The sequence below is a fragment of the Lytechinus pictus genome, chromosome 7 (genome assembly GCF_037042905.1).
Source record: "Lytechinus pictus isolate F3 Inbred chromosome 7, Lp3.0, whole genome shotgun sequence".
Classification (NCBI taxonomy): Eukaryota; Metazoa; Echinodermata; class Echinoidea; order Temnopleuroida; family Toxopneustidae; genus Lytechinus; species Lytechinus pictus.
The window spans coordinates 47,247,109-47,535,466 of NC_087251.1; the positions used below are offsets into that span (position 1 = coordinate 47,247,109).

A 288,358-nucleotide genomic window follows, 5' to 3' on the forward strand; every position below is an offset into this window, starting at 1 on the left:
TCTTCATTTCCAAGGGGATCCACACTTTACAAGAATGCTCGTCTGTAAAATTGTACTTGATTTGTATTACTTTATATTACTTTGTGTTATGTTTTGAATGGAAATAGAATAAAGAATTGAATTGAAAATTGAATTTATTCTGAGAGTTAAACAGTAAAATAAATAATAAACAATAACAAGAAAAGTTAATTACTAGAAATATTGCTATGGATCCTTCCAAGGCTCTTCAACAATAAAATTGAGACTAGGTGCAAAAAAATTACAATTTTCAAAAAGAAATGGACAAACAAAGAATTTATAAATTAATAAATAAATCAGAAAAAACAAATGGCCAATAAAGAGCAAAGACATATCCAAATTTTGTTCAATAAAAATTGACCGTTAAAAAATGGGAATTTTTTTCTAAGTCCCAGTCAGTCTTTATAAATACATTAAGAGGAAATTTCCCAGTGCCCCCCCCCCCCTTAGATCACACATTCGGAATTTAAACTTTAAGCAAATCTGTCGAGATATTTTCATTGAGGTAGTTTTAACAACAAACATGTTATCGCCAATGCAATAGCAACATTGAAATGTTTATTATCTTTCACGCCACTGAGAGGCGAAGCGCGGGTCAGAAATAGGACATAGAAGATGCATGGTATTTTTGATGTATTACTATATCCACGGTTGACGTAATACGCCCTGGGCATATTTGTATACATTTGGATGGTAAACAAGTAAAGCAACATCGTGTAACATGGCATGTTTATCGCATTATTAAATCCTAATTCATGAACTGACATGTTGTCACCGAAGACCCTATAGATAATAAGATCGTATAACCGTTGATCTGGTTTCGGAAGCTAGTTGTTTAATTCAATTTTGGCAGTACATGTATCTGAACATCCCCTTTTTGTTATCCCAGCCACTGCAGTAATCGTATTAAATGCGTCATACACAAGTATTACAAATTTATATCTGGATCAAATCTATAACCTCATGCATGCGTTGGAGTAATGTGGAATGATATTTGTCGGATGTGTCTCATTCTACCGTGTGCAATGAACGTTTAAGTTGTAAGTCCGATCTAGAAAGAAACAATTTAAATTATCCACAAGTCAGAATTTGGAGAAAAAAGTGAAAACCGTGGGATCAGGATGTCTAATGTCGAAGAAAGAACATCATACTGTATACACACACACACCATCCACACCCCACTAATATTTATATACGCACTGCCTAGTACTTTTACATGCAATGCAAGTTGGGTTATCTTACTTGAATGACTTATGCCAGCTCACACACACACACACACACACACACCCACACGCACGCTCACCCTACCCCCACACATATACCGTAACAAACACACCCATACACACACCCACCCACCCTCACATTCCATCCAACACACGCAACACATGCATATACCCTCACATACACGCACAAGCACAATATGTCAACTCTCCACACTTAATTTACACACTCATGACCCATCTCAGGCTCTCATGCGCGCGCACACACACACACACGCCAGCACTGGAAAATAAGTTTTCACAGATAACATTGAATTTAATGAGACCGTCCACACATCGATTCATGCCTTTGATCACGATCGAGTTATGAGACCCTCAAGAAAGAATTCCTAATTTTTTTTCCGTTTGTCACCGATTTCTCGGTAGAGATTAATTTCATTCCAGATTTGCTATGATCAGTTGTTCTTTAATCAGTGGTATTGTTCGTGTTGATATCATTACTGGTTTATTAACATGTATTACTTAACAGTGCCTTTTCCAGAAAAGTTATCACCGCTTTTTATTTTGGAAGCATTTTGAATATGGATAAGCCTCATAATTTCGTATTTTTTTTAAATAAACCAAACTTACACGTGTGGGACATGTGAGTGGGTGCGTGTTTTAGTTTGTATGTGTAAGGTTGTGAATGAGCTAAATGGTTGCTCCTACAGCCGAGAAACAGGTCCCGTTGTGTATAAATGTATTATAACTCTTTAGGTTAAGTTGTACAAGATTTTTTTTTTGAATTATGAGAATATGAAAATTATGAAGTGTACAAAATTGCAGCCCTAAGTATGTTACAATAATTTCTTGCCAAAGTATGACTGATTCTGAATTTTTATATCCTAACTGGCTGATGGCCATAAATGATATTTCCTATGAATTGTGTTGATGGCATTAATCTGAAATAAAATTATCGCATATAACTGATGAAGCAACATGGCATGCAATATTCAATTTATCGCTAAAATCACAAGTAACAACGGCAATCATACATCAACTTTAACATGTTTATGTAAAAAAATTAGCTGGAATATTTTAAAAGAAGCATGCCAACTTGACCGTTCCACATATACGGTCCACGAGCACCTCACGCGCATGCGTACACATCAACTTTCCATGAAATGTTATTATATCCCTTGACATCATTAGTTTTTGACGGAAGAATGTCTCTGACCTTCAATTCTGCTACGGTACTATATCGATTTAATTTTGTTTGTTCCTATTTTTGCCCCTTCCTACGAAAATTAATGAAGAAAAAGGTATACAAAGAAAGATAGATAGAGAGAGCGAGAGAGAAGAATAGAAGAGAAAGATGAAAATCAGAAAGAGAGTTAGAACTGTAGTATTTTCCGGCAAAGGGACGGGTGAGTGTTTTGATGGGTTTTTTTCGAATCTCGGATAACCAAAATGTGAAGGTCTTCTGTCAGTAGGCATATTAGTATAATTGCATACAGAACGAAGTTTACTCACTCATCCCATCTCTTTTCAAGTCAATTAAGACTCATCTGCTAAAAATAATATGCCCGAGCCGACCAAGGCCAGTGACGCTTATGAAAACCAATAGAATACAATTACTAAAACTGTAGTGTACTTTTGCATAAACAAAAAAAAGCGAATGGAACGCCATTTTTTTAAATTATGGTTTAGCTGTTTTAATACTTTGTATATTTGAAACGGTATGATTGTTTGAAAATCTATACGGCCATGGTGTAGACAATTATTTTTTAGAATAAAATGTACTCTTCTTTCATTTAGTAACCAGTATACCTCAATACACAGTTCACTAATAGAAAATATTCAAATGAAACAAATTGATTGAACATTTCTTTCTTGGAAAAAAATCTAACAACACCACTAACATTTTCTGAAAACACAGAGCAGCACAATTTACTTTTAAAGTAAATTGAATAATTTGCTAAAACCGTGCCTTTTAGGTCAATCTCACATGAAGTACATGGCATATATAAATCACAATTGATACATTTATAATTATTTAATATCACGTGTTTAGGGAAAAGGTACCATAGAACGACGTTTCATATTTTTCAACCCAAACAACACGAGTAGCGATGACTGGTTTTTTCCTTCCTCCTATATATATATATATATATATATATAATCATAAACATTGGGAATGATAATCACTATAACGCCACAGTCATACTAGCGAGACTGACTCCTGAACGACCATATATTACATTATTTCCGATAACATACCATCGGTCGGTTTGGAATCGGTTTCCTTGGTGGGACTGTAGCATACGATTTGATTGGTCACAGAAATCGATGGTTTGGTGAGTAGATTTTACTTTAAATAAAACCTCTCAATAACTATATTCCCCGTACTTTTTATCCAACATTTTGAAATAAATATGGAATCCATGCCCTGTTGGAAAGAACAGAGTTTCACACAGTGTGTCCACATAGTGGACTATGCGAACTTATTATTCACACTGTTAAAATGCTCAAATTCAACAGTTTTGAGATATTTTTCACACTGTGGACACCTCGACAGTGTGACACCACGTATTCACATGGTTGTGAATATGTGATTCACACTGTTGTAATGCTGAAATTTAACAGTGTGAGGGTGATTTCACATTGTTCCACACTGTGAATACATTGTTGCACACACTCTGGAAGGCTGTGTTCTTTCCAGTAGGAACTGTTAAGATTCTTAGTAACAAAAAATTAACACTATGTTCACCAATCCTGTTTGCCATGTAAGATTCACATTTTAGACAAAATATACCATTAACAACATTTAAGATTTACGTTTCAGATTTGTGCAAATTAGACATTGAATGGTGCAAGAATAACAATTTGATTTAAGTATGTGATTATTCACATATAAAAAATAATAAATTATACTTCAAAGGGTTTTGTGTCATTTTACAGAAGTGAGCAATTAAATCTTCCATCATATATGAAGCTAAAATGCACAACAATTTATGCAGCATATCAAACATTTGTTAAGAATAAATCACTTCAGTTGCTGATGAACTCGTTAAACGAAGCATTCAAGTTACATGTACATCCATTCAATTATTTCCTAAATGAACGTTTTAACGCAAAGGAACATCCTTATATACAGATAATATCTAGATATTAATAGATGCCGTTATCTTTTACAAGTCTGGCATTGACTTGAAGCCTTGAGATCGCCCCCATCGTATATACGCGAAGGAAGAATACACAAATATTGCAAAATCAAATGTCATTTTACACGCCAAATCGCCAAAGTATCTTTAAAAATGTGTTATGAATAATGAATTATTTTGAATTTATTTCAATTAAATTACTTACAGTATCCAGAAAACATTACTGCTTATTGTAGATTAATGCAAACAATGAAGTATGTTTAATTTTTGCTTCCTGGATTTCATATTTTTCCTGTGATAAAGATATCAAATTAATTTCTCCGATTGAATGTCTCTATATTTTTATTTAATCAAAAATACAATTATAAATATTTTGTTCTCACGAAGTAGAGCTGAGAACAAAATTGACTAATTGTTCTACTCGAAACTTTCGTCAGGTTCTTCCGCCAATATATAATTGACAACGTACGCCTAATTCATTAATCATTATCTCTATCACAATGCTATTAATGTATTAAGTTACACACATCGTACACACTCAGACGAAAATGAGTGAAACTCTTATAACGTTAACTCGTATTTACAGATAAGAATAAAAGGCATAATGAAAAAGATTTTTAACTTGGTCTTTCTAATTATAGGACAGTACTGCACAAAAATGATGTTCTAAATATACAAATATATATAGATTAGAGTGATAGTACACACATCGTGAATAGCAGCTGCGTTTCTTAGGTTTTAACATGAATTCAACATGTTCTCCATATTCACAAACTACGTGGCCTTTCAAAGACTTCGTTGACGGTAAAGGTGCTGCATTTTATGTCATTTCTCTGTTGTCCATTGCACACGAAGTGACTGTTCTATTCAAACCATTGCACAATGTAGCTTATAACCACCAAAGATTGCTCTGTCTTCTTTAAAACCATGTGCGTCAGAGAACCAAAGACCGCGTCAACCTCCGCACAGTCCTGCGTCAACAGAATCATTTTTCGTGTGCAAAGGACATGTCTATCTGGACAGATGGCAATTATGGCAGTTTATTTTTTACTCACTAGGCACACAGATGATAGGGGTTAATGTGGTTTCCAACAAGAACAAAACTTATTTGAGAATTCTTTCATTTCTATTTTTGGAAGCCACAAATGAAATATATAGGCCTACTGATAGTGGTACATGCGAACACTGTTAATATAAGTGAAGCTACAATATACTTATCAGACTATAAACAGGACTATAACAGTTAAAACTTTTATGCATGTGTTACCAAAGGATGTCTGCGATGCTGCAACTTGTCTGGAACTTGTGTCGGTGTGTGCTACGGGAGCTGACTGCGGTGATCAATCTCCTTGTCCGGCTCAGTTTTCGATGTCCGAAGATCGCTTGAAGACTCGGGTACACTTTACAGTGCCCTTGGAACAGGTCATGATCATCTCACCATCAATGACTTCCCGAACGACCACGTGTGGTTCATCGGACTCTTCCTGCTCCAGAAACCTAATCTTGTTGTCGTCTTCCAGTCTGGCGATGGTCATCTGCTTCAGGCCGTTGGGGAGAAGGTCCTCAAACGGGACACCAATGGTGAACTCCTGCTCGTGTATAGTGATGACAGGAACGTTCATTTTGATGTTAAAGGAATCCCCGTCTCGCGTGATGTCACAAGAAGGGTGCATATGAACCGCCAGCTTCCGCATCGGTGCATTTACACCCATTTCTTTCAGATACTCTTCGAAGTTCTCGCTACGGATAAGCTTCCAATTGCCAATTAGAAGTGACATTGTTACAAATATATATCTTGTTCGATGATTTAGAAAATATAGAGAACAGATATTCAGCTGCAAGTAATGATTTATGAGTTAATAATGCAATTTTAGAGTTTTGTTTTGAAGAGAACGATGATTAATGCTTTGAAGTCTGAAAGAGTATTTGCACTCCAACTCCAGTGATAGCTCAGAGTGATAGATGACGACAGACTAAACAGTGACATGAATGTTCGGCAAGAATTAAGCTGGATTGAGACCGAAATTCTTGGGAGTGAACGTCGGGCTATCCCTCGTCAACCCGACTCGCATAACTCAGCGATGATGACTGGGAGCTGGTGTTAACGCATCTCCTGTCTGCCGATTGATGCAAAGTAGAAAAATATGATACTGGTTCGTCTGGTGCGAGGATTATCAGGCAGTCTGTTGATCTGTGCACGCTGTTCAGGGCGATTTATATGGAACAGACGATGCAGTCGATTGGAAGAGCTTCCATCTCACGGCGGTTGGCTCTCCGGTGAATTTGGCGCACTACTTTCACTGTTATGACAACCCTCCTCTCTGATTGGTCGAAAATACTGGATAGATTCCGCCACGTCAACTTCTGTGAGTGGAGCAATAAACGTCCAAACGAGCCACTGATTCCGTGGTTACTTGCAGATGCATACCAATCTCATTCAATTTCTCCTCTTCTGCAAGTCGCTCATTTAGTTTTTCCTTCGTACATCGGTCATCATTTATTTTTGCCACCATTTCTTTTCTTTGTCGGCAACTCCTATCAAAAGTATGAATTTACCCACGCGAACTTGCTATACAATTATTCTTCTATGAAGATCAAAAAGAAATCTAACTTACAAAGTGATAAAAAAAAAGCTAGTTACATCTAATTCTGATCTGAAAATATTACCTTTTTATTTGAGTATATAAGTAATACTTACTGTCATATATGGAGAAACATCTAACCAAAAGTGTGTTTTTTTTTTGGGGGGGGAGGTCAGTGCAAAGTCTTCATGACATCCTAAAATGCCAAAACGCATTGTACATTTTCAATAATGTACATAACGCATACTTCTTTCTTGAACGAATTAATTAAAATCTTCAATCATGTTATTACTCCCTTTACCCTATTTACAGACAAAATGATATGAAAGTCATGTTCAATCCTGTCAATTATAATAAGCTAAATATATTTTTGGTTTAAAATAGAAAAAAAGGTATTTTTGGATCTCTATTACTATAAGTTGAGTCATCGAGAAAATCAGTTTGACTCAGTTATGATTTACGAGGGTATTGCCGTCATCACTGAAAATCACAGTTACTGTTTAGAGATGACAAGTTCTCAAATACTTATGCGTTTGAAAATGAGTACGTCTTCCAGTCTTATTCTGAATTCAGATAGTGATGCATACTATTATATTCTGCATGTGCGATTGAAGATCTTAAAGCGTCACAAGTAGGGTTATTACGTCCCCGCAATCCAACAAGAAAACCCCTTCGTCTATTTCCAGTCACTATTTTGTTTTCGTTGACCTCAGGTTACACTACAATGACGATCATCAGCACTTGAGGTTAGGCTATATTTAGTGAATGAATCTCTGTAACCTATCGTGATCAACACTCACGATTCATCGATTCGAGTATTAAAGGACAAGTCCACTCCACAAAAAGTTTATTTGAATGAAAAGAGAGCATAACACTGAAAATTTCATCAAAATTGGTTGTAAGATAAGAAAGTTATGACATTTTCAAGTTTCGCTTAATTTCACAAAACAGTTATATGCACATCCTGGTCGGTATGCAAATGAAGAGCCCGATGATGGCATCCACTCACTATTTCTTTTGTATTCTATTATGTGAAATATGAAATATTCGAATTTTCTCCACATTGTCAAGTGAAACGACGATTAATTCTTCTCTGAACCTGTAGAATCAGCATTGTTTAATACTACATGGTTCAGTCAAGTTGGCCCTTATTGTCAAATCTGTAAAAAATGAAATATTGTTTAAATCAAACAATAAAAACAAAAGAAATAGTGAGGGAAATCATCGACTGTCTCATTTGCATGTCTCTGAGCTGTACATATCATTTTTTTTTTAAATAAGCGAAACTTTAAAATGTCATAACATTCTTATTTTACATCCGATTTTGATGAAATTTACAGCGTTATGCTTGTTTGATTTTCTATTTTTATTCAAATCAACGGTATTATTGGGTGGACTTGACCTTTAATTAGGACATTCAAACATGGCGGTCATCTCTCTACCTTCCTATCATTCTCTCTCTCTCTCCCTGTCACTCTTTCTCCCCCATCTCTCTCTTTTTCTTGGCACAACTCTTTTCTTCCCCCTTCCTAAAGGTTGGTGCCGGGGGATGATCCATATAAATTATTCATATAAATCGCAGAAGAAGGGGATGCTTGAACCGCATTAGAATTAATAATATCTCCCAGATAGGAATATTGCCCCTCGGCTATGGACATGGGGTGTTGAACATGGATAAAAAGTTTGGCCCCTGGAACCCGGGTCGACTGACCGACTTTACGGTACATTCGTGATAAGAGGAGGATAGGGAGAGGAAGACGGGAAGTCGTGCCGCTGGGGATGCCGGGAAGGGAAAATTCCCAACTTTCGATCGGTGGTAGACGAGGGGTGCGACAGAAAAGGAGGTTGAGGTCAGCTAAATCGAGATTATGGATGGCGTTTTGCTACGTTTTGTATTGTTTTGTTTTAACTTATTTCAAGTGCAGAATCGGTCCACATTTTAACTGGAATATATACGATGTATATGATTCCTTTAAAAATATGCTTGAAAATATGTTTTAAAAATCATTTTCTTAGCTTTCTGTAATGTAATTCCTTTTTCTACTTTACTTCCCGGTTGTGAATTACAATTGTATTAATCTTTTTTTAACACTTTTATGTACCTGCGCAAAAAAAGAAGATAATATGCAGATGAATATTTGCATTGAAAACACATTAAAGACGAATAAAAATGCATATTTTGGAGTGGGTGGGGATATTCGCAATCCGACCAAAATTGTATAACGAACAAATAGGTCAACCTGCACCAACAATGTGAGCACCATCAATATGCTAATCACATCTAATAATTGTACTATCCTTAACATGATAACAAAGGAAAGTTTGAATAGACAAAATAAAAGCTAAATTAGTACCCATATCGCCACTTTGACCAAATTGTGTCACGATCTCTTAGCTGTTGTCTACTTGGTAATATACTGTGTATACTTTATTATGTCTTTACTTGACCTATCCATATTAATCATCGGTGAATATGGTTAAGGGAAAAATAAGTTTCTTTCAATTCTGAAGAAATGACACCAATACAGAGATAGAACTTTTTACAGTAAGGTAGTTAAAAAAAACTTGTAGACACGGGTATTGCTTTATCAGGTTAAGATCTTGGTTTTAACATAAAGAAAAATAGGTCATGTAGACAGACAGCCAAGGAGACAGAAAGTGCTATTAAAATACTTGTAACCACTATTTGCAGGGTTACTTTTATTTCGTCGTAAAAACAACACAATTGATAAAAATAAGAGTGGAGTCATTGCCGCTCACGAATTTTACAGACTGCTGACGCATTTGCTTTATGAAAATTAAATGAGTCAATGTAGACATGTAAAATCTTCAGTGAGGCACGAATATATTGTTAAAAAAAACAAAAACCGAAATTTATGTTACATGACCTTTCCCAATTAGGTGTCTCCTTTAAGATAAACCATCTGACACACTTTTGTTACGTCTTTATTGCAACACTGAAATTAACATAGGCTTATTGAGCAGTTCCCTTGCAGGTTCAGACCAATTATAGAGAGTAACTTTGCAGTGTTTCGAGGCGTAATTGTTGCGATAATACTCCTCAGTCGAAGTGAGTGTACCTAATAGTCATTGATCTTTATCATCAGCCGAGTACGTTGTCTGCTTTCTTGTCCTTCCGGGAATCAGAAAACTAACCAGCAAGGAAGAGGTTCCAGACTATAAAAAACACTAATAACACCCACATACAAGACATGAAACCATTACAAGTGAAATGGGGTGTTCCAGTTTTTAGAAAGTAGGTCAGGGCATGGTGTAAAGTGCATCATTCTTCTAGCCCGCACGACAGAACATTGTTGGTATATGGCGTAAATCCCCCGGGAAAGGAATTAAAAAAAAGTTTCTTTTACGCTGACTGATAATTTCTTCTCAACCAACGGATTGAAAGCCGTGTTTAGGCTCACAACAAAGGGTCGCACTCATTATGTGTGGCATCACTCCAAGCTCATACAGTCACATCGACCAAGTCTGCTCCAGTCCGATCGAAACGATTACGTTATTATTCAATGACGTATACCATCAATCGATTTGGACTCGCTTTCGCTTGTGTGACTGTAGTTTAGTTATATCTTGATAAACTCACACGAAGGCAGATAATTAAGTTTTAAAGTCACCGTGAAATTAGATTCCACTACATGTGCTGGGGATGGCAACGTATTAAAGAAAACAAACAAATATTTCCCGCCAATGTTGTTAAGTGTGTCATTCACCAAATCCACGGCCATGACAGGCATTTCTTTCAATACATAAATTTTTTGAGTAATGGTTAGGCCGAGTTAAATCACTATAGATTGAAACAAGTTGAACACTATTTTATGTCTTTCTTGGATGCATTTCCATTTAAATACATTGAAAGTTTCAGTTGGTAAAACAATTATTTCATTATATCACGAGTAGATTTTGTATTTTTATCACCCACTTGTAATTCATAATTTGTTAGTTTGTTCGTATTTAGTTCGATTTATAAAGATTTTAAATAGCTACGTTTACTTCATTAAAAGGTTGAAGAGAAGTTATCATGATAATGCATGTGCTCATAAGAACAATTTATAAATCTGTTAAGGACGTTCCACAGTTAAAATGAAGTCCATGTCATTTTCACCTAATTTTGCAGAGAGTTACTTTGGTATCTATGCATTGTAAAATTGCAAAAAAATAATATAGGTTCATATGCTTATTTTTTTTCTACGGGACTTCAAAGTCGCCGTATTTGAATGATATGAAATGTTGCGCAATCAAGAGAATTATGCCTCTCTTAGACCTCACGAATTCACCAATTGAGTTTAAATCATCTTTACTCTGTCAATATCGCAGCAAACTTCATCAAACTTTCAGAATATGTAACCAAGTGGATATTAAAGTAGGAGAATATCTTTTAATTGGCAAAACTATATCTATTTGGAGTCAGCAGCGCCCTCATTTGACAAGAATGGTACATAAACTTCCAAAAAACAAATCTTCAGAAGACGTGAATTTACTTGAAAATCAAGAAAGTATATTTAAGCTGCATGTCATTTTCATCAAATTCGGCAAAATTGTATGGGAATGCATTTCAAAGGTGTAGGGAAGTTAAAAATATGGGGTCCATTGGCTCGTTTTTAAACTATCAGTGTCCAAAGTTTTGCGAGTTGGCTTGAAAATCGCCTAAAATGCGCTGAAAACATGCATGCAAAAGTCTGATAATACCGTGTAAAATGCGAATGGCTCCGTAGTTCTGCTCCCAAACGCTCAAAATCCATTTCATTTTCATCTTACTCTCTAGATTTGTAGAGGAATTTATTCCGAAGACGTTAAAATATTGAAAATGTGGGGTCCATGTGCTCGTTTTTAAAATATCACTGTCTTAAGTATTGCGAGTTGGCTTGAAACAGCACAAAATGCGCCGAAAACGTGCTAAAGTCTGATAAAAACGTACCGTCCAAAATGTCTAAAATACAAATGGTTCCGTAGTTCTACTCCCAAACATTCAAAATCCATGTCATTTTCATCATTATCTCCAGATTAGTAATGAAATATATTCTGAAGGCGTTAAAGTATTAAAAATATGAGGTCCATGTGCTCTTTTTCAAATTATTAGTGTCTGAAGTGTTGCTAGTTGGCCTGAAACAGCCCAAAATGCGCCGAAAACGTGCAACGAAAGTTTAATACCGTCTAACTAAAATGCGAATGGTTCCGTAGTTCCGCTCTCAAACATTCAAAATCGATGTCATTTTTACTCACACTATCCAGATGTGTAGAGGAATATATTCTAAAGACGTTATTACATTAAAAATAAGGGGCTCATGTGCTCGTTTTAAAATTATCAGTGTCCAAAATATAGCGAGTTGGCTTGAAACAGTCTAAAATGCGCCTAAAACAGGCAAGGGTTTAATACCGTCCAATAATGTCTAAAATACGAATGGTTCCGTAGTTCTGCCCCCAAACACTCAAAATCCATGTCATTTTCATCGTAAACTCTAGATTTGTAGAGGAATATATTCTGAAGAGATTAAAATATGGAAAATATGGGGTTCATGTGCTCGTTTTTTTATTATCAGTGTCCAAAGTGTTGCGAGTTGGCTTGAAGCAGTCTAAAATGCGCCTAAAACCGGCAAAAATCTAATACCGTCCAAAATGTCTAATACGAATGGTTCCGTAGCTCTAACTGCTCCCAAACATTCAAAATCCATGTCATTTTCATCATACTCTCTACATTACTAAAGGAATATATGTTGAAGGCGTTAAATTACATGTACTACAAATATGAGGTCCATGTGCTCGTTTTTAAATTATCACTGTCCAAAGTATTGCGAGTTGGCTTGAAACAGCCCCAAATGCGCCGAAAACATAAGCAAGCAAAAGTTTGATAATACCGTCTAAAATGCGAATGGTTCTGTGGTCTTGCTCTCAAACATTGAAAATCCATGTCATTTTCATCATACTTTGCAGATAGATACTTTAGCACCTGAATATTCCAAATATGCAAAAATTAACATGGGTCCATGTGCTTGATTTTTTGCTATATAGCTTTAAAGTTCACCCAAATGGATGTTCTTTATAAGAATTGCGCATTCAAAAGACTTAAGCATTTTTAGACCTCACGAGATCACAACAAAGAGTTTATTACTCAGTCAAAATCCATGAAAATTTCATCAAATTTCGCATTATAATTAATAATTGTATCCTCATGATGGATAATTTATTTACTTTAATATTTATTTGATCTTTTAAGTCTAACAGCATTCTCAATTCTCAGAGATTGGGCGAAAGAAAAAAAAACTCAACCTCAAACATTGTGAAATTTCAATAATAAACTTGAGAAGTATAAGAAATGCTGCACTTTATTCAAAATCCATGTCATTTTCACCAAACTTTACAAAGTTGTGGAAGAAGGTATACCTTAGAGGTGCAAACATTAAAAAACATGGGTTCATGTGCTTGTTTTCAAACTATCAGCAGTTTTATTAGAGCAAATGTGCTTTCTAAACCCCCTAATACGCGCCGAAAAGCTTTGTATTGTGAGGAAAAATTCCAAAGCACTCTACATTTTATTCAATTTCGGGGTCATATTCGTCATACTTTGAAGCACTACTACAGAGTAAAGTATTTTGAAATTGTAGAGGAATTTTAAAAAATGGTCCATGGAATAGGTCCAGTTTATTAGCTTCATACAATAACACATCGGATCTGAAATTAGTGCAGATAATTAAGGAGAACAATCAGCTCATACCTACAGCTGATCAATCACCTGTTCATCCCACGGAAATATTTCCGTGGTTCATCCATTGTGACGTCAGCGCGCAGAGTGTAAAATATGCGCAGATCATGATGCGCACAAACATAACTGTGGAACGTCCTTAAGGGGGAGGTTCCACTGGCGTTGTCTAAAAATAAGAACTACCAAGGTGCAAGCCACCAATCATCGATCATGTAGGCATTCTATATGAATATTACAATTCATAGCTATAGCTATTCAAATAAAAAATCGCAATGGATTGTTATAATCACAAACTCTTAAGGCGACCGCACACCTTACGATTGGTCTGCGACCCGATTTCAGAATAAAATGTAATAGAATTTGATGGTAATATTGAGACTTGGAATATCTTACTGTGTAATGTTCTAAATCATCGTACGAATACCTATGTTCAAATTTGTGACTATGCTATCATCCTTCTTAGAATAAAAGCAAATTTAATATCTAGTCGTAATGACGTTATAGCAGTCTTACGATTGGCTACGATTTGAAACTAATTTGGCCTTTACTCCAAAATAAAGGCTTGCAATCTTTCAAAATGGTTATATTAGTATTCTTTCAATTAACATTAACCTCAAATAAAATGATATGTTCCATTCACAATTTCAGCAAATGAGCAAAGAGCGACTTGTTCCAAAATCGGATCGTGAACAGTCGTAAGGTGTGCGGTGGCCTTTAAAGATCACAGTGGTAAAATTTGAAATTATATTTTAGGGGGAAATATGTTTGAGAATCGGAATTTGTGAGATTATGGATATTGATAGTAGAAAGAAAGGGGCATTGCCAATACGTTACTGAAACCAACTAAATACAGTGTAGACAAGTCGATGGTATGAGAGATGTGAACGCACCGATACACTGAGGCTGCAGGCGCTGCGATACCCGGCCTGAGTGTGACGATGATCCCGCTGATCATGCTGATGGCAAGCTAAGAAAAAAAAACTGTGTCAGTTAATAAACTTCCACTCCTGGGAAAGACATTAATCGGTCGGCTAGCTTGTCTTACCAACCCTCAAAGTGGTTAAGAAGAAAAGAAAATAATGTTCGTGAACATGGGAACATGAAGTAATTTGGATGCAAAGGGAACTCCTTTACCGTTTACTTGAATTATGTAAGCATCTGCGTCCGGGGATTTCTGTGGTTGTTGTTAGAGTTGGTTTAGGTTTTTAGGTTAGCTTGGGTGTGAGGCAATTTGTCATCGTGTGCTTTCTTTGAAATTCATACTCATTCTTAATCATGCAAGTGAGTGAGAGAATAAGGAGAGAGAGAGGGAGAGTGGATGGGTGGGTGGGAGTCAAAGTATCTACCTACTTTTGTGTTTCAAAGTAGGGTTTAAGCTAACATTTGTACATTACGAGGGTAATTCATGAAATTAAAAGTACTTCTTATCTCTCTTTGTCACAAATATAATGAGAGTAGCTTTACCTGTAAATATTCTCAACCTATAACACACATCACTTAGTTGTTGGCTTGTAGACACAATGATTTGATCTGTTTATATTTAGCGTAATAAGAACTCTTCTCGATATTTTAATAGCATTACCTTCCATTTAATTCCAAATTCAAATAAAAATATAAAGGTCACATATTACACATCATAGGTTATTGATACACCAGTCATGCCAGTATTTATCCCAAATAGACAAAGTAAATAGACTAGAGTACATTTTGTCTCAATGACTGGAGGATTAAAATTGCATTTCTGATTCAATAATAATTTACTTAAAAAAAGAAAATCTATTTCATGAACTTCATTTTCTTCCGAGTGTCGGATCAACACTTCTAAGACAACTTTTATCAAGTAGAATGGAAAACATGTTAGGCCGCCAGTGTTCTTAGACGAATAAAAACGTGCTCCAACTCGTTTTGCCATCTTTGCCATGTGAACGTTCCATGAGTCTGACACTGTAACCTAGTTTTTACCCCCCAAAATGTTGATAAAAATAACGATAAGGGGATTCTAACTTTTCATGGAGGAAAGCATCATGTTCCGGCCAACAGTCTCGCGTCCATATTTTCTCCGCTAGCGAATGTTATTATAAAAAAAAAGAAGTATAGAAATGTCTACAAATAATGTCTCAAACTCCACTGCCAGACGCCATGAATACCGGCAGCACATTGTTACTCAAAAGCTCAATGACGGTTTCAATTAACATTCCGTGTCGTGGTTCTCGAATAGAAGCCCGATGTCGGGCACATGTGTCAAAACATGTTTACTACAATATCATTTCTTCTCAATGGGAACACGGGTATCAGAGCGAAGTGGTGGCTGGAGGAGGTCGTTCTAATTTCATTTCTTGGGTTATCGGTGGTTGTCGACCTTTCGGCTGTAAGACGATCACGGTGATGTCGCGACGGGAGGGTGGTCGACCCGCGAAGGGCCTGTCTCGGTTACCGCCACGTGCGTCGATGCCGCGAAGGATGGCGTCACAATTTTAATGGTGATGCAGAAATGAAAATCAAAATGTGGGAGGGACTCTGACCTTATGAACTAGATTGGTAGACAGCCAAAATCCGGGAGGATAAGCAGCCATGTGGCAACGAGCATGGAAACTTTTGCGACGAAAAGTTCGAACAAGAAAAGTTTTACGAGCGGAACGGAAAGATTGGGAATTGGGATTGATCAGTCGTCACACGATGATGCTCAAGACTCCGACAGAGAGACAAAAAAGAATGAAGAGAGAGAGGGGGAGACAGAGGGAGACAGAGGCATAAAGGGGAAGAGTAAGAGAGGGAGAAAAGAAGGCGAGAAAGTGAATACTGAGATATACAGTAAAAGCTGAAAGAAATATTTTTAAAGCCTTTATGGTATGATAAAAGATTACAAAGGATTAACGCATTTCGGATTGCTAACAAATAAATAATTATCAACTTGAAAATTGATTTAGTTAATTTGTTTATATTTCAATACATGTATAAAACTAGTTTCATGATGAAGAATTACTTCATATCTACTTCTGATAAGCTTCCAGAATGAATATAGAAGACAGAACTGTTCTTTTTTTTGTCCAATCTATAGATGAATTGTTCATTTCATTTACTTGTAAAATAATATCACGATACACTGTTTATGGTAAAAGAAAATATGTTTCCATGTTATTTAATTATTTATATCCAACATCATATTCGGACTATTGTGGTTATGAGAATCAGAATTCAATCCAAATTCAAGATGTGTATCATCTTTTTAAAAACGCAGAAAATCATCCTCTTAGGTCATCGGAAAATTATCAGGCATCATAGTTATAAGAACTAAACATTAATAAAATCACAATAAGTATATTAATAGATCTTCCCTAGTAGGATGAGAATGTGATCTTATGCTTGTTTGTCTAGTTTTGGGATCTATATACTGTTTGGTAGGCTACTGATTTATATCTAAATAATGTAAGTTACTGTCATGAAAGTACGATATTCATGATTTGCAAATTATGTATTAGGTCTGGTTCATTCATTTATTTAAACTTCATTGCAATATACCGACTATCATATTTTGTATAAACTGAGTAAGAATAAGAGAAAAGATCAAACACCTAGAGAAGTATGTCTATGGATGAAAGAGAGAGTGCGTGAGGGTGTCTTTGGAGGTTTATGTTAGGGTGTTGTGTTTGTGCGTGATTAGGGAGAGGGATACTCCGGGTGTGTATGGGTATATGGGAGGGTGTGGTGGGTGAGTGTGTGTATGGGTGTGCGTATGGATGTAAGAAGGATCGGGGGAAGGGGGTGAGGAAGATGGGAAAGGAGAGGAAGCTCGCGCTTGTGTGTTTCTAAATCACCCCTAGAACAAAAAATTCACTACCTTCGAACCCAGTATCTTAGCCACTGGCACCATGGCACGGATCCGCTTATACAAACGTGTGTGTATAAGCCTACAGTTATGATATTAGTGTGCACCCGAACTGGAAATATGAATTTAAACGTCGGCTCTAGAGTGGTGATTTGATAATGACCATTCACCCCACTACAAAAAGTGATAAGCTTTGATTACTCATCGTTTTGTGTCTCCAAGCGTCCAATTATCTTACTGATTCCCTTGCCAAAAAAGTATCTTTCAATATGATATCTCAAGGCTTTCGATGTGATTGTTTTTGTAAGCGTTATTAATAGAGTGAATATTGCTTTTCCCCAGCGAATTACTGTTCATACAATACTTGCAACAAACTGGCTTTTTTAATCAACACGAAGGACGTTGAGAGTCGTAAAAGGTTAAGGACATTATCAAAATACAACGGCGTAAACAATGATCAACCGTTATGATGCTCCATTCATTGCATTGTTGTTTTTGTTTGATTTCATTACTTCGTTTTATCTGTTTTGTTCGTAGTTTTGTTTTGGTTTTGTTTTGTTTGTTCGTATTTTTTTTTCTGGGGAGGGGGGGGGGTACTCGATACGATAAGAAAGTAGAATGGATGTCTGGTATAAAAAAAAAACAGTTAAACGATATAATACATCGTTTAGATGAATCGGCAAGACGGTTCTCGTACCATATATCCGGACTTTATAAGACACTTTATTGATATCTTCATAAACTGCTTATCCATGACTCATTAAAAACTTCATTAGTAGGTCTATCCGTGACTTCCATCGGTATATCCGGTTACCATCTCCATCAATAATTCACGAGAGCTGTTGCTTCCCTTCTATCTAGCAATGCCCGTTGGTGATAGATGAATTTTTAATCCATAATGAAACGACGCGTATGTCTTGAGAGATTCAGCCAGGATGATGAATGGAAATGCCCTTTTACTTAAAAAAAAAATCGGCGCCAAAAAATGAACAATAATTGTTTGACGTATAGGCAAAGTGTAGCAACGAGAAAATTCCTCGCATGTGTATTTTACGATTGTTTGAAAAATGTTTAGGACATATCATGTTATTTCATGTTCAATATGTCTTCAATTTACGTGCGATCATCAGGTTGATCACGACAAAACTTCATGGTGAGAAAATACCTTTGTAACATATTTGTTCGAATTCCCATTTTTTTTTATATATAGATTTATCGCAGAAACGTCTAAAATCAAGGGGAAAAACTATTGACATCGTACACAATCTAATTTCTATTGAAAAAATATCAATTTGTTCTGTTCAACACTAGTTTAAATTATTTAGTTGACACATAAAAAGGGAGAAACGAATTATTATTTATCACTGTTACTGTACTTTATGCCTAATTAATTGCATTGTTCATACTTATACAGAAAGCTATCATCGTTTTTTTACAGTCAATATGCTCTTAACCTACAACTTTAAAATGAATTTTCTTTTTTTTTTGTCCCATTGTCTTGGATGGGTCTGTGTTGGGAGTCATGGCAATGATCCGGGCCTCTGTCTATTACTTAATGCTGCGGTTACCAAAACCATTCGATCGACATGAATTTGTTTCGATGATGCGACTACTGGAGTGCTATCTATTTTCTTTCTCCACTCAATGGCAAAGTCATCTCAGCAACATAGCCCTCCTGTCATCATGGTCATCTTGCCATGAGATCATAACATTACATCCAGAGTCACGTGATCATGGTTCTTCTGCTGACCATTCTTATGATTATACAATTTTAGAACAGTGGGCTTGCTATATAGGGACCAGGGTTCGAATCCAATTCGTACAGGCCCTTTGACTGAACTGTTTGCTTTCTTAAAAAAACTTTAATGCTTTCTTAGTAAGCAAACAAAACAATATCCATTGTACCATGTGCATGATGTGAGAAAGTCGACTGCATGGCACATCAAAATTGATACTCCTGTCATGCGTAAGAGATGCCTCGCTTGCTGATTATGTGGAGGCGTTGGGTAATTTGTAAATTTTGCTTCGCTGATTAATACGTAGTCTTCTACAAAAAGGCACGTACACTATGTATAAAGGAAATGACATCAAGTATGTACGCAAGTAGAAAATGATATCAATGATACTGACTTGATGCAGATTTATCCTTTTTAAAGTCATTACAATGACAGAGTATAAGCTGACGCATTTTCCAAGTTATGGGATTGTTTTAGACAACATACTTCTTTTAAGTCTGGTTCGAATATGTTTTCATATCAAGTACTGCCAGATTTTTTAAGCTAGTAATTGACATATTTTGTCATGATTATATTGAAGTTCATTGAAAGAAAGTGTTATAAATTATCACATGTGGTTTTAATCCGTACAGTGTCTAAACCTGAAGACGCATGAGAAGTGTTGTCCGAGATAATCTGAATCAAGTCATTCAAGTGACGTACTTTACATGTTCGTCTTGCGAAAGGGCGCCAAAAACAACAAGGGAAGAAAGAAAGTGCATGCATGCTCCGAGAGATTCATGTTGCTTATTGAAAGGAACAGCCAAAACAAACCATGCAGAGAAGTACCTTAATTTTGTCTTCCAATGCAAGACAGAGCAAGCTAGAGATGATCGTTAAATCAACCCGAATCCCATCAACATGGGAACTCAAGGGCCTCGTAACACAAAACTTTGCAATTGACCATGTTGCTGTTTTGTACGATTGATTGCATTGCGTATTATATATGGAAAATCGTAAAAATCAGACCCATAATCAACCACTAGGTTTTGTGTTAAGGGGCCCAGAACTTGGCTAAGAAGAACGTTACAAGAGTAAGAGCACTTTTCGACTTCCTCTGACCTTACATGAGCGTTCGGAAAGACAGAGAATGTAACCCCCAAATGTAACCTACTTCTGATATGTATTTGTTGTTTGAACTGATAATTTGTAGGAGCTCAAGTTCAGTGCGCTTGTCAAATGGAGTAATCCATGCAGTTTATTAATTTTACCGGAACGAATGGTGGATCGAGGGATTTTGCCGTGGAAGGGCCCATGTTCGTACGTACTATCTCCTAACTAATTTGGCGGGAACATGGACACACTAAAACATAGCGCGGATGTTAGGACGCCATTTTAGGAGGGAAATGGGTGATAAGGCACCCTTTATTACCACCCTGAATTTGGCACTGGATGGGAACACTCGTCACCGTGGAAAATCATATCTAAATAAGCTTTACCAAATCCTTCCTCAAAATCCCACCACTTACAAAGGGATTTAGTGACATTTTGTGTGTGACGATCATTATTTTGACGATTGTTTGGACTATTTAATTACGTGATCGGTTGCGGTGGAGAGGATTCGGTACTGGGAGGTTTCATCGTGAAGATATTTGATGTAATTCGATCACTCGATCATTGTCGAGCTTTAGGCGTCTGTACTAATAAACATCCGACAACCGACCTTTCCTTAACTTAAAAATAGGGTTGATTTGGTCCAAAATAGAGGAGAGAAACAGCATTTCCCAAGAGTGTGGTGAAATTATCACAAAGATATGAAAATCATATTGAAACAAGAGCTTGGAATTGTCGAATCCATTCTTATTACCCTAAATCCAGAATAGTTGGGACATTTAGCCTGCCAATAACCACAAGCGTAAACAGGTCCATCTACGCATGCTCGAGAGAAATAGAGTACCAAAATAAAAAGCAACATAATATTACTGGAGTGAAGTGTAAAGTGAGAGAGAAAGAGAGAGAGAGAGAGAGAGAGGGGGGGGAGGGGAGACACAGACCAACATAATGCAACTTTACGCTTTTTAAAGGGATGGTCCAGGCTGAAGATATTTATATCTCAATAAATAGATGAAAATTCACGGAGCAAAATGCTGAAAATTTGATCAAAATAAGATAACAAATAACAAATCATCAGATTTGCATTGTCTGATGAATATTCATTAGCTGGGCTGATGATGTCTTATCCCCAATTGTTCTTTCGTATTTTATTATATGAAATTAGGTTTATTCAAACATTTTCTACCAAGAACTACAACGATTGGATTGACAAATGATTAAGTGCATTAGTTATTTATTGCCGCAACTTATTTCACCATAATGGAGACATATCATTTACACATGTATGAAAAAATGAATCAATTATGATTTCATGTAATAACATAAGAAAAAGGAAAGTGGGGATATGAGATCATCAGCCCACCTAATGAATATTCATGATAATGTTCATATAACTGTTTCCACAAAATAATGATAAACTTTAAAATCCAATCACTTCATTATTTGTTGTCCAATTTTGATGAAATTTTCAGCATTTTGCTCGGTGAATTTTACTCTAATTATTTAGATATACATATATTTTCAGCGCAGACCATCCCTTTAAAGGCCGGCCTCCGTGACCCTGACTCCTAATGGTGCTACAATGCGTGATTGAGCAGTCTTTTCAAAAAAGAGAATTCATCAAAATATGACATCAATTCTTAAGTTTTGTCTGAATGGATCGATGTGAGTGAAATGCTCGATGAATCCATGTGGACTTTAGCCTAACCAATAACGTATTCATGCTGATTATGTAACTTTAAATGTGAAGGTGATAATCTCAATAATAATGCTAAATGATTTATGTAGGGTTTCGTATTCTCATTCGTTTTAAAGTCTTTACTTCTCTTTTATTCCTCGTAGCGCTGAGTCATTAAGTTCAAGGTTTACTATGTTTCATTATTTTAATACCCTGTTCTACCCAAATGTTTCTCTTGACTTTCTCAAATAGATGATAATGTGTTCCCATATAAGACATACATGTATGATTTCTTTAGAGATCTTTGAGCTTTAAACATTACGCGATTTATGCATGAAAACTAGGGCAATATTTTTATTGATGTTCAGGGGAGGTGATATCGTTTACTAAAGATATTTTGGTGGTAAATCCAATTCATATTCGATATTCTCGCAGGATGTCAAGTGAAAGCAGAGTTAAATAATGATAATGATGTTACATTATACAGTATAATAATAGTTTTATTTGTTATCTGGTTTTTTAATGAATCTCTAATACATTATGTGAAGTTAACAGAAAAAAAGAGATTCTCCCGTTTTGGATACTCACTAATCTGGTTTTGGTTTTGCGTCTGTTTGTTTGTGTTTAACAAAATATTGCAATCTGTATTGTAATTACATTATTAATGAATGTGGGTAAAATCTATGATTGCTGTGAACACGTTTTAAGTGCTTAAGTTCCGCAAATTTGACTATTTCGCGTCAAGACTAGTTTAAAACCATTTGAAAACCCTTTCCACCACCGGGAGTATCCTCACCTGTCGAGCTGGCGCACATTCCGAATCCTTTGAAGTCTACAAGACAAATTCGATCGTCTGATAGCCAATCTGCGTTTAATGAATCGCCCGATGGTTTCTGAAAGCCCGGCAGAAGCGGCATTGATCATGATAACCAAAGAAGAGACGACATAACTTTCTGATTGTGTCAGGATCATCTCGAACCTGATGTATTTTTGTTTGGGAAATGGAAGTTCAGGAAGTTTGATAACAGGGCGCCATCTTTCATTTAGACCTATATATGCATATATACATATATATATATATATATATATATATATATATATATATATATATATATATATATATATATATATATATGTGTGTGTGTGTGAGTGTGTGTGAGTGTGTGTGTGTGTGTAAATTTATACATGTACAACAGCTCTGGCAACTCTTTTATTTAAATATTGTAAAGAAATGGATGAAGAGAACAATGGTAGGCGTAGCTTAAATCAAGGTTTCCCAGAGCTAAGGGTAGATTGATTTAAGGGATTTAAGGGAACCTTGATTTAAGCTACGCCTACCATTGTTCTCTTCATCCATTTCTTTACAATATATATATATATATATATATATATATATATATATATATATTTACCATGGTTGCTAGGTGTTGGAGAGTTACGCAACTCTACCTGGTGTAGGGGGATTTATTTTATAATTTGACTGTCTTACACGCCCATACCCACACCCACATTCATTTTTACTCTCCCTATGTTTCCTGTTTTCAATAACTCACACATCCACACACACATTAGAGTCTCGGACACCCACACACATTATCTTGTTACTACTCACCCTGTCTCGTGTTTCCTTGAATCACACCCCTACACATACAATTTTCTTACCCCCCCCCCCCCATATCTCGTGTTTTCAGTTACCCTCACACCTATGCACACTATCTTGTTATTACCCCCCCCCCCCTGTCTCGTGTTCCCTTGGCTCACACACTCCACACATACAATTTTTTGTACTCCCCCTCCATGTCTCGTGTTCTCAATATATATGCGCACACCCACACGCACATTTCTTTTCATTACTCTCCCCTCCCGGCCTCGTCTTTCAATAACTTAAAACCCACACGGACATTTTCTTGTATGTTACTCTCCTCCATGCCTCGTCTTTACCTAACTCACACAACCAAATAAACACCTGTCCTACTGTCCCCTCCTTGCCCCTGATTCACTATCTCACCCCCCACACACACACACATATTTTTTCTTTTCTCCACTCCATATATCGTGTTTCACTAACTTAAACACACACACCCCAGGCCTGCCACACCCACCCACACACATATTTTTCTTACTCTCCCCTCTGATATATATTTTGTGTTTGATTAATCACTCGCCCCCACACACATCGCGTATCACTAACTCTCCCACCCACACACATTTTTTCTCACTCTTCCCTCCAATATCGTGTTTTACTAACTTAAACACACACACCCACACACATCGCGTATCACTAACTCTCCCACCCACACACATTTTTCTTACTCTCCCCTCAATATCTCTCCCACCTACCCACACACACACGTTCACACGTTTCTCTTACTTTCTCCTCCATATCTCGTGTTTCACTAATTCACTCACCCACATACACATTTCTCTTACTCTTTCGTCAATGCCTCGTGATTTCACCAAACCATCCCATGCCATACTTGTGTTTCTTTGATTTCACTGACCGCGACATATACCCACACTCAGACACATTTCTCTTACTCTCTCTCTCTTCCCTTTCTCGTGTTTCACAATTCCCCCCAAAAGTTCTACATTGCTCTATTGTAAGATATAGCCACAATTATCATTTGGGGGTTTCCCCTTGAGCATCACTAGCTAGTTTTCGCACTAACATGCAGAACGAATTCAAGAAAACATTGAAAATACATTGAAATAAATGACAGCAGCTGGGAGGTCTTTGTCGAAAATTGGTGAAGAGAAACAGCAGTTTGTTTTAGTTTCGGAACAGATGAAATATTGCAAATATGTCACTTGTCGAGAGTCCAAGCCGAAACTGCTGTTTTGATTCACCTATTTCTGACAAAGACTTCTTGGTAGCTCATTATCATGACGTGCATTTGACAATACATTTTCTATGTTCTTGAAGGCGTTCTGCGTCCTGGTGGGTGTTTCATAAAGCTGTTCGTAAGATAAGAACGACTTTAAAAACGACTGGTGATCATTTCTTTTGATAAATGGTATACAACATAGGCGATGGTTTATCGCTTAGGAAAGGATCACCATGCAGTCGTTCTTAAAGTCGCTCTTAACTTACGAATAGCTTAATGAAACGGCCCCCTGGTGCGAAACTCAGTGGGTCTTTTGGTTTAAATGTTGTGAATTAAATGGGATAAGAGAATATTGGTTTGCGTAGCTTAAATGAAAGTTCCCCACAGCTATCTCTTTTAAAAGCTTTGGTGAGGCCTCTTTATCTTACACTCTCTCTTTCTTTCATGCTCTATTTATGTCCCTGTATTCCTCTCTTTGCCACTTTTCTTATCTTCATGATAAGGTCATTCATGTTAGCGGATCTGGTGACATCGATTGCCACGAGTGATCATCACTTCATCTTATACCCCAAACAAAATGGCACTTTTCATTGGATCTTTGACCCTATACTTTAGCATCAATAAACAGAATAAAACAATATAGTCACTATGGGCCCCGCCTTTGAAATTTTTTTTTTCGTTTTTGTTTTTTGTTTTTTTAAAGATCATTGGCACAAAATCATCATCATGAAATGCTGCAGTCACATTTCGCCTACCGTGTCCACACAGTGAGTCGAAAACTGCCTTTTTAAGGATTTCTATACAAACTACACACATGAAGCTGGTACAAAAAATGTTTTTTTAAACAGCTATTTTCGACTCACCGTACGGCCATCGTAGGCGGAATGTGACTCCGCCTTTACTTTGCCACTATGGCAACTATACTATGGTAACATTAAACATGGCTTTGCATTCAATCACAATAAAGGTTACCATGCCAGTTGTCATATTGGCCAAGTTGCAATAGTTTTAACTCTTTATGAAACGGGCCCCAGATTCTTAAATTTTATGCAACAGGCACACCAATGCTAACGATTCCAAACCGACCGATGGCCTGTCACTAGAAATAACGTAATAGATCGGTCTGTCTGGGGTTGGTTTCGGCGGCGAGACTGTTGCATTATGTTTGCACTTTTTCAACTGAACCGAAGGAAAAGTGAATGAAGAAGATATCACGATCTCCCGAGAGACATGGACTTTTTGAAGTATTCTACACTTTACTAATCTCCAATATCATTACTATATAAACAGGTATGACTCTCTTTTTGTAGTATTGTCTTCATTCTTAGGGCACTGTTCCCCTTTCGATGTTAAAATCAATACTGTTTTCTGAATCAATAAAGTATTATAACTGTTCTTATGTTATATGTAAGCACCTGTTGTTTTAATTTCCATGTTTAAACTGTTTTTTTTTTACATGGAAGAGAAAAGAGATTCGGAATTAGGAAAACTGCCTGGATCAAATAAGGTACTTGCCAAAAAAGACAACGTTGTCGAACACCACATAACTTAAAAAATAACACATGGACATTAAACCCGGTCATTTTCTCGACTTTATAGCTTAGCATGTACGCATCATATTAATTTAATTAATACAAACTGGAAATATATAGAAGGCAAGGCACGTTATTCTCAATACATGACATGTTTAAACGACTTCGCAGGGCTATATATCAACTTCAGGTTTGATAACAATATCATAGACGATTAGAAAATAAAAGAACTATTTGAAAACCTAATGGCATTTGTAACTTACAGCTTACAAATTGGTCCCAAACATATAATGCACCCAATGAACAGACACATAAGCTGAAAGTGGAATCTGTCAAAGACAACATTTTGTTATAAGGCTACACTATCATCAATTTTTTGGTGAGTACAGTTCGATGATCATTTCTATAAGACGTCTAAAAACAAAGTATATATATATACTCTTCTATGATGTGTTTGATAGAGTGAAAATTTACTTACAAATAAAGATATACAGAATATAAATAAGAACAGCTGAAGACCGACACGTCTTCAGCTAAGATGTCACCAAACAAATGTTTTAACATGCATTCATAAACATATATTTACATAAAACATAAATCCCCATCTGACATGAAAGTGCAATCAAGACAAATATTCAAAGTTTATTTTTTATTTACATCGGTAGCAAAGAAATTTAGTTTTCTCATGGAAAATGGTAAAGAATAACGAGATGATGTAAGCTTTGCGTAATCAATTATTGCACTTACTGTTTACAAGAAATAAATCATATATCATTACTGTTACGAGTACAATACTTAGGATTATAGGTTTGGAAGAAAGAGGAACCGCTGGTGGTAAGGGTATCTTACTAAGTATAGTAATTGCGATTTTGACCGGGGTTAAATCACCACCTGCCTTTAGAATGGGAGTTGGAGTTTGTACAGGTGCACAAACAGAACTTTGCAAGAATTGATGGTAGAGGTTTCAATTTCAAAGAATTTGTATTTACCCATTGTAAGGTTAAGGTATTAACTTCATGTAGTAACAAGATATGTGCAGTGTTCGGATCAATTTCTTTTTAATTTTTGAAAATACGATATTAAACAATATCAAAGTGCATGTATACATGTATAACCTGATTATCCAATCGTAGAAAGAAACTTCATTTGTAAATACACTATAGATTCATTGATTCGTGTTTGTTATCGATGACGTTGAAGAGCTTCGAATAAGGAGATCATGTACATTAAGAATAAATGTGAATTTAAGACAAAAATGCTTCTTATTCAAAACAACTGGGGTCGAAAACAAATACTGAAAGATTAAATTTATTTACTGTGATAACACTATTCCATCTTTTATCTGATCTTATCATTTAGGCAAGCTGTGAGGGGAAGCAAACGATCACCCAAACTTCACCCGAGCAAGAACCTCCAGGGGCGGCGGAGCGAAGTTGAAAGTGGTGGGGGTGGGCACATGCAGGGGAAAAGGGGCACCTTTTCCTTCTAAAAGGACACTTAAAACAAAGAAAAAAATTACTTACCTACAGTGGCGTAATGAGCCAACAATTTTGAGGGGGCTAGATATGTCGTATCACGTAAATTTATAAGTTGCGAGCTAAAATTTTGACATTTTTATTACGAAACTCCAATATTGTGATAGATTTTGACAATTAACATTCAGAAAATAATATATTTCACCCTTCTCTCTTTCCTTTTCTCTTTTTTTTTCTTAGTCGAAAAAAAAAATTGGGGAGGGGGCAAGAGCCTCCCCAGCCCCCCCCCCCCCTATGTACGCCACTGCTAATCTACCCCACTCACATGACTCGTGACACTTAAATAAGGCACGTAGGGTTTTCCTTACAAGTTTCTTACTTCATAAGTAACATATAAAAATTAGAACATTGTTTTCTTGTTTCAAAGGGGCACCCGTTTACACATAAAATGGGTCCTTCTCAGGTGAAAATATGAGAAAGGGCACCCATAAGAAGGCAAATGGGCACTTGCAAACGGCATAAAACGGGTCCTTCTCGGGTGAAAGGGGAAGAAATTACGTTCGTGAAGGGCAATTTTCTTGGGTAAAAAAGGGCACTGATTCGAGAAAGTGCACTTACAAGAAGGCAAGGGGGCACTTCCTCACATAAACCGGTCCTTCTCAGGTAAAAGGGGCACAGAACACATTCGTGAAGGGGTATTTTTTGGTAAAAATTGGCTTTGCGTGAAAAAAGGGCACTTCTTCAGTGCTTCAACATTTTTTTTTGGGGGGGGCACTGTGCCCCCCCCCCCCAGGATCGCCGCCCCTGAGAACCTCAGTGAATCAAATGAATAGCTTACAAGCTACATTATGCCGCGGATTTAAGTTCATCATATAACTTATAGTCAAGAAGTTCAAGGACATCTTTGCACTCTTTTTCAATTTGCCTTATTTCTAATTCAGAAAGATCAACAATCCAACGCGAAGCTGTTTCGATGGAATTTTTTCGATTTGAAAAGACATCATCATCCCTATTAATGGCATTGGTGTTCGTCTTGATCCAATATTCAAGATATTTCGGAAACGGTAAACCGATAAACTCATAGATCTCTTTTGAGATCTTGACAGGTTCCACTGCAAAGTCTTCATATTTGACGAGTTTGTAGTTTCCTTGCAACCATTTTGGCAAATGATTTCTCGAGGTCTTTGCATTTCTTTCAATCCATTTGCACATTTGACGAACAGTGGGGTTGTTTTCTCTCATCTCCTGAATGTACATGAGCTCATCGGGGACTGTGTCCAGGAGACCAAGCGGTTTCAGTCTCCCAGTATTTTCTCTGAAATATTGCTGATGTGGTTGGTACCTCTTGGTGATGTAATGAACCCTAGATGCAGCTGCGCCTCGAGGATCCCGCACGAGATGGACGATCCTCAGGTCAATGTTGTCCATTTCAACGAGAGGTCTTAAATCCTCGAGATCAACACGAATGATTTTTGTTGCTATGTGTTCTCTGGAAGTCTTGCAGAAGTTTTCAAACCACTGTTCACCGGATAACAGACACCCTGGACTAAGATTACATATGGCTCTATTCTGAAAAGGATGCCATTGGCTGTACGTCCAGACAAAGTCATCGTTGAACCTACAATGTGCTAATTCGCGAAGGATCTGACGGGAGACTTCCCTCGTGGTTGGCGATGCAGGCTGCCTCCATATGGCCTTTAATCTATTGAGAGTCCACATTGGTTCAAATAAATAGAATGCATCCACATTCTGATTGAAGAGCTCACCGACTATACTTGAACCAAACCGCCACTGGGCCAGAATGATAGTGAGTTTGGGAGATGTTATCGGTGGGAAGTTTCCAAACACAAACCAAGGAAAATAAAAAGTGGTATTCTTTAGCACAACGGTCTCGTCAAGAGAATGCATATTGTGGACACCGTTGCAACTACACTCCATCTTATTACTAAAGCTGTGTGCTGTTATAAACAGGTCCTCACTAAATGGGTTATCAGGATATTCCTGAGTTTTTTCTCTTTCAAATACAGCAGACGATGACCGATTGCTTGTAAATGTTGTATGTGCCTCCACTGTCTCTTGTTTTTCTGAGCCCATGTTCCTGATAAATGATGCATTTAAAAGCCTGGGTGTGTATGTGCCGACTGATTTCTGATGACGGTGCTTAATGATGCTCAAATTATCGTGTTTATTGAACAATGTGCAGAGAACAATCATTTGGCTTAGTGTAAAGATTAGAACAAACAACATTGAATATACCTGAACACACCGGCGAAACTCCATTTTGTTGGTATCCGAATGAATTATGCTACATGGAAAATCCCTTTTGAGCAAAATGGTACTCTACTCGAGAACTAAGCAACAACGATGTATTACACAGTTGCGATTGTGTCATCGCTATGTCTAACGATTCGACTAGCGCCACAATTTTTTATCTTACATTCAATATTTATATTTATTAAGTGACGAACAATCACCATTTAACGTTGAATGTCCACCCCAATGACTTCTTGAAAATAACAGATGGCAAAGGTGTTGAATTCAACCTATCGATTTTGGAGTTAAAATTATTATCATGTAATACACAATGTGTGCAGTTTTAAGATCGAATTTCTCTTAAATTCTGAAAAATCGTGACGTAAAACAGTATGAATAGTAATGACTCCCAACCGGGTTATGAACACTAGCATGGTTTTTATATCTGTAATTTGTGAAGATACGTATTTCCCTCTTGAATAGAAAGAATGGTGTTGCAATGATATCAGAATCACAGTTGATATTTGTAAGGGAGAAAGCACCAATATGCCCGATTGTAAAAATATAAGGCCCCCACCCCTTCTCGAAAAAATTGGTCAATACTGAAAATCTTTAAAAAACTAGATAGAAATTTGGTAGTAGACGGGTCACGAAACGACCAAAAATACCCTCACCCGGAAAAATTGCAACAAATGATTTTTCATCGGCTTTTCACTGAAAATGGATACAATTGAATCATTATCCACCCTAGAATCCTATTTCGATTCATATTCCATGGTCTAGGGGGCAAAAAAATTGTTGATAAAGGCTAGAGTGAATTATAAGCCCTCCAGTGTACCTGGCAAATCCAAGATGGCGCCCAAAATGGCTGCCGTAGGCTGAAAATTCACAATTCATCTAAGTGGCTTTACTTTGGTTTTTATTCAATGGTTTTAAGGGTGAAGTAGTAGATTGGAACAAGTTACAAGGACAGCCAGTGGTCTGGTGTGTCAAAAAATCCAAGATGGTTTCCAAAAATGGAGTTTAAAATGGCTGTTGATAATTAGAATGGACATAGTTCATTTTATATCCCCCTGGGACATAATGATTTTGGTGTTTTGGTGTCTAGACAATGTTTTCAATGGTCAAATAAGACATTGGGACAAGTGACAAGGACAGTCAGTGGTCCAGTATGTTCAAAAATCCAAGATGGATTCCAAAAATGGAGTCTAACATTGTTGTTGCTACTTTAAAAAAACCCGACATAGTTGGATTCCAAACATTGATTCTGAAATGGCTGCTAATACTTAATGTGGACATAGCTCATTTCATTTTGGCCTGGGAGATGTGACTTTGATGTCTAAACCACTGGGTGCAATGGTCAAATAAAATACTAGGATAAGTCACAGGGACATTCAGTGGTCTGGTAGGTCCAAAAATCGAAGATGGCTTCCAAAAATGGATCTTCAAAATAGGCTTCTGATACTTAAAGCGGACATAACTCATTTCATATCGGCCTGGGAGATGTGATTTTAGTGTCTAAACCACTGGTTTCAAGGGTCAATTAATACATTAGGGCAAGTTACAAGGACAGTCAGTGGCCTGGTATTTAAAAAAAATCTATGTTGGCTTCCAGAAATGATTCTAAATTGACTGCTGTAACTTAAAGAGGACACAGTTTATTTCATATCGGCCTGGTGGATGCGATTTGGGTGTCTAAACCACTGAATTTAAGGGTCAAAATCATACATTAGGACAAGTTTTAAGGACAGTCAGTGGTCTGTTATGACCAAAAATCCAATATGGCTTCCAAAAATTGATTCTAAAATGGCTGCTGATACTTAAAAGTGGCATAGCTCATTTTATATCCGCCTGTGAGACATGATTTCGGTGTCTAAAATATGGTTTCAAGGGTCAAATGATATATAAGGACAAGTTACAATGACAGTCAGTGTTCTAGTATCTCAAAATTTCCAAGATGGCTTCCAAAAAAGGAATAAAAAATGTCCGATGTTACATAATAAGGACATAGTTTGTTCAATATCTGTCTGATGAATATGAGTTTGGTGTCTAAGCCATGGTTTAAAGGGTCAAGTAATAGACAAGGGTAAGTTACAAGACCAGTCAGTTGTCTGTATGTTAAAAAATCCAAGGTGACTTTAAAATAATGGGGTGTAAATTGACTGTTGTTACTTAAAAGTATACATAGTTTATTAGAAATTCACCTTGGAGGTTTGGTGTATAAACTAGATTTTAAAGGGTCAAGTAATACATTGGGTTAAGTTACAAGACCAGTCAGTTGTCTGTATGTTAAAAAATCCAAGGTGACTTTAAAATAATGGGGTGTAAATTGACTGTTGTTACTTAAAAGTTGTTACTTAAAAGTATACATAGTTTATTAGAAATTCACCTTGGAGGTTTGGTGTATAAACTAGATTTTAAAGGGTCAAGTAATACATTGGGTTAAGTTGAAAGGACAGTCAGGTGTCTGTATGTTAAAAAATCCAAGGTGACTTTAAAATAATGGGGTGTAAATTGACTGTTGTTACTTAAAAGTATACATAGTTTATTAGAAATTCACCTTGGAGGTTTGGTGTATAAACTAGATTTTAAAGGGTCAAGTAATACATTGGGTTAAGTTGAAAGGACAGTCAGGTGTTAGCTATGTCCAAAAATCTAAGATGGCTTTAAAAATTAGGATTTTAAATGACTGTTATTACTTGGGGATATTATTTTGGTGTCTACACTAGGGTTTCAAGGGTCAAACAATACTTTGGGACTGGTTACCATGATATGCAGCTATCCATTTGCCTTAAAATCCAGGTTGGCTTAAAAAAATGGGTTCCAAAGTGACTGCTGTCACTTAAAAATTGACATAGTTCAAACAATATCCACCTGTGAGAAAATAATCTTAGTGCCTACACTTAAATGCATGGGGATAAGTTATCATATTGTTTCATGAGTTGGTAACGAAACCCATTTTGATGAAATTTTAGAATCCACCATGGATTTTTTTGACAAAATGTAATACTAACCATCCTTTTTACTTGTCCGAATATATTATTTGACCCTTCATTTCCACAATTTAGACACCAAAATTATTTCTTACAGATAGATATTGTAGAACTCTGATCATTATTGAGTGATATGAGTCGTTTTAGATGCCTTTTTTGAAACCCCTATTTGATTTTTAGGAAAATTGGACAACTGCATATCAATGTAACCAGTCCAAAAGTATTATTTTAACCATGAAATAGTGTGGACACCAAAATCACATTTCCTTGGCGGATTTTATTATGAACTATGTCCATTTTTTAAAGTAACAGCAGTAATTTTAGACTCCGATTTTTGGAAGCCATCTTGGATTTTTCAACATACTGGACCACTGAATGTCCTTGTTACTAATGTTCTGACTTTTAAAACCATGGTATAGACATCAAAATCATATGCCCTTGACGGATATTACATGAACTATGTCCATTTGTAAATACCAGCGGCTAATTTATACTATGTTTTAAGCCACCGTGGACTTTTGGACATACTTGGCCACCCATCGTCCTTGTAACTTGTCCTTATGTATTATTTGGCCATTGAAATCACGGTCTAGACACCAAAAATCACATCTCCCAGGTGGATATGACATGAGCTATGGCCATTTTAAGTATTAACAACTATATATTAAACTCAATTTTTTGGAAACCATCTTGGATTTTTTGACACACCGGACCACTGGCTGTCCTTGTAACTTGTTCCAATGTACTACTTCACCCTTAAAACCATTGAATAAAAACAAAAGTAAAGCCACTTAGATGAATTGTGGATTTTCAGCCTACGGCAGCCATTTTGGGCGCCATCTTGGATTTTCCTGGTACCCTGGAGTGCTAAAATTTACTCTAACTTGTATCAATAAATTTGTTTACCCACTGGACCGTGGAATATGAAACGAAGTAGGATTCTAGGGTGGATAATGAGTGAGTTATATCCATTTTCAGTGAATGGCGGCCATCTTGGACGCCATCTTGAAATAACTACTTTCCCGTATGCGGATTTTGATAGATTTTTAGTATGTTAATCCTGAGGTCAAATACTGCCAAAACAGTTGAAAAATAATTTGTTGCAATTTGTTCCGGGTCAAACCATATATTGACCGTCTATAGGGCATGAATTCTATTATAAAGAAAAGTGAAGTTTAAAGTTCGAGCGAAGATTTTATTTTCTGGAAAAGATAAACGCATTTGATCAAAGGTTATAAAGTGATATGCATTGTCCAGAAATAAATACAAATATGAAATTCGACAATATAAATAAACGCTTTTCCAAAGCTTTGTCACAAAAAAATAATCGATGAGAGTCATATATGTATATCATTCAATTTTTCACTATTTGCATTAGAAAAGTACATAAAAATACGAATTATTTTCCCCATATGTTATGGTTCAACGTGCCACATAGAATTTAAAGTAGTCATACATAAGAACACTAATGTATACAAAATGGTACTTCCATATACCTATTCAGATTCTCTATGTAAAAATACATTATCATGGTGATAAAGTTTTTACATATTTTCGTTTATATAATGCACAGAAATCTAATCGTAGCAATGTTTTTCTTTCACACGCAAGGTAATCTAATACTTTTTAATATAATAGCTCATATATTTACTTTGTATGGCATTATATTTACTGGTTATCTCTTGTTATCATGTATGAAAATTATATATCCAATTGAAGCTCGACACTTTCCACTACACACACACACAACATAACGGCACACACAGCCTCACGCACACCCACACCCACACAATACTGATTCATCAATTAATTTGTGTTTGATAATGTTTAAGGTCGGTAATTAGGGCATCATTTAGAATAAGAAAAAAGTGAGTCGAAGAGAAACACGAATCTCATTCAAAATAATTTTGGGTCTAGAAATAAATACTAAACAAGAAATACAGATAAATGAAAGTAGTTGGAGAAAACACTAATTTCAAGAGAAAGTCTGTGAAACCAAGATCAGTTGCCACTTTTACATTGTATATCTAGATTTGGTAGAGTTATACATAAGTTGAACTTTGTGAAACCATAGAATATAAAACGATTACACTGTAGATTGTAAAAACAGATAAACACACGTGGGGGCAGTGTATTAAAATTGCTTGGAAAAATAACAGACACTTTGCTTGGATCCCATTTTTATTTTGCTAATTTTGTCGGTAACTAGACAATTTTTTCCAGAATCCTTTGGCACAAAGAGACACCTGGCAGGTCATTTTATTGGATTCCGTAAGAACTCATTTTGAAACCATTACCACAATTGGTATGTATCGTTCAAACCATGAATAATAAATAGATTTGCACATGTTTTCTCAGTATTTACCCAGTACACATTGTACAAGAGGGCAGCACACGATTCTCAACATCATCCTTGTAAGAAAATCCATTATCCAACTACATACCTGGCAAGTTACATGTTATAACGTGTATTTAAGTTCATCGTATAGCTTATAGTCAAGAAGTTTTAAGGCAGCTCTGCACTCCTTTTCAATCTGTCTTATTTCTAATTCAGAAAGATCAACAATCCAATGAGTGGCTGCTTCAAGAGAATTTCTTCGATTTGAAAAGATATCACCATCCCTGTAAATAGCATTGGTGTTCGCCTCAATCCAATGTTCAAGGTATTTTGGAAATGGCAATCCTATAAACTCGTAGATCTCTTTCGAGATATTTACAGGTTCCACAGCAAAGTCTTCATACCTGATAAGTTTGTAGTGTCCTTGCAACCATTCTGGCAAATGATTTCTCGAGGTCTTTGCATTTCTTTCAATCCATTTGCACATTCCACGAGCAGTTGGATTGTTTTCTCTCATCTCCTGAATGTACATGAGCGCATCGGGGACTGTGTCCAGGAGACCGAGCGGTTTCAGTCTCCCAGTGCCTCTGAAATATTGCTGATCTGGTTGGTACCTCTCAGTGATATAATCGATCCTAGACGCAGCTGCTGCTCGAGGATCCCGCACCAGATGGATGATCCTCAGGTCAATGTCGTCCATTTCAACGAGGGGTCTTAAATCCTCGAGATCAACACGAATTATTTTTGTGGCAATATTTTCTCTGGAAGTCCTGCAGAAGTTCTCAAACCACTGTTCACCGGATAACAGACACTCTGGGCTAAGGTTACATATGGCTCTGTTTTGGAAAGGGTGCCATTCGCTGTACGTCCAGACAAAGTCGCTATTGAACTTACAATGCGCCAATTCGCGAAGGATCTGACGGGACACGTCCCTTGTCGATGGCCTTGTATATCTTTCAGGTTGTCTCCACACAGACTTTAACCTATTGAGAGTCCACAGGGGTTCAAATAAATAGAATGCATCCAGGTTCTGATTGAAGAGTTCGCCAACTATACTTGAACCAAACCGCCACTGGGCCAGAAGGATAGTGAGCTTTGGAGAGGTTACCGGTGGTACGTTCCTAAAAAGTAACCGAGGAAGGTTAATAGTGTTGTCCTCTTCCTCAACGGTATCGTCACTTAACCCCATCAGTGAAGATCTAAGGTGATCAAACAAACTACCGCCACCATAATTCCTACTTTTACTTACACCTTGTTCTGCCATGTGCAGATCTTCAATTAATAATCCTTTGTCAAGGTACTGCTTGTTTTTGTCTCTCCCAAATACATCAGACGGTGAACGCATGTTCGTATGTGAATTAACAGCCTCCTGCTCTTCTATGTTCCTGATAACCGGTGCATTTAAAAGTCTGGACCTGTGTGAGCTAACTAATTTCACACGACGATGCTTGATAATACGAAAATTCTCGTGTTTATTGAACAATATGGAGAGGACAACCATTTGGCTTAACGCGAATATCACTGAACATACATGTACACATCGGCGAAACGCCATTTTGTTGATATCCGAATGAATTATGCTACAATGAATAACGCCTTTTTAAGCAAATAGAAATTCTCCTCGACCGAGAACGGAACAACAAAGATGTGTTAGACGGTTGCGATCATTTCATCGCTAGGTCTAACGATTTTGAACAATATATCTTACCCTTCAATTGTAAAAATTCATTCGAACACGAACGCACATTTCCAAGGGTTCTCTTTGTAAAAATAAATAAGTATGATTTTTTTTCATTTGACCCTTGGCAACCTTTCTTTACGGGAATACTAGGATTCGCATATTTCGGGGAGAATGGAAAACATATCCTCAGGGAATTCATCTGACGGAAATTCAAATGACAATTTTAATTCCTACGTGATTGCGAGGGATAAAACTAACGCATATTTAGCTTTGCATAGCCAGAACGACCCACCAGTTTTCGCAGTTACCTGAATACAGAATGTAATAGTACTGCCTGAATAATTCAATTATTATAGCGTGTTCGAAATATAATGACCCTCTTATTGTAAACAAATCAAGCGTGCCGAAGCATTCCCGGATTTAGGAGGGGGAGGAGAGAATCCCAAGGGAGTCACCATTTTGGAGGGGGGGGCTCATTTTACAATTTTCGGCGACAATTAAAGCAGTATGAAGAATTTTTCCTAGGGGTGGTGGGAAAAAGAGTGATTTTTTTTCGCTTTTGCTTTTTAATCATGAAATTGAAATATGCTTTGCCCACTCTCAACTTTTTTTTACCTGTTTTTCATGAGTCCTTTAACGGTTACCATGGCATTTTCTCCGGCGACAATTGCCCCGCTGCAAATTCTACTCACTAATGGAATAACCAACTTCGACCCTGGATTTAACGCTATAAGTCTACCCTATCCTAAACCTAATCCTAAACCTTACACAAAAAACCTATTACAACAACAACTCTATATCTTAGACGAAATATTTCCCGGAGAAAATGTCGTGTCCCCCCCCCCCTTAACATCGTAGATGTTGAAAAGGGGGTGTTTAAAGTAAGGCCATGAACAAAATAAAACACTACAAACTACCAATGGGACTGAAAAGTAATGCTGTTACATAATTTACTGCGTATTCAAAACTGCTTAAAGGTCAAGTCCACCTCAAAAAATATTTATTAGAATCAATAGAGAAAAATCAGACAAGCACAATGCTGAAAATTTCATCAAAATCGGATGTAAAATAAGAAAGTTATGACATTTCAAAGTTTCGCTTATTTTCCCAAAATAGTTATATGAACGAGTCAGTTTACATCCAAATGAAAGAGTTGATGATGTCACTCACTCACTATTTCTTTTGTTTTTTATTGTTTGAATTATACAATATTTCTATTTTTACGAAATTGACAATTCGGACCTCCTTGCCTGAACCACAAAATGTTCAAATAATGGAATTCCACGTGTTCAGGGAGGAATGAAACTTCATTTCACATGACAATGACGAGAAAATCAAAATATTTCATATTTCATATAATAAAATACAAAAGAAATAGTGAGTGAGTGATGTCATCAGTTCCCTCGTTTGCATACCAACCGAAATGTGCATATAACTGTTTTGTGAAATGAAGTGAAACTTTAAAATGTCATAACTTTCTTATTTTACATCCGATTTTGATGAAATTTTCAGTGTTAGGCTTGTTGGATTTTTCTCTTTTTATTCAAATTAAGTGTTTGTTGGGGTGGACTTGTCCTTTAAGCGAAACCAATGGAATAATCACAGATCAAGTTACCAAACTATATACATTAGATTGCTACTTCCGAACGTTATATTGAGAATAATACTTGATTTTTGAATGAATGTAGCAGTTCACCATTTCTGGAAATAAGGTGTATATGCTACGCTCTCCAATGAATGCATTATTGCGCAAGTCATCTGAAATTATGCAAAGCAATTTCGCTTTATTTGCGGTCGGTTTGTGATTCAAGGTCTAACAATACTTGTTAGGGATCAACAGTACACTCAGCCGTGTTATCTTCTTTTCTTTTGTTTGCTCGGGAGGTAAAATATGAAAGAGCTGTATTTTCAAAGGTGAATGGGAGACTGTGCAAAATAGAATAATGAAGATAGAAATCACTTGGAAAGCACGTCGAAGCGGTGACTCATAGCTGTATCACAATAAATAAGCAGATAGGAATATATTCGTCAATAACAATACAATTGCAATCATCATTAGATCATAAAAGAATCGCAATTGGCCTGTTAACAGTTTAGTATTTGAAGAGCTCACTTGCAAAAGGGGTTAGGTCCATTTTTCATCAAATTTGATTTTTTGGTCTCAATGTATAGATTTTTAGTAGCTCTATAAGATGATACCAAAGAAAAGTTTAAATTCCTATTTAAAAGTGATCAAAAATGGCAAAGAAAAATCACTTTTTTTCAAATGGGGTTAGGTCCATTTCAGTTTAGTTGCAAAAGGGATTAGGTCCACACCGAATTTTTTTGGGAAAGAATATTTTAAAAAATATGAATAAAGGTAGATTTCTTTTATACCCAATTTTATGTTGTCATGGTAGGGAATCTTGAAAATTTAGTTTCGCATAGAATATGCAATATAGGAGAATAAAAAAAATGATTTTCTTGGAGTGGACCTAACCCCTTTTGCAAACAAACTCTTCTGAAGAGCTCATTTGTCAAGAGGGGTTAGGTCCATTGTTCATAAATATTATTGTTTTCTGTCTCAAAACCTCTAAATTTTTAGTCGCTTTGATGAAAACAAAGAAAATTTGAAATTTACATGAAAACGTGAAAAAAAAGTGGCAAAGAAAAATCACTTTTTTAATCAAAATAGATTGGATTCATTTCAGTTTACTTGCAAAAGGGGTTAGGTCCACAATGATAATTTTTAAAAGAATTTATAGGAAAAAAATGAAGACAGGTAGATTTCTTTTATACCCAATTTTATGTTCACATGATAGGGTAGTACATCATGACAATTTAGTTTCTCATAAGAATATTGCAGTAAGTGGGAATAAAAAACATGGTTTTTCGCAGAATGGTCCAAAGTGGACCTAAGCCCTTTTGCAACTAAACTCTTCATTTACCGGTATAACACCTTAAAACTGAAATGCTAAATCACCATTTAAAAGTGCCGAGTAATGCCCATGTTTTCGAAGTGTTCGATAAATAAATTAAAATATATAAATTCAACACGATAGTGGTTGCATTTAACGTGATATCAGTTGATTTTACCCCCAAAAAAGGTGGTCACTTATTGGCACTTAAATGGTGATAAAACATTTTAGTTACAAGAATATGATACATTTATGACATATCCATTATCAATGATATAAAAAGGATACATTTCATTTTGATACACATTAATATGAAAAGGCAAATGAGATTATATATACCAAAATAGAACATAAAAAGTATAAGCGTTTGATGCCGCTAGTAAAATATATATGGATATAGTTCATCTAATTACATAGTAAATCCCATTTACTTAGTAATTTTTTTTCATAAAACGAATAAAAAAGAAAAATCGATTCGACGTGTTCAGACGTTGATACAGTGTTTATTCCTGTTTACATTGTAAAATTTTATTATCTTCTTTATAAAAACGAATAAAAGGAAAAATCAACTCGAAGTGTTCGGACGTTTACACTGTTGTTCCCGTTTGCAATTGTCAAAAGGAGGATGAAGATTGACCATGGCGACTCCTTATAAGACTAACATTGGCTATCACACTTAGGCCCTATCGATCCTTTTCACCATCCATAGTCAGTGTGTCCAAATGGCTGCGAGCAATGTGACGGTTCATAAGTTCATTAATGCATATTGCTCATAGATATGCCCGGACGATGAACTCGGTGTCGCCTCCTACCCCAATTTGCAAGAAATAGTTCATTGGCATGGTTGAATCCCTGTCTTCGTGTTCGAGGGAAGGGTTGCTCGTGGTAGGCGGCGGCATCTCGGGCGTTCTCCGTCATCCAAATTGCTCGCCGGTCGGAAGCAATCCCCCATCGGGCTTCCTCGCCGTTTCGGCCAAGACTCCCGCGCATTTCCGTCGCAGACGACACTTTTTTAAAGAGGGGTATCGCGATTCGATCGCGATACCCATGGGGTGGCGGGATAGGATGGGTTATTCCACCACATGAATGTAATTGCCATGGCATGATTCGTCAGTGAAACCTATACCTCAACTTTCATCAAGATCCAGGCACGCCAAAGAAATGTCACGATGTCCTAGAAAGACTTTAGCCTACCACTCTTTCAATCACCATGATTATAACTTCACTTTTTTCTCTCTCGCAAGAAGCCATCAAAGCAATTCTTTCTATTGCGCGGAGCAGATAAATAGGAGAGTAAACATTTATAAATATGGAATGTAAAACCGAAGGCATAATTATGGCAAGATACATTAAGCTTGTGAAATGCTCCTTTTTTGTTAATTTTTGTTGCATTTTTCAATGTTCTCAGTTATACATTCAGATCACCCACATGCACTTCTACCCATGTTTAAAGCAAACTAATTATCATTGTTTGCCAATCGTGCGCTTTCCAGAATTTGTTGTGTAAAAACATTTGTCTGCGATTTCAGTTCAGGATGTGTTTTTAAAAGTGGCTGTTGGTAACGCACTTAACGCTCTATAGATGATTTATCGTTTTTGTAGCGTAAAATATCATGACTATCATTAAACTTTATGTATAGGTTTTCACATTTTGTACCTTGAAAAGATATAGTTTTTCCAGGATTGGAGTAAGGTTAAATCTGAAGTTAGACACAGAATACTTACATTTGATATGAGTTTGAGACAAGGGTCCTTTATAACACTTTTTTGTGAGGTTAAAACCAAAGGCGTCTGGTGCCTCTCCGGGACATTTTCCCGAGTTGTATCACGAATTTTCCAAGACCCTGTTTTTATTAACATCCCTTCTTACGGCAGACAGAAACTAATAGTACAAAATTGACTTATATAACACACAACCCCGCTTTGTCTCAGTTCATTAATGATTTCATAGCCAAGTTAATGTATTTGCAGGAAGCACATGGAGCTTCATTACCCGGAGCCCCTGATCTTTGGCTGAAGACCTTTCTTGGGTTAATGAATATGGGGCCAGCCTCGTTAATGATATAGTCACATGCACCATGGACCTACTAGAGATGGTCACACAAACAAAATTTTTGGTGTGACTGGCATTAACATGAATGTCCCTTAAGCCATGATATAGGCTTAAAAGGGCAATTTGTCATTCGTACAGGGAAGGACCTCTCGGGTCACGTCTTACAAGGACTTGTGAGTGATTTGATCAACCACAACTATGGAAATCCGTCAATGTCATTTTACATCTCCATATACACAAAATGTAAGCGACGTATCTTTGGAAACAAGGAGTAGCACATTCTCTGTTCTATCAAGGCGTCAGTTCTCGAAGACCCTAACTTCAGGATAAATTCCAGTTCCAAAGCACCCCAATTTGCAGAGAGCCATCTAGATATAAGCCTCCCATTTCATAGCAATTTCAGTTCATAAGGGTATGGTTTCAGATTTTGGGGCCGCACACTTTTCTTCATGCAGATTTCAAAAATTCCAAGTGCCCACCGCCCCCCCCCCCCCCCGGCCCGCGTATACATCATATCTTGAAAACTGTCTGACGTTCCTGGCTGATGGGTCGCACGCTTTCTATAGTTGAGATCGATCGATCGGATCAATCGTAACTCTTTGTAAAATCCCCCGGACTCAAAGTGAAGAAAAGAGAGAGAATTGTTCAAAGTAATCTCAGAGGCAGACCATGCAGACAGAGATTGGTATGACATATTTACTCAATGTATATGTATGTTTTATGCTTTATTCCGCAGGTAAACAGATACTATGTTTACATGCATATTGTCCTTATTTTCTTTCTCCCTCTCTGGGCTTCGTTCTCCCTCTCCCTATACATGTAGATCTACTCTCTGTTCCTCCTTGAGTCCTTTCCCGTACGCCTTTTTTCATTTTATTTCATTCCCTGTTACTCTCTCTCTCTCTTTCTTTACTTCCTTTCTTGAGCTTTTTATCTTTTTTTGTTGCATAGGCCTATGGAAATTGAAAATTTGAGATAATAATAACATACAGTTCTTGTGTAGCGCATATCACATTATGAATAATGCCTCTATGCGCTTCCAAAGGACTTGGATATTACTACTCCAGCTGTAGCTTGGCAGCCGTAATTACTAAGATTACAGCGCACACGCATCTCAAGAAATAAATTCCTGCCAGGTACCGAATGATCACAATTTTTGTCTTGTTAAAGTGTATATATTAAATATTCTCATGTTGAATGTATTCATAGAATCTATTTTGTATCTCATATAGGATATTCATGTCTTTATGTAATGTCAATCATAATTGACAATTTATTTATTCATTATTTATTTCGTTTTGTTTACCCAGGGTAACCCCATCATTGGACTAAGCACTGTTTTTCTTGGGGGCCCTGCATACAAGTAACAAATACATCAAATAAATACAAACAATGAAAAGTATTAAACAAGGAAGAAAATATGTTCAAAGAGACAAGCAACAATATTTTTTCTTCTTCTATGTTCTTCATGTCACTTTCCTCTTCATCACTTTTTTTTATTTTTCTTTCTATCTCACTAAATTTTCTCTGACTATTTTTAAAGTCATTTCCCCTCTCCTCCCCCTTTCAATCCATTACTCCCCTTTCTCGCTCCCTCTCTCTCTCTTCCCCTGTGCTTATTCCTCTCTTCCTCAATCTTCCAATTATGAGATACATCTTTTAAGTAGACTTAAGTTTTGATATAGGATACTGTAATCACGTTTTCGTTCATTTGCTTTGTTATATTGTACTTCAGGCGTTTTGTAAATTGACCCTTTCAGCATGAGCTACTGGTCAATTTTATGTGCGTATATAATAATTAATAATAATAAAATAGTCCAATCTGATGGAGTCAGAAGTATAAATACAAGTATTGGTCAGGTGTAAGAGTACAGGAGGGGCAGGGGGGCCCCCTAAAAAATGTTCAATTAGTGAAATAAAAGGGAAATGATATTAACAAAAAGAAAGAAAGAAAGTGCAGAAAAGAAGTAAGATGATAAAAAATAGAGAACTTTGTAGTGCAAATCTAAGCTTTGGCTAACTGAAACCGATCACCTTGCTCCTTATCAAACTACCCAGGCGTTGTCCCTAATAATGGTTATTATAAGGATTTTTTTTCTCCGCGGCGTAGAACGGATTCAAGAACATAGCAAAACTATTGGCAAATGCCCTTCACGACAAAAGAGCAACCAAGAGGTCTTTGTCGAAAATTCGTGAATCAGAATAGCAGTTTCGTCCTGGACTCTGGACAAACCACATATATTTGAAAGTTTTCGTCATCTCTGAAACTTAGGACGAAACTACTGTTCCGGTTCACCATTTTTTTTTCAAAGACCTTCCAGGGGCCCGTTTCATAAACAACTTGCAACTGTTGTAACTTAGCCATTATGGTAACTACCATGGTAACAGGGCTCAGCAGCCAATCAGAATCAAGGTTGCCATGGTATAGTTGCCATAATGGCAAAGTTACAACAGTTGTAAATCTTTATGAAACGGGCCCCAGGTGTTCATTGTCATTTGACGGGCATATCATTACATTTACTGTGTACTTGAATCCGTTCTGCGTCACAGTGCGAAAACTCCTTATTAGTGGAGCTACTGGTTGCATGGGTGGGGTGGGGCAGGGTTTTTGTTATGGATGAGGATTCTGCCCTTTATTTTTGTAAATTTGGTATTTGTGTGTTTTTCAACACCATACATTTTTTGTCGAATTTACTTTAATAACTTGTTCACTTGATTTAATTTTAATTCAAATTTATGACAAAATTATTCATTCATCTAAAAATGATCGGTACTCTGATTCATTGGCACGTTTTTTTTTTCCTTTTAAATACTGCACAGTATAACCGTCAGATCCTTAGAAATTGTTGCCTCATTTGACGGTGGTGGCGGTGATGGTGGTGGCGGCGGTGGTGGAGGTAAATTGTATATTCAAGTGATAATGCTATATTAATTTGTTACCGTCTTCCTTAAATTACAAGTGATTTAAAAATAAATTAATCGTAGCATAAATGGAAGAGATCCCGGTCATTTGTGACTGAGCAGATTCTCTAAACATGTCACATTCGTCTGGAAACATTAATGGATGAGTGCTTGAATAGTTATATTACCAGCATGCCCGGCCAGCATGTTACTTCTGTCTTTGTCATTTCGGCAATGTAACTTACTTAAAGGGGGAGTTCACCCTGATGTTGTATTTAAAAAAAATATGGAAGTTTGCGTTGTAAACATCCATCAAAATTAGCGAAGTAGTGGATTTTTAAAGTTTGGATTTGTGTCAATCGTCACATGCGAGCGCTTCACATACTCACTCATGCAACATTGACGTATATGGACCCCATGGACGAACAGAGTAATTTATGTAAATAACTCTGAAATGGGCAGTCCTTTCGATTATTTTCTTTATTTTATCTATTCAACATATTTGCAATTAATTTTGTTTATTTCAATTGATGCCATTTATGTTATTTATTTATGCTATATATATTTATGTATTGTGTTTTTTAATAATCGGAAAATAAATAAACAAACAAAAACAAACAAACCTGTATAGGGGTGCAATATTGAACTCTCAGTGAAAATGGTGTGAAACTATTGCAAGAACCTAGAATGTCATTTTCATTCTTGCATATACCGACAATTCGGTTCGTTTAATAAAACTATTTCAAATTTACAATAACACTTAAAAGCTACTGAAATCATTCAATTTGATTGGCTGATAGTAACTTTGTTATAGAAATCTTGCATTTGTTTTTATATATCAAGTCTTTGCGAAATTAGACCAATTATGTACATTATCAGATGTTAATCATAACTGTTTTTTCATATACATTTCTTTTTTGGATATATTTTTATACATATCACTTATAGATACATATTTACACTTACCTTCTTCTCTTAGTTTGTTTTATGCTTTATCATATATACTTATATGTCTTTTGCACATTATCAGTTGTTCCCCATTCTTTTCCTTTCTTTGTAACCTGTTTGACCCACCTCTCACTAATTCTCTTGTTATTCATCCCATTATCACTGTTTTGTTCCAGATCCTGTTTGATGTTGCCTGCATCATTATCTTAATCCCTCTTGGCTTGAGGTCTTTTACTGGCCTTACTTACACTAACTTCCCTTTGTGTCTGCCTTCTCCTTTTCTTTCATCCCCTTCACTAACCTGATTGGTCTTCTCTACTCACTAATGCCCCTTTTGTCTCCTTGTTTCTAGTGTTGCTGTAGCTTGTTTGTGGTCTATATTATGGTTGTTCCACTTTATATGTTTGTCATTTTGCCTCCGACGAAGATTCTGCTAGGATCGAAAGCTTCGGCCCCTTTTTGACTTTCATAACTGTTTTGTTAGAATAAGCGAAATTGCAGGGCCCTGGGAACGATTTCTTGGCTGGGGGTGCTGAAGTAAATTTGACAAGCAAAAAAAAAGGATTTCACTATAAAGTGAAGGCCGTTTAGGTAAAAAGAAATTTGACAAGCAAAAAAAAAAAAGCTTTCGCTACAAATTGTTGGTCATTTTCCTTATATTTTTCCCATTCTGCCTATTCAGAATAATACCCACAGCACCTCCGCTTCCCAGGGCGATATTGCCATAACTTTTATTCTACATCCGATTTTGACGAAAATCTTAAGCGTATAAAAATGCTTGTTTGTGTTCTATACATTAATTTTATTCCAATCATCTATATCTTGGGATGAACTTGAGTATAATACTATGTGTTAATCAAGAGAGCTAATTAGTGTTCGTAAGTAATTGAATATATAGCCATCTGCAACATTTAAAAACCAAAGAAACAAATTATTTTCAAACGTGGACGCCAATTCAAATCTCTTTTTAGGAAGTACATTATTGCTTGAAACCGTCAACATCATAACGCAACAGGATCATAATATACGATTGGAGATATTCAGTTTTACTCGGTATTGCTATACCCTCTCCTTTCATAATCTTCGCCCCTCCCCCCCCCCCCCGTATCTCCTCCCATCAACAATTCATGTAATAACATCTCTCCCGTGCGATTAAAGAAATGTATTGTAGCGGTTACAGAGTTAACATGAAAACATGAAATTACTTCATGAATTTTCATGACATCCGAAAGGTCATTAATGCCGGAGCGGGCCCTCATCCATCATGCCCGTGTATTGCAGAGATTATACTGTCAAAAACACACCAGTACCGTATCTTATCAAACATGATATCGTTTGGGAAAGAAATATTGATGATTGAGAAAGGCAGAGAAAGCTAGATGAATAAATGACGTGTGTTTGGGGCCACACGGCAGCTTTATTGCGATAGATGGGACCGGTAACACCTACAAAACCGATTTTAGTCCGATCAAATCTAATACGTTATTTCCAATGGCATACCGTTGTTCGATTTGGTGTCGCTTCATAGTATGGCTGTGCATGAATGTGAGGAAGAAACGAAATGGAGAAGGGAAAGAAGTAAACATAGGTTGGGACATGGTAATAGATAATAGGAGATGGAAAGAGATAAGATAGAATGATTGAGGCGGAAAGAGAGATAGACATGGGTGAGCATGTATAATATATAGCCAAGGGAGAGATTAAAACAGAAAGATATTAGAGAGAGAGAGAGGGAGAGAGAGAGAGAGAAAGAAAGAAACAAAGAGAAGAGGGAAGGGGAAGAGAAGGAGAGATACAGAAGAAGAAGATGGGAAGACAAGATACTGAATAAGAGGGAGACAAAAGTAATATGCAGGGATGATGGTAGGAGGGGAAAAGAGACATATATTATATAAGAGAGGCAGGGGCGGCGGAGCGAAGTTGAAAGTGGGGGGGGGGGCACAGGGAAAAAAGGGCACATTTTCTTTCGTAATGGGCACTTTCTTAAAACAAAGAAAAGATTACTTATCTTCAGTGGCGAATTGGGCCAAAATTTTGAGGGGGCTAGATATGTCGTATCACGTAAATTTATAAGAAGTTGCGAGCGAGCGAGCAAAAAATTTGACATTTTTATAACGAAAATTCAATTTTGTGATAGATTTTGACAACTAATATTCATAAAATAATATCATATTTCACCCTTCTCTCTTTCCTTTCTCTTTTTTTTTCTTGGTCGTGAAAAATTTGGGGAGGGGGCAAAAGCCCCCAAGCCCCCCATCTATCTGTACACCTCTGCTTATCTACCCAACTCACATGACCCATAAAGCTTAAGGCACGTAGGGTCAACTTTACAATTTTTGTAGTAATATATATACACATAAAATGGGTCCTTCTCAGGTGAAAGGGGCACAAAACACGTTCGTGAGGGGCACTTTTCTTGGGTAAAAGGGGGCACTGATTTGAGAAAGGACACTAACGAGAAAGCAATGGGGCACTTGCTCACACATAAAACGGGTCCTTCTCAGATGAAAGGAGCACAGTACAAGTTCGGGGGGGGGCATTTTCTTTCTTAAATAGGGCACTTTTTAGTGCTTCAAAAAGTGGGGGGCACTGTGCCCCCCCCCCCCCCGGATCACCGCCCCTGAAGAGAGGATTACGAAATCTAATTCTGTTAATGTTGTAACTCAGAGATGGGAGAAAATAATAAAGAATCAATATTGAAGCAATCATGAATTTTCAATTTATGCGTTGGATTACAGACGGAGATGAGTTTTTACCGCCATCTCAACAAATCTGAGTACTAAATCAGCATCATGTCTTATTCCGAGATGAAATGAGAGCTTAGGGGTTCGGGTTCAGCGACCAAATATGCATCATCGGCTTCACAGTAACGAGGAAAAAATATATGTCTCATACATTTATTGGAGATTTGATACGTTGTCGAACTGTACTCGAGAAGAAATCGTGTGCAGTCCATTAAACAAAAGCTATCAAATTTTGTAATAATAACCGAAATTTGAAGACTTTGATAATTGTATGAGTAGAAAAGGGACACAAATGATGTTTTATTTACTTTCTATCAACCCGTGTTCTTGTGGTAATCAATGTAAATAGATTACATAAACTGAAGTAATATAATGTTATGATATGTTATTTTCTTAAACAGAAATAGACATTCTTTCTTTATGCTTTTATGCATGTATTGTAGAGCATAATTTGCTTCATGCTGCACAACACTTGTTATATCATCATAATCATATTTATCATTATAACTATTAATATATTATTATTATTATTATTATTATCATCATCATCATCATTTATATCATATAAATGTTGTATGAAAGCAACCTAATCATGACATAATAGTCATCATTTTCCATTATGATTATGAATAATGCAATAATTGTATGCCTATATTTTGAAGGTAATGGATATACAGATTCAGATTCATTTTTTTCACACCTCTTTAAAATACAAAAATACATAAATACAAATAAAATTCTTATACGACAGAACAGATATTGACAAGTATAAAGTATAAGTAGTCATAAACAGATAGTAAAACACAGTAAATAAAAACAATGATTTCCGCTGTACGGCGGATGTGGGGGAAAGACAGAAAGCCATTGGCCTATCGAGGTCTATCCCCCTGATATCGAGGTCTATCCCCCTGATACAAATTATATACGAAGGTATGACTTCCTTCCGTGAATTAAATTAAAGTGATTTGGAACTAGTAAAATTTACTGTATGTTAAAAATATTTAGTCTTTAAAAAATACGTTTTGAGACAACTATCAATAATACAGAGAATGAATGAGCTTAAAATTTTATTCATTTATAGAATCTAAACATGATTTTAGGGGAAAGTATTTGTTTTTGCTACTTGGTAACATAATTAGTGTATTTGTATGTATTGAGAAGTAAACTTATTGTTATCATTTAGTTGGGCCTATATTACAAGACTACATCGCTCAGAATGAAGTTTTGTGTGCTAGGAACCTGACCAGATTTGAGTAGATAAGGTCTTGAGGTGGCGCTATTAAAGGCTACAGGTTCGTATTTGCTTTTTGACAGAAATGAGGTAGTGATATGCACTTAAATTGCCATCTTTTAAAGTATCATCTAAAATTATTTATCAAAATAAAAAGATGTAATTAATGGTGCTTATATATATACAGCAACAAAATCGACAACTTTGTATGTATGAAAAAATTACAATCATTACTTCTAGAATGAATCACCATAATAATCACCAGGATCATGATCATGATCATCATCAACATCATAATTATCATCATCATCATCACCACCATCATCAACATCATCATCCTCATCATCTTCATCACCATCATCAACATCATCATCAGCAAAATCAACATCATCATCACCATCATCATCATCATCCTCATCATCATCATCATCATCATCTTCATCACCATCATCAACATCATCATCATCATTATCCTCATCATCATCTTCATCATCATCACCATCATCATCATCATCATCAAAACATCATCATCATCATCATCATCACCAGCTTACATTTTATACGAAATTTTTCAGCATGACAATTCAGTTAAAAAAAAGTTTCAAAAATCGCATAAGTTTTATGATGGCGCCCTTCATTTCACAGAGAAGGATAACATTAAATACGAGCTTCTAATTTTGGAGGGGTGGTGGAAGAGGGGGAGAGAGAGAGAGAGAGATGGGGAGAAAGAGAGAGAGAGAGAGATAGTGAATGTGTGGGGCTGTGTAATGGAAGTACTCGATCCAGGGTCGCAAAATTAGGTTCCTATAACCGATTCTCGCTTGAGCAAGCCATCTTATCTAGGGTGCATGAATGCTGACATATATAAGAACATGCGCTTCAAAAAGATGTGGAGATGCATACTCTAGGCAGAAATATAGGAGCTTTATTTGTTTAATTGAAAATTTAAGTAAGTGACAAAATATATCACGTATATAGGCAAAGCTACCACTGGAGCCTCAATCATTCTCGTGACTTAAGGAGGTCCCCTAGGGAGGGGTGGGTGCGTACGAAATTACTTCGCATACACTATTTTGTTCAATGTTTTGTTATATGACGTTATGACAATTTCGTCATGCCAGATAATTATTATACCAAGGTTATACCCATTATTGTACAAAAATCGATCATGAACGCAATAATGCAACTCAACTGTATTATGTATATATAGGCCTGCAGCACATCTCATATCCCAATTAACTTAAGCAGGAAACACACAAGAGGAAGTGCGTGTCCCGGCGAATGGCCGGATAATCCCATTAATTTACTGATGACAGAAGATGGCTCCACAGACAGTTCGATCATTATCACTTGTGATCTGTAGAGTTTGCTTATATTGATTGCCTTTGCGATTGTGAGGATATAAGCCACTGCACGAGCAGCACGACTCTCGTCTGTGGGACCATTAGGGTGCATCACTATCAGATGATGTAGGACGTTTACTACAACTCATCGCATCGGGTGCAAATTACTAGTAACCCCGGTAGATCCACCAGCTATACTGGACTGCTGGAAAGCTGACAATACTCATTATGCGCACTTGCTCGTTATGATTAGAAAGGAATTTCCTTCGTACACGTTTCCCGCTTTGCCGACGACCGACTATATACATGTGAACCTTGTAATATACAAGGAAGAGGCCGATGGCAGGAAAAGTGCACGGTGTGTCGAACTTCTGTTGTTGATTTGGGTTGATTATTGATTCACTGTTTTTTTTTAATGGGAAAGCAAACCTTTGTGTTTCACCGGAACAAACATCGAGTGTACACCTCGGCGAGTTACTACAAAGCCAAGGTATACTTAACTGTCCATATAGGTGAAGCCGCTGTAACGCATTTGTATGATATTGTTTTCAGGTTTTTTTTTAAATCATCTATCTCCTGGTCTGTCAAAAACAGTCAAGAAATATACTATACTGTGAGAGTCTAGAAGTTGAAAAGTAAACACTCAATGTTTACTAGCTTTCGAAGTTAACCTTCACCATAATAAGAACACGTTGGTTTGTGCAAGGATACACCATTATTTGACTGTTTGTAAGAACTCTGGCAAATTACATGGACCTTCCGGAAAACTTTCCTCCAAGGAACCTTACAAACATGGTATCGGTGGATCTCAGTGGCTCTTGGAAGTTGGTGAGCAGTGAGAACTTGGACAAGTTCTTGAAGGAGTGTGGCGTCGGGATGGTCCACCGGACGATGGCATCTAAAGTGTGCCCCACGGTGGTCATCAAACAGGATGACAAGGACAACTTCGAGATCGCCACCAAGACCACCCTGAACAAGCAGGAGATGTGCTTCAAGGTCGACGAGGTCTTCAAGGGGAACATTCCGTGGGAGAAATCGGACAGGGAGATGAAGGCATCTTGGGAAGATGAGAAGCTCGTCATCAGGATGGTGGATGACACAGATGGTAGCGGACCTGTGTTTGCCCGGTACCTCGACGGGGAACAGCTCGTGTTGGCTCAGAGCAAGAAAGGAGTGGAAGCCAAGCGGTATTTTCAGAGGATATTACAAACTAAAGAGAAGGAGTAAAAGAACATCATTTTTGGAACATCTCGTACTAGCTTAGAGCAAATTAGGTGGAATCCAAGAGGTATTTTCAAAGGATACTACAAACTAAAGATAATGACTAAAAGAACATCGTTTGGGGAACATCTCGTACCAGCTTAGGGCAAGAAAGGAGTGGAATCTAAGTGGTATTTTCGGAGGAAAGGAGTGGAATCCAAGGGGTATTTTCGGAGGATATTACAAACTAAAGAGAAGGACTAAAAGAACATCATATTGGGAACATCTCGTGTTGGCTCTGAGCAAGAAAGGTGTGAACTCCAAGCGATATTTTCAAAGGATATCACAAACTAAAGAGAGTGACTGGAAATTACACCCGTCTTTTTTAAAATTCTATGCGATATCATGATTATACACAAAGGCTGATTTTTTTCTTTAATCGCTGAAAGTATTTTATATTGCAATAATATGTGCTTTTTTATGCAAATTGAATTTGCAATCTTATATGTATATCAAAGCTATGCATCTGTATATATTGCACTATGATCATTTTAATATCATTTGCCAAGATTGTTTACGCCGCCACTGTAGTATGCAATCAAAAGGACTAGGCTGAAGTACCCCTGTATCTAAAAGAGCAATCCAAATTAATATAAATATAACAAAAATTGAAATAACAATTCCCATTTTTGCAATAAGTAATTGGTTGTTTATTTCAGGAGAAAACCCCCCTCAATGTTTTTCTTTCAAGGCTGTAAGAATTAATTTTGGTAATTTGAAATGTAATAATTGACCACGGCAGTACACCGTGTCTGAATGTGTCAGTATAATAATATTGTGATAATTAATATTATTAATATTACTACTGTTATTATTATCACTGGTTTTATTATTGTTATTTTTAATGCTATTATTATATCGTGATTGCCATATGGTCGATATTTATTTCTTTACTTTTATAAATATTCTTATATTGCAATCATTTGAATCATTTTACTGTTCGTTGAAAACATCATCCTTATCATCATAATTGATCAATTACGATTATCGTAGGTCTGTGTAAAAGTAATTGATATACATTACATATATACGTATATATGTACAAAGCCATGATCTTCCATGAATTAAATTACAACGATGTGAAGCAACAAACCATTTGTATTAAGACGATATTAAGGAAGTGCTGTGCATATTACATATTGCCATAATTTGCAAGTATGAAGAACTCATGTCTATTGTTTGGAAGTACGTGTATATATATCTTTACGATTCCAAGTGTATACTCAAATGGAAATCGAAACTGTCATTTCATAGGCAGGTTCTTTGCTTTGTTTATTTTAATCATAGAAATTGATATATTTGTAGAATTATCTTAAAGGTCAAGTCCATATCAGATAAATGTTGATTCGAATCAATAGAGAAAAATCAAACTAGCACAGCATTGAAAATCTCATCAAAATCAGTTGTAAAATAAGAAAGTTATGACATTTCAAAGTTTCGCTAATTTTTTTTACAAAACAGTTATCTGCACAACTCAGTGATTATGCAAATGAGAGAGTCAATGATGTCCCTAACTCACTATTTTTTTTATTGTTTGAATTATAGAATATTTTAATTTTACCGATGTGACAATAAGGACCAGCTTGACTGAACCATAAAATGTTCAAACAATGGTAATTTCAAATGTTCAGAGAGGATTAAAACTTTATTTCACAGGACAATGAAGAGAAAATTAGAACACTATAGTATTTCATGTATTTTCATGTATAATAAAATACAAAAGAAATAGCGACCGGGCGTCGTCGTCACTAGTCACTTGACAACCACGGGAAGGCAGGATGTGCATATGTTTTGTGAAATTAAGCGAAATTTCCAAAATATCATAACTTATTTTACATCCGATTTTGATGAAATTTTCAGTGTTATGCTTGTTGGAGTCTCCTCTTTTTATTCAAATCACATGTATGTTTGGACGGACTTGTCCTTTAGATGAGATTGTGATATGCCCATGTACTAAGAGGCTGCAAATCGTTTGGCAATGATTTAACTTTCAAGTTGTTGCTTCTTTCAATGATATAAGGTTATTCTGACACTTTCAATTAGTTTCTTTTTGATTATGTTATTACATCATTCATCTCTCATGTGATATGTTTCACTCACGTGACAATTTGGATGTATCCGGTCACGATTCTAACTAGGATCAGAATCTCGAGTGCTAACCGTTACATTATGGAACCAAATATTTTTGATTAAATTTTAAAATATGAAATATATTGCTCATGATTATGTCTGAAGAGTACGATTTATCGCTCGCAATGCTCTTAAGATTAATTAGTTTAACAATGGATGCATTCATGAATGCCTAAGAAGCCTTAAAATAAAAAATAGAAGATGCATACACATCCCTTAGGTAGTTGATCATTAGACATGGCGGCTGTTTTATAATGCAAATAATTTGCAGCACGAAAACATTCATCATACACAGTAAAAATGCTGTTCAAGATTTTATACAACGCTGTTTACTATATGAACCTTACAGTATTTGTTTAACCGTTTAAACAATTATGTTTAATTTATTGAAGATTAGATATTGAAAATGAAACTTTGTTGCTTAAGATTTAAACACTTGTTTAAGCTGTTTAAACAATTACTGTAAGGTTCATATAGTAAACAGCGTTGTATAATTTTTTTTTTACTGTGTACTTGCAAAATTTATGTCCACGCAAAACGTGATCAAACAGAAACTAAATCTCGAACATGGGAGGCACGATCTGAACAATAGTTTGTTTATTCATTCTGTTTACACAACAATGAAACCCCCTTCATTCGTATTTGGTTACTCATTATACAAATGAAAAAAAAACCTAACTAGGTCTACATTCAGGTCCTACCTCCGTTTGATGTTATCATTTCCCTATTCTGATCCTGCAAGTGTGCAAAGAAAGATTTGATCACAATATATCGGTTTCTATTAATTATCATTTGGAGATAAAACATCTCACTAATGGAAATGTGTTATAAATAAAAATATGATTAAACGCCGTGTCTTGCTTGTCATCAATCATACGCAAAATAAAATGTCATTTATCATGTAGCATGACATATATTAGGCTATGAGCAGGCGTGCCAAAAACAACACTGGATGGGGTGGGCGAATATTCCTGGGGCTCACCTATATTTTAGAGGAGTTCCTAATGTTACACATCTTCAATGCTACATTTAAGGGCTGTAAGCAGAATTTTCCAAGGGGTAGGGGATATGAAGAATGGTATTCGACGGGGTAAAGCGTCCAAGGTTGTTATAGCACACTTTTTTAAATTTTCATTGGTGAAATTGAACGATGTGGTGTACAACTTTGGTGATTTTTAAAGATATTTTTAAATAAAAAAATATATAGATTTTTCACATTGGGCAGGGTGAAGATAACTGCCATATCCACCAACCGACGCTGGGTACGGCCATGGAGATGACCTCACATTAGCATGAAACAGGTTCTAACACCACAAGCTTACCTTTTTTAAGTGTTAGAATAATCACCACCCCCCCCCCCCCAAACACACACACAAACACAAGTAAAAATTCTAGAACAACTGCCATGCCTACTTCCAGGCAGGGGCGGAAATCTCTCCCAAAAGGTAGGGGGACAAGGGGCTGGAAAAATTGACAAGCAAAAAAAAAAGTTATCTCCCCCAAAGTAAGGTCATCTCGTCCAAAATACAAGTTTTATTTCCATTTTGAATGAAGTATTTCTTTTCATCACAAAAGACCAAAAAATAGTAGGGGGACATTTGATATTGTGTCCCCCTACTATTTTGAGTAGGGGGGTGGGGCCCCCTGTCCCCTCTGGGATTTCCGCCTATGCTTCCAGGGGCTATGGCTTCGTCTTTTTTTAAGTCGTTTTGTCGCCCTCCTCTTTCCTTTTAGAGGGGAAGAGAAAGTGTGTTAAGCGCCCCTCCTAATGAGAAATACGCTACTTGAAATAATAGCTTCTATGCATAATTATGAACTAATGCTTTTACAAGAAGGACTCAAATGCTCCACTATACAAGATAAGGAGCGGGTATAATTATATACATATCTAGCAAGAAGTCGTGAACTTGTTGTAAGGGATAGATTGGATATATGCAAATATTGAATTTGTGAAACATTCATTCTGGTGAATCCAGAAACTTGATAATCGGGAAACATCGCCTCCATCAAGTGGGTTTATTATCATCAATCGTTAATCTCAAAATAGTTATTCCATATCTCTCCCCTTCCTTCTTTCTTTCTTTCTTTCTTTCCTTCCTTCCTTCTTTCTTTCTTTCTTTCTCTACATATAAATTGGTACACAGTTCTGTCTATTTATGCCATATATTCTTTTTCAATGTGCTAATATCAATACCATAACTATGATTCATCATTCATCATCATCATAATCATCATCACCATCATCATTGGCATCACCATCACTATTTTCATCATCATCATCATCGCCATCATCATCACCATCACCATCATCATCATCATAATTTTCATCCCCATAATGACCATTGAAATATAGGTATAGTATAGTTCTATCTTGTATATCATTACATACAAGTATGTATTCGAGATGAAGAGTTTTACGATAATAGAGAATATGAAAATAATATGAAGAAGTGCAAACTACCATGTTTTATGAGATACTATTATTTACTTCCTACCAATGGTGTACATATTGGAGGAGGGGAGGAGGCTTAAGGGCCATGGACCCCCTAAAGATTTCAAGGTCGAGATAAAAAGGTGAAGAGAGAAAAAGGGAGGGAAAAGGGTGAAAGTGACATTATTTCTTAATTACTATATCAAAATCTATCACAAAATTATACAAATGATTTTTTTTTAATTCACTCGCTTTGCTTTCTCACAGCTTCTTAGAAATATTGCTCCAATAAGCCATGCATGGCACTCTCAAAATTTCTGGCTCATTACACCACTGCTTCCTTGGTTTATAAAAACATAAGGTACACAATTAATCTTCCATTTCCATTTATGATATTTTTTATTAGTGTCATTGTCATATAAGACCAATAAATAACACTTCTAAATTACTCTGTATCAGGAGAACTTACTTTAATGGCCCTTACAAAGATAGCAAACATAAGGCCCATTGCACATAATTTCTTTGTAAAAACAATTCCATAACTTCAGTAATATCATGGAACATTAACCAATAAATTTTCAGGCTCATCATATTTATTGAGTGCTTCTTCAAAAATATATCAGTATAAAAGACTATTCCGATGTGTGTTTTTAAAGGGAGGGGGGTGGGGTATAACAGATTGAAGATTCTAATATGCCTGTAACGCAATGTAGTATAAGTATTTGAGGGAACTTTTACCCACAAAGCCTTTTAGGCCTTTCCTTAAGTTCTCTTATTTCATTTCATATTGTCATGTATTTGTATATTGGCATATTATGTGATAATCATTTATGTTATACTTTGTAAATATCTTTTTATTGAAATGAAATAAATGGATTCAATCAAAAATCAAAATTCATACAATAGTTCATATAAAAACAAAATTAAAATGTCACTACTTTATATGGTATTTCAATGAGTATTACTTTTTCCCTAAGCATCAATCTTATACAATAGAAGAAAATTTACTTTCAACCTGTATGAAATATGAGTCGGATAAAAAACTAGCACATCAATGATGTGGAGCTCATCCAACATCTCACAACCAAATTTAACACAATTTTTAATTTCATCCCAGTTGATACTTTAGTGAATCATATTTATATTGGTGACATACATTAAGGAAACAGAATTGAAGTTGGTGAACCTCATGAGGCTCTCAGATAGAAAAAAAAATCAAAATCAGTCAAGTAGTCAACAAATAAATAAGAAGCATCTTGTTTTTGTGAGTTTTGAAAAATATGCATAAATTAGCATATTTAATGAGTTTCAAAATTCTGTGTAGAAATGTTGGATCCCACCTTAAGCTATCATATAAAGCAAACAAAATTGAAACTGATCACCAAACGAAGGAGAAAGGGTATTTTTTGTGTGATTTATGAATAAATTTTGCATAAATTAGCATAAATAGTTTTCTACTCAAAATTTCAAAATTCTGTGTAGAAGTTTGATGAACCTTATGAAGTTCTACCAGATGGAAGAAAAAGAAAATCGGTCAACAAATGAAGAAGAAGCATTTTTTGTGAAAAAAAATGCGCATAAATTAGCATATTGAATGAGTTTCAAAATTCTGTTTAGAAATTTTGAATCCCCCGCCTAGTGCTATCATAGTAAGCAAACAGTATTGAAATTAGACTTGAAATGACGATTAAGAACATTTTGAAATTGCGGATGGACGACGGACGCCACACCACGGCATAAGCTCATCTGGCCCTTCGGGCCAGATAAGCTTAAAGAGTATCATCATCTCTGTTGTTTTATACAAATTCATTGTTGATAGTTCATTTCTGAAGATACTGTGCATTCTATGATTTTGGTAAGTGAATGTCTTGTTAACATAGATTTTTATCTTAATTTATGCCCAGAAATTCCTTGAATTTAAAGGAAAATTGCAAGCTCAATGCATAATCAAGTCAAAGTGAACTCAGAGTCGTAGTTAATGAAAAATACATATGATTTTATTATTTGTAATACATTCTTACAGTGCTGGCAATGATATGACTAGACATTTTGAAGATTCTCATTTTCATTAAATATTGGGAATATGAAACAATTTCCATTGAATTATCAAGAAAATTATTTGCCCAATATATCCAAAATGAACTATATTTCAGTACACCTCTAAGCCAATGAGAGGAAGTTGTCTTTAAAGCCTATTATTAAATGAATGATGCCTCGCAGAATCCATATATCAAATTTTATGGATGCTATTAATCTCTTGAAGACTTGATCAATATTTGATCAGGTAAATGATCAGATTAAAACCAATAACAATTGCTTGGTAAGCAAATGAAACTCTTTCAAGATGTTGATTTTATGAATGTAGGTGTATGGCAAAAGTATTTGATCAGAGTGGTTTCTGATCGGAAAATCATTATAAAATTTTTAATTTCATCTTTCAATGTCATCTAACTTATGACCCACATTTAAAGTGGTAAATAAATTAGAAGATAAAATCTCTTATCTAAAAATGATCATTGTATATTTATTCAACAGCTTTTTTATGGGTTCATCGGAAAGAACTTCATAATACACCCATACTGATAAATCTCAATGGGGTAACCTGGGAAGCATTCCTTGAAACAACTAGAAATTTGACGTGTCCAAAAGACAAAGATGCCCCCGCTTAACGCGATCAGAAATTCATTCAATATGATTGAACTTAATATTGTGCAGAAACCAATATGCATATATATATAATGAACAATTTAAGACCTTTGAACCAACTCACATATATAATGAGCTGTGACCTTTGACCTGCGGACTCCGAATTCGAACTTACCCTGTATTTTGGATTTGTCTACCTACACACCCAAATTTTTCCCAAATTTTTAAAAAAATCTGTTGAATATTTCATAAGTTATCAAGTGGAAACCAACTCGCATATTTAATGAGCTGTGAGTCTGTGACCTTTGACCTGCGGACTCCGAATTCAAACTTAGCCTGTATTTTGGTGTCATCTACCTGCACACCAAAATTTTTTAATTATCCATTCAATATTTTTCGAGTTATTGCGCAGAAACCAAGTGGGGGGACGGAAGGACGGATGGACAGGGGCAACGCTTAATGCCCCCTCCGGACTTTGTCTGCGGGGGCATAAAAAGTCAGTGATTTTCACTTAAATTCTTTCTTAGGTTGATTCCGACCTCTAACTATTAAATGGCCCAAAAATTCCAAATTTTTTGTTCACAGACTCTTTGTAGGATCCCGATCAAACGTACTTCAAAAAAATTTGGTATTGCAATTTTTTTCTTATGTATTTTATTGTTTTTTAAATTTCTTTTGTATTTCAATGTTTTTTTACTTTTTGATTTTTATTGTTTTTTCGATGGAAATTGTTGCAGACTTAATTCTGATCATAAAGAAGACAAAATTAGTTAAGTTTTATCATTAAAAATAGAAAAAATTATCAATTTATGAATTTGGCTAAATACACAATTTGCATTGGATTTGTACATGAATTCAAGTTTTTGAGCAGTTTTTGGTCTGACATGCACTTACATAATGTTGCGTAATTTCGTGACCATGTACCCGGGCATCACAAATTTGGTCTCAAAAGTTGTGCAAGATTTGAAAATCAAAAGTCAGCGAGCGGCGCGGTTGAAAAAATTTGCGCAACGGATTTATCATGGAAAAACCCTTTTAGGGTTGAGGCATTTCATAGTAGAAATATCCATACTCAGTTCCTTCCTTTAAAACACATTCAGCCATTGCCTTTGGTGTGTTAAGATTTTTTCCAAAGTCATGTGAGCAATTAGTGTTCAAGGGTAATTTCACCCTAAAGAAAATTTTTTTTTTTTAATCAGTCTCGCCTGCATTACGCAATTCAATACAGCAGCAGTACTGCCTTTGAAAACAGCTAATGAATAATTATTCACAAAAGAAAACACTCATACAGGTGTATGATATTAATAAAATACTGTGTCCATTCCCCCAAAATGACCTCTGACTTGATTACCCATGTCAATGTTTCATGAGCTAGATTCATAAACTTTCTAAGTTATGATGCCAATTCACCATATACTCCCAACACTGCCACAGGTCATTAACCTTTAAATGACCTTTGATCTTGGCCATGTTCCTGAAACGCACACAGGGTATTCAGGGACACATTGCTGCCCTAACATGTATGTCAAAGTTTCATGAACTAGATCCATAAACTTTTAAAGTTATGACAATTCCACAAATACCCCCAACATTACCAAGGTTTGTTGACCCTAAATTACCTTTGACCTTGGTCATGTGACCTGAAACTCCCACAGGATGTTCAAGGATACTTGATTGCTCATGTCCAAGTTTCATGAACTAGATCCATACAATTTCAAAGTTATGATGACAATTCCTCAAATACCCCCAACATGGTTAAAGTTCATTGACCCTAAGTGACCTTTGACCTTGATCATGTGATCTGAAACTCGCATATGATATTCAGGGATACATGATTGCTCTTATGTCTAAGTTTCATGAACTAGATCCATAAAATTTTTAAGTTATGACAATTCTTTTTTTTTATAATAAAGTTTAATTGATTTTTACATCACAAAATTTCTTTTTACTTCACATTATATGGGGAAGCTGCTCCCAAATAATGTCACAATACACACAAAAAAATCTAATACAGTTTTAATCTGTGATCGATTTCCCCCAATCCTTTACCAGTAGGCCTACTTTTCATTATCATTCTGCTATTCTTACGATAAACTTTTTGTCATGTTGAATTTCCCTTTATTGCCCTCACAGATTCTTTTCAGTTTTTAAAGGAAATTTTTGCGATTTCCCCATCAAAATGTTTAAATCAGGTACATAATAAGTGTAAATCACAAGTATTGATGAAATTCCAGTAATTATAATTCCATTAAACAGAGTTAAAATATAGAGACTCTTACTTATTTAGAGTTTACTTTAGTCCTCTTTGCATCACTACTATGCAACAAATCTCTATCACTCTCTCCTCTCCTTTCCTTTTCAGGAAATCCCTTACCTGGCCCAGTCACTTGCCTCACACTGATATTTATCCTGCCATGTTTCAGGTATTCCTCAAATTCTTTCCACAGATCCTCTCTAGATAGACTTCTAATTGCACTTGATATGTTTTTGGATACCCCAGAAATGTCAGTAATGCAGGGGTCTGCCGAGTTTGACGGGTAAGTCCTAGATGCAGAGACAGTATCTGTGACAGATGTTCTCTTGATGCAGCTACCTAGACGTTCACATGGCTCATCTGTAGAAGAATTGTATGGACACTGTTCAAGGGTGTTCTTTGGTCTATGATCTCCAGCAACACTTGATGCAACAGAATCTGAAAGCTTTCCCGAATGTTCAACATCCACATCAACTGCTGCATTGCATGTTTCGTCACACTGATCATTCATGCCCTGTTGCGAACCTCTTGGAGCCAGGTTGTTGTTTGGTTTTTGATTCCCTGTGGCACTTATTGTAACAGAATCTGAAAGCTTTGCAATATGTTCAACATCCGCATCAACTGCTGCTTTACATGTCTTGTCACACAGATCCTCTATATTCTCCTGTGCTGTGTGATCTCCAACATTCAGAGTGCTTCCAGTGACATATTCTTCTTCTTCACTCTCTTGTTGCTGCAGAAGATCATCAGTTAGGTCAAAGCACCGTGGAAGCTGACCTTCCTTACGGGCATACATGATCCTTGGTACAGCATGATAGGCAAGCCTTGATGCACCTCCCAGGACAATGACATCACCACTCCTTAAGTGCAAAGCCATTGGCTTGGTAGCTTTGGTAGTGCCTCCCACCAAGAAGATAGCTGACTGTCCAAGGCTATGAATTAGAACAATTACAAAGGGTCTGAAATTTAATTAATATCTCATATAAGCCCTCTAGTCTGAGCCTTTGGGGCATTAACAAATTCTCTTGTGTAGCTTTAAGTACAGATAGAAATTGAGAATCAAATCTGTTGAATCTCTAAGTTTATATGAATTACCTCCTGCAAAACATAACCTAGGACTGCTAATATAAAGGCTTCCATAAGAAATAATATTCCATTTTGTTATTGTTCAAGATCTAAAATTCTGGAGAATAACTTGCAAGGACAATACAAGGATCTTACATGAAATATGTCTGACACTGAATAAGAGACAAATATGGGGTTTCATAAAGTTACAATCAACTTGATGCACGACCGGTGACCCTTTCCTGTGAGTTAAATCAACACCAATAGAAATTTGGCGATTACCACAAGAAAGGATCACCAGTCGTCCACACAGTCATGCGCAACTTACAAACAGCTTTATAAAACAGCCCCCTGGCACTTTACCTGTATGAAATGAGCGGAGCAGTGAGGTCAAATTCTGAATGATCGGTATGACCTCCAAGTGTAGAATCCATGTGGTAGAAATTCACGATGCCTGCCTGAGCCTTGAATTGAGGGTAGCCAAGTACCTCGGCAATCAGGGCTGTCATAAGACCCAGGTCCTCTGGGAACGGGGAGTACTGGTCCTCGTTGTAGACCTTGTTGTCCCAGTCATAGTGGTAGCCCAGGGTCACCCATCGCAGCTGGTCCATGGCAGTCTTGTCTTTGGTCTTCTGACTTGGGGAACTGCATAAGGGAAGAAGTGCACTATTTTGTGTCTGTATGTTCAACAATAATAATAATAACATCATATTCATTCGGGGTAGCCACCTTAGTTTCGAAAAATGTTCTACCAGTGGACCCTGATTAACAGGATGATGTTTCATGCAAATGCAAGATTGTTACATTCAAATGCACTATCCGACTATCATAGGCGAGTCTTTTAGTTTTAAGGATTTTATTTTCTAATGCCTTGCAAAAGGGAATATATTTGGGGGCCAGTAACACAAATCTTCACAACTGATTTTTGGGCTGTTTTTTACAACTGATCATACAAAATAATCATTGCAATCAATCGCAGAAATCAACCCTATGATCAATTGCTACACTTCATGTTACAGGGCCTTGAGAGCATCAATCAACAAGGAGCATACCTGTCCTTCTTTCTCCTGGTCTGCCACGGATTACAAAGCTGATCAGGGTGATGGTGTGTGTCTAAGTTGGTAACGTTGGGTTTACATGGGTAGTCAGCTAGGCAGCGTCTCACCCAGTATCTCTGAGCTCCCGGCAGGAAGGGATTCCTGATGAATTGAAATCCTGAGAAAAAACAAAGGGATCAATTCGGGAGGAATTTGAATGAGAATGACAGCGAGACCATGGAAGTGTGGTGGAACGAGGCGGATTAAACACACTCGCGCAGTACATTGACAGGGCCCACCACTGTGCTAAAACAGTATGGCTCGTAAAATGGAACCTGGCTAGTTCTGCCTAGTCTGCAGGCACAGACCCTGATTGAAACTTTGATCAACAGTTGTGTCTCCATGCAAAGACTAGCACATACAAGAGGGCCTTCAGTACACAAGGCATGAGTAGGCTGCAATTCAGACCCTTAACTCGAGTGAAGGGTTTGATAAGCAAGCTAAGTTCTGCCACTGTGTGAATGTGCACATCCACGTATACATGAACGTAACCTTGGAGATTAGTATAACCTTTCCACGCCTACTTCATACCAAGGCACACTTGGTGCCGCGCATACTTCGCATTTCACGCTCAAACAAATAATGCATTGTTTCGCTGCCTGAAATAATCCAGCACAGAGGGGATCATGGCCCAGCGCACAAAGAGATAAACATGAATAAGAACACAAAGCATGCATGTTTTGGTCAATGATGGGTCGTACTGGGGCCCAATTTTAAAAAACTTGTTATCATAACAAAATTACAATAACAGTTAAAAGCTACGGAAATCCTTCAATTTGATTGGCCGATAGTAAAGCTGTAACAGAAATCATTATCATAAGGGGTCTTCACGTAAAAGGACCATGGTATTGGTAAGGGCATGGCTAAGCCTGTGGAAAAGGCCATAACATGGGTAGATTATGTGAAAATATGATTAACTTAAAAGAGTGATTATGAACATAAATACATATCAATTGATAAATAACCAATACAGATAAAAATGCAAATATTATTATACAGGTGATTAGAAAATATCACAATTTTATGGGAAAAAAATACAAGGCTAGACCACCTGAACAACAAAATTATATACCTGGGAATTCATGAGTCCCATAACACTGCCATTCACTGGGATTTTTCAGGCCAAAGCTTGCTGCTTCTGATCTTGTCTGCTTGGTGTCATCCTCTTGGGGAATCTGGAATCTATAGAGCTTGAATGGAATTGGATATTTAAAAGTACTTTAGTATGCTAACAACTCAACTTACACAACTATATCAAATATACTGATAATTATGTCATAATTGCAGCATAGTATATTGGAAAGCATAATTAGGTGACTAAACCACAAGATTTCACATAAGATAGTAATCGTCGATCTCTTTATCAAATGAAATTTTCAATCAAATCTAAAGACATGAAATGGTGTAGCCAAGCTACACCATCGTTCCCTTATCACAAACAACACCATCGTCGTAGTTTTAGTAGTTGGAATCTTGTTAAGAATCGTAAACAAAATCTATAAGAATCTTGTCAAGAGGGATTTTGTAATTGAGTATGGAATGGAAGTGTCCATAAACTTTTGAGTCCCAGATGGAGAGTTTACATACATGTACCTAAACTAGATAGATGTTCTTGATTCTTCATTATAAGGCACATATTGAATTTAATACAAATCAAAATAAAAGAGTGGATATATATTTTCCTTGTCTTTTGATTATATTTCTATTCTTTGAATAAGTTATAAAGGCAAAAATGATTGAAAAAAATAGATTAATGAACATGTGAATAAACAAATGAATAAAAGAACAAAGAGATACATACATAGGAATTCACTAGTCAGACAGACAGACAAATGAATAAGTGAATAATCGAATAAATAAAATATTGCCATGCAAGCAAAAAAAAAATAGGGAGAGGAGGAAGAGAGGGAAAGGATACAGAATGAGGAAATGATGATGATGATGATAAAACATAAAAAGAAAATAAAAATTAGAAATTAATAAATGTAAACAGAAAAAAAAAAGAATCCTGAGAAGAGAATGGGGGAAGAAAATAAATAAATAATGATAATAAAACAAGGTGTTTTTACTTTTTAGGGTATTAAAGGGAAAAAAAACTGGAATAAAAATGAAAACCACAAAATAAATAAAAGTAGAATACTAGTAGTACACTCTGGAAAAATATAGGAAAGGAAAATCAAGGGGTGAATTTACTGAAATAGGAAAATAACAAAAGTTAAGGGGGAAAGAACAGAACAAATCAAGAAAAAATTATGAAAAGCAAGATTCAAGACAAGTGAGAAATAAATGGGGAAAGCATATGCAACAACAAACAAAAGCAACAAAAACAACAATAACAAAATTAAAGCAACAAACTGTAGGTATAGCCCCAAAATTGCTGTGAAAGTGTGAATAATTTTTTTTAAGCAGAAAATAAGATTTAACACACAATCGTATCATTTCGTCTTGTCCAGGGGCAGATCCAAGATTTTCCAATAGGGGTAGGGGGCACATTTCAAAGATGAAAATTTGACAAGCCAAAAAAAATTTCTCACTTTCAAGAGGGGGCACACTGTCCTGGGTTAAAACGGCATAGATGATCTATTACGTTAACAATTTTATGATATAGGCTCTCAAAACTATCAATCATCAAAATTAGGGGGCACAGGCCGAATGTGCCCCCCCCCCAATGGATCTATCACTGGTGTTATCTTTTTGTTGTTGCCCATAATCAAACTTCAAAGTGTTAGTGTCACTGTAACGTTGATTATTATTGCAAAGTTCAATTAAGTTGAAAAAAAAACTGCACTGCCAGTGCCAGTGGTACATATTCTATTTCTAGCTGGTGATTTAGCCAATATGAAATTTGTACACAACCAACACAAATATGTGATAAGGCCAATTTACTTGCGTATCATCAAAATCGCACGCACTGACAATTGTCGATTGGCTCCACACACATTCTTGAAGGACCAGTCCCTTTTCAGGCTATTACGTTTTAATGAACACATGGGACTGGACTGATTCTCCGGACTTACCATTTTCTCATGTCCAGCACTGTCTGTGTCAAGCACTTCCTTAAAACAAGGAGGAGGATATTTTTTCTTATAACGCTTGAATTCTGGTCGGAAATTATCATCAAAAGCACCTTCCATGTCTATTTTTCCCTCTCTTATTTGGCCGATCCTTGACCTTGCTTAGGCGCGTACTAAGGCTCCATGGGGGCTGCCATTTTGAATATATTATCGATTATGAGGTTTTTATTTCAACAGTACAAGGTGTCCAACAAAATCCATCATCAATTTTTATTTCTTTTCTCTTATTAGTTTTGTTCTCCTCATTTTCTTTTAATGAGATATCCTTGATACATAACAAAACAGTTAAAGAAGTATTGTAATAAAAGTTAAAGAATGATCGTGTAGTATAGCGAAACAGTATTTAAAAAATTAAGAAAAAAAATATTCACAAAAAGTCAACATCACATTGCCGCAAAGGGGCCGCAAAACAAAAAATTAATGTCAGAAACTGAGAAAGGATTGAAGAAACGCAGGGATGGGAGAAAGGGAGAGAGAGAGAGAGAGAGAGAGAGAGAGAGAGAGAGAGAGAGAAGGGTTGAAATATATGAATGACGTATAGATGGGGTGGGGGCTTGGGGGCCATGAACCCCCTTCCAAATAAGTAAGCTAAAGTAAATAAATAAATTAAATAAATAAATAAATAAATAATAATTGAAGAATAATATAATATTTTATAATAATAAAAAGAATTGAGAATCTTCTTCTTAATCATTATCATTATCATTATTATTATTATTATTATTATTATCATCATCATCCGTCATCATCATCATTGTTATTATTATTCTCCTCCTTCATCTTCATCTTCATCTTCACCTTACTTATCTTCTTCTTCATTTCATCTTCTTTATCATCTTCTTCTTCTCCCTTCTCTCCTTCTCCATTTTATTCTATACTAATTATTGCCCACATTATCGTAGACATGGTTAAAAAAGGAATATTTGATTTTAAAAAGTCATTAGTCAAAACATTTTGTGCCATTTTGTGTCCGAAAAATTTGATTAGGAAAAAAAAATTCATCAGTCAAAATTGTTGGCCATTTCCTCCCCCCCCCCCCAATAAACAACCTGCTTTCCCCTCCTATTTTTCTTTCTTTTTGAAAATTGAGGGGTTCGATCGACCCCCGATCCCCTGGCTACGGGTTTGTATAACACATCTATATGGTTATAAACGAATGCGGCGTGTAGGTATATGCATGGGGAGGGGGGTGTGGTCGGCACAGAACGCTCTTCACCGTTTTCCTGACGCGCAATCGCAGTTGTTGAATTGCTTTCATTACGTCACAATAATAAGCGAGCAACGTGAAGAAACTTTAAGCCAATCATATTGCAGGGATCAGCCCATTGGAGATATCCGTGACGTCACAATCGTTTTATAGAGCTACGCACAATTGTAATGTTTATGTATTTTAGCAAGTTGCTATATGCTTCATTCTTATTGAATTCCCCTAGCATTCGGATGTCTTTGCATCTTGCTTGCTTCAAAATGCCAAACAGGTCTTCGAGAAAACGTCGATCCTTTGGGCGATTTAGAAAAACAGTCACCAGCGCTTTTCGGAAATTATTCTGCTGTTTACTGGGTAATGATTTGATTTGCAGTTCCCCCACGTTTTAGTATATATCCCTTTCATTTTTGCGACAAAATTATTATTTGGGTTATTGCGTATTTCAAATGTTTACGTTTTCGTTTTGTAGCTAAATTCACTTTATTAATGCAACCAAAATCTAGATTAAAAAAATACAACTATTTTTTTTTCATACTATTTCAAACAAAATTCTTGAATTATTTTATCCGTTCTTCCTGCCAGCTTCTCCTGATGAGTCCCATCACCGCAGACTGACTGCCGATGATATCAGACTGGTAAGATAATAAAGTATAATAACTAAATTTGTAATCGTTTCTGTTAAAAACTCATATCATTATTGATATTATTTTCTTAATGCCGGATAGTCGAATAATTAGTTATTATCTATTTTTTTTCTTTCAATACTTTCATTTGAATCCAAAATATTTTGATTTCAAGAATATATCTCTGAAAATCAATGTTGGTGCTTTCTGTGGAAATGTATTTAGGTTAAAAGAACATGCAGATGTATTGGTCAAAAGGATTTTTTAGGTAAATTTAGGACTGTGTTGGCTAATATCGGGATTTAAAAATTTTTCTTTGTTTTTGTTTGCCCCCATCCCGTATAGGGATCTTCATTTAGTAATTACATTAAGCCCCCCCTCAATATAACTTTTAGGCTAATTATATATACCAAACATTATTTTTAAATTATGTTTCCATGATAAACTCTTCACTTCGGTAGTCTTCATGTCGCTTAAGGCAGTATCGCATAACAAAAATGAAGAGTAAATGTGCATAAACAAAAAATATATATAATACCCGGGATATAATAGAGTTTATTATGCCAGTCCTTGCTTCTCAATTGCCTGCTTTCCAGGTTCACGTTTCATCTTGCGAATCCATCTTAGCCTCCTCAGCTCACAGTCTTCCTGATCTCTGCCAAGCTGACGTAACTATAGCTAGCCAGGGTCTTGACAGCGACATCGCTCTCTTTCCTACAAACCTCTCTACGAACAACGCCACTGACTACTACAATGACTGCTTGAGTTGGCATTCCAGTTTGGTATCCGGTAGCGTCAGTGAATTGGCTTCACTTTTCGAAAACGAAGACTATGACGACTTCGTACGCGATCGTTGCGATGAGGGCACCATGTGTAGCAGTACGACAATCGATATGTCGTCTTTAGACTTGTCAATAAGTGAGATTGAAAGAGGATTTTTTAATGACAATCAGACAGTCGCTGAAATTATTCTGCTGCAAATGATAAGACAAGTGGTTTTCAAAAACTATGGCTGACAACACTATATGGAAATGTATTGATAATAAAAAAAACTTTAGTTTTTTATTGCAAGTCATATCTGTTTGTTTATTACGATAATGAGTTTTGATAAATATCCATCCTCTCCTCAGCTCCCTTTGTAAATGTGCTGGCCCCTCCCTATTCCCTCCCCCTTCACATTAAATCTCACTTTATCTTTCTGACCCAGTCCCAATTTGACAATGCAAAATTAACATTGAAAAAAAAAATCATCTAAAAAGGTTTTCGCATGATTTTTTTTGAAAATATTTATTCTGTTTTCTTTTACAGGTTAAAAACAGAATACAAAGAAGTAAGATTCCCCTATTTTTGCATATATACTTTGGAAATAAAAACCGTTTAGAGCAGTAGAAAACTTAAAAGTTCATGTATTTCTACACTTTTTAAATAGTTTACATGAAGGTGTCGTGGTGTAGTGGTTCAGTCACTTGACTTTTAAACCAAGGGTCGAGGGTTCGAATCCCACCCGGCGCTATTTGCCACTCTCCTCCCAAGTGTCAGTTATGGATGGATGGATACCCGATAGGATGTGAAAGTCAATGTGATTAGATTGGCATGATTGTGTGCACCGATAATAGGTTGCCCAGCCAAGATACCCCCCCCCCCCCCCAGGGAGTGGAGATGGTGCACTCTATGTGTGGAACAGTGATGAACCCTATAACCGGAGTAACAAATATGTAAAACGCTTAGAAATCAAAGTATGAATTGATATATAAATGTAAAAAGAATTATTATTTAAACAAATGATCTGTCGATTTATGCATGAGTAGGCATATTTTGAACTTTAAAAGAGGGAGCGGGATGGATGGAAGAGAATGAGTTTATTGCAAAGAGAGGAGGGTGAGAATGAGAAGGGAAAGAAAGAGAGAGGGGGTAGGGTAACGGAAGAGGGTATCAGTGTGTTTAAAGAGTGATCCTACCCAAATGAAAAGTTGTGTTAAAGAGGAAAAGAAAAATCAGCCATGTAGATATAGGTAAAAAGTTTGAAGAAAATCAGAAAGTTATGAAAATTCAAAAGTTATAAAACTTCATTTATACATGGAGACTTCAAATTGGTCGCATTGGTGATATCGTAATGATGTACTCCAATGCATAAAGCGGCTAAAATGTCATTTTTTCCCCAATAAGTTTTATTTCAGATTATATTATTCATTCATTTCATGAGGGCTTAAATCTTCTCCTTACAAAACTGCCAATAAACAAGTGAATTTATTGTATAATATAAGATGAATTGCTTGAGAGCCTCATATGTAATCAAAATATTCTACGATCATTGGGTTCTCTTTCATAAAATATATGGTGTCATCGACTTACTCATTTGCATCACATAAGTTAAGTTCATAAGTTCATTCTATTTGTCTTCCAACTTTAAGTTTGAATACATGACAAACATATAAGTGTGTATGAAACAATGAGCAGAGTACATGATAAAACATACAGGTATATATAAAACAGAGTATGCAGAAAACATTGTTTTTTAAATACATTATACAGCTTAAGACAGAAAAGAAATAATTTTAAAGGAAGACGAGGAGACCTAAGTGAAGCAATGCTTGTAAATTAAGGTTCCTCATTACGAATTCAAAGAACATTGGATAAACAACAAAGAAATGACAATATAATATAATATGATAACTAAAGAGAGAGGCGGGGAGAGAAGAGGGACACATTTATGTACAAAAGGGACAAAAAAGGGGACATGAGGACAGAGACCAGCCAGGCCCGGGAAAGGGGGGATGTTAAGTATTGATAATTTAGCATTAACTGATAAATAACACACGAAAAATAGGCTTTACGAATCACTTCCATAGTTACTCAGTAAATAAGATTTCAATTTTCGTTTAAACACTGTAGAACTGACAGCATGTGTAATGTCAGGGTCAAGTGCATACCAAAACCTGGGTCCAGTGCAAACTAGAGTGCCCAAAGTGAACTTTGTTCTTGCACGAGATATATGGAGAGTGGAAGATTGTCTAGTATTGTAATTGAATGTGTACTTGACTATTTTTCTTAAATATCAGTGCCAGGGCTGAAGGGAGACTTCCTGAATCAAAATCATACATAAGAGATCCTAGCTGCATAAAGTAAATATCTTCCACTTTCAATAAGTGATTGTCATGAAATAAAACATTTGTATGGGCACGATTCGTTTACAATTTGGGGGGAAATCAAGCAAAGTGACATTTCATATTGGTTTTATATAAGATTTTGACGAAATCGTCAGTGACTTTGCTCTTTTTCTAAATTTATTAAAATCAACTTTCTATTCAGGTGAGAGTGACTGTACAAACATTTAGGTTTTTTTCCTGGATCTTGGAAAAACATATAGAGAGATTGGTCGATTATGATCATGACTCTGAAACCTTGCACATCATCACATGAATTAAAGGGGAATCCAGCCTTGGTCATTAAATGTTGTGTTGGGAAGGTGAAAAATAAATTAAATAGAATGGTGAAAATTTGAAAGAAATCGGACAGGCAATAAGAAAGTTATAACTGCTTTAAAATTGAGATCACTAATACTATGTAGATTTCAAATTGGCAACTGGGTAAGTAAATCATGACAAGGCCGGGGCAAGGACAACTTTCCCATAGGCCATGTACTTTATTATCAGGGATTTGTGGTTTTCTCCTAAGTACCCATTCCCCTGGGGCAGTAATCTAAATATAACCCAGGTAGTATATTGTTTTATGTCCTCATGAAAGAAAAATATAATTTGAAATAAAACTTTAGGGGAAAATGACATTTTAGTCATAATATGTATTGGAGTACATGGAAGAGTAGTCCTTGCCTGACATCACTATGACATCCCATATGCGGCCAATTTGAAGTCTCCATGAGTATAGTGATTAAGAATATATACAACTTTTAAAAATTCATTACTTTCTTGTTGTTTGTCCAATATTGTTCAAACTTTCACCGATCAACTTGTCTGATTGTTTTTTTCCTTATAAAATCAAGTTTTTATTTGGGTTGGATTCCCCTTTAAGGACGGGAGATCTACAAATTAGGGGTAATTGGTATACATGCAGACGATAAGGTTATCATTTCATCATTTAAATTAGATCATGAAGTTCGTGATGAAGGGGTATGTCCCGATCAGCTTCAATTTCCATGTCGTCACGTCAAACTGTTTGTATATGTCTGCCATGCCTGTCCACAAGATAGTGTTGGAAATAACAATCGTCCGTCGAACGGGTCTGCTCACCATAAAAGGTATATCGCTGTGGTATGCATGTTGCATATTTCCCAGAACTATTAATTTAGAGGAATGGCGTCAGCTAAGAGAAATACAGTCAGAGTTGGCATTTTAACAGGTGAGTTGAATTTCAATTCTTTAATCACTTTTTATGATTTGGTTTGGATGAAATCTACTGTTTTCCTGGGCAATTGTCTGCCTATTACGACTTTAGTCCCACATGCTTAAAAATATGTTTGTAAATTGTCGCTTGTTGTAAACTGGCGTAGCCTACTCCATATTAGAATTGTATAGATTTGTTTTGGCTGATTGAGGAATTATTTTCCTTGATTTCAATAAGATCTAGAAATAAGATGGGTCTCCCTAAAGCTAAAACAAAGGAATTATTGATATATTGGAGAGGACCAGGCCCGGGGGGGGGGGGGGGGCTTACCACAACTCGTGGGGAATGAAAAGAGAGGGCATGGAGCCATGGGGGGGGGGGCAGGCGCGTAGCCAGGGGGGGGCGGTGGGGGCGGTCGCCCCCCCCAAAAAAACGTCCCCAAAAAGAAAAAAAAAGGAAAAAAAGTGAGGAGAAAAGGAAAAGGGAAGGGAGGAAAGGGAAGAAAGGTAGCTTTGTTGTTTTTTTTTTTATTCTTTATTTTTTTTCCCAAAAGAGAAACCCCTTCTCTCTTGCTCTAAATTTATATATGAATTTTGCTTCCGCGCTGCGCGCGGTTAAATGACAATATTGAAGTTCTCCATTGTTTCCCCCACCCTTTCTCTAAGTCTAACCCTGTTTTTCCACCTCAGCTATATGTGTTTCTTGCCAGTTAAAGTTCAAATGTACACATTAGGGCATGGAATTTGAGTAAGATTAGGCCGAACTATATGAAGTTATCTTTTTTTATAATTAATCGCGCAACTTCTGGTCGGGTCGGCTCCGGGCGGGTAAAATCTTTATATCAATTTCTGCTGTCACCTCCATAAAGTCAACTTTCCCGCTTTTCAGCTCATTACTAAACAACCATAATTTTGGGGCAAACAGGTTCCTAATTTAAAAAGAAGAAGGTATAAAATTTGTGTCGTATTAAATAAAAAGTACAATATTTTTATCGAATTCTATTAAACTTCATGTCATTTCCCTGCACATTCATCTCCTGTCCTGTTTTGCGCCCTCAGTTTGAAATTTTGAATGACACTTGAGTTTCTTTATACACTACTCAAAAAAAGTTAAGGACCACTTTTTAAAACGTACATAAAGATTTTATACAAGGTGTTTTATTTCTGGAAATACCTCAGTACAACTGTCCTAAATGTCCTTAAACACGCTGTAATCAATTTCACGCATGGGTGGTTTCAGTTGTTGCACAATGTCTCTCGCATCACTGCACATCCTGAAAAGTGGGCCCCGAGGGGTATCAGCTACCGACATGAAGTGGTAAAAACGAATGTCTGAGTGTCTTTCAGGCAGTTCAGTAACGAGTGTGACCACCTCCTGCAGCAATAACGGCTTCACAGCGCTGTCTCATGGAGCTGATGAGGCGATTGATGTCTCTGACGTCCAGTGCATCCCATGCAGCCTCCAGAGCCACACCCAGCTGCTGCAGTCCAAGTGGATGGGCTTCGAGCTGCTCGAGACTCCTCCCCATCATGTCCCAGACGTGCTCTATCGGGTTTAAGTCCGGGGACCTCGCTGGCCACTCCATACGCTCAATCCCCTGGCCCTCAAGGAACTCGGTCACCACCCTAGCTCGGTGGGCACGGGCATTGTCATCCATGAAAATGATGTTTTGTCCCACATTTTCTGCAAATGGCACCACTATAGGTTCAAGGACCTCATCCCTGTACCTCACTCCTGTCATTGCTCCCCCTGGGACCACGTAGAGACGAGTACGGTTGGCGTAGGTGATGCCTCCCCACACCATGACGCTGCCTCCCCCATAACGGTCATGTTCTGCAATACAGGGGTCTGCAAATCTCTCTCCTGGTCGCCTCCAGACTCTCGAACGTCCATCATTGTGGTCAAGGGAAAATCTGCTCTCATCTGTGAACAGAACTCTACGCCATTGCTGTCTGGTCCATCTGACATGCTCCCGGGCCCAGTTGAGACGAATTCTTCTGTGAGCAGGGGTGAGTGGGACACACTGAGCTGGCCGTCTGGCATGCATATTGGCTCTGTGAAGTCGGTTACGGATTGTTTGAGTGGAAACAATCACTCCAGTTGCTGCAGCGAAGTCATTGTTGAGGCGGCGTGCACTGTGAAAGCGGTTGCGGAGGCTGAGATTCGTCAAGTAGCGATCATCTCTAGGGGTTGTCGAAACTGGTCGGCCACTGCGGGGTCTCTCGTGTGTGTCCCACTCACCCCTGCTCACAGAAGAATTCGTCTCAACTGGGCCCGGGAGCATGTCAGATGGACAGACAGCAATGGCGTAGAGTTCTGTTCACAGATGAGAGCAGATTTTCCCTTGACCACAATGATGGACGTTCGAGAGTCTGGAGGCGACCAGGAGAGAGATTTGCAGACCCCTGTATTGCAGAACATGACCGTTATGGGGGAGGCAGCGTCATGGTGTGGGGAGGCATCACCTACGCCAACCGTACTCGTCTCTACGTGGTCCCAGGGGGAGCAATGACAGGAGTGAGGTACAGGGATGAGGTCCTTGAACCTATAGTGGTGCCATTTGCAGAAAATGTGGGACAAAACATCATTTTCATGGATGACAATGCCCGTGCCCACCGAGCTAGGGTGGTGACCGAGTTCCTTGAGGGCCAGGGGATTGAGCGTATGGAGTGGCCAGCGAGGTCCCCGGACTTAAACCCGATAGAGCACGTCTGGGACATGATGGGGAGGAGTCTCGAGCAGCTCGAAGCCCATCCACTTGGACTGCAGCAGCTGGGTGTGGCTCTGGAGGCTGCATGGGATGCACTGGACGTCAGAGACATCAATCGCCTCATCAGCTCCATGAGACAGCGCTGTGAAGCCGTTATTGCTGCAGGAGGTGGTCACACTCGTTACTGAACTGCCTGAAAGACACTCAGACATTCGTTTTTACCACTTCATGTCGGTAGCTGATACCCCTCGGGGCCCACTTTTCAGGATGTGCAGTGATGCGAGAGACATTGTGCAACAACTGAAACCACCCATGCGTGAAATTGATTACAGCGTGTTTAAGGACATTTAGGACAGTTGTACTGAGGTATTTCCAGAAATAAAACACCTTGTATAAAATCTTTATGTACGTTTTAAAAAGTGGTCCTTAACTTTTTTTGAGTAGTGTAGTTCAAAATGAAGCGCTTCAGGATAAGTCAAAGAAATTAGGCATCCTTTTTTATATAATTTCAATAAATCACAGAAGTTTCAACTTTTTGCGCACAATTTTCCTTTTAATGAAGTTCAATAATCTTATAAAATCAATTGAATTAGAGCCGATGGGGTATTAGAGATATCTGCATGTGATGAAACGTCCGCCCTTTGGAATTTCAGAGTTTCATTACTCTGCGCGGGGAGGAATATATTCCTCCCGGCATATACACTTCTTCTCCTCTGTTTTGCGAGTTAAAGATATGCACTGTCGCTAAATTGTTTGTAATCAAATCTGATCTTTCTAAGGGAAGTATTCAATGTATCTTTGAGAATACCCTTTTCTCGGGGCCCTTTTCATGGCAAAAAAATTGATAACACGCTTTAGCTTCCTAGCTTCGCGCGGGTTTATTATTATTTTAATTTTCTCCATTGTATTCCTTTTTTGTACGTTCACAATCACTTTTGAAAACAAGGTTCAAAATCACAATATAGTCAACTGAATTGGAGCTGATATAGGTACTAGAGACAAGAGAGACTGCTCCTTTTCATTTTAATTTATGAAACACCAAAAGCTTCGCGCGGGAGGGGGAAACTCCCCCTCCCTGCACCCACCCCCTAGGGAGCGCGCTTCGCGCGCTCTGTAAGTGTTGGCACGCTTTGCGTGCATTTACCGCCCCCTCCAAAATGAAATCCTGGCTACGCGGTTGGGGGGGGGGGGAGAGGGAATGGAAACAAATGGGGAAAACAGAAAGAAATGAGGGGGAAAAAAACAGAAGGGGAAAAGGGTCGGGAGAGAGTGAAGAAAGGAAGGTAAATATATTTTTCCACTAAAGAATGGAAGATAAAAGGGATTGCTTCCCCCCACCCCCAAGCAAAAAGAGAAAGAAGGATTTAAGAGAAGGGTAAGGGAAAAGACCTGTTTTAAAAGAGACGGGGTGAAATAATTGGCTGAAAGAGAAGGGTGTAGGAAGGAATGTCAGTTTTTTTTGTTCATTTTTTTTAATTTTGTATTTAGGAGCCTAAAACTAAGCCCTTGCCTCCTGGCGTACTAACTATATAGATAAGAGATAAAAATTGAGAGGTATAGGCAGATCCATGGGACTGACGCTGCTGCAGACGTATTTTTGGTGGCACAAAAAAAAGGAAAAAGAATACAAAAATGAAGGAAAGAATAAAAAAAGAATAGGAACAAAACCTTGCCTACCTTGAATAATTTTCTGTAGAAAATTGTTCTGCTGTGTGTGTGTGTGTGTGTGTGCTGTCCCTTTTCCATCTTTTTCAGTTGATTACAATGTATATTTTCCTTACAGTATTTTGTTATTTGCAAAAATTTTAATTTGTTATTTTTATGGTCTTGTTTCAGTAAGCGATACATGCTCAAGAAAGGAAGCTGTTGATAAAAGTGGTCCAAATTTAAAGAAGTTAGCTGAAGATACTAGTGGGTAAGTGATTCTGTGTATTTTAAATTTCAATGTTAAAATTGTGCTACTAGTTTTTGCGGTGTAGGTAGAACTTATTTATGAAAATGATCTTAAAATTTCTTGAAGTTTTATGATATTGTGTATTTTTTTAATATGTCATATGCCGGTAGTTAGAATTTAGTTGTGTAAAATGTTTAATGATGATTGATTTGAGAGACAGTTGGTTTAGTTATTTTTGGAAACCGCATCAGAATTTAGTTTTTCATTACTTCATGTAATCAGGTAATTCCATGCCAACTAACGGGAACAATAAGAATCCATATTTCATAATAATGATTATTAAACTCTATATTCATATCATGCAAATATGTATTCTGGAATATCACCAAGGCACTAAAATCCCATTTAATATTCAAAATAATTTATTACCATGTATGAAAAATACACAAATTTGCTTTCAGACCTACAATTTTTTTACTATATTTTTTCTCTTTGATAAAAATTTGCAGTGTAAAACATTATCTCTCTGTGAAGTATTCCGTGCATTGAATAATACAAGAATCATGCAGATTAATTAGTATAGCACAGCTAAATAAAACCTAGATTTTCAACAAAATACAATACTGAAGTGTTTCGTCTTATATGTGAAGCACCACTGACTCAAATGTCTGCATATGGTTATCATTCTTACTCCATTGTCTTGTGGGCGCGTTGTGGTCTAGTGGTTCTGACTCTTGCCTTTCAAACAGAGGGTTGCTGGTTCGAATCCCAGCCATGGCGTGTTTTCCTTCAGCAAGAAATTTATCCACACTGCTGCACTCGACCCAGGTGAGGTGAATGGGTACCTGGTAGGAAGAAATTCCTCAAATGCTTGAGCGCCCAATCAAAGTAGCCGTGCTTCAGCCGGGGTACTAATAACATTATCATGTTAATCAGGGCCCACTGGTAGAACAGTTTCCAGAACTGAAGTGGCTACCCTGGATAAAATATGACATTATTATTATTATTCTGCTTTGTTCCTGTCTGTCTCTTACAGACTTGATGGTGTAGTTGTAGCTACAGGAATAGTTCCAGATGAAATTTCAAGTATCAAGGTAAGAATGGCATATGTTGAAGTGAGAACAGAGGTGAAAGGAGTGTAAATATTAGTTATCACAATCCTCAAAACAACCCAAAAAACCCAAAACTATCAGGTGCAAAGCGGGGCAGGAAAATTATTTGGTGTATTTTCAACTTATATTTACTCTAAATAACCATATACTAGTATATGAAACCTTATGATTAAAAGGGGCTAAATTGCAACTTATTAAGGCTATTCTTTTTAAGTTTTACGTTACTAGGGCTAAATCACCCTCACCCCCAATGCATTTTTCATTTGATGGTCCTGCAAACTATTAGTCAATTTGCAAAAGTTATTTATTTGTCTTTCTATTTCCTCATTACAAATTGATAAGATGGCCTTATAATGATTACAGAGAGCCATATCATTTATTCACATGAACATTGTTATAATATTGATAATTCTTTGTTCCAGGGGTTTTCTTTTAATTTGATAGTTGACTTCATCAATCAATGTTCCGTGATCTTTAGAAAAATGCTTGGCAACCTAGCTATTACTTGGTTTATACTATGAAAAATTGAAGCAAAATATTTGTTGTTGTCTTATATGTCACTACTACACATATTTCAAAAACTTGACAGGAGACTTTACTAGAATGGAGTGATGTGAAGGAGCTAGATCTTATCCTCACTACAGGCGGAACTGGCTTTGCTGATAGAGATGTCACACCAGAGGTAAGATTTATTAGCTCTATCGGAGTATAATCAAATAACCTATTTACAATGATTCTATGTACAGTACGTACATGTAGAATATATGAACAACATATAGGGGTATAACAAGAAATTAATGTCTTGATTTGTAATTCAATCATCTTATGATTATACTAATATTTAGGATAGAAATGAAAAAGGTAATCAAATTAATGATAATGATACTATCAGAAATATTGATAATCATGATACTGTTGGGTGTAGTGGCCCAGTGGATCAGTCTCTGGACTTTTTTAAACAGATGGTTCAAACCCCAGCCATAGAGCAATTTTTTTCAGCAAGAAATTGATCTATAATTTGCTGCACTCAACCCAGGTGAGGTAAATGGGTACCCGCAGGAAGTACTTCTCAAAATCTGTGAGCCCAGTAATCGGTAGCCTAGCTTAGCTGGGTTAATATTGGAGTGCCTTGAGCACCTGACAAGGTGGATATGTGCACTATACAGATACTCTATAACATTATTATTCTACGGATAATGATTACAATTATAATCATAATTTTGAAAATTGTTATATATTATGGGAATGATATTTCTGCAATTTAGATCAGAGGCCTGTTTGATAAAAACATAAATCCAGCTTGACGACCCCATCTCTATGGAAAGCCAAGCTTGACAATAATCTACTGTGAACAGAAGTATGCTTTTTACATGCTAATTCCATTTGTCTGCATTTTATCCGCAAATTGTCAAGTAAGGCTTTCCATAGAGGTAGCGTTGAGCTAGAGTTAAAGGTAAAAGAGAGTAGTTGCAGCAAACAATTATGTTTCATGAGAAAGTCTTTTAAATCAAGGTTAATTGTCAAAATATTATCATACATCTAGATCGGTAGATTTATGTAAACTCATCCTTGTAAAATCATGAAATCTTAGCTCAAAATCGATAATTCTGATGATCACTATCACAGAAAAGCAAATGTGGAACAGTGTATTACATGTAATATTGCTTTGAAAATACCAATCGTTTGATGGCATTCCGTGTTTATTTTGCTTATATCTCAGCAAAATTATGCATTTTCCTCCAGAGCTATTTGGCACATATTTTTTTTATTTATACATACAAACACTTTGGTGGTAATTTCATTGGATTCTTTTCGAACTCATTTTGAGATCGTTACTACAACTGGTATTTATCTGTAATACACTTGCAATTACATCACATGTATTTTGTATCTAGCACACACTATGTTTGTATTTTATGTTAGTTGGAACTGCATTGCTGTCCCGGGGGGGGGGGGGGGGGGGGGGGGGCTAGTCAAATATATTGCTGTACACACGCGTGACCAAAAATAACACGTTTAAAGGGGTGTTTTTTCAGTTTTGGACGCGGTCAGCACGTGGACTCGTTAAGGGTATAAAAAACACAGATTTTCAATAAAAAGGGTGGTTTTGAAAGACTGGTCAATGGTCAATCACGGGGTCAAACGTATTTAGGGTATGTTTTTTTCCCCAGGTTTTTTTTTTAAGACTAGCCAAACGTGTTTAGGGTATGTTTTTTCCCCAAAGCTTTTTCCCCGATTTTGGCGACAACTTGTTTAGGGGCCAAAATGTGTAAATAAAGCCCGCGAAACACTTGTTTAGGGGGTTATTTTGCACACAGAGAAAAACTCATTTAGGGGGTGTTTGGAAATTCCTTGGTCACGCGTGTGTACAGCAATTGACTATATTTGACTGGCCCCCCCGTAATTGCTGTTAACTGAGTATTCATTGCCTGATCTGCTTTCCCTGGTTGAATTCTTCTTAAAGAAACAAAGACATCAATAATGATAAGAAGCAGTGATTGATGCAGGTTGTGTCAAATGTTTCAATTCGCAGAAATAATTTGAAATAACCTGTTGGGGATTAGTTCAGCAAGGCAAACTTCTTTCTCAGGACTAGCAGCCTGACTTTTGTTGATAAATGCCAACACTCTTAGTGTAACACAGAGTTTGTCTTTCAGTCTCTCAGTCTCTTCCTGCTCACCTTGGCCCCCAATGTCCGTTTGACGCGCTCTACTGCAGCTGCCCACCCCTATACAGTCACTGTCCCAAAGTCAAATACTTCTCTTCACCAATCTTCATATATTCCAAGGACGGCTCGGCTGTGGAATTCACTCTCCTCCAACACATTCCCTTTAGTTCCCAACATCGACAGATTAAAAATAGTGTTAAAATATATTTAAGAAGCTTGATGTAAAACCTTGTACTTTTCTTTAATTATGGTTTATTACCTGGCAGTCATTGGCCACTTTTATGATGGCAACATCAGGGGCCCGTTGCATAAAACTATTTACCTGAGAAAACTCAGGTTGTTTTTACCAGAGTTTTTGCCCTGTGTAAAAGTCAATGGCAGAAATCAGACTAACCTTAGTTTTCAGTTTTTACCAGAGTTTTCTCAGGTAAAAAGTTTTATGCAACAGGCCTCAGGCCCAAAGAACAATCTAAATATATATATATATATATATATATATTGTTTGATTTTTGTATGCTCACACTGGTAATTACTTTTTCTATGGTTCCTCATCAATGATACTCCTCTGCAGGCCACCAAATCCGTGTTGGAGAAAGAAGCACCTGGCCTGGCTATGGTCATGCTCATGGGATCTCTCAAGATAACACCACTAGCTGTCTTATCAAGGTACCAAAACTCTGCCATTATATCATGACTTGGTGAATCTTTTAACTGATAATATTTGCTCTTTTGTATCTCATATTCTATGAATACAAGGGATTAATCAATTTTATTCAAAAAACAAACTTACAGTATACAGAGGTACATTACACTACAATAATACATTGTAGAAGTGGTTAGGGACCTTGAAGAAACATGAGCTTGTTGGTAGTAGATAAGTAAACAAGGAAGGATTTATTAACGGTTCAAATATTTCAAAGTTATAATATTTAATGTGATTATGTAAATCAACTTGAAGCACATACAGTCTGATAGAGAAGACTTCAGATTTTCTATCAATAGAAAGACATTTCTGTCATATTAAGAAATATAAATGTTACAGCTTTTCAAATAACGATATCAATTTGCTCTTGATTAAATAAAATTGAAAATAGTTTTGTCAGATTAGCAAATAGTGCTAAATTATTTTGTGTTGAAATTTAGGTCTGTTTGTGGAATCAGGAAGAAGACGCTGATTGTCAATCTACCAGGCAGTCTTAAAGGTTCACAGGTAGGAACATTAAAAGATGAAGGAAAGGAATAGAGAGAGGTTAGACGAGAGAAAAAGAGGGGGGGTGGGAATGTTGAATCAGGAAAGAGACACTGATTTTCAATCTACAGAAGGATGAAGAAAAGGAATAGAGAGAGGTTAGGCAAGAGAAAAAGAGATTGAGAAGGAGGGGGGGGGGAGTGGGAATGTCGAATCAGGCAAGAGATACTGCTTTTCAATCTACAAAAGGATGGAGAAAAGGAATAGAGAGAGGTTAGACGAGAGAAAAAGAGATTGAGAGGGGGGTGGGAATATTGAATCAGGAAAGAGACACTGATTTTCAATCTACAAACGGATGGAGAAAAGGAATAGAGAGAGGTTATACAAGAAAAAAAGAGATTGAGAAGGAGGGGGGGGGGGTGGGAACATCGAATCAGGAAAGAGACACTGATTTTTAATTTACAAAAAAGGATGGAGGAAAGGAATAGAGAGAGGTTATACGAGAGAAAAAGAGATTGAGAAGGAGGGGGGGAGTGGGAATGTTGAATCAGGAAAGAGACACTGATTTTCAATCTACAGAAGGATGGAGAAAAGGAATAGAGAGAGGTTAGACGAGAGAAAAGAGCTTGAGAAGGAGGGGGGAGGGTGGGAATGTTGAATCAGGAAAGAGACACTGATTTTCAATCTACAAAAGGATGGAGAAAAGGAATAGAGAGAGGTTAGACGAGAGAAAAAGAGAGGGATAGAGAGTTTGGAGGAGTGAAGAGAAGAAAAAAAAGATAGAGTGATGGGAGGCATGAAGCCATTGATAGACTTGGAAAGAAGAAGAGTGAAAATAAGAAGGGGATAATGGGGTGGGGGGGGGGGCAAGAGAGGGAAATAGACACAGAACTGTCCGTCTGCAGGTCCCTATGCTAATGAGCAAATAGGCAAGATTCATCCAAATCCTCTCGTGGCCGAATCTTCCCTGCAAAATATGGCGATTCATGAGATTTTCTTTCTCAACTAATTCACCCCTTTATCTTCAAGTAAAATGAAATATCATAGTATCAAAAGAGAATTTTTAAATAAGTTCAAACACATGACCTGAAAGAATGATTCTTCTTCACAATGATACCAGAATCATGAAATTTGATATAGATTTAGAGCAGCAATGGCCGAATAAAAAGAGTTGTTTTGGTTTTCACCCAGCTCATTAAATGTGCAGAACCTCTCTAGTCATGAATATCACTTGGATGAAAGAAGCTGCTTTTTGAGGACCTGCCTACTGTCTTAGAAAGAGGAAGACAGAGTGAAAACAGACACTTAAAGTGATTGGTTAACATTGGTTTGACTTTAAAAAAATCTGAGCTAGAAGGTCACACTTGTCACCTGTGTCTGTGATATGTTACAAAAATGAAGCCCAGAAAAAATTGCGTTTGAAAATAATTATTTAGTGCTTCAAAAATTGAAATATAAAGTGACTGAAAACACCATCTTAATTTCATCCCATACACTTATGTGTACTATTTAGGCGTCTATAAGACGCCTATTTACAAAATCGGGGTTTGCCTTGTAGTTTTAGCTTTTCATTCTCAATAATGGTTGTTTTCAGGGTTTATTAGTTCTAATACATGCACTTGTACACATGTTTCATCTTGGTTTGAAAATTTTTTAAATCGGCTGCTCACAAGGTTAAACAATACCTTTAAGGATTATGTTGATGGAAATGAAGGGTAATTCCATAAATTAGGGGGCCAATTTGTGACTCTATTCATGTCCCATTAACAATTTACAATTTTAGTGTCATATAAGTTATCATTAAATCCCATTGAATTTTAGTTGGCTACCAAATATTGAAGAGTTAGTCCAACATGTTCATTCACTGTATCAAAGATGAGAGTTCACACTTGTATTATGAAATTTTTTGGAAGGCATGAAGTCTAAAATCAATCAGATTCACCTGAACATCTATATTCTTTCAATCTCCTGTATGATGATATATATCTTTCCATTTGTGTTTATTTTAGGAGTGGTTTGGCTTTGCCCAGCCTTCTCTTAGCCATGCTATCCAGCTGTTGAAAGGAGAACGAGCCTGCGTCAAAGCTACTCACAAAGAACTGGCCGATACAGGACCACAGACTATCAACATGGTTTCAGTGAGTATTTTTATAGAAATAATATAGATTGGGCACAGAATCGGGATACTGAATCGGTTTATTATGGGTAACACATAAATCATTATATAATAGTAGCAGGTGGAATTGAACAAATGAGAGTTCATATTTGCACCCTAAGAAAGCTACTAGTAAAGGATTTGCTGCATCAGGACCACGGCCTATCAACGTGACTTCAGTATTTGAGGGAAATAGTTCCAGTAGACAGGGATTTGCATTTTATGATCCAACATTAATGTGTCTTTAGCAAACATTTATATATGCACAATAAAAAGCAGTGCAAATGAAATAGGTTTGTGTTCATATTTGCACCCATAAACAACCTGGGCAATTACTTTTCAAGTGTTTTTTTTTCTCTTTCCATCATTATATAGAAAGTATATTTAAAACTATAGGTTTTCAACCTTAACCCAACTGGGGGATCATTTGCCCCCTCCCCTGCACCGCAGTTGTAATTAATGTGCAACAGACCTTTATCGTGACACATTGCTTAAGAATTTAATATAGTACTATATTATCTATCCTTGACCTCTGCCCCTACTAACCTTTGTAAACTAAATTTCGCAAATGTTTTGCAAAACATTTGGTATTGATACACCTAATTTGAAGGAAATGATAGCAAAAAATAGACATACATGCATTTTGTTTGCATAAAGAATACAGGACTCTTAGCTGGCCCCAAAAAATACATAGCAACACTCTTTACACATACATTAGTGTTTGTTTGAAGTTAACATTGTGCTTTTTTTTGTCATGGCTGAAATATGAAGGGGGTCTGGTCTGAAAATCCCAATTGAAATAACTAGTGTTAAAGGTAGCTGAAGGATCAGTATTTTCATTTTGATTTACATTCATTGTGCCTTTATTTTTTCTTACTTCCTAAAGCAACCCGCTCCTTCATATAAAGAGAAATTTATATTTTGAAATGTGCAATGCATGGATTTACACTGATTTATAAATTTAGAATACTTTGGTTTTAAAAGCATGTGCTAATGGTCAGTGGTATTGATGGTTTTGAAGAGGAATGCATGGACCCATATTTTTGAAAATTTGCTTTGAAGCATTGCTTCCTTATGATATTATTGATGTGATAAATAAAGACAATGAAAATTATATCTTTTCTGTCAAATGATGATTAATGGCAATCAAATGCCTAACACCATTGGGGTGACATTTCATTTTATAAGACGCTTCAAAACTATTTGAATACAAGACAATAAATAATATACGACCAGTGCAAATCATGTATTGAATTTTAACTTACACTTTTGTATTCATTCAGTATTCCCTCTATTGTTTTTGAGGTGAAATACAATATTTGAATTTCTTTTTAAAAACCTTGTCATGAATATCAAATGCTTGAAGTTTATGGCAAATTTTGCTCTTGACTATTAAAAAAGCACCATTTCAGAAGCGTTTATCAGTGGCTTACAAAACCCCAAAAGTGAAAGGAAGTTTTGTGACCGAGGGCACTGGAAATATTGGGTAGAATTCTTAAAGGTGGTTTAAGTATTTATCTTATGATTCCGGATACAGAATGTGTGTGTTTGGTAAAATAAGATGGATTTGCGTTTGTCGTCATGGTTTAGACTGTGGACCAATGCCGGTTTTGGGAAATTAATTTTGCCTAAACCTGCATTAATCCCAGGTTTGAATTTTAACCACATTTGTGTGTTCCATAGTGATTAAGCTTCTTCTAGCATGATTGGATTTTTCACAGTTAATAACTCTGTCCTTTGGAGTGATTGATTTACTCACACAATGATAACAATGATAACATTTCAGCAAAATGACCAATGGCTGTTGCATACATAAGCTTATCACTTTAATGAGAAATAGAATACATTTTTTTCCTTTTTTGTTTGCTGTTAGTGTGAGGTTAGGACATCGAGGGTTTATTTCGCTGATTTATTTGTTCTGAACTAATCAGATGCAAGGATTTCAGTAGCTTTTGACAGTTGTTGATGAAAATCACTTTTGTTTCATGAAACATTCCCCAAACATTGTGTGAATGTCTAATTTGTTTTGTTGGTTTAGTGAAAAGTCCTGAAACACTATAAATGAAACTGAACAAATGAAACTTCTCAGACTGCGTGGTACGTTTATTCACATCTAGATACAGCCATTCATTCATACTCAAGTTTCATAAACATATTTCCATACTAAGCATCATACTATTCTCATCCATTGCGTTACATCAAAATTGCCCCTGCTTGTAGACAAACTGTGGATACTCATCACGCTAGAAGTGGCTAAAATAGTCATGTGGAAGAAGCGCGGGAGCCCCTTTTGCAACAAAGAACTTTCAAGAAAACTCTCTTTATGTGTGTGTGTTCAGGATGCTCAAAGGCTGAAAAAGAGGAAGAAGAAAAAGAAGAAACGCAAACGGACAAGATCAAGCAGCCCTGTACCCAGTGATGGGAGTGAGGCTGTGGTGTCAGCATCCACTTGGCACGATGAGAACTATGAGGATCGTCATCACGCATTGCCAGATAGAGGTACATCTCGAGCAGATGCCCAACAGAGTGATGCAAGCCTGAGGGTGGAATCGAGTCCTGTCGGAGATCGGCTGGGTTTAGAGGGACAAGAGATGGACAAAGAGGTGGAAGAAGCGATTGAAGAGAGTAAAGGGGATGGGAACGAAGTAGAGGTGGAGGATAGTGACATGGAAGCTGTGTCACCGTCGAGCATGACAAATCCTGTGAACATGGATGATATCATGAGCAGGCTGAAGCACATTGATGACAATGAAGAAGAGGTCGATGATGACATTGATGATGACGATGATGATAATGTTGAGGATGTTGAAAGCCCTGCTGATAATGAGAGTAACTCTGAAAGTGAGGAGAATACCAACAGTGAGCAAGGGAAACCCCGGTCACCGCAAGCGAAACCCAGAGTGATGATCATCAGAGGAACGTCCGGGTCACCTATCAAGAGGACAATCGAGAGCGATGACGACAGCAATGGGGGTAACGAAGAAGGGGAATGGACCTTGATGAAGGATACAGACGATTGTAGTGATGAGGAGAACAAAAGAAATGAAAAGGACCCAAGAACTAGTCACTTGTCTCCCATCACCACAATTGATATGAGTGCCATTAGAGGAGAAGTTGTGCGTAAACCATTGTATGGTCCTAAGACACGCTCACCTGATCTTGGAGTCTTTCAGTTCGACCCTGAGGATACTGTTGAATCACCAAAGAAACATCCTAGGGTGATCTCTTTCCCACGCCCCTTTGGCAAAGCCCCGAAGCAAAAAAAGGCAGTTAAGAAGGTTACGACCAAGAGGATAAAGCCTGAAGCAGTGGTTCACAAAATCCAAGCAGGAAAGCCCTTGAATACTTTCTTAAGGACGTTCGCGAAGTTGAAAGACGTCACCCTTTCGCGTGGTAAGCGGAACGTGAAGCGCCACCTTGTGACGAGGAAAAGAGGGGACCAGGAGGTGGATACCGGGATTTGGAAGCGAGGAGAGCAGGTTCAGGAGAGGAACCGGGTGGATGATTTGTTTGCCCCCACTGATGATGGAAGGAAGCTGCAAGAACTGATTAAGAAGAATAAGAGGAGGGACGAGTATGTGGTTGCATGGTACCTCTGGTGTCCTGGACATGGGAAGTGCCTGAGGAAATGTGGCGGATATGGTGAATGCATCGAAGGTGAGAAAACTATATATATCCTAAAAGAAAGAACTCTTAATTCCTAAGTACTGACCAGCTCTCAGATTGCTAAATTGTTTATGAATAAGGAGCTATTTTACTTTCTTTTTATAATTTCTTTTATAAAGTTTAATTTCTTTTATTAATTTTAAATATGTGATATCTTCATGACTACATTGTGTCAGAAGTCAGAACTTCATTTCTCCTCGTTGGAAAAGATTATGATTTGCTGTATTGTGACTGTTTTTTTAAATTGTAGAAAGAATGGTCCCTTGTGTATTTAATGTTTCCCATAGAGGAAAAATATATCTTGTGTACTTTGATGTATAAGGAACCATTTTCCCTTCCAGTTCACATCCACCTTGCAAATCCATTTCTGCTTCGGCCTTGCTTGCTTCCAGGTTGTTCCGGAGTGTCCCACAAGCAAGACCGCCACAACTGCTCTGTCCTGGTCAATCTCAAACTCTTCCTAGGTGACCTTGACTACTGGGTTGTGACCATCACTGGACAGCACGTTGACCCCAAGGACTCGGTCATATGGACCCCACCGCCCAAGGACAAGTTGCGCCACGGCGTGGATGTGACGGATCTGATCGTGTCTCACTGCCAGAAGGGGGACACCTTGGACGAGATCCATCGCAAACTGATGGAGGATCCAGAACTTAAAGGGATAGCTCCCACCAAGAGGAGATTGACTCATTTGTTGTATAATAGCAGGCATCTGAAGACGAAGCGAAGAAGCCAAGTTCAGCAGGACGAGGAGGCGGATGATGATTCTGAATCATGACACGAGCCTTGTCACAAACCCCTGTCTTCTATTTTAATGACTTTTGTTGCTCCAATATTGTTGATCAACTCGTGTACTCTCGAGCGTAATGGGCTCATTCTCTATAAAAATATGCTACGATTGGAAATATTATGGGTCACATTATTACTGCTATTTAGGAAAGAGATTGTCCTCTGCAGATGGGGTCTAATCATGACATGAGCCTGCTTGAAAGCTCATTGTCTCATGTTAATGACTCTTATGCACTAGGACAAAATTCAACCTGTGATGTATCTGTACACATGTAGTACAATATCATGGCCTAACCTTAGTTTCCAGACACAATTCCCTGGTTTCATGTTAAAGTGGTCTGAGTTTGGAGACTAGAAGAGAAGAATTTGAATTCTGAATTGTAGCCTCTCCAACCCAGAGAGGACAAATCAGTTTAGCACTTGTATTTGACTTCACTCGTGAGAATTACATGTAAATTGTCCTATGCAGGGGCCGTGGAACGGTTTTCAAAGTGGGGGGGGGGGGCTGACCATGCAAAAATTCACAATCATATGGTAATTTTTACGTTTTTGTACATGGTTTTGGAAAAAGTTGGGGCTGAACCCGCCCCCCCCCCCCCCCCCCGCTTCCACGGCCCCTGCTATGGGGTCTATGCCTGCAGACTTCTTTGACCTTGCCTCACTCTACATCACTCTTGTGTAACAATAGACTGGCCTCATGTATTGCTCCAATGCTGTTGATCTACTCATTTGAATTTGAGCATAATTTCTATAACAATGTACCACAATTTGATACATGGTATATCACAAATTACCATCTTTTACAAAAGAGATATCTGCAGGGCCCCGTCTTACAAAGAGTTGTGATTAATCCGATCAATCACAACTATGGACGGCCAGCAACGTCAACATCTATTATGCATGTTTGTGTGAAATATTTTCGAACTATGATGCATTTTCATGCATTCATTGTTTTTGTCTCACCTGCGAAGCAGAGTGAGAGTATAGGCGCCGCTTTTCCGACGACGACGGCGGCGGCGGCGGCGTCAACACCAAATTTTAACCGAAGGTTAAGTTTTTGAAATGACAGCATAACTTAAAAAAGTTTATGGATCCGATTCATGAAACATAAATCTTTGTAAGAAGGGGCCCAGTTTGCAACTCTTGAAAGTTTCATGCAATGATCCTTTCTAGATATACATTATGTGATGCTGGCCATCCTTCCACTTTGACTAGATTAATGAACTGGAAACATTGTGATACAAAGCATATATATTGATAATAATCATGATAAAAATTTTCGATATCGTAATATACTTGTATGAATAGAAATACTGAAATTAAGATATTATCACAGATCATGACTGAATGATGGCTAATTTAGTGAAAATGAACTTCAGTTAGCATCTGCATTTCCTTTCCAGTTGAGATAATCTAAAGCAGACATTTTGTTTACAGGTCTTGATGGGTCATAATGATCCACTATTCCTAGTTGAGAATGAAAAAAAATAAATTAAAATATGAAATAGCTCTACTTCCAAGTTTGATAATGAATTTAAAGCTAATCTTGGGCCCATCTGAAGCCTGCATTGCACCATGCTATCTGCTGTGATGATTTTTTTTTTTTTTGGGGGGGGGAATGGCAATAGATCTTCAATTAAATGCACACAGACCCTAAAAGATTTATGTTTATGTTCTGAAAGAAAAAAATAATAATACAAAGATAGAGAAAAATTTAATTAACGGCAACCACCAGCCTATTTGTTTAAGAGGTCATATTGGTTCCAAATTGTTTGATGGCAGCATGTTCTTGCAACCATCGGCAGTTTGAAACCGATTTGGCCTTTTTTTCCAGAGGTAATGCTTACCTTGTACAAAAATCATATGGAGTGTATCATTGTTTGAAACTGAATCAGGGATATTTGATAAATGATTAGATTTGATGGTGGCATAATTGCGGTTGAAAACCAAATTTGATTGAAGGGAATTGCATAGTGTGAGGCAGGCTTGATATACACATCTTTTGTTACCAACAGTGGCATATCGAGTGTCATGCTTAGAAATAATTCTCTTTCAACTTTTTTAGTCGTTAATGAGATTTTTTTTTTCATTATTAAACTATTGCTCGTTTTTGCCCTCTGTGAAGTCAGGGGCATACCCTTTTCTCTAATATGCGACTGAAGTGTAATTTTGCATGAATTTTTTTATTCTTGATTTTGAATGAAATATCCTGATTTATTTATTGTGCATGAAATATTCTAATAAATCATACTCTTTTGTAATTTGATGTATTGTGATCATTTCAGATGAAAAAAATAGGGTTGAAATATGCATTTTAGATATTGTGTAGGAATAAAAATATGAGGATCCAACTTATCGGATGATTAACTATCAACAGACTTCGAAATACATGTCCTAAATGGGAAAGAATGCCAAAACATGTTCTAGTGTGGACAAGTTTGTACCAGTAAATCCTCCAAACCATGAACGGGAAGTTGACCTGATGTCCAGATGGTTTCAATAAAAGCACAAACATAAAGAAAAACATATCAATCAAACTTTGGTTAAAGCTAAATGAAAGTAGTTGCAGTAAAACACTGATTTCGTGAGAAAGTCTGTAAGACCAAGGTTAAGTATTACTATATCATCGTGGATCTAGATCTGGTACAGTTACATAAACTGAACTTTGTGTAATAATAAAATCTAAGCTGAAAAACGATCACACTGAAGATCGCCAACACAGATAGGCACTCTTGGGACAGTGTATTATTATTGCTGGAATAAAGACCCGACGGAAGTGACCGAATCCGCGCTTATTTTGATTATTTCTCAGCAATTACACAATTTCTTCCAGAATCCTTTGGCACATATTTTTTATTCATACAAACAGACACTTAGGTGGTCATTATATTAGATTCTGTAAAAAGTCATTTCAGATCGTTACCACAACTGGCATTTATCTTTAAAGTGGGGAAGTTGACCCTGATGTCCAGATGGCTTCAAGAAAATTAGAAACCTAAGAAAAACATATCAATCAAACTGGTTAAAATGTGTAAAGAGGATAGCGCTCAGTTATGGTTTTAACAAAGGTTTTATCTCTTATACTCCCATCAATTAAGTATCTTTTCCTTGTGAGTACCAAGTGCTTCCAAATTTGCTCCACTAAATATACATTATATCTGCCACTGTCGATCACCATTCAGTCAGTACAGACTTAAAAAAGTACACAGAAATCCCATTGTGCTCCAATTAATTTGGCCTGTATTGTGACATAACTTGTGAGCAGCTGTTTTATGCTCAGTATCATAATTTCCCCCCCCAAAAAAAAAAAAAAAAAAAAGATGTATGAGTAGATATTTTTCTTAGACATGTGTATGAAAGTAAATGGATAGAATCAAAATTACAGGGATAATTTCCTTGGTAAATTCTACCATGTCCTCGCCCCAGTGATAAGAAGAAAACAAAACTGCATTGACCTTCTACCCATTTCCCAACACACATAGGCCAGGAGCCTGCTACCTCTTGACTATAAATTTTACTAAGCCCATGAAGTTTGAGCCCTGAAACCATGTCAACAGACCTGACAACCAGTACGTTTTTGGCGTATTTAGTACGCTTTTGCAACAAAAATACGGCAGTACGTTTTTTTCTTTAAAAAATACGTTTTTGTAAAAAAAAGTAAATTTATTGAGAAAAATCATCTCTATATGTCTCTTTTTTTTCAATCATTTTGTTAAAACTAGGTTGAGATAAACACATTTTTAAATGTTTTTTTTTTCATCTGCAAGAGCAATGCGCATTTTAGCTTGCATGCAGCTTGAGCGCCGTGATGAGCGAGTGTGCCACGCATTTTATTATGAAATACACTTTTTGGGGGAAAAATACACTTTTTTTAATCACAGAATACACTTTTTCATTCATAGAGGTTGGCAGGTCTGTGTCAATGGGCACAAAGTGCATAAAAGTTGTGTAGTAATCAAGGCATTTGTCAAATGGAGCCATACAAAGTCCCAGCGAAAAATTGACAATGGCAGAGACTGAAACTTTTGCTTTGTGTTTGCATTTAGGTCCAAACTTCGCGAGACCGAAACTCTTCATCTCGACTCTAGACCCCGCTGGTCCTCTACACTTATCAGGCAGCACTGGAAAGAAGGCCTTGACCAATGAAGAAATTATCTTTTTGATGGAATTATAGCTTCTACGTCCATGCCATAAAAGATATGCTCTATAATTGCAGAATATTTTACCTATAAGGGCACATTCAGGGATAGATTACTATTGACCAGTCACCCAAAATCAACAATGTGTTGCTAGGGAAGGTTCGTGTAAATAGCCTAACGATAACTTGACATTCAAAGAGTAAAAATTGTATAAAATTAACTTATCTGAAAGAGTAATTCTTCTCTCTGTCAAATCTTAAGTTGTAAAGTTTAAGGGGACTAGGATTTTTTTTTTAATGAAAATTGGCAAAGAAGACAGAAATTGAGTTTTTGTGATTTTTGTATACATTATCCATTTAAATAATAGGTGCAAGAAGGTTGGTTGCAAAAAATGGGTCTAAATGGCAGAAAAAAAAGCAAAAATCTGAGGCATTGTCCTTTTAAAATTCATTTAAATGCCCCCAAACAAATGAAAGTTTCTCTAAAAACAGCATTATTTGCAGCCCTGTTTATCCCCACTTCTAAACACGGAACCTACACAAGCTTACTATCACTGTAAAGCTCAGCTTCAACTCTCCACATTCATGGCAAGCAGTCTCCTTATATTACATTTAGTAAAGACATTTCAGCTATACTCGGTCATCACCCCGGGGTGGACTCGAACCCACAATCTTTGGTTCGACGGGCAGACGCGTTACCGACTGAGCCAACAATGCTCTCAATTCAGCCTTTCATGTTGTTTGTAATTGTAAGTGACATGTTCGCATCTATAGTATATAATAATAATATAGGGTATTTATATTGCGCACATATCCACCTTGTTAGGTGCTCAAGGCGCTCCTATATTACCCGGCTAAGCTAGGCGTTCATAGCGCACACAGCTTTTTAAGGAATTACTTCCTACCGGTACCCATTTACCTCACCTGGGTTGAGTGCAGCACATTGTGGATCAGTTTCTTGCTGAAGGAAATTACGCCATGGCTGGGATTCGAACCCACGACCCTCTGTTTCAAAGTCCGAAGACTAATCCACTGGGCCACAACGCTCCACTGTAGATCAACTGTAAACTACTGATAACTCTTAAGATCTGTTAATCATCTTAAAAGGGGATCACTCATTGACAGTTATTTTGGGGGTCAGGAGAAAAAAGTAATCAGAACAATTAAATGAAGAAACACATGGAACTTCAAACCCCTACAAATGCATCACAATCACTTAAAGGAGAATGAAACCCTTGAAACCAGCTGAATCCATATCAAAGAGAAAAATCAAAGAAACATATTGTTGAAAGTTTGAGGAAGATTGAATGAATAATAAGAAAGTTATGAGCATTCGAATATTGAGATCACTAGTGCCATGTAGATCCTCCCAACGGCAATGCGACCAAGATCTGTGATATCACACACGTACAACTCCCTCATTACTTTAGTACTTATTTCACTTATATTCTCACTTTTATAGAGTCTATCACAAGGTGAGGTGTTCTCTTTATGAGATGACAAGTACAGAGGTTTCACAACATTATATCATTGATGAATCGTTTGTCATATGATTAGAATGAGCAAAAAGAGATGTTTTGGGGTATATTTTCAGTGTCCAAATGGGAGAGTTGTACGTGTGTGACATCACAGATCTTGGTCGCATTGCCAATGGGAGGATCTCCATAGCATTAGTGATCTCGACATTCAAATGCTCATAACTCTTTTATTGCTAGTCCTATTTTTCTCAAAGTTTTGTTGATCTTATTCTTTGATTTTTCTGCTTTCACAAAAGCTAATTTGTTCCAAGAGTTTCATTCTCCTTTAAGAGATCATAACCTGAAATTAAGTTGATTTGTATTCATATGGAATGTCATTGGAATTTGAATTTGATGTCAATGGTCCTCTAAAAATGCTCTGCTCCATCGAAGTTCACTTGAAATTTATGATCCAAATATTAAAAGAAAAAAATGATTCAGAACATTAAAAGAACAAATGATCATTGACATTGCATTTCAGGAATCTAAAAATTGTATTGTCCAATAAAACTGCAATTTGCAGAGAGAGGTTGTAGTTCAGTTAATGTATTTTCATTGCATCTCTGAAAACAATGAATACATATATGAATTTATTATACAAATAATGAATGTTAATGAGTGCAATGGACAGAATACTTCATGAGGTGATAGATGAAATGATCCATTCAACAAGGCATAGCCGAGTTGAATGGATCATTATTTCATCTTTCACTTCATGAAGTATTCTGTCTATTGCACGAATGAAAAAACATTCATTATTTGGTTTATTTGGTGCCTGCAGCGACAATCTCGGTGCGCGCGTGCAATGGACAAATATCGTATGGATCCAAAATTGCACGATGAATGGATCCAAAATTGCACGGTTGATGACGTCATTGCAAAATGGGCTGAATGAACGATATCAAACAACCAATCAAATCACAAGGATCTATCTAGGTGTCATATAAAATCAAATTTAGACATCAAATATGTAGATCAATAATCAATTTTAAAAAATACAAAAACACAATAAATACAAAAGAATTTTTAGTATAATTAGGCCTGTATAATGAAATAAGAAATTAAATAGGAAACCTTAGAATAAAGCAAATAGTGGCCTTGTGAGGGAAAGTATCCCAAAATAAGAAGTAATTGTTTGGAGGCTACTTAATATATATAATTATCAAAGCAAAATATGAATACATAAATGACAAAAGTAAGGGTGAAGAAAAGGGATGGAAAAGATAAGTAAGTCCTGTATATGGGGATTAACTAGGAAATTATGCATATAAAAAAAAAATTAAAGTGCATGAGGAGGTGAATAAAACTTGATTGAACCCAAACATAAAAGTGTGTTGTGTGTATTTGTGATGCCATGTATAATAAAACCCCTCAAAAATTAACCTAAAAACGCTGTGTCAACCTGTTTGACCCATGTACAAAATCTATGACATGTGAAAGGTCACGAGAACAGTTGGCCATCAAGCCACTTAGGAGTGCGTATACTGTGTATAATCCATAAGGGCCAATATTTCTCTAGCAGGTCTGGCTATATTTCATTCATTATAACAATGATGTATTGAATTATAAATTTTAAACTACTAACTGATTTATCTGCTACACCGAGTAGAGAATTAAAGGAGAATGAAACTCTTGGAGCAAGTTAGCTTTTGTGAAAGCAGAAAAATCAAAGAATAAGATCAACAAAAGTTTGAGTAAAATAGGACTAGCAATAGAAGAGTTATGAGCATTTGAATGTCGAGATCACTTATTCTATGGAGATCCTCCCATTGGCAATGCGACCAAGATCTATGATGTCACAGATGAACAACTCTCCCCTTTTGGACACTGAAAATATACCCCAAAACATCTCTTTTTGCTCATTCTAATCATATGACAAACGATTCATCAATGATATAATGTTGTGAAACCTCTGTACTTGTCCTCTCATAAAGAGAACACCTCACCTTGTGATAGACTCTATAAAAGTGAGAATATAAGTGAAATAAGTGCTAAAGTAATGAGGGAGTTGTACGTGTGTGACATCACAGATCTTGGTCGCATTGCCAATGGGAGGAACTACATGGCATTAGTGATCTCAATATTCAAATGCTCATAACTTTCTTATTATTCATTCAATCTTCCTCAAACTTTCAACAATATGTTTCTTTGATTTTTCTCTTTGATATGGATTCAGCTGGTTTCAAGGGTTTCATTCTCCTTTAAGTTTAATTAGAGCCAAGTATTTACCCTAATGTACTTTATGCATGTTTATTATTTGTCTGGCTAGAAGAAGGTGATCATCATGAGGGAAATGATGATGATGATGATGATGATGATTAGGAATGATATTCTCCTGACTAATCTCGAAATTCTGATTTTTTTTTACGTGAAATCCTTTGCCCAAGAACATTGTCATGCTGTTTTTTTTATACTGCTTTTAGAAGTCAAATGATATAACTATCATGCAGACTCGCCTTGAAAAATCACTTTCGATTTCTTTACTATGCAAGAGCTGGTAATCCCGATCAGGGCACCTCGGACTTCGTCCGTGACTTAGGGACCCTTGAATATTTTTCAGATTTTTTTTCAGAGGGGAATATCATGCCTGAACAATGTCGATGATGGTGATGATGATGATGATGATGGTGATCAATGATGATGATAAAGATTGTGATATAATGATGATCATGATCATAATGATGGTAATTATGATGATGAAGATGGTGGTGGTGGTGGTGATGATGATGATAAGGATGATGATGATGATGGTGAGGATGAGGATGAAGATGGTGATGATGATTATGACTATCACCGTCATCGATGATGATGTTTATCATCATGATAATCATGATGGTGGTGATGATGATGATGATGAGGAGGAGGAGGAGGATGTTGATGATAATGTTGGTGATGATGATCATGATAATTAGGGTGATCATCATCTTGAAATATCATGATGATGATGATGATGAAAATGATGATGGAGATGATGATGAATATTTTACATCAAATCACCAGATTAACATATTTTCTCATTTTTTTCTCAGAATCTACCAACTGTCAGTCCACATGGGCATCACAACTGTCAGAAGATCCGTAAGTTAACAGATTTTTCATTTTTTAGAAGGCAGACTGTTTAGCAACTGAACTGAAGACATGATTATTTATTTGATTATCATTCACATATTCATTTGTAATTTTATTTGTTTTATGAAAGGGATTATCGTCAAATGGTAATATAAATATAATAGGTTGATTTCTTAATGGCTGGAAGCCGGAATGAACGGAATCATAATACTATTAAGTAGCAGAAGCAGAATATATCATTCATTTTGCTTTTTAAAGCAATATTACTTATGATGTCAGAGGATGAAATCTTTGGAATCGTGATATGTTGTTTCACTAGTGCTATATCCTTGCAATGCATGTGCTCTGTAATGAGAATTTTCTACTGCTTTTATTGATTGAAAACATTCATTCTTCGAAAGGTGACTCTTCTGTTATGTCAATCATGTATGTTGGGACAATGATTGATGTTTATTAACAGAAAGCACTTGTAAATCTTCTATTCCATCAGGTCACCATGACGTTGAGAAGGTCGCCAGGCGTCCAAGAGACTCAATCTATCCCGTCATCCCTTTCAAAGATGCCCTTAAGATCGTCATGGATAACGCCCCAGTACTACCGTCAGAGGTTGTGGATATTAAGGGTAAGTTGAAGTGGAGGGGGAGGGAGAGAGAGCGGAGAGGGGGATGGGAAGGGGGAAGAAGGAAGGGAGGGGAATTGAAAGAGAGAATGTTGCCAGGCATCCAAGAGAATCAATCTATCCTGTCATCCCGTTCAAAGATGCCCTCAAGATCGTCATGGACTACCACCAGAGTTTGTGGATATTAAGGGTAAGTTGGAGAGCAAAGGAAAGAAGGAGGGGAGCGGAGGGAAGGAAGAGACAGACAGATAGATGGGAGGGAGATAATAGGTGAAGGGTATTGATGTAAAACTCCCTACTGTTTGATTTCATTATGGTTTATTATGTGGTAGTTATGCGCCACTTTTCCTCATTTTATGATGGTAACATCAGGCCCAAAGAACAACCATAAAAAAAGAAGGGGGAAGAAAAAGAGGGAGGAGGGGATGGAGCAAGGGACAGGCTGAGAAGGGGTAATGGGAGAGGGAATTAGTTTTTTTTACACAAATATCTTATTCATGTATGCAGATGAATTGTTCTTATACGAGCTAGGAGGAGGTAGGGGGGCATTAGGATGGAAACTGGAGGAAAGGACTGGAATACTGATAACATATTTAGCTCATTTTAAAGATTGGTAAAAGTTAGATAGTGAAGTAGAAAATAAGTTATTTTTTTGTGAGGAGGAAATCTAATTTGAATGTGATAGATAACGATTAAATGGAGAAATCTCACATGGTTTCACAAAATAGTCCTACATTATTGTCATAAACTGTACTTGCATTTTATTGTTTTTCTTGTTCCTGTTCCTGTTCTTGTTTTTCCTACATTATTGTCATATACTATTAGTATATTCTTTTCACATTTTATGTTTCTTTCCTGTACTTGTACTGCAGTACAAATGAATACAATAATCAATTAATATCTCTGTCCATAGATGCATTGGCTAGAGTTGTAGCTGAGGAGGTCAAAGCCCCAATTTCACTGCCTCCATTCAGGAACTCAATCAAAGATGGTTATGCAGTACTAGGTAAGAACATTGAAATAATATGGATTGACCTTGATAGTATACAAATAGTACATATCATTGATGGCATGAGTAAGAATATCCCTTTTGGTCACTTGAATTATGAATTTAATATGATGGAGGTGTGCCTCACAAAATCTTGAAATAAAGGTCTGAGACTAAAGCCCAGCACACTCTATGCGATCCGATATGATTTTTTTAATAAATCGTAATTTGCATTAAACATGAAAGTTCCGAGAAGTAGAATTATTTTATTTGAAGTTTTGCATCATGTTAGGAGTAATAAAATCATATTTTTGCTATGCGGCAAGCCCTATGGTCGGGGGAAAGTCCAAATTGGCTTCAAGTCGAAGCCGATGATGACGTCATTAGGATTTGGAATTGAATTTTGCTTTTATTACTACAGGGGGGGGGGTCAAACAAGACTGAATTTGGATTTCAGTAGTCCCACCACTATTCTGAACTCTGATCGCTAAGATTTTATTGGTTGGAGTGTTCATATAAAATGTTATTACAATTTCTTTGAAATTAGGATTACAACAAATCGCAAAGTGTGCACCGTGCTTAAAGGACAAGTCCACCCCAACAAAAATTTGATTTGAATAAAAAGAGAGAAATCCAACAAACACAACACTGAAAATTTCATCAACATCTGATGTAAAATAACAAAGTTATGACATCTTTAAGTATTGCTTAATTTCACAAAACAGTTATATGCACATCCCGGTCAGTATGCAAATGAGGGAACTGATGACATCACTCACTGACTATTTCTTTTGTATTTTATTGTATGAAATATGAAATATTATAATATTCTCCTCATTGTCCTTTGAAACAAAGTTTTATTTCCCCCTGAACATGTGGAACTACCATTGTTAAACATTTTTTGGTTCAGTCAAGTTGGTCCTTATTTTCAAATCCGTAAAAATTGAAAAATTGTGTAATTCAAACAATAAAAAACAAAAGAAATAGTGAGTGAGGGACATCATTGATTCTCTCATTTGCATGTGACTAAATTGTGCATATAACTATGTTGTGAAAAATACGCAAAACTTCAAAATGTCATAACTTTCTTATTTTACATCCGATTTTGATGAAATTTTCATCATTATGCTTGTCTGATTTTTCTCTAACGATTTAAATCAAAATTTTTCTGAAGTTGACTTGACCTTTAAGGAACTGACTACTAGGTTTGAAATACAGGGTTTTAGGCAGAAAGTAAAATGGTCTCGGGAACTGCATTGGATTGCTTTCGTTCGATGTAGTGAGCCCTCTTTATAGTTTATCTATATTCTTTGGCTGTAGTTGATCCCTCGCATTTGTACAGTATCATCAGTACGTGTACAGCCAATCCCTCTGCTGGTCACCCACTGTTGTAGGCATTGTTGTGCTGTGGAGGGACACCGAATAACTTAAGCTAGATCGCGTGAATTATGGGTGCATAGCCTGGGTACAAGACCACAATCTTCATGCTTGCTCTTTGCCTGCGAACAGGGCCCCATCTTACAAAGAGTTACGATTGATCTGATCAACCTCAACTGTATTGAAATCCATGAATATCATAATTTTCTCCATGGGAAGTTTGCACAATGTCCTTTGTAAACAAAGAGAAGCACACTGAGTGTTCAAGAAAAAATGACTGTCTGAAAATACAGCATGTCTATTAAATATTTTGAACGAACATGCATTTTAGATGTTAATGTCGCTTGCTTTCCATAGTTGTGGTTGATCAGATCAATCACAACTCCTTGTAAGACAGGGCTTTTATATGTTTCATGATGGGAGGTTGGTAATCGGAGCAGGGCTGACATGCTGCTTAATAGCGGTTTCTGAATGGAATTGAGTATCTAGAGAACTGAAACCAAGGTCCGGTAAAATGGGGTTGCCAAGGTACCTGTACCATATTACTCATGAGTTATAATACATTTCATGGAATACTTGATTTTGATCAGTGTGGGCATCATTACCATGGATGGCAAATTATAATTTTCATGCACCAAGACCGAGGTCTTGTTTTGAACACTTATTTGTATCTATCACACATTTCATCGGTCAGCTTCTGATGGTCCCGGGGTACGTCAGGTGATGAACGATGCCACCGCCGGGGATGCACCTGACCTAGAGCTTCTCCCAGGCCATGTGATCAGGATCACCACCGGTGCTCCAATCCCTAAGGGTGCTGACGCCGTGGTGCAGGTGGAGGATACCGAACTGGTAGAAGAAGCCGATGATGTAAGTATGACTGGAAAGGCAGATCTTGAAGGCAGTGAGGCTGTGGTTTTTCAATCTTATTTTCTTAAAAAACAGATTTATCAATTTTTCAGTTTCACTTTATGCACATTTATTTTTTCATTGAAAAAAAAAAGAGTACACCTACAGGAAACAGCTGTCAACTAGTACTGATTTCTAGTAGTTAGTACTGAAATATGAGAAGAATTTGGATGGTTTTCATGCTAAATACTATTTCCTCAGCCAAATATTGATTTCTAGCTCTTAAAATACTGGAATACTCTTGTTTACGTTGGCAGCTCTGATAAAACACTCTATGTGAAATAATGATATGGGTCTAATTAAAACTATCTCAACAGTCTTTTAGGTTTGTATGGTACATCCATTTTTTTAATGCTGTGCACAGAGCAAAATACCAAAAACCTAAAATTTGTTAATTCTGACCAAACCATGCTTGCTGTCATCCAGCTACTAAAAATCACACATTGCAACTTTTTGTGGGTTTGGCCATACCTGATCTGTTTAAGTCCTTTAGTATTGGATTAAGTTCAGTGGCATACAGATGGGGGGGGGCGGCTTGGGGCACTTGTTCCCCAAAAATTGTTTACGACTAAAAATTGACAAAGAGAAAAGGATAGAGAGAAGGGTGAAATATATTTTTTTCTGTCAAAATCTATCATATAATTTGATTTTTGTAATAATAATATTGCCTAATTTGCCATATCTGCCCCCCCCCCCCTCCCCAATGTTTTGCTAATTACGCCACTGATTGAATTGAATGTATTGGCATCCTCAATGCAGAACTTTGTAATACACATATACATAAAATTAAAGTTAACCACAAACAAAAACAGATACAGTCATGGGTGTATAAAACATGTGTGAACAAAAATTGCTGTTGAATGGAACACTGGATTGTTAACTTATTTATCTCATCCATTCTATTTTGTTCTCCACCTTTCTCAGGGAAAAAGAGAGGTATCTGTTAGAATTCTATCAACACCTACAGCTGGCCAGGATATCAGGTGGGTAGATTTCTCTACTATTGCAAAAAGTGGGGGCGTCGTGGTCTAGTGGTTATGACTCTCGTCTTTCTATCTGAGGGGCGTGGGTTCAGTTCCAAACCATGGCGTGTTTTCCTTCAGCAAGAAATTTACCCACTTTGTGCTGCACTCAACCCGGGTGAGGTGAATGGGTTCCCAGTAGGAAGAAGTTCCTTGAATGCTTGGGTACCTATATAGACAGCGTAGCTAAAGCCGGGGTAAAAATAGCAGCGCTTTGTATTCTCTGGCAAAAAGCACTTTAAAAATCCAACTGTTATTTTTATTTGATTTAATATCCTTTTTTTTCATGGGTGTACTGGGGCAGGTCTACATACTAACTTTCATCTAGATACTTCTATTATAGACACAATGTTCTCTATTTGATTTAATATCCATTTTAAATGGGTGTACTAGGATATTTCCACACACAAGAAGCGATTTGTGCATGTGATAATACATACAAGCTCTTTGTGCCCTTGTGTGACGTCATTCCATGGAGCTAACCCTGAGAGAGATAGATCAATAACAGAACTGTGCTCCGGAGCTTGTTGTCCTCAGTGGGAATTACTAGAGTCATGCCACTCTGTTTGATTAACCATCTTGTGCTGTAAAATGGAAAACTATAATCACGTAGATAAAGTAGTTGTAAACCAATTGTCAATTTTGGTTTCTATTATTCTAGACCTATCTGAAGCGACCTGCAAGAAGGGACCATGCTAGTGGTTCCTAGAACCAATCTCTGCCCTTTGAGCTTGGTCTCTTTGCCTTTATTTAGTGGGAATTGCTTGGGCCTTGCAACTTTCTATTTAAACAACCATTTTGTGCTTTATAATGGGAATCTTTAGTCAACTAGATGAAAGCAGGTGAAAGCCGTTCATCGACTTACCATTATTTGTTTCCATTATTCTAGACCTATTGGAAGCGACCTGCAAGAAGGGACCATGCTGGTGATTCCTGGAACCAAGCTTTGTCCTCCGGAGCTTGGTCTCCTTGCCTCGGTGGGAATCACGAAGGTCAAGTGTCACCGTCGACCCGTAGTAGGTGTCTGTTCAACAGGCAATGAGGTGAGTACAAGTGTGTACAAGGGGAGCGTTTCACGAAGATCGAGCTTAATCAGATATTTTCACCGACTAATTTGCCTTCAGCCAATCAGATGCAAGAATTTCAGTAGCTTATAACAATAAGTCACGAAGGTCAAGTGTTACTGTTGACCCATAGAAGGTGTCTGTTCAACAGGCATTGAGGCGAGTGACCTGTGGAATAATACCGGGGGGGTAGGGGGGTGTTCCATAAAGCTGTTTATAAGATATGAACAGTTGTAACGACTGAAGGTCCTATCTTGTGGTGAAGGATATACACCAGGACCCCGTAACAAAGGTTAGTGGTTAATCTGTTAATTTGAAAGAACAATTCTGATTTGTTCCTCATCAGTCTACTGACCAAAATGCAGTGATGACCTTAATAGACCGTTTTATCTAGCGATTAATCACTAACCCGTGTGATATGGGGTCCGAATTTCCATTACTGTTGATTTAGTTTCTCAGAAAGGGTTACCAGTCATTTAAAAAGTCGCTTGTAAGTTACAAACAGCTTTATGAAACGCCCCTGGAATGTATTTTTGTCATACCGCTACATCTTTTGTTCCTACAGTTAACAGAGTCCTGCAGAGTTCGTATGGAAGTTACCATAACAGAAACAGAAACCCTCTGAAAAGGAACCTCTTTGTCGCATCCATGATATTAGGGGGATCAGTCGCATTTAATTCTTTGTGAAACACCCCCCTGAGATGTATCCTTCACTCTTGTTCTTACAGTTGACAGAACCCTCTGAGAAGCTTCCTCCTGGTCACATCTATGATAGTAATAGGATTACCATGCTGGCTACACTCCTAGAGCTGAATGTTCCTACAGTAGATGTAGGCATCGCACCCGATACGTGAGTCTTTCATTTAATCTCATGGATTTTGAATTGAATAGAATTAAAACTTGATTGTTGTCTGTATTCATGAGAAATTTGACACCATTGGATTATAAATCACACATTGTTGAACCATGGTAGATCAAGATATATTGACTAGCAGACGTTGTGCAATACCACTGGAAAATGCATTACGGTAAAGTCATCATCCTATTCTATCTGGTCTGACAATTGCCCAAGGCTGATCAGGGGCCTGTTTCGTAAAGAACTTGAACTGTTGTAACTTTGCCTTTATGGCAACTACCATGGTAACCTTGATTTTGATTGGCTGCTGAGCCCTGTTGCCATGGTAGTTGCCATTATGGCATTGTTACAACAGTTGTAAGTCCTTTATGAAACGGGCCCCTGACCTGACTGAAGAATGTCTTGCTGGTACACCAAGTATCCTGTCCCCCAAAGATGTCTCTGTTAGTCTGTTACAGGTATTTCCTATGCTATTCACAAAGCCAGGGGTCACCAAACAATAATCCAATAATCCATTCTCTATGAAAGCTGACGTACAATTGAATTTAAAAAAATTTATCGGGGGGGGGGGGCTTCATATTGCTGTTCGTGTAAGCGATGCATGAGTGTAGGCACGACTGGTCACACTTTGTTATGCTAAATGACTGGATAGGTACCCTAAACTATTCTCAGAAGCTTCACAGTTTCATCCATTCCGCCAATTTCCACACCTCGGAGGAAAGGAATCTGAAAGAACAAGATATGTCCTTGTGTAGCTGACTTAGCACATAGGAGCTTGTTGTAGGTGTGCATAAAGTTATGTGTAATTTTCCGAACAGCTTTATGAAACCCCAACCTTGTATGGGTTTTCAATTCTTTTCAATTTTATATCAGGCCTTAAATTACACTCTTTTGATGATAGCTGTAAGTTGCATGTGGAGAGGGTATCGCCCCTGGTCCTTAAGGCCACTGGACAGCTTACAATTGGTCTGCGACCCTATTTTAAAAACAATGCAGTAGAATTTAATGCGAATATTAAAACTTGAAACATCTTACTGTTCAAAGTTTTAAATCATCGTACAAATGCTCAATTCCTACCTGTGTCATCTGTTGCAGTGTCCAAGCAACCAAGGAGGTTCTCTTGAAGGCAGCTTCTCAATCTGATGTGATCGTTACTACCGGTGGTGTATCCATGGGGGAGAAAGATCTCCTCAAGTATGTCCTCTCAGAAGAACTCAAGGCTACGCTTCACTTTGGACGTATATTCATCAAGCCAGGGTAAGAACCACATGAATGTTAAGCTCATCGATAAAAAAAAAATTGATGGAGCAACACCGCACCTTTTAACCCTAAATAGACTGGGCTATTTCGACGTCTTAGAAGACCTTATGATCTCGGCCGATTGCGACGAAAATTGGCACGAGCGTTACCCATGGCATAATCTACAAAACTATAAGATCAAATTTTGCGAAAAAGCTCATTGAAAATGAATCATGCTAATTTAAGCATAAGATCAAGTTTGCTCTAATTACCTAAATAATACCCCCTTAAAGCTATTTTTTGTTCACAGACTCTATAAGAATCTGATCAAATGTACTTTAAAAAAGTTTCAACATCACATTTATTTTCTTCTTTGTTTTATTGTTTTCTAAATTTCTAATGTATTTCTTTGTTTTTCGACTTTTGTATTTCATTGCTTTTTTTTCAATGGAAATTGTTGGGGACTTTATTTGGGCCATAAACAAGATGAAATTAATTGTCAGTAAAAAGAAAAATAATCATACATTTATGAATTTTGGCAAAGAATACTATTTGCATTAGATTTGTACACAAATTCACGCTTTTGAGCTATTTGGGGTCTGCATGCAATGCACTTACAAAATATTGAGTTATTTCGGAACCGCGTACCCGGGGGGTCGCAATTTTGGTCTCAAAAGTTGCGTGAGACTTGAAAGTAAAAAGTCAGATAGCGACGCAGTCAGAAAATTTTGCGCAGCGGATTTATCACAAAAATTAGAGGGGGGGCTGAATCAGCCCCCCCACATGACGAAAACCTCCATTTGAGAACACTATACCCCTGTTTCAATTCTCTTCTCCAAGTACGACAAACCCTAACTGCCCCCAAGCAAGCAATTTAAGTATCAAAACACCTGTTTCTTGACCTCGGTCCGAAGATAACACAACAGCCCGGCATATACAGTCACAGCAGGGGGCCACACACGATGGGATGCATGCGCAGCGCTGAGCGCGGTCCCTGCAAAGCATGCCGTCATTTTTATTCGCTTACTTTCCTTATTCCGAGGTCGATTTTCTTCGTTCGAAATTGAAAATGGACTAACATTGGATTTCTGAATACAATATGCCTTTGAAAACGTGATTAAATATCGAATACAATAATTTCATTCCGAAGGTCCTACTACAGGCAGAGAAGTCTTACGTAATAGCACAGCTGTTGTTTATCATTTCGTCCTTGGCTCAACGCTCATATACTGGCCTGTGGAGGTGAAATTGAGACAGCGGGGATTACCTGGCCAAGCAGGGTTGATCAGGGCTTGGAAATGATTTTTGGGATTTCCAAACGTAAAATGGGGTATAAAACCGCAGTTTGCAATCTGAACTGCGGTCTTTCTCAAAACGGGGGTTTGACGTAATGAGTCTTTTTAGGGTTAAAGGCCACCAGAAACTCGAAAAGGTACTCCAAAAGGTCAAGCGTGCACAAAGTTCCACAATTTTTTCTCTTTTGTGTGTTTGTTTCTTACGTGTTGGTATGACCCCACGTTCTATTAATTGTGTCATGAAGTATTTTTCTTGTAGCTTTAAGGTTGTGTGGCAGCATACAACAAGCTCTATCCATTTTTGTCTCGCCTGCATAGCAGAGCGAGACTATAGGCGCCGCTTTTCCGACGGCGATGGCGGCGGCGGCGGCGTCAACATCAAATCTTAACCTAAGGTTAAGTTTTTGAAATGACATCATAACTTAAAAAGTATATGGACCTAGTTCATGAAACTTGGACATAAGGTTAATCAAGTATTAGTGAACATCCTGCCTGAGTTTCAGGTCACATGACCAAGGTCAAAGGTCATTTAGGGTCAATGAACTTTGGCCAAGTTGGGGGTATTTGTTGAATTACCATCATAACTTTGAAAATGTATGGATCTAGTTCATAAAACTTGGACATAAGAGTAATCAAGTATCACTGAACATCCTGTACGAGTTTCAGGTCACATGACCATGGTCAAAGGTCATTTAGGGTCAATGAACTTTGGCCAAGTTGGGGGTATTTGTTGAATTACCATCATAACTCTGAAAGTTTATGGATCTAGTTCATAAAACTTGGACATAAGAGTAATCAAGTATCACTGAACATCCTGTACGAGTTTCAGGTCACATGACCATGGTCAAAGGTCAGTTAAGGTCAATAAACTTAGGCCATGTTGGGTTAATTGTTGAATTGCCATCATAACTTTGAAAGTTTATGGATAGAGTGAATGAAATGTGGACATAGGTGTAGTTGACAAGTCTTAACCCTTTGCGTGCGACGGGCTTCCACAGAAGCCCAGCGAGTCGTTCACTTAGCTACGACGGGCTTCTACAGAAGCCGAGATATGTTTGGTTTAATTCAATGAAGTTTTTCAGCTTTTTCGTAATTGTTATGCACTAAAACCTCTGCCACTATTTCCTTTATAAACCTATTTCGATAACAGATTGAAAAAAATATCCAGCTACGTGGGGAAAAATCCCGAAAATAGGAAATCATTTCAACTTTACCCGATTTTTTCGTTGGAGTCTGACGGGGAAGATAAATTTTGTGACGAGCACGTACGCGCGCGCACAAGGCCTGATCACGTGATTTGTTCTGATCACGTGATTTGATCCATATCGTTGTTCTGATAGATATACGCTAACATCTTTTCTGCAAGATCGTCACGTAATAAGCTACGCGTTTATTCACCATTTTCGTCTTATTTGTTTAATCAAGAAGATATCACTCTAGATAAAATGATATCTCCTTGGTTTCATCGATCGATTGTATTTTCAAAAAACAAAAAGCTTGTAATGTCTTAGTACTTTGAGCTGATCTCGGTGCACTTTTGAACTTTTTCCCTCCCCATCATCCCCCTTCTTATTATTTTTGTCTACTATTCTGGAAAAAAAAAGAGCAAAGAAAGCAGTTAAGCACACCATTCATCTTCTGCTCTTTTCAAAAGGGAAACGTCCATGTAGTTCATGATATCGGCACTACCCGAACAAAAGAATGTCTGGGCGGCCACTCAAACAAATTCCTTCCGAAAAGAGCAGGATACAGATGGTCAACGCCCCGAACAAAAGGAAGATTAGTGTTTATCGGCAGGATGACCAATTGAATGCTTTTCGCACTTAGCAATACAAAAAAGCTTCTATGAATACTTTTATTTCGACCAACATACCGTATTAAAAAAAAAAATTGTCTCATTTACCGACAACACTGGTGCTTATGACATCCGTCAGTGATTCATATTGCATAAAAGCGCTACCCTTGGGTGATGATGCATATAAGGATGAACGAAGAATCATTTAGGGAAATTATAGAAAAAATATGTTCAGATGTCACGGAGAACGAGAGAGAATGAGAGACAGAGATAAAAGGGGAAATAGACAAGTGCGCTTTTGCTAAAATTCCATGAATATCTACTTAAACGAATAACAACATGACTTTATTTTTGGTTAGATTACTTTTAAAAAATCCCACAGCGTTTGTTTGTCGCAACTCGGTCCCCAGACCCTTGCCAAACTGATGACTTTTTATCATTATTCTTGTTTGACCTTGCCCCCCCCCCCCCAGATGGAAATGTTCTGACCTACACTCTAATATTGCTTGTTTGTCTCCTCTCTCCGATTTTTTGTTTTTAATTGCGAGTAACGCGGTAGAAAAGATCAGAATAAAGACCGTCTTGGCCACTTTTTCCCCGTTACGACCAAAAAAAAAATAAAATCGCATTTGGGGCGCTTACCATGGTTAGCATCTAAACCAAAATATTTGGAAAAAGATGTTATACAGGGACAGCAATGTTTTTTTTTATGGTGCAGGGGTTGAGCTGTGGGACGGGGGTGAAGCGGTTAAAAAAAATCACAATTTGTTAATTCATGTCATTTTACAGAATGAATTTATAACATGTTAGGTTTTATATAAGCTCTTCATCTTATTTCCTTTTCTCTCCCAGATGAAAACTTTTGCATTGAAAAGTTGCCAGAAACATAATCACTTCAAATGATAATACCAATAATGAACTAAAAGTTTCCTCGCGTGAAATGGAAGAAATAGAATGATACAGGATGATAATTTGTTTGTCTGGCGTGTCACCCGATAGAACCCTCTCAATCCTACAAATTTTTATTCATGTGTGACCTACACCCCCCCCAAAAAAAAAAATGTTGATACCGACCCAAATTTTATTGATTTTCCTACTTTTTCGCCAATTTCTTTCTTCTTTTTTTTTTTACCGGTGAATAGCGTGCATGGTAGAAAAGATTCATAGAGGAAAACAAAGTTTTTCCTTTACTGCATACAAACATTTGGGGCGCTTACCTTGGTTAGCATCAAAACCAAAATATCTGATTTTTTAAAATAAAAAACAGGGGCTGCTGAGCGTTTTTTATAATGGAGGGGTTTAGCTGAATGTGGGAGGGAGTGGACCGGCCAAAAAAAATCATGAATTTATGTAGACTTCGGATTTTGTTGTACATGTTTGCTGAAAGGGGTGAGGACTGAAACTTCCTACCAACTCCGCTGCCTCTGTACTATGAGATTGAACGATTAAAACGATAGAGACAAAAATGAATTCTAATCATTGTGAAAGTTTTTTTAATGATTTATTTATTACTTTGTTTTCGGCTGTGAAATCAAGGAGACAATATAACAAAACGAAGGAGATAATCGAACAAAACGAAAGAACAAATAAAAAAAAAACACTTATGATTACGGATGCTATAATTTATTTAAAAAAAAATACTTTCTCTTACTTTCAGTAATTGCTATCATGGCTCTTTTTGAGGGAATAGTAAGATAAAGAAACGTAGAAAGTGACAAGAAGAGAGTTGGGAGGTATGATTTCACTTTTTCAGACTTACAATTTTAGTCACTTTTATTCGTTTAACACTTTGAAATAATTTCAGGATATTACAAATCGAATACCGGTGCGCAAACTTCAGGAACAAAATTATTTTGTCATTATAATAGCTGCGTGGAAAATCGAATAAAATGAGACTGAGACATATAATTTATGAAAAAATCTAAAAAAGAAAATTACTTTTAGTGAAAGATTGAGGCCTCTGTCTTGCCATAACCCTAAGCCCCAAGTTCACAAAAAATAGTTTAGTTGTCATTTTTATACGATGATGATGATCATCATCATCGTATTGTCTTTTGCGAAAGATATCTACCCATGTTATCAATATAGAAAATGGAAGATGATGTAGAATTTATTGTGAAATGACAGTTACAATAGTAATTTTAAAAGGTTTTTCGAGACATTATTTGAGAAACTGGGGGAAAAACCCCAAAATTTTTCGACATGATGACCACGATGCAATAGAACGAGAGGCCCAAAAATCCAACCATCTCCGATACAAGTTGGCAAAAACGAGGCATTTTCTCGGAACCGTTTCCGATGAAGAGAGAGAGAGGGGGGGGGGGGAGACGTTAGACGTAATGTAAAACGACAGGTACTGAGAAGAAAAATCAGAAAGGATTGAGGGGGTGGGGGCGGGTATATACCTCGTAATCTAAATCGGGAAGAAGGAAGACGATACATATATAATTTAAATGAGAAGAACTCAGAGAAAAAAAGGTGTAGAAAGGAGGGGATATAGAAAGACGATAGATATAAGGGAATGAAAGCGGTAGATAATACAATCGGTTACAGGTTAGAAACCAGAGAAAGGGAAAACAAGGAAATCCCTAATTGGTACCGTTGTATAAATACATTATACATGTACATTTTATGTTGACAAATGCGCAATAATTTAAACAAATTTACCATCCGCCAGTCAAATAGAAGGATTTCAGTAGCTTTCAAGTGTTATTGAAAATTTGTAAACAAATCTTATATGAAACGGGCCCCTGGTAAATTTTTGAACCCCCCCCCCCGCTTTCTCTCGTTCTCTCATCCGATATTACTCTTATTTTTGTCTTCTATTTCAAAGGAAACAAACAGAAAATAAGGAATTTAGAACACCGTTTATCCTCTGCTCTTTTGAAAATGAAAACGTCCATGCAGTTCTTGGTGTCGGCACTCCCCAAACAAAAAGAAAGTCATGGCGGACGCTCAAACAAATTCCTTATGAAAAGAGCCTGGGGACAAATAGCCAACGCCCTGAATAAAAGGAAGATTAGTATATCCACCTAAAAAAAACACGTTTGTTTGACGTGTCCCGACAAACCCCTCTCAATCTTACACCTACCCCCCCAAAAAAAAAATGTTATTATTTTTTTTCGCCAGTTTCTTTCTACTTTTTTTTGGTCTTTTGTTTTTCTGGCGAATAGCGTAGCAGAAAAGGATCCATATAAAGAAAAAAAAAGACCGGTTGACCTTAAATTTTTTTTGGGGGCGCTTACCCTGGTGAGAATCAACACCCAAATATTTGAAAAAGATGTATAAATAAATCTAATTTAGATGCTACAATTTCAATAGATAATAATTTACTTTCTCTCATTGTGACGAACAGTAATCGGTAGCATGGTTATTTTGGAGTGAAAAGGGAGATAGAAAAGTGATAGAATGAGACGAGGAGAGCGTTGGGAGGTATGATTTCAGATCCACTATTTGAGTCACATTTACCCCCTTCGATCTTTGAAATTGCAACAGGAAAACAAATCGAAGACTGGTATGCAATCTTCAGGAACAAAATTATTTTTTTATTACAAACTATAATTCATGAAAAGAAGAAACCAAAGGCGATTTTTAGTGAAACATTGAGGCCACCGTCTTAAAGCCCAGAAGCCAAAAATCACAAAATAGTTTCGGACTTTCGTTGCGCAGCATCATCATCGTACTTGCAAGGGAATATTCACCCTTTTTTTATTCATTCTGGAAAATAAAGGTATTTGGCATGCTGTGATTTCACCCAAAACGGATTATCGTCGTAATTATACACTTTGCAAATTATCTGTATACAAGGGGGTAAAGAGACCATTCATGAGTAGCGTGACAATAGGCAATGAAAATAAGCACCAAGCAGACAACAAAGCGGTATAGATCGAACCCGACTTGTCCGCGCGTGCTGATTGCCCTTACGCATTTTTGTACACAGTGCCTATTGACTTGGGAAAAAGCGAAGATTTGACAAAATAACACGACTTTTTCCTCGTAAATTTCTTAACTATTCTGTTGATTTGAGAAGCGAGACCTTTAGTTCTAGAAAGAAAAATGTCTGATCTTTCATCTTTACATTTACTAAAAATCCTGAAAATACTTCAGTTTGGCGCAATTAGCAATAGATTAGGAAAACACCGCCACAGATCCAAATACCAGCAATGTACAAAAACGGCTCCGCCGCAGGGAGAGGTATCCGGTTTCGCGGGCCCGCACGCAAAGGGTTAAGTCACCGTTCAAATGTCATTTAAGGTCAATGAACGTGGTATTATGTCATTACATGTATATGAATGGTGTTTTTGTGAATGATTATTTTATAGTAGTTTTCAAAGTTAGCACTGCTGCTATATTAAATCGCGTAATGCAGGCGAGACTGCCAGAGGCGTTCCACTTGTTTTTATATCAATGGTTAGTCCTCAAACTACCGGGATGGGGGGACCTGTCCATTTTGTCTATGCAATAGCATGGTGGTCGCCTTGAAATGAGTGTCCCCCTTCTCTTCCTTTGAGGTTTCTGCCATACTTTATTGATATATTTGACAGCTATAGAAAATGCTTAATGATTTACAAGATCATTGGGTGTATCTACCTTTGTCCCCTCCCCACTTTTCTTTAATTCTGTTTTTCCTTTTCTGTCTCCACTAACAATCAAAGCTCCATCTTTAGTTTGCATTTCTTTATTAGATCACACCATCCATTTCAGTCACCTTCAGAATCATATTTTTGTTTTTAAGTCATGACATACACAGAAAGATTGTTATGTTATTTTATATCTATAGATAAGGATGAATATTAATTTTGATAACCTGTATGTTTGCATAAAGTAGGCAAAGCAAATTCCAACATAAGAATATGGATTATCTCAGTCTCTCTCCCCCCCCCCTCTTTTTTATTTTCTCTCTCTCTACAGGAAACCAACAACTTTCTGCACATTTGAACACGAGGGTGCAAAGAAGCTCTTCTTCTCACTGCCAGGTAAGATTCTACATTAGCATTAACAGGACCAAGATTAAACCAAGGGTCCCAATTTTATGGTATTGAAAGCCACATTGATTGGCCTCAGGGCCCTTCTAATCGGTACCAGAGATATTTAAATACCAATCAGCATGCGACCGCCCATACTCTAATTGAATATCACAATCCAAAAGATGTGGCCAATGTTTGTAACTGCATCAACTTCTCCCATTTAGCGTGGATTGCAGCCGCACGCTAAAACACCAAGATGTCCTTTGAATTTCGATACATAAACGTGCAGTGCATGCAGTATGAAGAGTCTGCGGTCAGTGCGGTACCCTCATAACGATGGCGGCAAAATTCTTCATGTGACGCTCGTCAGGTCCGTTGTAGACGTATCATAGAGCGTTGTGGCCCAGTGGATTAGTCTCTGGACTTCTAAACAGAGGGTCATGGGTTCGAATTCCAGTCATGGCGTAAATTTCTTCAGCGAGAAATTGACCCACATTGCGCTGCACTCCACCCAGGTGAGGAACCTGGCAAGAAATTATTCTTTGAAACACGTGAGCATGTGACAGTAGCTCAGCTCAAGCCAGTGTAATTATGCTGCATTTATTGTAGAGTGCTGTGGGGCTTCTGATAAAGGGGTATTAGGTGCTATAAAAGCAAGTATAGTTGTTACCTCTTCAACCATCATCTCTTTCTTACAGGTAATCCTGTATCAGGCATCGTGACATTCAACCACTTTGTCTTACCCTGTCTGAGGAGGATGATGGGGCATGCGGACCTTCATCTCAAGAGAATCAAAGTTCGGGTAAGTTGCTGAGTATCATGTAAGAGAGAGAATCTCTTTTTTTTTTATCTGAAATAAGCAACTTTGTTGTTTATATAAAGAAATTAAAGGTCCTATGAAATACAGCAAAGATGCTGATTTATTCGTTAGCTTAGTGGTTACTAATAACGATTCCATCAAAATTTTACCCGAAAAACATCCCACATCAGGTTCAAAGGCAGTTTTATATTGAAAATCGAGCCAAATTCGCCACGCCCACACAAAATTCAGCCCGATTTGGTTTCGTATATCACGTGACAATTATGACGTCAGGGGAAGAATCTGCTGAGTGTTGCTGACGTTTGGTGCGTGAAGTGCCTATTGTGGTTGCACGTGTGGATTTACATGTGCAATAACTAGGGGTCCGGCTGCACAGCTGAGAATGCTTTCTTTTGATGACGTCACGATGATTGACAGGTCGATCGGCCGACTTTTTCAAAAATTTTAGAGGGCGTTCCCGTTGAAGTTCATTTCCATGGAATAACTCAACACCGGTTCGTTCTACACAGAAACCAATGGCAAATTCGTATTTTTCAAGTAAAACTACCCAAGAATAGATATATATCCAAAATAAGATGGTTTTTGTGTCATAGGACCTTTAAATAGGGGTCTTAATGAAGCGTTTAGGGCTCAAATTCGCTTTTGAGTCAGGATAGTATGGAAGTTTACCAAAGGGATATTATTAACTCGCCCATATCTTCTTCTTGCTCTTTCAGGTCCAGGATGACCTCAAGCTTGACCCCCGACCCGAGTTCCAGAGGGCGCTGTTGGACTGGCAGTCCCCTGAGGATGGCGTGCCTCTGGCTTCGACGACCGGCAACCAGATCAGCAGCCGTCTGATCAGCATGCGGCAGGCCAACGCCCTGTTAGCGCTGCCTCCGAGGAGTGATGAGCAGCCGACTATCCCTAAGGGATCTCTCGTTGAAGCTGTAGTGCTTAGACTATGAGCAGTAGATAATTCAAGCACATAGACCTGTAAGCCCTACATCTGATTCTTGCTAAATGATAATTTTGAATTATTGATTAAAAATCAGGTTGAAAATCGGATTGAACATCACTATGCTTTCTCACACCTATACTTGTTCCCCCCCCCCTCACCCTCGAAAAAATCCAGTGTATTGCCAAGTTCAATATTCTTGTCAATGCATTGCCTTAAGCGTTGGATGTCATCTCATCAGAGATGAACAGAAAATATGTGTTGTTTGTTATAATATGTCTTGAATGACTTTGGAAGTCTGCCATAATTTTAGATTAAAATTGAATAATTTAAGAATAACTGACAGAAAAAGAAGTAATTGATTGAGAGTTTCAAAGTTCAGGCAAGTCAGGAGATTGATGGAAAGTCGTTGGATTGAGCTTGGAAGTTGTATCTTTAGTTAAGGAACTGGTTTAGATTTAGATATTAATTTCAGTTCAGTGTTATCAAGAATATGTGTCACATGTAACAGTATTATGCAGGGATGCCACTTGGTGTCCTCCAAAAATACTGAAAATTATCGTGGGCCGGGACAGTGTCCAAGAAAGAAAAAAATTTAGGGGGGTCCACCTTAAATTTTGGGATGGACACAGGTAAAAAATTGGAAAAAAAATTAGGAGGGGGGGGGGAGGACCAAGTGGCTTAATTGTTACCTTGTTGTGATCGATGACTTTGAAGTCAATTAGGTTTGAAAAACTGACGGTAGTTAGTTATTGTGTATTTCTCATAGAATGCTAGACCAAAAGCTTCAGTCTCTGTATTTTGGTTGTTCAGCTGAACCGCGTTGGCTCCACTCACCAGTACATCGACTGAAGAGTTGTTGGCCCGTACTTAAAGACAACGTATCAGCTAACCCAGGGAGCTCCGGCCCGCTTTCCGGGCCAGAGCTCCCTGCCTGGGTTCCGTATCAGCATGCAGCAGTAGCGTTAGATCTAACATTCGGCAGAAACCCGATTTTCGGATCGTTTTTGGTACATAAAATGTCACATTATAAAAAATATAATTACATCCAAACTTACGAGAAAATATATGAAATTCAGAAACAACGTACCTTAGACCGCAGTTACCGCTAATTCCTTCCAAATGATGATCAAAACTTAGTCATCCTCGATTCCTTCGTTGGTCATCGTAAGTTGGATGACGTCATCATCTTTACATACGTATTTACCAGTCGCTATTATACCGCGATTCGTGCCGCTGCTTTGCGCTTGTGTATGTGCGTGCGTTCGGAACTTGTCGCTTGCATTGATTGGCCAGGATTTATTCTAATCGGAAAGCCTCGATAAAAGCATAACTCAATGAACGTAGTGGGTAGTGCGCGCGTTTATAATAATAGCAAATATCTCGGGGAAATATCTCTCACTCGGTCGATCGACATGCATGAGAGAGAGGGAGAAAAAGGAGGACTTTCCGGTTTTTTAATACACAGAAAACAGGAAAAGTCGGAAATACGGAAATAAGACAGATATAGCAGGGAAAAAGCCGGAATTACGTATAAAGACGAAAAAGTGGCATCCCTGATTATGACACCATTTGTTACTAATTTAGAAATATTTCTCATGCATTTGTGGGCTTCTAAGTGAGAAAAATCAAAATTCTGTGCAATATGTATTTGAAATAGACATATTGATCATTTGAGTTTATTCCCAAGAAATAGGTAAATATGCAGGTAGATTGGATAGACAGTTCCTGGTAATGTAGAGTTTATTCATTAGCCATACATGATTATTTCAAAATCTTTATGGAATTCCTGTTTACGAATGAAAGCTTTTGGATGAAATGTAGGTCAACCATAATTTGTCAGTTTTTCTTGGATATCAAAAATATCATTTGTTGTTTTTCAGTATGGCTGGGAACATGGTCATTTTATCGTCTATATGATTGGCATTTCAATATCTGATATGTGTAATGCAGTGTGTTATTGTACAGTTAAAAAAAAATCAATGTAGAGGCACTGTGGACCAGTTGATAAGTCTCCGGACTATGAACCGTAAGGTCCGGGGTTCAAATCTTACAGCAGCACTCTCGTCCTTTGGCAAGGCATTTATCTAAATTTGCCACTCTCCACCCAGGTGTAGAAAATGGGTACCCGGTAGGAAGGAATTCCTTGAATGCCTGAGCACCGAGGCAGCCCAGCTAAAGCTGGGGTAATAATAACATCATCATGTTAAGCAGGGACCACCTAGAGGACAAAACTGAAGTGGCTACCCTGGGTAAATATTGTTATTTTTATCATATTGCTGTATAGGCTTACAAGGAAATCTGTGTTTCCCCTTAAATAGATTCATATTACTGAGAAAACTATTTTTATACAACAGAAATGTTCAGATCATAGCAGTACTCTGTGGAGTGGATAATCATTAAAATGATTTATTCTTTCCAAATTGTTATTAAGATAGTACTGAAAATTCTTGTCCTTGAAAAATTCATAATTAAGGAAATGAATAATCATCTTTGAGCACCTTTTCTTACTATATAGAATGTTTGTTCAATTATTATTCATGGTTTATTTCAATTGTATCTCGCAGCCACTGGCTGAATTGTACATAATTTACATTTTTTTTAAGATACAAGTATGGTCATGAAACATCAAAATCCACAACAAAATGTATCATGAATAACAAACATAAAAGTAATAAGAAATAAATAGATAAAAATCCATGGAGAGAAACTACCATATTGATTATGAGCTAAGATTGTGAACAAATTAAGAATTGAAATTATAGTCAATTCCTTAATATAACCTGTAAAAGTTCTAGAATGGATTTAAGAATACAGTAGCATATTTGCTAGATGTCAAATAATTCAGTTGTTTTATAAGTAAATAAAAATTGTAATTTAAAGATCAAAATATAGTTATCATTTTTCTTCCATATTCTTTGTCCATTTACAATGTAAATAGATCAGATTTCTTTGTTATGTGGAATTATTTTTGTTTACTCAAGAGGCAACAAAGTTGTTCATTGATTAACTTGCGGATGTCATGAGTTTTCAAAAGTTTTGTAAGTTGAAGTGCCTTGCTAGGATGACTGAGAAATGGATATACATTTGATAAATTAGCATGATTTTTCAGATGTTTCAACCTCTACGTATCATTGGACTTATCCATATTATGTTGCCAATTTATGTTCATTTTTAAAAAGTTTTTCTATAATAGGAGTCTAGCACTGGTGAATATAGAACACAGGGGGAGGGGGCATGAAATAATTGAATTGAATTGAAAACTTAAACCTGTTTCTTAAAACTTCTGAATAGAGTCATGTTGAGTTTAAATATTGTGGCCCGTATTCTGATAGCAGGTTTAACTTAAACCCATGTTTAAAGTTGTGGTTTAAGTATGGACAGCAAATTGTTACATAAATCACTAACAGTATAGATATCATACTTCAGCTCATTTGGCTCTCAAATCATTCATAATTGTCTAGGAAGTATAAATAGATGATTGTCTTCACCATCGATGAATCAGGAAAGAGCAAAGTAAACATAAGAAACATACAAATTTTGATACTTTTGGCTTCCCATACTTAAACCACAACTTTAAACCTGAGTTTAAGTTAAACCTGCTATCAGAATACGGGCCTGTATCTTTAATTTCAGTTGTTTGATTTTGGACTCTTGTGTTCTAGAACTGCTTATTCCTTTGATATACCTCCGTGTTATGAATTATAATATTTTGTCTTATTCTTTGACTCTTACCCCAAACTGCTACTGTATAGTTATCACAATGCCCCTTTCACTGCCATTTTGATACCCGCATGGGCTAACTACAGGGAGGAGGGGTGGGGCGAGGGGCATTAATCAATTTGTGATTATCATAATATTTTGAACCTCAAAAAATATGAATATGATCGTTTTTGTTACACTTTTTTCAACACTCTGGCCCATATTGTGAAGTCTGGTTTAACATCTAACTCTGTGTTAAAATTATGGGAAGCCATAAATTTCAAAAATGCATTTACATTATTATGTTTCCTATGAGTACTTTGATCTTTCATCATGTTTTAATGATAAAAGAAATATTTCAATTATTATTCCCAGTCGGTTATGAATCATTAGAATATCAAATGAGCTGACAATTGAACTTGTACTGTCAGAGATATACCTGCCACAATTGGCTATCCATAGTCAAACCACAACTTTAGACCAGTGTGTTACTTAAACCTGAGTTCAGAATTTGGGCCGGAGTGTGTAAGTATTATGCTCCAAAATGAATACCACAGAAATTGAAACAATGTTACCAATTTGTAGGAGACGTTAACAAAATATCTCATGCAATATATTTAGCATGTGTGTGTGCATGAGTGATATTGTGTGTGGTATACCGGTAATTTTTATACCATAGCCTCATTTCATAGTATTATAAAGTGTATTTTATAAAATAGGATTACAGTGTTATGCGATGTAGCCACATATATGCCCATATCTTATAGATATATGAAAAGAAGACTTGTCTAGTTTGAAAATATTTTGATATAATTATAGATGAAGATTGATAGTTTAGATTTTGAACATTTCTATAATTGTTTTTATCATGAGTATATGAAGATTCCAGCTACATGTGAATGTAAATGATATCAGCATGCAATCATATATGAATTTTATTTTGATGAAAAATGTATTCAGTTTCTACCATTTGCTTTTGAAAATACAGGATTTTTCTGGTTTCTGCATTTTCAGTTGCAGAAAAACGAATAAATTTCGAAAATTATATTGAGGTAATTGCTTGTTTCTTTCAGTCTTTTAGTTGTCACTTAAGGGTACATGTCGTAGGCTGATGGGAAGGGTTGGCATTTTATGATTTCGGCATAGGAGTCGTTTCATTAAACATTAAAAGAATGAACGGTAAAATTTCTACCCCCCCCCCCCCCAACCCTAGACAATTAGTTGGGGTTCCAATAGACTTTCTGCGGCAAGGGAGCATCAATTGACCAAAAAGTTAAGAGGAACCAAAAAAAAAGGTATCGCGGAAGAGGTTTACGGTCCATTCCATCCTTGGACTAAGAAAAGTGGATATAGGTTGAGGTGAAATTAAGAGGTCAGAAAGATTGTTCTTTTCTGAGATGAGTAGTCTTTTAAAAGGACTAAACCAGAAAGGTGAGAGGCTTGAGTAATTGGAGAGATGAGAGAAGGCTGGCTTGAGTCGGTGAGTAGAGCGGGAAAGAGGGCTCGACGTTACGGGCAGGCTGACTGTCTTCAGGAGACAGTATACTGTTTTTATAAGAACCATGAACTAAACCCTTTCTACTTTTTGAAAAGTTATGATTTTGGAATTTTTATAATAACCTCGTCAAGCTAGTCGGAGTAATAATTAACTTTCTTGGACGAGGGATCATTAATAAGCAAATAATGAACTAAGTTTGAACTAACTCATTGCTATTTTCTCTAAAAAGTTACGATTTGGGGGATTTGTTCTCAAAAGTTTTCTTCACCCCCTCTGAACAATATTTTGGATGATAATGGTCTTTCTGGAGTGAGGGAGAATTGATGGACAAAGAATGAAAAGGAACAAACAAGTTGATATTTTTAATCAAGATCTTGAACTATAGTCATCTATATTTTTTTCCTAACTGCCCCAAGACCCCTCTAATTAATTTACCGGATTGAAAATGTCATTTCTTGGATGAGAGGGTATTTAATAAATAAAATAAAGAAATAGAAATTTGATATTTTTGATAAAAATCATAACCCCTTCCCATTTTCTCAAAGAAATTGGATCTAAAAAAAAACCTGCCCCAATTAAGTCTGTGTAATAATTTGCTTTACGATATGAGGAGACATTAATATAGACGAAAAAAATCATACTCTGGATTTTATTTCTAAAAACTGCCTCTTGTAGTTCCCCCTATACATTAGTAATGGTGGTACAATCCTCTTTCCGAAAGAAAATTTGATATTTTGTATAAAACTTTTGAACTAATCCCTTGCATTTTAACATCCTTGTCTATATACCCATTCCTCTGTCTTTTAAATTCGTTGATCTTTGGAAGCATTTCGAAACGAATTATAAATTCAACTTTTTTTTTTCTTTTCTTTTCTTCTTTTTTTTTTTTTTTAGCTTTTTTTTTTTTTTTTCTTATATCTTTTTTTTTTCTTTCTTTTTTTCTTCTTTCTATTTTCGTTTCTCAAATATCATCGATTAGTAACTTTGCCTCGGTTAATTCTTATGAGACAATAGCAATCTGTACATGTACTGAACTCAATTCAACTTATTACATATAAGCCCATTTTGGAGGCTATTCAGTTTGCTTCTGGACTTATTTTAGTTCAGTACATGATTATCACGACTAAAATAAATCAGTCTCATGTTTAACCAACTCATTAATCTCACTTTGAAATTTTGATAAATTTATCTTACCTGGTTAGAGACCTATCGTCTTATCTTAAATATATACTTTTTCATCCTGACTATTATTTTTTTATTTATTATAATATTTTCTAAATGCTATTATCAGTGATTATCATAATTACAAAAAGTGTTTCAAATGTCACAAGTAAGTTAATTGTTAAAAATCAAATTCCCGCTTCGTGCTCGTATTTTCGTGATGAGATACCATCCTCATTAATTCAAAAGTGGATTTTTGAAAATGGAAATGTCTAAAATTTTGCTCGTTTGCAACTTTTAAATAAATTTTTACCCGATACTCCCTATTTAGCCCCCTCAAAAAATGTTTGGCTCATTAGGCCTTTATCGTAAAGGAAAAACTTGTAAGAATTATCCTAAGTGCCTCAACATTCATGAGTCATGTTCGAGTGGGGTAGATAAGTCATTTTTGGGGTTTTAAAATAGTGCCCTTTTCGAAAAAAAAGGTGCCATTTTTTCCCTGTGCCGCCTATTTTCAACTTCGCTCCGCCGCCCCTGTTATCAGGTCATACAAAAAATGAAGGTTAATAAACCCTATATACTGATAATGAGTCCCACTGTGTATGACACAGTGTGGAACACAATTAAAAAAAAAAACCTTCACAATGTCACAGTGTGAATCACTTATTCACATGGTTGACCGTGTGAACACGCCGTGAACCGTCACACTGTCGAGGTGTCCACGGTGTAAACATATCTTCACACTGTTGAATTTGAGCAATTTAACAGTGTGAGTCCACTTTGTGAACACACTGTGATCATACTTGTTGATTGCAGCAGGGATTGCAATTGCATCATAATCTTTATTTAAATACAATATGATTCATGATTACACATATAGGCCTAACTATCGAGTTCGCTTCGCGCGCTCAAGGGACTTACACTATTTTGTATCCTGCCCAACCTCCCCCCCCCCCCACCTCCCCTCCCATTCCGTGACCCACTGTACGCCACTATTGGCGGAGACATCCACTGTAAAAAAAAAAAAAAAAAAACCGACGGATAGTAGGCCTGTGGTCCGTTGCAGAAAGAGTTGCGTTTAAGCGCAAGTCAAAAATTCAATTGCAAGTCCCAAATGCGCGCTGTTGATTGGTTGAAAATCAAGTTGCGATTGATTGCAACTCTTTCTGCAACGGGCCCCAGGTCCATTGTAATATGCACATGGGGCGAATAAAAAAAGAGCGCACAATGGCGGGAAATTTGAATAGGTGTGCAGGCGAGGGTGAATGAATTTTGCCGACATCCTGACATTTGGAGGAAGCAGACGTGTTTTTGGTTGCTCCTACTTTTGGATAATTATTTCGGGAAATATCATATCTCTGCCATTAAAGTTTACATCACCCGATAGCGGACAGTGTGCTGACTAGGAAGGAGCTTGTTATATATCCTTAAACAAATTATCCTTGGAGTAATTGAGGAATTTCCGAAAAAATCTTCAACTTTTTCTGACGAAAATCAGTGGATTTTTGTCATCAGACGCGCAAAAACAAAAACAAGTTGCCATGGAACCAGTTGCAACTCAAGGCCTACGCAGAGACCTTTGTTACTGTGCGCCGTGAAATTTCCAACATTGCGCCATTCTGTACAAACTTTTGATTACGTCATATCGCGTCTTTTTTAACGTTATTTCTCTTTATTTCGTCACAATCAAATAATGGCAACACTAGTAAACATTGAACAATTCAGGGTTAAAGAACTCCGAGCAGAACTAAGTAAGTTAGGACTGGAGAAAAGCGGGGTGAAGGCAACGCTCATCTCTCGACTAAAAAGAGCAATGGACGCAGAAAAGGCCACAATCGCTGGTAATGGAAGAGAGGAGTCGGTTACTAATAAGCGAGAGAATGTTACTTGTGATGATCGATCGGTTAGGCCTATCCTACTCGAAATCTTGGACATTGTCAAAAACATCGACAACAGACTCAAGCGACTGGAAGCACAGAAAGACGTCCGTGACGCCTCAACCTCCACCATCGTTGTGGAAGACTGTCATAGCAGTCTTCACATGGACGATGCATTTGTACAACAGGCAACATCAGTCGAAGAAGAATCGAGCATCCTACAATCATCATCAAACATTCAACTTCCAACTGTGAATTCAAGAGAATTTGTATCCAACATTCCAACTAGCAATCGTTTCGAGATTCTTGGGGTGGAGGGCGAAGCAAATGGAGCAGAATCATCGGATTGCGTCAGTGAGTGGAGACGGGTCGGGGTCAACCAACGCCAGAGACGTAAGGAGCACGACGTGCTACTTTTAGGAGATTCGATGTTGAAGAACATTGATGGTCGTCGCCTGGCAAGCAAAATGAAAGTGAGATGTCGTTCCGTTCCCGGTGCCAGGTCCGAAGACATTCTGACATGTTTATCTAACGAGTGTGCCGACATCGTTCGAGGAGGTACCGTTATTGTGCATGTCGGTACAAACAACATCAAGGATGGTCCCAACTATCTACACAACAAGATCGTGGACGTAGGAAATATTGCTTCCAGAAAGGGGCTGAAGGTCATCCTATCTGGCATCATCCATAGACGATGGGAGTCGCGGTACCAAGAGAGGAGGATCGACTTCGTCAACTCCACCTTGAGGGATTCTGCGAGGCGAAACTCATGGGGGTTCGTCATCAATGACAACATCGGCGAGCAACACCTAGGTCGTGATGGGGTCCACCTTAACAAAATTGGCCAGGGTATCTTCGCAGCAAACATCCGCCGTGTCTTACCAAACCAGAAGCATCGACGTCCAAACTTCTTTGATGGAAGGTCCTATGCTGACGTAGCTGCTCCTACGACCAACTTACACGGAAATGTCAGAAGGCATGGTGAGACAACCAGATCGAGGACTTCGACAAGAGAGTGGCAGGACTATTTACTATTAGTGAGATCATTACTTAATGGTTAAGTACATGTATCTCCATATATACCTATTTGATTGATGGAAGAATATGATACTATGATGGCAAAGATGGAAATGGGAAATTTTGATTTATATAACAGATCAATTGACCTGGTGAGTTCTGTGTTTATGCACGACTTTACCTGCAAAACGATTTGTTATGAAAAAATAAACTTCGGAATGATATATCCCAAATTGTACTTTTATTATTTTCAAAACAAAATCCCTTCCATAGAATTAATGAATACGGAAGTGACCAAAATCATTGTTTTCCTTCTCTTATTATTGTCTGGTGATATTGAATCAAACCCAGGCCCAAAATTTAAGTTTCCATGTGGAAACTGTGAAAAACCAGTAAAATCAAATCAGTGCGGCCTTCTTTGTTCCACTTGTAAAAGATGGTATCATATTCACTGTCAAGAAATAAGCCTGGAAATATATTCAAATCTATATTTGAGCCCCGATGAGGAATGGTTTTGTTCAACCTGTTTTTTACCATCTTTCTGTGAATCTTTATTTGACGACTACAATAATACTATTGTAAACTGTGAGAAAGAAATTCGGGTACCCGAAAACATTCCAGAGCCAAATTTACAACAACAAAACTCGAAGGATTCAAGTTTACTTTATCAAGATTTTGAAAACATATTTGCTGTAAAAGGCCTTCACTTTGTACATCTAAATGTTAGATCTATTCTACCAAAAATTTCAGAACTTCGAATTCTTTTTAAGAGAAAGAATCTTGCAGTCATTGCTTTCACAGAAACATGGCTAAATAACTCGGTGAACGATGAAGAAATCAATATAGATGGATACAAAGTACTACGCAATGATAGATTATCAGGCTCTGGGGGTGGTGTATGTTTTTATGTCCGAAATGATATTGCATTCAATATCATAGATGTTTTAAGTACAGGTGATTCTGAATCACTGTGGATTAATTTGCTTCTACCAAGATCAAAACCAATTATTGCTGGCGTCATTTATAGGCCTCCGAAAAGCAATCAATTTATTGAGAAGATGTCAAATATTCTCGATATATTAAAGAAAGATGATGAAATTATACTTTTAGGCGATATGAATGTTTGTCTTTTTCAGAAATCTCCACTGGCTAAAAAATATACTGACTTATTGAGTCTTCATGGATTTAGCCAACTCATCAAAGATGCAACCCGTGTCACTCACACATGTTCTTCTTTATTGGACCATGTGATTTGTAATAACGAACAAAAAATAAGTCAAAGTGGTGTTATTGATCTTGGTATAAGTGACCATTCTTTTACTTTCTGTACACGAAAGAAAATTAGGCTGGCTATAGGTGTTCACAGAACCACTGATATCAGATCGTTGAAAAAATATAGCGAAGAATCTTTCAATCTTAAACTGTCTGCCGTTGATTGGTCAGATTTAACCCAATGCACTGACGTAAATAAGGCTTGGTCAGTTTTTCAAAATACTTTTATTTCAACGTTGAATATGATAGCGCCTCAAAAACGGATTAGAATTAAACAGAGATCAGAAAACTGGATGACTAAAGATATTATTTCTCTTATTCGAGAAAGAAATGTGGCGTATAAAAAAATGAAGAAAAATCTAAGTGATCAGGATTATGACACGCTTTCCAAAAGATACAAGAAATTAAGAAATATGGTTCAAAGAGAGGTGAAAAAGGCCAAATTAGAATACCTACAAAATAAAATAGAAGAAAATAAAAATGATTCTAAAAGACTTTGGCAGAATCTAAAAAGTTTGGGATTAAAAAAGAAAAATGGAAAGGACCAAGAATTAGTCGTTTCAATTGACGGAGAATTATGTCATGATAAGATAACTATTTCCAATGAATTCAATTCCTATTTTACAAATGTCGCAGCTACGTTGGTAGATAAACTTCCATCTTGCAAAGACATTTTCAGTGCAGACAGTGAAAACATTCGTAAATTTTATGAAAAAAAGGGTATAAGCCAAGATAAATTTGAATTATTACCTGTTAGTGATCAATTCATTTTTAATGAGTTGCGTAAATTAAATGTATCAAAAAGCACTGGGTTAGATTTGATACCTGCTAAATTTCTAAAAGAAGGAGCAAAGAGTTTGTACAAACCATTAAATTTCTTAATAAATCTATCTATCTTTACTAGCACTTTCCCAGAGGATATGAAAATTGCAAAAGTAACTCCTATTCATAAGAAGAAAGATAAAACTGCTGTTGAAAACTATAGACCTATCAGTGTTTTAAGCATAGTATCCAAAATTCTAGAAAAGGCGGTATGTGTTCAGATCGAAAAATATTTTAAAGAAAATGATATGATTTACGAATATCAGTCAGGTTTTCGACATGACTATTCGACTGAGACATGCCTTATTCACTTGACTGATTATCTGAGAACAAATATGTCTAAGGGACAATTCGTTGGGATGGTACTCCTAGATCTTCAAAAAGCATTTGATACAGTTAATCACGGCATCTTATTGAAAAAATTACAAATAATGGGTTTTAACCAGGCTACTGTAGCATGGTTCAAATCCTACTTGTCGAATCGACATCAAGTAGTGGCTATTCGCGATATTTGTTCCAAAATTATGCCTATAACGTGTGGAGTTCCACAGGGAAGTATTTTAGGCCCAATCCTATTTTCAACTTATATCAATGACATGCCTATTTGTTTAAAAGCTGACTGTAAATTATTATTGTATGCAGATGATAGCGTACTACTTTGTTCAAATGCCAACCCAAAATTTGTTGAGGAAAAACTTAGCGAACAGCTGTCTACATGTGTCGATTGGATGACTGATAATAGATTATCGTTACACTTAGGCAAAACCGAAAGCATTCTGTTTTGTTCTAAAAGTAATCATAAAACTTCATTTGAATTTGAAGTATCATACAATAATAAGATAATTCATAGGAAAGAATCTGTAAAGTATTTAGGCATTGAGTTGACTAGCTCCCTTTCATTTTCATCTTTAGTAGAATCAATCGTAAAAAGGGCGAATGCCCGTTTGAAATTTTTGTACAGGTATCAAAGTTGTATGGATCAAAAAGCAAGGCGTATTCTCTGTTTGCTCTTATTCAGAGTTTATTTGACTATGCCAACCCTGCTTGGTTTAGTGGCATAAGCGAACTCGATAAAAAGAAGTTGAAAATTATACAGAATAAAATGGTTAGATTCATTAGCTGTTCTGGTCCCAGAACCCATGTTGGCTACACCGAACTCTCTGGAGCAGGTTTTCTTGAAGTCAACAAAAGATCAAAACAGCTTATTTTGCACCACGTGCATAAAATCTATCACAATAGATCGAATCATTACATTGGATCAAACTTTAATCTAGTTACCGAAATACATAACTATAATACAAGAAACAGCCATTTCAATTTTTGCTTACCAGAAAGGGTAGGTAGTATTGGTAACTCATTTTATTACAATGCTATAAAACATTGGAATTCCCTTCCCAATGATATAAAGGAAATAGGAAACTTTTTGCATTTTAAGAGGAAATTGAAAGAATATCTTTCACTTGAGAGTCAAAAAGAAGATGCAAATGATATGTTGTACGGTTGATTTAGCCTGAATACTGACCTAGTTCTTTTCTCTTCTCTACTAGGTATTATTATGTATTTTACATAGTTTGATTGAAGCTTCGATATGTCCTTTCTTCTATTCTTTCTATTTCTTTTATTTCTTCCTATTCTCCTCTTCTTGTTGTTATTGTCGTCACGTTTATGCTGTTGTTCTTCTCCTTATTTATTTCCCTTCGTTATCAGTTTCTTCCGTCTCCTTCTACTCCTCGTCCCCTCTCTTCTTCTGTTCCTCCTCTTCCTTCTCCTTCTTTTCTTCTTCTTCTTCGTTATATTCTTGTATATATCTTATTTATTGTCTATATATCTTATTTATTGGTAATAGTAAATTCTGATTTTTTTCTTCATTTTTAATATGTAAATAGTATAATTTTAACATTTTATTATCTTAATTCTGTATATTGAGGACCCCACTGGAAATAAGCTTTCGAGCTTTCGTGGGTCATCCTGTGCAAGCCTGTTGTTTTAATGCTACTGTATATATGTTATGGTGACTTGCCAAATAAAATCAATCAATCAATCAATCAGTTAACAAAAACAAAAAATGGCACAAATACCGAGAGAAGGAAGGATGTCTGACTACAACGACCGTAGATTTTGAACAGAGGAAAAACGGAAGACATCCTAGATATTTTTAATTCCATACAGTATGAGAGGAAAAGATGGAAACTTCAGGAACTGCTTTCGAACATTGGTTTGGTGATAACCAGGTAAGTGAAATGATTATCGACATAAACAGTTTTAAAGCTTTTAGAACCTTTGGAACATTTCTCAAAAGAAAAACGTGTTTGCCAACGCGTAGTACTGTCTAATGAGGTCGAGGATTAAAAGCGTTCGTGTTTGTCAATATTAATAATTATAAAGTGTATGTATCATATAGTATGTTAAGAAAACCTACAAGCGTAGATCAACATTACTACCAAATGACATTGCCAAAACAGTTCCACCATTTTGAATAAGGGGTTACTTATTCTTAAACACATATGCCCACTAGTGTACACAATGTCTAATGGGAGAGGAAATCAAATTTTAACAAAAGTGGTAAAAGGGTTTGCTTCACGGACGGTTTTTGTTACTTCTGCCATCAGTTTTTTTCATGAAACTTCGCACATGGCTTCAGAGTGACACTATCCAAAAGGTGCGCACACCAAAATAATAATTTGATACGGTACAAAGTGGGGCCAAGGCCTTGAACTTTCTGCTTATTTGCATAATTTACGAATATTGTGAGCTCACTGAAGCATTATCGGGATTTTTACAAAAATCAAATCAAATGAGCTATGCAAGGAGGTTTGTGACAGATATCCGTAGTAAGCAATTGCATTTTTCCCAATAACGTTAAAAAGAGCTAATCACATTCCACATGTTCATTCAGGCGTGAATGTTTAATTAAATGCCTTTGAATCATAATTGAAGCATTTTAATTGGTCATGAATATAACGAAAAAAGTTGATAAGATAATTTTAGTTCCCAAAATGAAACAATACTTTGCCTATGATATTTGAAAATTTTATTTTTGTTTTCATCAAATGTTCATTGAACCGTGAAATGATGAATTTTATTGAAGATACTCTTCCAAAAAATAAATGTCGTCATATTCAATCATTTTATCAACAGAAATGTGTAAAAAAAATCCATTTATAGCAAATTTTGACTTATGTTTTGCAACCGTGAAATTTTTCCAAAAAAAGTTGTATTGCCTTTTAGAAAGCAGCTTTCACAAACCTTCTGTCGTTTTTTCATGATAATGTGGAATTCGTTCCAACAAAATGAAATCAAAGTCATGACGGTGCTCACTGAAGCATGACATAAAATGCGTCCGTAACATTCACTTAAAGTGTAGCATATAAAATTACCTACACACTCATGTAAAAATATATTCAAATCTCCCAGTGGTTCGGAAATTATGAATGTTTGTTTAAGGGGGGGGACTTACTTTTTTGTGGTGTATAGTATAGCATATAGGGATGGACCAATATGCAAACATGATTTTATGGAGTATTTAAGCCTTATTATTTAACATTTAGGACATTTTGAGGTAAGTTTTGAGCAGGTTTAGCGATGTCTGTGATAATAATAATGCTAATAAAGAATATATTACGGTAATGGTCTTTAGAAGAAATGCTGTTTCGGTTTTTTTTTTTTTTTTTTTTGTTATTGTTGTTGTCCTACCTAACAAGGGCAAGATTATGATTATGACTTTTCGTTGAATTAGGTTTCTTTTTAATATGAAGATGATGAATCATCATAGATGAGGAATTTCAGCAGTGATATGGGTCTCGATCCTCGCCAATATATTTCAGGTTTGCCTGTGTGGGGGGGGGGGGCTGAAGAGTAACCCTAATATGTATAGTAGAAGATTGTAAATGAATCATATAATAAGTATAGTCATGATGATGATGTAGAAGATGATGATTATGATTAACATACGTAGTGGTGATTATCGTATATAGGTCTAAGCACGCTGACTATCATTTATGCTTGTCTCGTATGACCCCCTTTTTTACTGAATGAATTAAACAATTCTTTTCAGAAACAGATGTATGGGGAAAGAAAAGGTATATGATGAAATAGAATGAAGTAATCATGTCTTCTAATTTGCAAGACGTTATATTTAAAAAATTACCCCTATTGTTGTAATCAAGCGCATGGGGTGCCCCCCCCCCATTTATTTTACCACCTTTTATAAAGGTCAAGTCCACCCCAGAAAAAAAATGATTTAAATAAATAGAGAAAAATCAACATGAATATAACGCTGAAAACTTCATCAAAATCAGATGTAAAATAAGAAAGTTATGACATTTTAAAGCTTCGCTTATTTTTCACAAAACAGTTCTATGCTCAACTCAGTGATATGCGAATGACAGGTATGATGATGTCACTATTTCTTTTGTTTTTTATTGTTTGAATTATACAATATTTCAATTTTCAAGAATTTGACAATTATGACCCCCTTGCTTGAACCATAAAATGTTAAAATAATGGAATTCCACGTGTTCAGGGAGGAATGAAATTTTGTTACACATGACAATGACGAGAAAATCAAAATATTTCATATTTCATATAATAAAATACAAAAGAAATAGTGAGTGGGTGATGTCATCGGTCCCTTCATTTGCATACCGAACAGGATGTGCATTTAACTGTTTTGAGAAATTAGGCGAAACTTTAAAATGTTATAACTTTTTTATTTTACATCCGATTTTGATGAAATTTTCAGAGTTATGCTTGGTTTTTCTCTGTCTATTCAAATCAGCTTTTTGGTGGGGTGGACTTGTCCTTTACTTGTTGTTGTAAATATTCTTAATTCAGGTTAAGATGTAGAGGTAAGTGGAGAATATACAAAAGAAATGATAACTAAATTTCAAAAGTGGTTATAACGGGAAAAAACAAAACCAACAAGAGTCCTTGAAATTGCCATTTTTTCAAGTCATATAAAAATTCAAACTCGCAATTCGCGCTCGCATTGTTGAACTAGTAAATATCAATTCATATTTCTTTAGTATTTGCAATGTGGTATATGATGTAAAATAAGAGGATAAGATACAAGAAGAAGTGAGAATTGGAATTAAAAAGTGGTTACACATTGGAAAGAACAATGGAAAACCGACGATTATCTTCAAAATGCCCCATTTCCATTTAATTGTTAGGGCCTATACATCTTATGAAAGAGTGTTTTAATATAAAGAAATGATAACAGTTTCTGTAAAATATTCACTCTTGGAAATTACTGTTCACAGAAAAAAAGGATATCTTTATTTTGATGACCCCCCCCCCCCCCTGCCTGTATTTTGGCATGTACCTGGATTGTATGAATTATGTGCCACACAGAAATGACAAATGATTTTGGATAACATGTAGCAAAAGAGGATACACTGTTTTCTTGTTAAGGAGCATTAGCGTAACTACGGGGAGGCAGACTGTCCCTCTGACGGGTCACAACCCATGGAAGGGACGTATCTCTGCCCCCCCCCCTGACGAGTTTGAAATTGAAGACCTTTTTTCTTTTTCTTTTTTTTTCTTTTTTTGCTTTTCAAATATTTTTCTGGTGCGAAATGTCCTTTATATCCTGTTGAGGACCTTTTTTTTTGCTTGTCAAATTTTTTTCGCGGGCAATTTTTGCCCCCCCCCCCTTTGGAAAATCCTAGGTACGCCACTGATAAGGAGCTATGATTGTTTATAAATACATTATTTTCTAGTCAGCCAGCATACACTATCATTGATTCTGTTAATATCTGATTAGGGTTGGAAAATCAAATTTGATTTAAAAAAAATCTTCTTTTTTGTGTTGGGTGATTAACTTAAGTATTTTCATCAATTTTATCAACCTTAACAGGATTAGAGACAAGCTCTGATAACTTGGAGGAAGACGTTCGGGATAAGATGGACAATATTGTTCATAATGATGATGGAGATCGAGGTCGAGAGCATTGACGTTCCCATAGATCCAGGTGATGAAGAACATGAACACGGTTACCCGAATTGTAACTTGCTCTCCTGGGGCCCGTTACATACAACTACATGTATTCACTGTAAAAATGTTGTTAAAAAAAATAGCATATTGTTTATGGTCGTCACTCTAACAACTATTGTTTAAATTTTGTAAACAAGTTGTTTAAAAAGTTTAATGAATATCAAGGAAGCCCTTCGTAATTTAAAGGACAAGTCCACCCAAACAAAATGTTGATTTGAATAAAAAGAGAAAAATCCAACAAGCAAAACACTGAAAATTTCATCAAAATCGGATGTAAAATGAGAAGGTTATGACATTTTAAAGTTAATTAATCAATTTCACAAAACATTTATATGCACATCCTGGTCGGTATGCAAATGAGGGGACTGATGACATCACTATTTCTTTTGTATTTTATTATATGAAATATGAATATTATTCAAATTTTCTCATTTTCCTGTGAAACGAAGTTTTATTCCTCCCTGAACATGTGGTATTACCATTGTTATAACATCTTATGGTTCAGTTAAGTTGGTCCTTGATGTCAAATTGGTAAAAATTGAAATATTGTATAATTCAAAAAATAAAAAACAAAAGAAATAGTGAGTGATGGACATCATCAACTCTCTCATTTGCATACCACTGAGTTGTGTATATAACTGTTTTGTGAAAAATAAGCGAAACTTTAAAATGTCATAACTAACTTAATTTACATCCGATTTTGATCAAATTTTCAGCATTATGCTTGTTTGATTTTTCTCCATTTATTCAAATCAACATTTTTCTGGGGTGGACTTGACCTTTAAACAATTGTTTTAAATAATTGTTTAAACTATCGGGCTTAACTTTTTTACAGTATGGTAACTTTGTCATTATGGTAACAGGGCTCAGCAGCCCATCACAATCAAGGTTAACATGGAAGTTACATTAATGACAAAGTTATAACAGTTGTAACTCTTTATGAAACGGGCTCCTTGTCTTATCCATTCGAGTCTGATAATGGAGAATCATCAATCAAGTAACGATTAAACTTTGAAAGAACATTCTATTGAGATTCTACACCACCATCAATGCGGCCTGATCAGTAACCGGATTTCACCAATTCAATTCAATTCAATTCAATTCATTTTATTGTCATGTATAAAAACACAAAAATTGTCCTCGGACTCATTTCTTAACAAAAAGTGCATTAAACAAAAAAAATAATAATAATCATTCACAAACTATAAATACAATACATCAAAATAATACATACATGTAGTATAAATATATAAATATATTGCGTCGATCAAGGGGGGGGGTGCATGCCCCTCATTACGATATTTAGGGGAACAAACATATCGATCCCCCCAATGATTTTTACTACTTAAAAAAAAAAAAAAATGCAATGCAAATATTATGTTTTAGAAAGCATTATAAGTACTATAAAATCATTAAATGTAAAGTCCACCTCAAAAAATAATGTTTTGAATAAATAGAGAAAATCAAACTCGCGTAACACTGAAAATTTCATCAATATCGGATGTAAAATAAGAAAGTTATGACATATTAAAGTTTCGCTTATTTTTCACAAAACTGTGATATTATGCACAACTCGGTGACATTCAAATGAGACAGGCGATGATGTCACTCGTGCACTCACTATTCCTTTTTTTTTTATTGTTTGAATTATACAATATTTCGTTTTTTACAGATTTGACAATAAGGACCAAATTGACTGAGCCGTGTAGTATTAAACAATGCTTATTCCACATGTTCAGAGAGGAATTAATCATTGTTTCACTGGAAAATGAGGAGAAAATTAGAACATTTCTGTTTCATAATTATAATAAAATTTAAAAAAATAGTGTCTGAGTGGTTGACGTCATCAGTCTCCTCATTTGCATACCAACCAGGGTGTGCATATGAATGTTTTATGAAATTAAGCGAAACTTTAAAATGTCATAACTTTCGCATTTTATATCCGATTTTGATGAAATTTTCAGTGTTATGCTTGCTGGATTTTAGTAGTCTAAAGAAGAAGGCGGTATTCGGTCATCATGATAAATCCGATGATGTCACTCATGAATTGTGCTATATTTCATTTTCTGAAAATTTGACAACAACCGAAGTATTCGTTGAAAACAATGTCAATTACATATGTCCAAGGAAGAATCAAATCTTATTTCACATAATAACGACGAAAGAAATAAAATATTCTCATACCTCTTACAATAAAGTACGACAGAAATAGTCAACGTGTGGCGTCATCGGTCCCTACACTTGCATACCGATCAGGATGCATATAATGTTTGTAAAGATGCCATAACGTTCTTGTTTACCCCCGATTTTGGTGATTTTTTTTTTTTTTTTTGGGGGGGGGGGGGCGTTTAATTCTCTTAAAACTTCCTTAAAATTTCAGTAGAAACATCACATGTGGTCCAAACCCTAATGAATACTCGTTCAAGATAAATGCCGGCATCAAATTAAAAAAACTTTTTAAGCAATGGTTTGTAAAGTTCGGTAGATCTGCTTTGCTTTCTTGCGCGAGTTCTCTCATAATCGTGCCTCTATTACTCAGTGTTTGCAGGATAATCTTCAAAGGTAAAACATCATTTTAAAAGAGAGATATTTCATGAGGTTACAATGTGAGATGGCGCAGATCTAAAACGTAAAAAAAAACCAAGAAAAACAGGTCAGGGAACAAAAATAAGAATCTATAATAAAAACAGTAAATGCACCAGAATGAGAAATGAAGCTTTAAACTTCTATAGCTGGTTACTTGGCTCTCTCTCACAAAGTTTCTACTTTCTGGATCCCATAAAATTCTTTATCATGTAAAATTTTTGGCTGCCGTATGCAGAATGGAGAGATGTTTAAAAAAAAAATGAAAAAATCTATGAAGCAAGGAACCAAAGCAACCGAGCTTATCATGACACTTGCATTTTTAATAGTGAAATTGAAGAATTTTTGGTTCACAGTTTAGTGAATTTAGATCAAAATTATCAGCAAAAAACTGGCCATACCAATATTACTGTCTACGACCATTAGGGTGACACCACCTTTTATTTACTTCATTCCCCCCCCCCTTTTTTTTGGGGGGGGGAGGCGAAATGCATTTGTGTCCCCCAGTTTTATATGAGGGCGACTGCCCCATCCACCCCTTTCCAATTAAATCATCATAATAATACAGGGGTAATTTTACATTAACTTGTGAAAGATTTATTATGATTATTTATCTCCTGCAACCAATCGCTTTAGCTATGGTTAATGCTTATACTGTGTAGTTTGTTGATCCTTGCTGTTTACGAATGAATGAATGAGTGAGTGAGTGAGTGAGTGAGTGAGTGAGTGAGTGAGTGAGTGAGTGAGTGAGTGAGTGAGTGAGTGAGTGAGTGAGTGAGTGAGTGAATGAAAGGATGGATGGATGGATGGATGGATGGATGGATGGATGGATGGATGGATGGATGGATGGATGGATGGATGGATGGATGGATGGATGGATGGATGGATGGATGGATGGATGGATGGATGGATGGATGGATGGATGGATGGATGGATGGATGGATGGATGGATGGATGGATGGGTGGATAAATGAATGGACGAATTGCCGTACTAATTCATTCACTCATTGATTCATGTTGTGATGTATGCATGCATGGTTGGCTGATTGATCATTAAATAATCGTGTTACACCTCCTTTTGGCTACTTGTATTCATTCTTGTACCAGTTTCATAGAAAACTCCCCCCCCCCTCTTTCTTCATTTGTTTCTTTCCCTCTCTCTTTTGCCTTCCCCTCTCTTTGTAGTTCTTCTTTATACATAAGTAAAGGGACTTTGACACTTCAGGGATGCCACTAGGTGTCCTCCAAAAATACTGAAACTTATCGCGGGCCGGGATAGTGTCCAAGAAAATTTTTTTTTGGGGGGTCCACCTTTAATTTTGGGATGGACACATGTCACAGGTAAAAAATTGGACAAGCAAAAAAAAAAAAAAAAAAAAAAAAAAAAAAAAATAGGAGGGGGGGGGGGTCCGCCCCCACCTCAAATTTAGGGGAGGGGGGAGGACCAAGTGGCTTCTTACCTTGTTGTGATCGATGACTTTGAAGTCAATTAGGTTTGAAAAACTGACGGTAGTTAGTTGTGTGTTTCTCATAGAACGCTAGACTAAAAGCTTCAGTCTCTGTATTTTGGTTGTTCAGCTGAACCGCGTTGGCTCCACTCACCAATACATAGACTGAAGAGTTGTTAGCCCGTACATAAAGACAACGTATCAGCTAACCCAGGGAGCTGATACGTAAACCCAAGGAGCTCCGGCCCGCTTTCCGGGCCGGAGCTTCCTGGGTTCCGTATCAGCATGCAGCAGTAACGTTAGATCTAACATTCGGAGGAAACCCGATTTTCGGATCGTTTTTGGTACATAAAATGTCACATTATGAAAAAATAATTACATCCAAACTTACGAAAAAATATATAAAATTCAGAAACATCGTACCTTAGACCGCAGTTACCGCTAATTCCTTTCAAATGATGATCAAAACTTAGTCATCCTCGATTCCTTCGTTGGTCATCGTAAGTTGCCATCTTGGATGACGTCATCATATTTACAGACGTATTTACCAGTCGCTATCATACCGCGATTCGTGCCGCTACTTTGCGCTTGTCTATGTGCGTGCGTTCGGAACTTGTCGCTCGCATTGATTGGCCAGGATATCGATAATTCTAATCAGAAAGCCTTGATAAAAGCATAACTCAATGAACGTAGTAGGCAGTGCGCGCGTTTATATATTATGTACTGTATAAAAGCAAATATCTCGGGGAAATATCTCTCACTCGGTCGATGGACATGCATCGCAATCGGGAGAGATAGGGGGAAAAAAGGAGGACTTTCCGTTTTTTTTAATACACAGAAAACAGGAAAAGTCGGAAATACGGAAATAAGACAGATAGCAGGAAAAAAGCCGGAATTCCGTATAAATACGGAAAAGTGGCATCCCTGACACTTGGTTATGCGAACATTTATTACATATATTTTTCACGAGATATCAATGTTCACAGTCGAGCAACCAATTATGAAGGCCCCTTTGCCTTTGTTATGTACACCCCCCCCTTGAACACAAACTTTTGAGAATGAGAGTGAACTTCATGAAAAGCATGTTCATATTAATAAACCTGAGCCAATTATCACGTTAATGATAGAAAAAAACCTTCCAATTATCCTTAGATTAAAAACCTAATGATAGATTGTAATAAACATTTGAAAACTTTGCTTTATCGCAATGAAGAAGTTTAACCTTTAGCATTGGCAATTTTAAATACTAGTAATTTTGTTTGTTAATTCAATATAAATCTATCTATTGTGTCAATGCAATGATTATTATGACAGAATACAAATCAAATGTGTGACAAAATGTACTGTACAATTTTGAAATTACTATTCAAACAACCTAAACTGTTATGAAAATATTTGAAACAAAATTATTTTCATTTTATGAAGTTCACTCTTGCAAAATTAAAACAAGTTGTCTTATCCCATGTTTTCAAATGTAATTATACCCGGCATGTTGCAAAGTGTATTGCTATTGGTGCATTTATTATCATTAAATATTTATTTCCTTTGGATTATGGAAAAGCTTTGGGGTCGTCAAACTTTCATTTGAGTGGATATAGAAGAATTAATCTAAAAATAACGGGACAACGAAGATTTGCCATCATTTTAGTATAAACTATCTTTTCTTTGAAAGGAGGTAAACTTTGCCATCAATTTCAATCATTTTGCAACAATTTACAAATCTAGAATCTGGATGGGAGGTGAGGGGGGCGGAACTGATTGGAAGGTTGAGCACAACCAAGAGGTTAGTCTGCTTCAAGCCAAAATATATTGCATTTAATCAATTTTACAAGGTGAGCACTTGCAAAGTTGGCCACTACCTTAGAAATATCTGCGGGCAATTCCATGTTTCGTATTGGACTCTGACAACATTTTACTTTTTTGACATCAAAATAAAAGAATTTTTTTCTCGGGGGGGGGGGGATTTGGTGATCAAGTAGTGAAGGGGAACAAGAACCAAGACTTTAATCTATTACATTTCCTTTACAATTGGAATAAAAAATAGTGCTGTGTCGTGCGGGACACAACAATAAAAGAACAAAGAGAGAGAAAAAAAAAACATGGAATCGTCCGCAGATATTGAATATTTGGCTTATACAGTGTGGCAACAGGTAATCCAAAATCATGAAAGCCAATTAAAAAAAAGAAATCCCCAGCATTGATACCAAACTTGTATCATTCATTTTCAGCGACAAATCACTAAAATCAAAATATCATCTTTGCCTTTCTTCTTGAATTGTGGGAGATGGTGGAAATTGTACAGGTCTCAGAATTGTAGGCCTATTTAAAAATGTTTGCAAAAAGGAATTTTTACAATTTAATTATTCAAATAAACATTGGCCTTCTAAAATTTGGTTTACCTTCTGGTTATTGTAGTTCCCATGGCAACCAGTATTCTTAAAAATCATGTTATCTTTTGCATTGCCTTGTTTGTGTTACCTGCCTTAACAAATTTAAGAATTATATTTATGGTCGTTTTATGATGCATAAATGACCCCTAAAACCACACTACATGAGCTAACAGTAATGGCATACAGAAAATTAACAGGGTTTTAAAGATAACATGATATTCAGAATAGCTGCTCTGGGCCCTGTTGCATAAATAATATAAAACAGTGATATGGATCCTAATCAAACGATTGGCTAAAATCGATCACATGACCAGTCATATGTTTCAGCCAATAAAAACTGGTACTAGTGACTAGTTCTATTGACTGGTCATGGTTTTGAGATGGTTTGATTTTTATTAAATAACAAGGATCCATATCACTATCTTAAAATACATATTAAAGTAACTTTTATGCAACAGGGGGGGGGGGAACAGTGCCAATTTTGACATACAAGGGGGGGGGGTCAGAATGGATAAGAAAGGGGAGGGAGCAGGCAAGTCCATTTCTGGACCATGTTTTTATTGTGTAAAGATACTCGATGTAAACAAATAAGCATAACAGGAAAGAAATTTCTCATTTTCAAATGGATTTATTGAATTTTTTTCAAAGAAAATTGAACAAATAAAAAATGACCAGCAGCCCAGAAGATTCATTCAAGTGTCACAGGATACCACAGCAGCTGACCTCTTGATTCATTGGGGCAAACCCCACCCCTCACAAAATGGCCAACAGCCTGATATGATCTGGGGTCTCCTTGACAAATCACACAATATGTGACATCACTACCAAGAGACCTGTTTTTCAGTGAGCAGTGAAGGGCACCGGATGCTGTTTTACATGATATACAACTTACCACAAAATAAGTGCTTTATTAATATTCATAATATTTTGTGTAGCCAAGCATATGCGAGACAATGCATCAATTTCCCCAGCAATCATGTTGCTAGGGAAAACTATTTTTTTAATTATCTTCTTCTTTTTTTTGGGGGGGGGGGTGGGGGAAGAGGCAACTTTACCCACATTGCGCATTAGAACAAAACCACCACCTTATTTCCTTTAATTTGCTCTGTTCCTCACTACCATTTCCCCTCCCCTCTCCCCCTTATCCTCTCTACAAGATTACCAGTTAATCCACTGATTGTGCTCTATCCCCAAACCTCATTGTACTATCCATCCAGGGAAGCATTTCATGAAGATTTTTGTCAGTGATTTTCACCATCAAATCCTTGCATCTGATTGGCTTAGAGCAAATTAGTGAGAATCACTAACAAAACTTGTCATGAAATGCTCCTTGTATCTCCCCATTTTCAATCATTTCACATCCTTTCAACATGAACTATACATGACTGACTCTACAATGTTCTAGTTTTCAATTTTAATATTTTGGGGTATTATTACTTATCATTTTCACATTTCATATTTTTATTAAACAATTCAATTAATATCACCTTTTTTTTGGGGGGGGAGGGGGGTCAAAAGAGCAAATGGAATACATTACGATTTTGCAAATAAATATACCTTTTTCTGTACATGATGCAATTGCGATTCTATTTCCATGAACACTGAATTTTGATCACAATAGAAACAGGGAAAAGAATTTATTTTCCCCCCTATCAAGCTAATTTTTTCACCATCATACAAGAATCAAATGTTTGCATACTGTATCCCATCATGCAACCATGAACTCTGAGAGATCAGGCGAGGCACCGACAATGAAAGATAGATCTAATGGGTTGGAACCTCAACATAGGCTTGTCCTGAGGGAGTACACTTCATATCCCACAATGGTTTATAATCCCCCATCAATCTTTACAATACAATGCATGAACCCTAGTAGTGAAGAGAAATGCCAAATTCAGAGGTGGCATCCAATAAAATTTCAAAGAAATCTTTCAATGGATATAAGAAACCAATGACAACTCTCACAGACTGGATGGAGGAAACACTTCTTTAGCCAAATGGTCATTGGAACAATCTACCAAAAGATGCAATACCAAATCTGACAATACATCATCCAACAAAATTTCCCAAACTTGTTCCAGACTGGATGGAGGAAACCACTTCTTTAGCCAAAGGGTCAAGGTATTTGGAACAATCTACCAAAACATGCAATGCCAAATCTGACAATACATCATCCAACAAAATTTCCCAAACTTGTTCCAGACTGGATGGAGGAAACCACTTCTTTAGCCAAAGGGTCATGGAGAGTTGGAACAATCTACCAAAACATGCAATGTCAAATCTGACAATACATCATCCAACAAAATTTCCCAAACTTGTTCCAGACTGGATGGAGGAAACCACTTCTTTAGCCAAAGGGTCATGGAGAGTTGGAACAATCTACCAAAACATGCAATGTCAAATCTGATTGACAGCATCCAACAAAATTTCCCAAACTTGTCCTAGACTGGATGAAGGAAACCACTTCTTTAGCCAAAGAGTCAAGGAGAGTTCGAACAATCTACCAAAACATGCAATGTCAAATCTGACAGACTGCAGTGAGAACCCAACAAAATTTCCCAAACTTGTTCCACGCTGGATATAGGAAACCATTTCTTTAGTCAAAGGGACACTGTTGGAAAAAAATCTACCAATCACTGCCCTACCCACAGACCAGAAGATGGAAGAATGAACAGCCTAGCATCACATCATGTCAAGCTTCAGGACCCAGTTTGGAAACTTCTCTGACATGATTCAAAGGAACTAACTGTAAGCAAGAAGGAATAATTCTATGATGGTCTGCAAATTATGCATCGTATAATCATTGCAAAGAAAGTGAGAGACTTGAAAGTTCCCATGAAAGGTTTTTAGATGGCACAAGATCAAAGGATATTAAAGTAAATTGAATCATTGAGGAGAGGCCCTTCTCCAAATATAACTGGCAATGGTAAGCAGTATCATGCACACCTAAGCCCTATCTAGCCCGGGGGGGGGGGGTCTTTTTTCATCCCTTGACATTTTTTTGCAATAAATCAGTAAAGATCAGGTCACAAAATTTCATGAAATTTTTCTCACACAACTTTTAAGACCAAATTCACAATGCAATGATATGCATTTACAAAGCTTTGTAAGAGCATGTCAGACCCAATTTCATTTGAAAAATCCAATACAAATTCTTTATGTAGCCGAAATTCATCAATGTATCATTATTATGACCTTTACAGATAACAAGCAATTGATTTCATGTATTTATGACTGAAATAGTGGCAATAACATCTTTCTTAAAAAACAAAGATGAAAGACAAGAAAATACATAGGAAAAAAATTGATGAGAATCTTAGAGTGTTAAGATCAATGATCCAGATCAAGGGGGGGGGGGGGCTAATAAAGCCCCAAGCCCCCCCTCCTATGCAATTTCAAAATAGCCTTGGCTATATAAGGTCAAACACAATAACTTCCCCTCACATTTCTGAATGCCTGAACTTGATGAACTTTCCTCGACGCATGAAATCTATTCAAAATTCTTTCCAAACAAAGAACGTTTCCTCCTGGACACAGAAAATGAACGGGGGGGGGGGGGGGGGGAGTTAAATATATTGCTGTACATACGCATGATTAAAAAAACGCTTTTAAAGGGGTGTTTTTTCAGTTTTGGATGCGGTCCGCACGTGGACTCGTTAAGGGTATCAAAAACACAAATTTTCAAGAAAAAGGGTGGTTTTGAAAGACTGGTCAATGGCCAACCGCGGGATCAAACGTATTTAGGGTATTTTTTTCCCCAAGGCTTTTTTTTTTTAAAGACTAGCCAACGTGTTTAAGGTATGTTTTTTCCCCAAGGTCATATTTTGTCAACAACTTGTTTAGGGGGTTATTTTGCACACAGAGAAACACTTGTTTAGGGGGTGTTTGGAAATTCCTTGGTCACGCATTTGTACAGCAATATAATTGACTCCCCCCCCCCCCGCCTTATCAGGATTCAAACAAGTGCATTTTGGTTTACAGACTAAGCCAGAAAAGGTATCAGACGTTTGTAGCTTCCTTTTTGTGACAATATTGGCATGCATGAGGAGCAAAAAAAAAGGTCTTTATTGACTTCGACTTGATAATACCAAGACTTCACATTGCCTTTCATTTCATCAGAGTCATATAAATCTGGGAAAACTCCAATAAACACAGGAAAACATAAAATCGCTGGAAAAGACAAAATGACCAACTGGAACTAGATCCACTGAGAAGTCCTCTAATGCCACCATGAAGAGGCCAACACTCTCACAAGATATCAGCATTTGAGTCCAAGAAGTGTGTAACTTAATACATGAGGTTTTGAAGAGCTCTGGATTCCTTGTGGTCAGACAGTACTTGAAGATTATCGCAATATTACACCAGATAACCAAATACCTGTCAAATGCAACTGAAACAAACTTCTGGAAGTCAACAGCGCTCTCTTCAAACATACATCACCAGTTTGTCTCTCTTCTCTTTGTGCAGAACAAATGGTTACCTGCGTCGATTTGGAGTGTAAAAGAGTTTTTGATCGATCTTGATCAATGCCACAGAGATTCAAAGCCATGTTCGCTAAACCAATCCATCAATACTTCAAATATAAATATGGGTCAACTTGAAACACGACACTGGCAAGGCTCTAGAAATCACAATTTGACATTGCACTTCTGAAACAAGATTCTAGACTTACATATATTGCTCTAATTGAAGGAACATTTTTTTTTAAACATTGTAGAAAAACCATTGAAGTGTACAACCCTCATAAAAATGGGTGAAAATTTTATATCCGAAGCTGAAGATTTGGGCAGACAAACCTATATTGAGAATCTACCTGATCATCACATATCTTAACATTCGTGCAGTCCACATTATCTCTTCCCATTCTGTGATTTCATGATGGATACACATTCGGCACTCACACAAACTATGCTTCTGGTGGTGCCATTGGCATTAGCACAAACATGAGGTTCATGTAGGTTCATGGTGAAATGACCGCAATAAAGCTCGATATATTAATTCAAATCAGTCTTTCCAAAAAATGAACATGTACAGAAAATGGTAATATATTGCAAAATAATTCACACTGCTCTATCATAGCTAAACAAAATCAAAGTCAGTAAGTACATATAAATTTCCTTGTAGAAGCATTTACCTTCTTAATAGTACATTATTAAATCAGTCATGGTAAATATCATATTGTAACGATGTGAAACGAAGATGAATTTAGAGGAACAGATAGTACAGGGAGGTATACAAAGAAAGAATGCAATCAGTGGATTGACAGGTAATACAAGTATTGTCAAGGTGAGAGAAGAAAAGAATGTGAAATATGAGGGGAGGAGGGTGGAGTAATGAGAAAGGGAATGCCCGTACAAATTTATCAAAATTGCCTTCAGGAATGGTAATGCTTTGATAGATTTTCATTAACGACTTTCATTCCAAAGATGAAAGAAAGTGTCACAAGTGTAAAAAGTGCGATTGAAGTAAATCTTCGTGTGGGGGAACTTGCTGCCCAAATTTTCCACAATAGTTTTTTTTCCCCTAGGAGTAAACTAATAATTACTGGAAAACCAACTGCATTGTCTCACATACTCTAGGCTACACAAAATATCATTGAAATCAATAAAGCACTTACATTGTGTTAAGTTGCATACCATACACCACAGTATCCAGTGCCCTTCTCTGCACACTGAAAGTAGGTCTCTTGGTAGTGACGTCACTAATTGTGTGATTCTGGCAGGAAGATCCCAGCTCAAACCAGACAGGTAGCCATGCTTGTGAGGTCTAGGGCCTACCACCATCAATCAACGAGGTCAAATGCTATGGTCCTGCAACTTGAATGAATCTTCCAGGCTGCTGGTCTTACAATTTTTTTTCAAAAAGTCATTAATACAAAGCAAGTACATATATGTAGCGCAGACAACCATACACAGTAGGGCAGGTCTAAGCTATCTAACATTACATGTCATGAAAGAGACCATTCAAAGAGGTATTTCACAAAGATTTAAGGGTGAGTAAAATTGCTCCTGAATTTCTACTTGCGTATGAAAAAGAAAAGATCACTGTATTGATTGAATCACGCTCAGAGGCTGTGCTCTACGTGTACAATAAATTGACAAAACTGTGCGTGAAATATCATGTGCTTGTTAACACTTAAGCACAATGACTTTAGCTTTGATTTCTTTATCTTTTGTGAAACACTTCCCAGAATTGTTTTGCTAGTGTTCTGCTACTAAAACTACTATGACATTGTACCGAAAGAATCTAATCAGATCCTTGCTCATGTATGACCTAAGTTTGCCAATGATCCCTCAAAAAATCCAGTTTATCATACTAGTAAGTTAAATTTTCTTATAAACAATTACCAAAGTTTGAAAAAGAACCCTCAAACAGTTCTTTCACAAGAACAAGATATATACCAGCTCTTTAGCTATCATGGAAACAAAAACAAGATGAATGGACAGATTACCCCACAAGCCATAGGCCTACAGTAACCACCGACGTTCGGTGGAGGCATAAACATCATAGATAAACATTTCCAATACATGGTCATGTACGTAATATTTTAACCTATAAAACAAGCATTTACTTCATAATTCTCGTGACATTAAAATGAGCACAAACATGCTTTACATTGATCTGGACCTTACAATATAATGGTTAGATAAATATAATTATTGACGTAACTTTGTATTTTTAAGTAAAATTTTTGAATATGTTTGCTTCTATATAATGAAATTGTACATTTTAGGCTGTTTACATTATAACTGAAGCGTCCTGGGATAACTCAAACTTTTGATTCACCTGACCACAGTATACTACTGAACAGTCTTTGGCACAACGAATGAGAAACTTATTTTGTGATCCCCCAAAATGTATTTTCCAATATTGACCCCGGCCTAGTGACCTAAAAAAATAAAATTGATTTATTGGAAGGAAGTAGGTAATCTGTCATTGTGCACAAAATTCAAGGGGGGGGGGGGGCATTTGTGTTAAACAATTCTACGACAAGTAGATCCAGGGTAAAAAAAAACAGAGATAAAACACAAGAGGCGTAAAACTCTGGAAAACCTTCGGATCCACTTTTGCAGAATAGTCAACACAAAATAGACACAAACTTCATCAAGAGAAAGTTACAAACCCGAGTTAAATCCAAAAATGTAACCAGCCACCCCAAGACCAACAATTAGTCGCAAATAACGAATTTTGTGATTTTCCTTGAGCTTGGAAAAGCATATCCAAAAGCTTTTAAAATGATATATAACTTGTCAAATTTATCAACAATAACCTTCGCAAGTACTTGATTGAATGGAGAAGAAATTCAAAGAGAGTTTGAAACAAGGATTGAAGTTTGGGGTTCACTCAATCATGAGATGTGCATTCTCAGATAAACTTCATGGTAGTCTTCAAAAAAATGGTTTTAGCCCTATAAATAGACCCAGGTTATTTGGACCCATCCCGCAGGAGGGGGGGGGGCGGAATCCATCCCCCTGAGATTTTGCCGCCAATCTTGCATGTGCCTTAAAAATTACCACGAGGCCAGCATGCTAGATATCTACAAGGCTGTATGGTCAATTTTTTCTTTAAAATAATAAGATTTTGTAATATGAATTAATTATGTTAATTTATGCATAAAATATAAGAATAAAACCTAATTGATTGATTGGTTGAATTTATTCTTGTTCATTTCAAACAAATAAGAAGGAACAAAACAGAATATGAATAACAGAATTACAGACCCCAAACAGCTAATTTTCTATTCTACCCCCCCCCCCCCCGGGGCCTTTTATTCAACTTTACAACTTCAAATTTACAGCATGAAGAAGAATTCCTCTTTCAGAAAAGCTCATTTGCTAATTATTTCTTTTTGGAGACCATATTACCGTTCTGCTACTTACAGAGTACCTTGCCTGGCGATTTATAATTGGTTTTGGTATGGCTGGTCACAAAAATCTACTATACCTAATTATCAGAATATCTTAATTTTAAACATCACAATTACAGGAAATTACTTCCAGCCTTATTATTTTGACTCCTAGTAACCATCCCTGCATACATCAGAGCTGCCAAACTTGTGCATCCCCCCCCCCCCAAAAAAAAAAAGGGAATCATGAAGGCAAAAAAGGAGAGGAATTTTCAAGGAAAAAATGAACGTATTTCTCAACATGACCCTAAAAATCAGACCTTCCCACACGTGACCCTTGACTTTTAGTCTAGTAACCTGAAATTACATTCATCCAATTACCTCAACTTATGTAAGTTTTATGAAATATAGACATATAGAAGCAAATTTTTTCAACAGGATACCATTTTGCAAAAAAACAAACAAAAAACAAACTAATGCCATAATTTGGTTCCCAATAATTATGGTAAAAATGTAATAGTTGGAACCTCTGATAGAATTCAACCATTAATGTAATAACGGTTAACTTCAGATAGTCTGAACTGTCAGCAAAGAGACGATAGCTTGACCTGCTGCTTGGAGCTACACAAAAGTCATCGTGAAATACATAGCAATATAAATTCATGAGAAACACATGTGCATACAAAGTCACATATATGATAATAAAAATGTTTTGGATAAACTGACATCAAGATTAAACTGGCATTAGGTTCATTTAATTTGTTTACCATGATGGAAATCTCCTACAATTGGTGGTGATTTTTTTTACCTGATTGCTAAGAAAGCATGAATGCTTGTAAGCAAGCAACCAGAGGACCGACGGCTTAAGGTCCTCTCCGAAGGACCAATAGACAAGGGGGAAATTCCATAAAATATTCAACCTGTTTGTACATCCGACCCCCACTTTTCTCAAATTTTACTTCACTTCATAAACTGACCAAGTCATGGTCATTTGAGAGCATTGCAGACTGTCATGAGAACCAGAAATAAGAGACAGAAAAGGTCTCACATACATGAAGTCAGAGGTAAATATTTCATGGAATTGCCCAAGGGGAAACAAATGGCAATCTCTCCCACATTATGCCATGCAATATAGCAGGAATGTTTGACTTTGAGTATAAAAACTAGAAATTTGACGTGTCCAAAGGACACAGATGCCCCCGCTTAACGCGATCAGAAATTCATTCAATATGATTGAACTTAATATCTTGCAGAAACCAATATGCATATATATAATGAACAAATTTAGACCTCTGAACCAACTCGCATATATCGGACTCCAAATTCAGGCGCTAATGCAGTTTCGCACCGGCCGACTACCGGCCAGGCCAATTTCACCACCACCAATATTTCGCAAATGTTATAAAAAATCTCTCAATCCCATTTCAAGGTCAAATAGCGCCCAGCATCGTATTTCGCCGCTTTCTGAAAAATTTCAATTTTCGATAGATTCTAATCTTGTTAAAAATAACGAATTTTGGATTGAAATCATTACCTGCATGTTTCCGTCCTACACACAAGATGTACCTAATGGCATAGAGTATTGTGAGCTGAAATTATCAAGCAAATTTCTCTCTATTTTGAATGGTAGCCGCGATGGAAACTTGGAAATTTTCCTTTCACTTTGCCTCGAATGAGAAAGGTACTTGTTACGCAAGAGGGTTAATGAAAAAGATGAAAAAGAGAGAGAAGGGGGGGGGTGTCGATAAAAAAACTTAAACTTGAACTTTTCAGGTAGAGAGCGAGAGACAAGAGGGGAATAGTGAAAAAGAAAGGGGGAGGTAATAAATTAACAGCGGGGGCACCAATTTGAAGTTGACCGGGGGGGGGGGGGGGCAAATTGATCTTTCATTGGGGCCGGGGGGGGGGGGGGGGAGTGCCAAATTGATGCTCGCCCTTGGGGCACCATATTGATGTTTGCCCGGGGGCGGAAAAGGGTTGTTTCATATGGGGGGGGGGGGGCAAACTCATGTTTCAAAGGGGCCGGGGGCATGTTTTACATATGGGGCAACAAATTCATGTTTAACCGCCAAGGGCGCCAAAGTGACCTTAAACTCAGGGGGGGGGGGTGCCAAATTCGCGACCTTTGGGCCGCCAATTAAATTTTTGACCGGGGGGCGTCGTCCAAGTCATGTTTCACGTCAGGGGGGGGGGGCAAAATCATATTTCACAAGAGGGGGAGCAAATTCATGTTTCACATGGGGGGGGGGTGCCAAATTTATGTTCAACTGAGGGCACCAAATTGACCTGTAATGTAGGGGCGCCAAACTTACTTTTAATTCGGGGGTGCCGAATTGATGTCTGACCTGGGGACGCCAATTTCATGTTTGACCCGGACACCTTCATGGTTAAATCCCCCACCCCCCTTCAATCGGTGGCGCAAAAAAAAGGAAGTAATTCTTTTTTAAAGGGCAAAAAAGAAAGGGAAAAAAAAGGAGGAATAATTACCGCAACATTTTTTTGTACAATGTCTAATGATTAACAGGCATTTTGAATTAAATTAATGAAGAAATCACGTACGTAAACAGTGAAATTGAGGAAATATAACTGCAAAATCTAAATGGGGTACAGATCTACGGCAACCTGGTGCCAGAAGTGGAAGAATGGAGCATCTGCAAAACGCTGCGACCACATGAACTCTCCCAGGTATTCACCGACAAGTTCTCTGTTGGTTGGTCCTTGCTGAGCCTTGAACTTGGCCTTGGCTCGCTGCCACATTGACTCTACTCTGTTGGTTGTTACCCCTGTAGCTGGATCAACGAAGTTGATGGTGTGGTTGACCGTACCGTGTTGATATGCCGCCCACATGTCAGTCCAAACGGTGCTGCCGGGTGCTACCCATTGTTGGATGATGGGGAGTAGTGTTGCAGCATTTCGTTGGGGCACTTCAACTAGGAAGCCTCTCTTGGATGCTGGCTCATAGCCCCCAAGGACCCACTTCTCGGCTACAGCCCTGCCGACGTTGTTTTTCCTCCTTGCGAAGAGGGACTCGTCTATTTCTACCAGCACACCAGGACCTCCGAGCTGTTCAGGGTGGTTCAAGAAATACGTAACACAAACGTCTCTACAAAACTGCTTCCAATCTACGACGGTATGGTCCGCAATACCAAGTTCTTTTTTAATGTTTAATTGGGACATACCCCTTGCTTTTCCACAACTAGATGACCAGATATATGTCAGGCCTAGAATTTGCCAAATTTCCAAGTGGCTCTTCTCGAAGAAACTTCCTTTTTTAATGTTCGTTACTTTTCGGCATTGATCTACAGGGCATCTCCAACAAACTTTGTCAATGGCCCGATTGTACACTCTCTCTTGACAACGACTCCCGCATCCAGGGCACATCATCTCTGATGCTAAAAGTCCATGCATGCGGCACCAGTCTATGGTGGCATCCCTATGGTATTTGAATCTGTGGCCAATCTCTGTCAGTGAAAGAGACTCAAATTCGTTCAAGTCAGGCAATGCCTGAGCAGCCGCCATGATTGTAGAACTTCGACTCAATTTCTCAGACAAATGAAGAAAGTGTTTGGAAATATATATTTTCTCTGCCTTATATACTCTTTTTAGAGGGAAAAAAGGAGGCGGGGGAGGGTAGGTAGGAGGTATCCACTCTTCTGCATCCTTTGATGTGGCCATGATTTCCGAAAGCTTCCGGCGGCTCCTCAGATGTTACTTTCTCCATCTCCTCTTTCTCACGGGAAAGAAATAGCACGACGAACATGTCGAAATAAGATACATTTATTGCGTAATTTTTCCTTCTTTGGATGTGCCCTTCATGTTCCTCAATGAATTATATCTATCTTCTCTCTCCTTAAGATAAATGATCATATACCTTCTCAATGTTTTCAATGTGCACGAGATTTCTGATGATGAAAAGTTTTATTTCGCCTTCGCTGGAAGGATGTTTGTCAAAATAAACGAAAGGATATAAAATAGCACGTTTGTTAAGAAAAAAAGATATATTCTAGTAATGTTTCAAAAAGAATTGAATAGGAAGGTGAATATTTGGAGTGATAAATAGATAGAAACTTAAGGAAGACATAAAAGTGACATGCAAATATATATATATATATATATATATATAAACGAGGAGATGTAATATACATGAATACCGTGGAGTAAAAAAAAGATACCATGATACCTAACAAATTAACACATTTAATCATTATAGCATGGCAGGGCCGGCGTAGCGAATTTGAAGGTGGGGGGGGGGCACAGGGAAAAGGGCACAGGGAAAAGGGCACATTTAAATTAATTTTGTTTAAGCATATATTTCCTAGTAGCGTAATAAGCCCCAAACAACGAGGGTCAGACGTTGCTTAAAAGCTGGGAGCAAGCAAAGCCAGCGAGAAAAATTTTGACATCTTTTAATTAAAAAATTCTAATTTGTGGTGGAGTTTAACATAATTTGGAGAATAATACATATTTCACCCCTTTTCTTTCCTTTTCTCCTTTTTTGTTCTTGGTCGTGAAATTCTTTAAGGTCTATTTTTTTTTGGGGGGGGGGGTTGCGCAAGTGCATCCCATCCCGGTTCAGATGCCCTTGCAGAAAATGAAGGGTACATTTCGAACAAACTATATAGGGCATTTATCAAAAGTAAATAAGGGCATAGGCCCTAATCAAATGGGGCACTTGATCAAAAGAATTTCACTATGAAAAAGGGGAACTAAAGGGGGCAATAAAACAGTTTAAGGGAACCTTTTTTCATAAAAAAAAAATGCAATTGTAGTCAGAAATAAGGAAAACGGGCACTGATTGGGCATAAAATGAGCGGTTTTAAGAGAAGGGCAACTTCTCTGATACAATAATGGGCACTTATAAGAAGGCAACGGGCACTCGTTAACACATAAAACGGGTCCTTCGGAGATGAAAGGGGCACTGAACGCGTTTGTAAGGGGGCATTTTTCTTGGGTAAAAAGATGCACTTTCTAGTGCTTCATAAGGCTTTAAAAGGGTAATTTGTTGCCCCATATGTAAAACATGCCCCCTCCCCCTTTAAAACATGAGTTTGCCCCCCATATGAAACAACCCTTTTCCACCCCCGGGCAAACATCAAAATGGTGCCCCAAGGGCGAGCATCAATTTGGCACTCCCCCCCCCCCCGGCCCCAATGAAAGATCAATTTCCCCCCCCCCCCGGTCAACTTCAAATTGGCGCCCCCGCTGTTAATTTATTACCTCCCCCTTTCTTTTTCACTATTCCCCTCTTGTCTCTCGCTCTCTACCTGAAAAGTTCAAGTTTAAGTTTTTTTATCGACCCCCCCCCCCTTCTCTCTTTTTCATCTTTTTCATTAATCCTCTTGAGTAACAAGTACCTTTCTCATTCGAGGCAAAGTGAAAGGAAAATTTCTATCGCAGCTACCATACAAAATAGAGAGAAATTTGCTTGATAATTTCAGCTCACAATACTCTATGCCATTAGGTACATCTTGTGTGTAGGACGGAAACATGCAGGTAATGATTTCAATCCAAAATTCGTTATTTTTAACAAAATTAGAATCAATCGAAAATTGAAATTTTTCAGAAAGCGGCGAAATACGATGCTGGGCACAATTTGACCTTGAAATGGGATTGAGAGATTTTTTATAACATTTGCGAAGTATTGGTAGTGGTGAAATTGGCCGGAAGTCGGCCGTTGCGAAACTGCATTAGCGCCCAAATTCGCACCTGCGGACTTCAAATTCGAACTTAGCCTGTATTTTGGTGTTATTTACCTACATATCTAAATTTTTTTAATCTGTTGAACATTTCATAACTTATCATGCGAAAACCAACTCGCATATTTAATGAGCTGTGACCTCTGACCTGGGGACTCCGAATTCAAACTTAGCCTGTATTTTGGTGTCATCTACCTACACACCAAAATTTTTTAAAATCCATTAATAGTTTTCGAGTTATTGCGCGGAAACCAAGTGGGGGGACGGACGGACAGGGGCAATGCTTAATGCCCCCTCCGGACTTTGTCTGCGGGGGCATGAAAATTCAATTACCCTTTATAAAATAATAATCCAATGCCGCGAAGGGCTAAAGTTTTGGATGCCCCAATCCCCAGACAGTTGGTGTCAAGTACTTTTGTGTAGATGGTGTTCAGTGTAAAGACGGTGTCAAATCCAATGTCTCTTTTGTATCATACCTCACATGAATATCAACTACTGTTCATACCAGACATTGCATGTAGATGAAGATTTCAAGATTGGTGTCATGCCATTGTCTCCAGTAGCTTAGCATTAGCATCTCTCATTAATGCTTGGAGGATGGTTAACGCCAGAAAGGAATGTATCCATGGTGTACACTGGTGACAACGAGACTGAAAGTGTATTAAAGTGAAAGAACAAAATATTATTCTAACATCATTGCTTTTCAATAACATTCATTATACCGGAACAAGTGTACATTAGAAGGAAATAAATTTAAATTTTCCTTTAGCACAAATGTACTGCAGGTAGACTACAACAAAAACACTTTTCCAGTGAACTTAAAGGGGAAGTTAACCCTGACAAAAAGTTTATTGTAAAAATAGCAACAAAAACATACTGAAAAATCATGTCAAGGGTTTGAGTAAAATCCATCAAAGAATAAAAAAGTTATTAGAATTGGAACTATTTGATTTGTGACATCATATGCGAGCAGCTTTACTACATAAAATCAATGAAATGTAATTTTCTCAGAAAATTGAAAATGGTTTTTACTCTACCTTCAGTATATCAATAGACAAATCATTTCATAGCTGTTTCTAAAGAGAAAACAAAAATAAGTCATCACGAACCATTACAATTGAAATTTATGCATTTTATTTTACATAACATATGGGGCAGCTGCTTGTTCATGATGTCACAAATTCAAAACTTTAAATTCTAATAAATTTCTTAATGTTTAATGGATTTTCCTCAAACCTTCACCAATATTTTAAAATATTTTTTCTGCTATTTTTACAACAATCTTTTCTTCAGGGTGAACTTCCCCTTTAATTTGGTGGATCTGCACCAGTAATAATATGTAACATTAATCTAATGCTTCATACAATGTCTCTATAAAGCGCTGCATACTAATACCCCGGCTTAGCATGGCAAAGAATTTAAGGAATCTCTTCCTACCGGATACCCATTTACTACACCTTAGCGGAGATTAATACCAAAATATATCTTCAAAAACATCTCACAAACCCACTTGATAACTGTGATATCTAGATGTCAAATTAGCATATTTGAATAATGCAATATAAGTCATCATGTTTGCTTACACAGATAGAAATTTCCAATTTCAAAACCAATTTCCTCAAAGTGTTTCCTTCTGATGTGAGCCAACTTGATGTAGATGTACGCTGAGTCACAAATGAAATCACATTGCCTAATCTGTCAACACATTTAGTAGGAAGTTTGTGCCAATGCCATTAATGAATCTGATTGCATCGTTATTGAAATACATAGCAACAGATTTGTGACCATCGGAAAAACGGTGCCTCTATCTCACTTCTGCTACGAAGGCAAGACAATAATCCTTAACACTGCACAACTTACCACTGGAACTCGTGGCATGATTCTGGGCATTTTCTTGACCTTTGACCTCAGTTTATCGAGTTCATACTCCAGTATGACACCAAATTCTTCCTAATCTAGCTCCATTTTCTGTGCTTCCAGTAGGGCAACTTCTTCTAGACGTACCCTTGATTTGTGGGCTTAGCTCTCATGAATGGCACTCTGTGCTTGCTGCAGAGAAAAACATAACAATATCAATAATCTAGAATGATCAAATTCCCAAATTAGAAGGTTGTACACCACAATATTATGAATACAAGAACATTATAGGAATAAAATAGTTCAGATGATAATATTATTATTATTATTATTATTATTTATTTCGGCATTGAAAAGTATAGAAATTGGTACAGTGAAGTACAACACATAATAAACATAACAGGGTATAGATTGAGCACCCACTGGACTGCCAGGGTCAAATAAAGTTAACTGAATTACTGTAGTCAATGAAGACCATTTGACCCTATCCAGTGGGTGCTTACATAAAACAGAAGCGGATAAAAGAGTGAGTATGAACAGAAGGTTTAAGATCAATTATAATAGAATAACATAGGTCTACTTGATATCACTTCATCTTAACTTAAAATATTAATATCAATGAATTTAAATTTAAAAATAAAATAGTCGCTACGAAGATATAAAAACAACAAGGATAACTGCCACAAACACAATCCTAAATAATAAACTCCTGCAAAAATAAACATGGTCATTCATCACCGGCTAAGCACAAAATTGTTTCTTAGTTCATTCGTCCATGAGATAAGTGAGTTAACAACCACCCCAGAGCGCAAACTTACCGGCAATTCATCCCAGTAACGGGGAAAAGAATTAATAGCTGATAGATGAAGTCGATTTGTTCGCGCTCGGAGGTGGTTGAACTTCACGTCCTCCAAATGCCGACTGTTAATGATAATGCATCACAACGTACAATACCATACAAAGCCTTGACAACATAAAATAGTAGTGAAAATTTCCTCCTTGATTCCAATGTTTGCCAGTTGAGTTTTAATAATCTGTCATAATAGGACATTTCTTGTCTTTTTTGTTTGAGTATTATGCGGGTGGCTCGTCTCTGAACATTTTCGACCTTTTGGGATAGATATTTCGTATGCAAGTGCCAAGCTGGTTGACCGTACTCAAGAATCGGAAGAACAATTGTTTTGAACAAGGAGAATATGGAAGATGCGGTCAAGGACTTAGAGACTGACAATACAAAACCGAGCATACGATTTGCTTTCTTAACAATGTGTTCAATGTGAGTATTCCATTGTAACTTATTATTAAGCATTATTCCTAGATACTTGTATTGCTGAACTGATTCTAGAACAATATTGTCATAAGTATAATAAGGTACTCCAGGGTTCTTTGCCCATGTTATCCGTAGAACTTTAGATTTGGATGAATTAATACGCATTCTATTGTTCGTACACCATGAATGAATATTATCAATATCATTTTGCAACTGACAACTATCAGAGGGTGTAAATATTGGTCTGTATAATAACGTATCGTCAGCAAAAAGTGCACATGGTGATATGGTTTGGGAAAGAAGGTCATTTATAAACAAATTAAAGAGACACGGCCCTAAAACACTGCCTTGCGGTACACCAGAAGTTATGGGCAACCAGCAAGAGGTTGAACCCCTGTAAATTACTCTTTGTTCCCTACCATGAAGGAAGGAAAAAATCCAATTCCAGACACTTCCAGTAATGAAGAATTGTGAAGAGAGCTTTTTCATCAACACGTCATGTGGCATTATATCGAAAGCTTTTGCAAAGTCGAAAAAGATAACGTCAAGTTTTGGTGTGGGAGAGGTATCAAGAAAATTCAACCATTTGTTTGTAATATTCATTAACTGAGTCACACAAGAGCGGCCTTTCACAAAACCATGTTGGTTAGGGTTAAGTAGACAATGGTCACTGATATGTGTTTGAATACGGTTTGTTACGATACGTTCCAATACTTTGCATACAACCGAAGTTAGGGCAATAGGTCTGTAGTTTTGTACCAGAGCCTTATCCCCGGATTTGAACACAGGGGATATATTGGCACGTTTCCAAGACATAGGCAACCTACCATGGGAGAGTGAGAGGCGAAATATCTTACATAATACAGGTGTAATGGTAGTAGAACCCAATTTCAACATCATTGGAGTGATTTTGTCTGGACCTGGAGATTTTTCCTTCTTCAAACCTTTTACCACATTAAGCACATCTATTTCTTTGATTTCAATAGTACGTAAGTATGTAGCAAGTGGATTTTCCTCTAATTGGGGGGTTTCTATTGGTGCATCAGAATAGGGTGTGAAAACAGAATTGAAATATCGACCAAACAACTCCGCGATCTTATCAGACTCATACAATATTATGTTATTGTCATTGATTGTTAGAGGATCTTGACTCTTTTTCTGGGCCCTGACGAATGAGAAAAATCTCTTCCTATTATCGGATTCATCAGAAAATAAGCGGTTTATATAGGAATGGTATAATCTACTGGTAATAATTTTAATGCGATTCCGTAATTGTCTATACAGTTCCCAATGAGTGTCTAAGCCTGATTTCTTTGCTTTTTTGAAAGCTTTACTTTTTTCAGAGGCCAACTTACGGACTTCATCCGTGATCCATGGGCTACGTTGTTTGGCACGACCCACTTTCCTTGGAATGCAATATGCAGAAAGTGTTTAAGATTTTAATGTTGACACTGCCATCATTGCCACCGCTGTTGGAAAAGCTGCCCCTATAAGTCTTGTTACGGTATGCAGGCAATACAAGGCGATGGGCAAACTATCATTTTTAAGGCCAGCTAGATGGATGTGATAGTTCATCTATTCAGTTATAAATCAATGATTTTTTTTATTCCAAATCTGAAATCTTAATCTTGGTTAAGATTTAGATGTTGATACCATCATACCAAAATATTGTCAAAATTCATTTAACCTAAATCACATTTGACCTTGATCATGTGACCTTAAACTCATGTCATATAATCAATGGGTCTTTTTATACTCTCTAAGCAATGAATACCTCAAAACTTTACAACTTACACTGGATATGGTAGCATATTTCTAGGCATCTTGACCTGGGTTTGTTGAGGTCATCCTTCAGCAGATAATGAATTCTTCCCACTCTAGCTCCATGTTGCGTGCTTCCTGTTGAGTGACTTCTGCCAGATGAACCTTGGATTCCAGGGCCTTGCTCTTGTGAATAGCACTCTGTGCTTGCTGCAGAGAGAAACATAAATATATTAATAATCTAGAACGGTAAAATTCCTGAATTAGAAGGTTGTGCACCACAATTTTATGAATACAAGAACATTATTGGAATGAAATAGTTCAGACGATATGCAACAAGTGGTTAATATTTTAATGTTGACACTGATGCCATCGCTGATGGTATAGCAGCAGCTACATGTATAGTCTCGCTATGGTATGCAGGTGATACAAAAATCATGATTGGTGAAAAAAAGGTCAGCTGGATGTAACTTTCTCTCAAAAGAGAAGCTTAGAAACGATTGCTTGCACACCCAGGATGTGATAGTTTGTGTACAATCTGAAAATCAATAATTACTTCCTTTTTTATTCTAAATCTGAAACCATTTACTCCATATGCCAAAAATCCATGACATAAAGTCGTACGTTTGGACGGAGAGCTCTCTGTAGTCGCACAAATCGATGTTTCATGCTTTAAAATCAACAAAAAGATCCTGTGGATGCTCCACAAACTTGCTGTCAGAAGCTATCCTAAAGTAACAGCAATCACATGGATGTTTGATGCATATTTTCCTTATTAACGATCCTGCAACGTAGGATAGAATGGAGTGACCAATGTCAGCAATTGCAAATGGGGCAACAAATGCTTGCCTAACCTGAAACCCAGCATTATTTTGACAGTGCTGTGAAACAAAACAAATCATCTACATCTCATAAAAATGTGTGCAGGTCAGGCAAGCAATTCTCACCACCTACAGGAATCATAAGCATGTCAATCATTACACATTTCATGGCTGCTTAGAAATGAGAGGGTGACGGGTTATCCCTATCCCCTCCTTTGGCTCGAAACTGTGAAAATAAAATCTGAACAGTCTTGATTCAATCTGTTCAAAATAGATGTCTGAATCCCGCCTCTTCTTTCAAAATCTGCCAAGGATAAATAACAGATTTTAGGGTTGCGATCCATCCATCCATCCCAAAAACCACACTTTTCTTCGATTTCTGATATTTTAGGCTACTTAGCCAGGCAATTATTTCCTCCCACAACTTTAAGTGGCATGAACCTTCTTTAACTGGTCTTCTACAATCTCTACCTGCCCTCGATGATCTAGAATTCAAAGAGTCAAATAACATCAAGTTTTTCACAAAATTCCGCTGTGTACACAGCTTCTGAAGGCATACTACCTAATGAGCAATGAGTTAGAATGCCTGCAGCAACAGTCCTGCTGAGTACCTGCACTGCAAAAGAGGCTCTCAGTTTACTGAATGATGAAATCTCAAAGTGATGCTATGTCAACTTTGGAGCATATCTAATATTAAGGGTTTGGTCTTTATCAAAAAAAGTCTTGATATGTGACCACTTTGCCTTCTTCTCACCTTCAACACAATGTCATATTTCACAAGGTTGTTACGCATGATTTTCGTTAGGTGTGGCACATCAACACATAAACATAATATTTCATGACTGTCATAGTTGAAAGACGTGTTCTCTTTTGTCACACCTAAATCTTTTAACAGGGACCTGTTATTGGGTCCTTGATCACAAACAAAGACAAATGGGATGTAACCCAACTGTTATGATCCTCTCCAGTAGACCTGCTCTGATGCCATTGGCTGAAAAGACGTATCCCAAAGGCTGTTTCCATGGGGATGCCACACCACGTATCATGACAACCAGAGCATGATTAGCAACATGGGGGGTCCCCCCCCCCCCATTTTTTTAAAGTTTTCCAGTCCAGAAACAATATCATTTTTCTCATCAAAGCATAGATGTTCTTTACACTCATCTCATCTACAGCAACAGAACATTACCAGTCTCTTTTTGACAATGTGTGAACCTTTTTTTTCAACGCTTCCAAATAGGCAGCAGAGAAACCAGGCTGGACCTGTATGTCACAAAGCATTCTTTTAATACAGGTCACAGATGGAAGTGCAATTACCTTTCGCATTCATTTATACTCTTTGGCACTTGCATGGTACAAAGACACAGCAAAAGACTTGTCTTTCAAAGCCACCTCATTCCTTTCCTTTATTCTTTTTCAACTCTTAGTTTCGATCGGATAATTGTAAGAGTAGGTTCTTCTAGGTACTCTGATGCTATCAAAATCACATCTTTTATATTTACTGATTTCTTGTTTTATTTTTGGAACAGACAGAGACCTGTGACCATTGGAAAAGTGGCACCTATGTCTCGCTTACGCTATGCAAGAAAGACAATAATCATAAACATTGCACAACTTACTGTACTTCTGGATATAGTGGCATATTTCTAGGTATCTTCCAGACATTTGACCCGAGTTTGTTGAGTTCATCCTTCAGCAGATAATGAATTCTTCCCACTCTAGCTCCATGTTGCATGCTTCCTGTTGGGCAACTTCGTCCAGATGAACCTTGGATTTCAGGGTCTTGATGTTGTTGTAAAGAAATACATAAAAAAGTTAAATGTTGATAATCCAGAATGGTCAAATCCCTGAATTAAACGGCTGTGTAGCACAATATTATGAATACAAGAAAAAAAAACCATTGGAATGAAATAGTTCAGATGATATTATGCAACAAGTGTTTTAACAACAACAAGGATTTTAATATTGACACTGCCTCCACTGTGCCTATAGTCTTGTTATAGTATGCATGGTGAAGGAGATGGGCAAGCTACCATTTAGGTGAGCTGGGGCCTGTAACATAAAACTTAGCAATGATCGTAGAACATTTTTCTACAATTGATTACATTGACTACAATGTACAATCAATCGTAAAAATCAAGCGTACAATTAATCGCTAACCTTTGTGTTACGGGACCCTGGATGTAGCTATCTAACAAAAGAGAAGCTTCAGAAAAATTGCTTGTACATCCTGCTTGCTGAGGATGCTGCAATTTATCCATTCATACGAAAATCAATGATTGTTTCCTTTTTTTTATTCCAAATCTGAAACTATTTACTACATATGAACATCCAAGTATAATGAAATCTTAACCTTGGTTAAGCTTTTGATGTAGATACAAAAACAATATCAAGAATTCATTGACCCTAAATGACAATTGACCTTGATCATGTGACCTGAAACTCATGCCAAAATGATCAATACGTCTTTATACATGCACTTTCAAACCTATGAACAATTCACATCTTCAAAACTTACCACTAGATCTGACGGCATTTTTTCTGGGCTGCACAGGCATCTTCTTGCCGTTCGACCTGAGTTCATCCGCATTCCTGCAGCACAACACCAAATTATTCCTACTCTAGATCCATTCTCTGTGCTTCCTGTTTGGTGACTTCTGCCAGATGAAGCTTCCATTTCAGGGCCATGGCTCTCGTGGAAAGTACTCTGTGCTTTCTGCAGAGAGAAATACAAATTTAAGATATGAATTCAGTTCTCAATAATGTATTTGAAAAGTGTAAGAAAGTGTCTCCAAGTGATTGTGAAATATGCCTCAGATCTGGTGTTTGTTGTGAAGCATGAATTATCAAAATGATAACAAACTGACTACAGTTCCAGGATCACATCCATTACACACAGAAGAGCATGTATGGGACTACATTCAAAATGTCAGCCCAACGGTTTTGGTTGTGATTTGCTACATTTATAATGAGGGAGAGTTTGAAAAGCAATCCTTTGCAATGGATTATTTTCATGATATTCTTCCAAAATAATCACGAAATACCTTGCAATAATTTCCCCCAAAATTTCATCATCTTTAAGGTACAATTGGAGGGAGAAGACAAGGTCAAAACATCAATACAAGGCATCATCAGAGACGAAACTGGTTCAATCGCTCAATATTCTCGTTTCCTTTTTCATTTAAGATCGATCAGAGTCATAGAGTAAATTTTCCTCTACACAATATGTCTCTATTTTTCAACTAAGTTTAGAACATCAGCTTTGTGGTAACACAAGTAAATGTTGATAGTAGGACTCGATAATCGAGAATGGTTAATGGTACATACATGTATAACCCAGTCCTTTTAGGGGTAATATTCAGAATGTTTGTACATGTAAGACAAGTTTGTATTTTCAAAGCATTGATTATATTGTGCTGGATATTTTTTTCTGCTTGGTTATTTTGATGCATTTATTTTATGTTTAAAGTGTGTTCTCACCAGAGTGCATGGTGGTCTTTTTTTTTTGAAGCAGTATAAATGTAATTTGATTTCTATTGTTATGGTGTAGAAATAATATTGTATACTTCAGTTCAACATTATGAGATTCAATTTTCCCTCTTAATTTATATATAGATGGTCAGTAATTCATGCTTATGCGCTACACGTTAAAAGGAAAGTCCTCTCCAGAACAAAGGTACTTCATCTTTTAGCAATGTGTAAACAATGATTTTAACAGGAAGATCTCTTCTTTTATGTCAGAAAATAATGACCTGCTGTTTACACACATGGATATAACCCAAAAATATCATTTTATGAGAATTCAATTCTAGATTTATTTATTTTTACACCATCAATAATCCAATATAACTGTACAATAAATGGGGATCAGACAATGTTTTGATATTTAATGTGAATTTATTTGTAAATTCTGTGTAATTGTAATAAGACAAAATCTGCTGCCCATGACAAGTATTCACTACCCTGATAAGCAGCAAACTACATGTATATTGTTTCACTTTCATGTTGTTCTGGAGAGGACATACTCATGATTGCATTTTATATTTGGTCACTTGAATATCTATAGCTAACTTCTGATCTGATTAATTTATTCAGTTGTTGGATGGCTAATTAGCATTAAAGTTCTAATTACGTAGGTTCTACAAATATATGTACATAACACCCAGTCAATCAAGAAGAAAACTAACTTTTCTTCCTTTTTCATTCCTAAAACCTCAAGCACAATATGGTCTACAAGTTGTTCAACAACCATCGACCAATCTGAGACAAACAAGACCAAGAGTCTACACTGTACACATACACACACCTACTCACTGAGTGTATGAACTCACATGTCCATTTCATGTCATTATTGGATGTATACCCGGTATATATGTATGCTGCATTGCAACAGTTACAGTGAAATTTACATCGAACATGTGTGGCCACGTGGGTTGCATGTGGATGGTTGGGGAGGTGAAAGGCATTGGGTACAATATAAAAGTAAATGAACCTTTAATATGAACTGACATATTTTGAAACAGTGTGCTGATATAGACCTAACACCATGGCAGAGATAAGATTGTTTAAAGTAAAATTCAAATGGACTTGGAGACTGAGATCACAAGAAAATACAAATGAAAAAGCAGAAAGAAATGACTGTGAAGAAGCTGACAGTGGAAATAGCAGAAATGCAAGGTACGTCAGAAAAATGAAGGTAACGCAACCTACTCAATTTAAGCAACACCTGGAAAAAGATGCTGCCCGAAAGAGAAAGGCATATATAAGTATTCAGGATAAGACTGAGAAACACAAGAAGGAACAAAGGCAGAAATGGTCAAGCTATAAGCAAGTACAACGCGACAAGGGTGAAAAGAGGAGTCAAAGAAACAATGTAAAAAAGCGTTTCAAAGATTTGTCACCAGAAGAGAAGAAGGAATATTTCAAGCTGAAGATGAAGGCATCGAGAGCGAGGATGACGAAACAAAATAAAAAATCAATGCAGCAAAAAGACAGGAGGAAAAAAGCAGCAACATGTGCAGAGGAAAAGGTCAAGAATATGGCAAAACAACCCGATAAAGAAGCCAGCAATACAACAACAAAGAACTAGAACTAAGGTGAAAGAATCACAGGTTAATATATATCACAAAACAAGAGAAAATCCGGGTAAAAAACAAAGACGGAAGGGGCACAGACAATACCACATGTACAACAATGTGTCATAGAGTGGTCAAGAGTACAGCACAACAACCTGACAAGCCAGTGATACAACAATTACAGCCAAAAGCCAAACCAAGTCAGAAGCAAAGCAAAATAGCAATCTGAAGAAGGAAGCAGCAAGGCAACCTTCTAATTTCTATAGAAAATGGCCAGCAGCAATGACAGAGAGTCCAAGCTCATATGTGAAGCTGGTGATATCCCTTAACTCCGGTTCACCTGTAACTCCAATAAAGAAGCAAAAACAACTGAAAATGCAAGGTATCAACATCATCCCGGAAGCAGAAAGTATAGCAAAATATCATATGTGAAAAAGTGTAAAAAAAGATCGAGTTGATCCAGTAAAGAGTAAAGACAGAAAAGCCTCATACACTGTTCTGCAAGCAATGTACCAAGGATCATGAGCCATCAGATATGAATGCATGCTCAAACCAAGAAAAAAAAACACATTTGTATCGGTCCCACAGCCTTACAATGGCGTGTAGTAGTAGTATGCCTAAAGTACTATAAGAGCAGTGCTTAGGAAAAGTTGAATCATCACATCCTTCGGAGGATCAAGAATTTAGACCAATGTTTCTTTGACTTCCTATATGAGTCTGTAACATGGCGTATCTAATCCCACAAGAGGTTTCGTGGATGATAATACCTAGAGCTGTACCTTTGGAGGTGAGCAAGACTGTCCAACAGAAAGCCAACTTACTCGATCTCATGCTTGGTCAAATAGCCAATTTCTGTTCTGTCATTGCCAGAAATCCTAATGTTCATAATTCAACTTAATTGAATGACTTTTGGGCCATTATCAGGCTCCACTGTGGTTTCCAAGCAAAGGGTGCTCATTTTCTGGATTTTTGTGAGATAAAACACAAACGCACATGTAATGTACAAAGGCACCTTGTTTGTAGCTATATGGATCATACATGCCTACATGCTCATTGATTTTGGGGCGTAACCCATCAATCATGGCAGAAGACATCATAATAGAGACCATAAAAAAATGCCCAATGCTGATGCGTGCTTTTGTCACAGTGTGCCAAATTGACGCCTGTAACCGTGGTTATATACACTGTATGCTATTTTATTCATGAGTCTACTGTTTTGAGTAATGAGTCCACTCTTCAAACAGTGGACTCATGAATAAAATAGCGTAATCCAACCATGGTAAGAGGCGTCAATTTGGCGCACTGTGACAAAAGCGCGCATCATCATTGGATATTTTTCAATATGCGCGGTAAAATAAGCGTAATTTATACAGGAAATCTGCATAAACCATGGACTCAACCATGGGTTTTCAAAACCACCTTTGTGAATTCGGGCCGTAGTGTCGGAGAGAGCCATTTGTGTTGTGTGTGAGAACGTAAAAATGAAGTTGCGTGCCATTTAACAGGCTGGCTGCTTCCAAATCAGAACCCTAGCTTACTTCAGATCAAGGTTTAAAATGAGATGACTTTTAACAGCAAATAAGATCACTTTGAACAACGTTCAAAACCCCAAGCAGAAAGTGTATGTCAGGCAAGGAATTTGCTCAACTTTCCTTGCAAATGTGTAGAAAAGATATTCCCTCATGACTCCATACATGTAGGGGAGATCAGGGTCAGTTGTAGACCAAAAGCTTCAGTCTCTGTATTTTGGTTGTTCCGCTGAACTACGTTGGCTCCACTCACCATACATAGACTGAAGGGGATGGGGCCCCGTACCTACAGCCAACGTATAGTGAACTAGCGTTTTATAGATCGCGATTTAAAACTGTTTTTTAAGCAAAATTGAAAGTTTCATGGTTTCCATTATCAGGGAAATATAAATAACTTAAGTAATTGCATACCTTGGGCCGGAGTTATTGAAAAAAATCCTCTGGATGATTGAGAAATCTGTCATCTAAGACATTTTCACCTGACCTGACGGTTTTTCTTGCAAGTTGCCATCTTGAATGACGTCATTATCGTTATTAACTTAATGTCTCGAATCGATATATCGCGATTATAACTAGTACTAGTACTAGTATAACTAGTATCGTTTATCTTCGGTTTCGTTCGCATATGGAGCAGATCGTATAATATCGAAAGCAATATCGATATCACATTCGTGATTGTTGACGTTCGTTTGTAAATATTTTATAGTTTGGCTGCCATTTTGACCATTTTTATCGTGTTCAACCCAATTAAACATCGGTAAAGTATATTTTTCATGCCTTTTTCATCTATATCGTTTAAAGTATTTAAATGTTGGAATATCAAGTTTTAAAAGTTTGTTGTTTATACATCCTTACTAGATTGTAAATTCGATGTGTAAAATTACATCAAACTTTGGACTGTGAATTGACAAAAGGGAGGGAATGAGAACACATGCGAGCCCACACGTTAATGTTGTAAATCGGATCAAAAATCAGATCGAAAATCGGATCGGCAGTTAAGCTTCAAAAATCGAAATCGAATCGGCGATGTTTAAAAACAAAGGAATACATCATCATTTTGTTCGCGGTCGCGAGCATCTTCCTGACAAAGTCACAAAGACGAATGTTTAGGAATGGAAGTCGTCGACATGCGCGATCGTTTGGAACATGCTTTTAAAGGGTTTTGAGGTTTACCGTAACTGCTTTACAATAAAATGAGTTATTTTTATTAGAAAGATAAACGAATGACGCATCTTCCGAGCAAAGTCGCAAAGGAAAATAATTCTCGTAGATCACAGGTCAATGAACGATCGGCGGGACATCTTTTATAAGTATTTTTGTGTGAAGCTGATCTCAGCTAAGTTCGCTCATTATAATATGTGATTACAGCCACGCCCAATAACCATTCCAAAGTACACCCATTTTGTTATAATAGCTTACTTGGTACATCAGTTCTGGGAAAAGTTAAGTCACGCCTCACTATCAATCTTTTTGTATACCCACCCACTCAACAATATCAGTGAATTACGCAATGCGCGCAAGCATTCACACAATACAAGATAGTTTTGAGGCATAGCCCCGAGAACTTGGAACCGCCCAGACTCAACGGGCTAGCGCAAAGTTCTTTACACTACCTTTTGGCATGTGCACGTGGTGGGTTTGATTGACACTGTTAACAGTGCTATTCTTTGAGTTGGCTCAATGGCTGGATTAATGACAATATATCACCGCAAGTATGGCTTACATGATACATACAACACGCAACACATCCATACACACTGCTCTCAAACTCCCTTGCTATTATTCGTACCTAGGCCGTGTGTGCACTTTTGGGCGGGATTTAAGCAGGGCATTGACTAGCATATACAACACATCCATGCACCCCAGCATTCATATATATTTCTCAAACTCCCTTGCTATTCGTCCATTGTGTGAACTCATGGGCGGGATTATGACAAAAATTAGCGCAAGCACTAGCATACGTAATACATACAATACATTCCTGCACCCATGCAGTCACATACAGCTCTCAAACTCCATTGCTATTGGCCATTGTATTCACTTATGGGCGGGATTTATCAGCATAAGCACTAGCATACATAATGCACACAACACATTCATGCACCCATGCAGTCACATACAGCTCTCAAACTCCATTGCTATTGGCCATTGTATTCACTCATGGGCGGGATTTATCAGCTTAAGCACTAGCATACATAATGCATGTAATATTCATGTACCCATGCAGTCACACACAGCTCCCAAACTCCCTTGCTATTGGTCCATTGTATTCACTTATGGGCGGGATTTATCAGCATAAGCACTAGCATACATAATGCATACAACACATTCATGCACCCATATGCAGTCACATACAGCTCTCAAACTCCATTGCTATTGGCCATTGTGTGCACTCATGGGCGGGATAAATGACAAACACAGTACAAGTACATGTTCCTTGTTTGTATTATACAATACATTCATTCCAAGTTCCACTCCCACCATACCAGTCAGCGCAGCTACCGGTAGGTCATCATAAGTAGGTCAACCTTTTATGAGTCATTTCTGACATTCTATTGTTCGAACTATTCGATTGTTAAAAAGCTCTAAACAGCTAGCACCTCCGCAAGGACAATCTTAAAATATGTTCTGACCGCACTGTAACTAGATCTCCAGGTATGCCGATTTTTTTATCCGATTTTTTCCTTCAAGGGGCATGATCGAAGATCGGCAAGTGATCGCCGATTGTTGTGAAATCGAATGGAATCGGTTGCCGATTGCAAAATCGGTTACAAGCTTACCACACGTACACCCTACCGTCGGTAAATGGGGATTACAGTAAAATGTCAGAAATTGTTGAATAAATCCCCAAAAACGACGGTTATTCCTGTCTAGGTCAGTTGAACATTTTTGACAAAAATGGCTGTAAAATCCAAATAGATTTTACTCGAGAAACAACCAATATGTCAGCTTAAGGACGTTCCACAGTTAAAGTGAAATCCATGTCATTTTCACCAAACTTTGCACATAGATACTTTAGAACCTCAATATTCGAAATATGCAAAAATTAACATAGGTCCATGTGCTTGATTTTTTGCTATAGAACTTCAAAGTTCACCCAAATTGATGTTCTTAAGAATTGCGCATTCAAAAGAATTTGGCATTTTTAGACCGCCCTAGATTACTACAATGAGTTTAAACCTGTATTACTCAGTCAAAATACATGAAAAAGTCATCAAATTTCGCAAGAGAGTTGATAATTGTATCGTTAGAATGGAGAATATATTTATAGTGCTATTTGTTTGCAATTTTAAGTTTAACAGCACTGTCAGTTCTTAAAAATGGAGTAAAAGATAACAAAATCCCAATCTAAAAAATGTGAAATTTCAGTAACAAACTACAAAAGTACAATAAATGCTGCACTTTATTCAAAATCCATGTCATTTTCACCAAAATTTGTAGAGTTGTAGAGGAAGGTATACCTAAGAGGAACAAACATTAAAAAATAGGGGTTCATGTGCTTGTTTTTAAACTATCAGTATTTTTATTAGAGCAAATGTGCTTTTTAAAACACCAAAAATGCGCCGAATGCTTTGTATCTATGTGAAGAAAAAATCAAAACCACTCTACCATTTATTCAAACTCGGGGTAATATTCGTGATTCTTGGCAGCACTGCAGAGTAAAGTATTTTGAAATTGTAGAGAATCTTTTTTTGAATGATCCATGGAATAATTCAATTTTTTAGCTTCATGAAATAACGCATCGGATCTGCAGTTAAAGTGCAGAAGATGAGAAAAATCAGCACATACCCGCAGCTAATTAATCACCTGTTCATCCATTGTGACGTCAGCGCGCAGAGTGTAAACTATGCGCAGATCATAATGCGCACAAACATAACTGTGGAACGTCCTTAAACTTAAGCATATATCTAAGGGCTTCAAATATACCCCATAAAATGTTTAGCTCTATGATGGTTACTGAAAAAAATCTGCCTTGAACAAGACCATCGCAAGCCCATATACCTCGCATGTTGTGTGAGTGGAATCTACCCAGTCCCCACTCACACAAGCATGCGAGGCCGAGGTTAGCTGCCCAGTCCTCAGTCCCTCGTTTTGCACGGTCGACTCCAGCCCGCTTCGCGGGCCGGAGCGGAGCACTCCTGCCTGGGTTAAAACTTAAAAGAAAACTATGAGTGACTCAGTCTCAGTATGAGAATTCTCGTCATTCTACATTATAAATAATTCAATCATACGCGATTAAAGATGACAATGTTAGTTTTTATCAATAAATTAGGTACACTTACTTTCAAATTACCCTCGTAATACAGAAAGAAAACTGCTGTCCAATTCCAGGCCTCGCCTTTTATTCAATTTTAGGCTTTGCAAATTAAATATGGCGCGCTTGGCGCATGCATGTGCAGTATGCAGTGCAATGTCGCCGAAGCGTCCAATTTTAAAATGAAAAAAAAATCTATTACCCGGTAAAACAAAAATCAGAATTTGAGCATGCATGTAGGAACTGTAGTTGATTTTACAACGAAAGAAATAATACAGGTTTTGGTTAGATACAGAAGTTTAATAAAAATCAATGAAGACTAAGACGAAATGGTATAGAAAAGGTACAATTTATAATAATGATAATAATAATAATAATGGTGTAGTATTTTCCAAATTTCATCCTTTTTCATTTCTCAACTTTGCCTTCTATTTATACTCATCATCTTCGAGAGGAAATTACCCTTGGATACCAGTTACTTCCATTCCTTAGCAATAAACATGCCAACAAGTGGTCAATAATGACCCTCACACAGCACACTCACCTGTGACTCGCTATAAATTCTCTGAATTGGTACCTCTCTCTCCCCTCTCTCTTTGTTTACATCCTACATCACATTTGGGATGAAAACTACTACTTTCTTTTCTTTTCTGAACACACTTCTCAAAGTTTTCTACTTCAGTAAACACGTGTTTTGAGAACGTCGTCAAATACTTGATACTTTTGTGGACTCCCATCATCTCACTTGGAGTAAATTCATCCATTGTATTTTCTACTTCATATTCAACAAGTTTTCGTACTACCCTTTTTATTCTCCGTCATTCCACTAAGAGAAATATCAAAAATACCGCTTGTGCTAGCCATTTTGTGATAATATCTGTGTGATTTTCTATACACGTATACATATACATATTGGGATTGTGCAATAATTGGAACACTTTGTTATATTGGAGGATTGTCTGTCGGATCTCTACACGCATAAAGTCGGTAAGTGGAGATTGGCTAATTACCATTTCATCTTATAAACCAACCCCCGCTTCAATGGTACATAGTACTGGTTAGGTACAGAAGTTTAATAAGAATCAATGAAGACTAAGACGAAATGGTATAGAAAAGGTACAATTTATAATAATAATAATAATAGTAATAATATAATAATTTTTTTATTTATTGGTATATACACATAAAAATTGACCAGCAGCACATGCTGAAAGGGTAAATTTACAAAAATTCATGAAGTACAATATACAGATATAACAAAGCAAATGAACAAAAACGTACAGTATTCTATATCAAAACGATCCAATAATTAAAAGATGTATCTCATAAATAGAAGATTGAGAAAGAGAGAAATAAGCAAAGGGGAAGAGGGAGAGAGAGGAAGAGAGAGAGAGAGAAATGAGAGTAATGGAAAGAAAGAGGGGGAGAGAGAGGGGGTATGCCCAGTGGCGTACCTAGGATTTTCTACAGGGGGGCAAATTCGTCCGCCAAAAAATTCGACGAGCAAAAAAAAAAAAAAAAATGGTCTTTAACCACGAATAAAGGATCTCGTCCGCCAAAAAATTTGACAAGCAAAAAAAAAAAAAAAGGTCTTCAAGACTCGTCAGGGGGGCAGGGATATGTCCTTGCATGGGTTGTGACTCGTCAGGGGGGGCAGTCTGCCCCCTCTGCCCCCCCCCCCGTAGGTACTCTAGTGGGTATGCCCAAATAAAGAGAAAAATTGAGTGATCGAGGTAGAGAGAAAAACAGAAAGTGGTAAAGAAGAGGAGAGTGACATGGAAAACATAGAAGACAAAATACTGTCAATTATTGAAACTACATAAAGATATGAATATCCTGTATGAGATACAAAATGAATTATATATATAAATAGATTCAACATATATAAGAACAATTAGTATAATACATTTTAGCAAGACAATAACTGTGATCATTTCAAATTTTCCATGTACGTATAGGCCTAACCTACAAAAAAACCGATAGAAAGCTAAAGAAAGGATGTAAAGAAAGAAAGAGGGACAGACAAGGAAATAAATTGAGAAAAGTGCAAGGGAAAGGACTCAAATAGGTAAAGAGAATAGTACTATAGGAAAGGGAAAAGAGAAAGGAAAGAGGGAGAATATAATAATAATAATATAATAACAATAATAATAGTAATAATGGTTATATAGCACACATGCAGGTCCACCTTTCGGTGCTCATGGCGCTTTAAAAAAGGCCCTGCTATTATTATTACCCCGGCTAAGCTTAGGTAACTGATTAAGGCATACACTGCTTTTTGAGAAATTACTTCCTGTAGGTACCCACATCACCAGGGTCGAGTACAGCATACAGTGGATGAATTACTTGCTGAAGAAAATTACGCCATGGCTGGGATTCGAACCCACGACCCTCTGTTTCAAAGTCCGGATACTAATCCACTGGGCCACAACGCTCCACAACGCTTGCCATCCCGTTGATAATTAAGTCTTTTAAGGTCAACCCCACTCCAGAAAAATGTTGATTTGAATAGGCCTTAAAAGAAAAAACTCTAGCATAACGCTGAAAATTTCATCACTGAAAAACGGATGTAAAATGAGAAAGTTATGAAATATTAAATTTTCGCTTATTTTTCATAAAACAGTGATATGCACAACTCAGGGACATGCATAATTATGAAAGAGTAAAATGATGTCCTTCACTCACTGTTTCTTTCAGTTTTTTTTTTAATTGTTTGAATTATGCAATATTTCATTTTTTACAGATTTGGCAATAAGGACCAACATGACATGCTAATTCCACATGCTCAGGATAATCGTTCTTTCACTTGACATTTAGGAGAAAATTAGAATATCTCCTATATAAAATACAAAAGAAATAATGAGTGGATGACGTCATCAGTCTCCTCATTTGCATACCGACCAGGGTGTGCATAATAACTGTTTTGTGAAATTATGCAGAACTTTAAAATGTCATAGCTTTCTTATTTTACATCCGATTTTGATGATTTTTTTCAGTGTTTGTTGTTGGATTTTTCTCTTTTTATTCAAATAAACTTTTGTTGGGGTGGATTCAGACAGACTTAAAAAAAGGCTTGGAAACAAAATAAATTAAAATTTAGTATGACATTTCCTTGTAGTTGAGTTCCAGCAAAAAAGTGGGGATAATCAGCTCTAAAAAGTATAGGTCTTTCCTTGATCTTATACTAGTGTTTAAACAGGCCCTTACTTTCATACACACTTTGAATTTCAAGGATTAAATTAAATCCAGGTCGGCTGTGAAGCAGCCCGGCGAAAATTTGATTCATTTAATATTTATGATTAACTTTTAAATCTAAAAAGATTTTTTTTAATCTAAAAAGATTTAAATTAAAATCTTTAATCGTTAAATTCAAATCAACGAATGTTTGGCTGGTCACTATCCGCAACCGATCTGGCCGGGTTGATTTTCAATCAGCCCAGACTTTGCATAATAAATTTTGAAATCAAATAAATTTTGAAATAAGGCAAAACAGCGCTAGATAACGATCATAACTAATTTATGCAAATTACCACATTGATTAAACTCTTATTTTATCTTAAATACTGGCAATTATATAGCCTTTATTATACAAGCCTATATAAGATCCAAACTTATGAGTGATGACCTTATTTTCAGTTTTTCTTCTTCTTCGTTTTCTTTTTTTTCTTCTTTGTCAAATTTTTCGGTAATGAACTGTACAGTTCGGATGTCCATCATTTTGGACTGATCAATGACCCTTATTATGGTTAGAGAATAAAGTGGGTCTTAAATTTTGCCCGTGATGATATAACAACATGTCATACCCCAGATAATTATAGATGGATACACAGTGGCTTAAATCCGGTCCTAGCAAAGGGGGGGGGGGGGGGAGATTGCAATAAAAGTATAGAACTAACAATTCAAAATTTGGGACACATTCACGGTTGCACCCCCAAATAAAGGGCTATATACGGGGGTATACAAATCATCTATCACTATTTTTTTTTACTTATTTATTTTTTTAAGGCTATTGTTTATCGTCAACTACAGAATTCCAGTAATGTCAGGCTGACTCATGAAAAAGGTGTGTATGTCACTGAAATAATGAAAGCTCTGGCAATATCTGGTCCGGTATATCTGGTTGACTTGCAAAGTGAATATTTTAAGAGCGATTTAATCCTTATGCTGGATAGGGATTATGTATCGCATTAACTCAATACGTGCGCCGGGAAGAGGCAAATTATGTTTTATCGAATTCTAAAAAAAAAAATTAAAAGTATTTTTTTCCACTTTGATTCTCCCTCTTTCTTTTTCTTCCCCTTTTTTATTATAAGGGTGGGGGGGGGGGCAACAGCCGCCTGAGTGGCCGGCACGTCCCCCCCAAAAAAAAAAAAGTTACCTCCCTGCTTTTCATAATTAATTTGGTATAGCCATTGGCAATGCTGAAAAATTGACCCATTATGCGTTTCAAAGTTTGGGTTAACTGATGATCTGATGAAAAAAAGGATGATCGTCAAGAGAGTGCGACTCACTATAAACAAGAAACGGGAGACATATCACAACATGGGCTTATTAGAATAATAAATAAGATAAGATATTAATTTGATAATCAATTTTTTTTGTCCCTTTTTCAGAATGGAATATCGACAAGTTTCATCTCGCGCCTAGGAAGAGAAATTTGTAGATAGTTATCATTATCATTTGATGATATAATGTTCTTAGGATGTCCCGGTCCTATGTAAGAACTCAAAGTAATAATAATGAAACATGCAGTGAATCAGCTCCTTTTTTAACTGTGATCCATATCCACCTCACAATTTTCCTACAAAGTGCTTGAAATACAGAGCTTAAATCGGGCCCTTTTCAGATCGGAATATCAAATATTTTAAGAAGCGCGAGCTTCGCGCTCGCTTTTGTGATTTGCATGATAAAAAAGATATTTATCATGCCCAGATTCTATAGGTGACAATGACAATGACAATTTTTTCTCATGTCACCCTTAAAAGGGCATTGAAGAAAGTCAGATAACAACAAAGAAATAATTTCTCAGTATCAAATACAACATATTTACATTATTTACAATATTTACATTCGAGTATACCATGCAGTCAATATATAGGCCCACAGGCAACAATTTAAGAAAAGAGATTACGTGTTTAGTGTAAAAACAAACGTATAAAAAAAGATAAAATGTGAGTAAACATAAAAAGATGAAGTAACCATTATCATGGACCTGATATTTGGAATACATTGCCAGATTCACTTAAGCTGACAAGATCATTTTATTCCTTTAAACGAACTATAAAAGAAATGCAATTAAACCAATACCTAACAAATTAAAGAAAGAAAATCATTACCATTGTTATCATTATTTCAATTAGACATTGACTTTTATCTAGAACATGTATAAATTAAAATCAAACAACAAACGTGTTATTTTCTAAAATTCCATGCTAAGGACCAAGCATCTCCCTCCCCCCCCCCCCCCCAGTCCCTCATGCACCTGCACGTTTAATGACAATATATATTAATTATTTGGCTATATTCCAGGGTTGTTACGTTTTCAAGCTTTGCTTTTTTGACGACCCTTGCAACCATTCTATTTATTGTGGAACAGAAAATACCACTTATTGATTTTCATTTATGTAAGATATGTTTGAGGATTTATGTACAAAACTATTGTTCATTATCTTGATGTCAAGTTTCAGATATGTATTTTCTTGTCCAGAATTTTGTTATGAAAAATGTTGCAAAAACCAATAAATGAAATGAAATGAAATTATGAAATATTTACAAGATCATGCATTATTCATTTTATGACTAAAACTTAGTGAAGCTTTAATATTACTGATGCGAATTTTGCTAAATTGGTGATCTGTTTCATGTTTCCTGAATTAAATAATTAATTCATTTTTAGTGTATTGGGACGTATTCTAAAAATACGGCTTGATATATTTGTGCCTCAAGTTATTCAATTTCGGACATTCAAACAAATAATGAAATTCATCTCCAAGTTTATTAAGAGTGCACAGATTGCTGTTCGATTTTGCCATTCTATTCCCGAATATCTACCCGTAACAATTGGCAAACGGTGATTTGCACATCTGAATTTTGTGAGTGCTATCCTGTAGGGAGAGGGAATTAAGTAAGCTTCAAGGCCAACCTGATTTTTGAAAATTCTATAGTTAATACATTGTGAGCTAACGTTCACAACGCTTTGCCAATTTTGCACATACGTATCTCTAAGTTTCAATTTTAATGTGGATTTCAACCAAGCATTACTAAACGATTTATTATTTGTCCAAATATTTGACATTCCAAGTTCATTTAAAGTAGACTGAAAGAATTTTACCCAAGAAGAGGAATATATGCCAAGATCATGAAGTATTTTCAAAATTTTACCAGAAATAGTTGAATATTTAACTTTTTCTCACTTATATAGTTCTCGACCAAAAATTAACCATTCTTTCTTTAGCAATAATCGATATTTCAAATCTGCCCAGTTCACCGAGAGCCATACAGTTCAGTGAACCTTTTCTTAGTCTTAAAATTTGTTTGGAATATTGCATATGCATAATTTCAATATGCTTCAAATTTTCGAAGCCCCAGATTTCACACCCGTATTAAAATAGGTACAACTGATTTGTAAAAAAAGATCTAATTGAATATCTAAAGGCAATCTTAATTTTCTTTATTTCATAATTAAACTGTACATGGCCCTTTTAGCTTGAGTAATTTGGGTTTTTTTGAGCTTTTTTAAAACTATTAACTCCTGAAGACACATTTCTAGTACAGTAAGTGTATTGATTTCCTTGCTATACAGAATTTTGTTTGTAATTTAAAAGTTTAAAGTGTTCATAAAATGAAGCAATGTCAACCGAAGAAGTATCTTTACTATTAACTTATTATCAAAGGACAAGTCCACCCCAATAAAAAGTTGATTTGAATAAAAAGAGAAAAAAAAAACAAGCATTACACTGAAAATTTCAGCGAAATCGGATGTAAAATAAGAAAGTTATGACATTTCGAAGTTTCGCTTCATTTAATTCACAAAACAGTTCTATGCACAATATCCTGGTTGGTATGCAGATGAGAAGTCTGATGACGTCATCCACTCACTATTTCTTTTGTATTTTATTGTATGAAATATGAAATAATCTAATTTTCTCCTCATTGTCAAGTGAAACAACGATTAATTCCTCCCTGAACGCGTGGAATTATAGCATTGCTATACGATATGGTTCAGTCAAGTTGGTCCTCGATCACTGTCAAATCTGTGAAAAAAGAAATATTGTATAATTCAAACAATAAAGAACAAAATAAATAGTGAGAGAGGGACATCATCGTCTGGCTCATTTGCATGTCACTGAGTTGTGCATATGACTGTTTTGTGAAAAATAAGCGAAACTTTAAAATGTACATATATAACTTTCTTATTTTACATCCGATTTTGATGAAATTTTCAGCGTTATGCTTGTTTGATTTTTCTCTATTCATTCAAATCAACGTTTTTCAGGGGTGGACTTGTCCTTTAATAATAAGTTAATAGCAAAGATACTTCTCTGGTTGATATTGCTTCATTTTATGAACACTTAAACTCTTAGGATCCCAAAGATTGCTCAGAATGTTAAATTTTAGGACAAAATACAGTCATGAAATAAAAATAAGCTCGTGCTTCGCTCTCGCACTATATATAAATAAGGCTTATGAGATTATTATATATTTATGTTTATTTATAAGAAAAAAGCTTAGACATGACTATTAGGACCACCCCTTCAAAGAAACATACAAAAATCAACCCTTGGATTTGCGTTCAGTTCATCATCAAAGTGGGAAAGTGCTAGTGGGCGGTGCCCTGAAAATAGGGAATTCCCCGAGATTACATAACAGCTGATACGCGCCCACTAAATAATTTGATGAACCCTTTAATACAGCAATTCATAATCACTTAATTAAAAACAGAACATTTTCAATTGTTTGAATATTGAAGAAAAGATGTAAATATCATCAAAATTATGAATTCAATCAAGCAGCACATGTCAATATGAAAATGTGGGTGCAAAATGGTCCGGGGAAATGGTATTATTCCCCTGAAGTCTGTAGCCTGCCTGGGCCTGAGAATTATGGAGGCATCCATATAGGCGAGGAGGTTCACATGGCAAGCCCTTGCCTGCACGTACGCCGTTATCCGGAGCTCAGCTCGACATTCGGCCGCGCCGCGAAGAGCGGGGCTGGCCGCTAGGCTATCGAACTGTATGCATGCCGCGCAGGGCATAACGGCATAAGGTATTGCGCGAGAATGTTTAGCCTCCGAAGAGCCGTCCTTTTCAATTGCTTACGGAGTTTTTCATCTGGTTCACCAAGAAAGATGCCAATCAAGGTAAATACTAACTAGATTATTAAAGAAAGGTGTGCTACACCATACGAACAGATATCAGAACATATTCGTACTCATTTATCATATTATTATCATGATTTTAGTCGGGATTATTTTAGTCACCCGTCATGCCCGTCGGCCGTCGACGGCGAAGCTCAATTCCAAGTCAAGACCCTACTCCCTAGAATTTAGACTCGAGTGTTAGACCTGGGGAGCGTTTCTGCCGTTTCATCAACATTTTTGTCCGACAAATTGTCAGATCTGACATCTTTTTTTGAATCTGATTTGCTTCTTCTTCATCGTCTTCTTCATCCTACACTGACTGCCTCCTTCAATCCTGAAGATTCTTGCAGTATTGTAGTACCGGGGGCCGGCAGGTGCAATACACCGGGTGAACACCCTACTCTTTGACTTAGAAGGACTGTTATTATGGTAACTGTCGGAGGGTTCGATTCCCACTTCCCAAGTGGTGCGCTAGTGCCCCTTGCCCTTGGTAAGGCATTTATCCTCATTACCAGGTCCCTCGGAGAGGACTTTAAGCCGTTGGTCCCCTGGTTGCTTGCTCATAGGCCTCCGTGCTTTCCTAGCAGTCAGGTAAAAAACCTCGGTATAAACCGTCCGACAACGGCGACAAGTCCTTTCATGAAATGCTCCCCTGGCCAAAAGGCAATAATCAATTGAACATTGGGTGCTCTTGGTGGGGTAAACTGTCCATAATTTTCCCTTGATAAAGAAAAGAAATATCTGAAAATGTCCATGCTTTGTTGCTTACAACGTAGTTCAGTGTAAAATTTCAATGTGGGAAGATTATTAAGAATAAGACCGAGTCTGAGAGTGAGAGATAAAGCCGAGTCAAGTTGACGATTACCGTACTATTTCAATTTAGATCTCCATGTAAATTGTCTTGGTTTGTCTTAATTTCACATGTTTTTTGGTTAGACCTATATATCTCTCTTGTGTTTCTCTTCCTTATTCTTTATTTATACTGTGCAAGTTATCCGGAAACATATCATGAACATACTATTAACTGTTATATGTTGCTTGAATAATATTTATTCATCATTTTTATTAGGTTGGTGATGCTGTGCCTAGTGTAGAAGTGTGTGAGAACACACCAGGTGATAAAGTGAATGTAGAAGAACTTTTCAAGGGAAAGACTGGAGTGTTGTTTGCCGTTCCGGGAGCGTTCACTCCAGGATGTTCAAAGGTGAGAAAAAGGGTTGCTGAACCAATGTCCGTTGGGGTCCTATTACATGAAGCTTAGTGATTGTATGGCTTGTCTGTGCAAGTCTGTGCAGTCCCCCTTGTCTGCGCACATGCGTATCTGCACGATTCTAGTAAAAGAAGATCACAACGAACACAAAATTTACACATGCACCACATAGACGATATTCATTAAAAAATCCGACTCAAAATGTTGGAAAAATAATGAATTTGGGGCATTTCGTGTGACGGCCTCAAAATGCTGCCTTTCTCATCAAAACGCCTGAATCGTGGGCAAAGTGAATGGGTGCGCAGACATGGGGTACCATTTTTTTTTCAATCTGAAAATGACTGCCCAAGGTTTTTTCTAAGAAAATCCTATATTTCTTTCAAATTTTAATGAGATATTTGTTACACTTACTCATGGTAATATAGGGAACATTATTAACGGAAAGAATTTGTGAAATAAAAAGAAGTTCATGTTAAATCGTTAGGTGCACAGACTTGGGGACCACCATTATAGGTAGGCCTAAGGCTGATATCAATGCAATCTCTCATAGAAATCGGTCAGTTTTAGGTTAGGGTTTAGAAATTTGCCAATTTCTATAACTCTACTCACTGACTCTAGATACTCGCTAATGATATACAAAGAATGGTTTTCTCTCAAAGAAAGTAATGTGGAATTTGTAAATTACCATGAAATTTGAACTGGGGGGGGGGTGAGTCTTGGATAATGCTCAGTATCTTTGTAGAACCATTTCACAAGCATAAAAATGGGCGGAGGGGAGGAGACGTAGCATAATAATAGCAGCATAATATCTTTCTGTGAATTATAAGAGTTTACTCTGTACTAGAAGTATATATCCTGGCTTTACACTCGCTATTGTGAGAGAAGAGTTCACATTGAAAAGAAATTACATGTGTATTTACGTTGAATAAATAAAAGAAAAAAGCCATATTTAAAGAAGATATGAGTTTTCAATTCTGTGGTTAATTTCAAATCATACAGTTTATGCCTTTGGCTATCACATTCACAGTTCACTTCTTATAAAAATAATCCTTTGATGAGTGGATGTATGAAACTAATAAAATTGTACCATGATTTTTCAAAAGATTAAGATATACTGGTAGGGTGGTGGTTTTTTTTTCATCTCAACGCACTGCCACAAATTGTTGAAACTGTATATGCCTGCCTGTGTCTTTTAATGCTTCCTAGTGCCATTATTATAAAATCAATATTGCATCAGTGACACTATGGTACCCTTTAAATATATGAAAAATACTAGTATATAAATAATAGTAAATAAATAGGTGTTTTTATGAAAACTGAACACTATGATACTGCATCAGCTATGGGACTAATTCTGAGCAATGTCATATTCTACTTGTAATTTTTTTCACAGACTCATCTGCCAGGCTACGTTGGTGACTTTGATAAACTCAAAGCTAAAGGTGCAGAAGTCATCGCCTGTGTGTCCGTCAATGACCCCTTTGTAATGGCTGCATGGGGGGAAGCACATAAAGCTGAAGGCAAGGTAATTCTATCAAGTGTTGCCAAATGAAGCATAAAGTTTGTGTTACAGACTTAAGTGTTTGCACAGCTCAAAAACAAATTTCCCGAAACTGAATCCAAAATTTCCTGAATTTCAGAGGCGTTTCCTGTAATCTTCAACAAAAATCGGACAAAACAATACAGCAAGCCTGATTTTGGGTCTGGAGTCAAGAATGTAGGACCTATACTTTTCATGCACTTACTAAAATGGGAATTAATAATGAAAGCGTGAAGTGCGAGCAGAAAATTTTGAGCTGCATAATGAGGCAAAGTTTAAAATAACACGAATATGAAAGTTTGCTTCATTCAATTATTGTGTATTGTAATTTTCAGATTTCCCGGAATTTCCTGGAATATTTTTTTCCCCCAAATCTTTCCTGGAAAAAGTTGATATTTCCCAGAATTCCGATGTACTATAAAATCAGCATGTGATAGGTTTGGCGGAGGGTAGGTTGCTTGCAAATCTGACAGATAGAATGATACATTGCTCATTTGTCTACACCCGCTTTGTCTACACTCTGTTCAGTCTCATGCCACGACCCATGTGGTCTAATCCTACTTCATGTACATTCATGTGCTTACCATTGGTCTTATTGCCATTTAGCCCATTAACCATTTTATTTTAATTTCTTGTATTTTGTCTAATATCCACTTTGTCTGACAGCACTTTGTCTACAGGGTTAGATTAAGAGTTACTTAACCAAATTTGACACATAAAATAATAGTAAGGATACAAAGTGGAAATTACACCAACTTGGCATTAAACTACATGAGCATTAGACCAAATGTCAATTACGCCATTTGAAATTATGACTATCCGAGAAGTGGACCAACTGATAGTAGACCAAGTGGCAAGTAAACCGATAGAACAAAGTGACACTTGCTCAAAAGAAAGTGATTATGAATTGAATATGTGAATCCTACAATTCAAGTCAACCTTATGGATGTGTATAGCCATGTGATTAAGTGACAGTTATTCCATTATTTATCCTCACAGGTCAGAATGCTAGCTGATCTTCATGGAGAGTTTACAAAGGTAAACAAAATAACATTCTTTTTGTTGGGGGGGGGGTGAGGGATAATGTTTCCATATTCACACAAAAGCACAAGCTTTTTTTCTGTACATTTTTAATGGTCAAAGTCTTTATTCTTTTTCCCTAATCAACAATAAAAGGGGGGCATCCCCTCCTTATAAATGATTTTTCAAGTAGTGAAGAAAAAAGAGAGATAAATATTTAAACAAATCAGTAAATTTAAACAAATCAGTTGCTATGTAATTCCATAGCAACACTATGATTTTTTCAATAGAGAAAAAATGATGTCACTTGTTCCTCAAACCACCATTTACTGTGAACAATCAATTTTTATTTAAAGTATACATCCAAAGAAAATTCACGAAAGTGATGATTATAGACAAATTATATATGAATGGAAAGGTCTTGTCTTTTTATACACAAATATGTCACTAAAAAGTCTTATTGATGTCGTGGAAATGCAAGAAATGAAATTATTAGAGACCCTTCTCAGCCCCCCAGCCGCCCCCAGACAGACAGTCACGCGATCAAAAACAACCGAGAATAATGACGTCACATGATCGACTCACTCTGTGCAAGCCAGCAGTACACTGATAGCTGATTCACCTTCCTGGTCTCTATTTTTCTTCGAATTTACCGTTTTCTTCATGTATTGTGATATCCGAATTCTGTTTTCGACAACTTCAGACTATAAGGGAACCAGAACTGTGTTATTTTGCCCGTTTTTTATTGAATTGTGAACTGGAAAGATCGATTTTGTCCACTCGACAGTCTTCGTTGTGTTGCTCTACTAACTATTGAAAAACTCCAAGCTGCACGGTCCCATTCACTTGCTCCCGATGCATGTTGCAGGCTACGCTGTTTGATCCAGTCAAAAGTCAAGGTAAGCATGTTTGGAAACTGTACTTGTTCTGACGATGCATTCAGGTCAGATGACAAATACAGATCTGATATAAGTTTAGAATCATGCATTTTGGCATAACTACTATTAAAATTAAAAAGTTTTTATTTTAGAAATAATGTTTTTGCACAATTCCAGCAGATTTTTTCTTCAGATTTCTAAAACTGATCAGGACTCAGGCAGGCGATTAAATTATTTAGGAGCACTGGTATGGACCATGGCTGAAAATCTGCTGTTTCAGAGGAATGTTTAAGTTTTTATTATACACAGAATTATATCACCATGATGCCGATGTCATGAAGACAGACAAATTTTCAGCAGTGATTACCCTGATTCCTGGCCAAAATCACTCACACGTATTGCGAGGTTAGTATTAGTAAACTAACCTCGCACCACGAACCGCGTTTGGCAGTGGATTTCTAACTAGTGGGTCGCGCGTGCTGGGATCTCACTTCTTGGGTCCACGACTTCTATGGCTTGAATTTTCTGTGCGCGGCGGCATATAATGAACCCTTGGGTGGGCCAAAATTAGAGTCTGGTGTTTCTTTCTGATTAGAGTGTTGCTGCATATATGTATGCGTAATGCCTTCAACAATGAAGATAAATGCAATCTTTGTAATGACACAGAGACTCAGAGAGCACCGTACCTCAAGTGATGTTCGTGTAGTCTCCACTTCACTACTGCTACAGCCTACACTACGCTACACACCTACCCGGGTAGGTGTGGCGTACATGTACGGTAGTGTAGCGGTAGTGAAGTGGAGTGGGGCCTACACAAACATCACTTGAGGTAGAGCACCAGTGTTCTGAGTGGAACTTTTCAGGTGTCTAAACCTACTATCATTTGTTGTTGACCGGGAATTACATGCCACCGCACGTCATCAATCATCACGATAATTAAATTCATACTTTGATTTGATTATTTAAACTATTTCTTTTTTTCTCTCTTCTACACACAGATCTGCACACTTGCTGACTCTGGTGACTTCTGGTCTCTGCTTGCTACCTCAATCTGGGAGATTCCATCATGTCCTTTTACTATGATTTGGATATAGCCATTTTTTCTTCACTCTTTCCAGGACCTACGGTTTGCAAGTTGTGGACTGATAATGATACAAAAGAAGATTTTTCTTTATCAATCTTGGAAACAATTTTGAGCACAGTTTTGGAGAGAACTAAGAAATTTGACTTGGACAGGAATACAGCTTGTCAAAAATAATAACACACAATTTAAACGAAAGAACAATTTTAATGTTACTAGGGCATTTTGCGAGAAATGTTATACTCAATCACAAGTCCCAAATCAAGGGTAAGTCCTTTGATTAAACATGTAGTTGAATTGCGATTGCAACTCGACCTTATTACGCTTGAATTTGAATTTAAGACTTACGCTTGATTTGCAATTGAACATAAGTTTCTTGCAGTGCCCCATAATTATGTTTTGTTATCAGATATTTAACGTGCTGATTTTTCTCGAAAGGTATAATATATTTGTCCTTTTAAACGGTATTTGAATATGGGTACGCCTTTTATTTGTTTTCCACAATATTTATTGCATGTATGAACAGAAGTAAAATATTTATTGTGAAGCACTGTGAATGTTGTGTGCTGTTGTGTGATGGTTAATCATTTTTGTTATAAGACTGAAAGCCTGGTGGATGTGAGGAAGTGGCCTGGATGAAAGAAAAGTGAACATGTGTCCAATTACTGATTTGCATATTCTAAGACAATTTTGTTTCTGGATAAATTTTGCTATGCATTCCCTACATTAAGAGTAAAGGAGAAGTCCACGCAATCAAAAATTCATTTGAATTTAAAGAAAAATAACAAGATATTGCAGGAAATTTCATAAAAACTTTGATTCAAATTTATATAATTACTATTTTAACAGTTCCGTAAATATAACCTATTGTGATCAGATGAAGAGTTTCCTATCGTCAAATCTGCAAAGAATAAAAAACAAAATGCCACAAAAAATAGAAACGAATGTGATGTGAGTGACAACTCTAATTTGCATATCATTGTTTTCTGTATATGACTGTTTTGAGTAAAAACAACAAGGGAAATTACTCTATTCAAATAATTTTTAGTTGATGTGGACTTGACTTTTAACTCTACCCCTCCCATCCCAAATAAGAGTAGAAATAATCTAATCAAGAACTTGAAAATCAAAAGCAGCAATTAAGAAGCAAGATTTGATAAATACAGGTCTGAATAGAATTTCACAAGAAAATAAAAAGAGAAAAAAGATGGGTAGGGACGGGGAAGGAATAAACAAAAAATACCATACCCAGAAAAAAAAAATCCGAGTTTCGAACCAGGGTCCTCGCACATGACAAAACAATGGCCAACGCATTTGGCCACAGACCATCGCCCTAACGGGAAAGCATTTTTAAGATATATGAAAGAAAGTCCGCTCGCCGCTGTTTCCTAATAATGCTTCGGCAATTCAACTGCAATTTCAGTCATTTCGCGATGGATATTGCCGTGTTTTTTTTGTGGTTCCTGACTTTGCTACTTAATGAAATTTCATAATTTTTGTTCAGTCATAAAGAAGAATGTCTATGCTTTATATTGATTATAACATTAATGTGACGCAAGTGTGATTTCTACGTGAAAATATGCTTTGTTTATTCACATATATTTCTTGAAAAAAAAAAATTCTAAGCTAAATATCGGTTACCAAAATATGTTAAATGTGCACTTTTTTTCACTGTTCAGTAAATTCAAACTTTTATCTATATAACAAGACCAATCTTAAGAGGAATAAACAATTCTAAGAGCAAAAAACGCTGATTGGAAAGATCGTCTCCAATGGGCTGCTGTCAGCTCAGCTGCTCACTGCTCATTGTGTGACGTCACTCAGCTGGAGCTCGCAAGAGGACCGGTGGAAGGCAGAAATATGGCATGAAAATAAATCATTTTTGAGAGCTGATTTCTGCAATCTCTGATCACTATTTTGAAAAGTGAAGTTATATATCTGATTAGTAATACTTCCCCTTTACAATGATGACCACATAAAGTCATTATAAAATACTTTTGATTCTTCGGATGTATACTTTAAGTTCTATTTCTCCTTTTCTACTTTGATCGTGTGTATTGGACAATCTTTTATATATTATTATTTTCAATGGCTACTTTTCACAATCTAATGCCGAAATCTGCAACATTGGAAAAGCTTTAAAATTGCAGTGTGAAACTGCCCTGAGCCCCGAGTAATGTTTTCCCTGATGTACAATAGTGCACTTTTTCATTCATTTCATATTGAAGATATATCACCATATATTTTGTATTTCAACTCTACCTTGATATAGGCGGTTGATATGGTCCTCGATGCTACTCCATTCCTTGGAAACCAACGCTCAAAGAGGTGGGTATCAAAAGAAACTCAGTTAAATCAATGCTCGATGTGTGTAGCCAAATTTGACATAAAATGAGGTGTCGGGATAAACTTAACCTATAAAGGGAGAACAAACTGACCGACACTTTGTGTGATCTCTCATTGGCTGTGTTATAAATAGCTAGTCCTGGCATAATACTGATTGAGATTATAGAGAATGGATTAGCCTAACATTTTATTTGTTTGGAGAAAATAAACATGTTTGTAGAGGAAAAGTACTTGTTTTGCTACCTGGTAACATACATAATTACTGTGGTATGATAGTATCGAGTCATGAATTAGTGTGTCATCACTTAATTGAGCCTATATTATAAGACTACACTGCTGAGAATGATGCATTATGGGTTAGGAACCTGGCCGGATTTGAGTAGTCGAGGGCTTTAGATGGCGCTAAACAAGGTTGCTTGATCGTATTTGCTTGATAATCCAAAATGGTAGTCACTTAATATTTTTCCTTGGAAGTTTTTGTATTTTATTTTTTTATGAAAGCAAGTTATGAGATTGCAACGCTTTCTATTTGCTGGCCAGGGTATTTTTAATTTTGATGAGACCGCTAAGCTGTTAAATAAGCATCACATGTTCAGTGTGCAAGACCTAAAAAAAATAATAAAAATATATAAATTTCTTTTCAGATCGAGTGTGTGATCTTGAATCACTTGGTTAAAAGTTAATTTATTTTTTGGGGTTATGAAGCCATTTATTTAAATATGCTCATATTTTTTGTCTTTACCAGATATTCCCTGGTAATCAAGGATGGTAAGGTGACGGCAGTCAATGAAGAACCAGATGGAACCGGTTTGACCTGCAGTCTGGCTGACACAGTGCTCAATCAACTGTAATGAATGAAATGAAATAAATGAAGTCTCTCTTTATGAGTCAATGAGAGTATATCAGTGTAAGCCAAATGAAAATGAATTTATTTCATTCCTATCACATTGAGTATTTTATTTACCACCATAGTGAGAAGACAATCATGTTCCTAGATTTTAACTGAAATTTGTCTAACATAATGAGTATTTTAATCCTGTAACGGATCATCCTTTAGAAGAATTTTCTTTCTGGAATTGCCATGAATGTAATAAAATGATTTGAAAGGTAATATTCAGCGCATAAGACACAAGTTTCCTACCCGGAGTACAAACTTGTTTTGATTTCAATAGTTATATTGCTATTATTTGCTCATATTTCATTATCAATTCCAGATTCAATGGCTCTTAAATGAGATGTAGTCTGCCTATAAACTCATCCTTCAAACTTTGCAATTCCAAACAGAATCAATAGCTTTCATAAATGAGGCATTTCTATACTTGTAATTTTATTAGTCAAATAGCAATTTTCTGACCAGATTATTTAAAACATTTCTCTTATTCACTTCTTAGAAGTCAAATTTTGCATTAGCTTTATATCTGGAATATATTTTTAACCGCACAAAAGTGTTATAGTAAGCTGCCAAAGGCCTATACTAGTGAAAGAAGTTTATATGTACTAAGTTTGTATTAAGTTGTGGAATAGAAAATATTTTATTTAATGTAGTATTATAGATATGACCAAAGAATGTCTAGATCATATTTTCCTTGCCCCATATATCCATGGTATAACATACAATACTGTGGAATATAAAAGCCTATTTGTCAATGCTGTCGGCATATGATAGGGAAAGATAAGGGTATTTCTATGTAATGATACATTAACTTTCACATTGTAGTAAATGGATATTTCATAATTTTTCTGGTTTATGCGATACATCAATAATTTTGTTTTTATTTTAATTTCCAACAATCTACCCAGGTGGAAATTTCAGTGCTCTTGAACTAGCAGAACAAGAAAAAAATTAAACAAAAGTAATGACAATTTGCAGGATTAAAATAAAATAATGCAATTTATTCGAAAGGGGATAGTGTAGTGGTTGAGTACAGATGAATGTCTATTGATATATCAGTATTCTTTATTTCATTATGCAGAGTAAAATGTCTCCATACCTAATATTTATTCTGTATGTGAATAGTTGGATGACAAATGGTCTATGAAATAGGCTATGAATGAATTGATAAAATAATAAAATCTTTAAATAATTCATTGATTTTCTGTGTTTGAATTTGAACTCCCTTTTGATAGAATCGATACCAAATGAGAAAAGCATGAACGCCAATGGTTTGATAAAAATGAGCAGCTACCTTATTAAATTATCTCGACCTATGTAAATGTTCACTATAAATGTATAAGAATTTGATCTTCACTCAAATTTAAAGTTGTACAGCTGCACAAATTAAACCTGGTAAATTGGAATTTGAATATTGACAAAAGAACCGTTTCATAATTGATCATTGATGCTTTTACAGTTCTACGTTGCCAAATGGAACAGACACACTGTCCAATTCATTGAGAAAGTCTCCAGATAAAAAAGTTTGTTCATCCTCACAACCAAGTCTTTGTCTAATATGAACACGTCCTCAGTTTTTTGGTACACCCACATCTGACGGTCTGGAGAGATAACAAGTTCATGCTTTTATCACGTCTGCACATTATACAATGGTCAATGCAAGGCTCCACATAAATTTTTTTTCTTGGTAGCCCGATCGGTCCACCAAAATCATCAATTTCATAGTTTTGGTTGCCCGGAAAGCAAATTTGGTGGCCCTAAAGCAATAGAAAACATTACATTTTATCAAAACTTTGGTAGCCCGACTGGGCCACTACTAATGTCAAGCCCTGGTAAATGAAAGCTAGAATAAATCAAGGATTGGTCTACAACTGGGTCCTTTTCATAAAGACTTGTTATAACAACAAATGCGCAATTTCGATAACAAATTTACCATCAGCCAGTCGCATACAAGGATTTCAGTAGCTTTTAACTGGTATTGCAAATTTGTTGTTATAGCAAGTTTTATGAAAAGGGGGTCCCTAGTCTGCAAGCAGACTCAAATTTATTCCAAGACTAGACTCAAAACTTTGGTAGAAGCAGCCACAGTACACGAGTGAATCTAGTCTCACCACTTCAGACTCTGCATTATGTACTATGCAAACACCAAGGCCCGAATTCACAAAGGTGGTTTTGAGATCCCACGGTCGAGTTCATGGTTTATGCAGATTTTCTGTATAAATTACGTTTAATTAACGCATATATTATAAAATTCCAATGCTGATGCACTCTTTTGTCAGTGCCAAATTGACGCCTGTTGCCATGGTTATCCATGCTATTTCATTCAGGAGTCCACTCTTCAAACGTGGACTCATGAATAAAATAGCATATCTAACCATGGTAACAGGCGTCAATTTGGCACACTGACAAAAGCGCGCATCAGCATTGGAATTTTTTAATATACGCGGTAAAATAAGCGTAATTTATACAGGATATCTGCATAAACCATGGATTCAACCGTGGGTTTTCAAAACCACCTTTGTGAATTCGGGCCCAAAGGTCTGTGCCTTCAGGCTAGTCTACGCTTGTTTCATCTACTTTCCTTTTGGTCTCATCCCACATGGTCTTATCCCGGTTTATCTATAATTATACTACCATTCAGCACACTCAAAATTTGGTCTAATTTCCAGTCAGACTATACCAATATCCACATGGCCTAACACCATCTAGTGTGTAGGTTACATGTACTATTTATCAATCTTTTTTTTTTTTTGACAAAGAGCAAAAGTAATTGGTAGACAAAGTAGAAATGAGATCATCTGAGCATTTGACCGAAAATGAGAACAAATTCATAGCAGACCAATTGGGTTTAGGTCATGTAGTATGACTACTTATGAAGTTGACCAACTGCTTGTAGACCAGTGAATATATAACAATTAAAAATTGATATTCCTCAGAAAATAACAAAACAGTACACCAACTTCATTCATCATAATTCGATATATTTCCTGGGAAAATAATAGTGGCACAAACGTGAAACTGTAACATTGATACATGCATAGGCTCACAGTTTTTTTTATTCAAACACTGATTTATCAAGAATTCTCAACATTATGGCTTGAACGTATTATGTACAATTCCTATTCCATCCTTGGTCTTTGCTTATGCCACAAAAACATATCAAGGCAAATCAAAATAACAAGCAAGCTCATCTACTGCTTGCAATGTTTTCATTATAAATCCTTCTACTGCCTGCATCTTGTAACACCTACACTGTGACGCCATCTTCATTACTTTCCCTAATCAACCGAGCAACAAAATCCTATAATTATTACACTTTGTAAGCCCATTGAAACTAAACTTTTTTAACACAATTTGATTTGGCTATATACCACATTTTCCATAAACTCTAGCCCAGATATTTCATGCATAGGGCTAAATGTATCAAGTTTTTTTTCCATTTAAATCACTTCTAGTTAGCAAACACTAATTATGAGCCTAACAATAGAACACATATTAAAGAGTACTGATTAATAATGCATTATGGTATACATTATTTAACGATCGTGTGGTCATTCATTTCAACTTCTGCTCAAAATTGTAAATCTAGTACTCAAATTTTCACCACACAAAATGACAAAACCTGAATCAATATTAATCAATGATGATAGAACTATTTTTCTTTTCCATAATTTTATCTTTAAAATGTCAACTAATCAAATTAGTGTTCAAACTATTAACTTTGCGTAGCTCTAAAATAATATTTTGAAGGTAATGTTGGAACTGATAACGACGGCATTTTGACATACACCAAACCACAGTAAAATGCTGGTAGGCCAACAGAGTACGACTGAATAATATTCAACGTATCTTCATAGATATAACTATGACACTTATCAAGGTATGATTGTTAATAGTTTGCAAGCGAGAACTCAAATTTGACACAAATAATACCATGTCTAGAGCAGAGATTTAGACTCCAAACCCCATGACCAGTATCTCCAAAGAGGTTTCAATTGTATCATGAAACAAAACCATGGATGGTCCAGAATTTTGTACAGAATCATGCCTATTTCATCCTGTATGGTTGGGGGTCCTAAAGCTACACGGGTCCTAAAGCTACGCACCACTCCAATGCGCATGCAATTTCAATTGCAAAATGCACACTCTGTATGTGGAGCTAGTGACTGCAGTGTGACGAACGATTCCTATTCACAGTTTTTTTCTACAGAGGCTGCAATAAATCGCTAAATACAGAGAAAACCAGCAACTGTTTGGAGTTATATCCACTTTGATTTCATATTTTCCTTTAAGAATATGAACATTATTTAGAAGTTTAGGCACAGGAAATACTTTTTCTTTGCGTGATAAATTGAATGCGTAGCTTTAGGACCCCTTCTATATCGGGCGGCGAAATCAAGAGGTGTTCGGAAAACACGGCGGGATTTTCGTATTAGTGAGTTTTGTGATATTTTCTTTTTGGTTATGAATCTTTACAATATTTAACACAAATTTGTGAAAGATGATTTGTTAGAATATAAAAATTGGCATAGTTTTTATTGTTTGTAAACAAAGTGCGTAGCTTTAGGTCCCCCCATCATACACTTGTATAAATCCAATTAAATGCACACTTTTGGCAAAGGATGCCATTGGGAAGCGCAAAATAAGAGAAATCTGCATAAACCATGGTTTTGTACAACGGTACAATCGAAACCTCTGTCATGAATACAGGCCTATCTGTAGTGGCAGACACGGTAAAGAATGAATCTAGTCTCACTACCTCCATCTCGGAATAATGCAAAACAAAAGTGGCTCCAGACTAGTACGGGAGCATGCTATGCTTTTACCAAGCAACGTTGATACCATCTTACAAGCTCTCATACTCATTTGTTACTCTTCTTATAAAGTGTATTCAATATTCATGGGTCTCCAGGCCAAAATGATAGAAATTATTAAAAAAATAAAAATCACCAAAATGGATATCCATAATTTCCAGACGAGATGTCTTCTCCAATTAACAATGCTACAAGATGTGTTCAAGCTATGGCAGTAAACATCCTTTCCCATCCCAACTACCGACATTTCAGAACACTAAATCATCCATTCAATAACTCTAAGCTATTCAACACTTGCAAAATACAGACTTCTATAATCACATATATACAAAATTAAGATAATTTCAGATTTTGACACATCTTGATATAATCACTGCATTGTATTGGCATTACATGCTCGATGCAATGATTCTATACATATAGGAAGAGAAAGGAAATAGCGTTTTGAGATCATGGTGGCTGTCTGCATACTTGTAATTGTAAAAATTTAATCCTGTCCTTGTTTGGAGTATTTTTCATGATCAAATATTGCTCAAAACTTATATTTATAAGGGGTTGATTACATGATTCCATGCAATGAGAAATCCACGAGCTGCAAAAATATGATTTTTTAGAAGAAATGAAATATGACCGAAAGAAATGTATTTGATTATCTTTATCTTTGTGACATGGTATCTTTTAGATAAGGGTTGAAAAAGTGTGTGTGGAAAACTAAACCTTTTTTCGCCTTTCCCGCCCTGCGCTAAATCGACCTTTAAATTATATTACAAAATCACTATAATTCTTGAAAATCTTATTTTTTGTGCATTGGAATTTTTTTTTTAATTGGTTTATTGTCTAAGACATAACATAATGCACTGTAAAAAAAATGATTGCACTAAAAGAAATTTATACTGTCGTTAATAATGAAAGGAAAATAAATCCAAAGTAAAGTTTTTCATAAGCTACAAATACATTTTATTTCTAAAGGTATGTGAAGTCTAATCCTGAATCTTCATTCAACATGCTGTCTATACAACACACAAGAGAAAAATCACAGCCAGTGAACTTGGCACAACTTGAAAAAAAGTAACCAAAAATCAATTGTATCATCCCAGAGTATAGGAGTATAGGATACTTAAATAGGTCAAAGCCAGTTGAAATACATGTCAAAGCTTTTTAAGAGATAAATGCAACTTTGAGCCCTTTTGTTCCTTTCTTTCTTAATTAAATAAGTCTTAAAGAGTATACTGAAGTTGGGTTTACTAGTAACTTAGACCATTGTCTAAGTCTGTCAAAAGTATGAGAAGCCAAACATTTCAAAATGTTGTTTACATTGCATGCACTAAGTTCACTGCTCTTTCCTAATTCTTTATTGGTAAAAACAACATCTTATTTATCATTCCCATACACTTAAGTATGATTTGAGTGTCAAAAGAGCTGATTCATTGTCTCTACTATTAGAGATTTATGTCACAATTGGCTATCCATAGTTAAACCACAAATTTCTACCAGAGTTTTGAAGTAACCCTGACTTCAGAATACGGGCCTATATTTCAACAAATCTTACATGATTGAATAGTGGATACCCAATGTGGAATTCCTCTAAATAAGAACAATAAAATAGGATTGCAAGAACTCTTCACAAGTTCTACCATTCAATCAGGAACACAAAAGAATTTGGTCTGGTATATATGTGTGCTGTAGTACTGAATAATGTCTGCAAACATTCTTTACAAGATGATGCGGAAACCAAAATCAAATTGCCCCCAAAATTCCTGACAAATGCAAGCAATCCTACATCTCTAAAGAAAACTTACAAAGCAATTTCATCTTTGCATATGATTTCATATTGGGCCTACTACAATCTTTCACCCAATGCCATGCAAGTTATTTACATTACAAAGATGCAGTTGGCATTTTCATCTTTCCAACTTGAAATGCTCTAATGGCCTGCACGACCGACAACAAAGAATGTGAAATGAAGCCAGGCAGTCATATCCTTGGTGTATAGAACTCAAGAAGATTTTTCCTGCTTCGCCTCATATCACCTAAACCTTCACCAAATGTTTGTGCTTATTTACTTCAGCTGGTAATGCATTCATAACAGGTAGGTTTTGCCATCACCTTGGGAAAGCATGTATCATGCAGATATCAATAACATAAAAGAAAGTGATATTTTTTTTTAACCAGACAATCTCCATTGCCATGCTTTTCTTTTTCATCATCAGATGCTAATCACTAGTTCAATGAAGCGAGGAATATCTCTGAAAGCATGACAATCGATAAGTTTGGATAAGAATCGTTCCTGGGCAGGCCGAACCGTTCAATCTGATGAAATCGTAGACGTGTCACGATCGTCTAGCAGTGCACGAGTGGTATTGCATGTCTTACAGCACTTTATATTCAGCATCAAGTGCTCATTGTGCAGTGCATAGACATTTGTGCTATCACTTTCAACATTCCAAATGTCAGTAATATTTTCAAATACATGTTGCTTGAAAAAAAAGAGCCGTTTCCTCCATTAATTCACACAATGGCAACAGGGTCCGACTGGTCCCTGATTTCAAGAAGTAGGAAGTTAAAAAAAATTGTCAGATCAGTACCAAATAATATCAAATCCAGTAACTACTACCAATAGTTAAGATTTGAACGTACATGTCACCGTCACCCGAGTGGACTATGTTCGACCAGAAAAAAAAAAGGCCTCACATTCCTTTAGCTATCAAAGAATAACAATACATTTATACTCAAAGTACAGTATTTCAGAAAAGGTTTGCAGCTTATGCTAATATCTCTTCGCAGTAGGCTTGAAAGTGGTTTGGCTACACAGGCGCATCACTATAGTATGCTCGAAACACCACAAATAACAATCACACAAGATGAAGTTTTCTTTTAATGACCAGAAAAGATTATGAAGAAAGCAAGGGGTATCCACGAACGAGGGTTATAACCATTTACTGTAGACTTTTCCAAAATAAAGAGAAACAACACCAATATTGTAATGCAGTTTCAAAACAACATTCAAGAATTTATCTAACATGATGGATCATAGCTCACAGGGGGATAATCACACAAGAACATTCTTACATTCCTATTGAACTATTGAAAATATCCTACACTAGTGGTTGACCAATCGGGATTCCATTGAGCTTTCTACAAGGATCTACAAACAATTTTGAATAAAAATTTATCAGGGCCCTGTCTTACAAAGAGTTGCAATTGATCCTATGGAAAGCCAGGAACATCAACATATAAAATGCATGTTTGCTAATATGTTTTCTGAATATAATGATTAGTCAAACATTCATCTTTTGACATTTCAGTAAGCTCCTCCTGGTTAAAAAAAAAAGGGACATTGTGCAAATTTCCTGTATGAAAAGGTGAGACACTGGTGGACTTCCAAATAGATGAGGTTGATCCCATCAATCTCAGCTCATTCTTCATCTGGCATGATGAGTTCTGAGATCTGACAACTTTCCTTGATTTTGAATGGCTGAGAACCATTGGTGTTTGATTGTTACTATGGTAACTATCCAATGAAACAGACTTTGTCACACATGACATCAGTCCTTTGACGAAATGCACTCCCGCAAAATATTTCTTTTTGCAATACTTGCACATACATGTAATGCCTTTAATTCATGCTATTAAATACCTAAAGCAATATGAAGCGAAAATGGGGCTGAAAATGCCCAATAGGGAATTCAGCGAGTTTAAAGACGGGGGGGGGGGGGGGGGGGGGATACATATGTACTTAGGTTAGAACACATTTCAATTAAGTAACAACAGTCACACAATAACTATCTTTTTAAGATAGTTTAACAACAGACAATACTTTTTACGATACAATTTTGTCAAAGATAAACTCTGTTTGCATGGAAGATTTGCGCCACTAGAGATTTCGTCTCATTTAAAGTCTTTCTAAATACAGTACACAAGAAATCCACACTGATATATATATATATTTATTTATATTCATTTTATAATACACAATATAGTAAGTATTAGAGCTAGTTTATTGGCTTGTACAAAAGAGATGTCACATATTTCTTTCGATAGCGATGTGTCGCACTAAGCACCATTACTCCATCCTGCAAAATGGATAAAATACAAAATAAAATGGTTATAAAAGACAATTTTTTAATAAACATCATAATAATATAACATAAAACATTTGCCTCAAATAATATAACATATCATAAAATAACACTGGGCAGTAATCTGATAATTAAACCTAGTAGGTTTAACCCTATTCTAAACTAGAATATTAAACCATACTTCTATGGAATGCTGGGCTTTATAACATCTCTTTCATATTCGTGGCAATTAAAATGTATTAATTCATTCATCAAAATTTATGTATTTTCCTATTCTTCCCATTCCACGTCTCTCTTAAATTTTTACAACTTTTTTGTAGCATGACAATAATTATTTTAACTGGTGAATGAGTTGACCACTGTCACTCCATAAAAGCGTTGATCAAGTTAACCCAGCTTCAACTAAATCATGGCTTTCAGAATACCACCCATTGAGCAATACAAAATAATCCAGTCCCCCCCCCCCCCCCAACAAAAAAACATTTGAGCAATAAATTTATCAGAAGGGTGAAGCACTGAAAGAAAACACTGAGTTTTTTTTTTTTTTGCAAGATACACTCATTCTTATTCGTTGTAAAGAAAATTTTAAATTTTGATAAATTATCCCAAATCATTTCAATTCATTTAGAAAATATATAAATGTGAATGCCCTTATCAATAGTATCCAAAAATTCAAAATTCATATTTAATTTGAAAAAAAAAGAAGATAATTTTAACAAATAATCATAATGGATGGGAAGAAAAAATCTCCACTACACTTTAACAACTTAGACTGGAGTTTTAAGAGAAAACTGGAGTGCGATTCACAATACTGACCCTGTACCAAAGTTTTAGATCAGCTTTAAAAGGTGATAGGTGACATCTAACATAAAACAGAACTTGACCCAACATGGAAGTTTGCAAGAATGAATGAAGAAGTGGTATTATACCTGTTTATTTTTTTTATTATTTTTTTTAAATACATTAACTTATTACGTTATAACACATGGAAAACTAAACCTGACAATCAATTCCTCCAAGAAGTTCTTTGAAAACACAACTATCAATATTTTTCTTAGTTTTGTAAAATCAACTATCAATTTATTTGATAAAAAAAAGAAAAGTAGTAATAATTACAAATGAAGATTATTGGGTGTTGCAAAAAAAATTTTGCGATCAATAGCAAATTTCAGGTACAAGTTTACAAGTGATAGATCAATATTAACCAAAGCAAATCAATTAATACTTGTTGATGCAAGAAGGAGACTATCAATCAATTGCAAAGGTCAATGAAATGCATGACATTGATTGATTTTAGGACCTGAAATTGACTTGCGATCAATTGCAAGTTTCTTGCAATCAATTGCAAGTTTCTTGCAACACCCCATTAGTTGATTAATTTGAACTTACTTTTATTGACAAGGCATACAGGTGATTCAACATAACATGGTTTGGTTCGGGCAATAGCGCTGGCTCATACTGAAAATCAATTAAAGATATATTTGTTTTAGCATTAAATTATGAAATGCTACATGCAAGAGAGATCAACAAAGCAATCCACTCTGTACTCTCCAAATAAGGAAATAATTCAGTTCCTGCTTACAAGTAGGTGGACAGCATGTTCATACTAACATGATCTTAAAATGGTTAACCACCCCCCCCAAAAAAAAAAAAAAGTAACATAAATTAAAATGAATAAATAAAAATATAAATGAATAAACAAATAATCAATAATATAAAGAAATAAAATAAAAAAGGAAAACAAATAAATGAATAAAAATGAGAAAAAAATGAGAAAAACAGAAAAAAAAACAATCCTTTTACTATTCACTATTTCCACAGATTCATTTTATCAATTCACATATTTATTCATTTATTTTTTATATGAACAGAAGTTGGTAAAAGTTTCAGTAAATGAAATGGAATGTTTAAGATGATGGGACTTGACGAAAGCACGATATTCACAACATCATTATTTCTTATAATTTTCTCTCACAGCAAGCGTAAATGGATTTGTCTGCAACGGCACTGTGCAAAAAGTCCAAGCTTTGCTTTCTTCACGTTGGATAATACCGCATTATTATAAATATAAACAATCAGTAGGCTACTACCCTGCCCATCCCACAATATAGCCACTCACAATCAATAGCACATCAATTACCATCAAGGATCGCAAGTCTGAATGTTTATTTACTGCGAGTGGTGATCGATAACAAGTAACGCTAATGTCTGAATAGATATGTGTTCAATCAATTATAATAACTGTGCAAATTTTAGATTGCGTGTAATGCCCCTAAATGCAGAGCGCGATAATTTGTGACGTGTGCAATGGGATGTATTATGCATTAATGCTTTCAATGAGTAAAAAAAAAAAGTGTTGATGTTTTAAATATGTTATTGATCACCTGTTCCAATCTCTTGGATGGAGTGATAAGGTGTGCACAACTCTTACTGATCACTATTGGTTATGAACTGATAATGCTATCCATCACAAGTGGTAATAATATCTAAATGCAGCCTATATTGGCTAAACAATTAAACTATTCCTACATTCTACACAAGACAGCATCTCAATTTTCCCTAAAATTATCATATTAATATTGTCTAGAAAAGTTACTATTCAGTGAAATCGATTATAAAACCTTCCCCCAAAGTGGCGATAGAGGTTTGCTCAGCAACATACTGAGGTTTAAAGAACAGACAAAATTAATTGAAAGTGATTGTCAAATGACAAAAAACAAATGTAGAAAATTGGTTAATAGGAACAGCAGCTTCGTTTTAAGGTAAATATGTAGTATGCCAGAAATCAAGGACAAAGCTACCGTTTTGATTCACCAAATTTTCAATTTACTTCTTTGCTGTTCTTTATCGTTATAGGCATTTGACAATACATTTTCTATGTTCTTGATTCACCCATACATCGCTGAGTGTAAACTCTCAAATCTAATTTCATGAAACGTCATAAAATATTGTGTGCCTAGCCGAAAGGCATTAATCAGCCAAAGACTCAACTTGGATCAAGAATTGAACTTTGCATGAGGAATCCTCGCTGCTAGGTCAGGGATGGCTCTTACCTGGGGTCCAATGTCCTTGTTAAGTATGACTTGTAGGAGCTGAGGGGGTAGGATAGGAGGACCGGTGGTACGTTGCTGTAGTTCTTGACTGGGGATCTCCTGGTTGTAGTCACCCGGAGGGGACCCTGACATGTCCACTCCTGTAAGATTTAATATCAAAAGGTTCATTTGAATAACTGATAAGATGCCACTGTAATGGTTTATATTCACCTGGTATCCAATCAGTTGGTCTACTTCTCAAGTAGTTTTTACCACATGGGTTGAAGTCAGGTTTAAAGTCCACCCCAACAAAAAGTTGATATGAATAAAAAGAGAAAAATCCAACAAGCATAACACTGAAAATTTCATCAAAATCGGATGTAAAATAAGATATGACATTTTAAAGTTTCGCTTGATTTCACAAAACAGTTATATGCACATCCCGGTCAGTATGCAAATGAGGGAATTGATGACATCATTCACTCACTATTTCTTTGTATCTAATTAAATGAAATATTCTAATTTTCTCCTCATTGTCCTGTGAAACAAAGTTTTATTTCTCCCTGAACATTTTATGATTCAGTCAAGTTGGTCCTCATTGTCAAATTTGCAAAAATTGAAATAATGTATAATTCGAACAATAAAAAACAAAAGAAATAGTGAGTGAGGGTCATCGATTCTCTCGTTTGCATATAACTATTTTGTGAAAAATAAGCGAAACTTTAAAATGTCATAACTTTCTTATTTTACATCTGATTTTGATGAAATTTTCAGCATAAAGCTTGTCCTATTTTTCTTTTTTGATTCAAATCAACATTTTTCTGAGGTGGACTCGACCTTTAACTTAGACCATGGTCTCACTCTGTGCTAAAATTATGGGAGCAAAAAACTAAAAAATTCTGCTTTATTATTTCATTTTGTTTAATTTTGCTTTCATAATGAAGAAACTACTTCAGTTATCATTCCGAGACAGTTATAAATGATTTGAGAGTCATAAGAGTTAATAAATTGAACATGTACTAATAGAGATTTGTGTCCCATTTGGCTCTCCATAGTTAAACTACAACTTTAAACCAGGGTTTAATATAAACCAGAGTTCAGAATACCGGCCATATAGTCTACTATCAATATGCTCTAAATACTGTTTGGTCTACTTTAAACTCGGTCTATATCTCAGTTGGTCTTATACCCAGTTGGTCGAATTTCCAATATTTTACTTTTTTTTTTTACTTTGTCAAATAAAACTTGATTCGTACACAATTCATCTAATCATGTAGATGTTAGATGAAATGAGTAGAGCCAAACTGGAAATTAGACAAAATGGTAAATGGGATAAATGATATCGATTGATCCAAATGGTTACTAGATGACCTAGTTGCGAAAAGATTAGATTAGACCCACGTTTAATAGATAAGAACAAATGGAAAGTAGAAAACAATTTATCACAGAAATAGGATTTCAAATATGAAAGTCAACTGTCAACTAATAATTCATCATGCACTTTTATTTTGGTTGCTTGCTAAAATAATCAATACCTACCCTTTTCCCTCGATGAATCTATGGCAAGAGCCTCAAATACTTCAAAGTCAGACTTAGAGACATTGATGAAATTGTTGACAGTACCAAATGTGTTGCTCTGTAGAGGCTGTTCATACAATCACAAAAAGAACAAATAAAATCATAACAAAGGCATCATATGAAATTCACTTTTTAAACTAGTCTGAGCACGAACCAAACTAATACCTAAATGTACTATATAGAGCAAGATCTTCAACATCCCTAATATGACAAGAAGCAGAAACGGATAACTAAATTCCAATGCTAGACAAGGCTATCATAACTGGAATATTATCAAGAACCTGCTACACACAAAGATCCTTCAAAAGCTAAAAAGTTCTTTGACACACACAAAAAAACACAGAATGAAATATAATTCAACCAATGCCACAGAGAAATTCTGCCCCAAAGCTGTAAAAATACTCTTTTTAATAATAAGCAGTCATAAATGTTGTGCAAATCACATGCCATATATAGCTGATGAAAAAAGTGCTTTCACCTAAAGTGTAAAAAAAAACATTAAAAGTGACAGATATGCAGCAGTAACTTAGGAAGTGAGATGTCTATTTCAAGTTCAAAATATTGACGTTGACCACGAGTCAAAAAAAAAAAAAAATACCAAACAATTTTTTTTACAAGTATGTCAAAGGGCAAACGCAGAAAGCAATATGAGGCATTCACAGAGTACATAAATGTATATAAAATCATGATATGTAATTAAAGCCACTACACAAATCTTTTTTTTTCTTTGGATTAGCAATGACAAGACATTTTGCCCTGTGCAGTTAGTATGATAGGTGTGACTAGTACATGTAGTACATGAACTAGGAGTATACAATGACAGCCAAAACCATTTCAGACATGATACGGAAATTACCTCACAAAAATGTGCGATGGTGAAACTTGACATAACATAGGCAATATTAGGTGGTAGTGATGGGGGGGGGGGTAGGTTGTTATGTGCAACAATAGCCCTGTGTATACTGATCCGTGTATCTTCCCAAACAAGGGTGGCGGTTCGATGTTTTAATAGAGGGGGGGGGGTAAGACGACCTTGAAAGTGACATCACATTCTTTTCCCAGTCGACCCAAAAGGGTAATTTGTTTTTATTCTCTTCATCCTTCCTTTTTCAAAATTTTCTTCTTTTCCTCCTCTTTCTTTTTCACTACTTGAAAAAAATCATAATCGAGTGGTCATCAGGGAAAAAATTACACAGGGGCTCCAAAAGAGGCCTGAAAAATGAAAAAACAAGTCCCCCAAAAGCCCCATTGACTGAATTGTAAAAGCTATCCAATGTTGCGGATTTTGGGACTAGATTGTGAAGAATAGCCCCCGAAAATAATGAAAGAAAAATTGCCTGGTGGACACCCCCTGCCCCCCTGTGGCACCGCCCCCTTTTCACACAGAAAAGTTAAGCATGAGTGTCTTTCTTTAAAGCCGTGCCTTGGCGATTCTTGGGAAGCAGTTTCCTGTCTCATGTCTAAATGGGACAAACAAAAACTTTTTGAGACTCTGGATGAACATCGCCAACTTACTTCTTCGGACTCGGGTGAGGTTCGCATCTTCCAGAAGTGAAGAAGAGTGCATGAGAATCATAAAAAGCAAGATCCTTGTGAAGGAAAATGCACTCAAAATGCTAGCTGGAGGTGTGTGTGGATCATTAAGATCATATTATATCCCTTTCTTTAAAAAAAAAATTCTACCCTACCTTTTTAAGTGGTATAAACTATCCAGAGTGCACAATTATTAGTAATCACTTACCCATGCTCACTAAATTGTGTCTACAGGGATACACCTCTACACCCATTATAAAACTTGTTCATTATAATTACAAGAGACAAAAGGAAATGGAGATTCATCATTATTTACAAAACAAAATAATACAATTCAATTGATTACAGGAGTGACGTATGCAAAATCATAAGAAAATTTTCATATTCAGCCTAATGAAAAAAAATAAAATTGCTTCCATGAACAATCGAGCCTGGGGGTATATACAGAACCTGAAGCTGAAGAAGTCTGAAGGCACAGACCTTTGTTAGTCAAGATTGAGCATTGTCGGAGGTTTTTTTAAAACCTTAACCTTGTCTCAAAATTTATCAAGTTTGAAGACAGCTTAAGAGCTCTGCTATGAAGTTATGACAAAAGTAGCAGCTTTATTTTGCATAGAAAAAGCTCTTACAAGAATTTCAAGACTGTTTTCAAACAAAATGAGTTTGCAACCCTGCTAGTTTTTATATATTATATATAGTTTATATATAGTTTTTACGATCTTTCAAGAAATTGTTTTATTTTGAAAAACAATGTTTCGACAGCCCAACGATGATGCACAACTCAGGGTCGGATATGTTGCAAGATTTCAAGACTAAATTGTACTTGCTTCTGCCAACACTTGACAGCCCAGAGATTCCTTGATGATCAAGGACTTCCTAGATTTTTTTAAATAAAGAGTTGAATGAAGGATCTATACCAAGTCTGTGCCTAAAGACTATAAGCTTGAAGCGTGATAGCAACAATACTCTCAGCCCCAGAGATTCTATAATGTATGACCTTGACCAATTAGTTTCTGGCTTACCTGTCGTGGGTTGTGGATCCACTGACCGTCTACAAAGAACTTATATTCATGCTGACCCTCAGGAAGATTAACAATAGCTGTGAAGTCACCATGACTGAAATAAAGAGAAGACAGAGGATTTGCTTTGTTAAAGTTAGTCTGCAAGTACAGACTGTCAATCATATTTAATAATAATAATAATCCGCTTTTATATAGCGCTTAATACATCAGAGCGACGTCTATAAGCACTTTACAGATATTACCCCAATCATCGGATCCCGACATGCCCTCATACAACGTATGCACTTTCTCCACTCCCTGGGTAGCATTCTAACAAGAGTTCAAGACTCAATTGGAAGAGGAATACTACATATGCTTTCACACTCTACCAGGTACCCATTTAGCACCTGGGTGGAGAGTGGCAAAGTCTGGATTGATGCCATGCCAAAGGCGTTAGGCCATAGTGGGATTCTAACACACGACCCTCTTATTACAAGGCGAGAGCCAGAACCACTACACCACGATGCTTCCACTTTGACACTTTAGACAATATATATACAATCTCTAGAATGGAGTGAACTCTCTGTCTGTGTAGAGTAGAGCCAGCCATAGTACATAGTGAATCTAGTCTCACTAATTCAGACTCTGCATAATGCACTATGCAAATTGCGAAAACAAGGGTCTGTGCCTGGAGACTAGGTTAAGGTTGCTCCAAATCCAAATAAATAGTACTACTTTGTATAAAACAGTTCCTTTTTTATTCAATTACAAAAATAGCTTTTTCCATTGAATTTCATAATTGTTATAAAGCTACTAAATAAGTCCATACATGTGTGCGCTTTTACAGAGAGAGGCAGTAAGGGAAAGAAAACTACTAACATTTTAAACAAACATTTACCTAGGTACAGATGAATAACATACATAAAAGTTATTTTTATTTAGTAATGATTAAGAAACAATATAAAAGTAAAGTACAGGTTGTGTGGTACAATGATTGATAAAAATCACCCCAGAGTATTGGGTTCTTGGGGACGGGGGGGGGGGGGGGGGGGCAACGTTGGACAGTTCCTCATTCCTCTTTTAATCACAAACATGGACAGGCTTCAAGTTAATCACACATATAAAATATTGCACATTCTGGTAAACAGGAAGGATTCTCATATTTACCATTTGCATACCAAAAAAAATAGAATCACATCCCCCCCCACACACAAAAGCTACTGATGCTCTTATTACAAATCTATGAAGCAGCAGTATCCAGTATACAAGTGGCATATCTCATTTATTAGAGAGAGTTTTTTTTAATATGTTATAAAAATACTCTAGAATTGTCAATGTTGAATATTCTAGCATTTACACATTTCTGAGGCCCTTTATTTTGTATCATAGGACTTAAAATGATGTCCACAGAGCATCTGCTACTAAATGCAGAACATATTCCATTCATTGACCCATTCTACCATTAAGATATATGTATCTAACAGTGCGGACTATTAAACTTTAATACAGATTCAATGACGCTCATTAGTGCTAATACACCACTCCTCACACTAGGCATGCACACCGCACTGTTGCTGCAGATGAAACTTTGACCTTTTGTGAATGCAGGGTAGATAATCATAAATGAGAAAATGATCCACACCACAGATTACATTCAGTCTGAGCTGAATAGAGGGCCTTTGTTTGAACTAGACGTGTCAGCCTCATCATCGGGTCGGTGTTTACATTTCAAATATGAACTGTTTGGATTAAGCTTTTGATTTCACCATACACAGGGAATGGTTGTAGACTGTACATGTGTAGATGTACCAAGATGTACCTGCAGTTGTACAGTAGACTTACATAGAAACTGTCCTACGAGTCATTCATATTGCTTGATTCCTTCTCTATTCAATGATATCAAAATCAAGACCCCCAAAAAGGAATGTTTACTAAAGGTGATGAATGAGTAGTAATAAGCACTATCAACATAAATTCTTGAAGGAATATTATAAGTCCTAATTTCATCCATATATGTGTATGTTATATTTCATTACTATGATTATGTCCCTTCTTTCTTGTTTCTTGCATATTATGCTGTGCACTGAGTGATAATTGATCAGAAAGAGCACAATGAAAATATTACTTATCGTTGATATTGTTGCTGTTTTTAACACAACTGTTGTGGTTTTTATTATCAATACCATTAAATCTAGTAGAGAAACCTTCACAATAATTAATAATGACTGAAAAAAAAAAACATTTATTTTTGATAAGCGAAACTTGTAAAAGCCCACCTCTTGATCATAGGAATCTTGGTGTTCCAGTTATTAAATGATCCAGCTACAGCAACGGACTTGCCTCCTCCTTCCCAACGAAACACCACAGGCAGCGCATTGGGATCCACGTAAGGCTGCTCTAACAGGGTTGCTGTGCGAGGCCGGCCATCGGGACCATCATCGCGCATCAATTCCTAACAATAGAAACATGAGAGATTTATAAACAAAATGTACAGAAACAAAACAAAACAAAATCAAGGGATTCGAATCTCCAGACCACGCAGACTTTTCTCTTAATCTTGAGTAATACTATGACGCATGTTTGTTTTAAATACACTGATATTCAATATGCTTGCTTGCATGAAAATTTAGTGGGAAAATTACACATTTTGTCAAAATCTGCATAAGTAACAAAATCAACATTCATGTATTTGATTGATTTCCCTTTTTTTTTAAATATGTTTTTTGGGGGGCATTTTCCTGCTTCCATGGAAATATACTATTAATGTCCATTAACATCAAGCAAAATCTAAACATGCTAGCTTTAAAAAAAAAGTCTCACATGTTCATTGTGATGACTCAGTGATTACATATAGCTTTTATTATTCACATTCAATTTTTCAAACAAAAAAAGTGTCCATGTGATTGTATGTTGAGAGCATTCATGGATGTAAACAGGAACAAAAATCTCACACATTCTCAAGAGTAAGAAAAACCCTGATCCTTACCTTGAATTGAACCAAGGGCATGACATAAAACTGAGATGCCAAAGGTTGTTTATGAGCATACATAAATTTTGAGCTTATAATATTTTCATTTCTCTATGACTGACAACTTGGTTGACTGCCAGGGTTTTATAATTTTGTAAAAACCTGCCTTTGTCGAGTTGAAAAGCAAACTACATGTACATGTATTTCAAATCCACTACAAATAATATGAAACTTTGCATTACAAGAAAAAAAATACCCCCCCCCCCCCCCGCAGCAACGAATAACAAAACTAAGCGAATCCACTAAATTCAACATAAGTGAAGGTATAAAGACAATTTTAAAGGGGAATGGCAATGACCACAACTCAAATTCAAATGTTATTTATTTACTATGTCTAGGTGGGTTGACAAGGGAGCAATAAGAACCTACCCTTCCCCCCTCAAGTTCACCATAGCGGGAGGGGGGGGGGGATGGGGTACAGCACATTCTAATCAATCTATTGACTGTTCTTGGTGTTGAGATTGATGTGCACTTACTTAAATGCAGCTGGTACCATACTTACTTCTGGACACACTACACAAGCTTCCTGACAACTGTTTGTGAATCAATCACATATAATACGCAGGAATGTATTTCTGTGCTTTGCACCACAAACGGAGGACCCCTAAAGGGGAACGGATCAATAGGCTGCGTTGGGTTACATGAGACTCACGCTCGCCCTGAATCTACCTAGAGGCAGATCTATACTGTCATCTGGTGAGTTGAATAATGGGGATCTTGCCCAGACCTCCCTACCTTTCTGCTTGAAAAATATGATTTTTTTCTCAAAAAAGGAAAGAAAATTATCAATAAGAAATAGGAAAATCCTGGTTAAACATGAGGTTGAGCGGTACAGGAGTGGTTAAAGGAAGCTCACCCTGAATCTACCTGGAGGCAGATCGATACTGTCATCTAGAGATCTCTACTGGATGCAAAGACCTTCCAACCTTTCTTATTAAATATAAGGATTTTGCTTAAAAATGGGAAAGAAATTTAATTCCCCAGTGGAACACACAGTTAAACTATCGACACAAATTGGGAAATCGTATCTAAACAAGAACTTGAGTGGTACAAGAGTGGTTATAGAGGAGACTCACCCTGAATCTACCTGGAGGCATATCGATACTGTCATCCAGAGATTGCTGCTGGATGATGGGTATCTTGCCTGTCTTGAAATCAAAAGATGTGGACTCCTTGGTAGGAGACAGAGACGAGCCATCCTTACCGTCCTTCTTCGCTGCTGCGTTGCCCATCTTCTTGAAGATTTATTCAGCCTGCGTCAAAGCAAAAAATACAGAATGAGCATTTCATCAACAGTTATAACCTGGCAAATTGTCGATTCTGACAACTTTCCTTGATATTGATTGGCTGAGATGCAAAGTTCCTCAGGTCAGATTAATACTGTTGGATAGATCATCCAAAAAGTCATACTCCCCAAATCTCTCACTTACATGAAGGGAACTTGACTACACTTGGAGGTTTTGATTAGATTGATATTTTTTTTCATGTTTTTAACAGTCATTATCTTTTTCATTTTGATTTTATAAATGTTTTTAAAATGTTCATTATCTTTTTCATTTTGTAGCATCTGATGCTAAGATTTAATCAATTAAATTTACATAATCAAAGAAGAAAAATTGAATGAGTGATATAAAACTTCCATCTTCACATAATCAATTTTTCTGTTTTATGTCCAGATGCAATCGTTGATTGATATTAAAGATTCAAGCAGGACTTTCATTTCCAAACTTTTAAATAATTAGAGCATCTTAATAAACATGTACATGTATCAATATTGGGCTCAGGTCGCCATAAAATAAACAACTTGAACTTTGACAAATAGAGTACATGTTTATATAGTAAACTTAATTGTTTTACAAATAATTGGTATGGGATGGTCCGTCATTCCAATTAGAGTTCCTTTCAAATTATCAAAGAAAGATGAATCATAATCACACCAAGTACTTTCAAATGAGCTAATTTCAGCTAATATGAAAATATTTGATCTGAATGAACTAATATCAACTAACAATTTAGAATTTACAAAAGCAAACGAAGAAAATAGGCCTGCATGTACAATAATGCAGACCAATTTTTGAGATGTCAATATCATAAAATAATTTTATACAAATGTAATCACATGTCCATAGGAGGATCATAAATCATTGACCGACAATGCACCAACTGAAACACTGTACCTGCAGATGGATTTTGCATGGACACCAGATTGTATGTAAAACACTTTGCAATGCACTTGCAGGAAAAAAAATTGAAATGGTGAAGAGATAGTGGCATCATTATGTATATGCCTAGCTACTCTGGAGAGCACTTAGGAGAAGGCTCTAAAGGGGGAGCAGTAGGTATCTCTGAGAAAAGGTGCTTTCAGACCGATTAAAAAAAGGAGAATACCAGGTTGTACAGGTCAGGTCTACATAAATACCAGGTATTAAATAATTTTTGCAAGTGTGATCATGATCAGCATATTTGTGATATTCTTAGACAAAAATACCCGCTAATCAGTGGGTACTTTTTTAAATGACAAGAACTTTTGCATTGATTTTTCCACGGTTGCAGGTATTCTTGCAGTGTGAAAGCAATTTACAAGAACTTTCCCAATGCTGGCATTGCAGGTCTGGTTCTGGTGGGTACGAATGCAGGAAATACTGGGTATTTTGGGACCTGAACAAGTTCTTGTAAATTTTGATCAAGTTGGTCTGAGTTCACCCTAAGACATCCCAAAACAGCAGCTGCTGTGAGCTGACATAATCCCCTGACTGAACCGATAAACCTCAAATATCTAGTTGAATACACAAACCATACATCCCAAGGAAAAATATAAGAGTTGAAAGATTATAGATCTGCGAATGTTTTTTTTTTTAAAGTCTTTCTTGATTGTAAAATTGTAGAAAAGATGAGGAACATTGGCAATTACTTAATATATACATGTATAGGACCCCTTGTTTTTTTTAGGGCCATTATGCATGTATTTTTCTGCTTGTACTGTTTATACAAATAGCACGGCCTAAATTAATACAAGGCCATGGCCACCCATGCCCTCAAAATCTGTCTTGATGGCCTTATGTACACTCATTTCATATTTCATATAATAAAATACAAAAGAAATAGTGAGTGTATGACGTCATCAGTCTCCTCATTTGCATACCAACCAGGATGTGCATACAACTGTTTTGTTTTGTGCCAAAGTTTAAAATGTCATAACTATATTATTTTACATCCAATTTTGAAGAAATTTTCAGTGTTATGCTTAGGCCCGGGACTTTTGGGTATTTTTGTGTTCGGGTACCCGCAGTATTTTTCGGGCGGGTACCTGAAAATCATGTCGCATGAAAAAGACTGGTGGAACAACCCCCATAACACAGAGGCATCTAGGTAACGTCATCCAGTCACTGCCGCAAGCCAATTTATGAATGAAAATATAGTAAGCATGCGCAGTGCAACCCTCCCGTACCCCACACAATATTCCATCAAAACAAGTCTGCAATACTCTATAACCTCATACCAAAATCAACCTAGATTTCCACTTTCCTATTTTTTATATGAATTATGAAAGGTTTTCTCGGAGGATCGTTTTCTCACTGATATCACACAGGTACAATGTAAGCAAATTTTGATTACTTCTTGCTTTTCCGTCAAAATCTTACGAAGTAGCGTCGTATTGCATCGTGTTCGTGAGTTTGTAGAATCTATAGCTACATGTACGTGCACAAAGTCAATTGATTTCCGTGTTTCGGAGCGTCGAATGCGCCAGCCAATCATGATCATGTTACCATTTTTCGGTTAATGATGAACTGAAAATGGTATCATGAATGTGATTGGCTGGTGCTTTGTATGCTCAAGCTGCAAAAGAAACATGGCGACGATTGAACGATCTCAGTCATAACTTGAGAAACTTGTTGATTTATAGATATTCCATGGGTAATTGGTGAGATTCAAAATGAGACTTCTGTACTTTTGTGATGAGTTATAATCATATCGTACACTATGCAATACAAATCATATACATACATGTACATTTAAGTTATATTGGTAAGCAATTTCGGGTATCGAGTATTGATTTTTCTACCCGGGTACCCAAGGTTTTGGGCAGGACCCAGGTACCCGGGCTTTAGTCTCAGCCCTACTGTAGTTATGCTTGTTGGATTTTTCTCTTTTTATTCAAATCAACTTTTTGCTGTGGACTTGTCCTTTAAAGGTCAAGTCCACCCCAGAAAAATACAAAAGAAATACAAGTAGTCAGTGTGTGATGTCATCAGTCTCCTCATTTGCATACCAACCCAGATAGCTGTTTTGTGAAATTAGGCAAAACTTTACAATACCAAACTTTCTTATAAATTTTTACATCTGATTTTGTGCTTACATGTACATGTATGCTTGTTACATGTAGATACATTTTGTTGTTAGGTTGGACGTGTTCCTTTTAAGTGCCCTTTTTACCCCTTTAAATTCTTAATTTGAGCCCTGTAAAAATAACACTTAGTAACACTGTAAGAAAGATGACTGAACTAAGTTCATCTGTGGGTGTAAGTCTATTTGTTTACAGGCTAAGGTACACAAGTTCAATTTAAATACAATTTTTTCTACATGTACATGTAGGCTACAGTGTACATGTACAGTAAGTCCTTTGAAAAAAAAAATGACTTAGAGCCTACTATAGTCAGTGTGTATTATATTATTCACTAAATATTATTTTCTACATGTATGGGCTTTATAGAGTGATACGATTTTCAATTGATCCAGTATTCAATGACTACAATAAGTGGAATCCAGTGTGCATACATACATATGATTGCATTACATTGTATTCTACCTCACAGCTTTCACAAGTACTTCAAAACAAAAGAAACCTACATAGTAGTTTGATAAGGACACCATGAGAATGAATATCTCCATTAATTTTTCCCATAGTAAATATTCTTGATCTGTTATGCAGTTCTTTTTTTTTTTGGGGGGGGGGGTAATGAATGATTCATTTTATTTCATGTACATGACTTGTAAAATACATTTTCCATGTATTGTACTCAACCTACAGTATGCATATCTAACCCATTATAGTGCATTGACTACTTGCATTAACAAAATATACATTGGGGAGAACATAAAAACACTATGTTACATTATATTGTTAGCAAATGAAATTCTGAATGGAATACAACTCGGCAGGATAGCATTTATTGCTAAAATGAATGAAAACAAAGTCGTTGCAAGCAATAATTGCTCTAAAGACCTACTTGACTACAAGGACAATAGAATATGAAAGAGTCAATAATATACATCATAAATGAATATTTGTATCTGATCTGAGCCTGAGGGTGCTGCACTCTTTTTTTACTGAAAAAAAAATACATTTAATTGAAGTTAAGTTGTTAACACATAATTATGTGTCAGGAAGATACTCAAAGACATTTGTACCACTTGAACCATGTTAAATATTTATCGCCATTTTTCAGACATGATATAGAATGATACTTGGCAGTTGTGTAAAATATGGAGTGACAAACAGGAATGATGCAATATAAAATGATGGCTGGTTATATTATGGATTATCAAAGTTGATTTTCAGTAATATTATGATCTACATGTAGGTATGATATCATAGCTCATTTATTTCCATGTCGTCAAATTATTATTCTTCAGTTTGTCAAATAAGATGATAGCCTTACTGGACTAACTGGAAATTAGACAAAGGGGTAAATAGGCTAAATGGCGATGAGTCTAAATGGTTAGTAGACGAACAGAACTGCAAAACAATGTGAGATGAGATCAAAATGACAAGTAAACAAAGTGGGTGTAGACCAATCGGCACTTTACTTATGAATCAACTTTAGTTTCTGTTTCTTTTTCTATCTCTCCCTTCACCATCTCCAATTCTTCTTTCACCTTTCTCTCTCAAAATGTTGCTTTCTCTATCTCTCTCTCTCCTGATCGCTCACTCCGCCCTTTCGCCTCATTCACATTATTTCATTCCGATATTTCTTCTTTGATGTATATTCAGGGCCTACATGTATGTGTCGTCTGCAAGCACATACTCATATTTGACACTTTAATCAATAAAAGGTCTAGAGTACAGACTACACATACATGTAGACGCCAAAGGCTCTGTCTGTGTCATAGTGAATCTAGTCTCACTAATTCAGACTTTGCATTATGCACTATGCAAATTGCGGAAACTAGGGGTCTGTGTCTGCAGACTAGCCTATGTGTACAAGCTTTGCTTTTTTTTTTAAGGTCCTTCCACTTAGAAGTATAGTATAGTATTCTATTTCTCACTTTTTGTTTCCTATATTTAACCATTAGTGTACAACCATAATTTGACAATGTTTTCCATTGTCTTGCAAAAGTGGTAAATAAACTGAACTGAATTAATTAACTGAACTCTACCTTAGTCATTGGGACTATAGAATATCTGTCTGACATAGAAAAGACACAATTTTTTTTTAATAATCTGGTCTAAAATTTGCTTCAACTTTATAGCTGAAATATTTTACTTGATATGGAAGATTTACTTACAAAGTTACCTGACCTGGTGGGTGTTTAAGAAAAAAGTTTTTAAGTTATGAATGGCTTTATGCATGACTGGTAACCCTTTCTTGTGATACATGATATATTTCTATGTAGCTTAGTATCTAAGAACATGTTCCAGTCGTGATTAAGACAATGCGTAACTTTACAGACAGCTTTAAGAAACTCAAAACCGGGGGTGTTTCACAAAGATTGAATTATAACTTAGAATCGCAATTAAATGCCGACGCATAAATGATATGCAACACGCAATCTTATTGATCAATACGCAGTAGTGCGCATCCTCTCTTGGCATGATCTGACCAATGCTGCGATGCCTTTCATACTGCACGCAACTAGACATTTAAGTGCGACTCTAAGTCATACTTAAATCTTTGTTAAACACCCCCCCCCCCCCCCCCGGTGAGTGTTTAATAAAGCCATTTGTAAGTTACGAGCAACTTCACGATGACTGGTGATCCTTTCTTGTGGTAAATCATATATTTAGCGCACAAGAAATAATTACCGGTCGTTCGTAAGTTACAAAGAAATTTATGAAACACCTACTGTACCTGTACATGTATTGTGAAGCCTACTTACCTGTAGGTATGAGGCTACAGGAGTGAGTTGCTCTCGGTGAAGCACCTCCCGTCTTCCACTCACAGGTAGGTACAGTGACCGGTGGCCACTTCTGGTAAAGCGTTGTGCTACAATGCGCCGTCGTGGTGACTGTCAGCTACGGTGGATAAGTTAAGAGAGAAAAGATATATTTAAAATTAACATTTAAAAACATTGAGGGATTCTTAACCTTAAAGCCAGATCAAGAATATAATAATGTGCCCATCATCAAAGTTTTAACAAAATCAATTATTGACCTGTGAGACCTTTGACATTGTGACCCCAATATATGCAGTTGTACTCAAGGAAATCACCACCAAAAAAAAATCCATCATGAAAGTAAATAAATTTATACTATTAGTTAGTAATTTTCTCAAAAAGACGATAAAATCTGATTGCAATAAATGTACATGTAGCAATCAGATCACAAAAATCATTTATTTGCAATATTAAAATGGAACATTGAATTCTTATAAAAAATCCAATAATATAACCTGCCGGTGTTTGAATGTACATGTGTAATTATCGTGCCAGAAACAAGTTAATTTTGTTCATAACAAGTAATACCCATGGCCATACAATCGAGGAGCTCAGATATATCTTCTCCAAATGCACATACTGTATGTGATAATTCTGTTGCTTGTGTTTAGAGCTTTTAATACATGTATGCCATGTTTAGTTCATGAATTCGACTAATATGTACAATGGTTTATTTGCCTATTAGAATTGAGGAATACATTGTAAATGTAGTGTATTCATTTTTTGGGATCTAGTTTATTACATGTAGCTGCTTGTGAATTAATGAACCGCAACAGTTTTAATCAAATTTGAATTGTTGCAATATCATGCATGCCTATTAGCTTTTAAAGGCAAGCTCCGTTTTCACGGAAAAATTGTAAAAATCAAACCCATTGCCTATTGGAACCCAATGTCCCTGTACAAAACCTCTGCAAATTACAGACTTCATTTAACAGGCTAAACCCGTCTCATCATGATTTGCATTTGGAAGAAACATAACTTCCCAAAATGTAAACAAATCTTGAACTAAACTTACTAAAGGGTGGCTAAAATCATACTAGCAAAAGTAGCATTCATATTTATTACATGTTCAGAAATCAGAATCTGTATCTCAAAGGATCATACAATACAATCTAACTTCCTTGTTTACTTCCACTTCCATATTACGAATATTAAAACAAGGTGTTACATTTCCTGCATGTTCATCAGTTCATGTACAGAAAATCTTAAGATGATTGCTGGGGATGTCTGCATCGTTTAGATGAGATTCCTATCAAATGGTATTGCTAAATGAGGGTGATCAATAGACCAAATGAATTGAATTTCAAGTTCAAACTGCATTACTACAGTCAGCTACAATTACAACTTGACCGATTTATTATTATTATTTATTTATTTGTTTATTTGTATCAAGCTGTCCTTATAAAAGTAGTTGATAGTTGTTTGGTTTTTGGCCTGCTCCAATGATCATCCATTGATTTTTTTTTACATTCAATTTAAGTTTGGCTCTGCCATGTGAAGATGACTGAATACATACATGCATCATTTTATCAAATTTTATAGAAAAAGGGAGGTTAGCACCGGGAGAGGTGTGGGGGTGGGTGGAAAATAAGTCTCAATTTCATCATCTCAAAAAAATACTTTTCAAGCAAATGGGGGGAAAATACTGAATCTGAAAGTGATCAAACACACTGTCAGATTATCTGCCTTGAGACTTGAGTAGAAAGAAATGTGTGCAAGTTCTGAACACATGTCAACCGTGAATTCCAGAAAAACTCTGTTTGAAGTGAGTGCAACAGAAGACCCCATCGGTCAGTTCTGACCCAAGCTTTGAAAGTCATATTCCCAACATCATGCTGCGTAATCCCCAAGTCGTCCTATTCAATCTTTGCAATTTGCAAACAAACTGACTCTCAAGAACTTCACACATGTACAATTACGACAAGTACATCAAGAGCTAAGGCACTTTTTTTCATATTGGGTGCTTCCATATACACTCACATACTGAGTATTTCTGGAATTCTCTGATTGGGAAATTTGCCCAGATCTACCCCGATAACCAAATACCAGTATTTTTACCAGTGTGACTGTAAATTACATTTAATATTCACAAAAAAATACCTACATGTATGTAGTAATGTTCCAAAATTATGAGCACTTTCAAAAGGACTTTTCCAATATCGAGAACTTTCCCTTAAAATGGTCGGTTTGGGTTTTATGAATGCGCAAATTAATTTTCAGATAATATGACACTCAATCATGAAAGAAATATTAGATGCTTATAGATCTGAACAAGTTCTTATAAAATGATGAGTATTCTGGTAATAGAATCAGTTTGAAAACACTTACATGTACATGTACATGTACATGTAAGATCTCTAATTTGATTCTTGTTAATTTTTCATCTTGATGACAAAAAAAACCTTTTTAGTCTAGGATCTGTCTTAGCAACAAATTTTTGTACAAATTATTTTTTAAGGTCCAACACAAACTAGACTTGAGCTTTCAAATGATATACTAAAAAAACAAAAATGATACACTGCTTGCTAATAATATATTTTTTTTCAAACAAACCTTGAGATTCTTTCTGTCAGGAACTGCCGATCAAAGGCTCAGCTTTACATCAATCCGATGCTTGGATTAAGATCCAGAATATCTGGAAACAAATCAATCATAAATAAGACATATCAATCATAAATAAAACATAAATACTCAGTGAGTCATAAATAAATCAAACATGAATACAAAGAAAATATATAAAGAAATATGAATATGAAACACTTATTCTCAACACTACACTAGATAATTGGGAACATTATTGGTGTAGCATGTAATGCCAGCACATACATGTAAAGGAGTATTTTTGGTTAAAACCTTGATTGCTTCGAAAAAATCCAGCAATATACCATACTAAGTCATGGTTTGCAACTTTCTTTATACTCTGCTGTAGCACAATAAACTCTGCAGATATTTTGGCATTATGCTCTCACAAGGGGCCCGTAACACAAAGCTTAGCAATAACTGGAGAAGAAATTATTTATGATTGACTGCATTGGGCACAATGTACAATCAATCATGAAAATCAAGCGTACGATCAATTGCTAACATTAACATTTGTGTTACGGGACTTAGGAGAGGATTTCATAATGGCTGTTAAATGAATATACTGTTATTTCAGAATAATTTCAAAGATAGGCTGAGATTTTCACTTTTTGTAAGTATTCAGTAAATTGTACCTCTTAGTACTAAACAAAATTGGATTAAAAAAAACCTGGTACCGTGCGCTCGATGGATTATATGTCTTATAGACCCTACATAATTACAAGTTTGGTTTAAATAGTGACGATGATAATATTGACATATTAGAAATACTACTAAACAATAATATATTATTTGTAACAGTGAAATTTGCGGGACAGGTACTAGTATTTAATACTTGCTTCACATTTGTTTCCCTTTTACATGTATACTTCCACAATCTACACATCCATTGTCTTGATCTCATACTTCATTCCATCTCAACAATCCCCATACATCTCTGGCATAGCAACATCAATCATGACACCAGGGCCCCGTCTTACAAAGAGTTACGATTGATCCAATCAATCGTAACTCTATGGAAATCCATCAGGGTCACAATTTTTTCTACACTAAATTTGCAAAATGCCTTTTTTAATCAAAGGAGAACACACCAAATTGTCAAGAAATCAATGAATTTATGGATATACATTCATAACTAGAATTTTTTTTGAACAAACATGCATTTTATATGTTGACTTTGCTGGCTTTCCATAGTTACAATTGATCAGATCAATCACAACTCTTTGTAAGACCGGCCCCAGGTTCATTCCATTCCATTCACTCATTCATTTCCGTTACATTTCCCCTTTGTCATGCTTCTTATTTTTTCCCATCCCATTTGCCCTCCACATGGTCTCATCGTTTAATTCTCTGATTCAACTCATGATAGCCTTCTGTAGGCTTGGGCTGCGTTTATGCGACCTCAAGCCAGAATCATGATTTGAATCATGATTTGAATCATGATTCAAAACACAAACATGAATCACAATATCACAGAATCAGCGTTTAGACGACCTTCATTCCAATGCTGTTTCTCCTCAGATTCGGGCCAATCCAGTGCGCATCACTAGTGCGCAGTTTGACAGAGGAAGTTTTTCGCACGTGTTTCGGCTCTCGAAAAATCTTTTGCTTCCAGAATTCAGTCTATACCTCATTTTGTTTACTTCTATCATATAGGGTCCATATGCTTCTATTCATCTTGTTAGTTTATCCAAAATGGTGTTCGGAAGTGAATTTCAGCGTAGATCCAATTTAATATTGATACTGTATACTCAACAACAACTGAGATCATTGTCTGTCCAGTTAATTCATTTACTAGAACTTGAAGTTGAAGACATGACCAAAAAATGAAAAGTAGTGGACGATGGGATGACCAACACAGAACTTGAACGTGACAAGAAATGCATGCGTAGTACATAATCATGTACATACAATGAGCATATAGAGCGCCTTGAGCTTGGCAAGAGTCGAACCGAAAGTAGCCCGACACAACAGTGAGGTCATAGAATCATGATTGTAATCACGATATCGTTTAGTCGAACATTTTCGTACGTGATTCTGCAGAAACGTCTTTCCAAACGCCCTTTTTTTCGTGTTTCATGTTTGTGATTCTAATCATGATTATATTCAATTTCGACTAAACGCAATCGTGATTCTGCAGAATCATGATTTGAATCATGATTCAGATCATGATTCTAGCGTAAAAAAGTGGCGGATAAACGCACCCCAAGTTTAAAGGTCAAACCCACCCCAGAAAAAAATGTTGCTTTGAATAAATAGAGAAAAATCAAACTAGCATAACGCTGAAAATTTCATCAAAATCGGATACGAAATATGAAAGTTATGACATTTTAAAGTTTCGCTTATTTTTCACAAAACAGTGATATGCACAACTCAGTGGCATGCAAATGAGACAATTGATGATGTCCCTCACTATTCATTTTGTTTATAATGTTTGAATCATACAAAATTTCATCTTTTACAGATTTGACAATAAGGACCAACTTGACTGAACCATAAAGTATTAAACAATGTTAATTCCACATGTTCAGGGAGGAATTACATGTACCGTAATCATTGTTTCACTTGATAATGAGAAAACTAAAATATTTCATATTACATATAAAAAATACCAAAGAAATAGTGAGTGGGTGACGCCATCAGTCTCCTCATTTGTATATCGAACAGGATGTGCATGTACTGTTTGTGAAATTAAGCGAAAATGTCATAACTTTTTCGTTTTACATCCAGTTTTGATGAAATTTTCAGTGTAATGCTTGTTGGATTTTTCTCTTTTTATTCAAAGAAACTTTTGTTTGGGTGGATTTGTCCTTCAATTGTTTCTTATTTATGAATAGGGTTTGTTAATTTTGTGGACCATAGTCAAAATACCATTTCCTTATATCTGATTGGTTAATTGATAAAATATTAAATGTGGGTGCATTGTCCCAAGTGATATTATTGAAAAAGACAAGTCAGCGTTGACCAGGCCCCGTCTTACAAAGATTTACGATTGATCCGATTAATCGCAACTATGGAAAGCCAGCAAAGTCAACCTATAAAATGCTTGTTTGTTCAAAAAAATTTATAGATATAAATGTATATCCATAAATTCATTGATTTCTTGACAATTTGGTGTTCTCTCCTTTGTTTACAAAGGACATTTTGCAAATTTCCAATTGGCCTATATAAAAAATTGAAATAATGAAAATTAAAAAAAAAAAAAAATTATGACACAAATGGATTTCCATAGAGTTACGATCGATCAGATCACATGCAACTATGGAAAGCCACAAAGTCAACATGAGAAATGCATGTTTGTTCAAAACAGAATTCTAGATATGAATGTATATCCATACAGTCATCGATTTCTTGACAATTTGGCGTGTTTTCCTTTGTTTACAAAGGACAATTTGCAAATTTCCTGTAGAAAAAAATTGTGACATTGATGGATTTCCATAGAGTTACGATTGATTGGATCAATCGTGGATCAATCGTTACTCTTTGTAAGACGGGGCCCCTGGACTTCATCTTGTTCTAATCTTAGTTATTATATGTTCACCCTTCTTCAGTTTAAATTAATTTATGTTGATACAGGTAGGAGAGCATTTTTTATTGGAACAAGAAAGCAAAGGAGACTGGAAAAAGTTATTTTGAGAGTGTTACCAGTTGTTGATTAATGATGATACATGATGATTGTTGAAGATGATGATGATGAAGATGATGATTGATACATAATTGGTAATGTTTGAAGATGATTGATGACTAATGATGATGATGATTGATGTTGATGATTGATGGATGATAACGGTGATTGATGAGTGATGATTGAACTTTGAAGATTGCTGGTTGAAGATTGAAAATAATGATGAAGATACCAATAATTAATGATACTTGATGATGACAATACAATTATGATGGTGGGCCCTAAGTCTGCGCACCTAACAATTTGAGTTAAGATTTAACATGAATTTCTTCTTATTTCACAAAATCTTTTGGATAATAATGTTCCTTATATTATTGAGAGTAAGTATACCAAATTTCTCATTAAAAAATGAAAGAAAATATAGGATTTTCTTGAAAAAACCTCGGGCAGTCATTTTCAGATTGAAAAAAAAAATGGTACCCCATGTCTGCGCACTCATTCACTTTGCACACGATTCGGGGATTTTGATGAGAAAGGCTGTATTTTGAGGCCGTCACATGAAATGCCCTGAATTCATTCTTTTTTCACCATTTTGAGTCGGATTTTTTTATAAATACCTGTCTATGTATTGCATGTGTAAAGTTCGTGCTCGTTGCGTATCTTCTTTTACTAGAATCGCGCAGATACGCGGGTGCGCAGACTTGGGAGACCGCGCAGACATGGGGGAACTGACCATACAATACTTGATGACTCATGATTATTGCCATTGGTAGGCCCTACTGATGTTTTATCATGACAAACAAGACAATTATTATTATAAAAAAAAAAAAAATACCTTTCAGGAGAGAGAATAGGCCTGAAACAAAGAGAGGGATTATCATTCAGACATCATCAAAAGGAAGACAGACAGACAAGTAGATTCGAGAATCAACAGGGACACGATACTAGATCTAGTCAATATGACAATACTGTTACTAATTTTCTAGTCTAAATAAATGTTTGGTCCAATCTAAATCACAGTAATAAACAATAACAGAGATAATCATGATTATCTCTATTGGTATTTACCAGCCCAATTCTCTGACTCTGTTTCATGCATGGTTTTTATTTAATTTTTGCCTTTGCTCCAGTTAAAAGTTAGTTCATCAGTTTATCATGTTCAACTTTCGCGTTGACAATGGTCAATGTTACTTGTTAATGTTAGACTTAGTCTTAGAGACATCGATCCATTTTCATTCTTATTTTTAACAATAAACACCTTATGACTCACCTTTGTCAAATTTTGTGATCTATAGATGTACCTGTGAAGTGTAATCTGGAGCTTTTACTTATCAATGTCGATTTCCAAATCTTCGAAAACAACACATAAGTTAGGCTCACAGTCAGAGTCACTCACTCAGCTCAGCCTCAGACAAGTCTCGACTCGTGGCAGAATGTTTCAAATAACTCTACCTTAACGTTAGATCTATAGAATAATACCTGAATTCCTCTAAAATACTAAACTATAGCTGGATGACTGCAAAGTCAAATTTCATTCTACGGCGCCATAGTTGGTAATAAACAAACGAAGAAACGTGGTCCTCACAGATCAGAAATAAAACTTAGTCGCATTCCAAAGCCTAGTGCAATTTGCCCATATTGCACGTAGCATGCGCTAGCTATTTGCTCGTGACCCGATGACAACAAAAATGGCGGAACGTATGGGTTCTTTTACTTGTTCCAGGAGTGTAAGATCCCACGTTATTTTTATCTGATGAATTATACACTAGCCTATACGAATTGATAAATATTGTATATTTGATATATAGTGGTTGATTATTTTAATCGAAATTATACGATCTATTAGGAATATTTAAGAGAATTCCTCGAATATCCCTATTAATTTTACCCTTTGAGCGAATGATAGAATCCATTTACTGACCTATATACCAGATAGGTCAAAGTACCCCTGGACAAGAATTATTCATACACAAAGCCGCTTTATTTACAAACAAAAATTGGGGAGGGGCCGCTGCGTGGGATCGTATCTTCCGCGTTACAGTATTCGATACGTTCGGGCACGTGGGCTAATTCAGGCGGGGGAAATTTGTAGGCGCTGTCGCTGTCGCTATCACTTGTGGAAGCGGGGAAGAGATGGATTGACGGGGGTGGTCGATATTTTCACTATAACCTACGCTGTTTTGAAGGGACAACTAATCCAAATAAACTTGAAAAAATATATATATATTTTTGTATTGTCGATCCCGAGCTCGATCCGTCCTGAGTTAGTTCAAAGACCTAAGCTAAAACCATGGAGCTACCCAGTGGCGTACCTAGGATTTTCCACAGGGGGGGAAAATCGGCCGCCAAAAAATTTGACAAGCAAAAAAAAAAAAAAAAAAAGGTCTTCAATAAAAAAATTTAGGTTCTCGTACCATAAAATAATTTGACAAGCAAAAAAAAAAAAAAAAAAAAAAGGTCTTCAGGCTCTCTTCAGGGGGGGCATTAAAGGTCTTCAAGTTCGTCAGGGGGGGCAAGAAAGGTCTTTTAAGCTCGTCAGGGGGGGCAGGTATATTTCTTTTGTATGGGTTGTGGCTCGTCAGGGGGGGGGGCAGAGTGCCCCCTCTGCCCCCCCCCCCCGTAGGTACGCTAGTGGAGCTACCACATCAGACGTACCCGGGGACTCGAAGTAAGTTACGATTACGTCATCATGCCGACATGCGAATTGTGCCACGCCCATGCACGGACACACCCTCTCCGTACCATGTGTATAGCCTAAATATTCTTGGAAGATATGTGGGCCGTTTAAAAGTACGGAGCCTTTAAAGTGCCATCGACTTGACGACTTGGCGAGATACTATATCTTGCCATGTCGACATAATAACCTTATTATGTCGACATGGCGAGATACGTTATCTTACCAAATCGACTTATAAAAAGTTATGTGTCGACATGGCGAGATACATTATGTCGCCAAGTCGACTTATAAAAGGTTATATGTCGACATGGCGAGATAACTTATCTTGCCAAGTTGACTTATGAAAATTTATATGTCAACATGGCGAGATATTTGATCTAGCCAAGTCGACTTATAAAAAGTTATATGTCAACTTGGCGAGATATTTGGACTCTCGCCGGGCCTTAGACACTTCATATCTCGCCATGTTGACATATAATGTTCTATAAGTCAACTTGGCAAGATAACATATCTCGCCATATCGACACATAAATTTTTATAAGTCGACTTGGCGAGATAACGCATCTCGCCATGTCGACATATAACTTTTTGTAAGTCGACTTGGCGAGATCTCGCCATGTCGGTATATAACTTTTAATAAGTCGACTTGGCAGACAAAAGAAAGTAAGAGAAAATGAAAGGAAGGAGAAAAAAAAGAAGAATGGAAGGAAGAGGAGAAGAAATGAATGGAAAAAGAATAAAGATGAAGAAATGGAAGAAAGGGAAAAAAATGTGTATATGCATGTGTGTATATATATATATATATCTTGTTTACTAACACCATCTCCATGTCCATCTAACTTACAACCTTGATTTAACAATGCACCATTTCATTTATTAAAGCCCTCATTTTGGATGCCCCCATAAATTTCGAATCATCCGAACCTCCCCATATCAAATTTTTTTTTTCTTTACAAAACAAAACGGACATACATGTATTTGATTGGTATATGCGAGATAATTTCACGGGAAAAGACTCTTTAACAGTTTATTTCTATATTTCTTTTCCGAGTTTCAAGACTATAGAGTATCCCAAAGGGAGCCCCCTGTCTACACCGGAGAGACAGGACGATGTCTGGACGGTGTCGTAAGAAGGGACGGGATCATGCGGTAACCTGCAAGATACGATAGTCTTTATAATTATAATAATAATAATTTCAGCAGCTTCTTTTTGCCAATAATAATAATTAGAAGAAAAAAACAAAGAAAGGAGAGGAACGATTTTAAAGGAAACGTCGAAGAAAAGAAAGAAAATAATAGTTGGCCTAATGAGTTGGCGGTAATAGTCAAATATGACTGGTCGCCATTAATTTCCAACAAACAACAAACAACGATAACGTATCTCGACATGTCGACATAATAAGGTTATTATGTCGACATGGCAAGATAAAGTATCTCGCCAAGTCGTCAAGTCGATGGCACTTTAAAGGCTCTGTATAAAAGAGATACTACGACTATTGCAACTTTGGCATTTATATGGCAACTACTAGTATCATTTCGTAACAGTGCTCATAAACATTAACCAATCAAGTTTTCCACGGTAGTTTAAAATAATGGCAACTTTACAGCAGTTGTAAGCTTTACAAACGAGCCCCGGGCCAAACAATGAAGAATCTGTTTCCCTAATCATGAAGGAATTGAATCCAGAAAATCGGATATGAGGAAGGAAATTTAGAACATTTTTTCTTTTCTCTTATTTTCACAAATAGTGGTATGCACATCCCGGCCAGTATGCCATAGGCGGATCCAGGAGGGGGGGGGGGGCCGAAAAAAAAGGGGAAAAAAAATTAAGGGAAAAGAGAGGGGAAAAAGAAGAGAAAAAAAAGAGGAGGAAGACGAATGAATGAAATAATGTAAGGGGAAGACTTCGAGCTCGCATTGCATATTCGATTAGATATATCATCTTGCTCGATAAAAAAGGCTGATATGGAGCTTAAAATATCAAGTTCTGAAGTCAATATACAAAACAGATTTCAGCTTGGACATCGAGCTTTATTACATCAATAATAAGATTATAGTATTTTCATGAATTTGTAATAATAAAATTGTCCCCTCTTCAGAAGGGAATATCGACAAGCATTATCCCGCACTTAGGAAGAGGAATTGGAAGATAGTCATCATTTTTCATATTATGTCCTTAGAATAACCCGGTCCTAGGTCAAAATGATAATAATAATAAGATCTCATAAAAATACCAACCCACGCTTTGCCTCGAAATCCACTTCACAATTTTCCTACACAGTGATTGAATTAGTGCTCAAATTGACCCCATTTCAGATCGGAATATTAAATATTTTCAGCTCGCGCTTCGCGCACTCATTATTTGTTTTCATTATTAAAAAGATGTATTTAGAATGCCCAGATTCTAAATTTAACTCTAAAACACGCGATTCGCAGCTTGTTCTTTATTTAAAACATGCTTAAATTCCTCAATTATAGATCAGAACATCAAAATATTTCTGCGCGCGCTTCGCGCTCGTATTATCAATATAGGAACATACCCAATTAACCATCATTTTCATGATTTACAAAACATGTATATAATGTCTCGCCTTTAGGTCTAACTCTCATCTTTTTCCCGCTCACGCTTCGCGCTCGCATAGTTCTTGATTGCAAGAAGTGCTTAGAATGTCCATTTTTTAGGTCGGGATGTCATAAATTTTTAGCTCGAGCTTTGCGCTAGCATTATTTGATTGTTGAAATATGTATCGTATTCATGGCTAACTGAAAACAGTCCTTAACAGGTCCCTTTTCGATCAGACCAGAACGTAGGCCAATATGAAAAATTTCTGCTTGCGCTTCGCGCTCGCAGAAATTAGCCTATATAGTTATGTACGCATCTTTTGTTCAGGATCACAAACATTGCCAAGAATGTTCAATTTTCAGGACAAAATACATGAAATTTCAAAAAAAAAAAAAAAAAAAAAAAAATCGCTTGCACTATTCAAATAGGGCTTATGAGATTAGTATATATCTATGTTGTTTAAATAGCTAAGAAGTGACTGTTTAGACTACCTCTACAAAAAAAAAAAACAATTTCAAGCGGCCAATAGGGGAAAATATGACTGAAAAAAAAACATTTCGCCCCACCCCCTATTGGTGAAGGATGGATCCGCCCCTGTATGCCAATGAGTGAGTCAATACAATGATAATATGTTACACACTGCTTCTTTGTGAGGTGGAAATTTGCATTTTATATAAACTTGATGACAAAACGAATCTAAATACAATTCTTATTCTCTGTATCACTGGTTTGGGGGGAATCGAATGATTAAAAAAAGTGATCTTATCAGAAGTTTAGATGGTTTGCACGTGTATCCTCTCTTTTACTGTCCTTTAACTCTTCCATTTATGACAGTATATCTAGTGAGGTACAGATATTGTTTGCAATTTTGAAAAAAATGATTGAAATATTCAATTTTCAGGTCAGAATATCAAAAATTTGATGCACTTTCTCGCTCGCATTATCCTTTTCATGAATTCCTTAATAAACGTACTAAATTCATCTTTTTCATGTTATTTTATTTAAAAAAAAATCGCGCTTGACGCTTGTACCATTTATTCAGTCCATATGAAACTATCTTAGTTTGTAAAAAAAAGGTAACATCCTCACCTTTTAAAAATATTTTTTAGGGAGCTCAAGGTGTGTGTGGGGGGGAAGGCTACCCCCTCGTACCAGACCCGCCCTGCTTATATGATCTCATATAAGCTATCGTGTCGCCGTTTGCAGCTTCACAGCAAAGAAAATAAAGCAGCTACAGAAAGTTGCATGATTGATCAGGCCTACCCGCTCTTCGTATTCATCTTTACTAGTAAACCTTTATTAAACACAAATATATTACCCGATGAGTTAATATTTCTGGAAACCGCTGTTTACCTTCAAGTTACATGCACATTCCTGAATATTTAAGCTCTTATTTACCCCGGTATTTACCATACCTCATATTGTATCCATCGAAAGCCCCATTCCACGGAGAGCAAGATCTCTGAAAGACTGAAGTAAGACCATGAAATTTGTTTAATCTTTCAAAGATCTTTCAGTGAATTTTTAAAGATATCCGAGGTTTTTTACGATCTTTCAGTGGTCTTCGTGAAACGGTTCAAAACAGTGTTTCAGCGGTCTTTCAAGAAAAGGGTATTTTGGTGGTCTTTCAGCGGTCTTTCGATGAACTTTCAAAGTTCTTATTCGTATTTCCATGATCTTTCGACAGTCTCTCAAGATTTTTGCGGAGATCACTGCAAGACTCATAAGAGATTATTGAAAGATCATTCAAAGACCAGGCAAAGTCCATGGAATGAATTCTGAAAGATCCCTTGTTGCAGAAAAAAATCTCTGATTGAAAAATATCTAGAAGACAAGCCTAAGCCCAGTACCAATCACTTTTTGGAGCTCTTTGAGGGGTCTTTCTGAGCCATTTCACAGGGATGACAAATTTCAGTGATCTTGGAGACTATTGTAAGACTTTGCCAATTTTTGGTCTTTGAAAGGTCCTTCAAAGGACTCCCCTCTGTGGAATGGGGTCTAAGGCCCCCATAATAACACAATATTCCATATTTTATATAAGCTCGGGTTCTATCTCTCTGAAAAATAATCAAGACAATTATATAAATTCAAATTCATATTTATCAAAGGTAATAATTGATACAGGGCTATGGGAACGATTTTTTAGTGGGGGTGCTGATGTAAATTTGAAAAGCAAAAAAAAATAATAATAAAAAGAAAAGGGTTTTCACCACAAAATATGGAGGTCAAATTGGTCCCGAGAAATCTGAAAAGCAAAAAAAAAGGGTTTCACTACGAAATGGAGGTCAAATTATCCCCGACAAATTTGAAATGAAAGAAAAAAAAGAGGGGGGGGGGGTTCACTGCAAAATGAAGGGCATTTTAGTAACATTTTTCAATTTCTACACATCTTCCAAAATACCTGGGGGTGCTGCCTATGGAGAATAATACACGCAGCGCCTCCAAGGAATTTTTCCAAGGCCATGGATCGATACGATTTTTTTTTTTTTCCTTCTTTATTTGGGATATGTACATTTTTTACGTGAGCTCCATTTTAAAGTATCTTAAGTTTCATTAACTAAATATATCTACAATTATTATCATCTAAAAATCATTATTATTTCTAGAATGAATATTATCATCAATATTGTTATTACATTATTATCATTATTGTTATTATTATTTATATTATGGTCATTATTGTTATCATCATCATCATTATCGTTATTATTGGTATAATTTATGAAATGTTTTTATTTTAAAGTGGAATGAAATGAATCACCACAAACTGTTTTACTTTTATGAAGTCTACCAGATAGGGTTTAACGTTTCAGGTGGGCGTTTCTTCAAGCTTTTTGTAAAGTGAATCTCACGCATGACTGGAATGTGTTCTTCGCTGCCAAGTCAGCTACAGAGGAGTATAGCTGTCGGATCTATTGCACTTTTACTTTCAACCAGCATAAATGAGATGAAACAGTACAGGATATACAGTTCATATAATTGAAGATGATGAATAAGTTGATAAAGACAAATGGTGACTGTAAATAAACTCTGCAAACTGATATGATCTTCTGTAGCTCTAAAATCTTATCTCCAATCTATCTTATCCAAACTGACCCGAGTTCATAAATGCCCTTTTTTTCTGGTCAAGACTCTCTACAGCCAGACAGCTGTGGTTCAGCCTTGAGTAGTTGGGAGTTTGTCCATAACTGTACTTCATAATTTTACTCTGAATTGGGAGGAGTGTATGCATAGGAGTGGGCCAGTTGGTGAGGAGGAATGTAGTGAATAAATAACCCCATAAAATGTGTGTGCGTCAGAGGTTTAGCTCGAAGGAGTAATACTTTCTGAAGAAAGTTGGAGTCGGTAAACAGATGGTTTCCTGTTATACTTCCTGTATATATTAATGAATATATGAGATATGTCTAATATCATCACATAGCAATACCATTTAGCATAAGGGTCACCAGTCAACCGTATAGTCGTTTGTGCAAGCTTTATGAAACACCTCTACCAGAATCAGTTTGAATAATCTATGGAATGTCAGGTAGGTGTATCATACCAATGTTGACTTTACATATAGACTGGTGACACATTCTCGTGCTAAATAATATATCCCTAAATGGAACTGAATGAGCACCCAAGACATTTTTCAGTCATGCAAAGTTGGGCTAACTCCCGGGAGGGGGGGGGGGGGGCTACTTAGCATAAATGTATGATACGTATGTGCCGTGGTTGAGACCCCCATTTTCAGCCTAAATTCCCATTCCAGAGCATCACCAATTTAGAAAGACATAGAAATTCCTATTTTTCCCCGTTCCAGAGACCCTCAAATTTGTGGTTTCTCGTTCCAGTGTGCGCCCATCATGAACTACTCAGCCAGTCAGGACGGCGAACTCGATCGACGAGAGTCTCTAGTGTTCCAGAGACGCCCATTTTTGATGCGATCAGTTTCAGAGCAATGCATTTTTAGCAATCAAGGGCCGTTCCGGAGACCCCCATTTTAAGGACCAATATTTAGTTCCTGAGCCCCCTATTTTCGACTTTGGTGTGGCACATAGGTATCATGTTATAAATCGGGGGGGGGGGCTAACTTTACAACAAGCATTATAAAACACTTACCAGGAACCCATTGCAGAAAGTGATGCGATCAAATGCAATTCTAATAATCAAACACAACTTTAGTTTTAACCAATGATTAACGGATATTAGGGATTTCAGCTTGATTTTTGTAAGCGCGTTTGAACAAAACTCTTTCTAAAACGGGTCCAAGACACTGAAATTCAGAAAGAGTTTAAATAGGTTATGAATATAAGCAATTTCAATACAATATTTGAAATAAATAATACAGTAATGAACTTGTTTGACTCAGTAAACATTCTTACAACTGCAGGGATGTCAACCCATTATCAAAATGATGCAGTATTTTGAGGGATTATAAAAAAAAAGGATAATTAAGGGTGCAAACAGAGTATTTTAAACTTTCTCTCGAGGGCATCTGCATAATATGATTTTGAGAATTCGTTTTTTCATGAAAGCTACAGTATTTTCATTAAAAGGGGGTAAAATACTGCAAAAAGGAACAGTTGGCATCTCTGCAATTGTGCGAACATGTGGAAATGAAACAATTCACAAGAAATGAAAAGACCGTTCAAAAACAATAACTCATTGAATAACATTTTATTGTGGGTATACATACAAGGTACTTCATTAGCTCAAAATCAATTCAGTATTTTTTTTTATCATTTTCAATTATATTTTACATTCGATTGTGCAAGTTTTACTGTTCAATATATAAGCATGTAGAATGACCAAGGCATGTAAACATTACAAGTACACTTTCATTTGCTGTGTTATTGCAAATTTACAGACAGAAATGCACTGTGCATCGTGCTACAGACAAAAGCAACCAACACATACTGGTATGATAGCACTAACTGTTATTGCTAAGATACCTTAACCTTATAATCATAAGTCTACATGAAGCAAAGGAACAGAAGTGAAGGTTTGGGATTTGACTGGAAAAGCACACAAAAATTGCATAATTTCTAGGAAAAAATCATATGATTTCTAGGAAAATTGTCAGCTATCTTTTAAGAAGTAATATAATCGAAAGCAAAGTCTGTTTGCTATCCATACAAACTCATATGATGGTTCTTATGTCTCAATGCATACCAACCCCCTTTCCATTTACTTGAATATCAAGAATTGGAACCGATTGTAACAAATTGCAATCCTTGTAGATAGCAGTCCTCGTGAAAAGTAAAATAATCCAAACATACATGCATGGACTGGTCATGTACAAATACAACATATATATATCATCCAGCTTACACGTTTCCATTTCTCAGACAAGAAACTCATTCTCTTGCAAAAAAAATTAACACAAAACATAGAGTTACTGGTAACCATTAAAATGACAATATATTTTTTCCTGAATTTAGGTGTTAGGATGGTGGTAGATTGCTTGTGACTGTAGATATTTCTACCTGCTTCTCTGCATATATATTTTTCTGTAGAGAGATTAAAAGAAATGCTTAAACTAATACAAAAGTCACACCACTGATAGATGCAGGAAAGATTGAACATATACTAATAAAAATAAACAAATCAAATCAATTGTCTGATGATTCATTTGATATGTCGCATAGCTGATTCTCAGAATCTATTTGCAATATCATGAAGTAACCAAGTTATAAATCATTGGTTTTTTTTATCCAGAACATTGGAGAGAAAGAGAGAGAGAGAGAGAGAGAGAGAGAGAGAGAGAGAGAGAAAGAGTGATATGTGGATGGAATTAGGTAGATGGGCGGAGGGGGAGGTGGGGGGGGGGGGGTTAATAGAGGGGAATACATAATACAAATACATTGTACATTACACGGTATCAAACAATAAAAAGAAAATCAGATATTTGCACATGGTGATCACGAGTTGTCCGAATTTGGCTAAGAAAAATAATAGAGGCAAGAATCTATGAATCAAAATAGACAAAACTAAACTGTATCTGATGTCTGCTGAGCTGACGATATTAAAAAATCAACAACCCTAAACAGTATTTTATGATGATTTCTGAGATGCAATCAAATTGATTGTACGGATATAGCATATTACATTAAACACGAAATATAAACAGTATTTTATGATGATTTCTGAGTTGCTATCAAATCAATTGTACGTATAATGGCATTTCCATGTAGGCTTTGGCTGTTTGGCAAGGCACTATACATAGCACACATTGTTGATGATTTGGTTTGTAATGTAAATTAACATGGATGATACAAAAACACAATACAAAAAAAACCAGCACGTTCTGATTCTTGGCTTCTGGCTGCCGTGTAGATCAAGGCACGTGGAACTAAAAAATGGCGACCCTGGGTTTGTTGTTTATTGCTAATACCATTTGGTGATCAAAATAATTCATAACCACATTTCCTGTCTGAATAGGTGATTAAATAATAATCAGACTATTTTTCAACTTATATCTCTTTTTCTTTTATGATTTTCTGCTGCAATAGATTTAAAACCTCCCACAATGATGGTCATAAACATTAGATCATTTAAAGAAAGACATTTGAATGTCCACTAATTCCCTGCACATTTAATGTAAAAACCGCAGAGTACAATCAGACTTTGTTTTGAAATATCACTTGATTATTAAAACAAGTCTTTTGTTAAATCCTTTTGTTAAATCGTGAATTTTGTTTCCATAAGCATATTTTTTGTACCAATTCTGCCATCAGAAATAATATGTAAAATACACTTTGCACTTTGATGACAATTTTTTACATCCTTAAAGAACTAATGCTGAATGTGAGTTGATATTCATTTCATTACAAAGTTACAATGCATTAACAAATACAAAATACATCACACAGGCACTTGGATGTATGCAGATTCTTACTGTTTGAAATAATTGCAGTGCTTTTGCAAATGTCGTCAAAATACTGAATTACAAATTGTTTTCAATGAACTACACCTACTCTAAATACAATACCAGCTAATACCATCTACCATAAACGCTACTAAAAATAATCATTTAAATAGAAAAAAAAAATGCATGTATACATAATAAATGATTACACCAAACAGTACAATTAAAACAATTTATAAATATAACACTTTAAATGTGTATATGCAAATTAAGGTGAACAGAGATACATTGAGGGTTAAACCTTCAAACCATAAATACATCATTTTTGTTCCATTTGTTCCTGGCTAAAATCATTTCTCATACATAAACAATAAAATCATAATAATACCCAGCTTGCTAATGTGAAATACCAGCATTTCGACTAAATTACCCAGAAGGCAGTCTTCAAAAATCATAGACTCGGTAACAATCGACATCATCAAAACATAACCCCTACCTACCTCCATGAAGTATGAAGCTCTCCAACTCAAATTTACATTGTTTTTGAAGAGTTCTTTATAAATAATTCTCCAGCTCAAAATTTTGAAGCTATAGATCACATTGGAATATCCAATGCTTCGATATTACACAAGCTAAGCATATACAATCTCACTGGCCAGTTAAAGCAAAGATTCTTATCTTATGCACATGCAGTACAAGGCTCACATAACATTACCATTCTGATATCTTACAACATTTGTAATCATTATGCACATCATTTTTTGGACATAGTTGATCATCAAAGCTTCTTTCTTTCTTCAAGCCATGACAGGATTTTAGCTTTTCATAACTTCATGCTATCACTATTATCCAGACTGGGATAAAAGCAAGATATCTATAGAAGTAATAGCAACAGGTCATGACCCTTACATAATATTACATTATATTTGTTGCAAAATAACTGTACATTTGGGAATCATTTCAAATATTCAATTGATTAATCAATATTACTTGGATTTACAATGGATATATAAAAAGAGATATAAAGAATACATGATTTTCTTCTTTTTTTCATGCTGTATCTGTAGCAGTGGCTTCGAGGAGGCATGTTTTTGAAACCTCTGATCTACAAAATGAACACATATCATTTCATGAATGTTTTATTTAACTGCACAGCCATAAATACAAGGGAATGACTGGAAATAGCATCCAACTTTTTTTTTCTCTCTCCATTCCAAATGAATGGCGAATCGGTTCCCACATTCTTTAAACATAAAATTCTAGCGTTAGTTACAGTACAGGACCAAGCGGCTGTAGGATTCCATGCAGCTGATCAGCAAAGAAATTTACAGACGTTATAAACTCTACGACCGATGGTGTTGCATTCATGCCACAGTTACGGTGTTGTTCAGACCGAGCTCGCCTTCTACGGTGGCCTGAAAGAGAAAATTATGGGAATAAAGATTGAAAAAAAAGTTATAACTGGTCATGATATATGAAGAGAGGACCACATAACACAAACCTTAGTAATCAATCATGGGCTGATTTCTATGATCAATTACATTGATAATTGTGAATAATCAATTGTAAAAATTAGCCACGCAATCAATTGCTAAACTTAATGATATAGGCCCGTACTCTGAACTCGGGTTTAAATCAAACCCTTGTTTAAAGTTGTGGTTTAACTATGGAGAGCCAATTGGAGCACAAATCCCTAACAGAACACTAACTCATATGACACCCAAATTGTTCATAAATGTCCGGGAATGATAACTGAAGTATTTTTCTTCATTATGAAAGCAAAAGGAAACAAAATAGTAAACATAAGAAATATACAATATGAACAGAATTTTTTAACTTTTGGCTCCCCATAATTTTAGCACAGTGTTAAACCATGGTCTAATTTAAAAAAGACTTCAGAATACGGGCCATAGGGTGTTTCATAAAGGACTTTTAACTGTTGTAACTTTGCCATTATCGTAACTACCATGGTAACCTTGATTATGATTGGCTGCTGAGCCCTGTTACCATGGTAGTTGCCATAATGGCAAAGTTACAACAGTTGTAAGTCCTTTATGAAACAGGCCCAAGGTCATGATAGATAATGAAAGGTTTACATCCCGATGGACAGCATTGTACAGCAACAGTAACTCGGTACATAGCATTTCAATATTTCTAAATTCTTGGGGACATTTCATAAAAGTCGCCAACATTGACTATACAGCTTGGGAAATCATTATTAGACCTTGCTGAATGAGAGCTTCGTAGGCAAATAAATTATTTGAATTTATTCGAATATTGACCCTCTGTATTTTAATTTTCTGATTGTCTCTATATTTGTATGCCCAACGGGTCGTGTGGTCCAGTGGTTAGAGCATTGGACTCATAATCGCAAGGTTGTGAGTTCGAATCCCAACTCTGCCATTGTCTCCACTTTGATAAAAAGGCCCAAGAGTGATATCTGTCGTCTATTACGTCAGCCACTATGACTGATTAACCTAGACGTAAAATGTTTCCAAGGTAATTGGTTATATACCAGCTTGGCGTTTACCAGCAAAAAATGCTGTCCTGCCGAGTTCCTACGGTAGTTACCACAAACAGAAACAGAAAACAGAATTGTTGTGATATTTTCATTTTCATATTCTTTATTGTTCTTTTCTTTGCTAATAGTGCTTTGCAACTTCTGTATAAAGCACTTTATGAATTTTGTACATTATTATCTAATAATTATTTCCCAAACTGTATTATAAACTTTGACAATATCAGTGAAATCCTTGATTTCTGACTGTTCTGATTGTCAGAATAGGACAATTTGTCAAAGCTGACAAGCTTCATTAAATAGTGTCCAGATCCAAACTATTTATATTTGATGGTTTTCTAATGCATCATAACTCCTCAAATTTTCCTAGATCTATATGTTTCATGATTTTTTTCCTCTCTTTCTTTTTGTGATTTAAATGTAATCAATTTTCACTGCAGACAACAAGAACACGCTTCTGGTACATTTAAGTTACAAAACGTTCCTCACTATGTTGAAACTCAAAGCGTAACACAAGACAAAAATCTTTGAAGTATACAATTTCTAAATAGAAAATGAACAAAGTATAGCACCACTGCAATCACGGACCCAAATAAAAATGCAAACAAAGAGAATGAAAGCCAATAATTTAGCTGACCATTAAATGTTCATGTCTGTATCACACAAAGATGATTTCATAAACGTGTAATTTCTAAAATTATGTTGTGAGATAAAATATGCATGCACATCAAATATAGAAAATACAATATCAAAATCTCGGATTGCAGTTTGAAGACGATATAAAGCTATGAACCAGAAATATATCTACATTTTCATGCACATATCAAAACACACAGAGGTATAACTCCTCTGATAATTTTTATATCAAAAGACTATTGTAACCCTGGTTATCATCTGTGTCTTTAATACAGACAGAGCTCAAAATTTGATGATAGCCAATCAATGTCTTACAATTTGGGGTCACTTTCCACTCTATTCATTATTTTGTTCTGTTAATGCGGAAATTAAACTTAACATGCCTTTCTCATTGTTTATGCTCTTTTGTGAATCTAGAGGAACCAAGATGAAATTGCAAAATTAAGTAAAAAAAAAAAATTAAAAGGAAATAGGTGAGAAAACAAGAGCTTGACATTATCAATGTAATTTTGAAAAAGAAAACACTTTGAAATTAATTTAAGCATATTGAGTAAAATTACGTAAGCAATACAGCAAATGATTCCATACAAATATTAAAAAAAAAACAATTGATGCTGATACTACCTGATAGGCCTAAATTCAACATATAAAATACATTCTTCTGAATAATTCCATGAAATAACTATCTTTTTTGTAGTATGTTCAATCCCATTTAGATAATTTTAATATTTCGATGAGTCAGCACAAAATGAAGGCCAATCCTGCTACGAAGGTCTCATATCAGATACTTTATAAAATTGCCCTTCTTCTTTGTCTACTTTGGAAACACCTGCATCCTTTACTGCTGAAGATTCTTGCAGATTCTTAAAAACATATGGAGTATTTCATGAAAAAAAAGGAATTTCACGGAATATTGTTTATAAAAATCCTTGCATATCTGATTGGCAAAAAGCAAATTAGTCATAAAACTTTTCATGAAACACTCTAAATGTTTGACCTGAACTGCAGGATAGCCAGAAAACCAATATCGTTGGTTTGCTGTCAAAAAGTTTTGAGGACAGCCCAGGAAAAGTTGCATTTTAGAATCATGGTAATGGCAGCAACCCCCCCCCCCTCCCCCCGCTTTCTGAGAACGTAAGTCTACCAATTCCTGTCAGGAACTCTTACAAGCTAATAGACGATTACACCTATGCTTCAACTCTAAGATATAGCTTTTTTTGAGCTGTCTTCCCTTTTCTTAAGTTTTGAGAAAAAGGGTTTTAACAGCTCAAGAACTGGATTTGGTCACAAGGAACAATACTTGACCAACACACCACAGCAATAAACAACTCTTGCCAGAATGAACAGGTAAGGAACAGCACATCAAAATGTGAACAGCGCCCCCTTCTGGCAGGCATCTGCCATGCTTCTCACCTGCTTGGAGTCTACCTTGTCTTCACCATCGACTACAAACTTGTAGCTGTAGTCTCCTGCAAGGAGGTCCATTTTAACACTGAAGCAGCCATCACTGTAAGTGTGTATGTAGTGGAATGAATGGGGTTATAAGATATTCATAAAAAAAACTTGAGGCAAGGCTGGGGGAGGGGATGAGAGAATGTAATAATGCTGCCTGCATAGTGCATACCAAGGTCGAGGAGGATACTTTGCTGATTATATCATTTGCATAGATTTACTGGATTAATCAAAAGAGATGATCCTTGCAAATTCTGATTTAAATTTTACCAAAGGAAACAAATAGCTTTTATTTAAAATTCAAAGTCCTCCTTCCTGTCCCCTCCTATGCAGGAAACATCATCCGTTCTTCTCATCACAAAGTTTGATACCATCATTCCATGCTCATTCCTGAATTGATATTCTTCAAGAGGAATTTCATTACCATTATTATGCCCCACTCGCACGCACCAGCAAAACTAACTCCAGACCGACTTATAATATGCCATTGAAAATAATGCAAAAGCTTTGGCCGGTCTGGAGTCGGCCTCGTTGGTGTGATTGTCCCATTTCAAGCATCACCAAATACGGATCAAGGCCGGTGGTCCCTTTATCAATGTCTACGGGGATTCCGAGGATAATCATCCAACGAAACACAGATGAGCATGAAGCGATGTACCAAACTCCCCTCCAGGCAAGCCTTCATTAAATACACAAACATACAAACTGTTGCATCTTGTTACCTGTTTCATACTCGTCTTCCACTCGCCGTCTACGATAAACTTGTATGTCCATTCCCCGGGGCCAAGGGACAGCGTTTGTGCAAACGTGCCTTCCTCACTACCTCATTAAAATAGGGTATGGAGTAGGGGTGGTAGTAGTGGTGGTGGAAGTAGTGGTAGGGAGAATAGCAGGAGGGTATGAAGAAGTTAGTAGTGGTAGTAGTAGTAGTAGTAGTAAAAGGGTATGAAATAGTAGTAGGAGTTATCATACAGGTTAATAGTGAGGCAGAGGGGATATGTATTAGTTATATAAAAAGTTTAATCAGTTCACATTTTTCATTTCCAATTTAGTATGAATGCAACACGTGGATTGGAAGTGCGCATATTATTTTGGTTGGTAGATGAGGTATGTGTGAGAGAGGATTGATATATTTCAAAGGAAAAATCATTCAAAAAATGAATGAATTCAAAACCATGCATGACGTGACCAACAATGAATGACATTGTATACAAAGAAATTGCAAGGGGGAGGGTGTCGTTTGTTTGTTTGGTGTTTGCACAGACATGAATTCATTTGATTGAAAGAGATTTTGCCATTTTATCATTTGCAATAAAGGTTTGTAAAAAAGTGCAAATATTTGTATTCAATAAAATTGAGCAAAAAATTAAATCCAATCAAACCACAGCATGCAGTATTTTCAAATATGAAAAAAAAATAATAAGATTGTGAATTATAATGGATAGAATGGGGAAATAATTTTTTCTAATGAAAATTGAAATGAAAAAAAAAATAAATTAAAGGTTTGATCAAAAATGAAAATTGAAAGAAGCAATTAGAGGTTAGACAGAAAATGAATGTGAGGAAAGACAAAATACAAAACAAATAACAAATGAGACACAAATACATCTTATTCCAAATAAACAAGTTTAAGGAGGTAAATGAAAAAGGCATGCAGCATGCAGTACACCTCCATGTATTTCAAGCCATTCTGACTTCACAATCTGTGACTCCAATATTGAACATGTCACATATAGGTATTCAGTCAGTAAGCTGGCCCTGATAAAAAGTAGCTTCTTTCATCAGATTGATATTCATGATTAGAGTGGTCTTGCATATTTAATGAGCTTAATGCTGACCAAAACACCTCTTTTAATTTGTTCATTGCTGCTCTAAATATTTATGGAATTCATTATTTTGGTATCATTGAAAAGAAGAAGAAACATTCTTTCGGGTCATATGTTTGAATTTATTTAGAAATTTTGCAATGTTGTTGAAAATTTTGATCTAAAACATGCTAATTTTTTTTTTTTTTCACCTTACAAAAGGTCATATTCATATTTGTTTGAGCCAAAATTATTTTTAGATCATAATAAAGCTGAATATGTTAATGGTATAGGTTTCAAGAGAAGAATTGGTTTAATTGGGTTGAGATCACACTTTTCATAGGCCAAGTAAATTTATCAGCTTGAAAATAAGAACACTGTGCACTCTGATTGGTCAAAGAGACTACACACCCAGCCAAATTCAAACTGTTTCCATACTGGGGCCCTTCCAAGGTCACACTCCCCATGTGGAAATCTCTTCAAATTAACCTCGCCAGTTGTTCTGAAACCTTATCCAGCCAATCAGAACTCTGGATTTCATGCATGCAACTCAGAAATTTTAGAAATCTTGTCTTTTACCTTGGTGAGAAAAGTGTAATCTTGACCCGATCAAAAGGTGACACATATAAGAGTGGCAGTGTAAGAAAGTACATATTTTCAGCTTTGTGATGATTTAAATATGTTTGAGGCTCAAAATAGTAAATTTTGCACAATTTGCAAAAGAAAACAGAAGAAACTCAATTTTTGAGGCATCTCTTCAGGTCTGACATTTACTCTATCAAATGGTGCAATAATATTTAATTTGACCATAGGATAAAGTGGTTAAGTTCTTAGAGAAAGAAATCTCATGATTCATGAGATTTTGCATGGAGGATTCAGCCACAAGATGATTTGGATGAATCTGGCCAATTTGCTCATTACCAAAGGGACCTATGGCCTGACTGTATTTGCTATGAACATCAAGTGATATTTGTTTTAAATCTCATGAATAAATGTAGATATCAACTTCAATTAAAAAAAAAAGAAGATTAATTACAAGCCTTTAATTTGTAGTAAAAGGTTAGTTCAGTGCTATGGCATCACCAATACTGATTACGCTTTTTTTTAACTACAAGAAGAGGCTGGCTGATTATTCAGAAATTTGGACAATAGAATTTTCTACATTTGACTGTTCATATCAAATGCAATGATAATTTGGTTAAAAAGTGACAGTTTGTAGAGTGTGCAGAGGGACTACTATTCAACGCAATTTCAAATCTGCAACAATTATTTCATATTTGTCCAAATTCTTGCAGATGAAGTTGTGCAATGGGTGTAGCCAACCTTTGCATTTTGGCAAATATAGGGGTTGTTCATAGGAAAAGAGCAACTTGGGGAATTGTCCTAGATCCCATTGCATAAAAGTTACTATTACAGTAAATTGGTCATCCAGTAGTAACTACTATGGTAACAATGCTCATCAGCCAATCAAATTCAAGAATAAGCCCGTTCACGGTTAGCTCATGATCAACTTTTCTCAAATGACCTTTGTGATTTTTCATTAGGATAAGCACTATCATTTTCAAATGTAGATGTTGTGTAAGCTTTACCAGTAGAGTATTCAAATTATAAGAACAAAAGGCATTGTATAGACCAGGTGACTAGAATAGTACATCAGGGATAAACTTTGGAAATCTGTTTTATTGTCTGCCTTTGGCACATTTGACTATTGTTTAGGCTACTGTCAAATACCAGTGATTATGAAGGCTCTATTTATTACTCTTCAGCTTGGATGTGATAAAATGAATATTTTGAAAGGAATACATGAATAATCATAAAATCACAAATGCCTATGCCAGTGAATTTGAACGCCACCTTCATGGTTTATCTCAAATGACCTTTTTCTGCTCGTGCACAGTTTACAACCGTGAACAGGCTTATTCCATGGAAGATACCAATGGAAGACAAAGTTACAATAATCATATTTTTTATGCAACAGGGTACAGGTTGGGGTAAAAAAAAATAATAATAATATTAATTGTCAGGGAAAACGGGTTATTTTTCAAATGGGCAATGTCCATGGTCATGGTCTAAGGGGCATACTTTCTAAGAACTAGTTATGAAGATTAATGTCAGTCTCAATATGTAATGAGGGGAATGAAGCAACTATTTCTAATCAAGAGGTATCAGCATGCATCGAAGGAAATGTGACCAATAATTTTGAGAAATCATCTATTCTTATTTAAAGATACACGTCATATTAATCATACTGATATCCTTGACAGTAACTATCTTACACAACAGCTACTGATAAATGTTCTCATGTTTGGAATTGATATATTAGTCAGTAATATGCTTTTCACACTGCATTTCCTTAACCCCGGTCTATCCGTAACCCCAAACTATCCTTTTTTCTTTGTTTCGCACTGTCTTTCTTAACCCCATACTATTTGCTTAGCCGGGGTTAGCACCTTAACTCCCGACTATCGCACAGCTCATGAATATTGATGATTTTACCATACAGAGTGTGATTAATGTGCAATTTCGACTTCTGTGATTGGCTAATGCTTCGCCTCACTTTTCCTTAGTCCATTTTTGTTTCACACTGCATCTCTTCGCACCGCAATTGTGGTGCTAGCACCAAAAATAAGCCGGCTAACCCTGCTTTTTTGCAAGGCCAGATAGTACCATACTATTTACCGTGCTAGCCCACTTTGCTAAAACGTAGTGTGAAAACGAAGTGGGCTAAGCTCAACCCCGGAAAATTGGTGGGGCTAAGACCCCTCCACACACCAATTTCCCTGGGTTAAGGAAAAAGTGCAGTGTGAAAAACATATTAGGTACTTGTCAAAAGTCAGAGCCCCTTCTTTGCATGGGAATCCCGCAAGCGGCCTTTCATTACGAAATCTCAAACTTCATCTTACACAAACAATATGGAATGCAGGAAAGCCACTATGAAAAGATGCATAGTGCCTTTATTGCGGAATTCCTGCTAAAAGTCGAGGCAGAGACTTATGAAAGGGTACCTCAATTATTGGGAACAATGATGCATCTACTCTTCCTAAAATCCCTAGCATGGGAATCCTGGCTCTAGGTCTTGATAGATATATTGCTCTTTACACAAGAACCCTGATAAGAACGAGTTAATGGTGAAAAATACTCACACTTGCGTTAGTTGCACTCTTTCTTTCCAGTCATTGAAGCTACCGGTGACAAAGACATCCTGTCCACCCTCCTCCCAGCGGAATTCAACAGACGTCTTCTTCTCCTCTGTGGGTTGGTCTCCCGATGGTCCATCTAGATGGTCAAAAAGAGGAGTAGTGAAATTATTAGGAACCAGTTAAGAGTGCTTCATGAAACACCTCGTCAGTGATACTTACCAAAAATTTGCTCTGAGCCAATCGGATGCAAAGGTTTCAGTAGCGTATGATTGTTTCATGAAATGCTCCCCTGTGAGATTTAGGCTCCCCCCAAAAAAAAAATCCCTAAAAACTGCCATAATTATTAGTGTATCATTAAGTTTGCCTGAAAAACCAATATCTCATAAATCTCCAGACACTACGACTGAATAGCTTACAAATCTCAGGTGATTCCTGTCTGACCTAAAGGTTTGCTATTATGATTATATATATCATTAGCTGCAAGAGATCCTGAATGTAGTTTAAGACCAGGAAACGTGTTGATCTACTGATCCCAAAATCTTTGACTTGGCCTTTGGTTGATGTCCCTGTCTTACTTGTAATTGCTGATTCTGATACAGGACTGTCATCGGCCTCTTTGGCTTCTACCGCTGCGGTCTCCTTGGATGGTTCCTCTGGAGCTGGTGTCTCAGCTGGCTGATCGGCCTCAGGGGCGGCATCTCCGTTCACCTCTGGTGCGGTGTTCTCGGAGGTCGCTGCTGGCTCGGGTTCTGCAGCAGTCTCGGGTTTGGCTGGCTCGGGTTCTGCAGCAGGCTGTTATGAATAGAATAATAGATATATTCAACATAAGAAAAATGGTGAGAGATTCATTTGCTATCCACAGCAAAGGAAATGATCAATATCTGGGAATACCATAGGAATTCATTCTCAGGCAGAGAAGTCTTGGCAATTATAGATTACATGTCAAACATTATGAAAGAGAGCTCAATATCGGAAACAAACCTCAACCGGTGTTTCTGTCAGTGTTTCTGCTGGTGTTTCAGCTGGTGCTTCTGCCGGTGTTTGAGCAGGTGTTTCTGCCGGTGTTTCAACTGGTGTTTCTGCTGCTGTTTCTGCTGGTGTTTCTGCTGGTGTTTCAGCTGGTGCTTCAGCTGGTGTGTCAGCTGGTGTGTCTGCAGGTGTTTCTGATGGTGCTTCTACGGGTGTTTCTACTGGTGCTTCTGCTGGTGTTTCAGCTGGTGTTTCTGCCGGAGTTTGAGCAGGTGTTTCTGCCGGTGTTTCTGCCGGTGTTTCTGCTGGTATTTCTGCTGGTGTTTCGGCTGGCGTTTCTGCAGGTGTTTCAGCTGGTACTTCTACCGGTGTCTGTAGTAAAATATCACATTAATTATATGAATAATTCAATAATAACCTTAATCTTTTCAATATTACATGTTGAAACAATGGTTATCACTGCCACTACTACTTCTACTAACACTACTAAGACTCCTACTAATGGCAATAAAACATCGAGCATAACAATCCGACATTATTCAATACTTTCTAAGTCAGTCCCTCTCTTCAACATGCTATTGTACTTGATTAGCTACTTTCTACTGTATTTTCATTTCCTGACATCAGATCGTTGCAAGGAAATCATTTTGCACCACACTAAATCTACATGTATTTCTCCTCTCATTTACCACAGAAGAGTCAATTATTACTATTTCATACCAATCATGTCATTCACTGATATGATGCCATAAAATTCATGAGTCTTTAATAGCTTCTGTGTAGCTCAAACACATCACATTACAAATTCATATCTTATTTTTCAATCACAGTACATATAGACAAAAGGACTGTAACAAATCATGAATTGAATTCAAGTCAACATAGAAATTGACTCTATTCCATATAAGTATCAGTTTCATAAATACCAAGTTTAATGAATATATGCTAAATAACACAAGCATGATAGAAGATTGCATCAAAAAGGTTTCAGTTTACAGTAGTTTGTAATCTAAAACTAGGTCAGTCCTGTTATGAAACTTGTTAATACAATACACTGTGGCTAGACTATTGAATACACTTTTATATTTCCTTTCACTCTTTTTAATCTATCATCTTCACTTTCCACATTCCTCTATTTCAAAAGTTTATGTTAATTTCACATTTGGTGGAGAGACTTAAAGCAGATATAATACAAGCTAAGTATGCCAATGAAAACGCAAGGGGTGTAAATAATACAAAGGAACAAAAGGTCCAGTCAGGTCCAGTCACCATTTATAAATAACTTGTGTCACTTTGGGTATAGTTTCAAAGTCTTGGAGACCTGTTACAAATGAACGGCTGTTCAAACCCAAGATGATTAGTTCTCCTTTATGACCCATATATTATTGAACCTTGACTAAACTAGGCTATTTGGCACAGAACGCAGGAAAGGGGGGTTTACTAATATCCCTTTTGTCTATGCCAAGCTTAAAGAGGGTCAATACCAGATTAGTAGATTTTTTCATCTCAAATATTGCCACTCTTTGTAAAAGTAGCAATATATGTTTATATTTGTAAATGATTTCAATGGTTTCTACCTGCAATCTGCTTTGTGTCAGATAAATAAAGGCTAACTAGCTATGCTAGGTGCAAGTATTCCAGATAGAAGACTTAAGACAGGAAGGAAACGCACATTAGGGAAGATGGTCTTTATTCCTCGTCCAATATACACTTTACATTTAGGTATGGGTGTGCAAATAGTGCTCAACGATGCTTTGAGGGAAGGAGTATAAATGGATTATACTGAAACATTGCAAGGTCTAAAAGGATTGCAACATAATTCTATCGAAATAGAAACATAAACCTCAATTACCTCCTACCCTCATCCATTCCCCCCCCCCCCCAACAAAAAAAAAATTCAGAAATCTACCGTAACAGTACTGCTTAGATGGCTATCCCCCCGAACCCCCACACCCCAAGGGATTGGAGACCAAGAACCCCGGGAGCTGGTTGACCCCTATGTTACAGTAATACTGAAGCAAACACTTCTTGGGCAACATACTGCTCACCACTGAAAGACACTGCACTGGGAAAATTACCCTCATAACTATCAATTGATGCATGCCCTTTAAGCTGATTATCTTCCTAGTAGCTTAAGATTATTCTTGGAAAATAACAATGTTTTATAGCTGTGTGGGAGGAAACTGGGAATTTGTCCAAGAGATATCTGTTCACAATTTACATTTTCAGAGGATAGTGCATCTTCCCTACCTCTGAAGGCGTCTCTACTGGTGCCTGAGCAGGTGTTTCCACTGGAGCTGAAGGTGTTTCTACTGGTGCTTCTGATGGTGTTACGACAGGTGCTTCTGATGGAGCTTCCATCGGTGCTTCCGATGGTGTCTCAACCGGTGTCTCTGAAGGAGTTGTAACTTCTGTTGGTTCTGAAGGCTCTTCTGCTTTTGGTTCCTAATATTGGAAAAGAAGAACAAATAGTTGGGATTCAAATGAAGCAGCTTTAGCTATGTTTAAAATATAGTTTATATTATAAATATCAGTTGAGGTGTGCAATTTGAATACTAAACAAAAATGCCAGAGAGAATTCTGTCCAAAGTGCAGTGCATTGAAAATTTTGTGTGACAAAAGAAAAAGACCATGCCCAATAATACATCTAAAGGAGTGAGTTAACTTTGACTTGATAAAAAGGAGAAAAACATGTGGATAACTTTGCATCATCAGTATACCTCCACTGAATCTGTTTGTGCAGGTGCAGGTGTGGGTTCTGGAGTGGGTTCTTGGGAAGGTTCTACTACTGGTGTTACTGGTTCTGGTGTTGTTTCTGGTGCAGGCTCTGGAGTGGCTTCTGATGCTGCTGGTTCAGGTTCTGGTTGGGACGGTTCCTCGGGTGCACTTTCAACTGGTGCAGGGGGTGCAGGTGAGGGCTCTGCAGGAGCAGCAGCTACAACAGGTGCAGCAGGTGTTGGTTCAGGTTCTGACGGTACCTGCTCTGGTTGGGATGGTTCTGAAGGCGCTTGTTCTTTGACGGGTTCAGGTTCTGCTGATACAGGAGCAGGCTCATCTGGTTGAGTTGATGGTACTGATGATGGTTCCGATGGTTCGGTTGGTACAGCTTCAGCAGCTGCTGGTTCCGTTGATACTGGTTCTGGTGATGCTGCTGATTCTGCTTTAGGCTCCTCTGATGCAGGTTCTGATGATTTTTCTTCAACCTTTAAAAAAATACAGGTAACAAAAAAAAATGTTAATAAGAAAATGACCCCAAAATCATTCAATCTTGTATTAAATACACGCAGCTGCTGCCTCAGCTCCCCAACGGCAGTAGCTACACATTATCTATTGTAGTGGACGCGCGTACAGACAGTATTCACTGCAGTGTCAGTGCAAAGTAAAGGCGGTATTTTCATGGAAATGAAATTGATCGATTGGCAAAAACTGTTGGATAATTTACATGTGTACCTGCTAAAATGGTTGAGGTATACATCGAGCATACCTCGAAAGAAAGAGAATGACTCGATGAAACAAAGTTTTACAATTAGATCATCGCGGCGGGTATTGCAGCTTCGCAATGTCAGCCATTGTTATACTGACTGTAGGTTCAAACATGATAGATAGCGCTGTCCATATTGAGGCCTAGTGTTAGCTAGCGAGACATGAGCTGTTTTTCTTGGGAAACTAAAAGAGAATGTGATGAAATGTTTGCGCTGCGCCCTGATTTACTGAAAATTATCCTGCCTAAGTTCTTTCTGTGATTTGGGTGGGATATTTTCATGAAAAATAATGTTGTTGTATGTAGACTATATTGGAAAATATATGTAATCAAAGTGAGTTTGCGTATAGGATTGAGTTTAGATTAAAATCTCATTTCCTCACGTACTAGATTGAATTGAAAAAAAAAATCTAGGCAAGAGTGCGTCCAGATAATAGAGAGATCCGGATAAGGGGAGGCAGGATAAGAGAGGTCGGACTGTATATTTTGCTATCCTCAACCCAGGTGAGTTGATTGATGCCAGGCAGGATCAATTCCTTGAATAATGTGTGCCGATAAGAACGCAGTGTTTTGTATCAAGGACCACTATACATGTAAATGTTACTGATTATTATTACCATTACCATTTTCACTGGTACCTTTTCTTCATTCTCATTCTTGTTAAAATTATATCAATTAAAATTATAATTAAAAGAAGAGGAATGCCTCTGGCGGTCTCACCTGCATCACACGATTCAATACAGCAGCAGTGCTGACTTTGAAAACTACTATAAAATAATTATTCACAAAAACACCATTCATATGATACAATACTACGTTCATTGACATTTGACCTTGATCATGTGACCTAAAAATTGTCAGTGATACTTGATTACCCCTATATCCACATTTTATACACTGTATCTATAAACTTTGAAAGTTATGACAGCAATCTAATAATTACCTCTAAAATGGCCAAAGTTCAATGACCTTAAATGACCTTTGACTTTGGTCATGTGACCTGAAACTCAAGCAGGATGTTCAGTAATACTTGATTAACTTTATGTCTAAGTTTCATGAATCAGATCCATAAACTTTCAAAGTTATGATGGTAATTCAACAGATACCCCCAATTTGGCCAAAGTTCATTTACCCTAAATGACCTTTGACCTTGGTCATGTGACGTGAAACTCAAGCAGGATGTTCAGTAATACTTGATTAACTTTATGTCTAAGTTTCATGAACTAGGTCCATATATTTTTCTAAGTTATGATGACATTTCAAAAACTTAACCTTAGGTTAAGATTTTGATGTACATGGTCTAAGTTCATTGACCCTAAATGACCTTTGACCTTGGTCATGTGACCTGAAACTCAGGCAGGATGTTCAGTAATACTTGATTAACCTTATGGCCAAGTTTCATGAACTAGATCCATATACTTTCTAAGTTATGCTGTCATTTAAAAAACTTAACCTTCGGTTAAGATTTGGTGTTGACGCCGCCGCCACCACCGCCGTCGGGAAGCGACGCCTATAGTCTCACTCTGCTATGCAGGTGAGACAAAAAACCTATCACATATCATGTCAGTGCACGAATGCCCTTGGCTAAATATTGCGCACCCCATCGGTGCAGAAATGCCCTAGACAATGCCCTTTAATATGCGTGCATGCGATGCACAAAAGTGTGGTGTTATGGGTGCCTTCCATTGGCACAACAATATTTCTTAGCTGTAAATATCAAAGCTACTAAAAGCTTGTCAATATCTGCCTGACATTCTATTGGGTTCAGTTTGACACAGTAATCGATTCGCTAATTGCAAATCATTAGATAGTAGTTAAAAGTCCAGAATATCATAACATTTCTTCACCTCTCAATTTCATAAATGAAGCATGGAGGAGTCAGTAGTGCAGATATTTCTCACTGTATACATTATGTTTTCTCATGCATTATATATTTCCCTCACGTCACAAATTTCATACTTCTGCTGGAAGTTTCCATGGTGACTTAAAAAAAAAATTATTTGATTGTGTTATAACCAAACTGGTAGCTACTGTAAGAAGATCAATACCTTTCTTATGTTGACTACTAACGGTTTGAATTTCAAGTAAAATGGCTTTGGTGTGTTTTTTTTACCACAAGAATGCTCTTTTAAGCTGCCAAGTCCTTCGAAGGGCTGTCATATTACAAAGATTTCTTTTATTCTGCTTACAATGAAAGTCCTTCAGTAAATAATGATGCAATGTGAATTGATTTCAATTCTGAAGTTTCAAATATTTTTTGCTTCATAGAATAGTACCTGTTATCTGAGATTTACCATCATAAATATCACCGAAGTTCTAATCAGAAAATATATGGAACCAATTTTGAAGAAATGCTTATGGGGGGGGTTGGGGAGGAAAGGGTTGATGCACATGCATATTCTACAATGTTTAATTGTTTCTTGTGTAACGCTTCCAGTTCATAATTTTTCGAGCGATTATTTTTTTTGCTGAATACTTACGGCTGCTGGCTGAGGCTCTGCAGCCGGAGTTTCCTCTTTGGTAGTAGTTTCTTCTGCTGGCTTCACTTGAGCTGGTTCCTAGACAATTAAATAGACAAACAACTCTTGATAAACCATTAAACAGCTTGCATAATATGGACAATACAATCAAAAGTAATTCTGACATATGTGCATGGTATCATTCACCATTTCACTCATAAATCTGATTAATTTTCCCTGCATAGTAGTTAGTACATATCAGATCAAAGAGTCAATTTTTATCCATTATCTTATGTATGGAACTTTTATTGTTTTTATCTAAGATAGAAATGTTGGCTGTCTGAATTCACAACTTGAATTTTATACATAGGTCAATATCTCAAATTATGTACCAGTAATTAAATTAATCAAAATATTGGCATGAATTTTTACACCTGCAAATGCTTGTACAATGTACAGTGAAAACGTTACCAGTTATTTCATAAGAACTTTGCAGAATATTCTCCCTCTCCATTCCTTTAACTTTATTTCCAAGGTAAGAAGGGTCGACACAAATTATGAAATACACCGGATGCTTACAGAAAACAGGATAGTCTTATACATTCCAAGTAATGATAGAGATCTATCTATAGAGAAAAGATCACATTGGTTTAGACCACTAAAACCACATTGACTTAAACATAATGTAAAATGAAACAAAAAATCTCTAACTCGCGAGGTGAAAACCTCAAGCCTGTGTCATGTATTCACAGTACAGCTAACCAGAACAGATAAAATGATGAAGTCACTGCATGATTTGCGGACTTATAAACCAGTGGTGCATATTACATAATAATTATGGACTGAAGAGGATTTTTTCCTTAGTCTTAATTGTAAAGAGAGATTGAATGAAAGCTTGAAAACTAATCGGAATCTCCTGGGAAAACAGTAATTAGCACAACCCAGTTATGACCATGTTTGAATCTGATGTTTCAAAGAGGTGTGTGTGTGTGTGTCAGCTGAGTTGTCCACATATTTCATGGAGAACATCACATTACCAGGACCACATGCTACTCGTAACCTATGAAGCCTTCAAATTCAATGATTTCACAACAAATCAAACATTCTGATATTGAGTATCCAGACTGATAGGCACTTGTGATCATATGGTTTACAGTTTTTGCCCTGTTCCCACTCTCTCTTTCTTTTTTATTCTTATCCTCCTTCATCCTTCCATTCCTCCTCCTCCTTGACTTTGCCTTCTTTTTCAATATTTCATTAGTGTTATATAAAATGTAACATCTGATCTCGGAACACGACTGTCAAAGATCTTTGTGGAGGAAAGGAGGGGGGTGGTTCATGACAATTCTTCACACAAATTTATGTTTTTTTAGTGATAGGGTTGAATTGAATGCTGCCACAAAAACTGATAACAATCGTAATTCCTGAGGTTAACCATAAAAACTTTGAATTACCACAGATGAAAACTAAACCTCTGAATCCAGGTAACATTCCACAAAAAGGTGCCGCAAATGGCATACATTATCAACAGGCACTTCATACATTCAAATATGAAGCAATATTGCTCTTGAGTTAAAGAGAAATTCCAGTAGTTGCAGTAAACACTGATTTCATGAGAAAGTCTGTAAAACCAGGCTTGATTGTCAGTATATCATCGAGGATCTAGATCTGGTACAGTTACATAAACTGAACTTTGTGAAATCTTGCAATCTACGCTGAAAAATGTTCAGACTGAACTTCCCCAACACAGATAAGCGCACGTGGGACAGTGTATAATTATTGCTTTGAGCGTCGGGCCCGACGCTCTACCCGAATCCTGTGCTTATTTGCTGATTTCTCAGCAATTACACAATTTCTTCCAGAATCCTTTGGCACATGCGTTTTATTTATACAAACAGACACTTTGGTGGTCATTTCAATGGATTCTGTACGAACTCATTTTGATATCGTTACCAAAACTAGCATTTACCTTTAATAACATGTTTAAAGGAGACCTGCATAATGTAGGCCCTATAGAACATCTGGTAATATCAATGAGTTATTTTGTTGTGTTTTTAATGTTTTTATGTTGTTGTTGCATCATTGATAATTTGTAATTCCTCTTTAAAAGATATTTCATCATTTGAGATCGATAGGCCTTAAAAAAATATCCGAAGCTGATTTTTTTTAACATATCGAAAACTTTTCTGTTAAATTGAATGTATGTTGAGGTCTAAAAGAAAATAAAAATCATGATCTTCATAAAAAACATTTCCATTCTTCTGGCAGTCAACTACAATCACAAAATTCAATATTATAATCAATAGAGCCACCTTTGACACTAAACAGATGCTTTGCATACTACTACACATCAAAAAGCCTAATAACAAAATAAATGCAGACAACTTGATTTAATTTGTATTCAACTTTATGCAGAACAAAGAAATCTGGAAAATCAATTTTGAAAGTGAATAGGCTCATTGTGTTGTAAGTCGCAAACTGTGCTCTGACCACATTAACTGTTTTATCTAATTTGTAACATTCATGCATAATCAGACATCCAATGGGGTCTGCGGTTGTCCTGCCATTGCTGTTCACAAAGTCCATCTATCAATGGTAGTGGCCTTGTCTAGAGCAGAAGAAAGCAAATTATAGGTTTACAACTCCCAAGCTCCTTTCTCCATATAAGGAAACCATAAAGGGGGTTGGTACTCAAGACTGATAGCCTGTTTTTCCCTTGTTACAGTGCGAGAGATGTTATCTCTGCACCTTCTGTGCAGGAGAAAGGGGTTGCCAGACGCGGCAAGGGCATGGCGGCAGCGGCAACAACACAAACCACGCATGTGCGTCAGACAAAAGCTGGGTTTGTCTCGAGCGAGCGTTGGATTGGATTGATATCTGGTGTAGTAAAAGTTCATCTGATTAGGACAAGGATGTGGCAAACGGCCAGGACAGATCATTCTACCAGCTGCCGTGTTAAAGTGAAACTTTCCTCTCCAAACTGGCAGCCGAGATGAAACGCAGCCTTTCAGGTTTGAGAGGATTTGACATGCCGAGTAATGTCAGAGAAAAACAACTAGGCATGATGACATATCTCCAGGCACATTGAGCAATGACTTGGTCGTTCATGTTTGTCGCAAGAAACAAATCCAGTGTGACACAGAAAGTGCACATTTATTTTGGCAACTACATCACCCGTAGGTCAAAGGATGTTGCTTAAAGGCCTAGTCCATCCCCAACATGTTGATTTGAAATAAATCTAAAGAGAATCAAAGAGACATAAACCTGAAAATTTCATTTAAAGTCAGATGTGAAATTAATAGAGTTATGACAGGGTATTCTTGAATTATGTGACATACATACGTTTCCTCAAATGTGCAGCATTATAAGGTTTGATTTATCCCTGAACATAACACCTAAAAAGCAGTTTAAATGAATATACACATGCTTTCATGTTTATAATCTTCATAATTTGATAAATCACTTGCACAGACCCTATGGTCTTTCCCAATCCAATAACTCTACAAAAGTGATTTACCTGTCTCCTCCTAAATACCGAGACAGGTCAAAATGAATATTGAAATACACTATAAAAAATTTTGTTGTTGCTAATTAAATAATACCACAGAAGTATGAGAATGGTCATGGCAATCAAACAACTTTCACCTGCATATCTCTACATCAGTCAGTTGCTAGGCAACCAAGGAGTCTAGAAGGACCGATGAAGCTGTGAATAGATTTCATATGAAGAGAAATAAGTACTCCTGAATGCCGAACATTCCAATGTATAATATCTCTCTGTTGTGTCACTTCCACCATGGACCTACCATGCTTCCACGTAGTCACAAGACCAATTGCTGAGCCTTGTTCACATTTGCCCCAATAAGTCATCTTTGAAAACAAATCTGCAGTGCCAGTGAAAATTCTAAGAGCTGTGTTACCATAACCTGTATCAGACACCCTGAGTAATTAATACGATTTATTAATTCATCTATTCATTACTTTTATCATTCATCTATTCATTCAACTTTAGGCCTATATTTTATTGATGTGTTTATTCTTTCTTTCATTCATTCATTCATTCATCCATCCATCCATTTATTTTTTGTATTTATTTATTCGTTCGTTCGTTCATTCATTCATTAATTTATTTATTTCTTATTTCACTCATTCATTCATACATCATACAATCATTTATCTTTTAACATTTCTATTTTCAATTTCTATCTATCAATCAGTCTATCTATTTAAATATAGATTCTCTCAGTAATACTCTTTGAAATGTACAATTTATTTTGTTATGCACAGTACAATACAGGCCTATTATTATCGAAGCTGTGCAATGTAAATGCTCTTTAATTACTATCATCATTATTCATTCATTTATCTGTAACCTTCTTAATATATTTAGTCATTTATTTATTTATTTGTTTATTTATTAATTTACTTACTTAATTAATCATTGAATTATTTATTTATTCATTCATTCATTTATTTATTGGCGGAAGAGGAAGGAGCACTAAGTGTAACAGGCTACGTGTGAACATGACTCTACTCTAACAGCACATACTACAGTTATTCCTACCAAATGACTTGGTTTGTCATATGCTTTTCACACTGCACTTTTTTCCCTTAACCCCAGGAAATTGGTGGTGCTAAGGGGGGGTCTTAGCCCCACCAATTTCCTGGGGTTAAGCTTAGCCCACTTCGTTTTCACACTACGTTTTAGCAAAGTGGGCTAGCACGGTAAATACTACGGTACTATCTGGCCCTGCAAAAAAGCAGGGTTAGCCGGCTTATTGTGGTGCGAGCACCACAATTGCGGTGCTAAGAGATGCTGTGTGAAATGAAACAGGGCTAAGCAAAAGTGGGGCTAAGCATTAGCCAATCACAGAAGTCGAAATTGCACGTTAATCGCGCTCTGTATGGTAAAATCATCAATATTTATGAGCTGTGTGATTGCCCGGGGTTAAAGCGTTAACCCCGGCTAAGCAATAGTACGGGGTTAAGAAAGACAGTGTGAATCGAAAAAAAGATAGTATGGGGTCAAGGATAGTCCGGGGTTAAGGATAGTATGGGGTTAAGGAAATGCAGTGTGAAAAGCATATCAGAGAATACCACCGCCAGACCCCTGTTGTGGAAATGGTTATGAGTACCCGCTGTGAGCTCCCTATGCATCTTGACTGGAGGCTAGAAAACAGACGGGGGTTTGAATGCTTTCTAACTGCTGGGGTGAATGAGCCAATTTGTACCAATAACAGTCAATATTTCCTTTCATTTTGCTATCAAACATAATCCCACTACTATGTGACAAGTACTTGTGATACTCACAACGTTGACGTATGTATGCAATACGCTAAATATGCATTTCAGTGGCAAGATAAATCAGGCCTTCATTTGCCTCGTATTATTTTTAGCATTGATCCAATGCAAAAGGTTGCTTGCGTATTATCCAAATAAAACCTTCAATATTGCATCTCAATTCATTAATCATACAGGCCTCTACATACATTTTTTTCTAATTATGTTTTTTATGCCCCCCCCCCAAAAAAAAATGTGACTACGGCTTGGTCTTCAGGTCTCCTTTATGAACCAATGAAAGTGAAACAATGCCTATGATATAGAGGCCTACATTCATATTTTTATACAAGTAGGCTAAAAACATTTATATTGTTGAATATATTAACAATCTATCTCATTACAAATTACAGATGCTATACTGAGGTTTGCATTGCACTCTGACCAGACTTACACAATTCTAATGATTGTAAATAATCAATCTGATGTATGGCTGGCATAAAACATGTATAGAAAATATTTCTGTTGAATCAGGGACCTTTTTAATGGTTAATCATTGATTTTTTCCTCACCATTTTACAAAATAGAGACTGTTGAATAGATTTGACCTCAAATTTTCAAATACCTTCGCACCATCCTAGACTCTGTTTTGTGTGTATGAATTATGGTTTTCTTAGTAAAGGAGAAGGAAACTGTTCATTTTGTGTGTTTTTTTTTCACTCATCTTTTGTTTTTAATTTCATTATTAAAAAACAAATTATGATCAAATAAATGGATATATAGAAATTGAATACTTAAAGGTATTGTTTAACTTTGTGAGCAGCCGATTTAAAAAATTCTCAAACCAAGATGAAACATGTGTACAAGTATATGTATTAGAACTAATAAACCCTGAAAACAACCATTATTGAGAATGAAAAGCTAAAACTACAAGGCAAACCCCGATTTTGTAAATAGGCGTCTATAAGACGCCTAAATAGTACACATAAGTGTATGGGATGAAATTAAGATGGTGTTTTTGGTCACTTTATATTTCAATTTTTGAAGCACTAAATAATTATTTTCAAATGCAATTTTTTTCTGGGCTTCATTTTTGTAACACATCACAGACACAGGTGACAAGTGTGACCTTCTAGCTCAGATTTTTAAAAAGTCAAACCAATGTTAACCAATCACTTTAAGGAAATACGGACTGCACCATACATTCGCATTTCCTGAATCATTTTCTATGTACACACACTAAATATGTAATCTGTTAACTTCATTACAATGTAAGGGGAATGACAACAGTCATGATGGAGCAAGGCTGTACAGAGCCATGTAACACACAGATTAGTGTTTGATTGTAGTACTGTTTTTATGATCAATTACATTGATTATTGTGTGCAATCAATGGCACAAACCAACGATACGATCAATCACTACGCTTTGTGTAAGCAGGACCCAGAAATTCTCCTCCAGCACTGTCATCATGAGTCATTTCGCTTTTCTTGGTAAAGTGTATCGTGAATGTCATCACGGCCATTGTGTGGAAAAACATCATCTCGGCCGGCCGGCTGACATCGGCTGAGTGAATGGTCAAATTACCCAGAATGCCTCTCGCATGTCTCACCAGATGCCCTAAAGTGAAACCAATTCGGGATGAAATTATTTCTCTTATTAATCAAAAAGAAAACACCAATATTGCACCTACCACTTTTCAGAAAATGTTTGATATACATATATTCCTCCTGTTAAAATATTACATATATATGATATATCTGTAAATTTAAAAATAAACACTTGAGTGTCCATGGTTTTAAGGCTCTGTTGAAATGTAACATTGTCTTAGAATATTATCTTGGCAAGAAACAAGAACAAGTGGAACGCCTCTGGCAGTCTCGCCTGCATTACGCAATTTAATATAGCAGCAGTGCTAACTTTGAAAACTACTATAAAATAATCATTCACAAAAACATCATTCATATAATGACATAATACCACGTTCATTGACCATAAATGACAATTGAACGGAGACTTAAGACTGTCAACTACACCCATGTCCACATTTCATTCACTCTATCCATAAACTTTCAAAGTTATGATGGCACTTCAACAATTACCCCAACATGGCCTAAGTTTATTGACCTTAACTGACCTTTGACTTGGTTTTGTGACCTGAAACTCACAGGGGATGTTCAGTGATGCTTGATTACTCTTATATCCCAAGTTTTATGAACTAGATCCATAAACTTTCAGAGTTAGGATGGTAATTTAACAAATACCCCCAACACGGCCAAAGTTCATTGACCCTAAATGACCTTTGACCTTGGTCATGTGACCTGAAACTCAGACAGGATGTTCACTAATACTTGATTAACCTTATGTCCAAGTTTCATGGACTAGATCCATAAACTTTCATAGTTATGATAGTAATTCAACAAATACCACCGCCGCCGCCGCCACCGCCGCCGTCGGAAAAGCGGCGCCTATAGTCTCGCTCTGCTATGCAGGCGAGACAAAAACTTGCTCTCCATTTCCAAAAGTGGAGATCTAATTTGAGTACCTAATTTTATGTTTCACTCCTGGTTGCTTTGTGTATATATTGTCTTTTTTTTTTTCTTCTTCTTTTTTTTCCACATGATTTGTAATTTCGTATCTGTAATTATTTTGTAACTGTTGATGTTGATTTATGTATTCAATAAATATTGAAAGTTAAAAAAAAACATCTGCATCGATTCACATTATCATACCTCCATGATCATACTGGAATTTTGAAGAATACAATGTTTCTTTAATGACAGTCATCATGGTCATCATGTGGAAAAACATCCTCTCTGCCAGGATGACTGCTGCTGAATGGTCAGATTACCAAGGATGCCTCTTGCATGTCTCATCAATTTCTACATCAATTTCCATTATCATACCTCCATGATCTTACATTTTTGGAGAATACAATGTTGCTTTAATGACATTCAATGCTGCCACAAATTTGCAGGGAGTCGAGCGGAAATGAGTGATTGCTCCGTGAGTCAACCCAACCCGTCCCAGACGATATCAATGTTAAGACCTCAGAGTTCAACATCACCTTTGTAATCCTCACATAGGCCGTGACGCAACAAGGCATTAGCTGTATAACCATATTCGCTACATGGACCTCATGCCTATGTAATTACAGATTACTACTCCCCATGAAGGCCGTTTCAAAGTTTGCTCAAAATGGAATCTACGTGCGATTCAGCATGCCATCTTGTGTGGATAGAGTTAAGAGGAATCAAATGTTGGATCTTGTGTCCCGCCGCAAATTACATCCTGTAATTCTGCATGGGCCGATTGGAAAATTGTCAAACATCATCACCTCCTACATCCTAATATATTCATTAAATGAGAGCAAGTACATCACAAAACCCACATACTCTAAATCACCCTTTGCGACTTTCTACGACTGATATTGCAAACACTCTGAATAGAAGTCTTGGGGCACTTGTTTGTAGCCTGGCAAAGTTTATATTTCGAACAAAACACAAATCTAATCATTTGAAACACAGTAATAATATGTCAGAAAACAAACCGGGATCACATACTATAGAATTTCATATTTCAGTCATTGGAATTAGATAGAATAGATACTAACAGCTCTCTAAATTCCATGATATTTCTGAGAGGGGTGGAGCTTCTTCTCTATTTTGAGACAAGTGACAGGACTAAAAAAAGTATTCAAGGTACAACAGGTTGAATGTACCGTACTGGATTAAATAAAGATGAAAGATTATAAAGCAACAGCAATTTCACTAAATTTCATTACTTCATGCTAAGAGTTCTATTCAATGTCATCAGGAATATTAAAGCAATGAGTGATTTTATAATGTCACCTCCCCACTTTTTATTTTTCTATTCTTGAAGAGAAATAAAATTATGATGTTTATCAAGGAGTTGTCACTCCTTGGTAATACAAAAGAATAAGTTGGGGGTAATGACATCGTCAGCTTACTAATTGCATATTCATGAAGGCATGCAGAAAAGCATTTAACCAAAATAATGCAAAACTATGAAATGGCTTTTTATTCATCATCAGTTTTTGATGTAATATTCAGTGATTTGATTGCAAGTTTGATTTTACTCTCTCTCTTCAAATATAATTTTCAGCTCAAGAAACAAAATCTTCACAAAATCACTGTGACTACTTTTTGTAGAGAAATTATTTTTGCTAGGAACTTGGAAGAATTAGGCAAATGTCAATGGAACATTTTTGGGCCCATTTTCAAGTATTATCAGAGATTTTCACTTATGAATTTACCTTCAGCCAATCAGATGCAAGGATTTGCAATAGCTTATAAAAGTTGTCTGTGAAAACCACAGGCTATCTGCTTCATGGAGGATTCGGAATTCAGCAAACTTCAGGGGTGGGTTTCATGAACAGTTTTTGACAGTGATTTTCAATAACCAATTTTCCTTCAGCCAATCAGATTCAAGGATTTCCAGTAGCTTATAACAGTTACCAGTGAAGAACACTGCCTATTCATTTCATGAAATGCTGCTCCCGTGGTCTTTGAACTCACCTGGGCAGGTTTGGTGTCTTGGCTGGCTGCTTCCGGGGCTGCTGCGTTAGACTCACCCCCAGCTTCTTGTGGGGCAGGGCTTGCCGCCGCTGCTGCTGCTGGTTCAGCTGGGCTCTCTGTCGGTTTACTTTCTTCTCCAGCCGTGGTTTGCCCTTCTTCTGCCTTTCCACCCTGCAAAAGAGTCAATGAAAAGGATGGAAATTGTATCAAATATATAATCACATAAGAGGTGTTTTGACTAGAGGATAAATCCCCTGACTTCGAACCACAAGGTCCATGTCTGTAACCCACCATGGCACTCGTGTCCTTTGGCAAGGAGTCTTTCTCCATTTGCCATGCTCCACCCACGTGTATATTAAATGGGTATACCCAGTAAGAAGAGTAGCTATGCCTAAGTTTGGATAATGGTATGCTTCACATAGAAACATTTCATTAACCTCTATATCAATGTTGCATATTATCATTATCATCATTAAAAAATTCTTAGATATTTACGCTGCATGCTGTTATTATAGATCATCATGGAACTATAGATTTACAACAAGTGGAATGCCTCTGGCCGTCTCACCTGCATCACGCGATTCAATATAGCAGCAGTGCTGATTTTGAAAACTACTATAACTCGCACAAGATGTTCAGTGATACTTGGTTACTCTTATTTCCACGTTTTATGAACTAGACCAATACACTTATAGAGATATGATGGCAATTCAACAAATACCCCCAACGTGGCCAAAGTTCTTTGACCTTACATGACCTTTGACCTTGATCATGTGACCTGAAACTCGCACAGGATGTTCAATGATACTTGATTACTATTATGTCCAAGTTTTATGAACTAGACCAACACACTTTCAAATTTATGGCTGTAATTCAACAAATACCCCAATTTGGCCAAAGTTCATTGACCCTAAATGACCTTTGACCTTGATCATGTGACCTGAAACTTGCACAGGATGTTCGGTAATACTTGATTACTATTATGTCCAAGTTTCATGAATCAGATCCATAAACTTTCAAAGTTATGATGGTAATTCAACAGATACCCCCAATTCGGCCAAAGTTCATTGACCCTAAATGACCTTTGACCTTGGTCATGTGACGTGAAACTCATGCAGGATGTTCAGTGATACTTGATTAACCTTATGTATAAGTTTCATGAACTAGGTCCATATATTTTCTAAGTTATGATGACATTTCAAAAACTTAACCTTAGGTTAAGATTTTGATGTTGATTCCCCCAACATGGTCTAAGTTCATTGACCCTAAATGACCTTTGACCTTGGTCATGTGACATGAAACTCAGGCAGGATGTTCAGTAATACTTGATTAACCTTATGGCCAAGTTTCATGAACTAGGTCCATATACTTTCTAAGTTATGCTGTCATTTCAAAAACTTAACCTCAGGTTAAGATTTGGTGTTGACGCCGCCGCCGCCGCCGCCGTCGCCGTCGGAAAAGCGGCGCCTATAGTCTCACTCTGCTATGCAGGTGAGACAAAAATTGACATGATAAGTATAAATCTTTTAAAACGATTAGGGCTAAATATTATGACTATAAAGAATTTTAATAAAGAAGCTATGTGATGAACAAAAGATGGACCCAAGCGATTGCTGGAGACAACCCAGTGAATTTGCTACATCACCCTGCTCAACAAGAAACCAAATAGACTGTATGAATTAATGGCCACGGCTCACTGACAACCTCTTGAGGGAAAAAATGCATTGCCCTGAGATTTTACAGAGCAGAGCCAAGAAGCAGGGTGACCCATATTACATTAAGTTGGGAGAAAATAAATAATAAGTATGTAATAATTATTACTGGTGTTAAGTGGATGGGACAAACTGGAATCCAAAGCAATGTGGACGTAGGCTATTTATCTTTCCAAGAAGCCAAAGTGGAGCTAAAAATAGCATGAACATTCAAAATGCCAACGACAAGACGATTAGGTGATTATTTGCTTTATAATCCACATCTGGAATTATTTGATTGTATGTTCTTCACAAAAATTGTTGGTGGGAGAATCCAGAGTAGCAATTGAGAACAGTCACACATGATTCATTCACACACACACACACACACATGTATACCACTTCGTATTTGACCTATAATATAAGCACTCAAACCACTAATCCATTCTATAGCTCAGGTCTAAAGTAGATCTAGAACTACTATTACCATCATTTCTACATGATATTACGCAAAATAAATCCTGCAACTACCAGGCCATGCATCAGAAAATCACGTAAAAATCAATGCTAGGCTTAAGTTGAAAAAGCCCTTATACCTGCCATCAAATTATCATCATTAGGGTTTTAAGTAGATTTGTGACAAGTGACAACCAGTTAACATTTGTACCAATCTGTAAACCATCTTTACTCAACAATGCACAAGGTGGCATAGCTCTCATCAGACCCATCTCAATAATTGGTAAAGGCATCCTTACAACACAGTCACATAGCAAACAGACTTCAGACAGACAAAAGCTTATTACCTTTTTTTTCAAATGACATACACCAGCGGTCGGTGTGAAGCCGTTTTCCTTGGTGTGACTGGAGCATCCATTCCAGACATCACGTACAGGTTCACACTAATCTACATGTAGATAAACCAGGAACCCGTAACACAATGCTAGCAATGATCATAGAACAAATTTTCACGATTGATTGCATTGAGTACAATGTACAATCAATCGCTAAAATCAAGCGTACGATCAATCGTTATGCTTTGTGTTACGGAGCCCTGATAATCATTTAATTTAGGCCTAAAGGGAACTGTCTCTTTCAGGTTTATATTTTTATTCAAAATCAGCTTCCTCATTTGCATTTATCCTATTTAATCTATACATCACTGCATTAATAGGATTGATTGTGAAAAAAACTGATATGAAAAAACAAGTTCAACATCTAACACTTGAACTTTGTATCAAGCACTGGGAACCCTTTAACATGTACAAGGAAAATTTTATCTCTTGTTAAATTTGTTCTTCTTCCTTTTTCTACCTCCATGTTCTAACCACTGTCAAAAGGTAAACCCTTTAAAGTTCATATTTGTACATGTAGGCATAGAGGCTGTTTTCACTACGTTCCTAAAACTAGTTTAGTGGAAACTAGTGTAACGCGTAGTGAGAATGGTCAAAGCGGTCTTGGAAGCGATCTTCCAAACCAGTTTGGAAAACCACCTCGCGATGTAGTTTTCAAGATCGCTTTGCCTCGTTAAACTGGTTTTAGCGTAAGTGAGGACACAACCGTTCTTCGGGAAGCGATCTTCGCACATTTTGAGTGCGCTTCTCCACACGACAGGTGTAGAACGCCTATGCTGCAGTTTCGAATTTCGCGCGAAACGTGTCACCCCACTGAGAGCATTTCCATAGCAACAAGAGCGCTTTACGTGAAGTGATTTTGAAAAACACTTTCGTGTGATCAAGTGGGAACGCTAGCAAAGCGATCTTCCAAAGTGGTTTCCTGAATCGGTATCCAGTAAACTAGTTTTAGAAAGCGTAATGAGAACGGCCTCATATACAGTGGCGGTAACAAGTTTGTGAACCCCCACTAGAAAATACACTCCTCCTTGCTGAGTGTTGAACGGAGACAACAACACTTGTTAGAGTGACAGGCTTAAACAACAAGCTTAAAATTTTAAACGGTGCTTTTACAGTGTTTTTCATGCATATGAATTCTAATGCCTCAAATCGAATGATCGTACGGTGAAATCAAACGGGGTTACGAGTTCTTGATCTGATTTGATTTTGTGCATAAGTAGAAATAGCACAAAGGCTATTAAGCCATGGATCACTTGAATAAATTGGAAATGTTGTTTTTGTATCATAGGTTTCATAAAAAGTCCACTGTAGTGTCATATTATCAATAAGCTTAGTTATCAATACTGAATGATATGTAATAATGTATAAGGAGAGTAGGGTCTGATGTAAATTGATACCCATTCATACCAGTATTTCAGCCAATAACCAATCCCACCGCTGCCACTGATTGGCATGCTGTGAGTGTAAGGTTTCGCTAAACCACGGCCTCTCACTCTAAAGTCCCATCAATGAATACCCATGAAGGCTTTATGAGTTGCAGTTAACGATGGGTAACACATTAATGAGTAGTAGTGTCATAAACCTGACACACTAATTAAAAGGCAATGATGTGATGCAGTCATGTCCAATTTGGCTTGTCCCGGTTATAGATACATGGAAACTCACATGAACTTACAATTGATAATCTTTTTTTCTACTGGTTTTAGTCCTAAGTGGGTCTGTGTGCATTGTGTGCAATGTATTCAAATCTCACACTTAATGCATAATTATTGCATATCTTTCAATTATCATTATCATAATGGTGTAATTCATTTTATGTTTTTAATATTATTGAGGGTCCTGATATATGTAGGATCTTTGACACTGTAAGCCTCTGTAAGCATGGATAAAAAAGTTAACAAAAGTGAGAATAGCTTCAAGCCATCTTTAATTTTAATGAAGTAATCAAAGAATACCAAAGTCAATAGAGGTGGGAATAATGTCAAGCCGTCTTTTATCAGCAACCGAATGCCCCCATCTGCTACATACATGTACATGTTCAAACAACTAATTCCATGATAACGAAGTTCCCAGGGAAATACTTTCTTGTAGAAAAAAAAATTCACAGTGAGCAACATTAGGTGTAAATACTAAATACAGATTAAAATGAAACTTGATTTTTACAATTCCACCACTGTACTACACTCAGATACCTACAATAACTGCAAGATTTAAGCCTGAAGGAGGAAGATGATACATGAAAAAGAATATTTTTCTTTTCTCAAAAATTGTTCTTTGCTCTAGATTAGATTGCAAGCTTATTAACCTTGATGGCAGAATTGGCAGGTTGGAAATATGACCACATTTTCTGTATGATCTTGAATTTCATGAGCAGGATTCCTTCCCTTTATCAAGGGTACGAGATGGTGGTTCTTTGTTGATTATCGGAAAATCCTGTTTCCTTTTCCTGTTCCAAAAAGGTACATAACCTTCATTTCAAGTGATGCTAAGGTGATTATCAAACTGAATATAGGTCATTGCAATACCTTCAGCAAAACCATTTCAAGTTTTATACAAAAAGAAAAGAAGGGGGGGGGGAAGTTGGAGCAAAAGGTAACAGTAAAACCCATATCAAAGATTTATTAAAAAAAAAAGGCTTTGCAGATTTATAATGCTCCATTTTAACAATCATCTGAACTGAATGGACATATCTAATATTTTCAAGTTTGATATAGAAGGTACATGTGAAAGATGATATACTCAAATTCTGTTAGATTATCTAATTTAGTACAAGAAGGGATCACCTGCCATTTGCAAAGTTGGGCATGACTTTATAAATTGGCCCCATCCATAGAAGTGAGTATGGTTAAATTCTTTATTTTTGAAAGGGGATAGATCTAAACCGAAATGCAATGGATCATGTATTGATCTCACGGTAATGAATTGTCTTGTCTGTTCGTTCTGACAAGACCTGATTATGCCCATCAGAAATTCCACGACCTGGGTAATAGCACAGATCAAAATGAGATGACAATCAGAGTGAAAGTGAGTTAAAATGTGAATTACACATGCATAAGGAACTTGGTAACTTACATGTATCTGCATAAAATTGTTTCCGTCACTTTTCAGACTCTATCAGAATAAATATCTGTTATCAAGCTTTCAAGTGCTCTGCAATCAACTTTTATTTCAATAGTCCTGTAGTTTTGCCAAATACTCAATCCAAATCTAAGATCAAAATACCCATGGAATAAAGGAAGATTGACTCCATGCGGTAACTAGTATGTATAAAAAAAAGGTTATATGTGAACAGAAGCAGTATCAGGGAATGGGGGGGGGGGGGCGAATTGACCTCAAAGTGATATCAATTTTCTTCTTTTTTTTTTTAACCTCTGGTCATTGTAGAGATAAATGCCCCCCCCCAAAAAAAAAAAATTCACACCCTTCTTTTTTACATCCCAATTGCTCCATTTTTTTCTTCACAAATAGAGAAACCATACGGGGGGCAGTGAACCCCCACCCGTGGCCCACTGCCACTACAAGCTGTGCTGTATAGGCTTGTAAAATATATATGCACGGGGGGGGGGGGGGTGTACCCCCATCCGTGGCACACTGCCTCTACAAGCTGTGCTGTATAGGCTTGTAAAATATATATGCACATATTGGTTCTGACACACATTCGGGAGTAAACATTAATGTACTGATTCAACATCCACATGAATAAAAAAAGATTTTCGTTCTCACAAAATCGTTGCAGAGGCAATGGCTATATGGTCACACGGAATAATTTTCCAGGTATTGCATCGCAAATATTGCTCCACATTTTTTTATGACAGACTGCTACACAAAATTTTTGTTTAGCAATTTTATTATAGGTCTATAGTAGTTGAAATCTTTTCTCGTACATCAAGAAAGCCTAATCAAAATATTGCAAATTATAAAACATTCCCTTATCTCCCTGTACTTAGTCATTATATTTTGGATAGCTCTATGCACCAAGGATGTAAAAAAATCAATAAAAACACCTTTATATGACAAAACAGCACTATAGAAGCACAGAATAGCTTGATTAGATGGATGCATGATCCTGAGCCCACATCCATCCCTCTCATCAACTTCATCCATTAAAGATCAGAGTTCATTGACACCGTAGGTAGCTGTCATTAACCAGTAAGGGGTCTACGCTCGATGAGCAGAAGTCACATAATATCTTCCATTACTGTCAAACTTCATGTCAGTGCATGGACATACAATTCAGAATTTCATCTCACATGAGGGCAATAAGGATCCCCAATATAGCTGTTTTGACAATTGTAATATCAACACAAAGTAGCCCCTGACAGGTTTTTTATTAATTTTTCATCCACTCAGGACCCATTTTTTTATCCAAACCTATCTTTTAAATTCACATACATGTTATTCATAACTGGTCATGACCCAAACATGCAGCTCATGAATCCTGATGAGAGGTAAACTACGTTCTTCAGCTGACCAGACAATTCTATAATCCCTCATAATCCAATTATGCATCCCCACTATGTATTATGTAACCATCATTAATGTTTCATTAATTATTGTTTAACTCAGCATGGTGCACACAGATTTTATTACTAGCAACTGCTCTAATTTCTAGCCTCCTGATGCAAGGACTTATTCATCTAGCCCCCCCCCCCCACTTGCCAGGCCCAGCCCCCACCCCCCCAAAAAAAAATTAATAAACAAATAATTTATGATTGGTAACATGCAAACTAGTGATCTGCTACAATGTTTTATCATTTTATATCTTATCTTATATTATTTTTGTTTTGTTTGTATGTTTGTTTTATCTTCAATATTTTGCTATAATGTTTTATATATCTTCCTTCGTTTTTTATGTTCTTATATTAATTTCATCAAGGGGCCCCTTGCACAAGCTCTGCTTCTATGGGGTCCCAAACCTTTCATATTATATTCTCATTGCCAACCTTTGTACTAAATATTTATATTATATCACTTGATTGGTTTGAATTAACTTATATCACTTATATCACGTAAGTATGATTTATATCATTTTTTCTCACATGGCTGGACTCCTTGTGCAACATTTAAATTCATAGAAGAATTTTGAATACAAAGATACAATGGAATTCTTTTAGAAATTAATTCAAAGAAGTAATTTTATACTAAATATTCATTAAATGCCTGTAAATTCTGGAAAATCTTAATTTTGGATGAAACGATGGTCAGTAAACCAATTCCATATTTTTTCAAGCAATAAATTCAAATAATAAACAGGTCCATCTTTATCTTGCCCTCTGAATTCTGAAATTCAAGATGCTAGAAAATAATGAACCCAGCCCCACTGCCCCCTCCACTACCCCCCCCCCCCCTTCTCTCTCTCTCTCTCCCTCTTCCTCTCTCTCTCTCCAAGGTATGTGAGGATTCAACTGGTAAAGTAGCAGCTAATCTATGAAAAAAAATCCCAAGAAGATTCCATCTTTAAAGAATTAACGATGCAATCAGATGCAATCATGTGGAGTGGACGAAACAATGAGCTCTGTATGCTCGATAGATAGACCTACAGCATACGAGGCATACCATCATGTAACACATTTGTTTCTCACATTAGTAATTGGTCTACATTGGTGACTGACGAAGGACCAGGGTCCCCTCTCACAAAAGAGCTGTGATCGATTCCATCGATATCTTCCATCGATCTCAAATATGGAAAACCAACAATGTCATAATTCTTAATATACAGGAAATGTACACGTTACTGTAGAAGCAAAGAGAAAAACACTAATTTAATTTGTCGAGGCAATGATGCATCTAAGACCATGCATGCTTTAATAGAAAGAACTTTGAATGAATGTACATGTATGCATTTATGGCGTTGTTGGCTTTGCATAGTTGTCATTGATCGGATCTATTGCAGCCCCATGGTAAGACTGGGTCCAGGTATTCTATCAAAGGTACTCTCATGGATGTCAAGCCAGATAAACAACCTTTTCACACTCAATAGTGATGAATGAGCCACTGCCAACTGAAGATCATCCATCTGCTCTGGCTGCTAATTTATCAAAGGAGTGAAACAACGTCGCCATTATACACCGTTTTCTCTGCTTGTGAGGCATTTTTATGAATTGAAGAATAGTATGCTGTGTATAATGGTTCTATTCATAATACGTATTGAGCTTCTAGTATTAGTATTAAAGTTTATTAGATAACTAGAAAAAAAAATCAATACCAAAGATGAGTTATACCAACTGCTCTTTATGATAAAAATGGCCTTATGTGGGGAACATACAAAAGTGAAAGTTGCATTTTCCCTAATTCATTGCAATAATATGCAATTACCATTTGTAACGCAGTACCTGGGACAATCATAACTGTGTCTAGCTTGCCTTTTACTCCAGGATCAATGTGATTGCCAACTTGTATCATGGGCACTGGGCTATAAACCGAGGAAGTAGTTTGATTTGCAAGATTTGCAAAAGGACAGACGGACAGACTGACTAAACTAATAGTGATTATAATACCCCCCCCCCCCCTTCAAACTTCATTCAGCTGCTGTATAAAAGAAAGGTTTAGGGCTTGGGTTAAGTCTCGGTAAGGGTTAGTCTAGGTAAAGGCAATAGGAATCTGAATCAAGGTTGAAAGAATTCATAACGAAGGTTCATTCACAGTACAAGGTGTGACCATGAAGCTACCTCCATGGTGTGACTGTAGATGAAGTGCATAAAACAAAACTAAAAACTTTTAACAAATGATGAAATGCAAAAACAATTTATACACTGAAAAAGTACCCAAAAACGGTAAGTTGAGAAGAATAAAGATTAAAACTAATCCTAATAATCATTGATCCACCAATCTAAAAGTTACTACCAACTTTATCATGAAATAATATGGCAGAAATGACCTTGACACAAATCATGTATCAAGGATAAAAAAGAATGTTGTCACATTACATATAGAGAACAGTTAAATCCCTCTGTCAAACAGTCAAGGATTTGATGCAACACATAGACAAAAAGTCAAACAAGACATTGTTCTTCCCCTCTGGCTTCAAAACAAAACATCATAAGGAACGCTAAAATGTTCAGAGTGTCAACTGAAAATAAAAACCCTACATTTTGACCCTAAAGTATCTACTTACTAATGAAACAATCTACAAACTCATTAATAAACACCGGTACTTTCACAATACGAATTCTTTTCTATTTTGGTATTAAAGTTCCACAGTAAGGTCTCAAAACTTTCTTCCAAGACAAACAAAAACAAAACTTACTGCTAGGATTTTGATCTTTTCCTGCAGGTTTGTATCCACCGTATCGAGCCTCCTGTTGAGCGCTGCGATGGCCGCCCAGATAGCATTCAGGGCATCTTGTAAAGAATACTGGCTATTGGCAGCCATGGTTGTTGCCTTTCATGTAACCACACAAAAGCCTCAAGTTTAAAACAGAGAGATGGCGGCTTTCAACAAGGTACACAGGTTGAGTGCGGAAAGAATGAAGAGGATACCAGCTAGTGATTGGCAAACGGTAAAGATAGGCCCAAGTGAATCGCTCTGAATGCCAGGGTCTGGATATCTTTGATAGACTAACAGGCAGCGGCAGGCAGCGGGAGAAGCTCCAATTATTTTTCATACAATATTTTTCTTTCTCTCAACTCCACTCTCACTCACTCTCTCATTGGCTTGTCTTGTTCTCTTCATGAAGTTGACAAATGAGTTCTCTAAGGGTGGGGGGGGGGTTGGGTGCTTATACATCCCGAGAGAGGTGCAGTGCCGTATGGCTACAAGTTGAGGTTGAGGGTCCCATTTGGGTCATGTGACGATGATGTCATTGCTCAAACTCTCGCCCGAACTGTGAAGCTAACAGTGGGAAGCAGCATGGCTTTGGGGAGCATGTGAATATGAGAATGTGTGGTTCGATTCCTTGAGGTATGATTACGCTTCAAGGGGATACAATCCATACTCTTAATTCAATTTCTAAAAGTAACTCCAACATTCCACAACTTTTCTTGACAGAGAGTGATCCTCCAACACTTTGTTCGGATCAACAGCAAGATCTCGAGTGGATATCACTAAAAGAAACAGGGATAAAGCTCCTTATAAATCTACTCTCTTGAAAACTTGAAGCTTAAAAATAATTCATGATCTTCAGAACTTCCTCCATGTCCTTAGGCATGGGTCTTTCTTCTGTCCCCATTCTAAATGTCAAATACTTGGCACATGATCTCCAATAATTGCACACTATTAAGATCATCTACAACCTACATCAGTGACAAATATAGTACTCCCTTAACACTAGCAGCCCAAGTAACCTTCAAGTACCTCCTATAATAAAGGTCATTAAGGTGAAATTAAATTTTGACCCAAGAAATAACTAACAAATACCATAACTGGACTAAAACTGGTGCACAAATAATTCTTTAACCATTTTTCTTTCATTTGGCTTGAAATCCTAATCAATTATCAAGCTGTCCCTATTCCATGAAAGAAACACATTAATCCTATATGACTATAAGTATAATATACAGCTTTAACAAAACTGTCCCTATCGAAGAGCCAACTTGACATAGTCACTGAAACATACATGTATCTGCTGATGTGTTTCATAAAAAATATAGCCTAACTCCATCTTTGCTTCAATATATAATGAAAACTAAATGAAGGAGAATGAACCAATCAAAATTACAACTAACACCACAATGGAGGTCAATCTGCCATAGGTGATGATTTGCTGGTAAGTCAAAGTCACCTTGTAATACTTTACCATCTTCAGTAGATAGCAGGTCAAATGAACTCTGACCTGAGCCAAAGGTCCGGGTTTATATTCATTTGGTCAACAAGCAGTTGGCCTACTCAGATGGTCTAATACCACATGGGCTAAACCCATTTGGTCTACTATCACTTTGGTCTAATTACTGTTTGGCCTACTGTACACTACACTTGGTCTAATACACACTCGTCTCATTCTCATTTAGTCTAATGGCCAGATTGTCTAATCTCCACTTTATCTGATGATCATTTTGCGATTTGTGATATGAAAATTTGATTCATAAGCAGTTCGTCCAACCACACAGACGAGGTGGTGATAGACCAACTGGATATTAGACAAAATGGGTATAGTCTAACTGGGAATAAGACAAAATGGTGAATGGGCTAAATGGGATTTAAACAAAATGGTTATAGTAGACAAACTGGTCATAGACAAATTAGGATTAGACCATGTGGGAGGAGACCAAGCAGGCGTAGACCAAGTAGCAATTTACCTCTCATAAATAATCCCTATTCTAACTAGGATTAGACCCTGCGGGATGAGACCAAACTGGTAAGTAGACAAAGCGGGTGTAGAACAAGAGGCAATTCATGTGGTCAGAACTCTGGCTTTTCACGTAAAGTCACAGACAGTGAAAAGCAAAAAAAATTAGCATGCATGGTATTCCTGTGTCAAACTGCATTTTACAAATTACCAATGCAATGAGTGGTTCACAACACTCATTCTGCCTTCAAAGCATGAAGAGAAGACGTCCATAGAATTAGAAATGACCTTTACAGGCAGCCCTGTATTGAAGTGTAGATGTGTTTATGGAGGAGCGGGCTGTCAACTGGGCATTGGGCAGAGGCACGCAGAGCCGGTAAAACCAAGATAAACACTTCCAGACAATGATAGATCTATTACATACATGAGATAATAGATAGTATTTCAATGGATGTATACCCAGTTGAAGTGATGATTGGTGTCTTGGTCAAGGAGAAATGTCAGTGTTTGGTATACGCTGTAAGCAATTTACATTGAAAATACTCCAACACATATCCCCAGACAATTTGTAATTTTTATATTTTAGGGGGACACTTTGCACAATCTATTCCTGAAATCTGCAACATTGGATAAGCATTATAAGCTTTTAAAATTGCATTGAATAGGGATTTCTGGGGCCCTTTTTTCATTTTCCAGGGCTTGTTTGATCAATCACCTACACCCTGTGTGTTTTCCCCCTGGTATCCCCATGATATGATGGTGGATGTGTGATTAATCTGAAACAACAAATCTGGCAAAAGAATATATTTTTAAAGAACATTTGAAAGGCATAGTTTTTACATGATTTTTCCTGTATAGCAGTGATTTTTATAAAAATAACATAAAAAAACATATGAAATACAATGGGTGTGCACACAATCGTGTTTTCCGAAAAGGTGAACCATATCAACTCGTGTAAGAAGATTTAGAATATCCCTACATGTTGAATGTTGCAAAACTCAAAGACTTGAATGCCAGTTTGCTTCTAGTATGTATTATTCAAGTTTCATAACATCTGCTCACTCTCTGTAGACATAATTAGAAACCCATTTTGTTTCAAGAAAAGAAAAATGTCCATGAGATTCATGTCTTACGGAAATCTATGTAAATTTTTGGTATGTTGTCATTTTGTGTAATTTTTTACAAGCATTTTGCAATAGAAATTGACGCTTTCAGGCATTTTGAATAACAACCTTTTTTCCTTAGCTACTAGAGGGCCCATTACAAAAAGGTTAGCGATTAATTCTATGCTTGATTTTCCCAATTAATTGTACAATGTAGTCAATGCAATCAATCATGAAAATTTATTATATAATGATTGCTAAGCTTTGTGTTATGGGCCCCTTGTCTCCTTGTCCAATCAATGACATCACTTCATTGACTTCACAGTAGCTCTCTATCAATGCTTTAAGCTGTCAGGTCAAAACAATGGCTGCAACTCATTTGTCATTTGGAAGTCATTCCTCAATGCCATTAAGACACCGTTCTCACTACCTTCCTAAAACATGTTTATTGGAAATTAGTTAAACATGTAGTGAGAACGGTTGAAGCGATCTTGGAAGCGATCTTCCAAACCGATTCAGAAATCTACTTTGCGATGTAGTTTCAAGATCACTTTGCCTTGTTAAACTGGTTTTAGCGTGAGGACACAACCGTTCTTTGGGAAGCGATATTCGCACATTTTGAGCGTGCTACTCCACACAACAGGTGTAGAATGCCTACGCTGCAATTTCAAATCGCTTTATGTGAAGTTATTTTGAAAACCACTTTCATGTGATCAAGTGAGAACGCTAGCAAAGCGATCTTCCAAACTGGTTTCCTGAATTGATTTCCAGTAAACTAGTTTTAGAAAGCGTAATGAGAACAGCCTCCTAGCCTCTCTGACCAAATGGCCTTCCCAGACCCACTCTCTTGCATAACAGTGACGCATACATACCTTGCCAGTCATCTTCTATGAGAAGACCAATGACACATACAAATGACACCCCAATAATGCTGCCGTATGTGTACCTCTAGCTCCAAAACACAATCTCCACAAGTTTAATTAAGACCAGGGAGTTGGAGGTAGACACAGATTTCTCACAAAATGAATACCTACTAGGAACTGGCATACGAATTGGGTGGGGGGCAGGGCTTGGGGCCTCTAAAAGTTCTTTAACCAGGAAGGAAAAAAAGAGAAAAGCACACGAAAAAGGGTGAATATGATAATCATTTTTTTAATATAATGCCAAGATCTATCCCAAAATTAGATTTTCATTGATTGAGGTAAAATTTTCATTCACTATGCATTGATTTTTTAAAGAAATTTTGCCCTATACCCTACATTATGGGGCTATAAATTAAGCTAATTAGTATTATATTCAGGAAAGCGGTAAGGCCTATATAGTATAGGTATTATTAGCAGATACAGGTAGAGAAGAACCTCTTCAATATGGACAGACATTTCTGGTCTTGTGACGCTGCTCTGGCAAGCTGCCCGCTTTGGTGGGCATAAACAAGGAAAGTTAGCTTCGCAGAAAATGAAATGGGGCTTCACAGTTGCCATCCTTCGTGATTTTATCTGCTGGCTGGTGGAGGGCAGATAGAGAGAGAGTATAGGGTAATGGCCTACACGTATGTATACATGCTCTAGTATACATACCCTTGTCTATAATTGTTTTATTATTAAAGGGCAAGTCTACCAAACAAAAAGTTTATTTGAATAAAGAGAGAAAAATAAAACAACCATAACAATGAAAATTTCATCAAAATTGGAAGCAAAATAAGAAAATTATGACATTTTAATTTTTTCTTAATTTAACCAGTTTATGTATGCACATCCTGGTCCGTATGTCAGAACTTTCTGATTTTAAATCTGATTTTGATAAACTCTTTTCAGCTTGTTTGAATTTTTCTCTCGAGATTAAAATCTTCTTTTTTTCTGGCGTGGACTTGACCTTCAATGTAAGTGGGAATCATACACTGTTTTTTTTAGTATAATACGACACATGGAAGATTAAGAAAGATAATAATAATTGGATTTATATAGCGCTGATTGCTCTTGAAGATACCAGTATGGTATAAAAAAAGAAAACTTTAAAATGTTACTGCATAATGGATATCATAATCACACATTCTGAAGTCATAAAGTAAAATTGTTTTTTTTTCATACCAGGAACACTGCTGTAATCATAGTGATAAAAGTAATCAAAATATTTAATTTAAAAAAGAAAGAAAAATCATAAAGAGGATAAATAAATACAGGAACTAATGCTATGCTTCAATCACTGCTTTACGACCATTAGAGCTGCCATTCCAAGGCAAATTTGCCTTTACAAATCACATTATATTGATAATTGCATTTGGCGGTTACTATTGAATATGATTCCTAATAATAGTCAGATAGGTCTACATGAAAATATTACTCTGAAATAAAAATTCATTACATAGGCCTTGGCGCACGATTAGCCTACCATCAACTTTTGTTGAGCATGGACAGTTTTGTAATGAGATATCTTTTATGCCTATTATAAGTAAAATCATGTGATTTTCAAGGAATGGATTCAAGCCGGAGATAGACCAAAATATTTATCTTTGCAAATATGCATGTAAACTGCGATTGAACAGTTTTATCCAACTTTACCTGTACATCTGCGGCATGTGTGAGCTTGTTGTTCCCTTCCATTGAAAATGAAGAAAAAAGATGATTAATTCTTTAATATAAATAACTGAGATGACCAAAGTGTTATTTCGCAAGAACAGAGGGAGTCTCCCTTGTGCCGTTGTTGTGGTCGTTGAAACAAGATTTGAATGAAAAATCCTACCTCATTTCTACCACCTTCATCACCCTTTTTTGCCAACCCATTGATGGCTAACATTGGGCTCTTCTGATTGGTCGAACCCTCGCTCCTCGAAAAACAAAAAAAAATGGAGCAAACTTTTTTTCTTCTTCCTCGAGAAAACGCCGGCTGATTACCTAATTGGCGTTTGCCTGCAGTACAAGGGAACTGAGTAAGACACATGCTGTTCTTTAATAATAGAAGAATCCAAACAGAATTCACACAGCATTGCATTCCTACAATTCTTCCAGGTTAGTTTCATTATAGTCGTAATGAAAATGATGCTGACGTCTTGCTGCGGCCAACAAGCCGCCTGTATTTTTCTTTCACTACTCATCTTTATTTAGTTTGTAACAAACACTTTCTAAATTTCTACATATTGTTGATATTGTTGAAGTCCAGAACATTACAAAAACTAGGTTAGGTAGGGCTGAAGAGAGGCTCGGTGCATTCGAATGCTTGGGAGATGATTTTGATATTCCTGTCATATTTGCTGCTGAATATTATGATACCTGAACAGCTGACAAATCAAGTGATATAATATGATAGGTCTTTGGTTTATGAGAAATGGAATGATTTGAAAAGCTCCCATAATACACTCTTCACATGAACCTGTATTACATCAAAGAAAGGTACATGTACAAGTAGGACTACACTTAACTACAGGTAGACTCCTAGATTGATTAGTGCAACTAAGACAACATTCTTGTTACGCTTTCTAAAACTAGTTTACTGGAAACCGGTTCAGGAAACCAGTTTGGAAGATCGCTTTGCTAGCGTTCCCATTTGATCATCGGAAAGTGGTTTTCAAAATTACTTCACGTAAAGTGATCTTGTTGCTATGGAAATGCTCTCGGTGGGGTGACACGTTTCGCGCGAAATTCAAAACCCGCAGCGTAGGCATTCTACACCTGTTGTGTGGATTAGGGAGCTCAAAATGTGTGAAGATCGCTTCCCGGAGAACGGTTGTGTCCTTTTAAAGGGGAATCCAGCCTTGGCCATAAAATGTTGTGTTGGGAAGGAGAAAAATATATTAAACAGTATGGTGAAAGTCTGAAAGAAATCGGACAAGCAATAAGAAAGTTATAGCTGCTTTCAAATTGAGATCACTAATACTATGTAGATTTCAAATTGGCAACTGGGTAAGTAAATTATGACAAGGGGCAAGGACAACTTTCCCATAGGCCATGTACTTTATTATCAGGGATTTGTGGTTTTCTCCTAAGTACCCATTCCCCTGGGGCAGTAATCTAAATATAACCCAGGTAGTATATTGTTTTATGTCCTCATGAAAGAAAAATATAATTTGAAATAAAACTTTTAGGAAAAATGACATTTTAGCCATAATAAGTATTGGAGTACATGGAAGAGTAGTCCTTGCCTTACATCACTATGACATCCCATATGCGGCCAATTTGAAGTCTCCATGGGTATAGTGATTACCAATATTTACAACTTTTAAAAATTCATAACTTTCTTGTTGTTTGTCCAATATTGTTCAAACTTTCACCTATCAACCTATCTGATTTTTCTTTTCCTTATAAAAACAAGTTTTTATTTGGGTTGGATTCCCCTTTAACAAGGCAAAGCGATCTTCAAAACTACATCGCGAGGTGGTTTTCTGAACCGGTTTGGAAGATCGCTTTGACCGTTCTCATTACACCTTAAACTAGTTTCCAGTAAACCAGTTTCCAGTAAACTAGTTTTAAGAAGGTGGTGAGAACGGTGTATGTATTTAAATAAAAAAGTACATGACTGTAATGCAATCTATCAGCTCAAATACACCTTGCAAACTAATCAAATCTGACATTTATTCTCTGGCCCATATTCTGAAGTCTAGTTTAACTTAGGCCATGGTCTAGACTCTAACTCTGTATAAAATTATGGCAAGCCAGAAATGACAAAATTGCATACATTTACATTTATACAAATGTAAATAAATGTATGCAAATAATGTTAATTTGGATCTTTCCTCATGTTTTACTGAAGAGGAGAACTATCTCAGTAATTATTCCCACTCAGTTATGAATCATTGTGTCAAAATGACATAGTCAAATGGGCTGACAAATTGTACTCGTACTGTTACAGGTACCTCTCCATATTGGCTATCCATAGTTAAACCCGTACAACTTTAGACTAGAGTTTGAATTAAACACGAGTTCAGGATACGGGCCTATCAGTCTACAATTTGTAAACATATAATAAATCTAATATTATAGCCAAAATGCAGTTTAGTTAAACATAATGATAGTTTAAAAATGAGGATTGCAGTTGTGGAAATGGACAAGTAGGCCCTACATGTATGTATACCTTGGTATTCCTGTAGGTCCATGGTTTTCCAGATGTTTGTACCTCATGAATCTCTGTGAATTTGACATATGGCCTCTCCATGCATGTATGATACCACAATAAATCATGAATATATGGCTAATTTGTGGCAGAGAAGGTCAGAGATGTTATGCAATAATTCATAGCATCTACAGAGAAAATAAACAGCAGGGGTAGCATTGTCATTATCAATAGTCCCAGCCTTAAAGGGGATGTTACCCTGACAAAAAGTTTATTGTAAAAATAGCCCAAAAAAAATCATTTAAAATTATTGACGAAGGTTTGAGAAAAATCCATCAAAGAATTGAAAAGTTATTAGAATTGTAATTATTTGATTTTTGACATCATATGCAAGCAGAGTGAATGGTAAAAATCAATGAAATTTCATTTTCTAAGAAATTGAAAATAGTTTTTACTGTACCTTTTGTATATCCATAGTCAAATCATTTTACACCCGATCATGAAGAGAAAACAAAAATAAGTCATCAGGAAGCATTATAAAAAATGAAATTCATGCATTCTATATTACATAATAATATGGGGCAGATGAGCTGCTCATTTATGATGTCACAATCCTAAACTTAGAATTCTAATAACTTTTTTAATCTTTAACAGATTTTCCTCAAACCTTCACCAATATCTTTTATTATTTTTTCTTCTATCTTTACAACAAACTTTTTTTCAGGCTGAACTTCCCCTTTAATAATTGCATGAAAGACAAAGTGAATTGCACCCAGGAAATTCAAAGACACAGCCTGTCAAGACAAATCAAATTAACCCATTCACTACTGCATAATGCCAAAACTAAAATAAGTTATGTACATGAATTATACAAACCTCATATCCGGCCAACCCCCCCCCCCAAAAAAAAAAAAAAGTATATATATATATATATATCTCAATTTTAAGGGTTTAAATGTGGGAGACAAGAAATTTACAACATCCTTAATATCCATCAAAATTTGAATGCCAAATAGAAAAATTTACATTTTTTATGTTGCAGAAAAAGCAGAAAATCAGATCTACATTATCCATTCACTGAGCCCACATGTACATGTATGTATAGGTTACATGTCTGTTAATCAATGAAAACAATCTGCCTGCCGTATTATAATTCAATTTAACATGCCAATCAATACTGATCTAGAGTTTCATTACTTCTTCCTGCTCATTTCTCAATGGTTTTAACGTGTACATGTATTGAAAAAACAGTAATTTGGGGTGGAAATTGAAGATGTCTGCCAATTGAATTCCGAGAGTCGTTCTTTTAACAAGCCTCTGAATGACTTATTCAATATTGCATAATAGATCAAGTGATATGTGTACATTAAGTATATAATTGCATTCGTGTCTGTGGTAAACAAATTGTAGGGCATTTTATTGAGTGATAGTCATTATTATGTAGAGACTAGAGAAGTAATGATTGTTTATTCCAATTATGAAACTGAAAATTAATAACCGATAGAGACAGTGGCAGTGAGGATTAAAGATACACACTATCAAAAAATAAAAAAAGTAAAAAAAAATAAGATGTAAAGAAAGAGTTAAAACTGATTGAGATTTTTACCTACTTTGCCCATCATTCTCATAGAAATGGCATCATACTACCTCTCTCTATACTACCCCCTTTCAAATTTTTACATTCATATAATTTCTACCCCAGATCACATCAGTCCTTGGTAAGGAAATTTTCATAAGCATGTGGCACATTTTGATTAAAACTTTATCAAATTTTGCCTAAATATCAAGCAACTATTAAACAAAAAGGAGCTCTTTTATCAGATTTACGATAGGACATTATTCAAGATAAAAATTTTGGAAAAGATTTGGAGAAAAAAAATTGGAAAATCTTATGACTCAAAATGAAAATGGTCGCATGTCATGTGGTCCAATTTCGCGAACAGGGTAAAAATGGTCCAAAAAGTATTTTTTTGATATGTCACAGGTACTACCATTCTGTAAATAATGAAAAAAATGTAAGTCTCAAATACCTTTATTTTTCCTTAAAATGAATAATTAACAGCTAATTATTACATAGACGTCAATGTAAATATGAATTTTGAAATGTGTTTTTCTCACATAAAATGGTGTCAAAAGTTAATGCATCATTGGATCACCCTGCAGTTTTAATCAATAATTAAATCTGTATCAAAAATTGAATAATTATCTGTTATTGTATGCATATTAATTACACTTATTAATTAACAATATCTAATTTCACATTTTGCCCCCAAAATGCCTGTCACTGTTTATATGCTTGGCAAGATGACAAACATCATGGGTAGAAATATTTGTTGCAATGATGCACAACTTTTGAACTAAAAATTAAGTTTACAAATAAGATAATTAACCAAATTTCTCCTGTTTACTAATTGATTAGGTTGCAGATCAGAGCTGACATACTGTACACATGTATTTCATTCCTGCATATTTTCAAAACTGTCACATTTAGTTGTTCCCTGCTTTTAACTGCCTAGAAATATGAGGCTGATAGTCATATTGCATATTGTATTAAGTTGTTAATGAAGTTTAATTATCATTCTATCATTCCCCCCATCCACCGGCTCCGCCACCCCTGTTACTTCAAACTTAGCAACAATTTTTCCATGGCACTGTGTGGAAAATTGTTCATCCGCCACCCTTTTTGCATACCCAACTTTAAATGCGACCAAATGTATTTCATACCTTCGTGTATGGCTTCTGACTCCAACTGTTTGTATCTTTTCAGGTATTTCTAAGGTCTAAGCTGGGCATTATTCTCCAATTTGGCCTCAATCACCAAGGCTATTAGAGGGCCGGAAATCTATATTGATCCTTTAAGTTGGGTGTATAATAGGATTTACAGATTTTTTCACACCTCTTTATCCCTATGGTATGTAATGGTCAAATTAAGCAGCCATACTAACAGTCTGCTCTATAACTGTCAATTGACATGGTTATTTTTATCAATAAATAGTAATTAGAGCCAACATGTAAAAGGACGTGTTCCCACGAAAGTACGATTGTCAGATTTTCTATAAAAAATCACAAATAGGTTTGTAAATTGATTGTTATTATTAGGGTGTGTTCAATATTGGTTTCCAAATTTAAACAGCATGAAACGTGATTGAAAACATGAGAAACAAAGGAAGTGTTCAATGTCCTCCATTCCTGGTCGTAAAAGTAAACGTCTTTCAAATCATGATTCCGAGGAAAATTCAAACGTCGAAAAAGATGCGTTTGTAAACGCGATCAGCTCAAATTTTATGACCTTGAGTGTCACAAATGTGACATTGAACACATTTTTGCAGTGGATGCCTCCACAAACAGGTGCCAGAACTGACATTTCTTGTGATGGATCAAGCTGCACTAACGAAAGCGGGAAATTTGAAGACGATCAACATAAAAACAGATTTATATTTTCGACACTGAACAGTACACCGCTGATCGTGTTTGCGTTCGGTATTTTATAATCAAGTTTTCAATCATGATTCATGTTGCTGTTTAAATTTAAAAATCGACATTGAACACATCCTTAAATGTCAGCTATCAGGTTTTGGAAGACTATTTTGTCCCCAACTACCAAACTACTTGAGGACAGTTTAACATTTCGAACTGATCAGATGTCCTAAGTTTTATTGATAAATCTCTTTTGATGATCCTATATTTACTTCAAAGAAAAGAATTCTGAACACGGAAATAATCAAGGCTGGTGTCTGTCTTCTTTTATCAAATTATGATTGTCTAAAAATCAAAATATAAGTGTCCTAAGGTATGAAAGATCAATAAACTTTCTATGTTTTTTGGACTTTGCTTTTTTGATATCAAAAGCAAATAATAATATGACATCATCTGATAAGTGATAAGAAGCTCTTAATTTTTTTTAGACAAGAATACACATGAAATAGAATGTGAATTCATACTTAAGGCCAATAATAATGTTACAGGTAGGCCTACAATTGTACTGCTGAGTGCTTTTACTACCAGGAAAAGAATATGAAGTCTATAGGGGCCTACATATTAGAGGCCTAAAGGAATTAATTGCAATTTCATATATAAACTGTATTTGTTTGAGTATAAAATAACAAGGAAATAGAAATTAAAAAAAAAAGCACTGCAGCTCAACCAGTGACAGTCATCTGACTCCTACGAAATTTGTGGGCAAATATCCGAGAGATACTGTACTCTTCATAGCAAATATATAAAATATGATGACAAAAAACAACAAAAAACAAGTGGAACGCCTCTGGCAGTCTCGCTTGCATTACGCGATTCGATATAGCATCAGTGCCCACTTTGAAAACAGAGCTCTATTGAATAATTATTCACAAAATAAAACACTCCTATGATAATAAAATACTATGTCCATTGACCCAACATGACCTTTGACCATGATCATGTGACCTAAGACATGTGCAAAACAATCATTCATACTTGATTACCCTTATGTCTATGTTTCATGAGCTACATGAAGATCCATAGACTTTCAAAGTTATGATGCCAATTCAACACCTAACACGGCCATAGTTCATTGACCCTAAAACACCTTTGATTTTGGTCATGTGACCTGAAACATGCACAAGATATTCAGGGATACGTGATTACTCTTATGTCCCAAGTTTCATGAACTACATGTAGATCTATAAACTTTTAAAGTTATGATGGCAATACCACAAATATCCCCAACATTATCAAAGTTCGTTGACCCTAAATGACCTTTGAGCTTGGTCATGTGACCTGAAACTCTGACAGGATGTTCAGGGATACTTAATTGCTCTTATGTCTAAGATTCATGAACTAGATCCATAAAATTTCAAAGTTATGATGAAATTCCAAAAATTTCACCAACATGGTCAAAGTTTGTTTACCCTAAGTGACCTTTGACTTTGGTCATGTGACCTGAAACTCAAGCAGGATCTTAAGTGATGGTTGATTATCCATATACTTTATAAGTTAAATATTTGATGACATTACAAAAACTTAACCTTGGTTAAGATTTCAATGTTGATGGCGTCGTCGTCGGAAAAGCGGCGCCTATAAGAGTCTTGCTCTGCTATGCAAGCGAGACAAAAACCCTTGCTGGACAGTGGTTTAATATTTTTGCTGCATTGAATTTACTCACAGGCATCCTGGAACCCCTCCCCCCCCCCCAAAAAAAAAAAAAAAAAAAAAAAAAAAATCCTTAATTCTCCTCTGCCTCAAGATGATTCCTATCACATATTTGTTTGAATTTATTTTCATTCCTTGTCACAGGGTCCTTCTGCTCCAGTATCTTATGAAGATTCATGAAATAAAATTCATAAAACCATTGTGCAGGATATACATAAAGAAGAATTGATAAAAATATGTACTAGTACAGGGAACAATTTTCATGGTATCATATCGCAATTTGCTCCACATTTTTTAAAGACTGCTACGCATAAAGTCTTTTGTATAGCATATTTTTACACAGGACTGTACATTACTTTAATAGTTGAGAGCTTTTCTCTTATGACCAAAAATGCTATTCAAATTTGTAAAGCAAAATTATTCCCTCTAGAAATAATCCATTTTAGCATACCAAATCTGTACATAACAAGATCACGACCCCTCCCCCCCCCCCCCGAAAAAAATATGATAATAATAATTATAATAATAATATAATAATAATAATGTTTATTTACCCAGGGTAGCCACTTCAGTTAGGAAACTGCTCTACCAGCGGGCCCTGCATAACATAATATGTTATTATTACCCTTCTCCAATCTAAATGCTGAGCGCCTAGCAAGAAGGCAGAAGGTCCCGTTTTTAGAAGTCTTTGGTATGACTCGGAGAGGATCGAACCTACGACCTCCCGTTCATGAGGCGGACGTTCTACCACTGAGCCACCATGCCCAGTTAAATAATTGAAAAAAGCACTGAATGGCATGTACGGTAGTTAATCTATCTCTAATCAGAGTCAACTATGTTGCACAGTAATTCTTTAAATAGAAATTTATAAGAACAAGACTCCATTCCCAAGGTGAAGATAGACAGACAGAAAGAGGCAGGAAATTAAGCCAACCTGGATCAAGAGAAGCACAATGTGGGTAAATCTCTTGCTGAAAGAAAACACACCATGGCTTGGAATCGAACCCACGTCCCTCAGACTGAAAGACAGTAATTGAAAGACAGAGAGACTAGACCACGACACCCCTAGTGGATACATTGTGGATCCATCAGCCCACTGACCTGATCCAGGGGTCTTTCTTTCACCAACCAGCTGGTTACTCTTGAAGCTATGGAAATAGTTTACAATAGGTGTTGGGCAGTGAACTAAACCAAATGGTGGAAAATTTGAAACAATGTCTTTGTCTCACCCTTTTATACATAAAAAATTTCCCACAAATCTCACAAGTACAACCAGGTGAAGACCATTTCTTAGTGCTGATTCTGTTCACCGTCAATCTGGGTGGGTGTTTCACAAAGTCATTTGTAAAGTTATGAATGACTTTATGCACAACTGGTGTTCCTTTCTCATATGTTAAATGATACACACCAGATTTTCATTGGCGTTGATTATAAAGTTCCTGGGTCACCAGTTGTTCATCATGTCGCTTGTAAGTTATGAACAGATTTATTAAAGACCCTGACCGGGGTAAAAACATCCATACATCAACAGAAAGGTAATGATTCATAGAATAGAAATATACCAAAAATATTACATATATCTCATTCCATTAATTAAAAAATTAAATAGAAATCAAAGAAATCGCTCCTCCTGAACTTGTTTCGATTGAGCACCCCCACGTCGCATGGAAATTATGACATCATGTTGTGTATGGAGGGTCGTGATTCCACAGGTTTGTGTAAAAAAACTGGGTGATTTTTCTGATTTCCAGATGAAATTCAATTTTTTTTTCACTTTCAGATGAAAATGGCAGTCACAATTATTCAGCGTTCAAATGGAGGGAAACTTACAACTATTCACTACTTTTTTTGTGATTTTTTTGTTTTTTGGTAGACCAAATGATAGTAGACGAGTTGGCAATTGGACAAATTGGCATTAGACGAATTGGAAATAAACCCAGTGGATCGATCCATGCATCCAGTTTACAAGGTCTTACATGATGCATCATGATGCACAGTGCATATTGGTCTATAAATATAACATAAATTATTAAGTAATTATTAACACTCATTAACTTGCCATTTTTAGTCTATCAATTGGATATTCAATACAGCTCATTACATACACTCTATATCCAGAAGGTTTATTATTCTGAAGATTCATTATTATTTATGTTTTTTTATTCTGAAACATCCACATTACACATATCAAGATGTTCATTTGTCAGAAAAAGAAAAGGTTTGTTAATCTGAATATTTGTGGCATTAGTTAGAACTAAGAAAAATTGTTAATCTAAAAGGAAAATGGAGTTTGTTATTCCAAAGGCTCGAATCTGACAATAAAATAAGATTTATTATTCCAAAGGCTTAATAGTAAAAAAATAAGGGTTTATTTGCATGAAAATAGCCAAAGATATACAACCCCCTTGAGTAGTTACAAGGACTATGAAACCTTCTGAAATATTGAAATTTACTTTGTTTTCTGATTATGAATATTAACCCATATCTCATTTTCGAATTTCGACGAATCAAAAATTTGGATTAACGAACCTACAGACTTATGAACCATCAGAGTATATTGTACATCAACCTCGTACTTCCCTGATTAAACCAATCACTGAAAACGTGGTGACCCTTTTACAATGACCTTAAAACCTATCTCATGTCAAGGCAGTTAGCTTCTTCAATCATCTCGTATAAAGTCGAGCCCTCATTCATGAAACCTTAGAACATATACATGTAGGCATATTATTGACTGTGCAGGCCCTAAGCTATGGCCATGAGGAAATAGTTTAGAAGTACTTGGATTTATGAGTATGGATTCTGGACCCATATCAAAAGTGTGATTACTTTGCAATTCATTATTAACTACTGTGCATTTACATAATTAATAATAGCACATTTTCTTTAAAAAAAGGTACAAAGTGCATTACATATAGGCCTACATGCAGAGGTGAGAAAGTATTTACGATGAAACCAAACAAATAAATGCGAATGAAAATGAAAGACCAATGCTAGTCATTTAACTACTCTGTTCAACCATACATATACAGTAGGTGGTTTCAGACTGCCTCGAAGTTCGTCAGTTCCAGGTATTCTCTGATCGGGAAATTTACCCCGATCAGAAAATACCAGGTATTTTGGTAATGTGAAAGCAAACTACGCGTAATTTCCCCGAAAGAAAATACCCGCTAAATAGTAGGTACATGGCGAAATTACGAGAACTTTCGCGGGGATTTTTCCAAGGTCGCAGGTATTTTGGCAATGTGAAAGCAATTTACGGGAACTTTTAGCCCAGCGTGTCGTTGGGCGCGGGCGTAGTGGGTGGCTGCTGGGCTAGTGGTTTTGAATCTCACGCCTTGCCTGCTTATTAGACCATACTGCGCATGCTCCTAACTTCAGGAATTTATCCTGAAGAATATGTTTCGGGGCGGTGTGAATGCAGGAATAATTAGTGGGTATTTTTTAGCCTAAAAATGTTCTCGTAATTTAACAGGGATTCTTGTGATCGAGGCGGTTTGAAACCGCCTAGTAAGTACAATATGGCTAAATGAAATGCCAAGCCTGCATTAAAGATGCTGGTATCATAAAGTTTTTGCTGAAAAATGATATCAATTACCTACATGTATCAGGGGTCAGCAACATGCACATTAAACTCTGCTCTGCTAAAAATATAATTCTGCATATATTTAGACAATGCCAGTGGGTGAGGAGTAGTAAATAATTATGCCTTTTTTCTGTGACAGTAACCTGTGGTAAGCTGCCATTAAGCCACCAGCAAATAATACATGATGGTTATTATAGGGAGGTTTGCACCAATAAGTAAAAGATTGACCTACAAATTGTCATAAGGTTCAAATGATATTGAATTATTATATAAATCAAGTAAAGTATAGTATGCAAAACTTTATATTTGCTAATCAATAGCCATCACACTTTCCAATGGAAAAATAAACATTTCTTTTGCAAGGCCTGCTTCGAGGTCCACATGATAAAGGCAAGAATACTACATTTTTTACAGTTTACAGTGGGTATTTCAAGAGTTTTTGGGGCAAATCATCTGATCATTTTATTCACAGCACTCTCCTTTACCGTTAAAGGTCGTCAATAACCTTTCATAAGGTAACAGGCTAACAGCGAAATCACAATTCCAGCTACTGTTGTAGTCATAATTGCAATATTTATTTAGGGCTGAGCCTGAGGTGTACAGAGGCAGCAGATGTATCCAGGATAAAAACTTTGTCTTGCAATTACCACCATACTAGTATTCAATGAAATGATGTTAAAATTAAAGGAGATACTAATTAATGGTCAAACAACAGATACAGAGTAATCCTGGGCTCCTGGCTTGGTATTTGCATTCTTGATTGGAAAAACATAAATACAGGCTACAGCACTTCATCATCAAAGAACCTAATTAACATACTTTGAATAAAAACAATCATGGAAAAGACATCAATAATGAATACTATTACACTGAACACCTAATGTTCACTCTTGTTAATTAGGCATACATGCAACACATTCAATGTAGCCTTATCTATGCATACATGTACACATTTTCATTAATGAGTAATGATCATGTATTATTTTATCAGGTCTATGTAGGTCAGTTTCATCATGTGTCTGTTGCAATTATCTTAACCCAAATACTATTCTACAAATCTTCATTTTAGTTGTAACTTGTATTCATCATCATTCGAGATACTACATACCACGGTTTTGAGAATTAAGCAAATCGAGTGTTTGTAATCAGAACAAGAGACCATGCAATCTCTTCTCAAATAAAAAAATATGCTCTGTATAAAGTAAAGCACTTTTTTTCAGATGGCTTGGTGTATTTTGGGTAAAAGCTTTATTACATACATGTATATGCCCTAAATGAAATTTTCTTTGTTAAAATTGAAATAGTGAAAAAGAGCAGAAATAATCAATGATGCAAATAACAGTAATCAAAATTAAGACACTTCTTTTGTGTTTTTATTTTTGTGTATGTTCAATTCAAATTGACTGAAACCAATTTATTTGTTGCTTGCTTCCTTTTCATTGTCCAGCTTCCAAACACCAACTACATGTTTCCCTTTAACTCGATCCTGCCAACTGCTGGTCAACAAACGGAGCCACCCAAACTCTTGATAACGGTGGTTCATTATCTATCGAGCAAAGGACATCATTATGCAATAACAACCCATGTATGTCCACCATACATGCAGGAACCTCGTGTACGCAAGCCTGCGTGTACGTGCAGGGCCCATGATTCTAGAACAGGCAACATTAGGTGGTTTCAGACCGCCTCGAAGTTCATCAGTTCCAGGTATTTTCTGATCGGGAAATTTACCCGATCAGAAAATACCAGGTAATATTGGCAATGTGAAAGCAAATTACGCGTAATATCCCCGAAAGAAAATACCCACTAAATAGTAGGTACTTGGCAAAATTACGAGAACTTTCGCGGGGATTTTTCCAAGGTCGGAGGTATTTTGGCAATGTGAAAGCAATTTCCGGGAACTTTTAGCCCAGCGTGTACATGTAGTTGGGCGCGGGCGCCGTGGCTGGCTGCTGAGCTAGTGGTTTTGAATCTCGCGCCTTGCCTGCTTATCAGACCATACTGCGCATGCTCCTAACTTCAGGAATTTAACCCGAAGGATATGTTTCGGGGCGGTGTGAATGCAGGAATAATTAGTGGGTATTTTTTAGCCTAAAAAAGTTCTCGTAATTTAACGGGGATTCTTATGATCGAGGCGGTTTGAAACCACCTATTATAGGCCCAAATTCACAAAGGTGGTTTTTAAAACTATCAGTTATTAAGCCCATGGTTTTATGCAGAATTCCTGTGTAAATTACGCTTATATACCGTGTATATTGAAAGAATGTCCATTGCTGATGCACGCTTTTGTCACAGTGCGCCAAATCGAAGCCTGTTGCCGTGGTTAAGTATTTTTATTCACGAGTCCACTCTTTAAACAGTGGACTCGTGAATAAAATAGAATAAAAGTAAAATATGGGTCACATTGTTTCAACAAGCTCAAAGGATAGAAAATGAGAAACAGAATGTGAAAAATAAAATTATAAGAAAGTTTAAGTTGGATTTATTTTAAGTTTCATAAACTCAGACTCTGTAAGAATTATGAATCGGCTGAGTAGGTAACTTCTCCAACTTGATTGCAACTTTTGTCAGTTTTATCATATTTTGCTCCTTCACACTAATAACTACAATGTTTCACTTGCAAATTATGTCATTGTAATTATTTATGTCCATTTTACACATGTATGTATTTTGTTTGTTCTCTGAAAATGAAATAAGCAATTTTGAATGTCATTAAAACTACTTTAAAAAGATGTAATGAGGATATAAAACAAAATGTCAATATTTTAACTACTATCCAAAAGGGAAGGACTTTAAGATTTTGTTATGCGTCAAATATTTAAAGTATGGCTACATTATATCGTAACAGATTTGACGGGGTTGTTTCAACAACGTAAGACAACAAAATACCTAGCTGACAATCTATATGACAATGATGACAATCATTGTATTATATTTCAAATATAATACAAATACAAATACAGGAGCACCTGGGGAAGGACAAAAACTCCCATAACTGGAAACACCTGCAATCATCACCCCAATGCTTGTTAGAATGCAATACCCACTGTTTCAAAATTCTCGATACTGCTCAAACAGATTTTCAACTAAAAATAAAAGAAGGGCATTTCATCAAATGGAAACAACCTCAACTAAACCAACAGGTGTACAATTACCAAATAATGTTATCCATTTAATTTAACCCACTCCTATCTGATAAATCCATAGACAGAATAGTTTTACTTCACTCCATTTAACAATTAAATTCACACCTTGTAATCTTATAATGTAATTATATTCTTGAAATTTTACTTGACATCCTAAATTCCTACATGTAACTGTATAAATACCAATGACTCTGTTTATAATTTTCAGGCTGATGATGAGGTGCGACACCTCGAAAGATGTTCCGTTTATTAAAATGTTATGTTCTATTCTTTATTTTTGTCTTCAATTTCAAATATAGATGACAATTTCTACTGCTTGTTCAATTCCTTTCAACTTTTAACAATGAAGGCTTATACAATTTTCTTATTTTTCCCACTTTCACATGAATCATTAATATATTTTATCAACCCAAGTTCCAAGATCAATGATCATACCAGACTATTTTATG

At 36.4% G+C, this 288,358-nt stretch overlaps 9 protein-coding genes and 1 long non-coding RNA gene across 14 annotated transcripts; 3 read left to right on the plus strand and 7 right to left on the minus strand.

Annotated features, from left to right (window-relative positions):
- Nucleotides 1–2,912: 2,912 nt before the first annotated feature.
- On the minus strand, nt 2,913–6,553 carry LOC129265663 (fatty acid-binding protein 5-like). The gene has a single exon (XM_054903630.2). It carries the CDS (start codon nt 6,157–6,159, stop codon nt 5,740–5,742), a length of 420 nt encoding a protein of 139 aa, XP_054759605.2. The 5' UTR covers nt 6,160–6,553; the 3' UTR covers nt 2,913–5,739.
- Nucleotides 6,554–26,413: 19,860 nt separating this feature from the next.
- Nucleotides 26,414–33,696, minus strand: LOC129264305 (carbohydrate sulfotransferase 1-like). The gene has a single exon (XM_054902158.2). The coding sequence runs from the start codon at nt 30,120–30,122 to the stop codon at nt 28,689–28,691; it is 1,434 nt and encodes a 477-aa protein (XP_054758133.2). The 5' UTR covers nt 30,123–33,696; the 3' UTR covers nt 26,414–28,688.
- Nucleotides 33,697–33,907: 211 nt separating this feature from the next.
- Nucleotides 33,908–37,094, minus strand: LOC129265662 (carbohydrate sulfotransferase 3-like). The gene has a single exon (XM_054903629.2). The coding sequence runs from the start codon at nt 36,979–36,981 to the stop codon at nt 35,548–35,550; it is 1,434 nt and encodes a 477-aa protein (XP_054759604.2). The 5' UTR covers nt 36,982–37,094; the 3' UTR covers nt 33,908–35,547.
- Nucleotides 37,095–51,113: 14,019 nt separating this feature from the next.
- On the plus strand, nt 51,114–55,462 carry LOC129265661 (fatty acid-binding protein, adipocyte-like). Its single transcript, XM_064102934.1, has 2 exons — nt 51,114–54,908; nt 55,092–55,462. The coding sequence occupies exon 1, from the start codon at nt 51,975–51,977 to the stop codon at nt 52,449–52,451; it is 477 nt and encodes a 158-aa protein (XP_063959004.1). The 5' UTR covers nt 51,114–51,974; the 3' UTR covers nt 52,452–54,908; nt 55,092–55,462.
- Nucleotides 55,463–57,420: 1,958 nt separating this feature from the next.
- Nucleotides 57,421–67,339, minus strand: LOC129265659 (nucleic acid dioxygenase ALKBH1-like). The gene is made up of 5 exons (XM_054903627.2): nt 67,125–67,339; nt 65,180–65,297; nt 64,063–64,225; nt 63,374–63,655; nt 57,421–62,877 (listed from the first exon to the last, which is right to left on the minus strand). Exons 1-5 carry the CDS (start codon nt 67,239–67,241, stop codon nt 61,971–61,973), a joined length of 1,587 nt encoding a protein of 528 aa, XP_054759602.2. The 5' UTR covers nt 67,242–67,339; the 3' UTR covers nt 57,421–61,970.
- Nucleotides 67,340–73,223: 5,884 nt separating this feature from the next.
- LOC129264112 (gephyrin-like) lies at nt 73,224–120,894 on the plus strand. 2 transcript variants are annotated; one of them, XM_064102936.1, is made up of 18 exons: nt 73,224–73,367; nt 77,899–77,977; nt 78,993–79,050; nt 79,658–79,750; nt 82,308–82,402; nt 82,880–82,946; nt 84,935–85,063; nt 98,220–98,268; nt 98,750–98,881; nt 99,792–99,884; nt 101,938–102,113; nt 103,077–103,135; nt 104,064–104,217; nt 104,967–105,088; nt 106,190–106,351; nt 114,335–114,399; nt 115,089–115,192; nt 115,927–120,894. In XM_064102936.1, the coding sequence occupies exons 1-18, from the start codon at nt 73,322–73,324 to the stop codon at nt 116,155–116,157; spliced, it is 1,914 nt and encodes a 637-aa protein (XP_063959006.1). In that variant the 5' UTR covers nt 73,224–73,321; the 3' UTR covers nt 116,158–120,894. The 2 variants fall into 2 exon arrangements, with proteins under 2 accessions (XP_063959006.1, XP_063959005.1); XM_064102935.1 differs by lacking the exons at nt 98,220–98,268; nt 98,750–98,881; nt 99,792–99,884; ... (6 more) ...; nt 115,089–115,192; nt 115,927–120,894 and adding exons at nt 87,420–88,737; nt 89,139–91,796.
- Nucleotides 120,895–153,072: 32,178 nt separating this feature from the next.
- LOC135154642 (uncharacterized) lies at nt 153,073–170,130 on the minus strand. Its single transcript, XR_010294015.1, has 6 exons — nt 170,051–170,130; nt 161,682–161,879; nt 160,783–160,945; nt 158,376–158,552; nt 155,315–155,503; nt 153,073–154,104 (listed from the first exon to the last, which is right to left on the minus strand). It is a non-coding gene; the product is annotated as an uncharacterized LOC135154642 (long non-coding RNA).
- Nucleotides 170,131–178,119: 7,989 nt separating this feature from the next.
- On the plus strand, nt 178,120–188,548 carry LOC129265658 (peroxiredoxin-5, mitochondrial-like). Its single transcript, XM_054903626.2, has 6 exons — nt 178,120–178,381; nt 179,451–179,585; nt 180,985–181,116; nt 182,131–182,169; nt 186,383–186,438; nt 187,202–188,548. Exons 1-6 carry the CDS (start codon nt 178,301–178,303, stop codon nt 187,305–187,307), a joined length of 549 nt encoding a protein of 182 aa, XP_054759601.2. The 5' UTR covers nt 178,120–178,300; the 3' UTR covers nt 187,308–188,548.
- A 3,260-nt stretch (nt 188,549–191,808) lies between these two features.
- Nucleotides 191,809–221,457, minus strand: LOC129264303 (5'-AMP-activated protein kinase subunit beta-2-like). 2 transcript variants are annotated; one of them, XM_064102937.1, is made up of 11 exons: nt 221,044–221,424; nt 216,122–216,203; nt 213,512–213,647; nt 207,490–207,666; nt 205,662–205,837; nt 203,407–203,500; nt 202,367–202,393; nt 200,813–200,918; nt 199,295–199,434; nt 197,631–197,699; nt 196,060–196,235 (listed from the first exon to the last, which is right to left on the minus strand). In XM_064102937.1, the coding sequence occupies exons 4-11, from the start codon at nt 207,643–207,645 to the stop codon at nt 196,155–196,157; spliced, it is 849 nt and encodes a 282-aa protein (XP_063959007.1). In that variant the 5' UTR covers nt 207,646–207,666; nt 213,512–213,647; nt 216,122–216,203; nt 221,044–221,424; the 3' UTR covers nt 196,060–196,154. The 2 variants fall into 2 exon arrangements, with proteins under 2 accessions (XP_063959009.1, XP_063959007.1); XM_064102939.1 differs by lacking the exon at nt 202,367–202,393 and having other exon boundaries at nt 191,809–196,235; nt 221,044–221,457.
- Nucleotides 221,458–229,657: 8,200 nt separating this feature from the next.
- On the minus strand, nt 229,658–268,336 carry LOC129264302 (cell surface glycoprotein 1-like). 3 transcript variants are annotated; one of them, XM_054902154.2, is made up of 10 exons: nt 267,927–268,336; nt 258,139–258,309; nt 248,345–248,422; nt 245,104–245,586; nt 244,634–244,828; nt 242,396–242,755; nt 241,990–242,206; nt 241,418–241,550; nt 236,431–236,524; nt 229,658–233,278 (listed from the first exon to the last, which is right to left on the minus strand). In XM_054902154.2, exons 1-10 carry the CDS (start codon nt 268,050–268,052, stop codon nt 233,228–233,230), a joined length of 1,908 nt encoding a protein of 635 aa, XP_054758129.2. In that variant the 5' UTR covers nt 268,053–268,336; the 3' UTR covers nt 229,658–233,227. The 3 variants fall into 3 exon arrangements, with proteins under 3 accessions (XP_054758129.2, XP_054758128.2, XP_063959010.1); XM_054902153.2 differs by lacking the exon at nt 236,431–236,524 and adding an exon at nt 237,192–237,288 and having other exon boundaries at nt 267,927–268,289; XM_064102940.1 differs by lacking the exons at nt 236,431–236,524; nt 267,927–268,336 and adding exons at nt 237,192–237,288; nt 263,753–263,779.
- Nucleotides 268,337–288,358: the final 20,022 nt, after the last annotated feature.

Coding starts and splice junctions, on each gene's coding strand:
- LOC129265663 (XM_054903630.2), bottom strand. CDS start 6,159: ATGTCACTTCTAATTGGCAATTGGAAGCTTATCCGTAGCGAGAACTTC.
- LOC129264305 (XM_054902158.2), bottom strand. CDS start 30,122: ATGGAGTTTCGCCGGTGTGTTCAGGTATATTCAATGTTGTTTGTTCTA.
- LOC129265662 (XM_054903629.2), bottom strand. CDS start 36,981: ATGGCGTTTCGCCGATGTGTACATGTATGTTCAGTGATATTCGCGTTA.
- LOC129265661 (XM_064102934.1), top strand. CDS start 51,975: ATGGACCTTCCGGAAAACTTTCCTCCAAGGAACCTTACAAACATGGTA.
- LOC129265659 (XM_054903627.2), bottom strand. CDS start 67,241: ATGGAAGGTGCTTTTGATGATAATTTCCGACCAGAATTCAAGCGTTAT. Junction 64,226..65,179: donor TGGGACTCATGAATTCCCAG/GTATATAATTTT, acceptor GTTTTTTCTCAG/GATTTCAATTCATCAGGAAT. Junction 63,656..64,062: donor ACCAGGAGAAAGAAGGACAG/GTATGCTCCTTG, acceptor TCCCTTATGCAG/TTCCCCAAGTCAGAAGACCA.
- LOC129264112 (XM_064102935.1), top strand. CDS start 73,322: ATGGCGTCAGCTAAGAGAAATACAGTCAGAGTTGGCATTTTAACAG. Junction 82,947..84,934: donor GCAGTCTTAAAGGTTCACAG/GTAGGAACATTA, acceptor TGTTTATTTTAG/GAGTGGTTTGGCTTTGCCCA. Junction 88,738..89,138: donor ATATGGTGAATGCATCGAAG/GTGAGAAAACTA, acceptor GCTTGCTTCCAG/GTTGTTCCGGAGTGTCCCAC.
- LOC129265658 (XM_054903626.2), top strand. CDS start 178,301: ATGTTTAGCCTCCGAAGAGCCGTCCTTTTCAATTGCTTACGGAGTTTT. Junction 178,382..179,450: donor CAAGAAAGATGCCAATCAAG/GTAAATACTAAC, acceptor CATTTTTATTAG/GTTGGTGATGCTGTGCCTAG. Junction 181,117..182,130: donor CACATAAAGCTGAAGGCAAG/GTAATTCTATCA, acceptor TTATCCTCACAG/GTCAGAATGCTAGCTGATCT.
- LOC129264303 (XM_064102937.1), bottom strand. CDS start 207,645: ATGGGCAACGCAGCAGCGAAGAAGGACGGTAAGGATGGCTCGTCTCTG. Junction 203,501..205,661: donor AAGATTCCTATGATCAAGAG/GTGGGCTTTTAC, acceptor TCTTTATTTCAG/TCATGGTGACTTCACAGCTA. Junction 196,236..197,630: donor TGTATGCCTTGTCAATAAAA/GTAAGTTCAAAT, acceptor TCCATTTTGCAG/GATGGAGTAATGGTGCTTAG.
- LOC129264302 (XM_054902153.2), bottom strand. CDS start 268,052: ATGGCTGCCAATAGCCAGTATTCTTTACAAGATGCCCTGAATGCTATC. Junction 258,310..267,926: donor AAAAGATCAAAATCCTAGCA/GTAAGTTTTGTT, acceptor ACTCTTTTGCAG/GGTGGAAAGGCAGAAGAAGG. Junction 233,279..237,191: donor GGAAGACGAGTATGAAACAG/GTAACAAGATGC, acceptor TTTCTCTTTCAG/GCCACCGTAGAAGGCGAGCT.